This window comes from Chelon labrosus, assembly GCF_963514085.1.
Source record: "Chelon labrosus genome assembly, chromosome: 21".
In the NCBI taxonomy this organism is placed as follows: Eukaryota; Metazoa; Chordata; class Actinopteri; order Mugiliformes; family Mugilidae; genus Chelon; species Chelon labrosus.
In genome coordinates this window covers 9,652,178-9,933,915 of record NC_140354.1, presented here as the reverse complement: position 1 = coordinate 9,933,915, position 281,738 = coordinate 9,652,178, and the positions used below count along the sequence as shown (strand labels likewise).

At 43.4% G+C, this 281,738-nt stretch overlaps 19 protein-coding genes and 1 pseudogene across 29 annotated transcripts; 11 read left to right on the top strand and 9 right to left on the bottom strand.

Moving 5' to 3' along the window:
• The first annotated feature begins 17,906 nt into the window (after positions 1–17,906).
• On the top strand, positions 17,907–23,733 carry LOC311507038 (sterile alpha motif domain-containing protein 9-like). The gene has a single exon (XM_084571233.1). It carries the CDS (start codon positions 17,993–17,995, stop codon positions 22,160–22,162), a length of 4,170 nt encoding a protein of 1,389 aa, XP_084427359.1. The 5' UTR covers positions 17,907–17,992; the 3' UTR covers positions 22,163–23,733.
• Positions 23,734–23,846: 113 nt separating this feature from the next.
• On the top strand, positions 23,847–35,830 carry gaa (alpha glucosidase). The gene is made up of 19 exons (XM_084571158.1): positions 23,847–25,203; positions 26,074–26,225; positions 30,217–30,382; positions 30,600–30,696; positions 30,776–30,895; positions 31,030–31,148; positions 31,509–31,640; positions 31,816–31,926; positions 32,019–32,132; positions 32,283–32,367; positions 33,049–33,166; positions 33,273–33,406; positions 33,536–33,687; positions 33,919–34,067; positions 34,342–34,483; positions 34,610–34,708; positions 35,016–35,180; positions 35,346–35,498; positions 35,586–35,830. Exons 1-19 carry the CDS (start codon positions 24,664–24,666, stop codon positions 35,655–35,657), a joined length of 2,820 nt encoding a protein of 939 aa, XP_084427284.1. The 5' UTR covers positions 23,847–24,663; the 3' UTR covers positions 35,658–35,830.
• A 6,001-nt stretch (positions 35,831–41,831) lies between these two features.
• Positions 41,832–62,544, top strand: tbc1d16 (TBC1 domain family, member 16). Its single transcript, XM_084570154.1, has 12 exons — positions 41,832–42,048; positions 43,142–43,304; positions 44,110–44,421; positions 49,944–50,138; positions 50,218–50,365; positions 50,516–50,680; positions 51,205–51,353; positions 54,015–54,149; positions 55,042–55,228; positions 56,689–56,868; positions 58,427–58,573; positions 59,278–62,544. Exons 1-12 carry the CDS (start codon positions 41,868–41,870, stop codon positions 59,575–59,577), a joined length of 2,262 nt encoding a protein of 753 aa, XP_084426280.1. The 5' UTR covers positions 41,832–41,867; the 3' UTR covers positions 59,578–62,544.
• A 38,816-nt stretch (positions 62,545–101,360) lies between these two features.
• Positions 101,361–108,691, top strand: cbx4 (chromobox homolog 4 (Pc class homolog, Drosophila)). Its single transcript, XM_084571077.1, has 5 exons — positions 101,361–101,660; positions 101,799–101,842; positions 102,549–102,614; positions 104,890–104,956; positions 105,941–108,691. The coding sequence occupies exons 1-5, from the start codon at positions 101,592–101,594 to the stop codon at positions 107,348–107,350; spliced, it is 1,656 nt and encodes a 551-aa protein (XP_084427203.1). The 5' UTR covers positions 101,361–101,591; the 3' UTR covers positions 107,351–108,691.
• A 6,888-nt stretch (positions 108,692–115,579) lies between these two features.
• cbx8a (chromobox homolog 8a (Pc class homolog, Drosophila)) lies at positions 115,580–118,506 on the top strand. Its single transcript, XM_084571576.1, has 5 exons — positions 115,580–115,754; positions 115,880–115,923; positions 116,345–116,410; positions 116,833–116,899; positions 117,287–118,506. Exons 1-5 carry the CDS (start codon positions 115,686–115,688, stop codon positions 118,103–118,105), a joined length of 1,065 nt encoding a protein of 354 aa, XP_084427702.1. The 5' UTR covers positions 115,580–115,685; the 3' UTR covers positions 118,106–118,506.
• Positions 118,507–120,782: 2,276 nt separating this feature from the next.
• LOC311506772 (meteorin-like protein) lies at positions 120,783–124,566 on the top strand (the record flags this gene model as incomplete). The annotated part of the gene is made up of 4 exons (XM_084570839.1): positions 120,783–120,868; positions 121,396–121,787; positions 123,723–123,782; positions 124,071–124,566. 4 exons carry the CDS (start codon positions 120,783–120,785, stop codon positions 124,400–124,402), a joined length of 870 nt encoding a protein of 289 aa, XP_084426965.1. The 3' UTR covers positions 124,403–124,566.
• Positions 124,567–129,647: 5,081 nt separating this feature from the next.
• On the top strand, positions 129,648–154,400 carry arhgap17b (Rho GTPase activating protein 17b). Of its 7 annotated transcripts, none has more exons than XM_084571075.1 (20): positions 129,648–130,006; positions 135,012–135,051; positions 141,852–141,956; positions 142,408–142,484; positions 142,674–142,785; positions 142,912–142,988; positions 143,297–143,399; positions 144,186–144,254; positions 144,407–144,488; positions 144,814–144,941; positions 145,511–145,622; positions 145,717–145,798; positions 145,935–146,015; positions 147,130–147,243; positions 147,360–147,451; positions 148,203–148,338; positions 149,157–149,438; positions 150,115–150,236; positions 150,319–150,723; positions 152,996–154,400. In XM_084571075.1, exons 1-20 carry the CDS (start codon positions 129,954–129,956, stop codon positions 153,148–153,150), a joined length of 2,427 nt encoding a protein of 808 aa, XP_084427201.1. In that variant the 5' UTR covers positions 129,648–129,953; the 3' UTR covers positions 153,151–154,400. The 7 variants fall into 7 exon arrangements, with proteins under 7 accessions (XP_084427201.1, XP_084427200.1, XP_084427198.1 ...); XM_084571074.1 differs by lacking the exon at positions 149,157–149,438 and adding an exon at positions 152,352–152,397 and having other exon boundaries at positions 150,319–150,684; positions 152,996–153,132; XM_084571072.1 differs by lacking the exon at positions 149,157–149,438 and adding an exon at positions 152,352–152,397 and having other exon boundaries at positions 152,996–153,132.
• Positions 154,401–154,621: 221 nt separating this feature from the next.
• Positions 154,622–162,188, bottom strand: slc5a11 (solute carrier family 5 member 11). Its single transcript, XM_084571076.1, has 15 exons — positions 161,681–162,188; positions 159,838–159,909; positions 159,535–159,639; positions 159,387–159,446; positions 159,190–159,294; positions 158,988–159,093; positions 158,812–158,892; positions 158,525–158,730; positions 158,007–158,142; positions 157,588–157,695; positions 157,342–157,492; positions 156,733–156,901; positions 156,397–156,612; positions 154,991–155,165; positions 154,622–154,908 (listed from the first exon to the last, which is right to left on the bottom strand). Exons 1-15 carry the CDS (start codon positions 161,786–161,788, stop codon positions 154,682–154,684), a joined length of 2,025 nt encoding a protein of 674 aa, XP_084427202.1. The 5' UTR covers positions 161,789–162,188; the 3' UTR covers positions 154,622–154,681.
• Positions 162,189–162,293: 105 nt separating this feature from the next.
• Positions 162,294–188,520, bottom strand: grid2ipa (glutamate receptor, ionotropic, delta 2 (Grid2) interacting protein, a; the record flags this gene model as incomplete). The annotated part of the gene is made up of 23 exons (XM_084571284.1): positions 162,294–164,231; positions 165,201–165,365; positions 165,496–165,614; positions 165,715–165,844; positions 165,942–166,028; positions 166,208–166,363; positions 166,479–166,675; positions 166,825–166,914; positions 167,186–167,273; positions 167,406–169,850; positions 170,619–170,950; positions 171,549–171,696; positions 171,827–171,933; positions 173,927–174,088; positions 174,345–174,496; positions 175,118–175,417; positions 175,591–175,660; positions 175,823–175,908; positions 176,481–176,753; positions 185,737–185,891; positions 185,995–186,327; positions 186,710–186,963; positions 188,439–188,520. The coding sequence occupies 23 exons, from the start codon at positions 188,518–188,520 to the stop codon at positions 164,151–164,153; spliced, it is 6,012 nt and encodes a 2,003-aa protein (XP_084427410.1). The 3' UTR covers positions 162,294–164,150.
• Positions 188,521–191,995: 3,475 nt separating this feature from the next.
• Positions 191,996–199,256, bottom strand: e4f1 (E4F transcription factor 1). 2 transcript variants are annotated; one of them, XM_084570970.1, is made up of 14 exons: positions 199,112–199,256; positions 198,707–198,840; positions 198,531–198,615; positions 197,516–197,697; positions 197,308–197,428; positions 197,066–197,218; positions 196,685–196,881; positions 195,661–195,894; positions 195,415–195,526; positions 194,951–195,168; positions 194,667–194,865; positions 194,413–194,576; positions 193,200–193,262; positions 191,996–193,105 (listed from the first exon to the last, which is right to left on the bottom strand). In XM_084570970.1, the coding sequence occupies exons 1-14, from the start codon at positions 199,206–199,208 to the stop codon at positions 192,707–192,709; spliced, it is 2,358 nt and encodes a 785-aa protein (XP_084427096.1). In that variant the 5' UTR covers positions 199,209–199,256; the 3' UTR covers positions 191,996–192,706. The 2 variants fall into 2 exon arrangements, with proteins under 2 accessions (XP_084427096.1, XP_084427097.1); XM_084570971.1 differs by having other exon boundaries at positions 196,685–196,863.
• Positions 199,257–200,581: 1,325 nt separating this feature from the next.
• narfl (nuclear prelamin A recognition factor-like) lies at positions 200,582–203,915 on the top strand. The gene is made up of 11 exons (XM_084570717.1): positions 200,582–200,653; positions 201,258–201,353; positions 201,439–201,582; positions 201,672–201,801; positions 201,877–202,011; positions 202,176–202,294; positions 202,419–202,548; positions 202,631–202,703; positions 203,111–203,248; positions 203,342–203,499; positions 203,672–203,915. The coding sequence occupies exons 1-11, from the start codon at positions 200,588–200,590 to the stop codon at positions 203,911–203,913; spliced, it is 1,431 nt and encodes a 476-aa protein (XP_084426843.1). The 5' UTR covers positions 200,582–200,587; the 3' UTR covers positions 203,914–203,915.
• Positions 203,916–205,112: 1,197 nt separating this feature from the next.
• On the bottom strand, positions 205,113–210,155 carry LOC311506668 (hydroxyacylglutathione hydrolase-like protein). Its single transcript, XM_084570718.1, has 9 exons — positions 210,010–210,155; positions 209,624–209,766; positions 208,573–208,637; positions 208,365–208,482; positions 208,141–208,249; positions 207,839–207,942; positions 207,484–207,585; positions 206,409–206,488; positions 205,113–205,291 (listed from the first exon to the last, which is right to left on the bottom strand). Exons 2-9 carry the CDS (start codon positions 209,744–209,746, stop codon positions 205,141–205,143), a joined length of 852 nt encoding a protein of 283 aa, XP_084426844.1. The 5' UTR covers positions 209,747–209,766; positions 210,010–210,155; the 3' UTR covers positions 205,113–205,140.
• A 210-nt stretch (positions 210,156–210,365) lies between these two features.
• On the bottom strand, positions 210,366–215,002 carry hagh (hydroxyacylglutathione hydrolase). The gene is made up of 9 exons (XM_084571575.1): positions 214,871–215,002; positions 214,222–214,406; positions 212,698–212,762; positions 212,421–212,538; positions 212,209–212,317; positions 212,000–212,103; positions 211,741–211,842; positions 211,558–211,637; positions 210,366–211,451 (listed from the first exon to the last, which is right to left on the bottom strand). Exons 1-9 carry the CDS (start codon positions 214,935–214,937, stop codon positions 211,352–211,354), a joined length of 930 nt encoding a protein of 309 aa, XP_084427701.1. The 5' UTR covers positions 214,938–215,002; the 3' UTR covers positions 210,366–211,351.
• Positions 215,003–215,184: 182 nt separating this feature from the next.
• Positions 215,185–216,865, top strand: fahd1 (fumarylacetoacetate hydrolase domain containing 1). Its single transcript, XM_084571435.1, has one exon. The coding sequence runs from the start codon at positions 215,343–215,345 to the stop codon at positions 216,000–216,002; it is 660 nt and encodes a 219-aa protein (XP_084427561.1). The 5' UTR covers positions 215,185–215,342; the 3' UTR covers positions 216,003–216,865.
• Positions 216,866–225,759: 8,894 nt separating this feature from the next.
• On the bottom strand, positions 225,760–238,303 carry LOC311506563 (heparan sulfate glucosamine 3-O-sulfotransferase 6-like). Its single transcript, XM_084570562.1, has 2 exons — positions 237,536–238,303; positions 225,760–227,629 (listed from the first exon to the last, which is right to left on the bottom strand). The coding sequence occupies exons 1-2, from the start codon at positions 238,030–238,032 to the stop codon at positions 227,011–227,013; spliced, it is 1,116 nt and encodes a 371-aa protein (XP_084426688.1). The 5' UTR covers positions 238,033–238,303; the 3' UTR covers positions 225,760–227,010.
• An 11,919-nt stretch (positions 238,304–250,222) lies between these two features.
• LOC311506611 (methionine-R-sulfoxide reductase B1-A-like) lies at positions 250,223–253,872 on the bottom strand (annotated as a pseudogene). Its single transcript, XR_014699898.1, has 4 exons — positions 253,818–253,872; positions 253,578–253,720; positions 253,341–253,455; positions 250,223–253,236 (listed from the first exon to the last, which is right to left on the bottom strand). The product of XR_014699898.1 is annotated as a methionine-R-sulfoxide reductase B1-A-like (transcript).
• A 386-nt stretch (positions 253,873–254,258) lies between these two features.
• Positions 254,259–257,392, bottom strand: LOC311506609 (methionine-R-sulfoxide reductase B1-A-like). The gene is made up of 5 exons (XM_084570634.1): positions 257,288–257,392; positions 256,658–256,870; positions 255,717–255,859; positions 255,433–255,547; positions 254,259–254,850 (listed from the first exon to the last, which is right to left on the bottom strand). The coding sequence occupies exons 2-5, from the start codon at positions 256,710–256,712 to the stop codon at positions 254,831–254,833; spliced, it is 333 nt and encodes a 110-aa protein (XP_084426760.1). The 5' UTR covers positions 256,713–256,870; positions 257,288–257,392; the 3' UTR covers positions 254,259–254,830.
• On the top strand, positions 257,309–261,946 carry LOC311506608 (uncharacterized protein; the record flags this gene model as incomplete). The annotated part of the gene is made up of 2 exons (XM_084570633.1): positions 257,309–257,486; positions 259,239–261,946. The coding sequence occupies 2 exons, from the start codon at positions 257,309–257,311 to the stop codon at positions 260,363–260,365; spliced, it is 1,305 nt and encodes a 434-aa protein (XP_084426759.1). The 3' UTR covers positions 260,366–261,946.
• Positions 261,947–263,521: 1,575 nt separating this feature from the next.
• Positions 263,522–276,739, top strand: LOC311506350 (testis-expressed protein 2-like). Of its 3 annotated transcripts, XM_084570271.1 has the most exons (13): positions 263,522–263,701; positions 263,854–263,989; positions 266,949–268,292; positions 269,468–269,668; positions 270,227–270,497; positions 270,637–270,818; positions 271,352–271,564; positions 272,321–272,420; positions 273,524–273,656; positions 273,782–273,919; positions 275,533–275,742; positions 275,842–275,962; positions 276,105–276,739. In XM_084570271.1, exons 3-13 carry the CDS (start codon positions 267,096–267,098, stop codon positions 276,222–276,224), a joined length of 2,886 nt encoding a protein of 961 aa, XP_084426397.1. In that variant the 5' UTR covers positions 263,522–263,701; positions 263,854–263,989; positions 266,949–267,095; the 3' UTR covers positions 276,225–276,739. The 3 variants fall into 3 exon arrangements, with proteins under 3 accessions (XP_084426397.1, XP_084426398.1, XP_084426396.1); XM_084570272.1 differs by lacking the exon at positions 263,854–263,989; XM_084570270.1 differs by having other exon boundaries at positions 263,522–263,989.
• A 68-nt stretch (positions 276,740–276,807) lies between these two features.
• On the bottom strand, positions 276,808–280,357 carry LOC311506351 (large ribosomal subunit protein uL3-like). Its single transcript, XM_084570273.1, has 9 exons — positions 279,980–280,357; positions 279,649–279,817; positions 279,436–279,571; positions 278,639–278,825; positions 278,378–278,538; positions 278,177–278,278; positions 277,350–277,445; positions 277,129–277,248; positions 276,808–276,968 (listed from the first exon to the last, which is right to left on the bottom strand). The coding sequence occupies exons 1-9, from the start codon at positions 280,272–280,274 to the stop codon at positions 276,909–276,911; spliced, it is 1,326 nt and encodes a 441-aa protein (XP_084426399.1). The 5' UTR covers positions 280,275–280,357; the 3' UTR covers positions 276,808–276,908.
• Between the last annotated feature and the right edge of the window lie 1,381 nt (positions 280,358–281,738).

Sequence of the window (281,738 nt, the reverse complement as noted above, 5' to 3'; positions counted from 1 at the left end):
CACTATATTCAGCGTTAACCTGTGTGTTGTCTTCATGGGTCTTCAACAGGCATGTTATTGCTATTAGCGGTTAATTTACGGTAGACATTTTATTGAACTTATTACACTGCTGTGCAACAGTAATTGTTTTCTGGCACAGCTCGTAACTTGTTTTTAAAGAAGAGCTAGCTCCACAACTGTGCTAAAGTTCATTGCTAACTACAAAACTAGCTACAACAATCACTGGATGTTTTCACAGTACGAAGCACAGGGCGTGTGTTGCAGAACATAAAACTCTTGTCTCGACAGTACATCATGGGACTGTTATCTGGCTTTTCTGTAGCTGGGCTCCTCATTGCCTTTTCTCTGTTGGCGTGTTTATACATCAACCACTTGTCCAACCATGCAGACAGACTGGTTATGTCAGTTCGTGATAAGCGAAGTGGAAACACAGCCCACGAACCTTTTTATTCACATGTTTATAATCCATCTAAACCACAGAACGATTCAAGGAGGGGCAGCTCCACAAAAAAATACCAAAAAGCTGATGTTCCCAGGGTTAGTGAATGCACCATGGCCACAGACAGTAGGTTTGATTGTGCCAGGGACAGGGTTCTCAGCCAGATGGCATACCTGCCAACTTTTCAAAAAACCTTGGAGTGAGATTTTGTCGTGGGTGACCAAAATTATGCCGTGCACGAAGTCACACAAATTGGTGGCTCAGATATAAGATAATTGGAATTAATTTGATGTTGTACCCATGTTGTACCCTGCATTCTGGTGGTTTGTGGGGAGGTCCAAAGCTGTTGATAGGGGCAGCCCACTGAAGATGGACAATATTGGTTACATTCTGTGAAGCAGACATAGCTGAAGGTCCACCCCAAGGAGATTTTGGATTAAGCAGATGTGGTTTCCAGCATTCTAGTGGATTTCTGGGCAGTCTGCTAAAGATGTGCAATACCTGAACTTATTCTGATTCATGTTCGGCTTCATGACTTGTAGGTCTTAGTCTGTAGACTTGAGCTGAACATTCAACCAGAAAACTATCAGTGTGCCTAAATGACAATAAAGCCTTATTCATAGATCAGTGTTTAAGATTTGACCTAGGTAGGTTGATTGATATTTTAATTAAAATGGTATTAAACTAATTCTTAACTAAAACCTAACCTATGTTGTGAATAATTGTATTCTTAACAGCACTTAATAATTTATGTTCAGCCAAAAATGACACAAGATTAGTTAGGGAGGGACATTATTCTTCATTCAAAGTCTCCCACCATATGGTCCATCAGAGACAAATAAAGTGCAACAAATAAAGTGTAACAAATAAAGTGCTTAAACAGTACAACTTTTTCAAGCAATAAAACAGATGAATGCATTACAAAAATAGCTCAAATGAGGCATAATCAGTATCAGATGCAGATCAGAAGCTGGGTAAAGTCCTTGTCTATGATCTGTGTGCATGGTTATACTGGCCTAGTCTCAGCTCAGATTCTCTTCTTTATCAGACTTCTCAAAGTAGTTTCTGGTTTCTCCTGCTGTCTTGGGGGTCTCTGTATCTCTTCTTCTGTCTACTTCGGGGTGCAGGCATAGATGATAAAGGGGTGCACTGCAGGTGTAGCGCGGCGCAAAGGTTCAGGGGCGCTCATCAGCGCCATCTACCGTCGTGGAGTTTGAAAAGGAACGGAAGAGTCTCGGACCAAGATCGGATTTTTTTTTTTTTTTTTTTTTTGCGTGAGAAATTGGATGTGTGGCGTGAGTGCGTGTGAAAACAGGCAAAACCGTGTGTCACACGGCGAAAGCGTGAGAGTTGGCAGCTCTGAGATGGAGTGTGAGGAGAGGGGATGCTGCTATGCTCCTCTGCCTGATTCTGCAGGACCCCCTTGGTGCTTCTACCCCCATTTGTACCCCGGTTATAAAATGGGTCCTCTGACACCTACCGCACGGGGCCAGGCTGCCACCCTGACTCGTGCCAGCCCCTCATATCTCCCCAGAGATATCTCCACACTAAGCCTAGATGTTATAGAAGAGGCCACAGGCTGCCTGCACTTCACTGTGAGTACCCCAAACTCTGCTTTCCTGTGCAATCATAATCAGCTGTTGTAAAGTATAGAAAATTGATTTATTGTGCTGATTTTTGGTCTCTTTTGCAAGTATTGTTTGAAAATGTACATGCAGCACTGCCAATCTGGTTTACATACACCAGTCAAGCATAACATTATGGTCACTGACAGGATAAGTCAATAATGTTGACCATTTTGTGACAATTCAGTGTTCTGCTGGGAAACGTTTGGACCTGGCATTCATGTGGATGTTACTTAGACATGTAGCACCCACCTAGACCAGACCAGGCACCCCCGCCCCATAGCAATGACCCCAGCAGGATGAAGCCTTACACAGGCACACACATAAAAACGGTTTAGGAACAACTCAAAAAGCATGACAGGTGACAGCAAACAGCAAAACAGGCATTGACCTGGCCTTCAAATTCCCAAACTGATCAAACAGGCACATGGGAGACCTGCACAATATTAGGATGGTGGTCATAATGTTATGCCTGATTGGTGTAAATTTGTAGTGGTTGTAAGGCCATGTGGGACAAAAGTATGTGACTTTCCAACACTAGAGAAACGAATGCATTCCAGTATAACTGTCTTGCACTAAACCCCCCTTCATGACTCTTATGATGTTCAGTTCATGTTGAAAAAGCGTAAGAAAAGTGGTAATTCAACTGCTGTGGTGCTGTCAGACTGTAGTAGATTAAACACAAGAGTGTTTTTGTTATCTTCACAAAGCTAAGATTTAGTGCAGGACTCTTATAATGGAACGCCTTCATTTTCACTTTGCAGTGAAATTCTGCTATTCTATATTGTTTCCTTAATAGTGCTGCCTAAAGAAAATCTTTGTTCTTCGTTTTCTCTGTAGTTAAAGGACCCAACATCGCAGCGATATGAAGTTCCTCTCCCAGGTGGCGTTCCTCAGGGCACAGTTAATACCCAGAGTGTCCTCTATACCACTGAATACCAGTCTAACCCATTTGGCTTCATAGTGCGCCGAAAATCCAATGGCAGGGTGATGTGAGTAGTTCTGTTAAGGTGTCTGTAAGAATTTTTAACTCAATAAGTACATAAGAGAGCTTCTTTCAAGAAAATGAAAGCATACGCTCAAGTGCTTCTTGTACGCCAAATAGACTTTAGTGTCCTCAGAAGATAGTTTGTGCTTCTGTCCTTTCCTAGAACCTAGAATTGTTCATTGTTTATTGTTTTATTTGGATCCCCATTAGCTGCAGCAGAACTGCGGCTATTCTTCCTGGAATAGGTCTGACTACTGATCCGTAGTCAGATGCGTTGTCCATTGCTCCACTAGCCCTATATTTAGGGTTTTCTAGGTGGCAAAAAGAAAAACTCATCTTTTGTCCTAAGCCCTGTGATTGATGCCAAAGTATGCGATCTTGTGAACACCACTACTGCCAGTCAGCTCTTTGTCAACCAGTACCTGTAGCTGTCCAAATGACCATTGCCACGACAGTCATAAAATACACAAGAGAGTTTTCTCCCAAAAAAGTTGAAAGCATACGCTCAAGTGCTTCTTGTATGCCAAATGGACTTTAGTGTCCACAGAAGATGGTTTGTGTGTCTGTCCTTTCTTTGTCCTGTTAAAAGGCTTCGCGAACTAGCCAGGAGTCGAACCTAGAATCTTCTGATCCGTAGTCAGACGCGTTATCCATTGCGCCACTAGCCCTATATTTAGGGTTTCCTGGGTGGCAAAAACAAATTCATCTTTTGTCCAATGCCCTGTGTTTGATGCCAATGTGTGCGATCATGTGAACACCACTACTGCCTCTCTGGTGTTTGTCAACCAGTACCTGTAGCTGTCCAAATGGCCATTGCCACTACAAAGCTATAAAGTACACAAGAGAGTTTCCTCTAAAAAATTGAAAGCATACGCTAAAGTGCTTCTTGTACGCCAAATAGACTTTAGAGTCCACAGAAGATAGTTTGTGCTTTCTTTGTCATATTAAAAGGCTTTACGAGCTAGCCAGGAGTCGAACCTAGAATCTTCTGATCCGTAGTCAGACGCGTTGTCCATTGCGCCACTAGCCCTATAGTTGGGGCTTCCTGTGTGGCAAAAAAAGAATTCATCTATTGTCCTATGCCCTGTGTTTGCTGCCATTGTGTGCGATCATGTGAACACCACTACTGCCAGTCAGCTCTTTGTCAACCAGTACCTGTAGCTGTCCAAATGGCCATTGCCACTACAGTCATAAAGTACACAAAAGAGTTTCCTCTAAAAAATTGAAAGCGTGCGCTCAAGTGCTTCTTGTACGCCAAATAGACTTTAGAGTCCACAGAAGATAGTTTGTGCTGCTGTCTTCTCCTTGTCATATTGAAAAGCTTTACGAGCTAGCCAGGACTCGAACCTAGAATCTTCTGATCCGTAGTCAGACGCGTTGTCCATTGCGCCACTAGCCCTATATCTAGGGTTTCCTGGGTGGCAAAAAAAATAAATCATCTTTTGTCCTATGCCCTTTGTTTGATGCCGATGTGTGCGATCATGTGAACACCACTACTGCCTCTCTGGTTTTTGTCAACCAGTACCTGTAGCTGTCCGAATGACCATTGTCACTACAAAGCTGGCTACAGTCATAAAACTACAGTCATAAAGTACACAAGAGAGTTTCCTCCAAAAAATTGAAAGCATATGCTCAGGTGCTTCTTGTACATCTAATGGACCTTAGTGTCCTCAGAAGATGGTTTGTGTGTCTGTCCTTTCTTTGTCCTATTAAAAGACTTTGCGAGCTAGCCAGGAGTCGAACCTAGAATCTTCTGATCCGTAGTCAGACGCGTTATCCATTGCGCCACTAGCCCTATAGTTAGGGCTTCCTGTGTGGCAAAAAAAGAATTCATCTATTGTCCTATGCCCTTTGTTTGCTGCCATTGTGTGCGATCATGTGAACACCACTACTGCCAGTCAGCTCTTTGTCAACCAGTACCTGTAGCTGTCCAAATGGCGTTTGCCCACTACAGTCATAAAGTACTGTTGACGAAAAAAAACAATCCCAGTCTGGTTCCAAGTTTGCTGAAGTGGTTTATTGGAGTTCCAGAATACAGTTCCTGAATAGATCGTATAGTGGATGTATATTGGTCAGTTGAGGGCAACTTTACACAGGAGGGTGAACTCAGTAGGGGGGCAGGGGTGGCTCCCAGACATGGTCAGAACAAAAGGGCAAAAGGACAAACGAGTGCCACTCAGGTAGTATGATCAAGGCTCTGATCAGCAGGGGAGAGGATATGGGGAGGGTAGACAAAGGAGTATAGTTTTGTATGGTTGTCCAAATGAGCATGGACGATCATTACCAATCTTGTTCCACTAGATGGCAGCAAACATTTTTTTTTTTAAATTCATGACTTCTTTCCTGGTTTTCAGGACCCAGGGATCACCAGCACCAGCCTCCCTGGAACTTATGCTCCCTTTGATGATGGACTGAAACGAGATGTCTTTATTAAAAATGTCACGGGACACATCCTGATAGGAAAGGTTAGTCCTCGAATCCCCTTTCTGGGGATGTATGCTTTATGTTTTCTTGTGTGTGTCATGTAAAGCGTTACTCTGTATTTACAGGTTTGGCCGGGCCCAACAGCCTTCCCTGACTTCACCAACCCAGAGACCAGGCAGTGGTGGGAGGACTGCATCAGAGATTTTCATTCAAAAGTTCCTGTGGATGGTCTGTGGATTGTGAGTATACACACACACACACAGAGTACAGGTTATTTGACTGCCGATTATACTGTGCAATTAGAAAACCGAAGCATCTACATGACATTCTGGTTGAATGAGTACCTTCAAATCACATAAATCATTTGTTTTCCTCTCATGCTCCACCCAGGATATGAATGAACCAGCCAATTTTGTCCAGGGCTCAGTGGAGGGCTGTCCTGACAGTGATGTTGAGAACCCGCCCTACACACCCAGTAGGTTTGCTGGATCACTGTGACACTTCTCTAGCTTGTGAATTCATGAAAATATAATTGATTTCACTTTTAATATTAATCTACACCAATCAGCCATAATATTACGACCAGTCATACTGACAGGTCAAATGAACACTGATTGTCTTGTTATCATGGCACCTGTCAGTGAATGGAATATATTAGGCAGCAAGTCAACACTTGGTCCTCAAAGTCAATGTGTTAGAAGCAGGAAGAATGGACGCGTAGAAAAATTTGCCTGACTCTGACAAGTGGGTCAGAGCATCTTCAAAGCTGCAGCTGTCTTGGGGTGTTCTCAGTCTGCAGTGGTCAGTACCTATCGAAAGTGGTGCAAGGAAGGAAAAGCAGTGAACTGGAGACAGGGTCATGGACATCCAAGGCTTTGTTGATGAGTGTCTGCCACTTACCTTGAGAATATGTGACACCAGGATGCAAAGAGCACCCCCTTGCCATTGCAACAGTGGCGGGCTGGACCCACGTTTCCCAGAAGAACATTACATCATAATAAGTTCATCAGTGTCACTCACCACTTCAGGTGGTTTTAATGTTGTGGCTGATTGCTGTGCATACATTTATGTAACTTCTGGTTTTGTTTTCTGAGATGTACAACGGTTGGGTTTCTTAATTGATAGCACACGTATTTGATGTTTTAAAATTGATTCACAGCTTTGTTGTGCAAGTTGTTCTTGTTGAACGTTTGGAAGGAAAAAAAATACAATGGCTGCTATGGTTGGGGTGTGTACTGGTATTTTCAATAACACCAGCGTAACGTTCTGCTGTGACATGGATGTTGCAATATTGGCATTACGATAATAAGCATGAACACACGTGTAAGTGGGGGAGCTACTTCCCACAACACCCAATGAACTTGGCGTACTCACCCACTGGTGGTGATATAGATGTTACAGTTATTTCATATGTACACCGATCAGCCACAACATTAAAACCACCAACCAGTGAAGTGAATAACAATGATGATTTCATTATGATGGTCTTCTGACAAACATTGGTTCTGTCATTTATGTGGTTGTAAGTTTGATATACACCACCACCACCTGAACATTGTTGGAGACCAAGCAACACCCTCATGCCAGCAAGGGGGTGTTGCTTGTATCCTGGTGCCATGTGTTCCGCAGAAGAGCGACACACATGTGCCTGGCAATTCGATTTAAAGAAATCATGATTCAACAGACCAGGCTACCTTCTTCCACTTCTACACTTCCAAGGTGAACCTTCGGCCCAGTCTAATATCCTGAGCACTCTGGAAAAGGGTTTCGTCCAGGATATCTCTGTACTTGGCCACATTCATCTTTCCTTCAATTGCAACCAGTCGTCCGGTCCCTACAGCTGAAAAACACCTCCACAGAATGATGCTGCCACCACCATGCTTTACTGTTGGGATTGTATTGGGCAGGTGATGTCCGGTGCCTTCTTTTCTCCACACATACCGCTTAGAATTAAGGCCAAAAAGTCCAATCATTGTGTCATCAGACCAGAAAATCTTATGTCTCATAGTCTGGGAGTGCTTCATGTGTTGTTTGGCAAAGTCTATGCAGGCTTTCATGTGTCTTGCACTGAGGAGAGGCTTCTGTCGGGCCACCCGATTGTGAAGGGCTGCAGTGATGGTTGACTTTCTAGAACTTTCTCCCATCTCCCCACTGCATCTCTGGAGCTCAGCCACAGTGATCTTTGGGTTCTTCTTTACCTCTCTCACCAAGGCTCTTCTCCCCCGATTGATCAGCTCTAGGATGAGTTCCGGTCGACTCAAACGTCTTCCATTTAAGGATTATGGAGGCCACTGTGCTCTTAGGAACCTGTGCAGCAGAAATTGTTTTGTAACCTTGGCCAGATCTGTGCTTTGCCACAACTGTGTCTCTGAGCTCCTCGGACAGTTCCTTCAACCTTATGATTCTCATTTGCTCTGAGAAACACTATGAGTTGTAAGGTCTTATATACAGTCCCTGACAAAAGTCTTGTCACGTATCCATTTTGTAGAAACAACAGTTTATAACCTGACTTTTAATTAATCCATTGGTTTTAGAAATGGCTCATATGAAAGCTAAAACCCTCCCAAATTATGTTTGATATACTAAAATAAATTTGCTTCACTGAAGAAATATTGATCATTTAATGAACACAGAAAGGTCAGATTTTGGCAAGACAAAAGTTTTGTCGCCTACAGAAAGTAATGTGAAAATTGAACAAATCATTTACTTCAAATACAAAAATATGATGCATAACATCAGTGAATTAAGTACTGGTGCTGTGAGATCCATATTTAATATCTTGTATGACTTCCATGAGCTTGAAGGACTGCATCCATGCGGTTCGACAATGATTCATACAATTTATTGATGAAGTCATCAGGAATAGCAAAGAAAGCAGTCTTACAAGAATAAGAAAAAGATTTGAAGAGACTGGAGATGTTTTTGACAAGCCCAGGTCCGGCAGACCCCGCAAGACAACTGCTCGGGAGGACCGTTTGTTGGCTCGAAAATCCAAGGCCAGCCCCTTTTCCACTGCAGCAGAGCTCCACCAGGCCTGGTCACCTCAAGTCCCCGTGTCAACCAGAACAGTTTGTAGAATCCTGTCTCGAAATGGCCTCCATGGTAGAATCAGTGCCCAGAAACCAGCACTAAACAAAAGGCAATTAAAAAAACGTGTGGCATTTGCCAAGGCCCACAGACTGCTAAAAGGATGGACGCTGGAAAAGTGGCAGAAGGTGGATTTCTCAGATGAATCTTCGGTTGAATTACATCACAGCCGCCGCAAATATTGCAGGAGACCTACTGGAGCTCGCATGGATCCGAGATTCACCCAGAAAACAGTTAAATTTGGTGGCGGAAAAATCATGGTCTGGGGTTACATCCAGTATGGGGGTGTGCGAGAGATTTGCAGGGTGGAAGGCAATATCAATAGCGTAAAATATCAAGAAGTATTAGCTACCTCTTACATTCCCAACCATAAAAGGGGTCAAATTTTGCAGCAGGATGGTGCTCCATCGCATACTTCCATCTCTACATCAAAGTTCCTCAAGGCGAAGAAGATCAAGGTGCTCCAGGACTGGCCAGCCCAGTCACCAGACATGAACATCATTGAGCATGTCTGGGGAAGAATGAAAGAGGAAGCATGGAAGACGAAACCAAAGCATCTTGATGAACTCTGGGAGGCATGTAAGACTGCTTTCTTTGCTATTCCTGATGACTTCATCAATAAATTGTATGAATCATTGTCGAACCGCATGGATGCAGTCCTTCAAGCTCATGGAAGTCATACAAGATATTAAATATGGATCTCACAGCACCAGTACTTAATTCACTGATGTTATGCATCATATTTTTGTATTTGAAGTAAATGATTTGTTCAATTTTCACATTACTTTCTGTAGGCGACAAAACTTTTGTCTTGCCAAAATCTGACCTTTCTGTGTTCATTAAATGATCAATCTTTCTTCAGTGAAGCAAATTTGTTTTAGTATATCAAACATAATTTGGGAGGGTTTTAGCTTTCATATGAGCCATTTCTAAAACCAATGGATTAATTAAAAGTCAGGTTATAAACTGTTGTTTCTACAAAATGGATAAGTGACAAGACTTTTGTCAGGGACTGTAGACAGGTGTGTGCCTTTCCTGATCAAGTCCAGTCAATTTAATTAAACACAGCTGGGCTCCAATGAAGGTGTAGAACCATCTCAAGGATGATCAGAAGAAATGGACAACACCTGAGTTAAATGTACGAGTGTCACAGCAGAGGGTCTGAATACTTATGGTCATGTGATATTTCATTTTTTCTTTTTTAATGAATTTGCAAAAATGTGTTTTTTCATCAAAATGGGTTGTTGTGTGTACATGAGGGAAAAAATCAACTTAAATGATTTTAGCAAATGGCTGCAATATAACAAAGAGTGAATATTTTAAGGCAGTCTTTCGTACCCGCTGTATCTCATTCAAATTGCACCCAGGCTGATACACACCTGATGCTAAAAATTCATACTATTCCTAGAAAGCAAACGGAACGTTAGGAACATGACCATTGTTGAAGCACTTTTCCTTTTTTTTGTTAGTAATTGTTTTGTCTTCAGATATGTTCTTTTATGCTGCTGGTAGAGTCAAAAGATATAGAACCAGGTTTCATTTTGGAATATCATGACTTAACGACAATTTTAGGTTGTATTGCCCAACCCCGGTGTAAAGATCTATTGACATGTATAGACAACAAATTAATAACATTGTCTTTCCTTTTTTTCCTAATCAATGCATGGCTGTCTTGGAAATTGCATTATACCCTGTAAGCACAATATCAAACCCAGCATGTTTGTGTCTTGTTACCAGGAGACATCGTTGCCAAGGATCTTATTGAGCAGATGTTGAGCATGGATCCCCATAGAAGGCCCTCCGCTGAAAGTGTCCTCAAACACCCTTTCTTCTGGAGCCTGGAGAAGGAGCTGCAGTTCTTTCAGGTGAGTCACTTCACTACTCGACACTTTCACCGCATGTTGTAAAGTTCTCTTTTTTAGGCTGTCAATGATGTGGTGTAAACCTCCCCTTACTTGAACCACATCATAGTGCATGACAGTCTGTGTGAACTCTGTACAACAGTGTACAGCCACTTCTTCAAAGTGGTATGAGCCATGTATGTTCTTATTTGATAGTTATATATTCATTATTTTCTTATGTTTGTGGTTGTTTGCAGGACGTGAGCGACAGGATAGAAAAGGAACCGCAGGACGGACCTATCGTGAGGAATCTGGAGAGAGGGGGGAGGGCTGTTGTCAAGAGCGACTGGAGAGAACACGTCACAGTACCGTTGCAGACAGGTATAAAAACTGGTTGAAATGACGCTGCATGTCCAGAACAAACTCCAGGAGCCTTCTTGTTTGTTGTGTTAGACTTTGATTTAAAGTAACACCCTCCAGACATCGACTCAGCGGTGCCACCCACTAACTATCACAGCATCAAGAGATAATCTATACCACAAATGACACAGATGTGCGTGATGTGATCAGAAAGCCAGAAAGGAGGGCAGGGAATTCAGACTGAATGTGAGGCTATTATATTATTTTGTATATGTTATTTTTTAAAAGTATACTCGCCTCCTTTTACATTTTCAGCACCTTGCTATTGTTGAGTTTTTGTTGTTATTTCAAAATTGCTGTTCGGTTATGGGATCAAATAAATAGCTGTATGATTTCAGGATTTCCTGTTTACTGATTTCATGTTGTACAATGATCATCGATTCATTTTGTGACCATATGCGTGGAGATTTATTTTCCTTTTCCTTTGATAGATCTGCGCAAATTTCTCCTGAGCTGCCTTCGTTGACGGATCATCCGACACTGGAAAATGGACCAGTGTGAGCTGGTCCAGAGTCTGGTTGACCCAGCACAGGCAGAAGCATTGTCTTAAAACGTGGAAACTGAGCAGGAATTGGGTGCTGTGCTGTGAGCTGGCGAGGACCAGGCCTGCAGTGCCTTGGATCTGATGCCAGGTTCAGTAGCTGCACCCTGAATTAAGTGCCTTCTGCTGACCAGTGTCAGAATGGTCCCCCGACAAGTCCACACATCTGTCTCTGCTAAGAGAAAGTCAGATAACCAACAGGGCTTGTTTATTGACATTTTATTGTTATTGAACCGAGCAAAGACAAATTTTTTTTTATCCATTATGGCATGTCCAAAAACAGTCTTCATCCCATGGAGAACAAATAGAGATGGAAGGCTAAAATAAATACATTTAAAGTTGCAAGATTTGTTGCAAAACAAAGACATTTTCATGTTTTTTCGTTTTAGGGTGCTGCCAACAAGAAACAAAAACCCAGCAATGAGCTTTAACTCATTGTATTGCCTTTGTCTATGATTCAGCTGGTAACTTCCAATAAATGGAAGTTCATCCTACTGTACACGAGAAAACAACTTGGTCCAGTTATACAGAATTAAATTATGTAGATGCTCCAACAAAGAACAAATGCATTCACGCTGTGATAAACAAAATACAAGTCGCTCAGTAGCTTTTACAGAAGTGCTTTACTTCTTCTTTGAAGGATATGTGGTGATAATCACTGGTGTACAGATTTTGTTTGTGGAGCAGTAAAACTTTTTACTATCCAGCTCAATGTCAGGTTAAACAGTCATTCCCTGGTTGCTGGATTGTTAAAGTTAATTTGATAAATGAAACTGTACCCCTCAGGCCACTTTTTTAAATTTTTTTTTTTTTTTTTACTCATTGTGTTCCAAGCTATTACTCATTGCTTCCTCTGGTTTTCTGATTAGCGCTGCGAATGGTTTGCCCACAATTTATCTTTGGGCTTTTAGCAACAGGAGGTGGTGGAGACCTAAAAAATTGCAAAAAGTGGATGAATGTTGGACACCAAGCAAATTTGAACAGGTTGTTAGAGTGGTGTCGGAAGAATTTAAGCAACTAAATAAAGTGCTTACTGGAAGTTTAAGTGTAAAATGACCTTCACCAAATGCTCCAGTGGTTTAAGTACTACCTAATGTGGTTCGTTTTTCAAAAAACCTAAACAAAAAAAAAACGCCCCAAAAAACCTGATTAACACAGATGGACCAGGAATCCTGTAGTCTCCAAACTACCGTGCCTTTTAAAAGCCTTAACAGAATAAAACTGCTAAGACTGACTCGGTTATAAGTTGTTCAAGTATTTCCTCAAAAACGAAACCTTAAGAGCAGAGCATGCGCAGTACTATCGGCCCCAGACTGAATAACAGTCCGCACATACCAAGAGGTGTGCGATACCGCTAGATTTGGTATCGATCCGATACCAAGTAAATACTGGGCCAGTATCGCCAATACCGATACCGAATGAATTTTCATGACATTTTAAGGGTTTTTGTGATTTGCCTTTTGGATTATTAATCAGTTAAAATCCAGTACAGAATTTGGGCAAATTTTGTAAGTAAATAGATACTTTATTATCACAGTAAAAGCTTTTGTTCAGAAACAACACAAATTGATCACTTGAGGACAAATAAAAACAAATAATTTTTCAGGCAGCATGTAAAAACTAAATCTCTCTCTTTATTGCACTTCTTTCTGGATTTTTTTTTTATTTTTTTCTTAAATAAACAAAGTGTACAAAGTTCAAAGTTTGAACCTTTTTTGGATATACCATGACCTGGATGACTGAGAACGTTCACAGACAAAGTGTACAAAATTATCACTCCACAACAAATACTATAAATAATGTAAGGAAGTGTTAAGGAAGTACAGTACAATACAAAAATAAGACAACATTTCTCCCTTTTAGTGCACTTTTTTGTAATGCGTTGCTGCTGGCGGGCCTGGCTGGTAGCGGTGGGCGGTGTTCGGTCACCTGACGGTACGTGACGGTACAACAAACACACGCGAGGGGGAGGAGGAGCAAAATGAGCCTGCTCTGATTTGTGACAGCAGCGGCATTTTGACAAAGTCAGGTCGCCTCTTTAATGAAACGAGATAAACTGAAACTTAAGTATCGATCTCATCACATTGGTATCGATCAATCTCGATCCCCGATACAGCCTCGAGCAGAAAGGGAAACGTTATCGTCAGTATTTATGCATGGTAAGAACAAGGATCGCCTTCTGAGTAAAGTAAAGTGCTTTATTTTGTCATTATTCAACTACAACGAAACTGCATGGTCGGATGGAGGGTTAGTCCATTACGTTTTTTTTTTTTTGTTTTTTTAAAGATCGCCTTTTACTTTTTTTTTCCCCCCTGGATTTTGCCTTAGTCATAGTTAGAGATCGCTATGTGCTGCATAACGGTATACCATCTTAATGTACCTACTACAGTGGGGTTTTACATAACAAGTTGGTTATGCTCTTTGGAAGAAAAACGTGGAGTTCAAACTAAAATCAATTTGGTAACACATGTTTGTGTTTTTCTTCTTGTTAGGACTCGTGTACCTCTGATGTATGCTTTGTAATCTATATTTTAATATTGAAAATGAAGCTCATGGTTATGCCTTATAACCTACAATCTGTATTTGAAAGTTGTAGCGAGAAATTCCACATTCTCCTAAGCTGTGTAAGCCTTAAATGGGCTTTCTTACATTTCTTACTATTAAATTAAATCAAAATTATTATTATAATTAAATACATTACCATAACTGTTGTAGCATTGCTTTTTGGTTCCTGGCAGCTGTTTTGTAACATATACAGATCCAAAGTCCTCCCCCTGCTGGCCTAAACTTTGTCAAAATCACTGACTTACCACTTAATATTCTTAATATTTTCCCATTAATCTTATTAAATTATTCCCAATAGCCTATTTTTATTTTTTTTTATTTTCATTTTATGGCTTGTCTGTCTCTCAGCTGCGGTGCCTCTGGAAGTGTAACTTTGCATTAGAGCTTTTATCCAACCATATTTCATCATATTTCAGCCATCATGTGTTGCCGGAGTCAAAGAAATTTGCCTGGGCCTTCCCAATTAAACCTGAATGAAGCTTGAAATATATTATGCATACATAATGATCATGTTCCTTTAACCAATCACATTTCAAGTTCGTATGCATTCTCTGTGGCCTGTGGTAGCGTCAGGGTTTTTGCGCCCTCTGATTGGATCCTCAGAGAGCCAATGCGTTTTAAGTCAAGTTAGCGAGTTCACATTCATCTGCTGCCAGCTGCACAAGCAAAATCGTCTCTGTTAACGCTTTGATAGCTATTTTCGAACCCACAATAGTGGGAGGAGGAGTGGTTGTCGATTGGGTTGCAGATCTTCTTAGAAAGACATTTTCACAGACGAGCCTGACCCAGTGTGTCCGCCACTTTGAGGGCTGCAACTCTGAACACTATGAGGAGAACTCTAAACAGTTTTTTTAAGTTCTAGTGAGTAAAATGAATTGTATTTACATCTTTAATGTATGTTTTTGGCATTTTATTGAGTCGTCATTAGAGGCGTGCGATACCACTAGATTTGGTATCGATCCGATACCAAGTAAATACAGGGCCAGTATCGCCGATACCGATACTTTTTAATAATTAAGGTGGATGCACCATCAATCTTAATCAGTCTAAATCTGAATGAATTTTCATGACATTTTAAGGGTTTTTGTGATTTGCCTTTTGGATTATTAATCAGTTAAAATCCAGTACAGAATTTGGGCAAAGTTTGTAAGTAAATAGAAATATACTTTATTATCACAGTAAACGTTTTTGTTCAGAAACAACACAAAATGATCACTTGAGGACAAATAAAAACAAATAAATTTTCAGGCAGCGTGTAAAAACTAAATCTCTCCGTTTATTGCACTTCTTTCTGGATTTTTTTATTTTTTTATTTTTTCTTAAATAAACAAAGTGTACAAAGTTCAAAAAAGGCAACTGGACTCTAAGTCCAGTTGCCTTTTTTGAACCTTTTTTGGATATACCATGACCTGGATGACTGAGAACCTTCACAGACAAAGTGTACAAAATTGTCACTCCACAACAAATACTATAAATATTGTAAGGAAGTGTTTAGGAAGTACAATACAATACAAAAATAAGACAACATTTCTCCCCTTTAGTGCACTTTTTTTCTTCTTTTCAGGGGTCTGTAAGGGCCAGGTGGGCGGGGGATTTTTAAAATTTCCATATGCTTATACAAGTTTGTTGTGTTACCACTGTATCTTACAGCCTTTTTACAAATAGCACAACTTGCTATCGTTTCATTTTCGGCCCGAAAATATAACCAAACAGCCCTACTCTTTCTCTCGCTGTGTGTAATGCGTTGCTCCCGGCCGGGCCTGGCCTGATATCGATCAATATCGATACCAACGTTGGTATCGATTTTATCGATATTTGGATCGATCCGCCCACCACTAGTCGACATTGACATTTCTGCTGGATTTGACGTATGTGGCGCTGGTGCGTGCTGACTACAGTGAGTGAGAGGAGACTTTTTGAATTGTTTCCTGCTTTAGTAATGGCATTCATCTCCCTATATGAGATACCCGTCTATGATGCAACATCCTGTTTTATTGCGTGTCAGTATGTTGTTGATGGTTTCTATAGAGACCCCAGAGTGAATAGTAATTTACAGCTGCACAGATTGATTTGTTGCATTGATGTCAGAAACTTTTTGTCAAATAATGAAATATTACCTGTCCTCCAGAGAGCCCTGACTAATTTGTTTTTACTGTAAAATGTCCCACTGACAAATCCTCACAAACTTTGTGTTAATATTGTCTAACTTTGTGATACTGATATCAATTTCCAGCCTCAAATATGCAGTGAGTAATTGTCATGTAAATTAAACGTAAGATTTAGAAGACTGTTTTCTCAGTACATGAATGTACCAGGAAGGATACTATAAAATAGAGCTATATGTGTTTATAGTTTCAGGGTCACAACAAAGTTTGATGACTGAAAAAACTGTAAACCATATGTATCCGAGATGCCGTTGATTTACTGAGCATCAAATGTTGGGTGCACATTTAAACACAGGATCCAGATAGCATTCCAAATTCCAATAATTTATTTTGGTGAAATTAACAGTTGTTGGTGATGAATGGTAAAGGTGGATGAGTTTGTCTATGTGAAAAATAATAAAGGAAATATTACAAATCTAGAAAGTATCAAATATTCATTCATTCATTCTTTCATCTTCTGTACCCGCTTATTCCTGTTAAGGGTCGCGGGGGTCTGCTGGAGCCTATCCCAGCTGTCAGTATCAAATATATAATAAGAAATTAGGTTGTCTTTACACTTACATCAGTAATCCATCCACACTCACTTTCTCTCGGTAAAGGATTAAACATGAATCTATTATAATGAAACACAAACAATGAATAAATCTTCAAACAATATGTAGTGTCAACCAAATGAATCATTGGAATGGTGAAAGTCTGTAAAACTCACATCCAGTATCTCTTTGTTCTCATGGGATGGTTTGGAGGGAAAAGAAAGGGGTCAAAGGGCTGAAGGGCCGGGTTATATAAGGTAGGGGGTGTGGTCCAGGTACGTGTGACAGTGATGAGACAGGTGAGGTGGAGACTTGGGATTTAAGACTGATATAAATGAATCAGCAAGATGATTGTGGCTTCAATGTAAATGTCTTCTTTTGCAGAAGGAGGTGATGATAATTAACAACGGTGGTGGTGTTGTGACAAAAGGACAAAAACCATGGGTGAGTATAGTTACTGGTAATTGCAATTATCCAACTTTGCAGTTCCCTTGAATAATAAGGATAATTTAGAACCAACAATTTTACATAGTTTTGGTTTTACTGAACACTTGTTCTTCTTGTTGGTTTTTGGCTTTCCATTCAATTTGATAACAGAATAAAACATATTCTACTTAACTGATTATGAAAATGCTTTTTGGTCCCGTGTCCAGTCACTTTTGAGCCATGTGAATGTACATGATAGGAATCCCTTCACCTTTCCTCCTGTCTGGATGTTAATTAGAGTATGCACTGTTGGCCTATATTAACAGTATCTAAACAGTAACTAAAAATTTAATATTTTTTGATAAACAGCTACAATAACAAAAAACAAAAACAAAAAAAATCTGTTTTAAAAACTGTATTTGCTCCTACCAAAGATCGGTGTTTCTTTAATTTTGTTATTTGTAATCAAGCCTATTTATTTTTTTGTCTCTTTTTACCATTCAGCTGACAACTTCAATGAGTCACCCAAAAATTGGACAGAATCTCAAGTAAGCACATGGCTAAGATCAATCGGAGTGAAGGAACCGTACATAGAAAAGTTCTGTGAAGAAGAAGTAGATGGACAAGTCCTCCTTATGTTGGATGAGAGCTTCCTAAAGTCAAAGATTTGCATGAAATCTGGTCCTGCTCATTTGATTATTCAAAAAAGAGATGAACTTGTCAACTCACAGCAAAAAGGGCAGGAGAAGAAAAAGGCCACCACTGGCAATACAAATAATAAAGAGAAAAATAATCAGAAATCAGCTCAGTGTCTTCCTACAGTAACTGAAGGTCCATCAGCGCAGAGTCCAGTGAGAAGTCAAGATGTCTTTGAGGAGAGACAGACTGCTCATGGAGACTGCAAACCACGACCATTTGATCAAGAAGGGGTTGATTTTATGTATGTAAAGCACAGTGTTCTGCAACCTGAGTCAGGTGCTTTTAATTTGATATCTCCATGCCACGAATATAAGTCTTGTGCTATAGCCGCTGCAAAGGACCGCACAAGGCTCCAGGCTAAGTTTGCCTACGAGGTTCTTAAGTTTGCAGCTGGCTGTATGAATATCAGATCAAATGGCACAATACACTTTGGAGTGATGGACAGCAAGGATAATTCAGGATATGTGCATGGTGAGGTAATTGGGATCCCTGTAGAAGAGAAGGACATTTATGTCGATGCTTTGGACTACATTGAAAAAAGTTTCCCCTCAGACAAGGAACATGTACGTCAGTGCGTGAGACCACCAAGGTTCATTGAGGTCATGGATAGGCAAAGTACAGAAAAGAGATTTGTGATTGAGGTTGACATAGTGCCTTTGATAGGCATTGTCAAGAACAAGGTGTACTCAGTTCGTCTGCCAAAGTTCAAAGAGTCATCTAACAAGGTAGAATTTGAGAAAGAAACGATTCTGCGAAGAGTGGGTTCAAAAACAGAGCCAGTGAGCGACAAAGACGTGGGTGATTTTTACCAACGAGTCAAAGATCGGGATGCTCAAAGAGAAGAAGCAGAGAAAAGTCAGTTCCTATCTGCTCCTGAGAACTGTCAAGACCTTGGAAGAAAACTCACAATGCTAATGACCAGTGGAAAGAAATTCATCGAAAAAGAAAAATGGTTCATACTGGTCACAAACAAATTCAAACCCGATGACCTTTGCAACATTGACTGGCTTCTTAACACAAACTTGTTCTGTGTGTTTGACTTTGATCCAGATTCAAAGATATCAGGTCTTTGCAGTAGATACCTTGAGCATCATGCTGCAAACATGCATTTTCTACAGAGCTACAGGGTATCCAGTGGCACGAGCATCAAAGATTTCACAGCTAACTTGCATCTGTTCGATCAGACTAGTTGGATCTTTTGTAATGGTCGTAGTGACTTCAAAGGAAATGAAACTTCATGTGATGAAATGACTTGGATCAAGACAAAAATGACTTTACTTCGGGAATCTGTGTCTTTGATCTGTAAGCAAATCTTGCCAAAAGGAACATTCCAGGTCATTTTCCTTCTCACATCAACAGTTGAGAAACCACTCTTGCACACCTTTTATGAGTTTTTCACAGACATGGAAGGCCATGAAGATATCATCTGCATCTGCGAATCAGAAACAAACTTCCAGAAATGGCAAAGTTTTGCAGAGGGTTCATGCGGCAAAGAAACAGTTAAGAACTGTAGTGTTGTTGGGATGAAGATGAGTCACATTAATTCAACTCTGCAGTGTGTGCAACACACAAAAACATGTGCCAAACACTTACCGGTCTTTGTAAACGGGACATGTCTTCTTGAAACACATGTAGAGGAACAGATGTGCTCTCTTGAAATACTGACAGTCGATCATTGTGATGAAACAAGCACAGACTTCATCGATGAGCAGAAAGAAAACATCGAGCAGCATTTCTACCATGGTGGGAGAGTGACCTGGTTGAATTTCTGGCTAGCTGAGCACAAGTATGTTGGAGAGGTGATTGAAAGAGATGCTTATCGTGAAGCTTCTAAATTCCTCAATGATGCTTTGAAACATAATGCAGACCAGACTCCTGTGAATAGGATAAACATCTACCATCACCCAGGAAGTGGTGGAAGCACCGTGGCAAGACAGGTGCTATGGAACAACAGGAAAGATCTAAGGTGTGCAGTTGTGAAGCCTTCATACTCATTTGCTGTTGTTGCACAACATGCAATTGAACTAAGAGAATATGAAGAAAAAGATCCTCAGAGGTGTCTTCCTGTCCTGCTCCTTATTGAAGACTCAGACAGAGAATATCTAGAAGATCTAAGAAATGAACTAGAGTTTGCTATTAACATCAAACAAATCCAGATCGGAACATTATGTTTCATTTTGTTGAGTTGCAGGCGTTCCCACGATCCTGAGAGGAAATGCAAGGAGTCCCCATTACAGAACGTGTCTGTCACTCACAAACTGTCTGCTCAAGAGAAGAGAAGTTTTGCTGGAAAACGACAGGTACTTGAGGAACGATACGAGCCTGAATTTATCCTGACATTTGTTTTGATGAGTGAAGGGTTCAATCTGGATTACGTTCAACAGTTTGTAGAACACTTGCTTCAAGACATTGACCGTCACTCAGTTGCCACTCGCCTCATTCATTATGTGGCATTGCTCAACACATATGTTCAAAACTCTTTCATCTCTCAGTCCCACTGTGAAGCTTTGCTTGCCTTAACTATTCACTTGGAGAGGGTTCGCCAGCAGGTGTTTGAGAGATCCCTCAGTGATCAGGCCAAACTTGTCTTCTTGCATCTTAAAGATGACAGGACGCAGATTGAATCAATCAGAATCATCCATCCACTTGTTGCAAAAGAAATTCTCCAACAACTTATGGGTCCCCGACAGACCCATAGTAGTCTGGCAATGGATTTGCTCTGCGAGGATGTTCTTTTTGAGCACAGATTTGGAAGAGATGACTATCTGTCCTTTTTGAGACAACTTTTCATAAGGCGATCCAGAATAAGCAAAGGAGACAAATATGACAGTCTTTTCTCTCCTTTGATTGAGCATGTTCGTGAAAACGAGGAAAGCCCAGACAAAGCAATTGGCTTACTCAAGGAAGCCTTCCATCGTTTCCATCAAGATCCATTCTTTGCACAACAGCTTGCTCGTCTTCATTATACCTACGAAAGGTTTGAAGAAGCAAAGCTCTGGGCAGAGACAGCAGCTAAGCAGCTACCCAACAACTCATACATACTTGACACAAAAGGCCAGGTGTACAGAAAATGGTTCCAAGCAAAATGCAAAGCATTTGATCATGATAATATACCAAAGACAGCCCAAAATACAGCGGATGCTGTGGAAACTGCGCTGAAAGCCCTTGAGTGTTTTCAAGAATGTGAGAGAGCAGCTGAAGCTGAAATGGAAAATATTAACAGTTCAGGGTTTTTTTCTGAAGTTGAAGTTGGGTGCAGCCTGCTCAAACTGATATCTTCATTGCAAGTGTTTGCAAAAGGAACCAATGGCCATCCAGAATGTATGAAGTACCTGTTAACAGATTACATTCCAGAGGAAATTAAAGATGCCTGGGAACCGTTCCATGACTGTTTGAAAAAACTTCATAAGACAATGCAAGATGCATTGGAATGGATCTCAGAGGACCTCAGTTACTTCCAGACAGACACTGATGCAGATGAAGAAGAGACTCCTGAAAGTCCCGAAGAGAATATAAGCCATCCATTGACATGGTTGTCATGGAAGTTTTCGGAGTATGGGAAGTACTTCAGTGAAGCGTATTCTACCTTTCTACGTCGTGGGCAACCAATCCCAGCCAACCTTACTCCTTTCCAAAAATGCATGATCATCTATCATCTTGGCGGGGGTAACATAACATCCATCTTCTCTAAGTTAACTGACCAAAAGGATGCCATACGTCTTGTAGAAAATATCCTTTCTCTCTATCCCAGCAATCCAATAAAGGCCAGATTTGGTCAAAGGGATATTGTCAATTACATAGTGGCCCACATCTCTCTGAGCTGTGTGTCACCACAAAATCAAAAGGTAGCTCCACTGAAAGAGCTACAGGCACTTTGCCATCAGTTTCCATCTGATAAAAGGAAATGTTTGCCCAGTGCTTTGTTCTTGCTTACATTGCTGTTCTGGCCAGAAGATCATGACACAGACCAGGAAAAAGAAACCAAATATGAAATTGTGCAGTCTGCTGTTGAACACTTGAATAAAGGTTACTGGACCAAGATGAAGGACATTCCTCAGCGGAAAAGAAGGATTTACACCCATTTTTTTCTCGGAAATGGGAAGGGATTGGATAAATTTGTCCACAAGAGAAAGTTTGAAAGAGTCACAAAGGGGTTCTCCGTCTCTGAGAAACGCATGAAGTGGTTTAGTGGTGAGGCATGGAAAATGCCTGAGATTGCTGAGATGCTGAAACGTGTGTCTGGATGGACTGAAGATAGAGTGGTGTACCTTGAAGGCCCGCAGAAGAAGACTTTCAGCATCCTGCCTCTTTACGTTCCCTCAGTGCCTCACAGTAATGAAAATGTTTCCTTCTACTTGGGGTTCACCTTTAGAGGCCCTGTTGCCTGCAACATTGTTGTGAAGAAATAGTCCATCTTTGAACCACGACTGTGTGTGAACTTGCTATAGTGTTGGCCTAGTACCCACTTTATTATCAAGAACAAGAAGGGATTATAAGCATCATCTCAAACACACAAGCCTTAAGTGAGTTTGCCATTTAGACAATATTTGAACCTCATGATACTTGAGATGCTGCACTTTTTTGCAAGTTGATTTAATATTAACAATTTATCAGTTTTTCCTTTAATGTATGGATTTGAGGTTTTGCAAAAAGTGTCATAAAATGAACCATCATTGTTGTGTATATATGGACACATTTAACCTGGACTAGAAAATGCTTCACTATTCACAAAGAAATCATAACGATGTAAACATAGTTGTGTTACACAACAGTTCAGTGCTTCACAAATAGAAACATTTAAGTCACTGTTTAGAACTAAACCTCTGTATTTTATTTTTATTTTTATTTTTTTTTTCATTCTTATTTTTTACTATTTTTTTATTTAGACCTGCAGCAGTTCACACCTGGCATCTCAAGGCATGTATATGTAGTGATTTATGCTTGGATTTTCATCAGTGTGCTCACATTTGGTGTTAATTTCCAGGAAGTGAACACTGCTAAACAGAGAAACCATATATTCCAGCTACACAGTGTAGCTGAATGTAGATCTTAAAAGTGAGCAGTCAGAACCTTATATATGCTCTGTCAGCTTCTTGTGTTACAAATGTTCACTTGTGGTCGCATCAGACAAAATTAATTTTGGTTCCAAGTGTGAACACATGTTAAATGTCAGAGTTTCTAGTAGATCTTGGAAGTTTTAGTTACTCCTGTATTTTCGAGAAAGGAAACAACAGAATAATAAAAAAAAAAAAACAACATGGCAATTGTATCAGTATTTTAACAATAATGTATTATGAGCACACGAGTAATGTTATCCACACAGGGAGAACACTGTATATACAATCTGATATGCAAAAGAACAAATGTTTAAGAAAAAGAGTTGTTTCAATGTTGAGATCATTTACACAAACTCTGTGTGACTTCTTGTTATATCCTTCTTTTAATAAAACTGCATATAATGCAATGTTAGTGTGAGCATTTTTATTTTAATGGCACTTAATGGTTTTTGACAAAGTCGTATTTGACTCTAGATATTATTGCACCTAAATATATGTAAAACAGAATAATACAACTGACACCTGTATAAGACAGACATGTTAATTGAAAATCTATCTAAGTGTGTTATGTCACTCATTTTGGTTGAGCAATCTTTAATGTTATCTGTGAAACTCTATGTTCAAGAGCAACACGAGAGGAGCCTGTGGGACTACCAGCCTGCCAAATACAGCTTCCTGTTAATGATCTAAAAAGGAATACCTGGTGCACCTTCCAACAGTGTTTATTTGTCTATCCTTTTTTATTTCTGCATTTGTAGACCTAGCATTACAAACCATGATTTAACCAGTTTTAAAATCCTCATCAGTTAATTGTCAGTGTAGCTAAGTTCTACTGATAAACATTAGTTTGGGAAAACTTACCAGCTAAAGTTCATTTAGATTAGGTGGGAAAGAAAATGCATAGCAGAAAGAGAGTGGTGGTTTTGCTTTACTCTTTAGGTATTTGTTGCTTTTTCCATCTAGAAGAAATGGCGTACGATGGAACAACTGCAAAAGAAAAAGAGTGTTCACATGGTGTTATTTATCGTGACTATGATGATTGGTGGAGCACAGTTGACTTGGGGTGGAGTTGATGATCTTCTTTGCCCCGGGCCCCCATAAAGTTTAGGATCGCCACTGCTGTTGAGGAAGATCCATAGCTAAACTGTACACTCACTTGCCAGTTTATTAGGTACACACAAGTGTTTCTGTTGTTTAGCCTAAGTAGGCCACTGACTAAAATGGGGTTGACAGAATTATATCACGTGTCACAGATTTCAAAATGAATCAACGACGCTGCAGTTATTAAGAAAATGCCATAGTGCCATAATATAATGACGTTATATCAGAATGCATTTGTGTACACTGGTGTACCTAATAAACTGGCTAGTTAATGCATACACTCAGTGTAAACGTGTAGTATCCGGTGGTTTCCATCTACAGAGGAACGGACTTGTGCACAGCGAACACCCCACGATAACGGGATGTTTTTTTCGTTATCGCGAGAAGACGAGGTCGCATTAAAATGCACTGCAAACACGGAAATTCTCGGCTTCCGTATAATGTCCCCACTACACTTTCACTATATTCAGCGTTAACCTGTGTGTTTTCTTCATGGGTCTTCAACAGGCATGTTATTGCTATTAGCGGTTAATTTACGGTAGACATTTTATTGAACTTATTACACTGCTGTGCAACAGTAATTGTTTTCTGGCACAGCTCGTAACTTGTTTTTAAAGAAGAGCTAGCTCCACAACTGTGCTAAAGTTCATTGCTAACTACAAAACTAGCTACAACAATCACTGGATGTTTTCACTGTACAAAGCACAGGGCGTGTGTTGCAGAACATAAAACTCTTGTCTCGACAGTACATCATGGGACTGTTATCTGGCTTTTCTGTAGCTGGGCTCCTCATTGCCTTTTCTCTGTTGGCGTGTTTATACATCAACCACTTGTCCAACCATGCAGACAGACTGGTTATGTCAGTTCGTGATAAGCGAAGTGGAAACACAGCCCACGGACCTTTTTATTCACGTGTTTATAATCCATCTAAACCACAGAACGATTCAAGGAGGGGCAGCTACACAAAAAAATACCAAAAAGCTGATGTTCCCAGGGTTAGTGAATGCACCATGGCCACAGAGAGTAGGTTTGATTGTGCCAGGGACAGGGTTCTCAGCCAGATGGAGTGTGAGGAGAGGGGATGCTGCTATGCTCCTCTGCCTGATTCTGCAGGACCCCCTTGGTGCTTCTACCCCCGTTTGTACCCCGGTTATAAAATGGGTCCTCTGACACCTACCACACGGGGCCAGGCTGCCACCCTGACTCGTGCCAGCCCCTCATATCTCCCCAGAGATATCTCCACACTAAGCCTAGATGTTATAGAAGAGGCCACAGGCTGCCTGCACTTCACTGTGAGTACCCCAAACTCTGCTTTCCTATGCAATCATAATCAGCTGTTGTAAAGTATAGAAAATTGATTAATTGTGCTGATTTTTGGTCTCTTTTGGAAGTATTGTTTGAAAATGTATATGCAGCACTGCCAATCTGGTTTACATACACCAATCAAGCATAACATTATGGTCACTGACAGGATAAGTCAATAATGTTGACCATTTTGTGACAATTCAGTGTTCTGCTGGAAAACGTTTGGACCTGGCATTCATGTGGATGTTACTTAGACATGTAGCACCCACCTAGACCAGACCAGGCACCCCCACCCCATAGCAATGACCCCAGCAGGATGAAGCCTGACACAGGCACACACATAAAAACAGTTTAGGAACAACTCAAAAAGCATGACAGGTGACAGCAAACAGCAAAACAGGCATTGACCTGGCCTTCAAATTCCCAAACTGATCAAACAGGCACATGGGAGACCTGCACAATATTAGGATGGTGGTCATAATGTTATGCCTGATTGGTGTAAATTTGTAGTGGTTGTAAGGCCATGTGGGACAATAGTATGTGACTTTCCAACACTAGAGAAACGAATGCATTTCAGTATAACTGTCTTGCACTAAACCCCCCTTCATGACTCTTATGATGTTCAGTTCATGTTGAAAAAGCGTAAGAAAAGTGGTAATTCAACTGCTGTGGTGCTGTCAGACTGTAGTAGATTAAACACAAGAGTGTTTTTGTTATCTTCACAAAGCTAAGATTTAGTGCAGGACTCTTATAATGGAACGCCTTCATTTTCATTTTCCTGTGACATTCTACTTTTCTATATCGTTTCCTTAATTGTGCTGCCTAAAGAAAATCTTTGTTGTTCGTTTTCTCTGTAGTTAAAGGACCCAACATCGCAGCGATATGAAGTTCCTCTCCCAGGTGGCGTTCCTCAGGGCAGAGTTGATACCCAGAGTGTCCTCTATACCACTGAATACCAGTCTAACCCATTTGGCTTCATAGTGCGCCGAAAATCCAATGGCAGGGTGATGTGAGTAATTCTGTTCAGGTGTCTGTAAGAATTTTAAGATTTTAACTCATTAAGTACATACAGACCTTCTTTCAAGAAAATGAAAGCATACGCTCAAGTGCTTCTTGCACGCCAAATAGACTTTAGTGTCCTCAGAAGATAGTTTGTGCTTCTGTCCTTTCCTTGTCCAATTAAAAAGCTTTACGAGCTAGCCAGGAGTCGAACCTAGAATCTTCTGATCCGTAAGACGCGTTGTCCATTGCGCCACTAGCCCTATATTTAGGGTTTTCTAGGTGGCAAAAAGAAAGACTCACCTTTTGTCCTAAGCCCTGTGATTGATGCCAAAGTGTGCGATCGTGTGAACACCACTACTGCCAGTCAGCTCTTTGTCAACCAGTACCTGTAGCTGTCCATATGGCCATTGCCACTACAGAGTAATAAAATACACGAGAGAGTTTTCTCCCAAAAAAATGAAAGCATACGCTCAGGTGCTTCTTGTACGCCAAATAGACTTTAGTGTCCTCAGAAGATAGTTTGTGCTTCTGTCCTTTCCTTGTCATATTAGCCCTATACCTAGGGTTTCCTGGGTGGCAAAAAAAAAATTCATCTGTTGTCCCATGCCCTTTGTTGGATGCCAATGTGTGCGATCATGTGAACACCACTACTGCCTCTCTGGTGTTTGTCAACCAGTACCCGTAGCTGTCCAAATGGCCATTGCCACTACAGTCACAAAGTACACAAGAGAGTTTCCTCCAAAGAATTGAAAGCATACGCTCAGGTGCTTCTTGTACATCTAATGGACTTTAGTGTCCTCAGAAGATGGTTTGTGCGTCTGTCCTTTCTTTGTCCTATTAAAAGACTTTGCGAGCTAGCCAGGAGTCGAACCTAGAATCTTCTGATCCGTAGTCAGACGCGTTATCCATTGCGCCACTAGCCCTATATTTAGAGTTTCCAAGGTGGCAAAAAAAAAATTCATCTTTTGTCCCATGCCCTTTGATTGATGCCACAGTGTGCGATCATGTGAACGTCAGTACTGCCAGTCAGCTCTTTGTCAACCGGTACCCGTAGCTGTCCAAATGACCATTGCCACTACTGTCATAAAGTACACAAGAGAGTTTCCTCCAAAACAATAGAAGCATACGCTCAGGTACTTCTTGTACGTCTAGTGGACTTTAGTGTCCTAAGAAGATAGTCTGTGCTTCTGTCCTTTCCTTGTCATATTAAAAAGCTGTACGAGCTAGCCAGGAGTCGAACCTAGAATCTTTTGATTCGTAGTCAGACGCGTTGTCCATTGCGCCACTAGCCCTATATGTAGGGTTTCCTAGGTGGCAAAAAAATAAATAAATCAGCTTTTGTCCCATGCCCTTTATTTGATGTGTGCGATCATGTGAACACCACTACTGCCTCTCTGGTGTTTGTAAACCAGTACCTGTAGCTGTCCAAATGGCCATTGCCACTACAAAGCTATAAAGTACACAAGAGAGTTTCCTCTAAAAAACTGAAAGCATACGCTAAAGTGCTTCTTGTACGCCAAATAGACTTTAGTGTCCACAGAAGACAGTTTGTGCTGCTGTCCTCTCCTTGTCATATTAAAAAGCTTTACGAGCTAGCCAGGAGTCGAACCTAGAATCTTCTGATCCGTAGTCAGACGCGTTGTCCATTGCGCCACTAGCCCTATATTTAGGGTTTCCTGGGTGGCAAAAACAAATTAATCTTTTGTCCAATGCCCTTTGTTTGATGCCAATGTGTGTGATCATGTGAACACCAGTACTGCCTCTCTGGTGTATTTGTCAACCAGTACCCGTAGCTGTCCAAATGGCCATTGCCACTACAGTCATAAAGTACACAAGAGAGTTTCCTCCAAAGAATTGAAAGCATACGCTCAGGTGCTTCTTGTACATCTAATGGACTTTAGTGTCCTCAGAAGATGGTTTGTCGTCTGTCCTTTCTTTGTCCTATTAAAAGACTTTACGAGCTAGCCAGGAGTCGAACCTAGAATCTTCTGATCCGTAGTCAGACGCGTTATCCATTGCGCCACTAGCCCTATATTTAGAGTTTCCAAGGTGGCAAAAAAAAAATTCATATTTTGTCCCATGCCCTTTGATTGATGCCACAGTGTGCGATCATGTGAACATCAGTACTGCCAGTCAGCTCTTTGTCAACCGGTACCCGTAGCTGTCCAAATGACCATTGCCATTACAGTCATAAAGTACACAAGAGAGTTTCCTCCAAAACAATAGAAGCATACGCTCAGGTACTTCTTGTACGTCTAGTGGACTTTAGTGTCCTAAGAAGATAGTCTGTGCTTCTGTCCTATTAAAAAGCTGTACGAGCTAGCCAGGAGTCAAACCTAGAATCTTCTGATCCGTAGTCAGACGCGTTGTCCATTGCGCCACTAGCCCTATATGTAGGGTTCCCTAGGTGGCAAAAAAATAAATAAATCAGCTTTTGTCCCATGCCCTTTATTTGATGTGTGCGATCATGTGAACACCACTACTGCCTCTCTGTTGTTTGTCAACCAGTACCCGTAGCTGTCCAAATTGCCATTGCCACTACAGTCATAAAGTACACAAGAGAGTTTCCTCCAAAGAATTGAAAGCATACGCTCAGGTGCTTCTTGTACGTCTAATGGACTTTAGTGTCCTCAGAAGATGGTTTGTGCGTCTGTCCTTCCTTTGTCCTATTAAAAGACTTTGCGAGCTAGCCAGGAGTCGAACCTAGAATCTTCTGATCCGTAGTCAGACGCGTTATCCATTGCGCCACTAGCCCTATATTTAGATTTTCCAAGGTGGCAAAGAAAAATTAATCTTTTGTCCCATGCCCTTTGATTGATGCCAAAGTGTGCGATCATGTGAACATCAGTACTGCCAGTCAGCTCTTTGTCAACCGGTACCTGGAGCTGTCCAAATGACCATTGCCACTACAGTCATAAAGTACACAAAAGAGTTTCCTCCAAAACAATAGAAGCATACGCTCAGGTACTTCTTGTACGTCTAGTGGACTTTAGTGTCCTAAGAAGATAGTCTGTGCTTCTGTCCTTTCCTTGTCATATTGAAAAGCTTTACAAGCTAGCCAGGAGTCGAACCTAGAATCTTCTAATCCGTAGTCAGACGCGTTGTCCATTGCGCCACTAGCCCTATATCTAGGGTTTCCTAGGTGGCAAAAAAATAAATAAATCAGCTTTTGTCCCATGCCCTTTATTTGATGCCAATGTGTGCGATCATGTGAACACCACTACTGCCTCTCTGTTGTTTGTCAACCAGTACCCGTAACTGTCCAAATGGCCATTGCCACTACAGTCATAAAGTACACAAGAGAGTTTCCTCCAAAGAATTGAAAGCATACGCTCAGGTGCTTCTTGTACGTCTAATGGACTTTAGTGTCCTCAGAAGATGGTTTGTGCGTCTGTCCTATTAAAAGACTTTGCGAGCTAGCCAGGAGTCGAACCTAGAATCTTCTGATTCGTAGTCAGACGCGTTATCCATTGCGCCACTAGCCCTATAGTTAGGAATTTCTGTGTGGCAAAAAAAGAATTCATCTATTGTCCTATGCTCTGTGTTTTCTGCCATTGTGTGCGATCATGTGAACACCACTACTGCCAGTCAGCTCTTTGTCAACCAGTACCTGGAGCTGTCCAAATGGCCATTGCCACTACAGTCATAAAGTACACAAAAGAGTTTCCTCCGAAATATAGAAAGCGTGCACTCAAGTGCTTCTTGTACGCCAGATGGATTTTAGTGTCCTCAGAAGACAGTTTGTGCTCCTTGTCATATTAAAAAGCTTTGCGAGCTAGCCAGGAGTCGAACCTAGAATCTTCTGATCCGTAGTCAGACGCGTTGTCCATTGCGCCACTAGCCCCATATCTAGAGTTTCGAAGGTGACAAAAAAAAAAATTCATCCTTTGTCCTATGCCCTGTGTTTGATGCCAATGTGTGAGATCATGTGATGATTTCCTTTATCATGATCATCATTTACTGCATGTATTTTTGTTATCTGTGTCCTACCTGTTCAGTATGAACACCACTGTTGCCCCTCTGCTGTTTGCCGACCAGTACCTGCAGTTGTCCACCTCACTGGCCTCTTCCTTCGTGTCTGGCCTTGGGGAGCATTACACTTCTCTCAGTTTGGATCTTAACTGGACATCTTTGACTCTCTGGAATAGAGACATGGCACCTCATGTGAGTCTAACACAGTGATTTCACAGTGGTTACCAACCCAGAAAATTAAGAATACCTTCTATTTTTCTGTGTTTGTGATCTTCGTAAAATAAAATCACACTCTCCTTTTATTTTATTTCACATTGCAAAATCAAAATATTTGGGCTAAATATCTGCTGTTCATCCAGAACAATCTTAATGAAGCTTAATACCTCTTTGTTTTTGTCTTTCTTTATAGGCTGATGCTAACCTCTATGGCTCCCACCCATTTTACATAGTACAGGAAGAGGATGGCTTGGCACATGGAGTTTTCCTTCTTAATAGCAACGCAATTGGTAATGAACAATCTGTTTCATTAAACACACATACTGGGATACTGTTTATTCCAAACCGTCTTCTCAATTGTCTCTGTAGAGGTGATGTTGCAGCCGACCCCTGCTCTCACCTGGGTGTCCACCGGTGGAATCCTGGATCTGTACGTTTTCTTGGGTCCTGACCCCCAAAGTGTAATACGACAGTACCTCCAGATCATTGGTATGTCTTAAGAGTGTGTGGGTAACATTCAGTAACATATAGTAAAAGGCAGTAAATAAAAAGCAAGTGGAAAAGCTAGAAAAGAGCGAATGGATTCTTTTTTTGTTTCGGAGATGACATTTTTCTATCCCTAGGCTATCCCATGATGCCCCCCTATTGGTCATTAGGCTTTCATCTGTGTCGCTGGGGTTACACAACCACGAAAACAACTCGGAAGGTTGCACAACACATGCACAATGCAAGCTTTCCCATGGTAAATTAAATTCACGCAACATTTTCCTTATGTACGGTTGGATCCGAATGTATTCCAACCTCTACCCATTTTCATCTTTAAAATTGTCCATTTGTTTAAATGTAGATTTAGAAACACATGTCGAGATGCAAAACAATGCTTTATACAGTGTCACCTGACGCCAGAGAGACTTTTAAGGGCTTAATACTTTTGCAAATGAGACATTTCCTGTTTTGACTTATTATAAAACATGCATGTCGTTATGAGTGCCAACTGATGAGAAAATCTGAAATGTTATCCATTTAAAAATAAAATCTAAGACACAAAATGAAGGGGTCTAAATACACTGTGAAACTCCATAAACAACTTTTTCACCAACAGGATGTACAGTGGAATGACCTGGACTATGCTGATAAGCGAAGGGTGTTCACTTTTGACCCCTGGCGATTTGGGGATCTACCAGAGATGGTGGAGGAGTTTCATAAGAGAGGCATGAAGTACATCCTTATACTGGTGTGACATCTCTGAGTTTAAAATACCTAAAAAAAAAAGCTTTTGATTCAATTTATCCAACACTTTTGTTTTGTATAGTTGTCCAAATGAGCATGGATGATCATTACCAATTTTGTTCCACTAGATGGCAGCAAAAAGTTTTTTTTTAATTCATGACTTCTTTTCTGGTTTTCAGGACCCAGGGATCAGCAGCACCAGCCTCCCTGGAACTTATGCTCCCTTTGATGATGGACTGAAACGAGATGTCTTTATTAAAAATGTCACGGGACACATCCTGATAGGGAAGGTTAGTCATCGAATCCTAATCCTAACATCTGGGGATGTATGCTTTATATTTTCCTCGTGTGTGTCATGTAAAGCGTTACTCTGTATTTACAGGTTTGGCCGGGCCCAACAGCCTTCCCTGACTTCACCAACCCAGAGACCAGGCAGTGGTGGGAGGACTGCATCAGAGATTTCCATTCAAAAGTTCCTGTGGATGGTCTGTGGATTGTGAGTATACACACACACACAGAGTACAGGTTATTTGACCGCCGATTATACCGTGCAATTAGAAAAAAACGAAGCGTCTACATGACATTCTGGTTGAATTAGTACCTTCAAATCACATAAATATTTTTTTTTTTCTCATGCTCCACCCAGGATATGAATGAACCAGCCAATTTTGTCCAGGGCTCAGTGGAGGGCTGTCCTGACAGTGATGTTGAGAACCCGCCCTACACACCCAGTAGGTGACACATTTCTAGCATGTGAAGGCATGAAAATATAATTGATTTCACTTTTAATATTAATCTACACCGATCAGCCATAATATTACAACCAGTCATACTGACAGGTCAAATGAACACTGATTGTCTTGTTATCATGGCACCTGTCAGTGAATGGAATATATTAGGCAGCAAGTCAACACTTGGTCCTCAAAGTCAGTGTGTTAGAAGCAGGAAGAATGGACACGTAGAAGAATTTGCCTGACTCTGACAAGTGGGTCAGAGCATCTTCAAAACTGCAGCTGTCTTGGGGTGTTCTCGGTCTGCAGTGGTCAGTACCTGTCGAAAGTGGTGCAAGGAAGGAAAAGCAGTGAACTGGAGACAGGGTCATGGACATCCAAGGCTTTGTTGATGAGTGTGTGCTGCTTACCTTGAGAATATATGACACCAGGATGCAAAGAGCACCCCCTTGCCATTGCAACAGTGGCGGGCTGGACCCACGTTTCCCAGAAGAACAGTACATCATAATAAGTTCATCAGTGTTACTCACCACTTCAGGTGGTTTTAATGTTGTGGCTGATCGCTGTGCATACATTTATATTGTTTACACAGGATAACACACATGCATTACATACCAGATCTGTTTATTTCTGTGTGCAGTGCATTGCATTAATTGGTAGCCTGCGTCTCTCTACCAACAGAGGTGGTGGGAGGCCAGCTGAGCTCTGGGACTCTTTGTATGTCAGCTGAGCAGAAGCTTTCCATTCACTACAACCTGCACAATCTGTACGGACTGACAGAAGCCTACGCAACGCACAGGTCAGAACATGCATCAACGAGATGCAGTTTCTTTGGGAGTAATGGAATAAAATGAATAAACGTGTAGCAAGAAGCGAAAATTAAATCTGTTTCTTGCCGTCCTCAGTGCACTTATAAAGGTACGCAGGAAGAGACCCTTTGTCCTGTCCCGGTCCTCTTTCCCCGGCATTGGACGCTACTCTGCAGTGTGGACAGGAGACGTCAGGAGTGACTGGGAGCAGCTTCGATTCTCCATTCCTGGTGAGGGAATGTAATTTCCGAGAACTCCTAATGACAAACAGGCATTTACTGTATGAATGCATGCTCGGAGTCCTACAACCAGTCGAGAGTGGGTTGACCGTAACCTCTGATTTCACTTGTTCCCGTCAGCGGTGCTGCAGTTCAGCCTGTTCGGGGTGCCTCTGGTGGGAGCGGACGTCTGTGGCTTTGGAGGCAACACCACTGAGGAGCTGTGTGTACGATGGATGCAGCTTGGGGCCTTCTACCCGTTTATGAGAAACCACAACGACAAGCCCAATGCTGTGAGACAAAAACTGTTTATGCATTTAGTGGTCGGGTCAATAAATGTTTAAATCTTATTTAACTTGCATTTTAATTCAAGTTAATACATATATGCGCAAACTCCATGACCCAGAGATCTGGCCTGAATGCTTTTTTGTTTTTTTTCATGGTGTCTCGAGCAGCCCATCTGTTCCATGCATCATGAATGGCAGTAACTCTATCTCTTCTCATTGTTTGTCTGTGTCCCTCAGCCTCAGGAGCCCTATGTATTTGGCCAGAAGGCCCAGGCAGCCATGCGGAGCGCGTTGAACCTCCGCTACTCGCTCCTCCCGTTCCTCTACACGCTATTCCACCACGCTCATACTTCTGCGGACACTGTGGCCAGGCCCCTATTCATGGAGTATGTGTCCTCTTCTTCTACTTGACACACTCACTGTCCAGTTCATTAGATGCACCTTGCTAGTGCCGTGGCGTAGATTCGACAAGGTGCTGGAAACATTCCTTAGAGAGTTTGGTCCATATTGACATGATAGCATGTTCTGCTGTTGTAGCCCATCTTCTTCAAGTTTCCACATGTTGAGTGTTCAAAGATAATCCTCTTCATACATCGGTTGTAAAAAAGTGGCTATTCCAATTAATGTTGTGTTTTTTTTTTATTATCTTGTGTATCTTAGGTTTCCCACAGATCCTAACTGCCAGACTATAGACCGACAGTTCATGTGGGGGAGTTCACTTCTCATTACCCCAGTTCTGAAGCAAGGGGCAGAGGAGCTGGCCGCATACCTGCCCCCTAGTACTTGGTACAGCTTGCACGACGTGAGTCACTAGACCTCGCAGTACCAATGAAAAAATTCCAGGTTTACGTCAAATGTTAAATCAGTTTTTTGTCTGTTAAGAGGGACGTCTGAGGTGTTCACACGCGTCCACCTTTTGTTTTCGAAGGGTCAGCCTTTCTACAGTGTGGGTCAGTACTTGCTCCTGCCAGCCCCTCTGGACACTATCAACGTTCATGTGAGGGAGGGACACATTATCCCCCGGCAGGTGGGTGTCTCCTCTGCAGAACCGTCCAAAATGCAGCTTGGTTTGTGTCATTTTTGGTTCAGTAGGAAAATAAATGCGGTTAACGTAAAATCCCTCATTACACAACTGACAGAGGCAAAACAAGCACTAATAGTTGGCTAAAATTTCTACTTTCTGTTCCTACTATGTGGGAAAAAATTCACTTTTTAAGGACAAGACTGCTTATGATTAAATGTTGTATCAGGTTTTGTTGACCTAAAACTGTCATGAAGGAAAGAGAGCACTTTGTTAAATAACTAAATAATTTGACCTCTCTTTTCTCGTGAAGGAGCCTGCTTTGACAACCTCAGCCTCCCGAACGAACCCTTTCTTCCTGACGGTGGCTCTGTCGGCAGGTGGCTGGGCCTTGGGTGACCTGTTCTGGGATGACGGCGACAGCCTTGACACCTTTGAAACACAAAACTACTCTTACATTATCTTCATGGCCGGCGAGGTAGGGGAGAGATGAGCTGGTATTTGCATTCGGGACGCTGCGGAGGTTTTGCATTTTAGTTTGCTACGACTCGACGCAGAGAACTGAATGACTGAGTGGCAGTTTTATTATGCATTTAGGTAGAAATCTAGACATTGTCTCTAAATGTCTCTACCTTCACTTCAGTCCCAGATTGTGAGTAACCCTCTCAAGCTGAATGGGGCTCTGGACGGTCTGGTGCTGGGGTGGCTGCAGGTGTTCGGAGTGCCCTCACCGCCTCGCTACGTCTTGGTAAACGGGGAGAAAGTCAGCGATTTTACATACCGCACGGACACAAAGGTGAGTTGCTTCCTCATTTTCTAATCTTTCTTTCTATTTCTGTGATATCGATTCATCTCAAACATCTGTGTCTGTCCCTCCCCATAGGTTCTGACAGTGACTAACCTGGCCTTACCCATGTCGGAGGCGTTTACAGTCCAGTGGGCCTACTCTCACTGAATTTCATTACCCATAGGCCTTGGGGAAGCTTTGGCTTCTGAGCTGCTGCTGAAAAAAAAAAAACAACAGCTGCATTTTCCTGCAGTGACACCTAGAGACTTTTTTAAGCAATTGCAGCAACATCAGGGTTCATTATTTCCAGGATATTTTTGCTGCTTATTGCTACTCAAATCCTCGCCATTTAATTCTTTGTAAATGTACAATGTATAGTTTTTTGTAAATGTTTTTTATTGTGATTTTGAAAAAAATGTTTATACTTGATTTTTATGAAACATAAATAAAAATTGTGAAATATTATGAGTTTCTCTGGAGAACTGGATTCATTGGATGAACATCCTTGATGTGAATCTCCAAACCCACCACATGTCCAAGGCGCTCTGTTGGATTGTGATTTGTTGACTGTGGATGGACAAGGCACAGTGGATTCATGCTTTCACGTACTTTGCCCTAAATTCTGACCCCACCATCTGAACGTCACAAGAGAAATTAAAACTCATCAGACCAGGTAATGTTTTCCCAATTGTCCAGTTTTGGTGAACCCTTGCCAATTGTTTGCAGTTATTATATGACAGGAGTGGTACTCCTCCAGAGATTCTCCTCTTCGTTCCTCGGTTGTAGCAAGGGGTTATTCGAGTCTCTGTCTCCTCAGACCTCTGGCATTTTTACCCCTTTAGCAGCCATGTTAAAATCATCTTTCTTCCCGAGGTCTGATGCTCGGTTTGAGCTTCAGCAGATCGTCTTGACCTTCATGCCTGAATGCACTGATTCCTGCCGTGTGACGTGCTGATTACATATTTGCTTTAATGAGCAGCTGAACCGGTTTTAGTGGATTTGTATGAAAAGATGACATATACCACCAGTGTATAACAGATGATGTATTGCTTATTAAGAAGATTCCCCCAAACCTGCCTTTATAATTAATATTCTGACTTTAAAAAATGCACTTCAAATAAAATTGTTACTAGTAAATAGCATTATATATACATATATGAATACAGAAATTAATTCATTGCCTAATCTGAGACTGTTTTTAAATGGACAGGTGTAGCCAGCAGAGACGGGGATGCTCTGACTCCAGTTCTGGTCCTGATGACAGACCAGCTACATTCAAGCGTTTGCCAGTGACCTTTAAAACGTCATTGTGATGTAAAGGGTAAGGTTTTTACGATAGGCTGGGTCTGATGACGACTTTGGATAATGTAAAATGTATTTGTTTACATATGTTAAGCGCCGCCGTGCTCCATTTTCCCATAGAAGTTTATAGTCTTATTTTTGATGAAATATTAAATTCTCGGTATGTCTGACAGAAAAAAAAAATAAAAAATCGTCTGGCATTCCGGAAGTAGCGGAATTTGGGGGATTGGTCTAGAGCTGTAAAGTCAAAGGGAAAAGATCAAGCAATGGTAGGAAGTAACTTTCTTTTGGATTTCAAAATAAAGTGCACGCACTGTCTTCACCTATAGGGAAGATTTAGTTTGGAATTTCGAACCGGAAGTGTATAGTTTTTGCCGTGGACACGGCAGCAGGCAGGCGTGTAGTGTCAGTGTCGGAAAACGGCATAATAAAAACAAGACTACGGTTCGTTAACAGCTGACCCAAATCCGGGAAAAGGAGGCGCAGCTACGTCGGCGCACGCTGCGCGGTACAACCTCCCGGAACGGTGAGATGGTTGTCCGGTATGGGCTGTAGACTCCTGCGGCAGCACTGAAGGTGAGAGCTCAGTCGCCTGGCCCCGCTTCCCTACATCCCGCCTGCTTTTCATTCATTTCTCCTGCTGAAACAGGTGTGTGTCAACGGCCGTTTGTTGTCAAGTAAAATTGTGATGTTGTCGCTGCTGCTGCTGCTGCTGCTGCTGGATGAGAAACTTTTTAGTTTGCTAGTAAACGTGGACGCCCGTGAGAGATTTTCGGCCGCGGTACGGGCAGCTTGACTAAAATATTTATGTTCTAAAGGGCTGCACGGCTCGGGCCAGAAACCCACTGTCAACAGCCTACTAGTGTGGGCCTGCTGTCAGATGGATGCTCCCTGTCAGGCTGTAATGGTAGCAGATGGATCCCCAGACAGCATGGCACGCCTTTACTACACAAGCTGCTGCCGTTGGGCTCGTCCCATCACAGCCAGGACAGGGAACAGCCACCTCCAGTCAGCCTGAAATTTAATGCATAAGTTTAGCCATGAATATGAATGGAAAATTAAAAATGTAAATTCTTGAGTGCACCAAAAATAAGCTTGGTTGGGACTTTTATTTGCACTGCTATTCATTTTCTGATACCAGTATGCCATGAAGTAATATTGTTCAAGCTTTAAACCAACAGTTTGTTCACAAGTCTTTGCGCAATCTAAGTGTTTTCCGGAATAAGAAGTCAAAATTTAGCCCTTTATTTCTTAAATATCACATAATACTATGTAGTTTTTTTGCAGGCTGCTGGTGTTATCTGAAAATGGAACCCACCCGTGTGTGTTTAACTGCAGGGGATTACTTTATGATGTTTTTACTGGAAAGGACAGCCGTATTTTCTTTTTGCGTCCTTCATAATTTTCTACATTTCTGCATAAGAAAAGACTCAAAACACAAGTCCTGAAAGTACTCAAAGAGGACCCAATCAAACACGTGAAGATATTGTGCTTGTGTGTTTGTTTATTGGGGAAAGTGAACCAATATTACATATCCCAATCTGTCTGCGTGTGCATGCAAATTTTCAACGCCAAATTAGAGTCTGTCTGTTCAGAAGTGTTTTCTAATCCATGTAATGAGACAATCTGATCACGTTCTGATCTTTACAGTACATGTTTGTGGAAGGGTAGGATGCCACGGACAAATTAGCTTTCTGATTACCTCAGAATAAGGCGTCGTTGTTGCTCATCTGGTCGGAAAAGTTTACGAAACCATCTCTAAAGAGTTTGGAATCCATAAATCCACAGACATGATTAGTTTTCTTAAACAAATAAAAGCACAAGTATAATATTTTAGTTTCCTTTTTTTATTCTGTTCTCTTTGTCTGCTTTCGGGACTTGAGCATATATACACTTTACCAATGAAGAACCTTGTTTTTCAGGCTTCTTTGTGCCTGGTTTCTTCCAGCTGCCCCAGGCATTGGTATGCGGTGCAGATGAAAAGGTGTGTTCAGTATTGGCCCCTCCATTCAAATGTCAAATGTGAGCGTGACAACTTAATTAATGTAGCCCAGAGGTGGGAAGCTGAGACCCTGGGAGTTTTAGCTCCTATAATCGCAGCTAAACCGCACAGGTGTAGGTTTCGTGGTCTTATTAAAAGTTTCTCCGTTTGCCTGGCAGCCCGTAGAAAAGTTTGTGAAAAAATGCGAAGTATTCTGTAGGTCACGGTGGGAGTAGACTTGAGTGTGAGGACGTTGTTTCAGTCGCAAAGGATGCAAGTTTGATAAAACGCTGAAAGGTCAGAGAGAAGAGGCAGCGTGTGAGTGGCGTTGAGGTGTTGACAGCATAAAAGATGAAGAGAGACGGAACAGCCACCAGCCTGAACAAGAAACTGACCCGGGTCACCCTGTAATCACATACAGACCAAAATAACCCCTACATAGTAGCACCGCAGTGAATTAGTTATTGCTGTACAGAAAACAGCTGGTCTAAGATCCAAGCCTGTCATTATGTGGATTATGTTCATGATGGTATGTTTTTCTGTGTGTGCATCTTGCAAGAATGAACAGTCGGAGTACATAAACATTGCATTATTCCAGTATTTGGTATGTACCAGTCGACAGGGGCTGTCCACTAATATTCAGTAGTAGTGAAATGTTGTAGCTTGCATTTATTTTCCCTCCAGTTTTACATTAGATGTTTTCATTGTGTCTGTGAAGGTTCTCAGTCATCCAGGGCATGGTATATCCAAAAAAGGTTTAAAAAGAACAGCAACTGGACTTGTGGAGTTTTTTGAGAAGACGTTTCACCACTTATCCGAGTAGCTTCTTCAGTTCTAGGGGACCGGTGGGAAGTTTGAGGCTCCTGAGCCCCCCCCTCCCCCCAACAACAGGTAAGTACCCAACTGTTAATGGAAATTAGCTGCACCGGTTTCTGGTTGTTTACACAACAAGCAAGTTTCAGTAGGAGTGTCCTATTTAAACCTCAAACCTCCCACCAGTCCCCTAGAACTGAAGAAGCTGCTCGGATGAGTGGTGGAACATCTTCTCAAAAAACTCTACAAGTGTAGCTTTTAAAACCTTTTTTGGATATGCTTTCATTCTAACTTCCGGAGGGGGAAGAAAAAAGTCTGAACACACTAAATTAGAATTGACTCTCTGTTGGTCTCCTGACTGGTCTGCTCACCACCAGCCAGATGGGTCCTACCTTCCGTCAACTCCTGACATCCTATGTTACAGTTTCTAGGTTAGACAAGCACTAGCAAAGTTGTCCGTTCCGATTGTATACCATTAGAAACCTGTGATAATGCTCTAGAGGTAACGTGGAGGAGAGGTGGTTAATGTTATGCCAGCCAGGACTCCAGCAACACTTGTGGTATATAGAGCAACTTTATTAGACTGACATGTTCTTCGCCTTCATCGTGGTAGTCAAGAAAAGAAAAAAATGCAAACACATATACATATGAGCCAATAGCCTACCCGCAAAGTGGGCTTGGGGCATCAGGCCAACTAGTCACATATATCCACGTACATATACACCAACCAGTAGACACCTGAAAGTCTGGGATGGCCATATTGTCATGAGTCATGGGGTATCAGGCTTCAGGTATCAGGTGTCAATGTACCAGACCAGCAAAAGAGACGAATGTTCAAGAAGGGCCAGTGGTAAATACGACTAACATTGGCAGACGCTGGAAAAATTCACCAGTCTTTTCGCCAGTTTCTTATTTTTATGTTTAGTTGTTTCCTCCACTGTATCCACACTGGTTACCTTTATGTTGTTTTTTTTATGTTTTCGTAGAATCACAAGTACAAAGTCTACAGGTTTTTCTATGGTAACGGATCCCGGCACTGCTACTGTCTAACCTAGCAACGGCAACATGGGAAGTTGAGACTTGACAAAGGGTAAAAGCCCTCTGATTGGTGACCAGCAGACCAGTCAGAAGGCCAAAAAAGCGGTGTTAGCGGATACTTAATGAATTGATTTAACAGTAGCAGTTTCAAATTGAACTGAAGGTGTCGAATGTGTGTGCTTCACCAGTTGTGATTGTGATGGTTCCTTTTTGGAAGCATATGTTGCAGCCCAACATCTGCAGGAAACGCCAGGCTCTTTTTTTTTTTTCTTTTTTTTTTTTTTAGAAGATGTTCTGTCCCTGTGGTGCATTTCGAACTACAAGAACCACCCGCTCTTCTACTTTTTAAAAATGCAATCCAACTGATGCCCCCCCCCACGATATCCTGCGTGGATTTTGTGCCACCAGACTTCCTGCCTGGGCCTTGGCATCAGGATGTGGGGTGCCTGCCTAATCAAGCAGAGGTAAACATGTCCTCTGAGGAAAAAGGAGGGAACATTCCTCAGACGGAGTGGGGAGTACGTGTCACGAGCATTCAGCCGACAAGGAAGCAAGGCTGCACGTGAAATGGATCCAAAGATACAGACGTGTCCAAGTTAAGAGAAAGAAAGTGAATGTGTGTTGACGAAAATGTGTGTCTTCAACTGCTTTCTTTGATCCTGAGATTAACATCCCTCTCAAGCCTTTTCGGAGAAGACAGCATTCAACTCAGCGTCCTTTACTTTTAGCTTGATGCGAGGTTTGTCTCATCACAGAAAACGTCCTCACTGAAGCAAACAAGTTCAACAGTGGCGGTGTGACGCGCTGATCCCAGTTCGACGCGGATGTTGATGACATCTGTTGGCAGCTGATAGCCGTTCGGAATTTCACACGGACGCAGGGATGTGTGTTTGCACATGTCTTAGCGAGTGTGTGAGTGGTGTTTGCAAAAGGTGGGACACATCTGTTTACACACTGCTACAGTATACACAGAAGCTGTGGATGTGTCCGTGGGTGCAGGTGCACATAGAAAATGTGGCACAGAGAAATGCTGAACAAGTACTGGGGGGGGGTGAAGGGATTGTGGGGTTGAGCACTGCAGTAAGGACACTGCAGTAAATGCTAGCAAACATGTGATGGAGGAGGTGAAGTGTGCTCTGATACTGTATCTCTCACCCTCTGCCTAAACCCCCCCCCCCCCCTTGCTTTCTTCTCTCTAATCTCTGTATGTAGAGGATGGGCCCAGTGTCCCGGTGCCTGAGGAGATGTCTCTGGGTCGGCTCCTACGGCGTGCCTCGTCCAAGGCGTCCGACCTCCTGACCTTTAACCCCGGGGCGGGCGGCTCGGTATTGCGCTCGGGCCTGGATGGCGAGATCATCTTCTCCAAGAACAATGTTTGCGTGCACCCTACGGAACCCCTGCCCGGATTGGCCGAGCACCACCCAGGTTAGGCTGCATCGTTTATGAGTGGATTCAGGCTTTCGCTCAAGTTCAGTTGTCTGTATTTATGGAGGGTCAGGGTTAGAGTCAGGATGAGGGTTACATGAGACAAAAAAATGTATTTGGAGAGCTTACAAAAAAATACAAGGAATTATAAAATGTTATACCAAAAACATTGAGAAAGGGAGATAAAAATAATTGCAAGAAGGCTCATACTGCTAATTTGATGACTTGATGTTCTGCTGTCAGTGCCATTCATTGTTTCTAGTACAACTTAAAGGGGAACTACTGTTTTTTACAACCTGGACCTTATTTCTGGCATGAAAGACAATCGTTTACTCACCCATATAACTTTTGTGTAATTTGTAGTCGTTCGGGAGATGTTTAGATCTGTGTATATCCATATAATGGGAGTGACTGGGGCACCGAAACGCAGCCTCTAAATAACGCATTATCTGCCGTGAAACTCGTTAATTTCACCAATATTTTGTTATCGTATGCTAGTGCTATTCCCCATGGAGTCCGGAGTTACCTGTTATCATCATCCGGGGTCTGTAGATAGAAGATTGGTGAAATTAACGATTATTTAGAGGCTGCGTTTCGGTGCCCCAGTCACTCCCATTGTATGGATATACGCACATCTCCTGAATGACTACAAATTACACAAAAGTTATATGGGTGAGTAAACGATTGTATTTTATGCCAGAAATAAGGTCCAGGTTACAAAAAACAGTAGATTCCCTTTCACACGACGAAAGTTATATTTACTTGATCTACTTGAGTCATCAGATCTGGCATAGCGTAGAAGATTTGTGCTTTATATGCATTTTTCCCCTCTTGCTGCTGTAATCATTACCAGCATTTCCTTAATACCTCATGTCTTATCTCCTAGTCCTCTACTTGTCTGTGTATTTTTCAAGGTCATAACTCACCACTCAGGTTTCCCTTCTCACGATGTGCTTACTTTTGCTCCAATTACGTGTTTGTCTTAAAGTTGCGAGCGCCCGCTGTAAAAAGTTTTGCACCTGTCTTTTTACAAGTTTATACCCAGAGTGTAGCTGCTCCTAACCTAACAATGGTTTTTTGTTGCCCCCTGTAGGCTACCTGTGCGTGCACGTTGAGAAGGACGAGAGCCTGGGCACCACTCTCATCCTGACCTGGGTGCCCAACTCCCGCATCCAGAGGCAGGATGAAGAGGCGCTGCGGTACATCACTCCGGAGAGCTCCCCCGTACGAAGGAACACCCGCCGCAGAGGCAGAAGGTCTGAAAAGATGTTTCTCGTTTTAATGTGCCCGAAAAATGTCCTGGATGCATTGAAACCTAACCTAAATTAACTTTAAAATTATCTTGGGTATTATGGAGATATACAGCAATCAGCCATAACATTAAAATCGCTGACAGGACAAGTAAATAACACTGACCACCTTGTGGCAACACAATGTTCTGCTGGGATACTTTTGGACCTGGTATTTGTGTGGATGTTACTTAGACATGTACCACCCACCTAGACCAGACCAGGCACCCCCACCCCATAGCAATGACACTCCTTGATGGCAGCAGCCATGCCCAGCAGGATGCAGCCTGACACAGACACACACAAAAACATGAAGAACAACACAAGGTGTTGACCTGGCCTCCAAATTCCCTAGATCCCAAACTGATCAAGTATCTGTGGGATGATCCACAGAGGCCCCTCCCCTCAACCCATAGGACCCAAAGGCCCCCACTACATCCTGTTGCCAGACACCACAGGACACCCTCAGAAGGCCCGTGTCCATTCTCTGATGAGTCACAACTGTTTTGGAGGCCCAGGGGAGACCTATATGATATTAGGAAGAGATTAGTTGATTATGAGGTCTGTGGTTCTGCAGTACAAAGCGCTGATGAGCCTCTGAAAAGGCTGAAAGTATGCTCCATATCAAGAGGATCAGTCCTTGAGATGTTATATATTAGAATAAACATGCAGTTACAGTATGAAAACCACACTGAGATTTAGATTAAAAACCTTTTTGGAGTCAGTGTTATAAAAGACATTAATGGGTTTTTAACCCGACCGTCCCCTCTAGACCGCACTCCCGCCCCCCAGCAGCCCAGGAAGAAGATGAGGACGAGGAGAGGAACATTACCAGTAGCGCCTCCGCGGAGAGCCAGTCCAGCCTGGCGGTAGAGGCTGGAGCGGACCCCTCCTCACACCAGCAGCCGCTTCCCTCAGCCGGGGAGGAGGTCGATGAGGGATCCTGCGAGCTGTCGGACGAAGTGAGCCGGGACAGCACCATGGGTTCGGACTCGGACACCTTCTCCTCCCCTTTCTGCTTGTCCCCCGTTAGTGAGGCTCTCTGCGAAAGCAGCGGCTCCGTCTTCCTGGACAACGAAAGCAGGTCAGTGCGAAGGCTGAAACGGGCTTCATTAAAGATTTATGGTGTTATTTATACACAACAGAGTGGAGTTTCTCTAGACTGTCATTCAGCAGTGGGAAAATGAGTCAACAATAGTAATTATGGTCATTTATTGTAACTCGTTAACTCATTACTACTAGCAAAAATAAGGATATTTCTTGCAGCTGAATAGTTACAGTGCATACTATGTACCTGCAGTCCCCTCATTTAATGTCTGCTTCCACAAATAAACTTCAAGTACAAAATATACAGTTCAAATATATCTCGTTTCAGTGTGTCAGTATGCGGCACTACATTGTGTACCAAAACTACAGATAGAAAAGTTCAAAAGCAATAAAAAAACAATCACGTAGCAAAGGTAAAACGGTTTTCGTGGTGGATGAATTCTGTAATCTCAACCTGGGGAAAGAAACTTTTCCACAGTCTGGTGGTACAGTTGCAGGTTTTTGTGTATGACTTTTCAGTACTGTGAACAGTTGTGGCCTGAGTAGGTTCTTTTAGTATACTTTGGACCCTGCACCAACACCTTATCTTACTTACCAGTGTCAACATATGCTTGGTCGGCGGTACAGATGATAATTTACCATAGCAGGTTTCTCTGGTGTGTATTCCCATGGACCTAAAACTGTTCACCTTCTTTACCTCAGCTCCACTGATACAGAACCAGTTGTTATGCACGTTCCTGGCGTGAAAACAGAACTACTGACACAAATTCTGATATTTTAGCTATTTACCAAAAACATATTCACGTTGCAATTATATAATCAGTGTGGGCTTAACAATGTTGCTGTTCGACTTCCTCAAAAACAGCCCAAAGCTCTACAGCCCGTGTAGAAACATACAATTTACTCCAAAGAAAAACCATCTGAAATCAAGGTAAATAAACCCTGCTTTCAAACATACTAAGCAAACAATTCTCCAGTCTTATCATTCCACACATCCACATTATCAGTCGTTATCAGAATCCAGCCCATATCACCCTTAACGACCAAAACAGAAGCAAACTTTTGAAACCTAATAAGGGCTGTTATTTTATATTCTTTGAGTCCACATATCACTACAGCACAATTTATGACAGGGACACACATGCATCACGCGGTTGTAAAGGAATAAAAGTCCCAAGGTCTTGTGGATGATGTGTATTATGTTGTAGCGAGTTTGACAAGGGGTCAAATTGCAATGGCATACTATCTATTTATCTCCAAAGCTGCAGCTCTGGTGGTGTGTTCCTGGTCTGCAGTGGTCAGTACCTAAAGTGGTTTAAAGAAGGAAAAGCTGTGAACTGAAGACATGGTCATGGGTGACCAAGTCTCAATGATGGGGAGCGAAGGCTACATAAGTGTTCGTAGTGCGTCACAGTTTATTTTGTATGGGGATGCTTAACTGCAGACAAGTCAGGTCGTCCATGCTGACTCCGTCCCCTGCCGGAACTGCCTACAACTGGTATGTGAGCATCAGAACTGGACCACTGAGCAATGGTAGAAGGTGTCCTGGTCCGATGTATCACATTTTCTTTTGCATAACGTGGACGGCCAGGGGCCTGCATGTCACTTAGCTGGGGAACACATGGCACCAGGATGCAAGCAACAAACCCTTGCCATGGTTGCCAAGGGTGTTCTGGTGGTGAAACGTATCAAAGTAACACCCACATACGCTGATCAGCCACAACGTTAAAACCACCAGCCTGTGAAATGAAGAACACTGATGATCTCCTCAATGTTCTTCATGGCGAACGCGGATCTTGGTATTTATGTGGATATGACTCTGAGACGTACCACCACCTGAACATTGACCAAACACACCTCCTTCCTCCTTCTTCTCTTCTTCCCCCTCTTCCTCCTCCTCAATGATCCTCGGTCCATGACCCTGTCTCTGGTTCTCCTCCTTCCTTGGACCGACCACTGCAGACCAGGAACTTCCCACCAGTGCTGCAGTTCCAGAAATGTTCTGCCCCGGTCGTCTAGCCATCACAGTTTGATCGCCACGAGAACCAGATAATATTGTGGCTGATTTGTGTATATTGTTATATAATAATTCATAATTTAATCAAGAGTGAATTTAAGTGATCTTGGTGTTCATTTCTTTGTTGAAAATGGCACACTGCAAAAGGATACGGTAACACATTGATTCAGATGACTGTTTGTTGTTAGACAAGTTTGTACTTTCCTTAATAAGGTGAGTTACTCTAAACTACCAGAAGGTGGAGCCAAACAGAAAAGAATTGATGGCATGTGGGCTGGTTTACAGTCTGAGGCCTCATGGCGGCACTGCAGCAGAAGCTCCCTGGGGAGTGAAAGCAGGTAGATGATTTCAGCAGGAGGCAAAATGTATTTGCTTATTTAACCCATTGCTCAGTGTTTTATAATCTCCCAAGTTGACTCCCTAAATCCTTCCCAAACCCACAGCGCTCCCACAAACCGTCCTCTTAGCGAGAGAGCCCCCTGTCCGGTGACTGAGCTGCAGCTCGGACCTCGCCGCCGTTTGACTTCACCTTCCCCTCCGCGGTTGTTTCCTCACGCAGCTATTTGGCCCTGGGTTATTTCCTCAGAATCAGTGTGTGTCATATGGAGCTTGAGTCAGTGTGTGTGTGTGTTTTCAGGTTTTTTTATTTTTTCTGTTTTAACCACTTTCCAGACCCCAGCTCTCTCTCTCTCTCTGTAAGTGCAGTGAGTGTGTGACTTGGCAGCACTCTTTGCTTCACAGCTTCGCTCCGTCCCACTCTTCCTCCACTGCTCTGTTCTTCACTTGCTGTTAGTGTCTCCCCCTTTCGCCTCTCTGCCTCCCAAATCCATCCTTTCTTTTGCCTGTTTTTCTCTTCTTCTTCTTCTCCTTCTATCCCAGATCTGTCAATTCCTCCCACTATTTCTTTTGCATATGTTCCTCTTGCTCACCCTCTGTTTTTCCTCAATATTGAATCTTTTGGTGTGGCCCACCTCCTCTCAAATATCCCCCCCCCCCCCCCCCCCCCCCCCTCCCTCCCTCCTCCTTCCCTTCCTAAAGTCTGTGTGAAGCCCTTTGATTCCCAGTGCTCCCAGGGTTGTTGTGCTGGGCTGAATGTCAGCTCCCCGGATTAGAGGACTGAAGAGAGCGGAGCAGCAGCCAAAACCCTGGAACCCACTCCATCTCTCATTCTCTCTCGCTTTAATTGACACTGTTAAGGGGCCAGGAACTGGAAACATGTCACTTGGAATCATTCAAAGAGAAAGAACCGCGTATGGGAGAGTGAGAGCGGATGAAAAGGGGGCAGAAAGAGGAGAGTGGTGGGAGAGGGCAAGAAAGAGAAATCCACAGCAATCTGTGTCAAGCCTCTTAACGAGTTCCTTTAGTTTCGCAGGAGTTTGTGGGACCGTCGGCGCGCACACGCTCTTCTCGAGGGTTTCACAGGCCAAATTTTAACATGTGATTAAAACTCGGAACAGTGGTTTTCATGTTTTTGGCTTAAAACGGAGCGAGCTCTGCCTGCAGCCACGCATCGCTGGTTGCATATCTCTAGTCTGCCACTTGTGATTGCAGTTTTTCCTTGTTACATTTAAATATTTGTGGGAGTCCTGAAGGAGTAAGGCAAAAGCAATCGATAAACCTACAAGAAATACTTTGCTTTCTTGTGATTTTACATCGCAGGTATTGACAAAGTTATCTCGTTTTATTTTGCTATAAAAAAAAAAAAAAACTGAATCGATTGAAAAGAGATTTCAGATATTTTTCTCCAAATTCCAAACTGGACTGAACCCTCGTGCCATATGCGTCTGCAGTGCTCACACCGCCCCCTTGTTCCGAGGCCTCCCTCGACTCCCCGTCCCCTCCAGGGGATTATTTGAAGGACCTGGGTGTCCCTGGAGGCCTGTAGCCTTCGGTCCTGGTTCTCAGGGTGATCTGGCAACACATATCCCCCCCCAGGGTAAAGCCTTGTGTATGCGGGGAGAAGTGTTACGAAGGGCCTCGGGGCAGTTTGATCTCACCTCGGCCTGGTGGGATGTGCCGGGCCCGACTCTGTCAAAACAGCTTGTTTACGCCCTGCTTGCGGCGTGGCTGCTGCCAACAGTTGGAGAGCAAGTAAATGATCACAATCAGGCTGTGGTTAATCGCTTATCGGCCTGTGCTTGCAGCGAACGTCAGGAGAGCTCCTTCACTTTTACTTTGCACTCTGAGAAAGAAAAAGCTTTTTGCATGTGTGCTTTAGGTCTGTTAACAAGCTTGTAGGCCTTGTAAACTGCCCCCATCTTGACAGGCGCTGGAGTTATGAAGCAGCGAGCACGGTAGTCTAGTGTCAAAAGAGCCCCTCCATATTTTAGCTCGACTCCCTCGCCAGAGCCCTCTGTTCTCTCTCTGCCTCCCAGACTCCCAGTCTTCCACAGTCTGGTTTGTGGCGTGATACATGAGACAGAGAGCGGTAAATCACCAGATAGCGTAAGGAAACTGCGCAGCTTGGATTGATCAGCCTTGTTTTGTTCCCGTCTGCTTACAGGGAAACGATTAGCCGGGCGTGATTGATGCACGGTGTAAAAGGCTGGATACGGTCAGCCTCCCTCGTCGTCAGAGCCCCCGACGTGCCACTTGTGAAAAATAGAAACAGACATCCTATTATTATCTTGTGCACGTCTTATTATTCGGGGTGAAAAATGTATGATTTTCGCACGCACTTTTAAATTCACCCATTCATCAGCGTCCTCTTTTTGTTACTGATATCATAAATAACACTTTTCAGATTAAAATACTTTTAAATTAGATCTTTTTTTAAAATACATCATGTATATATAATAGCAAGTCGTCAGCAAATAACTTCATTTAGACGCCTACTTCCCAGATGTCAGAGGGTTTAACGCGTTTCGGTTTCTCGGCTTTAGCATGTCCAGAAACGTGTTTAAGAGTGCATCATGGTCATTAGCTACGGTCCATTTGTGTGTGTGTGTTTGTGGTTGTGTGTTTGTGGTTGTGTGTGTGTGTGTGTGTGTGTGTGTGTGTGTGTGTGCGTGGGTGAGAGAGAGAAAGAGAAAGACATTGACTGTGCCAGCCAGTGATTGATTCTCACAGCTCAAAATCTGTGTCCATTTGCGTCAGCCACACGCGCGCATTGCGGCCCGTCTTCCACAAAATTGCCGTCACGTGCGTCGCTGTACAAGCGTTCTGTGCAGTGTTTTGCGTTGTCTCCTCCCGCAGCAGAGGAACCCTCGGCCTCGGCTCAGGTTTCAGTGCCGGGAAAAACATGCTCGCCATGGGGGAATGACAGGGGAAATTGGACGGCAGACAGTGTGATTTGTGTGTGTGCGCAGATTTCCCCGCGAATGCGTGTCTGCAGGAGCCCCTGTGCATTCCTCCTGTTGTCGCATTGAGACGCAAAACAAGCGGACGGAAATGAGCTGGAGATTTGTCTTCACTAAACGCCACCCTTAACAGTACACACGACATTTATTATTAATGTTCCACTTTAAAGAACGGATCTGTTCCCAGCGCAAAAAAGAAATAATAATTCTGAAATATTTATTTGTAGTATTTTTTTTTTCCAGAGAGTTGTGCGAGGAGTCCATGAACCACTCGGCGAGCTCTGCCTCTAGCCTGGACAGCCACGCTCCCTCCGAGATCGTCGGCCAGCCGCAGGGCATGCGTTGGGAGGAGCAGCAGAAGGTGCTGGCCCTGGAGCAGTTATGCGGAGTCTTCAGGGTGGACCTGGGTCACATGAGGTCACTCAGACTCTTCTTCAGGTCAGCAGAGAGTCCAAAAGTTCACGGGGGAATTTTTGCTACTGAGTCTTTAACGTTCTGCATTACACTGTTGTTGCAGTGATGAGGCGTGCACTAGCGGCCAGCTGGTCATAGCCAGCAGAGAGAGCCAGTATAAGATCCTCCATTTTCACCACGCTGGCCTGGACAAGCTGGCCGAGGTCTTCCAGCAGTGGAAGTGTTGCAGAGAAACTCAGCTTAAAGACCAGGTCAGCTTACGTCTCGAAGTCCAATTTGGCACAGAGTTTTATTAGGAATTTTTCACCCTTTCTTTCCCAGATTTTTTTTCGTGCAAATGTTGGTCCCGTGCCAGCATTTTAATCCGTCTGGGCTTTTCCATTTGTCACACTTGCCACTAGGTGTCAGATGAGAAGTCCTGCATGCAGTTCTCCATCCAGAGGCCCACCCTGCCTTCAGCCGAGGCCCACCCGGAGGAGAGGCTTTATCGCCGGCTGGATGTCACCACCTGGCTGCGTCACCTCAACCACAGTGGACAGGTGGAGGAGGAGTATAAGCTGCGCAAGGTATACGCACCAGATCATGCAATAAGGCCGACGTCCATATGGTAGTCAAGCAACACTTGGCTGCACTTCGTTGCATTTTCCACTGAATCACACTCACAGAAAGTCAAGCGCACTTTCAGATTCAGTCAGCACCATTGTCTGTAGAAAAAGACAGGGTTATTCATGGTCAATGCCACCAACCCCGACTCCCCCTTCCCTCTTGGAATGACTCAGTTTGCCATATTATAAATGACTCATTTGCAGTTAGAAATGACCAAAACATTTCCTCAGTAAATGCTGGAACAGTCGAGCTCGATTTTTGTTGGGCGTGGTGATTGAACAGTGTTTGTTTTTGTAGGAAGTTTCGTTCTTGCAGCGTTTTGCAACAAGCGTGAAATAATAGGTGTACTGTAGTTCTGTTATTAGGTGGTGCAAGTGCGGGCCCTGCCATGGAGCCGCTCTCTGCATGCTTCGTTTGCATGCTTTGCGGTTTGACCTGAGTCGGTTTTTTTCAGCGTGCACCCCGCTTTTGCTCTCTTCACCAGGCCATCTTTTTCGGTGGAATCGACCCATCCATCCGCGGCGAGGTGTGGCCCTTCCTGCTGCACTACTACAGCTACGACTCCACCTCCCAAGAGAGGGAGGCCTGGAGACTGCAGAAGCGCTCCCACTATCATGACATCCAGCAGAGGAGGTTGGTTACGGCTAGAAAAAGAACATATACACCGATCAGCCACAACATTAAAACGACTGACAGGAGACATATATCGCCCACCTAGACAAGACCAGACCAGGCCCCCCCTTAGCAATGACACTCCTTGATGGCAAGGTGTTGACCTGGCCTCCAAATTCCCTAGATCCCAAACTGATCAACTATCTGTTGGATGATCCACAGAGGCCCCTCCCCTCAACCCAGAGGACCCAAAGGCCCCCACTAACAACATTGTGTTTCCAGACTCCACAGGACACCCTCAGAAGGCCCGTGTCCATTCTCTGATGAGTCACAACTGTTTTGGACAAGGGTCACAAGGGAGACCTACCCAATATTAGGAAGGGGGTCATAATGCCATATGCCTGATCGGTGCATCTCTATTGGTTGATTATTATTTCTGTAGCTCTGCAGTATAAAGTGTATAGGCATTTCCTCCTCTATGTTCTTTAATTTTGTGAAAATCCCCTCATTTCAAAAAGTCTGGTAGACACTTGAAACAGAAGATAAACCATCACACAGCTGCAGAGTCGGCTGCCAAATGCTCAGCCAGTCAAATGGTAAACCGTATGTGAATCTATTGTGTCTTCACATCGCTGAGCAATCAATAGGCACTATCAGGGATCAGTTAAGGGGAGGTGCCGGGTGTGAAATAAAAGGTTTTCAGAGAAAAAAAAAAAACACGTCAGTGCTTATCAGATCATACTCCCTTGTCAAAAACAAAAAAACCAACACATCTTCGATATGCACTGACAAGCACACGCTTCACACACACGAGCAGACCCCAGGCCTTTATATTGTCTCCTCCCTGCCATCAAAAGGTTAAGCGTGCACATATTTTCACACCTTCTGCCGCTGTGTGTGTAATGAATATGATAATTGGACAGGTTTCATCTGTATGGCCTATTAACATTTTGAGCGCACCAGAAGGTCTTATCGAAGTCAGGTAATTAGAGTCCTTGTTCTGACTCTGATGCGAATTCCTTTAAAGATCCCCCGACTAGAGCAGCCTCCGGGGCCACCAGTCGATCATTAGGAGAAAGGATACACGTCTGTGGTTTCGCTCCTCGTCATCTAACCTCGCGTCCTTCCTTAAGCTGTGATAAGTAAGCGGCGGCAAATGGAAGTAGTGCCGCTGTAATAATTACGACGACTTTTGAGTAACCGAGGACTGGCTTACAAATGAAAAGTCAACAGGCAAACTGAACAGAATGAGTGAAAATGACAGCAGAAGAGGGATATTTGAATAGTTGAAATGTGAGTTATGAGTCATACCATAGACATACCACAGAAACACATATCTTCTTATGTCTTCAGATTGTCCTCCCAGGTTTTTAAATTAATCTAATAAATGCATTTTTGAAATTTTCATATTTGGCAGGCTTGAAGATAAAGTACTTTTTTCATGTTTGGTTTGCAAGATTATATTTTAATTCTTAACTAATTGTGAACGTTCTTAGTCATCGAGGTGATAGTATATCCACTAAGACAAGGGCAACTGGAACGGTTGGGATTCTGGAAGATGTTTCACCACTCGTCCTGTCAGTTCCCGAGAATAATTACTAACAAAACCTCAACTCCCGGAAATAATTTCTAAAAATCATTCCTAATAAATTACCAACACCCCTCCAGTTATTTAGAACTCAAGAAGCTACTTGGATGAGTGGTGACACGTCTTCAAGAAACCCAACCAGACCAGTTGTCCTTGTTTCAGCCCTAGTAGTTTTTAACTATATATTTCTACTTATTTACGAATATAACCATTTGTTTCGACGCTCCAAAGCCACATTTGCTCAATGACGTGGTGATAAATCTTAGAGCCTCTTGGTAAGTAACTCAGTTGTGTCTAAGACGAACCTCTTTACTCAAGTGGAACAGTAAGTAGAGCGGGTTGTCCACAAACCAGAGGCTGAAGTGTCCTTGAGCAAGACACTGAACCCCTAGTTCCACCCAGTGCTTGTCACTGGTGCGTGAATGTGTGTGTACGTCGGTGAACGAATGGGTAGATGTGTCACTGTGACGGTAAAAGTGCTTCGTGTACTAGTAGGTAGAAAAGCAGAACTTAATGTGTTCCATAAATGGGATCATTTAAGTCTCAGATCAAGGCAACTTTTAAAGAGGGATCAGATCGGCGCGAAGAAGACACAAACACACGGCACTAAAACTAAACAGTTGCGTGGCGTTGCATCAGGTGTGCGCTCATAATTCCTGGTGGGGCCGCATGGAAAACAAACAGTGTTAATTAAATCCCCTCTGCTTGTTAGGACTTGAGTACATTAGTGCCACACACAGAGTACATTGCTAATGTACTCCCTAACATCTACGGGGATGGATAGGGGTTTTTATTGTTGTGGTGTTATTCTCAGTGGAGTGATTGGCGGTAAAATAACCCCTCGGTTCAGTGCAAGCCCACCCCCACACTCTTTAGTCCATTTGCAGCTAACTGTTCATGTTTGAAACCAGGGTAACATTTAAAGTTTATTTTATTTAGTTTCCTAACTACCAAGCATTTCCTAAGAGCCTTGCAATACAAACTGTCTTAAAACCAGTTGCTTGACCAACAGCTAGTTTTGATCAAGAATGAAGCTGCAAGATTCAGTATTTCTAACATTTCTGTTTCTGCCTGACGTTTGTGCGACTCTTCAGGTTGTCCATGAGCCCAGAGGAGCACAGTGAGTTCTGGAGGAAGGTCCAGTTCACGGTGGATAAAGACGTGGTGAGAACGGATCGCAGCAACCACTTCTTCAGAGGAGAGAACAACCCCAATGTGGAGATCATGAGGTCAGGCTCTGTTTGTCCGCTTCCTTCTCATGCTCTTTTCTCCGCCACCTTGTCTCCGTCTGTCAGTCCCGTTCCTCAACTCAACGCACGGGCTATTCATTTCATATTCTGAACCCTTTGGGGGGGGAGACGCAAATGAGTTTCATGCTTTATTGACTCTGACTAAGCCGTCTGAGCACTTTTGATGCATACTCAGAGCTAATGGCTTTCTAAACGAGGAGCAAGAGGATTTAAATAGCATATTAGTTTAGTGACTCTCATCGAGGCTCCTGGTATTTGTCTTGGTATTATGCTTTATATTGTGCCTGAAGCATGGTGATACCATGTCCAGATGCGAAGCACTTATCTCAGACTTCCACACTATTACAGATACGTCATTGACATGTTTATCCGAGCCATTCTGTCTAAGCATGTTGTTGAGACTGAAGATATTGACTTCCTTATATTGCTTCTCAGAAATATCTTGCGCCAGGTTTCCTAAAATACACACAAATTCTTCACTAAAACAATAAAATGTCCTTGATTTTTCCATTTGTTTATACAACACCCACTTATTTATGAGGGCAGCCAGGGAAGTTTTCTGCAAAGAAGTAACCAAGAAAAATCATTAATTAGCTCCCTGGTTACCAGAGGAGTTGGCATAGCAACTGCTAAAGTGGGGATTGTGGGCATTGCCAGCAATGCTGAAACACATGTTGGCTCGTTCAGAGCGTTTGGGTGGGACCACACTTTTCAGTGGTCTGGCTGGATTGCATGGAGGCAATGTTAGCGGCTGTCAAAAGAATTGAAATGAATGATCCTGTTGTGTTCGTTCATGTATTAAGTGCTGTAAGCGTTTTTCTGCTGAGGTGTTTTGACAGTACTAAGATGTTCATTGCTGTTCTTGCCCCAGGCGAATTCTGCTCAACTATGCAGTGTTTAATCCCGACATGGGCTACTGCCAAGGTATGTCTGACCTGGTGGCCCCTCTGCTCACCGAGATCCAGGATGAAAGTGACACCTTCTGGTGCTTTGTCGGCCTCATGGAGAACACCATCTTCATCAGCTCCCCACGTGATGAAGACATGGAGAGGCAGCTGGTAGGACGCTTTGGTGTTTGTCTTTGAGTTGCATTTACACCGACACCTGAAAACAGTTGTGCAACACTTCCTGTAAATTTCAGAAAAACCAATCTGATTCATAATTCATACTCATTTCATTCTTTAAGGATGTGAGAAAGTAACCCTGATATGATCTTATGGCCTCTCATTGCTCATAACCCTAACCCTAACCCTAACCCTCATTTCAGTTATTTCAATTTTGCTTTCCATGGAGAAAATGTCTGAAAATGTGTGTCTCAAGCATAAGCAATAATTTTATCGCCCCCTCTAACTAGGGGTGTAACGGTATTTGTATTCGTCCCGCGGTGTCACGGTACGGGCGTCACGGTTCGGTGCACGCAGTCACACGGCGAATACGTCTGAGTGAGTAGCCAATGAAAACAAAAGAAAAAGTCGAGTCCTCACTTCAATCCAGGTGGCGGTAATGAGCCTAAAAGCTGCCAGCTAACGTCATTAGCCTACAGAAGAAGAAAAACAGACGAAGAAGAAAAATAGTACGGGAACATTTTGGTTTCCCGGTGCAACATGACGGCAATGGGACGCGAGTGGTGGACCGGACAAAGACCGTCTGCCGACGATGTTTCGCGGAGGTGCGGTACGACGCTGGAAACACATCAAACATGCTAATGCACACTCATTATATATTTTGTAATATTGTTGGAAATATTTGTTTGACTTGTTTGACAGTATTGCTGAGAGTATGTTCACTGTTTACATTTTACTGTGTAATATAACATACAACTTATAATGAAGTTACCAAAGTTGCCGGTTGCTAACTGACTACCTCAGTTTATCCCTACAAGAAATTGTGCTTTTTCTTTTCCTCTGTATAACAAAATGAATTAATGGTATGAGAACCCTTCTTATGCATTAGTTTTATGCTTTATTCTATTTTTTACTTTTATAACATGAGGTGTTTTTTAGTTTTTTCAGTCTGTTCAAAATAAATGAAAAAAAGCTAGACTTATACACGTGTGAGTTTTTGTTGCTTTTTCCCCGTTGTACCGAACCCGTACCGAACCCGTACCGAACCGTGACCTCCACACCGAGGTACGTACCGAACTGTGACTTGTGTGTACCGTTACACCCCTACCTCTCACTGATGATTGGCTGATGACTGCCCTCAAGTGAGGTTATTTGAACACTTAGTTTGGCTTTCTGAAAAGTGACAAGCATAAATTTACCATAAGTCTTTTTGAGCTTTTGATTATAGATCACATGTTCACATGGATGAAATTGATTTCTACTTCCACTTTCTTCTACATTTTCTCTACACTGGGGTTTGCAAAAGGTGACACTGCTTCTTAGTATGTTGTATGTTAAAAAAAAAAGCACAGCCATATATGTCCACTGCAGCCCGTAAAAGCATAACTCCAGCTTAACCTAGCGCAATAAAAAGATTTGTAAGATGATGCGCGCCCTCTCCGACCTGCCCCCAGATGTATCTGCGGGAGCTACTGCGTCTCATGCTGCCCCGCTTCCACCAGCACCTGACCAGGCTGGGGGAGGATGGCCTCCAGCTTCTCTTCTGCCATCGCTGGATCCTGCTCTGCTTCAAACGAGAGTTCCCTGATACAGAAGCCCTGCGCATGTGGGAGGCCTGCTGGGCACACTACCAGGTTAGGTCAAAGTCTGATTCCTTTGCATACACAAGTTAGTAATAAAAACTTTGCATATACTCCATGAGTGCGCTAAGCCGATTATCTGCTTCTGTACTGTTCCAGAGTTTTGAGTACCTTTCAGGTGGCATGCAGATGAATTGCTGACATTGTCTGCAATAGAAAGAGTCCAGGTTATTCTTTTAAAGTCTGTCTCCACAGATTACCGTAATCCTGCTAAATACCTATAAAATGTGTTCTCGGTCTTGAGGTGGTTTAATGGCTTAATTCACTGAAGATTTTGTGTTTTCACAGTTTCACATTCCAGCACTTCTTAAATCATATTAACTTTTCAAATATAACTGGTAAAAGGTAAGTAAACTGTATGAATTAAGGTTGCAATTGAATTTGGCTCTCAGTCTTAAACCTATGTACACACTGGATGTTTCTTCCACCCCGTCTTCTCTTTTATCAGGGTACAGTGCCTCTTCTCACTGACGCACAGTCAAATATCTATCTCTTTGCTTTGTGCCATCTGTTCACGCTCCTTGCTTGATGCTCTGATCTTGAGCTGCAGGTGGTGATAGAGAAGATAGGAGAGTGAAACCTTGGTTTAGACAGTTGGTTGTTACACAGCAGATGGGCTGAATGCAAGAGTTTTTGATTGGTATCTGATTTTTTTTTTTTGTGCAGGGGAGGCAGTCAGAAATATTGGGTCACGTCTGTTTTCTGAAATGTTTAGACAGATAGAGACTTACCAGTCCCTCGATAAGCCTACCTCAAAAATGTAATCAAATTCATATTCAATGATTTCACAATCATTGAATACACAATAGTTTCTTGGCGTTTTACAGAACCCATAGTCTGAAAGGTGTAGTCTGAGCAGGCACTAAGGTGATGTTGGCAATTAACAAAGTGGAACCTTGAGCTGAACCCCTTTTGCTTGAGGCTGACCTGAGGGAATAGGACAGAAGATAGAGGAGAGGAGCATGTAGCATCTCAAGATGTTTTCTCGAAGCAAAAGCCAGAAATCCCCAGGGCAAGCGGCAAGGCAACGGTGGCAAGAAAAACTCTCTTTCACTGGGAAAAAAACCTTGAACCCAACTCACATCTAGAAGGGCCCATCTGCTTGAGGCCGACCGGGTAGAGAGATCAAAAGAAAAAGAGAGGAATTGGACGGAAGAGAAACGTGAAGACCATGTAGCAAGAAATCCCCAGAGCAAAGTGGCAAGAAAAATCTCCCCTTTACTGGGAAGAAACCTTGAACCCATCTCATATTGGGGTCGACCATCTGCTTGAGGCTGACCAGGCAGAAGACAAAAAGAGGAGGTAGTCAGAAACAAGTAGATAGATTTGTGCGTAAGTGCAGCTTGTATACAAGATACAAGATGACATGACACTTTTAGATGATTCATGATACATGGGATCATGCATCGAAGTAATCATCCTTTTATAATGAACATCCATCTTTTATATCCATCATTAATATCTAACTATAGAGCGCATAAGCTTATAATATGCACATTTCCTACATGATTCCTTCAACCCTTGACTGCTTCATGGATCTCCCTTTCTGTAGACGGACTACTTCCACCTATTCCTATGTGTTGCCATCATTGTTCTCTACGGGGAGGACGTGACAGAACAACTGCTCGCTACTGACCAAATGTTGCTCCACTTCAGCAATCTCTCCATGCACATGAATGGAGAACTGGTGCTACGCAAGGTATCATAGTGAATACCCTTGATTTACATGTCTTTGTGCCATGTTTACATTGTTTCTTTTTGTGACTAGGCCCTCTGCAAACCAATCCATTAATCTTAAAATGTTACAATACGTTCTGATCTGTTTTGATTTGTTTGATGATTTATGATCATGCTTACAAGAATTCCTCAACAGCTGCGTTAATGCTTTATTATTACTACATTTAATCCAAACCCAGTGTTGTTTGTATCAAGGGGTGCAGTCCAGTGCTGCAGCCAAGTAACTGTAAGCTGACCACAGAGGCCTCGGCGTGCTAAATGGGATGCTACCATGCCATGCAGTGGATTTATGATCTGCATCCTTGCTATTGTTTGTGTGCCTGCCTCCTCATGTTTATGGATGCCGTTAGTACCGCTGCAACCACAGGCAGTGAGTTCATGTTAGCATGCAGCTGGTGTAGCTCCTTTTGTTGCTGCCTGAGATTTTGTATCTAATGTTTTGAGAGCAGGCATGCTGGTTTTGTAGCTTTAGGTAAAACCCACGCAAGGCTGACCTTGACTGTCTTTGGTTATCTTTTAGCCAGGAGTCAAAGGTATTGATTTATTTAAATGTTCCAGTCTGCTACTTTTGATATCAGGAACAATCTGTTTTGAATTTCTTGACTATGTGTCTTTCTCAATTCCAAAATCCTTTTCTTTATTTTCTGTTCATCTTGCCGCTGCCAGGCCCGCAGCCTTCTCTACCAGTTCCGTCTGCTACCCAGGATCCCTTGCAGCCTACACGACCTTTGTAAACTGTGTGGCCCGGGGATGTGGGACAGCCGCTACATCCCCACTGTGGAGTGTTCAGGTGAACACTCAGACTCACAGAGCTGCCCCTATGGAGGCACCTCCGTCCCCCAGCCCTCCTCACCCTCCCCATCATCCACACCCACACCCTCACCTAACCCCACCCCTACACCTCCACCGGAGGGCAAGAGAGGCTCCAAAACGCGGGACATTTTCACCTTCCGGAAACAGTCCTGAGGTGGAGGTTATGGGGTGCTTTTGCTCGTATCGATCTATAGCACAGCAGATGTTTGGATCCATCTGAACTCCTTGCTGCCCTCCGACCTCTCCCTATATACTGTCCATGCTTTTAATTTCACCATCGAATGTGTATTTTTGACACTTGACTCTTCCATGTGGTGCAATGTGGAACACTGCCTTACCAGATTATTGTTTTCAGCGTTCAGTATCACATGAATCGGCAATGAGGATGGTTTGCTGTTGGACAGACCACAAGTCAAGAAGCTGCTTTCCTCTCAAAGCAGAATGGACAATCACCAGCCACTATGTTGGTCTGGAGCTTCTTCAGGTTCTAGTCTGCTTTTTCCACCGGGTTTCAGGGCAGGGGTCGTATCAGAGTCCGACGCAACTGGGCTGCATTCTTGCAGACTCTGACCTTGGGTCAAACAAAACTGCAGATTCATTCACAGGACTTGAACTTGAACTTTTGTTCTTGTGTTCTCACAAAGGAACATTTGTGTTAATATCCAGTAACGTGTGCATATCTGAAGTCTGAGCAGGACATTTTAAAACACAAAATAAAAAAATCCTCGATGTTAACAAAAAAGGGAAAGCCTACAAATGAATTACAATGAAATACTGTCCCTTTTACGTTTTGTTCAACTTAATTTTTTCAGCGACTGAATGTTTGATTTTATCTGCAGTTACAAATATTTAGCAATATTATATCCTTGCATGTGCAATTCTTTACGTATAGAGGGCACGACATATTTGTAGCTGGAAAACAGTCCAAACAAGAAGTAAGAATGTGTTTACATTACAAACACTCACATGATAGGGCTTCTCATATTTCCTCATCGGATGGCGGTAAGGAACGTTCTTGTAATTTCTCTGCTAAAATGGTGTTTCCTAGCAAGCATGAGGAAGATAAAAGTATGTTTCTGATAAAGTCAGTCACAGGCACTAATGTTACCTGTTGAGCAATAGGAGTTTTACCGTTTACCCATTATCATGAAACATGAAACGAATTTACTATCCTATCCTATCTGATGCATGGGATGGCTATGGCAGCATTGTCACCAAAGAGAGCATGGATTGTGGTGTTATCCTGACAGAAAAAAATTATGACTTTCTGTTCTACTTGAAATTTCATCTTCTGTGTTAAACCATGTTTAGACGGAGTTGTGAAGCACAGTTTTGCTGTTGTTGTTTTTTTTCTACTTGCATTCTTTCCACTTTCACCTTACAATGAATGAAAACATACTCCAAGCTAAGAATCAGTCCACATGAATGTATCTATCTTCTGCTTCTTCTCACTCAACAACAGTTTAAAACACTATGATATACAAGTGGCTGTGTCCGTATAAACTTTAGTAACCTCTAAATACGTAGTAAGCCATACAAGGTCACTTGAGTATTGACTTTAATTAAAGCAGTCATCTCGAAAGAGAACCTGGGAGAGAAGGAAGAAAGACAAGCTGGTCGTTAATGTGTTTGATCTCACAGCCAGTAGTTAAGGTGGTCTCTACTTGGAACCTTTCCCCTCTGAGAGCTTTTGAGTGACACTCCTGGGGATGGAAACCGCTTTAAATTACTGCTAAAATGTTACATTAATACCTTCAATCAGCCTTGCCCCACCCCCCTCTCTCTTGCTCTCTTGCTCTTCCTCTCTGTTTCTCTTGTGGTTTCCCGCACTCTCACTCAGTGAACAGCCTTTGCAAAAGACATTCAATAACTGCTCTTCCTTATTTGTTATCAAGTGCAGCTGGAAATAAGATTTGAAGACAGGATGACTGTGTTGATATGAGCTATGTCAGAAATGGTTAAAATGTGTGTGTATGTTTGTCTTTATGTAGTTGTGTGAACCAGTCCTTGACAGCAACGTTGTGAGGACATCCCTAGAGGACATTTTAGCTGGTCTTCACAACATTTTTAGGATTAATGCTTTTAGGCTTAAGAGATTCAGTTACATTAAGATTAGTTAATTAGAGAATTGCATCAATGGATAGTCCTCACAACTATGTAAAGACCAATGTCTATGTTTGTGCATGCATGTACTTGTCTTTGTGTAGTCGTGTGGACAGAACAATGTTGTGAGGACATTTTAGGCGGTCCTCACACTGTGTTTAGGGTTAACATTTGTCTTTGGGGCTAAGGTCACAATTAGGTTAGGGACTAGTGAATACATTATGTCAGTGGCCCGGTCCACACAACTATAGAAAGACTAATGTGTGCGTGTGTTTGTAAGTACTCGTACAGCTATCTTTGTGAGAACCAGGTTGAGTTTCAGACAGTTCAAGCGAGGACATTTTGGCCTCACCTTCTCACAAGGGGCTTTTTGAGATTTTGGGTAAGAGCTAAGGGCGAATGCATGATGTTAACTAATGTCCTCACAAAGATAGGCATACAATGTTGTGTGTATGGGCGTGATCTCATGAATTTTTATCAACACTGAAATCACATTGTTTACACGGACACTGCAAGTCACTAGCTTGATGAATGACTATTCCCATTTAAAGGGGTTGTTGTGAATTATGGCCACGAATGTACAATGTTGCTGTTAAGCTCTATGATACATTGATGTATTATTGCACACTTCCCAGAAAAAAAAGAGCCTATTCTTAGAATTGGTGTCAATAAAAAGAACAACAGTCATAATATTCAATCATACTTTCATGAAACAGCTCTAGAAAATGTTTTGCTGGACATTAAAGGACCATATACCAAGTGTACAGATAAGAAATGTAATTTTATTAACAAGTAAAACACAAATGTTCACAATACCACCACCAGCATTTTCATCTTTACACACTGCTCAGTTTTTAGCATTTTCTGTGGTTTATTAAATAAATACAGATATCGGGACATTGTGAAGTTATGTATAAATAAATATACCAGTGTCTCAGTCATGGAGAGATTTTGGAAAGTCTTTATCGTATTTGAAGTATATTAATTGAGTCATAGATGATAAATGACGTGACAAAAATGCTGGTTCAAAGCTACATTTATTTAAAGCAATTGTATCTAGTATGAAAACCTTTTTATTACCAACAGTACATTTACAATCATTATAATAAAGCATTTTGGATCCATGTGCCCAGATGTGTTTGCTATCATTAGGTCCTTGCCGTTTGTCTAAATGGCAAGGTTAAATAAGAAAAATCTGAGGGGTGGAACAAACAGGGTTTTACCGAATGTACCGTAAAATGTTGATGGCATTGATACACATTCCCAGTCTACAGGATGAGAAATTGAGCACTTTCTGTAGGACTTTCTGCAGGTTCAAGTAGTTTATTCAGTGAACAAAATAAAATTCAAGATCTGAAAATGGCCAGATCTGGCAACACTGCCAGAGTTGATACCTTTGTCAAGTCCCGACTTCCTATGTCACACACAGGGGCCATTCCCCAATAATCTCGAAGTAATGTGGAGGTCATACAGCCAACATTAGTAACCGTGTTTTTGTTTTGTTTTTTACATTTTTGAAGAGTCACAACTACAAGTTTCAATGCTTGCCAAGTCAACAAGTTCTCAACCTTTACACATTGGAATGGAAAGCATATTGTCTGCCTAACCTAGCAACTGTAGGAAGCTGGGACTTGACAAAGGGTACGAGCCCTCTGGTTGGTGGTCTGCAGGACCAGTCAGAAGACTAATAAAGGATAAATTCACACTCTTCTAGTAACTAGTATAAAAAGCATCAAAATGTGATGATATAATTGGGTCACTTTTTGGAGTTAATCCAAATCGGTTGGCATGTTCTATGTTTGTGAAATGTTAAAGCAGGAGTTAATTTAGTAAACAGCAGCCACTGTGGCCAAAGGTAAAACAAGGGGTATGTTCAATTATAAAACATGGTGTAATAGTAGCACACATGGAAGAGAGTCACCAGCTGATATAGTAATATTAACTATACAGCAATATCTATCTAAAGTTTACTAACATTAAAGGCTGTGAGTTACTGGTTATAGCAGACCAAGTAAGACTATAATCCCAGGCTACTCTGACTATTTCTACCGCAATTTATTATGACAGCATATTCAAAAGAATATATAAACGGTACATATACTAGTGGAATGTGTAAGTAGAAACTTTAACTGATGCTTGATATATACAACCATACAACTGTACAGGATAATTGACATTGTAGAGTGAGATTCTTTTTTACAGTGAGCTTTACAACATTACATGCAATTTATTTCTGGGACGATGAAGGCACCAACAATAATAGACAGACTTCACAATAAGCCCCCTTTGTGTTAAATTACCTAATTTCCTGGACCGTGAACTAGTTTTGCTCAACAGCGTTAGGAGAAGCTGAAAGACAGCCACCAGCTTCCTGAAACTGTTTCTTGGTTTCTAATAGCCTTTACATTAAGCCGAGACATGAAAGTAGAGAGCGCTGTTGTGGAAGCTCAGCGCTAAACCACTTGCCTAACTGCGCTGCCCAGCAGTTTCTGAGAAAACTGTTACCACACAGGCCCAACAGATGTGCGATTCACCTACGGTTAAATAATGAATTATCATTTCCCTTCTATGTTGTTGTGTTTGTGCCACGTGTACTCTCACTGCGTTGATTCAACTTGAAAGCTGCTGTGGTGTGGATGAAATATTTTTTTAAGATGTCACTTTTTTTTTTTTTTTAATTTGTAGATTTTAGAAATCCACCCTTGACCGCTTTCGGCGGCTTCCTGTTCAAAGCACTGGCCTTCATGTGCTCTCCTGGGCAGCCACTTGGGTGTAAAACCTTGTTTTGTAGCATGCCTTGCCCTTCACTCTGCAAAGATGAAAAAAGATGAGGTGTGAATTTTGCTTCACAGGGGATTTCCAGTCCAGTTTTCTGACAAACAATCTAAGGCCTCCCGTGAGAAAAGCAGCAGAGGCAGGCGGTGCACTTCCCAGAGTTTAACCCTAAACGACCTACAGTATGTCTCATCAGCCTCTGAAGTTTGTTGTGGGTTTCAGGTGAGGGCTCAGGCATTTGATGGCTAATCGACTGATTGTCGTGGACAGCTGTGGAGAGGGTATCAGACACTGTCGTCAGGTGGCTGGTTCCTTGAAAATGAAAGGGCAGACATTTTGGGGGAAAGAGTCAGACAGAGTTGTGCATTCAAGTTTAGTTACTCAGCGGATCCAGGAAAACAAAATTATTTTCTCTGAAAGACACAAATATCTTATGAATGTACACTACCTCAGCAGCCAGTGACTAAACTGGACTTTTGTTTTCCACTGTTTTTGGAGGTTGACTATTTTGGACTGTCCTAGAATGGACATTGTTTTTTCTATAACCCTGGTTGTCTTCTCCCTGTCTTCCTTCTTTAACCACTCACTATATTAACCAAGTTTATAGTGCAAAAGATCACTGGGATGAGTATAATGGGTTTCAAAATGAAAACGAGGAAAGTTTCTTAACCTATACCCCGAGATCGCCCGGAGACCTAATCCATCGTAAGCAGTTCTCTACTGTAAGTGTGATTATACTGCTGTCCAGAGACCCCACTGCCTCTGATGCTGGGGCCTGCCTGCCTGCAATTACAACCCATTAGCCTTTGATTGAGAGCCTCTCTCAGGGCTAATGCATTTCTATAACAGTAAACTAGATAAAGAAAAAAATGACAATAAATACATAAATGAATAAAACGCCAGTTCTCATTACTCAGATCTTTGGCCTTTTTGCGTCATTGTAGTTTTTTTTATCCACAGGAGAAAAAAAAGATTGTCTATATGGATGATGTACAGGCTTATGAATCAACTGCATAAAACTATATTAGCCTGTCTGCTTTGGAGCTGAGCTGGTGGTTGGAGGTGTTTTGCGTATGTCTGCATAGATTACAGACTTTTTATTGCATAAATTTTTATTGATAAAATCTGTGGTTTGACAGTTAGATGCATGTAGCCATGTGGCCAACCTTTTGTCCGTGGTGTGTTACAGTTTCACACTATCGGCAGCAGAGGCTTTTTGTGTTTGAGCAGTGCACCTTCTCTGCTCTTTCACTCATTGCATATGAATCATTCTAAAACCAGCCTGCGGTTACATGTGTTATTGCCTCCAAGTTACTACTTCTTTTTCTCAACCCCCCTTTCCGCCCGTCAAATGCTCCCATTGTTGAATTATAGCCCTTTCCTCCCCTCCTGCTCCTCCTCCTCCACCTCCTCCTCAATTCTCTACTTTCCCTTGCCATTGCCTGAGTGACAGTGTGGGGCCTGGCTACTCTCTTGTCATGAGGCCTGCACTGAGCGTGGGGTTATTACTCCCTAATTATCAATTACGGGGCTCGGCTTCCACACCTGGAGCAGGCCAGGCTGGGAATGAGCTTAGCCCATTAGGCTGGACCGCCGGCTGGGCTGTTTATAGAGGGGGCTGGGCTATACCCTCTGGAGGTGTTAATGGGCCTTCCAGGGCTGCAATCAGCGGGCTGATTCACCAGAGTCTCAGATAAAAATCTGAAAGGGTAAATTCCCTTTTTGAAAAAGTTGCTCTGTTGGGAGTTTAATTAGGCTGGCAAAGATCTGCTTGGTCCAACAAATAGTTTGGGCTGGCTCTGTGTGGAGGTGGACAGATGAGTAACAGTGGCATAGTATTACACGTCATCTTGGCACCGTTGAGTTCAATTTGTTTCCAGTGAAATGGCTCTGGTTGGTTGGTGGACTTCCCAATTGTGTGCAGGCGTATTTGTTTTCCCTGTATCGGTTAAAACACACCCCATAATGACTCAAAGACGAATCATACAAGTCATTTCGTCCACAAAATATCGGCGAAGGTTTCAGTCGAAAGTGAAGCAGAAAGCAGAAACAAAAATTTACCCGACTGGCAAAAACGACACAGCGCTACATAGCATTTGGGTGGTGTTTTGACAGAGTGAGCCAGACTGACGAGCAAACAAATATAAACGGCTCGCGCCGTCTACGTGCGTAGGTTACGGCGTCTAGTCCTGCAGTACCTTAAACGAGCCTTAAAAGGGAACTCCTGTTTTTTACAAACTGGACCTTATTTCTGGCATAAAATACGGTCATTTACTCACCCATATAATGTTTGTATAATTCGTATTCCTTCGGGAGATATTTAGACATGTGTATATCCATGTAGTGGGCGTGACTGGGCCACTGAAACGCAGCCTCTAAATAACAGCGCACCTGCAACAGTCAGCTTGTTTACCTGTTACTGGCTACTGCTAGTTTTTTTGCAACATGGCTGAATATTTTTCCGATTCTGAGGTTGTGGACGAACCATAGCAGTAGCAAGTTACAGGTAAACAAGCCGACCGTCTCAGGTGTGTGCGGTGCTCAGAGACGACGTCATCCAGATCAGAAGACATCATCTGGGGTCTGTAGGTCAATATAGGTCAACAGGTAACTCCGGACTCAATGGGTAATAGCACTAGTGTATAATAACAAAATATTGGTGAAATGAACGAGTTTCGCTGCAGATAATGCGTTATTTAGAAGTTGCGTTTCGGTGCCCCAGTCACTCCCACTATATGGATATACGCTGATCGAATTATCTCTTGAAGGAATACGAATTACACAAAAGTTATATGGGTGAGTAAACGACCGTATTTTATGCCAGAAATAAGGTCCAGGTTGTAAAAAACAGTAGTTCCCCTTTAAGAGTTGAGAATGGGCGAGGAGGAAGGTAGTCTTCCTGACTCCAGAGCTTCATAGAATGGATTGATGGTAAATTTGCAAATTTTTAGCTTAAAATCATCACATGAAGTCTGAATGGATCCACCGTTTTTGGAGGTTGACTCATATTACCACATAAAATATTTAGGATTCAATACTTTCTGGCCATTTTGGAATAGCTGATAGTGATTATTTTTTTATGGTCTCCCATAAAAACCAAAAACTCCCGTAACCACACTGGAGATATAAAACAAGCACCAATAATTAAACTTAACGTGTACTACTGTGTACATCCCATAGTTTCCTGCAGTTGAGTATAATTCTGTTTTAGAGGTTAAAAGGGTCAACAGCTGTGGATATTTACTTCCTCTTTGTACTTTTTTTTCTTCTTTTTTTACATGGAGGATATTTAAAAATACACGAGTGGCCAATTTTTATCATATTTTCAAAAGAATCTTTCTCTTTCAGAAGTAAGATAATCAAAGCAGGTTTACAAATGGGAAATGCGGGGCCATCACCTATTGAATTTACTCAGCGACTATAATTAACATGTCACTCCACAGCCAAAATTTGCAGCCGCATTAAAAAAGAACTTGCTTCTTCACGCTCTTCGTTTGTTAAAAAGTGCTCATCCAGCTCAGCAGTTTCTTTGGCCCTCAGACTTCAGCAGTATTCGGTGTGTTACAAAATGTGCACCATTGAAAGAAAAATACTCCAGTTTCCTTTATATAGAAATTCTACTCTTCACGCAGCACGTCATTTGCATGTAGCCGCTCATGTCTTTCGACAAGAAGTACTGATCAAGCATGACAGAAGATTGATCGGCGCTTTCATGCTGCTGCACCATCTGTATCCTCCCCTCTCCTCTATCTATTCAAGTACAGAGACGCACTAAAATAGATTTCTTTTCACCCAGCAATGCAAATAGATTGACTTGGCCTCTTATCATTACACTATTTCAAGCGTGTCTTGTCTGTGCTCTATTCAACTGTTAGTGTCGTTTAGCTGAAGGAGTCAGCTCACGGCAGCCGTGCACAGTATCACCCAGAAGATTGAAATGAAAATGAGGCATTTCTCAAAATAGCCGCAGGCAAACCGGGGAGGGGTGGGTGGGGGGTTGGCGGTGGGAAGCTAGTTCTCGGAGGATTGAGGGTGACAGAGGTGAAGATATATGTTATGACTTTGTGTGTATTCTAGAGCTCACGGGTTGTTTTTGAGCCTGTGCCGTGTGAAATGCCTCAGAGATATGTCACAGGTGTCGTGACGGATTGTGGAGCGTTCCGTGTTAACATTAACATTAAGTTTTGAGTTTGATTTACACCGTGTGAGCGTGACAGGCTCGGTAATACAGATGTGTGTTTGACAGGGCGGAGATCTGAAACACAGAGGCTACAGATGTGTTTGTGTGTGAGTTGTGAATCCAGTCTCCCTGACGGTGTGCGTGTGTTTTTGCATGTGCTGGTGGAGCACAAGGCAGGAAATGAATGACTATGGCACCAATTTGCATTTATTTTCTTACTAGAAGAGATCAGTGAGTCATAGAAGATTGGAAATATACAGTTTTTTTTTTTTTATTGCGTAAAAGCACATTGTCCCAAAAGGACATCAATGAGTCACGCTGTTGCACTTTCATTTTCTCTTTCATTGTGATGCAGACATTTTTAAGTGATTGGGGAAATCCTCGGGGTCGGGTCGCAGGTGGTGATGAGAGGAGGTTTGGTGATGGTCGCAGATGCTCGAGATGTGGATGGGATGAGCTCGACTTGGGCCCACAGCGAGAGGACTGAAGGTGAAGGGCCGCGTCAGTTTCACACTACTGAAATGACGGCTCACCACAGCAGAGGAGAAACATACTTAAAGTTGGATATCTATGACATGACCGGCAGATCAAGATTTAGATCGGGTCAGCTGATTAGAGAAGAGTGAATAGAGAGTAAGGTTTGAGAATGGTTGAGGAGGAAGGTAGTCTTCTTGACTCCAGAGCGTCATAGAATGGATTGATGGTAAATTTGCAAAGTGACATCATTATAGACTTCAAATTTTTAGCGGAAAGTAGAGACATGAAGTCTGAATGGATCCACTGTTTTTGGAGGTGGACTATTTAGGACTGTACTAGAATGGACATGGGCCTTCTGAGGGTGTCCTGTGGTGTCCTTTGGGTCCTATGGGTTGAGGGGCAGGGCCTCTGTGGATAAGGCTTGTTCCAGTGCATCCCACAGATACTTCATCAGTTTGGGATCTAGTGAATTTGGAGGCCAGTTTCTAAACCGTTTTTTGAGTGTCATTGCTATGGGGTGGGGGTGCCTGGTCTGGTCTAGGTGGGTGGTACATCTCTAACTAACATCCACATGAATGCCAGGTCCAAAAGTTTCCCAGCAGAACACTTAATTGTCACAAGATGGTCAATGCTATTTACTTCTCTTAATGTTGTGGCTGATTGGTGTATTGGTGTTTCTCAGAAAACATTCACAAATAATGCTGGCAATTCTACACTGGCCACATGTGTGCACAGAGGTAATTCTGGAGTCTATTTGGATCAGAGGCAAAAAAGATTCTTGCTAGACTTGATGCTGTTTTATTCAAATGTCTCTATAAATAACTATGTCCCATAGTTAAGGCTAGACTAGTAGCACTCAGCTTCCTATTTAGTATGAATAACCACCATTATCTGCTCACCTTCCCTTTTCTCTTCTTCCTCCTCATCCTTTTTTTTACGGAATTGAGCGCGCAAGTTTTGTCAGATGGGGGTGCCTCAGGGAGGTCTCCTGCTGTCACTGAAAACTTGAGGATGGAGATCTGGAACGGGACGAGGATTGGTCCCTGATGAGCTCGACCTGAGCCCGGGATGTGAAGACTGGAGGTGAACGGGTGAAGGGGTTACCAATTTCACCAAGAGAAATGACATGCAACAGCAGACGGGCTGATGGAGATCAAGCCAAAGAGCCAAATGATTCGAGAAATGGGAGAAAAGAAAGTCCAACGTCCTTAAGACATAATAAAAAAACTCACGAGGGCACCAAATGTGTACTAATTTGAGCAAACTGACAGTTTAAAATTGTCCCATATTTTGCTCCTGTTTGGGTAGCCATTGCTTTAAATGACAGCCCCCAGATGTTTTACAAATGTTAAACCATATGTTAATGAATTTGTCGACATAAGAAACACACGGTAAAGAAAAATACCTGTCATTTGAGGTGAGCTTTATAATGTTACTTTTAAAAAAACGAATATAACGGAGATGTGTACGTCCTCCTATAGCTGGGTGAAAGCCTTTAGCCACTGATGATGAAATTCATCAGCAACCGTCTTGACGACCATTAGTTGCCATGATGTGTCCACACACACTCGGAGCATTAAGAGGGAGGCTTAATGCCGTCCCTGTTGTGCTGCTCACCGGGGGCCGTGGGATATGTGCGCTGACGCAAGCTCCCGTCTCTCTTGGGCAGCCATGCAGGTAAATAAACCGGTGATTGCGTGCCAAGGGAAGACGTCACATGTACAAATGGAAAAAGGAAAAAAAAAAAGAGAAGCCTGTTGATCACTGACTGGATAGCCACAGTAACAGTACTCTGTGTCCCGACTCTCCTTCTCTCTCTCTGTCTCTCTCTCTCTGTCTCTCTCTCTCTGCCTCAGCGTGAGCTTCGGATCAATCCTTAATCGGGTGACTGGAGTACAAATCTTGTATTGACCCGCAAGAAAAATTCTCCTGTATCATTTAGTGGTATTTAATTGCCTCCGTAGAGGTTCATGGCTGTGAATTATTGATTCACAAAAAGAGGATGATGATAAAGAAAAAAAAAAACTGCCTTTCCCCTTAATTAGTGATCATTTTAAAGAAGTCTCCTGGTTTTTAACATGGAACTCGTCCTGGTCTGTGGCGGTGGTCGACTACATGTGTGGATGACCGCGGCTCTGAGACGCCTCGCCTTAGTCAGAGGATAGCGATACCTCTCATGTGTTGGTTCAGTCTCGGTGTGCGCCATGAATAATTTGTCGCTCCCTATTACCGTTTTGAGAGTCTCGGTGGCTTGTGCGCTTTTTAATCACCCTGAACTGTGCACCGCTCCGACTGTTGCGTTCTTATGCGTCATTTATTTGTGTTTTGGTGTGACTCAGGCCTGAGAGGTGTGTCATAACCGTGGCTGACTCACGGCCCCCTTTTTGACGAATCACGTTTTTCACATCGTTTTCGGCGTCTTGGCTGCGCAGGTGTCGCGGTAATAACGCTCATCTCCTTCTGGTAAGGAAAGCTGAGGCGGGAACACGTGCACTTTGAGAGAATGGCTGCCATTTCCAACAGTGCGTCGATTAGAGTGTATCTAGCGCTGACAAAGTACTTCGTTGGGGGCTCAGTTCCTCCCAGTTTTGAATCCAAATCTTTGTTACTTCCAATGAAAAGCACTTGTAACGCCACAAGGCCTATCCACCATTATCCTTCTTTACCATTATTCATCTCCAATAAGCGCCGCACCTCCCTTCAGGGTGACTAGGCGAGGTTTGAAGCAATTCAATCCCAATCAGACACTGTTTGCTGCCTGTTTTTTTGTAAGGGGGGGGGGGGTTGCTGTTATGTTCTCTCACGATGTGAAAGGCACAGCGCCTCAGGCACAGCTGACTGTGACGGGGGGCCCCCACAAGGGACCCCATGGTCGCTCCGCGGGGAAGAGTTCCTAATCCTGGATTATTCTCCCAGACCCGCAGCCAGCTGGATTAGGGGATAGTCGCTGGAAAAGGGCACCGTCAGCACTCCTTCCTCAGCAGCTCAGTGGATTAGAGCCGTGCAGGCGCTGAGCTGCCGGAGAGGAAGGCGCAGAGACCGAGCGGAGCAGTGAGCGCTGAGCCGGTCCCCTCGCAGCTACCATACATGGAGATGGAAATAAAAAAGGGGACGGTTGAGTGTGCACTCATGCCAGATGAAGGGTTGATTTTTCCAGCCTTGACACGGGGTGATCAAATGTGGTGTCAGTCGCCTCTGCGGGTGGATTAAGTGAAAGGCCGTTTCAATAAAGGCCGGACCCACAATATGCGATTAATTACATTCGTTACAACAATGAAATGCCTCACGTGTGGGTCACGCTGTCAGAAAGATGACAGCTCCCATAGCAACCTCTGATGATAAATGAGAGGTCACTTTAAAGGTTTAAAAAAAATCAAAAACTGTAAAATGCACTAAATCTTAGCTTCATGGAGGGTATAGTGTTCAGCATTTGTTTAAAATAACAGAGCCGTTGATTCATTTTGGAGGTTAGAATTATTATTGAATTGTATTGTGTGGTACCGACACAATGTTATTTTAGTAACCCCATTGTAGTCGATGGGCTGGGCTACTAAAATAATAAAATAAAAATAAAAAACCTTTGTGTTTAATTCAATTCTGTTTAACAGCACCACAAACTACATCCTCCATAATTATTATACAGTTGATTCACCACCTTTCTTCCACTCATAATGGCCAAGAAGGGAGATTTGGTACAGCACTTTATTAGAATGCATTTGTTTTCCCTAGTGTACTTAATGAAGTGGCTGGAGAGTGTATTTTAACGTACAAGGAATTCATTCTGTGCATTTCAACATGCCGTAGTAAAAGTGAGCCCGCGGCGTGGTGGAAGGATGAGGCCATGGACGTGGAGGAGATTTGAACCAATGACCTATTGTCCTGAAGCTGCCTGGAGCTCCTTCATTCGTGTTTGTTGTGGTCTATGTCCGCGACGACAGCGGCGGAGCAGACACCCCCAGCAAGTTTCTCCAGCCCGCTAATCAGCTGCTATCGATCGCGAAGTAGTCAATCAGGGTAAAGTCTCAACGTGCCCTCAAAGCCGCCATTGACGCATCGATCGCGGCCTTTGTGTGACGGCGGAATGTGCGGTGTTTGCTTTCCCTGATAAGAAAAGAGAGAGAGAGAGAGAAAAAAAAAAGAACATCTTTTTATATCTCCCGTCATTTTTCTGAAAGATTCACAACAAGAGCGACGTTTTTGCTCTGGTGTTGTTGTTAATGAATTCAAAAGCAATTCGTTTGCCGCTGTGCAGGCGAACGCATGCGTTCATCCATGAGACAACCACATTACCTCCCCATCAAAACCACATCCTATCAACTTAATGCAGATAAAGAGGCCATATTGAAATTGCCAGGTGCCTAATTTGGTCTTTGTCGCCCATAATTGAAACCACTCATCCCTCCCCCCACCGAAGGAGAGAGAGAGAGAGAGAGAGACAGATAGAAAGAGAAAGAGAGAGAGGGGAGGGGGAGAGAGAAAAAGATAATTGCCTTATAAGGCAGTAGGCTGTTATGAATGTGACGTCTCATTCCCAGCAGCGTGCTGGCAGATGATACGGTAAAGCCCACTTCTCAAATCCATCTGAAGAAAGCTGGCTCTCCCAGGCTTTGGTTTTGATAGCTCCAGCTGTCTCGCTTAGGTCTGCGTGTGTGCACATGTACATATATCTGCGAGTGTGTGAACGTGCGCGCTCGAAAAAAGGGGGATGGTGCATGTGCGTCTTGAAGGGGGTAGGGGGGTGGCGTTGTGTGTGTGCCACGTTATTGACTAGTGAATTACTTCTCTGCGGGGGGATCTTGTTGGAATTTTGTGTGTGCGGTGGCGGCTAAAAGAGAGCGTGGCTGGTGAATGGAGAGGTGTGCTGTGAGCAGAATGGTGTGCTGAGTCAGGTGGGTGATTTGCAGCGCGTTGGAGATTCACACGGAGACATGCTGCTGTGTGTGCGGCATAGTTTTTGTTTTTATTTTTTTCCCTCCTCCTCCTATTTTTCCAAATGGCACATTCTGCTTTTTGCCTCCCTCCTATTTCCATCTTTCTTCCTCCCTGTCTTTCCGACCCTCCCCTCCTTGTTGCATCCTTCTCCGCCGCTCTCCTCTCTTCCCCTCTCCATCACTATCCCTCTCCATCTCCCTGCATCTCGGCGTTCCCTTCCCCCAACCAGACAGCCGGGCTTGATGTGTGTGTGTTTGTGTGTGTGTGTGTGTGTGTGTGTGTGTGTGTGTGTGTGTGCATGTGTGCGCACTCCCAGCTGGGGGCAGCAGTAGGGAGGGATGTTCTTTGGGGAAATGGAGTACAGAATGCAGTCTGCTCCTCTTGGAAAACCGTCAGTGTATCATGCCTTCGCCTCCTTCTCTGCCTCCTTTGTTGCTGTAAAAATCTCCGTCTCTATTTTAAACATACCTCTAATTCTCAATGTGCTAAAAAAAAAAGGAAATAAATCTCAGTGTACCTGTCACCTCCCTCCCCTTTCTTACCTTTCTTCCCTTTTTTTTTTCTCTCTCTCTCTTGCTGGTGTCCTCTCAGCATGTGCTGCTGTCCCCCGTAGAGAGGGTTTTCTCCTGTCACTACACACTCTTCGCAGGGTATCCTCTCACTACCACCAGCCTCTCTAAAGCCCAGCCCTCCATTTATCTCAACTCTCCCTTTTTTTTTTCTCTCCTCCTTCTTCTTCTTCTCTAAAGTGCCGCGAGCTCCTTTCAATTATCCTCCTTTTCCTCTCAGCGGTCGCTGGGAGACAGCTTCCCCGCGCAAATATTTGCTTTTCATGAATATGCCGTCATCAAGCGGCCCTGCATAGGTGTGGGCACGGCACTGACGAAATGTTAATTGCGGCTCGGTGAGGCCCTCTCGCGCATTCCTCCCCTTGCAGGAATCTGGCAGGAGCTCAGACGGGGAACAGACGTCTGGGTCAGGGCAGGCTCAGGCAGAGAGTGAGAGGACGACGCAGGAAGGGAAAGGAAAGGAAAGTGTGTCGTGTGAATAAGAGAAATAAGAGTCAATAGAAGAAGGGCGTGAGCATGAACACGGGGAGAAAATAAACAAATGTGCGGTCATTAGTTGGAGAATCCACTCTAATCCTCCAGGTCTTAAGTCTTTGTGCACATATAACCCACCCTTTGAACGCCTGAATGCACATTGGACTTATGTTCATTGCATCAGTCATCATGACAAACTCATTGTGAGCATACAACAATCAGGCATAACATTATGACCACCTTCCTAATGTTGTGTAGGTCCTCCTTGTCCCTCCAAAACAGCTCTGACTCATCAGAGAATGGACATGGGCCTTCTGAGGGTGTCCTGTGGTGTCTGGCAACAGGATGTTGTAAGTGGGGGGCTTTGGGTCCTATGGGTTGAGGGGAGGGGCCTCTTTGGATCGGGCTTGTTCCAGCGCATCCCACAGATCACTTTGGGATCTTGTGAATTTGGAGGCCAGGTCTTGTTTTTCCGAGTTGTTCGTAAACCGTTTTTGAGTGTCATTACTATGAGGTGGGGGTGCCTGGGCTTGTCTAGGTGGGTGCTACATGTCTAAGTAACATCCACATGAATGCCAGGTCCAAAAGTTTCCCAGCAGAACGTTGCATTGTCACAAGATGTCGTTTACTGGTCATAATCTTATGCCTGATCAGTGTACATGGCAATAAATACAAGTCTCAATCCAAAAAACACATCAGCCTAATTTGCGTGATATTAAGTTACTACTAGCCAACATATTTTTCCTATTGCTTGTTGTTTCTTTACCTGTTTTTAATTACATTTCATCTCTATCCTCCCATTTCCCCTTTGAGATTTTACATATAATGAAACGTGTTATTTATGAAAGGGATTCTCACTATTATCGCTAAAGCCGCTAAAAATGAGAGTGCATGTGCCCCCCGAGGCGGTTCAATTGTCAGTTCTGGTACGACTGGACGCGGACCAAGAGGCCGGCATGAAAAGAGGGATTAGAGTCCATTTCAACGTGGAGCTGGTATCTGTTGCAAGATCGGCCTTAATATGGTGAACAGCAACCGCTTTGTTTTAGGCGAGGAATGTAGCCGGTCCAGCTAAATTAGAGGAGGCCATTTCTGTTGGCATCGGCGTGCTCGGCGAGGTTGGCAAGGCTCCTCGAAGGAGGCGGGAGGGGCGCATGCGATAGGCAGGAAAGCAGCTCACAACAAAAGGTAATTGAGTGATTGGGTCAAGTGAGGAGAACTTCTTTTCCAAATCAGCAGATTTGGGTTAAGGGTTTAGGGTTAGGGTTAGGGTTAGGGTTATACATCCAACAGTAGCCTAGATTGCAAAAAAAATTAAAAAATCCAGGCCGCCTAGCTTAAAAGCTTAACCCAGCTTGACATTCCCAGAATGCAGACCTTTAAACTTTGACCTATTAGATATGTTCAAGAGCACGTTTCTTGCAACGTGCTGTTGTGCCTCTTGACTCCGCCTCCTAACTGTCCTCATTGAAACAGGCTATCTCTTTGCTGCATTAACTTACTCAGGTGTTAACAACAGCAGGTTGTGGTATGTTGGGGGAGCAGCACCAGCAAAAATGACACAAGTAGGATCGACAAAATGATCCGAAAGGCTGGTCATGTTATTGGCAATGAGTTGGAGACCTTTGTCCCAGTGAGGGACAGGAGACAAACCGGAAAAACCACTCTCCATCATGGACAATCCGGCTCATCCACTACACCAGGCAATATAGGGGCAGAGGAGGTCATTCTCCAACAGATCCCTCAGTGAACACTACAGGACCTCTTTCATACCCTTCTCAGTCCAGCTGTACAACAACTCACCTTCCTGTAACAGATAACTTCATGTTATTCATGTTGATGGACGCTATTGCACCTTACTATCATTCCTATGTATATAATATATATTTTTCCGTCTCTGTTTCTTGTACACATGTTCATATGCTAATTCTGTAAATGTTTTGCTTACACTATTTTTATTTTATCTTACTTGTGTTTCTTAAGAGTGTTTTTTTTTTTATGTGCAACTAATCTACTGTGACCACGCGCTTTCCTTTGTGGATCAATAAAGTTTATCTAAGTCTGAGTCTAAGCCTAACGTGACCATGGTATTTCTAGATTGTACCTTGAGATCATCACAACAAAAGATAAAATAGCTACCGCTGTAATAACTTTCCGGAGTCACAAGGTCCTCCCTACTGGAACAGTTTTTATTGCGGCATACGCCTTTCAGACTATTGTGTTGCCTGGATACAAGCGAGCGTGTGATTTAATCAAGTCCGGACAAACTCCCCTGCAAAATTGGCAGATCTGGTTTCATGTCACTTTGCAGGTAATCCAGTCAAGTGCTGACTGGTGAGGCATCAGCTCATCTAACAGTAGCCCAGCCTGAAAAACCTGGAGTGCGTGGCTAAAAAAAGATGAACCCAGCCTCGCATTAGCAGAATGCGGAACAACGCCATTATCTGTCGGTTCAGACAAGTGTGCTCAAGTGCAGGTTTTGAACGCAGTATTTCTTGGGCGTGCCCTGGAATCGTTGCCACGAAAGATAAGATAAGATAAGATAAGATAAGATAAGATAAACCTGTAATTTTTCATTGGATAAATGTCTTTAGATCTGAAATTAAAACTGGACTTCCTGAATCTCACTAGTGTCTGAAACAAAACACTCAATAACCAAAGCAGTTGTTCTTGGTCAAAGAGACCGCTGTTGCTGCACCAAGATGTTTAGTCCCACCGTTGACATCTCAATCCAAACTCTGTATAATTATTTGTTACTTGATGAGGCTGCAGCTTTCAGGGAACTTGTGTCAGGTGGACAAAGAGAGCCGAGTGTTGCAGCGCCTTTTTTTTTCCAGGCTTGGATTCTATCTCATTTCTGGGCCAATTTGAATAAATGAAAATGACCACGATACCCATGAACACGTATCTGCAGTCTTTATGACACCGTGTGTGACTGCGAAAACGATGCGTAATCTTCTAACGGACACAGTGAAAGGGCGGACGGGAAAACAGACGATGCCATACGCGCAACGTTAGAGCGGCAGAAGGCCTTTATGTCAGCTCGGACCAGTATATCACCTACGTGCCGTTTCTATTTTCAGTCCCTGTTTTTCATTACAGATTTAGAACGTGTGTGACAGTTCTGCCGCAGACGGACGGGGCACCGTCACATGACATGAATCACACCAGACCAACTGCCGCTGCTGCATGAGTCTGTTTTCACGTGTTGTTGCCCATCTGTGCAGCTGCATATCGTCGCTGTCCTTGCTCAGCCTCGCTCTCATGTTTCTTCATAAGTTAGGGAGGGATGGAACAGGCGGAATATCGCGTTTCCAGGCAGCCCTTCGCCCAAACGGGTCTTTTCCATTTCCTCCGTCTCGTTCAACCCTTTATAGCACGGAAATCCCTCTTTTCTCCACCTCTGTCACCAGCAGTCACGTTTGAAAATATCATGCGCCTGCAGTGCAGGTGCGTGTGGGCGGAAGGATGCTTCCTTTTTTTTTTTTTTTTTCAACAGATGCCTCATTATCCTCTCTTTTATCCCTTCGCTTTAACCCTAAAACATCCTCTCTTCCTCGGCTTTGCTCCTTTTTTTTTTTCCGACAGGTAAAATTTCATGCGCCCTCCCTTTGTCTCTACTCTATCACCTTCCCCCTCCCCCACCTCCCTGCCTGCTGCTTTCCCAGAGAAGTCAACCTGTTATCGGCTGGGTCTATGAATAGAACAGGGCTGGAGCTGCGACCCACTCACCTCCCTAACATTGCTCGTGTCTTATGTATTGCTCCTGCATGCCTGAATCCACCGTGCTCTATTTCTTTTGTTGTTTCCAAAATTCTTACCCATTACCAGAATATTTTTGATTTACTTATCCAAAAATGTACTTAATAATTGAACCAATGTGCCAATTCACGGCAATATTTACCAAATACATGTGAGCACATCTCTCAGCTAATTAACAACAGACAGTTTAGCTCTGTCTGGATGTGAGTGTCTTAGGGGATGCGCGTCACCTTTCCGCTGCTTTTGAGCTGGAAAAGTGTGAAACTGCTAATAAATAATTACGCTCATTTGCATTCGGCACGCACGTTTTCCTCCGCCAGACGCCGTCGTAAACTGTATATACATCTCAACATTGTGCCTCAGCAGTGAGGGCTCCTCGACGGTCGCGTGCGTCAAGATTCCTACTTTCGGAAACCTGTTTGCAGCGCGGCGAGCGACGGCGTCACCCTCCTAGTGTTTCTCCTCCATGCCACAGCTCCAATAATACACCGGGGACAAGGAGCTTAGCAGTGACAGCCCCAAATCCCTCTTTCCACAGCACTGATTTCTGGATTAAGGAGGAGAGATTTCCACACCTCTGAATTGTATTGTGTTACAGGGCTCACACATCTTTTCATGCATCCTTTCTTCTCCGGTGTGCATCGAAATGGGAGCATTTCCTTATTTACACGGGTTTAGAGCGATTCTGGATGAGGCACGGGAGGCTATAGCATGGATGAGGTTTGAGACAGGGAGAGGGAGGAGAATAAGAGTGACTGTGGTGATAAACCCCCTTTTATGAAAGGATTTTAGAGCCTCATAATAAACAACAAGTAAACAGCATATTTTACTTCCTGAAAAGCGTTACGTGCTCAAAGCAAGGCTGGTATTGTTCAACCTATGCCACATTTCCTTGATTGGAGGCTGGGAATGTTTCCATTACAGTCTTCCATTTCCTCCTTCTACTCCTCCACTTGTTGGCCACTCCTTTTTTTCTCTCCCTCGCTCCTGTCCTCCAAGGCCCTCCTCGCGTCCTTAGCCGTTTTTTTTTTTCCTCATTCCAGTACTGAGTTGTTTTGGCTTTCCAGGTTCCGCATTCCTCTGCGCAGCATACCGACCTGCCTGTCCGACCGCCGGAAGAATTCCCGGCCTGTGATTACCCACTCATATTTCATTTACACCACACAAACACACAGGCAGTAGTGATACATTAATAAGCTTTACTGTTATATTACCTCTGAAGAAATATTTAACCCAACGCCATTGATTTGCTTCGGGGTGATCAATCTCTATCACACATTTGATTTGTGTTTTTCTTAACAGATGCTGTATGGCAAGCGGAACCTGTTTGTGCACTTGTGCGTGTGTGTGTCGCTCTAATCGTTCCTCTTTTTGGGCCAAATTAAACAAAGCTTTACCGCATGTTTATTTTTCCATTTACTGAGAAATTAACATCACGAGAGCGATTAATCAGGAGATGCCGGAAATGCTGAAAATCAAAGAGCAGTCCCCGGTGTCGAGTCTGCGGATGCGGATCCGTAATCGTGGCAAAACATTTTGCCAGAAAAAAAAACTGTATTTTTATTTTTTTCCACAAATTAGAGTTCATGTATCTAAAGCAGACACAACATGCATGTGCACACACAACAAACACACACACACACGACCTACCAGTTGGCAGTGGGTGTTAATTGTGTTGGGCCTCAGGGCAAAAATAACACCGCGCCAAAGAAAGAAAGATGGAATGTGTTCTGTCATTCATCTGCCCACGCCTTTCTGCTGAAACAAAAGGTTCATGTCAATGTAAACTGTAGCTTCTTTATTAACATGCAAATCATTAGTCATCATGTTCTGAATGCATTATTGGGGGGGAAAAAAGATCCTAACACTTATATTTTGTTCAGGTTTTTCTTTCTTTTCTTATTTGCAGCCTGAATCCCCCTGTGAATCTCAACAGACAGTGTTTTCATGACTATATGACTGTTAATTGCTAATTAGGCCGGCGTAGCAACAGACCCCTGTGTGAGGTGATAGCACTGTGTCGGTGTACACAGAATAATTACAATGAAAGGTGTTGCGGGGACATGTCAGCATCTGCTCCCTTTGTGGATGCGGGAAACAAAAAAAAGAGGAGCTCTCGCAAACGTGACAGGTTTCACTTTGTGCAAATTTGCACAAACACATACAGGCAAACATTTCACGGGTCATTTGCTGCAGTGCGGTTGATGGGGGCAACGAGAATTGAGAAGATATGTCATTGCTTTAACCTTCTTTTGTGTAAAATATGCAAACACATATTATTTTAAAGGGGTGTCGTGAAATAATCGCTAAATAAATAACTAAATGAAATCATTCTGGGGAGATAAATCCTTGGACTAAAGCCACAAAAAAACAAACAAACAAAAAAAAAAACGTGATCACATTTTTTGCATGCACCTCGTCACCATTGTGTTCAAAACCAAGTGAAACCGCCAAAGAATGTTAGAATTAGTATGTTTGTTTGTTTCTCAGTGATATCCCGTGTTCCCGCATCACAGTTTGTAACCTATGTTGTAGTCGCTGTCTTGTCCAGTACAGTACATACCGTTTCTCATTCCAGATACATCTCAGGTGTGTGTGTTTGTACAGCAGTCATTGTGAGGACCATAGTGTAAGTTTTAGTCTTTGGGGTGAGGACACTTTGTATAATCCTAGATTTTTGACACACTCTATGAGGGTTATGTTTTAGGGTTTGGTTTAGAATGAGTCTTATGTCAGGGTAATCTTAAGGATGTATAATGTCAATCACACAAGTAAAGCCATCAAAACATGTGTTCATGTGTGCGTGTGAGACGGGTTATCTTTGACAATCAGGAATTTTCTGAAGTTAAAAGCATAATGTCCCACAATCAAGCAGTAGAACAGGATCTGAAGGATGACAAAGCTCTTTTCATGAAATAACTGCAACACACTGCTCTTTTAGTGTCGCCCCCATGCAACACACACACTCATCCCCCACATTCTTCTATACTGACTACGCATGTGTGTGTGCGCGCCTGAGGTTGGGAGCTGCAGCATGCTAAATAACATGTCTGTGGGCAGAACTATCCTGAAAACACATGTTGGTCTAATGGATTTAATATGGCTGTAAATTACAGTCAACAGAGAGCTGTAGCATCAGTACCACTAGCATGGAAATGAGCGCTACTCGAGTGCCTTTTAGCGTGTTCAAAGCTTTAATGGTGGTGTGTACATGCAACGTCTTCATTTCAGTGGACTAAACTAAGTGTTTTTGAGGTCACCTATGTGTTTGAATATTATTTTCTTGGACAGTTTCTACCACTAGGCCATTAGGCTTCTGTAGGACACAGTATACACAGGCATGTCTGCTGCCACTAGAAATGTGCAATGTTGCAACACTCACCACTTTGATATTCTGCACCCGAACCTCATTCATCCCTCAGCACAATCCCCTTTCTCTTCTTTTCTTTCTCTTCATTATCTTTACTCTTATATCTCTTCTTCAGTATTTTACTCTGTTCCTACTGTGTTTGTAATAATCCAGATGTATATATTCTAGATTCAAATATATATATTCTAGATAGGCATTTTAACCTTCTTATATATAAAATATGCAAATACTTATTGGCAGTGATAGAGACAAAAGTGTTCTTTTCAAGTTTTATTTATTTATTTATTTTTTATTACTTAGCATTGGTTATGCTTGTTGCTATGGTATTTGGTTGATAATTGGTACACTGTTACCATTAAGGGACAAAAGCGTCCTCTTCAAAAATGCCATAAAATAGCATATGGTAATATTTTTTTCTTTTCTTTTCTTTTTTAAATTTAAATGGATTTTAGTGGATGACTGATTCAGATAATGGACAGAGACATGAATATTGTAAATCTTTTAATGTCTGGAAAAATGGATTTAATTGCATTTCAATTCAAAACAGTAAAAAAACAAAGAGAAGAGAAAAAGAAAGAAAATATCCCAGGCCAAAAATGAAGAGACCTACAGTTAAAGTGCCATTTTAAGTACTTTAAGTACTTTTTCAGAATAGTATTGACTTTAAATGGTAAAAAAACAAAACAAAACAAAAAAACAGTTTGGGCTGCCGACACATCTTGTCCGTACTCGGACCAGGACTGCTAGTGCTAACAGCTCCGGCGGTTTCTGTGCTCACTGCAACATACTTTGCATTTAGATGGCACCGTAGAGTGGTATGCAAACTCTTTTTTTTGGCACAATTTGCACAAAACCCCGCTTTTATCAAGGCTTCCATCAGGTAGTTTTTTTTTTTTTTTAATAAAATTTTCCTTCTATCAGTCCTAGCAACCTGCTTTCCTCCATTTTGGTAGCCATTAGCCGAGCTCTGACATGTGCATCAGTGTAATCGGTGCACCAGGAAATCGTGTACTGACAAAAGTTCCTCGTTGTTTGGAACGCAAACTGCGATTAAATGTGTTAATTTTTTTAACACGTTGATTTTTATGTAATTAGTTAATTGTAATTACAATGTTACATTGCTACCATTACGGGACAAAAATGTCCTCCTCAAAAATGCCATGAAAATAGCATATGTTAATATTTTTTTTAAATGTTTTAATCATCTTCAGTCCTAATCATAAATACCAAATGTTTGATTCATTTAATAAGTTTAAGCCTTTATATATAGATTCTCTTGAGGAATCTATCATGGTGCACAGATTCCCCAAGAGATGTAGATTCAACGTACTACAAGTCTTGGAACAAGCCATGTCGCTTCAAGGATGCAAAGCCTTGTCTCCATACTCCCTGTCCCCGGAAGATACCTCTGACGCTGAACGGGAGATCTCCATACAATACAGTTCTCCCTACAGCTCAGATGACGGCTCGGAGGTCAACGAAGAGGGTGAGGAGACAGCAACTCCAGAATGGACGTCCAAAAATCGACAGGTCTCCTGGTCAGCCTCTCATTCCGAAACACTCCATCTGTTTGCCTCCTGGACCGACACGGTATGCCATTGCCCGGATCATGGATCAGGTGATATTCTGCTGGGATCTGTTCATGACTGATGATATTATCCAGCTCATCTTGACTATGACAGACCTGCAGGGGAGATGCACCATACAAGCCTGGAGAGATATTGACAAGACAGAGCTGGAGGCGTTCTTCGGCCTGCTCATTTTGGCCGGGGTTTACCGCTCATGGGATGATAGCACCTGCACCCCGTGGAGTGAAAAGTTTGGGTGTACCATCTTTCCAGCCACCATGTCCTGAACCAAATTTGAAATAATAGCCTCCAAGCTGCAGTTCAGTGATAGCCTGACACGGGCTGAGGTCCTGGAGCTGACTGAAGGACTGGCAGGGCATACGGAGACGTGTGCCAATTTTTCCAAGTCATATGGACTTGGGGAAGAGTTGTTAAAGCGTAAGATGGGCTTGGTTGGGACAATAAGATGCAACAAGCCAGAGCTTCCCCCGGTTCTACTCAAGATGAGGCAAAGGGACCTCCATTCCTCCCCCTTCTGCTTCACAAAAACCCACACAGCCATCTCTTACATTCCAAAGCGTGGCAAAAATGTCCTGCTGCTCAGCACCGTACTCCGGGACCCAGCCATTAGCAACCAGGCCCAATAGAAGCTGAAAATAATACTGGACTACAATAGCTGTAAAGGTGGTGTGGACAACTTGAATAAGGTATGTGCAATTACAAACACACTTTATTATTACTGGATTTATGTGCATATCTGAGATGCATTTAGTGTATTTATCATTCAATATTTCTTTAGTTTATTAAAAAAAATTAATAATGTATTCAGATGTGATGAGGAAGAATAGTCTGTGGACTGAAAACGCCTGCAGAGAATGGTGAAGACTGCTGAGTGGATCACCAGGACTCCACTCCCCTCTCTGCAGAAAATCTATAAGCACGGAGTCCACAGGAGAGCTGCTTCCCTCACTAAGTACCCCACCCACCCCCAACATGGATTGTTCACACTCCTACCCTCAGGACGGATATACAGGAGCGTGAAATGTAGGACCTTGAGACTGAAGAAGTCCATCTTCCCCACTGCCATCAGACTCCTCAACAGCTGACAGGAGTCAAGAATATATATTCCATATAATGCACTGTTCACTTTTTCAGCTTCTGTTTACATTTTTCAGTTCATTGTTCATTGCCTTCAACGCTTTCATGCTGTGGATGGCTGTGAATCCAACCTGGAACCAGAGAAAACTATATAAGCATCGAATTTTCCTCGAGGAGCCGGAAATGGCATCGGTCACGCCGCACATGCAGCGCAGACAGCGGCTCCCCCAAGCACCCAAGCTCCACAGCCAGAGCGGCTGAAGCACGACAGCGAAGGGAGGACAGTGGTACCCAGGTCCCTCCAAAAGGGGACGGTGTATGCAGTGCACTGCGCAACGAAGGAAGGCCACCAGCATCTGCTGCAAGTGTAGAAAAGACATTTGCAAAGTTCACACGTGCCTTTGCTGCAGTTCCTGTGTGTGAGAGTGAACGTAACTCACACACATGAACACACACGCACAGACACTCGCTACAACATTCTTCATGCCATGTTCCGAATTTGTTTTTAATATTTGTTTGTTGAAAATAAACAACATCATATGTTGTATTTATATTTTATTTCTAGAATGATCCTGGACTCCTAAATGGCATTGTGATACCACCACAAACACTAACATATAAAGGGTCAAACTTATGTAATTAATCAACATTTGGTATTTATGATTAGGACTGAAGTTGATTAAAAATTTTATGTAAACAAAAAGCAGAAAAGAATATTAACATATGCTATTTTATGGCATTTAAGAGGATACTTTTATCTCTTAATGGTAACAATTTTTGTAAATCTGACACTACAAACAACAACAAAAAAAAATCCATCAAAATCAATGTTGCTACTAATCATTGACATATCCAAGGCTATAATAATCCCCCCAAGAAAAATCCACTTTGCATTTAGATTATTGAAAATAATTTTTGTGTTTTTTTTACGAGAAATTTTTGATGCCATCACAAACACTGGCATATAAAGGCATAAAATTTTGTGCAAAATTGTAAAATTTTGTGTGTTTATTTAAAAAAAAGCAGAAAAATATTGACATATGCTAATTTTTTTGGGCATTTTTAAAGATGAAAAATGAATGGTAACAACATAACAATTTTAAAATCAGGTATGAGGGTTCGTCTATTTAATTCATTGGATTGGTAAAACATATTTGTATTCTGTTCCAGAATAAATATGTATACATTCTCAATTCCACACTAAATTATTCTATTCAAGAACAGTGTATGTGCATATCCTTGATTCCAGACTAAATTATTCTTTTCTAGAATAGAATATGTAAATTTCCTAGATTCCAGAATATATTATTCTATTCCAGGGTACGTATATATTCTATATCCTAGTGGGTTCTTATCGCTGAGTTGACTGGTTCTTTCTGTCCACAACATTTGATTGTTCTGTTGACCTTGTGATAGCCAGCACAACAATTGTTTGTAAAGGCTTTAAATCTTCAGCATGCAAACGTTAAAAAATGAGCGAGCTTCTGGACAGTGGTGTCCTGTTAATACAGTAAAGCAGTGAGCGACAGTGATAAAGTAACAGGCGGTGTAGCAGTGGATAGGTGTATGCGTGCAATATTTGCATGTGTGTTTGTGGCTTAAGGTGCTTGCCCCTCGTTCTGGTGCCACCTGCCTCTCCCTGATTCATGTTTTCAGTGTATTTTTTGAATGCTCTGCCTGCATTGTCTGTTGTTTGTATGAACCTCTGTGTGTGATAGAAAGAGAGAAACCGTACCGTGGGTGTTTATTTAAACTGTTGATCGTGTGAGTAGTGCTAGCATGCAGGCAGATTTTAACCTGCACCTCTGCCTCATTAGGCTTGCCACCGTTGCCATGGTTGTCTATTAGAGCAGCGGAGATTAAAGTCTCATTTACATGTGAAAGAGGAGAGTGCTGAGGGAGAGAGAGAGGGAGTACAAAGTACTGCACTCTACTCTCTCAAGTGTATTCTGGAGAAGAGTGTCAGATAGGGCACAGACAAATGTTTGCAGAGGCTTTGGCCAACATTTTAGACATTTAAACATATCTGTGTGTTTATGACTTGGGCTTTGTCTGCCTGTACAATGCACTGAGCATTGTGTCAGCTTGTGCAGTCACCACGGTTTTCTATATTAGTCTTAATGCAGTTACATTCATTGTACCAAAGTGTTACTTCTGGTATACTTAGAAACATTTGTATTACTGAGGCGCCACTGAGGCTTGTGGTTTTGCATGAGAACTTTGTTGCCTTCGCCGCGCGTTTCCTGCCTATCTGTAGCGTGAAATGAGGGCAAAATGCAAAAGTTTGAAGCTAATTGTGCATAATAATCTCTGTTACATAGCACCTGCAAAGGCAATCATTTGCCATAGTGTCCGCTTTTATGATGCTTGTAATTCTTTTTTCCACTGTAACAGAAAGATAATATGCAATGAGGTTTTAGATATTGGTGTTGTAGTACTGGACTGCATAATACCAAGAAGGGTTTACAGCCACGTGTATGCAAATGGAAAGGGCAAAAAAATTAGAGACACTTCTCAGTGAAATGTTGCACCACCACCTTAAGCATGAGCCCGGTGATAAATGCTGAATTGTCCTATTTCTGACAGCAAAACAGAAGATTATTACTTGTATGGATATTTAGAATTTATGGAAGAGTTGCTGTATTTGTTGAATAAGACCGTACATTGTATGAACTGTGAACTATGTGTGTGTGGTGCTGTTTTTAAGTTGAGGAGACCGATTCTGCTGGGCCCCACAACTTTTTAAGGATTAAAACTTGTTAAGGTGTAGTTTTAGGGAAACGCTAAAGTTAGAGGGTTAGGGGGTTAGGTGTAAGCGTTATGTCAATGGGTTGTCCTCACAGTGATAGGGATACGAATTTGTTTGTGTGTGTGAGAGGAACAGCTGGAGGTTTTGAATATCATGTATGCTTTGCATGTAGGCCAACATCTGGTCTCTGTCACACCTGATCCTCTAACAGAGAAAAAGAAATAGGGAGAGAAATGTGGATGGAAGTAAAGGAGACAAGACTTTGAGATTAATTATTTATAAAAACATTTTTACCGTTAACTTGCGTGGTTTGGAAAAAAGTGACCCCGAGAGAAGGAAAGGCTATTTGATACGTCGTCGTCGTGGAGCTTGTTCAGAGATCTGCAAGGTGGACTAGATGACTTTAAGCATGTAATTACTGAGGTTATTCATGGGAGACATGAGTCACCTTGTTCTCTCTCTCTTTAATGTTCATCGTGAACCAAGGCAGGAAGCGCGAAGTGGAGCGATCTCTTTCACTCTGACTCACCGCTGTGGTGGCTTTGACCAAAACAAGCCGCAGGACCAACCAGTCGCCGTGTGAACTCACGCTGCAGCACTGAACTGTCAACCTGCTGTTTCTCAGCACATGGCAACAAATTTGCAACAGACAAATTAACCCGCGCGTCACAAGTTTTACTGATAATGAGGACGCACAAACAGTTGACAGTTACGGAAACAACCCGCGGGTTCATGACATGACTTTGTGCCATGTAACGCCTTGACGCTATCAGTCTGCACAGGCAGTCCATGAAAATTGTGATAGCTTTTTTTCCCAGCAGCAACTCTGCTAGCCATATTTAAGATGCCTAATAAGCCAAGTCTGTGGGCTACAGGCGGCAACAGACAGCAAGGAGAGAATCTTCTCTATGAATATTAATGTGCGAGGGGGAGGTTGTGGGGCAAAGAGGGTGGGGAACCAAAGCCCCCTCCAAATCCTTCGCAGATAAACTGAGAGGGGAAGAGAGATGATTACACGCATGGTTTTTCACAGGGCTGCCCCAAATCTCATTTTCTGTAGTGCATTTTAATGGGATCCTTGCGCACACCTCAGCCGGCTAAGTCTCTGGATGCTGCCGTTTCAGTTGTTCCCGATAAATTCCCTGCTCCCGTGAATTTTTATTTATTAAATTATTTTTTTCTCTTATGCAGCATTATGAGGCCGAGCGGCGGCGGCATGGTCTTGTCACGCTTTTTATGCGAGCAAAAATGGGCCTTGTCGACCTTTTGTCTTTGTAATGTGCCGCATGTATCACTGTCATTTAAATGCGGCCTCAGACAATGGAGCGACGCGGGAGACGGATGAGATGAGGCGCTGAAATAGGTATCAAAGTCATCCTCTGCTGCAGATGATGGAAGAGGTCACCGTACGGGCCCAGGGGGAAAAAGACCTGGACCCTCGTGTGACCTGAAAACACGACGGAAAATTAGTTCATATGAAGAGCTAATCATCAGCATTCAACATTTTGTGATTTCTTTCAGTTGTTTTTTTTTTTTTTTTTAAACTGACATTTCATCATAGATTATGATCCAGTTAACTCATACTCAGCTCATGCGCACAAGCCGCAATTTCCACTTTTGAAACCCGACACCCTCGCATTGATCTCAATCCCCTCTCCGTCCGACTCTTGTTTATTGCTGATAGCCATCAGGGTGACCTGAGCGCACACAGGGGGCTATTTAATTACACCCTCTCCACTGCGCACGCATCAATAATCCGGCTGATGCAATCGCTCATGCGGCCGTTTCTATCGATACTTTCGCGGTAAAATTCTGGGTCGTGTGTCTGAGGCGTCATCGTTGCTTAATCAGCCCCTTTGCTGTCAATCTTTTCTTGAAATTGGCCGTTCATTGGTGCCAGTGCTGCAGCTGCGCTGTCTGATGGAGGGGTAGAAGACACGAGTGAAAAGTTGGGTTTCAACTTGGGTATAGATGATGGAAATTGTGTATCAGAATAATCACTTTAACAGAAACGGACTTAATGGTGACTATAAAAGTGGTCCTGAAGAAGCGGTCTGAAGCTGCAATTGCACGTGTGCCGGATCATTCTGTCTCCTGAGACACAATGCATATGGCGGAAAAAAGTCGCACGTCGGCCGGCCCCTTTGAGCAAGTTTATATGCATGCATAAGTGACAAATCAGATTCAGCTGGAAGGCGGGGAGGTGTGAGTTCAGCTACTGTCCTCACTTTAAAGCCCAAAAGCGTTAGATTAGCATCACACCTCCCGAATGAAGCCCCCCCCCCCCCCCCCGGCTCTTTCCGTCGTCCACTGCTCTGATAGACTCTGAGAGCCCAGGCAACGCGGCATCTGCAGAATTGAGTTTGTCTTGGCGCCCGAGAAAAGCCAATGAAGCGGTGACCTCTTCCATAATTCACTTTTAGCATCAGAATGTACTTCTGTGTGTCTGTGTGCGGTATGTATGAAATTAGCCTCATCACATGTCATGTGTGTAACACATTCACACTCACACGTACATAGTTTGTGTGGAGTTTTTTTTTTTTTTGCAGAGGTGTGAAGCACACCCCGCGATCTGTGGTATGGCAAAACGAGACAATTCTCGTCTATGAAATTACACTCAGATCAGCCAGTGAAGTGTGTGTTTGTGTGAGAAATTGTGCGTTTTTCTTTTTTTTGTGTGTGTGCGCGCGTGTGTGTGGGTACGTGCTCAAGGGTGGGTTTTGTTTTCACGTCCGGGAATGCTTCATGTTTTCCATTTTCATTCTCGCAAATCAATGCAAACAGAAATCAGAGGTTCATTAGGTTTGATCTGTAAAAAAAAAAAAAAAAAGCGGAGAAAAAAAAAAAAGGATCACGCTGACAGCTTGTTAGTCACCCGGGGGCTTCTCAGGCGGAACAAAGACAAAAGGGGCTCTTTAAAACAAGCGCCGGCCGTGACCCGAGGAGTTTGGCGAGAGCTTTGCCAATGTCAAGGGCTCTCCAGCCCTGTACTAAAGCAAGACAACCTCCCCTTTGTCAGTGTGGGAGTGCGGGGTAAAGCTGTACAGTCACAAAGTGTTACTTCAGCTGTCATCATATCTGGAAATGTAGCGTAACTCCCTCGTTTCCCACCCGCAGCATCCACATCCTTCATTCACACCCAGCGGCTATCGGAATGATTAAGCAAGATTTGCTGTCGATCCTCAGCCCTCCCCTCCTCCTGCAAATCCAGGTTTGCCGCACATCAGGCCGCGGTGAGTCACTGAGGGATTGTGAGCTGCGGCGCAGATAAGGGCCAGATAATGGTAGAGGCTCCGACTGACAGAATGGAAAGTGTTAACACAGAGGACCTCTGGGCATCTTGTCTTTTCACAGCTGTCTCCTTTCTCACTGTGTCTTTGTCATAGTTGGTGGTTTGTGGACATTCGATTACCTCTTCTTTGATTTCAGGCTTCCTGCCCCTCCACCCTGAACGGCATTGCTCTGAATGACCAGTCCTGTCTTCTGGCCCAGAAGGAAACTCCTGTCCAGTCCGTAAGTCATGACAACAACCGTCCTACACACAAACACACTCCATAAAACTGTCAGTGGAAAAACCGTTCCACTGGCTCAGAGCATGATGTCAGCTGTCTCATGGCGGACACGCCTTGTTATCGGAAAAACACGCATAATCACGTGTACAGACACCATAGCGGCCTTTCAGGTACATCAGCACACTCAGCAGCCTAGTTCTCATGTGTTCTGACGCACACTAATTACAGACGCACAAAAGTGGCTGACTTACTTACTTAAATGTCATTTCGAATTTCAGGAGGCAAATCTCTCAAAACATATGCCACAGCGATCACGAAGTATTACGCATTCATCTCCACAAATGGCAAGAATGATTAAACATTTATTTTTATAATGCAGTTTTAAAAGCCATTTATTCCCTTTTTTGCCGAGGCTCCGGTTCAATTTGGTCTCCCATCCGTTAGACCGCTCTATGAAATGCCCCCGCTCTGCCCATATGGCCTGCGCTATTGATTTGCTATTATGTTGTGCGGGGGAGAAAATCCATGGGGCTCCCTTTAAATAACCATCACACGAAGACAAGAGAGATATATCACGGAGGAGCCATATCGAATTGGAACACGCGGGGCGCTGGGTGTAAGCGAGGCAATCTTCTGCATGCGTCTTATGCCTGACAAAGAAGAAGCTGGTGAATTATCTTAAGCTTTGCTGAATCAGGCTTCTCCAGAGACCCTGGTTGTTTATATTCTCTTTACATAAGGCTCCAACAATTAATCCAAACGTATTCATATCGCTCAGTAAGTTGGTAAGACAGATGCCTGGTTTAGTTTTAAGGTGGGGGTTAAGTCATTTAGGAAAGTTGTTTCTTGAAGTAGCAAAAAAACATATCTCAAAATGTAGCTGCTCTGTTTTTGGAAGACGGGTTCATGTTGGTGTTTTAAATTAGTTTGAATGGCTAAAGTTTTCTTTCAGAAGTTAAAGTCACATAGTGTAGCTGGATTTTTGTGATTCATGAAATCATGAGATCACGCAAAAATCCATATTGCTGGGTTTCAAGCTCTTCGCTCGAGGCTGATCCACAGAGATGTGGACCAATCAGCGCCCTGTGAGGAACTACTTGCAGCTATGGCTTTTTGTTTTGGGTGTGACGAGGGTCCCTCTCAAAGGCCGTGACGATTCAATCTGGCGGTCAGCCGTTCGCTTGTGTCGGGGCCATCTGTGAGTGTCCATGGCCCTAGCTTTGGTGGCGTGTACACTGGCGCCTGTCAGACCCCCGTCGAGGATTTTCAGCTAAATTTAGCACGCTGAACCGCCGGCTGAAGCAGTCAGTTGAGTCCGTCTGAGAGATCTCTCTGACTGACAGCCCGGCAAACGTGAAGAGAAACAGAAGTGATGGAAATAAACGAAAGTTGGAAGGGCACGAATGTTCGTCTGATCTCGACATTCAAGTACAGGAGTGTTTTCACAACACAACAATCATCTGGAATTAATAAACTCTAGACCAACTGATCAGCAAGATTCAGAGGACTCCTTCCTAGCTTCCCTGTTCATAGCAGCTCTTCCGGTTTCCCCGTTTGAAGGAAGACTACTGCTGGTGTGGGGATGTATTTCCTCTCGTGCATGTGCAGAACGTATGTGCCCGCAGGCTGTTGGTCTTTGTGGTTTGTTCAAGCGCAACATTTTTTTTCAGTCCAGACACATGAGTTAATGTGAGGTGGTGTCACAGTCTATAGTTCTTTGCTGTCAGTTTGGAATAAAGGTACCTCAACAGTGCCTTTTTGTGTGCTAAAAGTTGACTACAGTGCTTGCTAGCCTTCAAGGCTCCTCATGCAACAGAATCTGGTGTTTTGTCTTCTGCAATGTCCTACAATGTCACATTGATGGTGGAGGTTAGCCCAGATAATGACGGACAGATGGTTCATCCAATAACCTGTAGAGTAATTCTTTGAAAGCTCTTGTGCTTTAGGTTTTAAAGTACAACACCTCAGATGGTAACAAATCACCTGTCACATCAGGTTTGTTTCATGCTGATATGTAGTTACGTATACGTATATTTTCTGAGCCTGTATACTGAACATACTTTAAATACATGTTTGCATATGCATTGGGTGCTGTTTAATGGATCCACCTCTTCACACCACTCAAGAATATAGATCTGCTCCTAATTCAGTTTTAATGTAACAGACTGCAGTTCGAAGTTCACCCAAAGTTAACAGAAGGCTTTACCTTCGTATTATCTTCCCATCGACCGCGCAACTTTCGGTCTGAAAAATACTGTAGCCTAAAATTTACTGCGTCACCTAATGTTAAAGGGGAACTACTGTTTTTTACAACCTGGACCTTATTTCTGGCATATAATATGATCGTTTACTCACCCGTGTAACTTGACTTGACTTCGGAAGATATCTAGCTCCAGTGAAGCGCCGCATATATCCATATAGTGGGAGTGACTGGGGCACCGAAATGCAGCCTCTAAATAACGCATTTTCTGCCACGAAACTCTGGACTCAACGGGGAATAGCACTAGCGTATCATAACGAAATATTGCTGAAATGAACGAGTTTCCCGGCAGATAATGCGTTATTTAGAGGCTGCATTTCGGTGCCCCAGTCACTCCCACTATATGGATATACGCGGCGCTTCGCTGGATCTAAATATCTTCCGAAGGACTAAAAATGACACCAAAGTTATATGGGTGAGTAAACGATCATATTATATGCCAGAAATATCCAGGTTGTAAAAAACAGTAGTTCCCCTTTAAGCCTTCTTTTTGACTACTTACTATACACTTCTGTGGAGTTGACCACATTTATATAAAATTATGTGGCATGAAGGTATTTCCGGATAACAGGCAGGTCAAGTCTGACTTAGACTAATCAAATGGGTATCCTCTAGAGTTCTTGTACTAAAAGATTTTGTAAGGCTCATACTCGAGGGTCAAGCCAAAACCAAGACCACTGCCTCCATCACTGGAACTATATTACAGTCAGTATGGACAGGACTCCATGTTGGCTCTAACGCTGGTTTTAATGCACTAATACTATAATAGTTCTTTGAAAACACACACACTCCATAATGAAAGGCTCATCAAATTGAGATACACTCACTTGCCAGTTCATTAGGTACCCTAGTGAAAATTAATGCATTCTAATTCAACAGTCCTGCACTAAATCCTATTTCATGACTGTCATAATGTTCAGTTTGTGTTGACGCTGCACCAGAAAGGTGTCGATTCAACCGCTTGATCGTTATGGAGGATGTAGTGTGTGGTGCCGTTAAACAGGATTGAACTAAACACAAATGCGTTTCAGTCATTTAGCCAGGCCCACCGACTGAAATTAGCTTGTCAAACGAATAGAAACACGTGTCGGTACAACAAAATCGCAGCCTCCAAAGTGAAAACGGAGTTGAATCAGCGGCTCCGTCAGCTGTTTTAGATGAAAGCTGAATACCAGAACGTACGTGAAGCTCAGATTAAGTGCATCGCTGTTATATTAGAAAGCATTGTTTCACTAGTGTACCTAATGAACTTCCAAGTGAGTGTATGTATATCACATAGGAACTTTCACTTTCCAACCAAATTTAGCTCACTTTCAGTTTAGATCACTGCGCAGCTTGAATAAAAACTGAACATAAAACTCGCCTGTCTCTCGCTAAAAGGATCATTTATTACTTAATGTTTCGCTCAGTTTCACTGTGAAATAAATTGTTGTAAATTGCTTGTTTTTTTTTAAAGTGATCGTGCATCTTAATATGGCTTATAAATTTAACAAGTTGTCTAAGACCATCTGTTTATTTGCACGGTTCAAAACTGCAATCATTTTAATACCTCAAAAGAACATGAAGCCTTCCACTACGACTCCAGAGAAGGTTTTCATCTGACAGACACATGCGTGTGTTTGTGCATCGTTTGTGCATCGTTTTGTGCAGGATTCGTGCGCGCACGTGAAATAACAAGAATCCCTTCTCTTTCCCAAACACAATTGTTGTATTAGTGCAGGGGCGTCATCTAATACATTCCTGCCCCACACGGTGCAGAGACAACAGGACCTTGCATGCATCAGAGACGGGTGTTGGGGGGGGGGCGGGGGGGGGGACAATACAGGACATGCAGCAGACAAAGGGCTGTCTGTGCAGTAGTGCTCAGGAAGAGGCCTTTCTCGCTCTGATGTGGTGAGCTGCAGTACCTGTGACACATGCACACCGAGTTCCTGTGTTGAGTTCACGATGTCTGCTGCACGCGTTCAAGAGCGATGACTGACAGGCACACGCGGTGCCAGACCCGCTTATATGAGTCCTGACAGGCTTGCCGTAGGCCATCGCTGTGGCAGCGAGAGGTGATTATGCGGTCACGTGGGCATGATGGCTTATAGTCTGAAAAGTTTTCTATAGATTAGTTTAATGCAAATGTGAACAGAGAGGGAGAAAGAGCCCGAGATGGAGAGACTGGAATTTCTGAAAGCAAAGCTCGGGAATGTGAAAAATTCCAAAGAAGGCATAAGAACGCGAGCTGGAAAACAAAAGATAATATTGAGCAGCAGTGTCTTTGTTTGTATTGTGATTTAAAAACTGCTGTCGAAGGCAGTTTGCGAGAGGCTGTCACCTTTTTTTCCCCTCCTTGTAAGAAATGGCAGACGCTCCGTCGGCGTCTTGATTATCTCGCTCTAAACTGAATACCAAATCCCTGATGTGGTCTTTGCTCAAGTAAAGAAAGCTCGCCTTATCTCCCCCGCTCCTCCTATTCTCTTTGCTCCCCGCGCAGCCAATCAAAGGCAAAAGTGAATTATGAAAAAGAAAAAAAAAAAAGAAAAGAAGAGAAGCAGTGGGGTGAAAGCCTGCACGGCTGAATTTCCATATAGATGGTCGAGCATATTATACTTGTCTATCTGCAAGCTCGCTGTCCACTCTTCCTCTTATTACATTTTTATGGAGAGATGGCTGCTTCATCATCAACTTGCAACACCCTCCCCATTACCCCTCCCGTCTCTCTCTTTCTCTCTTTGTCGTGTTTCTATCTGCCCCGGACACTTGATTGCTCCTGAACCGATGCTGACCCCATAAAGAGGAACCTGCGCCTGTTTGTTTTTTTTCTTCTTTTTTTTTCTTCTCTCTGCCACGGTGTGTTGTGCTCGCTTGTGATCTGATCTGGAAGGCATTATTGCTCCATCTAGCCACCTTCTTCCTCTTGTAAAAGCTGCACTTCACGATTCCCCGGCGGCGAGGGGAAGGAGATAGAAAAAAAAAAGAAAAAAAAAATGGGGAAGGAGAAGAAAATGGGAAGACGGGGCTCCTCGTCGCAGCGCTTCCAGGCTTACATGTAAATTAAAACGCAATTAAAAACAGGCAAATAAGCTGTTCCCGGGAGACGGGGTGGTAGGGGAAGGGGAGGAGAGAGGAGGAAAGGGCTCTCAGGATAAGGGCCTGTGTCACTCATCATTAGCACGGCATTAGACTGAAGGGAGCTAAATCTGAGAGCCGGGTCTCGGGCACATTTAGAGGAGCTGCGTCTGCCGCTGTGAGGTCCCCGTGCTGATGAAAATAACCACGTCCAGAAAGAAAACCACTTCTTGCTTTGGATCGGCCGAAAATCTGCACAATCATTCGGCCATTGTTCTCTGAAGCATGCAATTGTGTGCCCGCTATTGTGTTGCGCTTCATGTAAAAAGCTTGCCATTGTGTTTTGCTGCACAAAGCTGGAGTATCCGCCACTGAGCAAATATTTCCGCAGTACCACTGAGAACTGCGCTGAACAGAAAGGTGCAGCCGTTCGCCCGACCGTCAGTCAGAGAGCCGCGCCGCCCTCCTTGCCTCTCATGCTCCAGCTCAATACAGTATCGCCAAGTTGTGTGCTCATCCACAATCTGCCAGAATTCCACTGCACCGCAACCTCCTCCTCCTCCTCCTCCTGCTCTGGCCTTGGCCCTCACCCCTACCAACCGCCTGGAAGCCTGGTGCTCTGTATGCCCCCCTGCTTCCCTCTCTCCCGGTCTCCATGCACCCCCCACCTCCTGCTCAGGCTCCCGGGCAGAGGGGAGAGAGAGAGAGAGAGAGAGAGAGGAGGGGAATCAATGGGGGAAGCGTATGGTGTTGATGGCAGAGGTGGGGGTGAACCCCACACGTCGGCAGCCTTGCAGGGGAAGAAGCGAGCGGTAGGGCGCAGAGAGGAAGAAGAGGGTGGGAGGGAGGGAGGGAGGGAGGGAGAGGCTGCGGTGGGGTGGGAGCGTAGGGGGGCCACCCTGGCAGAGGAGCACCCCTCGCTGCAGACCTGTCGCCCTCGGTGCAACAATGGCCCTGACAATGACACTGGAGGAGGAATTTCCGCTGCCCTCCACCACCCACCACACAAACACACACACACACACACACACACACAATCTTCGCGGCGCATTCAAATCTGCGGCGCCCAAGATGAATGACTTCCTAATAGCTTTCATTTGTTACAATTATCATAATTAAACACATGTCACGGGCAGACAAAGGAAACGGGAGATTTCTGTGTTAGCACCTGAAGCAGAAGGGGGATACAGGCGCTGGAAAGGGATCGCTTTTGTTACGGCGTAATTAGTCCGAACACATTTGTATATAAGACTCACAGAGCATATTTACAGTAGCTAATTAAAGAGCCTCTGCCTTCTGTAATTTAGAGTCTCCGTAATCTGTTGACGGCTACGGCGTGGAGACGGGAGAACCAAGGTCCACGCTTGTTTCTCATCTGCGTGTCCTTGCCACATCAGCCTGTTTGATAGTGCAGCTTAATAACCGCCTGCTGAGTGCTGTGAGAATGGCTGAAGGCCCTCTTAACATTTTTCTAATACCCCCCCTCCTCCTTCTCCTCCTTCCGCCCTGTCCTTGCATTCTGTCCCTTAAACCAATCAACTCTTTCCCCTTGTCGCTGCGGAGGAATGAATCAGATGCTCGGCTGTGGCCGACTCAGAGGTCTTTCTCCCTCTTTCCTGTTTCCATATCCCTCATCTTCCATGTGGTCCCCTTTCCACCACACCGTTCCTTTTCCTCACGTCACACCAGTTGGCACTCCTGGCGCTGTGGGTGGTAGTGATGGCGGTGGGTGCCAAAGAGGGAAAAGGCAGGAGGCCTTCCCCAGAAGCCACCATTTTGTGGATGGCTCAGTGAGCGAGGCAGCCCAGTGCAAGAAGGAGAATTCTGAAAGAAATTGCGACGGAAGAGAGGTCGCAAGGCCGAGCTCTCAATGCGTCCCGCTGAGACCGGACCAGAGATCAGGACTTAACCCGACCCTGGCACCTCCTGCACGAACACACGCAAATATCCTCCACAAACATTCTTCTCTCTACGCCGTAGACGTGACACATTTAGGCGCGTGAAACCGCCTCCTGTAACACAAGGAAAACTTTTTAGTTTTAATATAAAAGTATCTGCATGCAACTGCTTTTTCAAGCCGCGTGGCAGCAAAACCACGGGTAAAAACAGCCTCCACGCTGAAATAAAACAACCCCAGAAGTTATTTGAAAAGAGTGCCTTCAAATAGAAGAGAGAGGGAAAAAATAAACTGGGTGACCCTGAGTTTATCCTCGTGTTTTAGATAAGGGCTCATTTGACCTTGACAGGCCTTGGCAAGGACAAAATAAACATAGTTTCTGGAGGCACACTCTGCTTTAAAGGAAAAAAATAAAAAGCAAATGCACAAATTTGAAATGCACAAAATGAAAGACAATGGCAGCTTTTTAAAGACTGAACAGCGTTAAATATGGACGTTTGTTCGTCACCGGGAGCCATTTTCATGTCGCAAATATTAGAGATCAACACGGAGAAGTGTCTCTTTTGACTCTTTGTTTCTCTGCAAAGTCTCCACTTGATCGTTTCATTTTCCCGTGTCTCTCTTTTGTAATTATTTTTATTTGAATGCCTGCATAGATTACTCTTTCGGAAATCGAATCCGCTTGCAAAAAAAAAAAAGAAAGAAAGAAAGAAAGAAAGAAACGCTGGATTTCCACCCATCGGCTTTTGTGGTGAGTGCCACAAAAAAAAAAAAAAAGTCACAGGTGGACAAGTGAAAGAGAGCTGAGCTCACCTAAGCGCATTCCACAGAGAGAGAGAGAGAGCACACGGACCGTGGGGCGACAACTCAATACGCATTCCGATTTTAAAAGATGATGATTACTGCGGAGCCTCGTTTTCATCTGATTGTGTGATCCACGATTACTTCCCAAGATGTTCAGGAAACAAAAAAATAAAATCACCACGATCTGGGCGCAATGTGGAACTGTTGGCCGGTGAAGATAGCCCATAAATCCTGTTTTAGATTGACGAAAATTTGTATTTTTAAAGGGAGAACGAATGGTTTTAATTCCCAGAACTAACCCTAACACCTGAAGAGCCACGTCGCTGCTGTAAATTAATATAACACTAAGTCGTGCGTGTGGGCGACGCTGTTTCACTTTTACACCACTGCAGGATCACTCAATCCCACCGACCTTAAATGTACTGATCACAAGTATTGGCAGATATATTCTGGTTGAGATTACACGGCGCTGTGATCAGATCACGGGGAGAAGCTGAGCCGGGGGATTCTCTAAATCTCTGTGTCTGTCTTCGTGCGTCCATTCCGACAGCACAAACACAAAATGAGACCTAATTAGTATTTTGGGTACCTGGAGAGCAAACAGAGCTGACAGTGAACCCATGCAGCTCCCGAATTTGCTCTGCCCCCCCTCCGTGCTTTTGAATGTGCATTTCGTTTCGGAAACATCTTTGGGCTAAGAGAATAACGTTTGAGGAAACGACAGCTCCATCGGTGCCATTTTATCGAGAGCTCGCTTGTTTGTCACAAACTTAAATTCTCTATGTGTGTGTGTGTTGGGGGGGGGGTTCTCTCCTCACTCTCTCTCTCTCTCTCACTCTCTCTCTCTCCTTTTATGCTGTTGCTAGGGAAGCAGGGCGTATGCGCTCCTTGGCCGCGGATGAAGGGCACGGGGAAAAAACAGCAATAACGCTCAAATGTGACGCTTCAATCGAGCACATTTGTACCGGGCACTGTCTTAACCCCCTGTTGCACCCATTTCAGGACTCAAACCCGGGAAGTAGGGGGTGTAAAGTGCAATATTTCGGCGCTTTTTGTCCATTACCTTATATGGCAGGGGAGAGATATATCGTGCCTGTATGTAATAGGCTGGCCGCTGCCGCTCTGCTCAGAGGCTCCGTTTAACCCTTCTGCTGCTGAATTATTTTAAGTGCAAGAAAAGCGTCGGCTTTAGCGCGCGCACAGATCCTCTCCTGACATTACAAATGCACCACAAACAAACGAATCCCCCCCCGTTTTGATGGCACCCGTGCGCACAGGTCACGATTTACGCGCTGAAACCTGGGTTTTGCGCACCGGAGGCGCGTTTTGGCGTCTGTTTCTAATTAAGACCCCCCCCTTCTCCGTAAATCAGTTGGCTTAATGTGGATGACATTTACAGCACAGAGTACATGCTCGCTGGTGATTCGGTTTATGCAGCTGGATTTAAACTGTCATGGCGCAGACAGACGTGCCCCGGCCACTATCTCAGCCAATAACAGGCTGTGGGGATGCTCTGGGACGAGTTTGCCAATAGAAAGTTGCCACAGGTAGATTGATAAGTCTACCTTCTGCTGCGTGTCACATCAACGGCGAACGAGCCCAGAGGACGAGGCGCTGGTTTGACTATCAGAGCGTGCTTGGCCTATATTTGCACAGCACTGTTAGCAGACCGAACTCTAAGCCTCTGTCGCCCATAACTGTGCAGCTTTAAGAGAACTTTCCCCCCCGTCTGTGCGTCAGCTTTAGTCAGAGTGATAGTTAGAGCTTTGGTGACACTGTGCTGTCACTCCCAAGGCTGAGAGACCATCTTTGTTATGGGAGTTGTTTACAAGTGGCTGTTTCTGACTGCTGTGGACACAGGAGGAGAGGGCGGATGGGCGCTGACAAAACTGTGAATTCTAGCTCCCCTGTGTGCAGTCTTGCATCTTTAAAAATGTCCTCAGTTATGTTACATTTAGTAATTAATATGGCGCATATGCACATTTGCTTGGTGCCATTTGCTTCTCCGTGTACATACTTGAATAAAAGTCAACCGTTAAAATTGTTTTTCTCCTAAGTGGCAGGCAGCATCAACTGTGAGAGGAACACCAGTCACCCAGAGTTGTACTACTGGACAAAACGGAATGACTGCACGAGTGGATTTTATGAATCCACCACGTGACAGTAACGTAGTGATTGATTTGAATTTCCAGATATCCCTCCTGCAGTCCGGTACGCTCGGGATAAAACCCCAACCTCCCTGCAAGGTCTCCACCTCCCCCTCCCCTCCTGACGTCATGCACCGAGCCGAAGCAACTGCACGAAAAGAGCTGCTCGCAGCCGCACCACTGTGACTGCCCGTATGCTCATTGCCAGCACCGTGGAGTGTGCAAAGAAGAGAGAGAGAGAGAGAGAGAGAGAGAGAGAGAGAGAGAGAGTGAGAGAGGACGAGAGAGGTGGAGGGAATTGTAGCTGTATTTGGATACGACTGGAAAACAACCAAGCGCGCACAGCACGCAGCCGAGCGGAAGGCACATCGACGGTGCGCAGCCTGCTTTTTCTCCTGCTCCCCGTCCCTACTGCGATCGGATTGAGCCGAGAATGGAGCTCCCTGCCGCCGGAGAGCACGTCTTTGCGGTAGAGGGCATCGAAAAGAAGCGCATTCGGAAGGTAACAGAACGGAGGCGCATTTGCAAAATAATAATAATAATAATAATAATAATAATGGTGATGATGAAAACCCGACGTTTGAAATATCGCGTTCAGATTAGAGCCTCACCATTTTCCCTCTTTTCTCAACCATCACAGGGCAAGATAGAGTACCTGGTCAAGTGGCGAGGATGGTCTCCAAAGTAAGTCTCGTGCTTTTCTTTCTATACATATCTCCAATAAGCATAGGTGCAGCCATTATGTAACAAATTGTTGTTACAGTTTAGAAATGCCATCCATCAAGTGCGCGCACAGGCTGTGGTGGTTAACGTGTGTGTGCGCGCTCGCGTGTGTGTGTGTGTGTGTGTGTGCGTGTGTGCTGGGAGAGCGCGGTCGGTATGTGTTTCAGTGTATCCGCGGATGCCTTCACTAATTTATGCGAGGGAGGGGGGGGGGGGGGTGCAGGCACGGCCATGTAATCCCGTTTTAATTATTTCTGCTCTGCCAGCGAATTTACGAGACAGCGGTGCTAAAATGGCCGACTGTATGTCGCTGCTGGAGGACGTTTTGGAGAGCACATACAGCCACTCTTCTTTTTTCTTTTTTTGGTTTAACGCTTCCCCCTGTGAGGCGAATAGCCGTTGTTTCCCCCCCCCTAGACAGTTTTTTCAAACGAGGCGGAGGTTAAAAATAATCCCCTGGAAATAAAAAAAAACCAACAAATTTCTAACCAGAATTTGGAGGCGTGCCTCATCACCTGTTTATTCTGACTGCGCAGCAGTGGTGAAGATGTGGGAATGTGTGAGCGAGTGTGACAGAGGCCTGTGAGTCAGCCTGAAAAAAAAAAAAAAAAAAAAGGAAGTTCCAACGTGACAGCTCGCTGACAGTTTGTTTGCGCCTCCCCTGCAGATACAACACATGGGAACCAGAGGAAAACATCCTTGACCCGCGTCTCCTGGTCGCGTTTCAACACAGGTGAGAGAGAGGTGGACTTCGGACGAGGCGGCGCAGCCTCCACTTCTGCCATGACCATATAAGGACGTGGGAGGAGGGGCGCTCTAGTAACACGAGCAACCCCCCACCCCCCCTCTCCTGCGCTTGCACACAGGCACACTTCCCTCAGGACTTTCTCCTGGGGGAAAGACTCGGGATTTGATGAGAATGTCCTAATCATTGCTATGGAAATACGCATGGATGTACAGCATAAACCATAAGAAATATTATGTCCACCGGGAACCAGTGGGTTCCACCGGCCTATGTCAAAAAAAAAAAAAATCTGAAGAGCCAAAGGGGCCCTGGAAGCGTAGGCCTGTGCTAGACCTACCCCATGCAGATCAAACTACAATTATCACTACACAAGCACAGCGTAGCAGCTTAGCTTGTTCTGGCAAAACCAGTCTGGTGCATGACTGGATGGGCATGAGCCTGCAAAACAGAGCTCTACATTCACCTGCCACTTCATTAGGTACAATAGTAAATGCAAATGCATTCTAATATAAACGGTCCTGCTCTAAATCTTAGCGTCATGAAGGTTATCGTATTCAGCATTGGTATTTTTTTTGTTATGTTGGAGGCTGTCATTTGTAGTACTTTTGAATTGTATTGTGACACATGTTTCTATTATTTTGGCTACCCCAATTTAGTCAGTGGGCTACGCTAAATAATACAAACAGTTTAGCGGCAACTGATGCAGGTTCAACATAAACTGAACACCCATGAAGAGGGATTTAGAGCAGGGCTGTTGTGTAAGAGTGCATTTGTTTTCACCTAGTGAAATGGCAAGTGAGTGTATACTTTGCTTGTGTTTTCCAGTCAAGAGAAGAACCGTTCATAAACACTTGTCTTGATCCATCAAGATGGTTTGTAGCTGGGTTTATTTTGTGACTTTAATGAAACAGAATGTCCAGCCTTGGATGCGCACGCTGACAACCTATTTTCAAACGTAGGTCAAGACCGGCCTGTGGAAGCACTTAGAAATGATTGACTGTCAGTCTTCATCAGTTCAGCTGCGTTTTGTCTGAGTTGCTGGACCTACTAGGCCTCAGATATAGGCTCTCTCTCTCTCTGTAGGCCAGCAGGCCGCACATGAGACTGGGTAAAGACGGGATGGCTGGGGAAAGGAATTTGCTTCTCTGAAAAGGCTAATTGACACGCAGTGCTCTTCAACGTTTCCAGTGTACCGCTCTCATATTCCCCTGCAGCCCGCCTGCCTGCCTGCCTGCTTGCCTGGCTGGCTGGCTGGCTGACTGTCTGTGTGTGTGTGTGTGTGTCTGGCTGTGTGCTGATGGTCATGGAGTGCTGCCTCTGCGCTGTGTGTGGATTCCTCTCTGCTCCCAGTGGATGGGGGAGGGGACTCGGCGAGGGAGTCTGTAATTGCCAAATCTTCTGTGAATAGGGGTCACTCCGTTAGACACTGTTTGAAAACGTACACATGACAGCAGTGCGGACGGTTCGTCGTGACAATCTTCCGGCGGCCCCGATAGTTCGAACGTCTGAAGCCAGAGGCCAACAATAGGCCAGGTTTGCGCACACCCTGGTGAGGCCTGCGTACAGCTGGCCTTCATCCGCCGCCAGTTATTTATGAGCCAAAGATGAGTCAAGGTTTATATCAGGGAGCAATATTTCACAGATGGCTCAGTGCTTGGTCTAGTCAGCACAACTACAATTACACGTTTCCTTGTCCTCCTTCAATAAAACAAGAGTTGTTAACTGTTATTTATTACCTTGTATTTTGAGCTGCCCATAGCCTCATAAGTGCATGTACTACAGACCTGGTGGTGTGTAGGTTTTCGACATCAGCAAGAAGCACTAAACTGTGCACTGTTTACCCCATGTCATTTGTACGCCGTGACCCTAATTAGACATCGAATGTAAGAAATGGAAGGGTGGGCTGCAGAAGGGAGGATGTTTGAAAGACAGGGAGAGATTCTCCCTGCAGTAGCCTTAATTGAATTTCTCCAGGATAATGAGAATACGGAATGGGCCGATTACCATGGAGAGCTATGCAAATAAGGATCATAATGCTTTGCAGCTGGTCACATGTGGATATTCATTAGTCCTCTGAATCAAAATTCCATTTTTTTGACCTTGAATAGGTAGGAGAAAATGAAGGAATAGTCCAAATGTCAAACCTGCACTGTGTGATATATGGAGGAAAGGAAAAAGCAATATGTATATATAAATATTAAAAAGGCAGATTTGGCTTAAGACATTTTATGTAATGAGGTGTAATTATCTTTTGTTTTCACAGAGAGAGGCAGGAGCAGTTGATGGGATATCGTAAACGGGGGCCAAAACCAAAACATCTTTTACTTCAGGTAAGTGTCTGTGAATCATCGCCAACACAATAGTCTCTGTGGTAACACCATGTCAAAAGAGGAGTGGTGTGCTAGAGCTGCTGTAGGTTTCTTTCAGACATAGATGCGACAAAGAGAGGACAGGGATATACAATTGGATTTCTGGCTGCATCATGATCATGAAACTGGGTTTGTTGCCTGAGGTTATGCAAACACTGCTTAGGTGCACTAATTTATCCTACACGTGCATTGTTCCTTGATTCTAAATAGCTTTTCATGCAAAACAGCTACTCGCTTGCCTTTTAAAGAGATTGTGCGAATTGTCTTCTTTCATTTCCCTGTTTTAAATGGTTTCCCCAAGACAAAAATACATGGCTGAAAGTAGCACTCTGCTGGGCTCTGACTATCTCAGCACAGGCGTTTACAGGGCCATGTCCCGAGCCAAATGTGATTATATATTTTGAGAGAGCGGATTGCTATGCAGTGTCAGTGTCTTAAGAGGCATACCTCTCTGCCAGACTCACACGTGGCCAGCAATCAGGGCCAAAGCGTGACATGTCTGGTGGCACCTCTGTGACCTAAGGTCACATCCAAAGCGCCTTGAGCGTTCCGCTGCGGTGCCCTTCTGGCGGCCGAGGGGTCACCCTGTACAGGAGGAGGAGGGGACGGGATTGTGGTAGTCAGGCTATAACTTTAGTCTTGATTGGATAGTTAATTCTACAGAATTTGGCAATGTTGAAGCATAAGTGATGTCGCAACAGATGTCAGTCAGTTTACTTATTATGTTCTGCCAGTGAAAACAGTTGTGCAATGTCCTTTGTGCCTCTGGAGAAGCTGTGTCAAGTCCAAGGAAATAACCCTGTCAGGGTTCGCAACTTGGACTTGAAAACTACTGCTCCATTTTTATTCATATCCCATTGTTAGTGTTATTACTGTAACGCAGAGCTGATTGTAAGAGTATTATGAATGTAGGTGAAATGCTAAATGTCTTGTTTCTTCTTTAAGGTGCCCTCATTTGCCCGAAGATCAAGTATTCCTGCAGGTTTTGAGGAAACATCTCAGGACGCAGACGTCAACCCCAAGTCTGATCTCATCCAGGTCCAGCGGTCCCAGCCTCAGCAGTACCAGCTGAACAGCAAGAAGCACCATCAGTACCAGCCCAGCAGCCAGGAGGTCCCTGCTGACCAGCTAGCCAACAGCAAGAAGAAGTTCATCTACCAGCTAAACAGCAAGAAGCACCACCACTATGAGCCGGACCCAAATATGTACGATACACAGGCTTCTAGGCTCAAAGAGGTGGTCAAGGTTCAGGAATCGGCCAGTAAACCATCAAATCCTGGCTGGAACTTACCTCCGGCCCTGCAACAGAAATGGGTCCGGGACAAAGACACGGGCTGCTTGAGCAAAGTCAAAGAGCTGGCAGTGGAAGTGAGGAAACCAGCTGTAAAAGAGGCAGAGAGCGAGCATGCCCTTAAACCTAATCCTAAGGATGCAACCCTGCCAAGTTCTATTAGCAGCAAAATGAAGATAATCAAGAATAAAAACAAGAACGGACGTATTGTTATTGTCATGAGCAAGTATATGGATAGCAACAAGGTTCACGGAACAAAGGGTAAACATGGGGAGTCGTCAAGAGAAGAGAAACCCCAAAACACCAAACCATCAGAAAACAATCCAGCAAACAGAACCAAAATGGTGGAGCACCCAGAGAACGGGATCCCAAAAGAATTCTGTAACGGCAGTTCCCTCTCTGTCGCAGAGCATCCCATAAAGTGTTCCCCAAAGGACAGGCATTTCTCCAAACCTTCGCCAAGCACAGCAGAGGAATACAACACGGAAGTGGCTCGCGGTCAGGCGGATTTACCGGATGATTTGCCCCTACAGCTGACCGCCAGCTCTCCGCCGACGTCTTGGCCCGTTGACACCAACATCCCAACCCTAACGGCTGTCGACCAGATCAGGATCCCTTCCTTTCCCGGGGACCGGAAGAGAAAGCTCTCGGATCCTGTGGAGGACAGGAGTGCTGCCAAAATATACCTGACTTCAAGGAGCTTCAGCGGGCCCAGCACAGTGGTTACACCACCTCAGGACAAACCCATGGACCTCCACTGTAGCGGGTCACGACACAGTAGTACATGCACTTATGAGGCTATGGGCAGCCAAGAGGAGCCAATGGACCTCAGCTGCCCTAAAGCTAAGAAGAATGTTGAAACAGAAATACAGCCAGAGCCTGAGCCTGAGCCTGAGCCTACTGTCAAAGATACACCTCCCACGACAGAGGACACACAAAAATCCACAGAGAAATCTACTGAAGCACCTGTTATAAAACAGACCCCCTTCATGGGAAATATCATCATCACCGACATCACAACGAACAGTCTCACCGTCACCTTCAAGGAATATGTTTCTTTTTAAGAAGCGGCTTATGATCCGGGACTACCAGTGACTTGATTGGACGACCCTGTCTATATGTGCATATGTAAAAACATCAGAATTTTGTATATATGGAAATTTATAATTTATCATTCAAATCCAATATGTTTCTTATAATGTTTTATACTGTAACTCCTCTGTGATATTGTAGCCAAGTAAGTGCCCTCGAGGATTTGAGCGAATGCGTTCAGGTGGAAGTGTCCCACTAAAAAAAGAAAAAAAATCTGTTTATTCTTCAAATGGAGCTTGATGGGATGCTTTTGCTGTTGTTTCATACTTGTACCAAACTTAAAACCTGAGATGTATGAAGGTTTATACATATTTTGTATTAATAATATCTCTGATTTTGGTCTTGATTAGAAGGTCGAGAGGAAGTTGTTTATGGTGATCGAAGATCAAATTGAAAGCACTTACATTTTATACGTTTGCTTGTGTCATTGCTGGAGAAAACAGCTAGCCGCGACAGCTTCACGGATCCTTTTTGTTTTTTCGACAGGTACCTTTTGACTCGACTGGCATATTTCGTTGCATGTTTTGCTCGTGGCTTGTTTTCAGGAAAACAATTAGCCGTGTCAATTTAAAAAGCAGGTGTGTCTGAATACAGTGTAAACACAGCGACACATGTAAGACAGGCTCGACTGTGTCAACAATGTCCCAAAACGTTTCCGTCTCCTTCTCCTTGAGATCAGGCAAAGACGCCAGTGATTCACACACACTGCAGCTCGATCTTTATTGCACATTTCCTATTTAGGACACATAATAGGAATAAAACTTGGCATGTACACATCTCAGAGGTCAGTTACCGTTGTGAAAATGTCGTCATTTATAAAACATGCTACATCCCGTTATGAATTACCGGTTCTTGCCGTGATAAGGTTGTGATTTATTTCAACGTTGCCTCTCACAAGCAACGAGTGCGAGCTACTCTGATTATGCTGCTGAAAATTCAAATATCAGAGCTGTTGGATGTAACAACGGCCTTCTACGCACATTTAATGCAAAACCAGTAAGAATGCTAAAATGGTATAGTAGTAAAAAACGAAAAAGGAAGAAAGAGTTCATATTTATTGACGTTCCAAAACAGTTCCAAGCTGCATCAGAAGCTGCAAGCGATTCCACTGAACAGTTCCACCGCTTTGAATGAGTGTGCTGCCGTTCTTCTTCCTTTCTCCTCTGTTTTTGTCCAGTCTTTCTTGCACTCCGTTCAAGGTGAAAATGATTGTCATAAAGCCTGTTATACCAGGAGCTGGCTGACATATTGTTGTTGGCGCAGCTCACTGGATGGTATGTTTCACAATAAAGAAAGAGATTTGACTTCTGGTATTTTGTTGCATGTGTTATTTGCTCAAGGGGGGAACTGGGGGATATTCTTGTGTCGAGACGTTTCATTTTGTTTTATGGAATTTTCCATAGAGTTCCAGCAAAATGATTCACATATGATTGTTCTTTCCCTGTAGATCCCCTGAAATCACTTTGCTCGCGGAGGGAAAGAACGAAACATTAAACACTAGAAACACTAACTTGATTGTGAACCATGAATAGGAAAACAGATCATGTTGCATAATCATAAACAATCCAGCACAAAGGGCCTTCTGTATTGCGTAACTGCACCGGTCACTCGTATTATTATTAAAACCTTGCCCATGCATTATTTTTCTATTGCAGCTCGACCCCAAGCAGGAATGTAAACACCGAGCATAACTGGAAAAGGGCAGGGAAAAGCTGCTCGGCGATTCACTTCTTAGATTCAATCCGGACGAAAAGGCATCACGAATGTACAAACCAGCAAAACGTAGCAGGGAACTGCGTCAGTAACGACCTTTAAATATAATGTCTGCTTGCTTGTTGTCATAAGGGACTTTACTTTGAAGGCCTGTGTGACAATGACACAGCGGTTCCACGTTAATTCAGACAAACAAGTCTAGGCTTACACAAATGCAAAGCTGAAGACACATATTTGTGCACAGCTCAGCTTCTCTGCATGGACTCTCAAATATTGACCTTTCTTTCCTGACACTGCTGAATGCTGCGGGCCTCTTCCAGTCTTTACTTGGATCGTTTTGGCCTGTACCCTGGACTCTGGTCTGGAACTGCATACCTAAATAGTTTTTTTTTCCCCCTGTCATAGTGGAATCTCAAACTGATTGCAAGTTGAAAGTTTTGAAAGACACGAAGGCCCTGGAATGTCAGTTCACTGGTGGGAGTTGCCTATCGGAGAATGTTAATAAGAACTGCGGCCAACTTTAAGAAGGAATAAGACTCTGAAACAGGGCAAGCTTGTTGGTGTAGGCCAGATCTGGCTTTAGATTACTCAAATAATGAATGTCCTCTTCATATATGTTTGAATTAAAAAGAAAAACAAAACGTTTTCCAGCACTTTCTTTTCCAGTTTTTGAGAGAATAAATGTGCTGATCTCCCCTGTGATACTGGCTGCTATCATTTTAAATTTGAAGTCATGATTTGTCTCTGTGCGTTTCTTGCTTGGAATTCCATAAAATCAACACAAAGACCAGAGAAATGCATTCTTAAACCTTAAGGACTAATGACTGGAACAAACAAAGATAACAGAGGTAACGGTGCCTTTACAGATCTGTATGAAACTCATGGCAAAATGTGTCTGTGCACGATTGAGGCCATTCGCGGGAGCTGGACTGGTTCTCGACCCCTATCGAAATTTCCACGCCTCATTTTTTCTTCTCTCGGATTTTTGAGTCAACGTTTTGTCCACTGGCAGATTCGTTAGCTAATTTAACGAATTAGAAACGCATTTCGGACTGTGAAAGTCGAACTGCAAAAACAAACAATCGATTAATCCTAACAAGGGGACCCGTCTAAAACTGGTAACCGGAGACACCTGTGAGCAATTCCACGATGTGAAACTGGGCTGATATCATGTGTGAAGCTATAACCGGAACCTCAAACCCCATGAGTACAGATCTCTCTCTCTCTCTCTCTCTCTCTCTCTCTCTTTCTCTTTCTCTCTCCGAAGGGTACGAATATGTATGTCTCCAAGTCTTCAAACCAACAACGTTTCAGTCATGCATCAGTGAGAAACTGAAACATGGCTGAGCAGGGGAACGTATTTATAGACCAAGTGTGATGTTTCACATTCCCCCTTTATCATAGAGCCCAGCAGCAGCAGCAGCAGCCTGCACAGTGTTGGTTTCATGCAGCTTCTCATGTCAGCAGCAGGATCAGTTCTCTAATTGAAAGCCCTGCGTGGGACCAACTGGAGGCCTGTGGCATCACTGAAATTACAGAAATATGTATCGATCAAATTTAAGATGATTAAATGTATGCAATATGAATGCGTAATTGCGTTCGTTTCTTTGGATTTTGAAGTAATGTCAGTGAATATGTAGCGGATTTGTCGCGAAAATGCATATGATACACCTAAAAAACTATAAGTGGTGACAGCCTTAAGAAATAAGAGCTGGTGCTGTGGCTGCTTCATACCGCTGTAAATAACGCTATCTAATTTAAACATGTGCTGAAACATGGCAAGGCTGTACGCAGGTCAGAGCGGCTTTACAGTCTCTCGCTTGCGGTTTTTTTTGTGTGTGTGTGCGTCTGAGCCACCTATACAGCAGAAAATGTCGCCTGGTTAAAGTAGGACAGCGAACAGCGAGCTGTGTGCAGCAGTTGCCCAGAAACCGGAGAGCCAATAATGTTCTCACAGAGCCAGCTCTGTTTATTCATGTGCGGCTGTCGCCATTGCGGCTCCTGCAGACACACTTTTTCATCGACTCATGGCCAAATATGGAGAACCGCAGCAGCAGCAGCAGCAGTGTGCAGTGTGCCTCTTTTCACCAGGCTCCACTCCTCTATCTGTATCTACAGAAACAGGCTATAACCATTCTAGCACCAACAGGAAATGTCGGTCTACAGGCTATGACTATCAAAATGGTGGTTCATATTTCGACGGCAGCCACAACGCATCTTTTGTCCGCGGCGCGCCCGCCTTTGTCTGCTCCACTGCGACACTTGGCAGCAAATATATACAGACACATGCGTATTTATATGTACATACACGTATATATCAGCCTATTATTCATTATCTTTAACACGATCCCGATTAGATGCTGACAAATCGCTGGTGCGCCTCTCCACAGCGCGCAGTGTCTGTCTCCTTGCTTGTTGTACATTTCATTTTTTACCCCAAAAAAAGATCACGCACCTTGTTCACTCAGCCTCACAAATAATTCAAATGAATTAGAAATCCTTCCGCTTTCTCCCATTGAGGTTGTTTAAGGCGAATGTAAGTCTAGGTTTTATTGGTTTATTCGATATAATGGAGAGCCCAGAGTCGGAGAAGGAGAAGGAGAGAGATAAATTGGATTTCCTGGCAATATTTCTTTGTAATCCCACAAATTTGCGCTGAATTCGTGTCGAATCACTGTTTTTGCAATAATTCCCCTTTTTGGTTATGTCCTCCTCTGAAAGCTGCAGCGTCCTTTTAAATGTTAAATTGTCAGACAAGGGAAATGGCTTTCCCATAAACAGTTGGTCTTGATATACAATTAAAACCTGCTTCATTCATTCAGTGAATTAACTCCCACAGACCTGTACAGTTTGTGTTTTTGTTCTCATTTGAAATGTACAAACTGGAAGTTAAGGAGGAAAAATACACGAGAAGTCTGAAATAAAAGAAAGCTAACGTTTTACCATTACTGGACCCATTGCTTGATATGGTTAGACCTTATTTTTGAAACCCTTAAATTACTTTTTTTCCCCCCCCAAATGGGAATCTTCTTTCCCTTCAAGGTTAGCGTGGTGGTGGTGTCCTGGAAGTGAGAGGTAAATATGGTAAATGTTGCTAAGAGACGTGGAAGATTTGTGCTTTTCTTTGCAAAATGGTGATTTAGTATTATTATTTTTATTTATATTTTCATTTAATTAATTGCAACGAATAGCTAAAGTGCGCAGAACTTTGCAGTTGAGGCCCAAGGAAAATAAAATGTAATGAAAGTCTGTACTGTATTTTTTATTTATTTAATTTTTTTGTGAGACCAATATTCAAATGGAGGTTATTAGAGATCGTTAAAAAAAATCCAGAAAAATTGTGCAAAAATACATAATAATAATAATAATAATAATAATTATTATTATTATTATTATTATTATTATTATTTCCTACTGAAATTGACCAGAATTTTCCCACAAAATCATATACCTATATATGTTCGTGGGCTTAGTTTTAGTCACTAAATAATAATAATAATAATAATAATAATAATAATAATAATAATAATAAGACAGCTAGGATAACTGTTAAAAATAATAAAAAAAGATAATTCCTGAAAATTTGGTGTTACCATTGCTCTCACAGCTGAAAGTTTCTGTATGTTCTTATTCTATATGTTAAATCAAATTAAAGAAGAACAGCGTTCTGTCTTAACCCCAATTTAATTTGGTTGGCAGACTTTTTAAGATTCAAAATTCTGGCGAGCAGACAAGCTGTTTTTGTTCCTAATGTCACTTAAATTTTCAGAATTAAAAACCGTCATGATGCAGACGATCAGACATTTCGGGAAAATGTCTCACTCGTCCCGTGAGGGCCGGTTATTCTCGCCAGGAAGGTCCAAACTCATTTGAATGTCCGGGTCCAGGGGCACACAATTTCCGTGAGGGATAACAAGTATCTATCCATGTGAGCAAATATTATCTTGAGCCTACGTATTTTAACACGAGCAATAGACTTTCATGGAGGTTGAGTTGCAGCATGTTTGCCTTCAGGACAGTTTATGAGTTTAGTGGGCTTCACTTCATTACTCCATTAACAAGTTGCTGCATCGTGTTTCGTTTATGGGTTAAAACATATAATTAATTCTTTATTTGTTACTATAGATTTTGAAATCAATGCAATGAAGTAAGACACCAGCAATGAAAGAACAAAAAGACGTTTATTTTGTTAAGTAAGTCATCTGTTACTTTGCAAAACCTGACTGAACTTTGACTAATATCAAAGAATAACATATGTTCAGAGGAACACTTCCTAGAAGGTACACCTACACCTGTCTATTTTTGATTTTTTCTTTCAAAGCGTGCTGCCTATAGGCCTAAAGATATTCAATAGGTCATCTCAGCTGCAGCGACACCACTGGTGTAAACTGGAATAGGAGGTAGCAGCTCATAACTGAACGTATCTCCTTAAAAGGTGCTCACTTGGTCAATACCAAGAGATTATTGGATGGAAAGGCGGCATGGTGCAGAGGAAAAAAAAAACAATAGGCCTAAAGATATTCAATAGGTCATCTCAGCTGCAGCGACGCCACTGGTGTAAACTGGAATAGCAGGTAGCAGCTCTCAACTGAACGTATCTCCTTAAAAGGTGCTCACTTGGTCGATACCAAGAGATTATTGGATGGCAAGGCGGCATGGTGCAGAGGAAAAAAACAACAACAACAGAAAAACACCTTGCTCGGATAAGCTACAAGCAGGTGATAATGAGGATTTAGCCATGTTCATAGATTGGGAAGAACAAACAGGTTTTTTCTACCTTGGATTACCAGCGCTGGAGTCCCACTTCTGGTTTGACCATTTCCAATGTTTAACTAGACTCAGTGCGCAAACTATTAGAAGTTGAAAAAAAAAGAGTAGAAATATCTTTTTTCTTTTCTTTTTAGTAGTGATCAACTTCGACGGTGCTAAAATAAATGGCTGCAGAAACTTCAATAACTAATGTAGAATGTAGAAAAAAGTACATCAGTTTGACACATTTCCTGTAGATTACTAATATTTTTTATTTACTATATTATTTGTTTGTGATGTTCGATAGTGAGACCAGCAATAAAAAAAAAAATGAATTGTTAAATACTTTAACTCTGCTGTCCAACAGCTGAACGTGGGTCTGAACAAGAAACGGCGGAGGAAGGAGCAGAGATCAGGGAGCCAGGACAGTCCGTTGTGTGACTGTAAAGTAAATTAGTGAACAATACTTCCTTCGTTACTGATCAAGCTGGACTACTCTTATGTATTTATTATTTATTTTACTTTACCGGACGAACCCAAAAACATTACATGCTTTTTATTTTGCAATCGGGTGAACCTGAGTTGCGCAGGAACCGTTTTGCTGGAACTTTTAATCAAACAAGAAACAGAAATATATATATATATATATATATAAAAACCTTTTATATTTCGGTGAATTATTTGTCGACTGATATCGCGTCAGTTTGTTTCTTTTCTGGAGAACACTCCGGGGTGGTTTTTGATCTCTCTCCTTTACAGATATTTGGCTTATTTTTTTTTTTTGGTTGTTTAAAGCTTTAGCTTGCAATTCATACAATTTGGTTGGTCATATAAAAATTATATATTTATCTAAATATCAGAGCGTTTGGAATAATCTTTATAATTTTTTTATTTTTTAAAACTGCTAGAATTTTTTTAATTTATCATTTTTAATTTTAATTATTTATTTTTTAAACACATTCTGTTGTCCAAGCAATCCTTGTGTGCTTCAGACTAAATTATCGCAGGCAGTGATTCAAGGACAGTCACGGTGGGCACAGTCATAATTGAGTCAGGATGCGCACAAGACGAACGATAGGACTCCGCGGGGTAGCCCCTTGACTCATGGGCCCTTCAGAGATTTGCACCTGAAACCGGTGACATTCTAAATGAATGTCTGAGCTGTACGTCAAACAAATCATTTTGAATAATTAAAACGAACTCAGATACCAATCGAGGCGTGCCTCGGGCTTGCTCAAGGCATGTTCACACCTCAAATGGGACATAATTTGTCGCCAACAATTTCTACACAGTGGTATTTGTGAATATATTCCACTGATTTTTAATGCTGATGCTTTATATAAAGGTAAAATTTATGTATGATTAGCTAAAGGGGAATGGTTTTGAGGATCTGGTCTGTGACAAATGCTTCTCTTCTGCTATAGTGTTAAATATTATGTGTTTATTAATTATTTATTTATTTTGCTTGCGAAATTAAACGATTTTCATTTCGGTGGAGGCTATCTGAACCCTCACGGGACCTCGGGGGTCAGTGGACCCGCTCCGGGAGCCTCTGACTCTGCCTTGCCCCACTGTGCCAGACATTCCTGCACAGCCGCCAGAGCGGCAGCAGCAGCGGGACTCCTCCCCTTCACTCAGAAACCCGGAGCACGTAGCAACAACTGAGCCAATGTGCTCAGCCACGATCCGTCCTACCGAGCGCGGTGCCTGGCAACAGCGAGAGACGTGATGACGTCCTCCCCAGATTGCGTATTATGGGATGTGCGGAATTAAACAACCCGGAGAGGACGAAGGGAAGCCAAAAATAATAAAAAAGACAGAAATAAACGAGGTGCATGGTGAATCATGGAGCTCTCGGCTGTCGGTGAGAGCGTCTTCGCAGCCGAGTCCATCATTAAACGGCGAATCAGACGGGTACTCGCTGTTTTTTTTTGTCTTTTTCGCCAACAGGCTGTGTCTCTACACTTATTACGCAAACCTGTGTTTGTGCCTAAACCGAGAGGCTGATAATCTGAATCTATTACCGATCTGTTTTGCAGGGTCGCTGGGAATATCTCGTGAAATGGAAGGGCTGGTCTCAGAAGTGAGTATATAATAAGCGAGGCTGTGAAGGACAGCGCTCCATCCTGGCCGCTCGTACAAATGCACCAACTCCCTCGTTCCTCGGCTTGAGGAACGCTTATTTTTTTTAACGCTTCAATGTGCTGTTTGTACTGTGGCGCAGTTTGCTGTGCCACTGCTGGCTTGTGAGGAGCGGTCAGGTGTTGAAAATGACCGAGCCCAAGCCCTGTGGGATGTTTTTAAGTCCACGCTACAGCGTTAGCAATGGCTGAGTTCACCATGCGTCACTGTCCGCTACGTAGTCTGTAATTACAGCTCAAGCAGAGAGATTGGTTCGAGATAAAAAAAATAAAAATTAAAACAAAGTATCGCACCCCGCTTTGACACGCGATCATTTCAATGCACGGCGCCAACAGCTTTCCTCTCGGTTGTCGTTGACGCAGGTACAGCACTTGGGAGCCGGAGGAAAACATTCTGGATGCACGTCTCTTCGCCGCCTTCGAGGAGAGGTGAGGGTTTGACAGCGCAGCAGTAGGCCTCTCTGCAGGAGTGAGACGGCACCGAATTTGTGCGCCACGAAAATACCCATTCGAATGTGTCAACTTATCTCAGGTTCAATCTTTAAAAGTTTTCTAAACGGAAGTGAGAACAAAATGTCAGAGTAAGATGTGGCTTCTTTTTTTGTGTTTACTTCAAATGGCTGCAAGATGTGAAGTGGTTCTCCTGTCACAAGCAAGTTGTCTTCTTTATTCGTCCTCATTTCCATTTTCCTTTAACTTAGAAAATCCGATGGAAACTGGTTAAATCTCGCCCTATTTTCAGAGTTTGGCCCACATGTGAAAAATAAAATTTTCCGATTGAGTTGTTGGCTTAACAAGAAATAATTAGTTAATGCGTTGTGATGGTTCCTTCTTTAATTTCCATTCATTAGGGAGCGAGAAAGGGAGATGTTCGGACCGAAAAAGAGGGGACCCAAACCCGAGACTTTTCTCCTAAAGGTGGGTGAATCTTTCCATGTCGCCACCTATTGCGCCTTTCTGGGGATCTGCATAAATGGAATGGACAGGGAAAAAAATAAATCATTTTAGTGATTTGAAAGTTTGAAAGTTGAATTTTGAACCCGTCGTTTTGTGGTTCAGAAAGAAAATCTGTCATTTAGTTTATTTGATAGAAGAGCCCATGATCTATAATAGAAAATCATTGTGTATATTGTTCATTTTCTTTCTCATGACCCTGCAGTCCTTAAAAAACAAAGCAACTTTAGGACGAGGCCTTGACGAGGTCCAGTTGCTTCTCTTAAACCTTTAAATTTCCTCAAGAGACTTCACTTTTTTTTTTTTTTTACCTCTGGAAAAACTCATAACCTTTATTCCCTCTGTCTTCAGGCCAAAGCCAAAGAAAAGACGTATGAACTGAGAAGAGAGGCTCCCAGAGGTATTCATGTTACCTATCCCATCCCGGAGCCCGTCATAACGCCGAGGGCCCGGGAGGGTTTACGCACGGTGGTTCCCACAATCTTTCCTCCGAGCACGGTCAACAGAGGGGAGAGTGTCCACCTGCGACCCCCGGAGCCCGAGAGGAGGCCCAGACCCACGCCACCCGCCTCTCTGACGGCCCAAGAATCGCGCTTTCCCAAAAAGAGGGGACGCAAACCGAAGCTGCATTTGCATTATGATAAAGATGATGGCAGCACCTCGGCAGAGCCCAACGTCAAACGGAGCAGGTCGCTGGAGGAGCCGATGTCTCACGGCGTGTCCAAATTGTCCCGGCGCCTGCATCATCACGGAGAGACGTCGGACCACAGCCTCCTCCAGCTGACCAAGAGGTTCCAGGAGGAGACCACGATAACACCCAAATCCAGCAGCGAGCAGAGACACGCGGGAGGGACCAGCTTATCCTACAGCAGCCGCGGGTTCAGTCCAGATATGCTTAAAAACGACCAAGGTGGGCACAGGACTATTTGTTTGAGCAGGGTGCCAATTTCCCAGCCGTGCAAGATGAGAGAGCACCCGAGCCGTACGCCCTGGGAAGAGTCCGCCGCCATCTCCGCAGAGTCCATCCAAGAATCGTCTTCGCGGCCCTCTTGGACCCCTTGCTTCTCCAGCTTGGACACTGTCACCGTGACCGATGTCACCATGAACTTCTTGACCGTCACCATTAGAGAGAGCAGCACGGACAAAGGCTTTTTCAGAGAAAAAAGATGAGTATTTGATGCGTTTCGTGGCCGAAGTAACTGTTCTAACATGCTACTAACAAAGAAACCTACTGTAATACTATATTTTTCTATGTAACTTTCAAACGTGTACATGCAAATATTTAATACGCTGCTGAGAGAATTAAAACGAAAGCGATATTGGAAGTCTAAATAGTTTTGTTGTTGTTGTTGTTGCTATTTTTGCACTCTCCGTGGAAACGCCTCATTGTCTTTGCATATTAACGTTTAATAAACTTTGTAAAACAGATCCTTAAAAGGACACAAACACTGCTCCACACTTACGGTCGTTTCGGGTTAATTATGGCGAAGTGAAAATGAGATGTGATACAGTTCCTTCTTCTTCTGTTAACCACAACTTCACGTGAGTTAAATTAGACTTTTCACTTGTCAGTTTAAATATATATAGTATATGAATTCGTCCACATAAATGTCTGGGGATCTTTTCAGAAAACAAGATAGGAAAATCCACAAAAAGAAAAAAGAAACAACTTTGACTTGGTAGAAATTAGAGAACTTATTTTGCATTCGTTTCAATTTTTGCATCAAATTCAAACTCCCAATCTTAAAATGCTTATTATTAAAAAAAATAAAAATCATGCTGTTTTTTCAGCAAGGGTCACATTAAAAAGTGGTTTACGAGTCCTTACTGGGGTTTTTACTCTGCATTAAATCGCTCTGAAAGCAAGTAAAGGGACGACTAGATCATCATCCTGGAGATAAAACATCTTTATCCGTAAACATTGTATGGATATGTCATAAATCAATATATATATAAATATATTATTAAAGGAGTTCAGTGTTCCCCTGACCCCGCTGGTTCAGTTCAAACCGTGAATGAAGGCCTGGGGGGGAAACAGCCTTGAATTTATTTGCCTTTATTTGAATTTCATAACTTTAAAGCCGTAAGTTAAATAGTTGGGAGATATTTTATTAAAATGTCTAATCTAATGTGAAGCTGTAGTAAACCTGCTTTGAATTTAAAACGTGGAAGGCTCCTCTTCGTGTTCCTGATCGTCCTCTCCACGGCCACGTTAGTATTCAGCGGGGAGAGGCTCTAGAGGTCGAGTTGGGCCTTGAAGCTGACAGCCAGGAGCGTGGGTTAGTTTTAGCAGTTTATCATTTATCATTATAATAATTATTAGACCACAATTATGAAGTATATTCTTGTGGTTACTTTATATCACTAGTGAGAATTTTGACTGCAGGTCTGGAGATAGAATCTGCAGGAGGAGCCAGAGAAACCGTGACCTCGGGTCTTTTTATTAATTCATTTATTTTTTTAAATGCATCTAATTGTATTTTTTAGAAGGCGGCTTTGGGTTAAGAGCATGTAGAGACGTGGATTTTTTCTTTAACGACATGTATCACCTCAGGCCAACGGCATATTTTGCACTGCGCCAATAACAGGCCTCCATTCATTTGGCTTTGCTTTGTCTCTCTGGGACGCGATCTGAAAATGACTCCGTCTGGTTTTTAGCTCTCTAATTTGAAGGGGGAAAATAAAAATGTAGCGCGTTTTCTATATGAAAGAAAATTCTAACTGAATCCAACCGCAGCGTTAATCTCAAATGTTTTTTGGACATCGAACTTTTCGAGATTTTGTCAGGTGAGTAGCAAATCCCTCTCCAGCATTTGAGGCGGCATCTGGTCGAATTCTCCCTATGAATGTAACTTCCCCAACTACGCACCCATCACAGACCCCAGACCGTTCCCCCGGGGCCTTTTTTGGACTCACCTCGACAGAAGCAACCACCCGCACTCACAGGGAACTGTCACGGTCCATGGAGTTTACCTCCACAAGATGTCGCCACCGCCAAGACCTTGAAAGTGTGCCAAATAAATTTTTTACACAATGGCCGCGAGGGTTACATTTAAGCGAAACTGCTCATCCCAGGTGGATTAATCATTAATGAAACAAGTAACCTATTCTTCCTTTGTACTCATGAACAATATTAAAGGTCGCTGAGTTGCAGCCTGCCTCTTGCTGTTCCTTAAGGCCTGCAGCAGACTACATTTTGCCCTCCAGATGTGAGGAGACTATGCATCTTCCCACCACTAGATGAAGCTCATGTACAAAAACACATATTACTTTTTTTACTTTTGTATTTGTTCCTTCTTTTAGTGGCCTACTTCTAGAATTATCTCGTGCCTAAACTGAGATAAGTTGCTCTATATTTTTTAAAGGAAAACAAACATAATTTTGAGATATTTTTGAGAGCATCAAATTATGGGCTTTTAAATGCCAAGTATAACTCAAGAACTCAAGTTAATGTAGAATAATATACCCCGGACAGTCTTTGTAAGTAAATGAACTGCTGTTGCGTTAAGACGCACTCAGTTGACAGATGGCTGAGAGCTTTCAAGCTGATTGTCTCTTCAGACAGCAAAGACAAAGACCTGCAGAGGCCGACAGTCCTCAGCAACTGGATCATTCCTAATTAGAGCTTGAGAAAGTGTGTGTGTGTGTGTGTGTACCCGAGAGAGAGAGAGAGAGAGAGAGCGAGAGCGAGAGAGAGCGAGCACCTCGGCCCTTACCCCAGAGAAGGTTCAGTCACGGTGCCGGGCTGCAGCAGAGCACTTGTACTCTGGTACTCACTCACAGACAAACTCTGTAGTCATGCACTGCCACCAGCTTCTTTTGAGATTTTCGTATTCGCGTGGGTGAGATGTTGCCAAATGTGATCATTTCGATGTGTTTTCTGGCTCTTCGGTTACGCCACTGTGCAGCTGATCTGTGCAACTGGACTGGGAGGTAAGACGCTTTTTTTTTTTCTTCAGTAGAGATGATGTGGACAACGTCCTGAAGGGCAAATAATCAATTTAAAATGAAGGATGGGGTTGTGACTATTGAAAAACGTCAGAGTAAATAATTTCCTTGTATTTCGTAGATCGGTTAAAATCGATTAAAAATAATACAACCTGACTTGTGACAGGTTCTAGCCTGATACTGATCGCATCTTTCCCCAAAAAGACTTAAATAAGGGTGGATGTGATGCCTTGTCGTTGTTTTAAACTCCGGAAACCGGTCAGTAGGGCCTATTTATTACTAGATTGTTAAACTTTTTATTTTGATCGATAGCCCAAGGGACAAATATATATTTATTCAACCTAGAATTAGTTATGTGACTGTTTTATTAACATAAACATTGGTAAATAACATATTAAGCTCTGATAAAGTGCTATCCATTCAGTGAATCCATTCTTTAAAATGCAGTAATCTAATTTGAATTACCGCAAAAACTGTTGTATCAATTAATCGATGTTCCCCCTCGGTTAAAGCGGTTTTGCAGCGGCCGTGGACTCCAGGATTGTTCTTCAGGTTCGGCTACGTTGCACAGAGGGCTCTGTGAGGTGGGTATACCCGGGCCAGGCCCTCAGGGTGGTCCTCGAGCCCAATCTGTTCTCCGCCCGACGCAGCACAGTCTGCATCAAACCGTCCCCCTCCTTCGGTGGAGTCAGCGTGTTCGTAGAGCGGGCCGGGGAGCTGGAGCTGCTGGTGACGGACGGCGGGCAGGCCGAGCGGCAGGTGTTCTGTTTCCGCGCAGATGGACCGCACCGGCCGGCCCTCTACCTCCAGGCCAGTCTGCAGAGCGACAGACCATGGAGCAGACGCACGATGGGCTTTAGATATGAGCTGCTGGGGAACAGGAGTGATGCTGCGCCCAACCTGGGTGAGTAGTATGGATGCGACCTTCATGATTCATAAAGATGAACCCTAACTTTATGCATTTAGTGCTACTCTGCTAAAATGGCCTTTATTAGGAGGTTAGTAGTATTTATGGCAAAAATGATTTATTTATATGCATTCCACGTGTATTGTTTTCCGAATCTTTATCATTTATAAGCAGAACTCCCATTTATAAGTAGCTCAAGTATTACATTCAATTTCTTATTAAAGTAGTGCAAAAATATAGGCTATAAGAGTAATAAAGTACTTTAATTGCAACAGTTCTTATTTTATATTAGGGAACTGAAACATGAAATCATCTGAGAAACTTTGTGGCTCTTTGGTGGAGAAATCAGAAGGTGCCACGGCAACACACACAAGAGACTTCACATCTGTGGTATTTTGAGGCAAACTGAAAAGTTTTCAGAGAAATATAGTAGGAGAAAGTGGCCAGTATTTCCCTGAAACCCAGTAGGAGTATAAATACAGAGCATAACATGTAAACACTCAAGAAAAGGCAGTATTTCAAACCTCTCTTTAACAGTAAAGCAGATGTTCTTTCCACCACTAATTATCCCCCAAACTGCTCCCAGGGTGCCTTGCGTGACTGTCCTCTGCTCCAAGTGTGCTCACTGTTTTAATCTGATTTCTGTTAATAAGCCGGACTTTTCAAGTTTTGAAATTGGATAGATTGGACCACACCAACTTAGGGGTTACAATTTGATCAGGCTTTAATAAATAAAATAGTTACTTAGGTATACCAGTGTAAACAAATGCATTTTAATATACCAGTCCTGCACCAAATCTTAACTTCATGAAGGTCATGGTATTCAGCATTTGTTTAAAATAACTAACAGAGCTGTTGATTCAACTTGTACCGACACGTTTCTGTTATTTGGACAACCCTATTTTAGTCAGTGGGTTGAACTAAATCACAGAAATAGTTTTGTGTTTAATTAAATCCAGTTTAACATCACCACAAACTGCATCCTCCTGTTTCAACACAAACCCCACATCGTAACAGTCACAAAAGACTGTTGCATTAGAATGCACTTTCTCCAGTGTACATAATGTTTTGTCAGGTGAGTGTATATCAAACTCTGACAGATTTATTGCTTGCACCATATCCTTGTCTTATCAGGAAGTGAGTGTGTTTTTCAGTATCTCTTGATGTTTGCAGGCCGTTCCCACTGCTGACTCACGGTTGTGTGCGAGACTTGCCGACCAGATGTAATTCCTAGCTTCGAAAAATGGCGGTTATTAAATTACAGACTCCTTAGCTGCAGACTGGATCAGGCAGCTGCTGGTCAGCCTTGTGTTTTCTCTGGTTGTCTGGTTTCCATCAGGGGACAAAGCAGTGAGGCCAGAGGAGACCGCGGGGTGGCTGGAGGGCACCGGGCCAAGAGGCTTGAATCGAGACGGCAAATACTTTGCAGATTCCGCAAATGCCTCCTTATTGTTCGTGTCCGCTTGTTAGCATTTATCTGTGTGTGCGGGCCGCTCCCGACGTGGTGATGTCACCCCGCTCTTATAATAGACAGCTGCTGGTTCATCTTTTCCGCATTGCCAGCCTGGCGGAGTATTTGACTCCTGCGGTCCCCTGCATTGGCACGGGGTCGTTCAATTAGGTGGATACAATAGGAGTCAAACATGGGGTCAGGACTAGTGAGGGGGTTTTTGATCTGGAGGCAGAGCGGCGGGCCGGGCACTTAAAGAAAGACAAACACTGGAGACGCATTCCTTCGTCTAATCCATGGTTTCTTGTGTGGGATGTGAGGAGAACGGGGTGAATGTGGCCGGTCTGTGGGTAAGGGCATTTCAGGACACTGACTTGGCTGGGAGGAGAAGTGACACCAATCTATCAATCACTGGATCATGAATGAAATGAGACAAATGCGACAGATATTTCAAAATACTTTCTTATTTTCTCCATCCGCAGCTTCATGCCGACCCTGCAATGACTCTGAACTCCTCATGGCCGTCTGCAACAGTGACTTTGGTGAGTACATACGTGAACAACCCTCCTCTACAGAGCCAAGATCTGATAACGTTCCCATGTCATTCACATTCTTTCTGACTTCTCCTGAGCTTTCCTTGCATCTACAGAAATAATTTACACGTTAATACAATGTCACAGGGCAGAGGAACTGAAATATTAGTCTGGATTTTGCTGAATCTCAAGGACTTCTGTGCTTTGACTTTCCGTGCTTTGCTGGCGGCCGCACAGCAGAATCAGTTTCATGCATGTTGTGTATTGACGTGTGCTTCTTCTCCTTTGCTCTTTTAGTGGTTCGAGGCAACATTAAGAATGTGTCCCACGACTTTAAGCGACAAACATCGCTGGTGGAGGTGTCGGCGGCGAGGGTGTACTGGCAGCGTGGCGGCGTGTTCGAGGAACGCGCGGGCCCCTCGCCTCTCTCGCCCCCGTCCTGGCACGGGCACATCCGCACGCTCCTGCAGTGCCACGTGAAGCCCGGGGACGGGGAGTTTCTCTTCACGGGGTCAGAACACTTCGGGGAAGCCTGGTTAGGGTGTGCCCCGCGATACAAAGACTTCCTGTCTATGTACTGCAGCGCCCGGGCGGCTCGTCAGAATTCCTGCGACTTCCCCTTAGACTGAGCGACGAGGGGTGTTGTTTTAAGCAGCGCCCTGTCCTGACAGCTGCCACCAGTTTACCCAGACACTGTGGGATACTTGGGACGCTGTTGTGCGCCACAGAGGTGGCATCCAGTGCCACCAGCAGGGACGGAGCTGCTGAAATGCTGGTGAAAAACAAATTTGGAGTAAAGGAGCAGGGCCAAACAGCAGGGCCTCCTGCACTGAAGCTCAGAGAGCACAGTCCTTTGTCTCTCTCCCATCTCTGCCCTCAGTCCTGGGAGACGAAGGAGGGGTTGGGTTGCTGCTCTCTTTTTTTTTTGTGCCTCTCCCCACATCAACTGTTGTTCACTTGGCTGGCTCTCCGTGAAAGCTGAACTAAGGCGGGAGGGAAGACTCTATCATCGCCAGTCTGTCCTATTGACCCTTTAGTCACTTTTAGTCTCTGATATCTCTGCTTTTTAAACTTTCAAATGGTTATTAAATGGTTTTGTCTATTTGTACGTGTTGCAACGCAAAAAAATGCATTTCATGTGTTGAAGAAATACCTTGTGGTGATCATACTCTTTCCCCTCACACACAAATCAAATAAACCTTTATGTCTCTGTCACACTGTTTCATCAGAAAGACTACATTTATTTTATTGTTTTGATCAAAAATTCATTGGTCAGTCTCTTCCAGGCATACGACTGATGTGTAAATAAATAAAGGAATGTCTCTGAAAACAAAATTATTCCAACTTTATGGGCAATAGTGTATAACATTTATCAAGTTATATATCAAATTTCACAGCTATTATAATCAGTTCATAAGCTGTGTTTAATCGAGCTAACGGACAATGTCCAAAAACTGAAATTCAAATTCTGGTCTCTTTTTAACCGGCGGCTTTGAAACCGCTTTAATGAATCTACACCCCCCACCCATCCTAGGCACCATAATATCTGGGACTTAATGTTGGTGTCTTACAAACTTATTTTGTCCAATGTCCTTCTTCATCAAATCTTTCACCCGCTAATCGGATTGTCATGATAATGGGATAGCCTCATAAAATGAAACACAGAATATCCTTAGACGGCCTGAACCGGGCTGAATGCGGAGTTTCTTTTGAGCTGTTCGGCCCCTGCATCGCGGCAAGAAGACGAATGGACAGATGTGAGGCCCCCCCAAAAGCCTTGGGAACCTCCCCTTCGGCCCCTCCCAGGAGAGCGGGAACAATTAATTGACTTTTAAAGCGACTGCTCTCCCGAGCCAATTCCACTCTTCTCCTCGGCTGAGCGGGGGCTCACAAATTGGCATGTTGAACTTTTTATGAGGACTAAATAGCTGCCAATGAAAGTGTAAATGACTATGCGGTGAATGGGGCCCGAACAATGGCCCTGCAGTGACAAGGCCCCTAACGGACATAATGACCATTGTCACGGCTGCTGTCATCCAGAAAGCATAAGGGCTCATGAATCCAAGAAGGTTATGTGGAAGGGTGAGCCCTGTCCTTCTTTTTTTTTTTTTATTGCAACCGCGTACACATTTGCTTTTCCCGTGAATTTCTGCATCACTCCTGGGTGTGAACATATCTGTGGCAGTTTCAGATAAGCTGCAAATCTATTTCATGTGTTGAAAAACTAAATTCATCATATGAATATTAAACCATATTTATGATACATGGAATTTAAACGTAATAAAAAAATAAAAAAGAACGGCTTGTATGTGTGTGTGTGTGTGTGTAAGTCATAAAAATGTCTTATTTTGATGAATGCTGAGCAAAAAAATCAAGCCTACCACAAAAGTGTTTTCTCATCCTCCTCCAAGTCTCCACCCTCTGCATTGTCCCAGGAGGCCCCCATGTCAAATTTCCAAGCAAAATATGGTCTCTCTGCAGGCTTTTGAGACCACACAATTCTCCTTTCGGGGGAATTCCAGCAGGCTCTCATGGGGATCGAGCCTAGGAGGGCTCGGCCCCGGAGCTGCTGCATGGTGCACCGGCAGGAGTCCAGCCGGACTGGGGGGTAATTGGTTTATCCCGCTGCCCGGCCTGCTTTCCCATGTGGGTCACTGCTGCGGGGAGGCCCAGGGGTACAATATGGAAACAGCGTGATACCCTCCAGTGCTGAAGAGGCATTCACTGCTCCTGCCATGGAGAGCGGGGAACAGGGCGGCAGGAACACAAAGCTGAGGCAGAGATGTCTCTTGGCTTTGAAAAGGTTGCCATTTGGTCTCCTTTTAAAAGTGGGACGCATTTGTAGTTGAAAATGTGAAGTAAGTGAATTTTGACTAAAGCGTCTTTTTTTCCTTTCAGAGAACGCTCCTCCATCTTTGAAGGTAATGAGTTTAACAGATATTCTAAAGAGCTATGGGTTATTATAATCACTCCTGCACCTGTTTATTTTTTTTCCGTATAATTTTATAATTTCCTTGTGGTATTAAACACAAAATAGAGACAAAGCATTAGAAGCAGAATGCATTTATCTTAATTAGACAGGAAAACCTCTTTTAAATTTGAAGCCAAATCATGACTTTATTATCTACGTATTCTACGTAGACACATTGTCCTACTTATTTGTTTATTTCCTCATTTGGTGAGAGAGATGGGGTAACTAAGTTTCTAGTCATCTACAACGCTGTTTGACTCTAATAAACCTGTAAGCTAGGCATGTATTTTGTGCAAGGCTATAACCTTTTTTTTTTGTTTCATTAATGATTAATCTCCTATATTAGTAGTGAGAGAGGGAAACATCTGTGCACGCTTGAACGTATATTGGAAGGAGAATAATGTCTTAAATATGTCAACATGTGTGGGATTTGGGCTACCAGGGCTGTTGTTGCAGGCAATCCGTTGTTGCAGGCAATCCGGTCCTTTGCTGTTTCTGGAACCTCAGCCCTAAGTAAAGCTCTGGTGGGTCCATGAGTCAAAAGAGAGTGATATTAGGCTCAGTGCATTAGTATTGTTGTGGGTCACTGTCTACCACACTAGTGCAGCTGCCTCCAGTCCGCCCACGTTGGGCCCTACCCAGTAGACCCAGCGATAAAACCCGTATTGCTCACTAATGCTGGACCAAAACCTCTGGCTGGGTCAGACTGGTGTCAGACACATCCCCTTTGATAAAACATGAGTTTCCCATTAGCTGTGTAAAAACTAAAACCTGCTACAGCATGTTACAAAGGCTGTAAAATACCACAATTATGTCCGCTGGGAATTATCTCACACAAATAAAAAATGCTACAAAAAGAGACTCTCCCTCCCTACACAGATGTTGTTTATTGTAGAATTTTCGCTTATTCTTACTCACCCGGCCAGGATGTTGATGACAGCAGTGCAGCCAACCATAAAAGACACTGGAGGGCTTCTGGTCTTGCAGCCACAGCAGTGCCGCCACGGTGGCCAGGCAAGTCATGGCGACCTCTCCGGGCAGAGCTCCTACCACTTGACTGTCTGATCGCAGCAGAACAAACGCAGCACCAAATGATCTGACATAGTCCTCCAACTGCTGGCATCAGTCAGACATACAGTAGAAAGAGGTCGTACTTATAAGAGTTTGTTTTTTTCAATGACACCCTTGCCCCATCAACTCTAAGGTATGACATGCAAAGGTATTCATCTCCATCCCTCCACACAGCTAAATGGCCAGAGTGAATGGAGGGATATAATGGGAACCGTGCCTTGAAATCCTGTCCATTAATATATAATGAACAAGGCTAGAGACAAGCAGCCACGTGGAGATATCTCCAAATACTTACCAATTCACTGACAATGTAAAAGCTGAATCTAACCTCTGAAGGCTGCGCTCCATCAACTTAACATTGCACAGACTCACAATAAACACATGCAATGCTGGGTTTGAGGCCCTCTTCAGACCTGGTTAACATACGTCATGGGTGATCTGATCACAAGTGGTCAGCTTAAAATACAGGTGCGATCGCACCCAAAGACACACAGATGACACTTTTGTGATCTGACTGCTCAGGCCACATTTGGAAGTGGTCTGCTGGTGGCCACATTCTTTCAGCAGTGTGAACACACACTGCATCCTAGACCACAGTGACGGATGGCGCTACTCAAATGGCATCCCCTTGCAAAGGACTCAGTTGTGTTTTGGTAGTAGCAACATGTCATTACAGCCCTGCGATAGACTGGCGAGCTTGCAACTGAGGTCATTCATTCATTCATTTATTCATTCATCTTCTGTAACTGCTTGTCCTGTGAAGGGTCGCGGGGGGGCTGGAGCCCATCCCAGCTGTCATTGGGCGAGAGGCGTGGTACACCCTGGACAGGTCGCCAGTCTATCACAGACAACCATTCACACTCACATTCACACCTACGGCCAATTTAGAACCACCAATGAACCTAACGAGCATGTCTTTGGATGGTGGGAGGAAGCCGGAGTACCCAGAGAGAACCCACGCAGACACAGGGAGAACATGCAAACTCCACACAGAAAGGCCCAGTTGGCCCATGGATTCGAACCCGGAAGCAATTGAGTTCAGTTATTGATAAATAATTAATATATTGTGATTTTAAAATAAGACAAAATGACCCCCAAAAGGCCCCCACTAAGAACATTCTGCTGCCAGACACCACAGGACATCCTCAGAAGGCCCGTGTCCATTCTCGGATGAGTCACAAGGGAGACCAACACGCTATTAGGTAGGTGGTTTTAATGTTGTGGCAGATCGGTGTATAAACGGGTCTCAAAAGGCCAGCTCACAAAAAAAGACAAAAACTCAATGTCCACATTTAATCGCCCAAATAAGATGAAGAAACACAAATGGATGAATTCAACATGTCTTGACAGAGCTTCAGCCACAAGGTGGCAGCAGATCCCTCTTAAACAACCAACTGAGACAAGGTCGGTGGCAAACTGACCTCAAATCAGTCCGGAGAGCTCAATCTCTGCAGGGTTTCTGGTCAGCTCTGGTGTGTCCTACTGAACCTGGAACTGTGCTCAAACGAATTTTTTTTTAGCTGTTTAAAACTTATCGGTTCTGACGTGGACCATAACCTAAAACTTATTTTTTTTTTTTTTTGGTAACATGTTGACAGAGTAATTTTATAGTTTTTGTCACGTTTCTCTAACTTGACAGAATAAATAATCAGGCCAGGTTAAAAGAAAAAAAAAAAAGATTTTAAAGGCTTTATTCTCACTCTAACTCTATGAGCATGACAAACCAATGGCTGAGTCAGTGCTTTTTTTATTTTTTTTCTGTCATCAGGCCATGCGGCTTACACTCCGGGAAGTAAAGGCACTTCCTCCTTCCTACCATACTTGTACTGAAACCAGTCAGATTAATAGCGCGTCTGACATTCGTGGCAATGGGGATCTTGGAGCTTGGTAGAGGTTGACTTCCGTGCGTCTCCGTGGCGTTTAAACCAGCCGATGCCGCCGCGTTCAACCCGGAAAACCTTTCAATCGTAGCGCACAAAAGCGGCCGAAGTGCAGCTCTTCATTTTTTTTTTTCTCTCTTTAAACCACAATGGCTGCGACGTAGCGCAACTTTTCTGATCCAAGGTGGATGACCGACGGCGCTCGGAGGTGCCGCAAACTTTCTCACACTTGCAGGAGACGCCGAGGAGAGTGGCAACATGAAGAAGCAGTTTAATCGCATGAAGCAGCTCGCCAACCAGACTGTTGGACGGTGAGGTGTTTTAGTTTGCATTTTTGCGAGATGGTGTCACTGTTTTTTTTTTTTTTTTGTAAGCTGGTGGGCCAGCATTGTCTTCCATTGTCATCTGTCTTCTCGTTGTGGGCGGTGTCGGAAGGGCCGGGCCACGGTTCTGGGTGATAAATACCTGGACAGTTGTTTAAGTTTTAGAAAATTAAATCAACCGTTTATGATTAAGTGCTGACGGAAGTACACACAAGTTACCACGTGTCTGTAAATGATGTGGTTTAACAAAGGTATTTGGCTTTCGTTATGAAAAATAATTTACCGTTACCTGTGGACTTAAGGCAGTGGCGAGCCTAGGTTCTGGGGGTCCCCGGGCAGAGACAGACGTACTAGTGTGTGCCCAAACGAATGTTACAGATCATAACTTGTCCAAACTAGTGAAACCTGTCATAAGGTAGATAGAAGGGGGGCCTAGAGGAGGTTGTGGAGAATTGTTGTGCACTGTAGGGCCTTAAGGCTTAAGGGGAGGTTAAGATCTACGTATCAATGCAAAATATGTCAAAAGGTAGCCTTCCAGGGGGGCCCTTTCTTGTTTTTTTTTGGCCTGATGGCAAACCGTTGGAATAGCAGTGAGTTCATTTGATTTATGTCTGAAACAACAACAAAAAAATGTTTTAATTTCCGTTTAACCTTTGCCTTAGTTTTTAGATTAGTTGATTCACATTCACTCTATTGGACCTATCGCTTGATACGCAACTAAGAAATCAGGGAGTTCTAATCGTTTTAGATTGAGACCAGCAATTAACGGTCTTATTCGCAGTCTCAAACCATTCATTTATTATAACGGTTGTTGCTCTATAGTGGGGAATCTATTAAAGAAGAAATTATTCTGTGATAATTGTCCTTTCCCTGAGTCTTTCATTAACAAATAAATTATTATTATTTTTTTTTTAAATGTACGCTCGCCAAAAACACAAGGTGCGCTACTGAAAATGACCCTAACCCTCTAATATAGCAGTCCTGCGCTAAATCTTAGCTTTGTCATGTTCAGTTTATGTTGAAACGGCGTCAGAAAGGTGGTAATTAAGCTGTATGATCGTTTTGGAGGAAGTAGTTTGTGGTGCTGTGAAATTGGATTGAATCCAATTAAACACAAAAGAGGTTCTATTGTTCAGCTTAGCCCACTGACTAAAATGGGGTAGTCGAAATAATAGGAACAGGCGTCGGTACAACACAGTACAGTTCAGCGGTACTACAAACCACAGTCTCAGAAATGAATCAACAGTCAGACCCCCCACCCCCCAAACATAGGATCAAGCTTTAGTGCGTAACTTGTTGTAGTAGAATGTTTTCATTTATAATTCACGTTTCCTGATTCTTTCCACCAAATGCCACTACTGAGACAATGTCCCCGGTTAATCCTACATCAGTTAATACATCTGCAGATAATGTTGGTTGAAAATGACTGGCCTTGGATTCCTCACATATATTGCTCCACATGTTGTGTAAGAGCAGTAAAACACAACTGAGCAGAATGGCAGCTTGCTCCCCGAGCACACACCCACACTGGATTATTGCTGGACAGAGTTTAACATGCCAGAAATCATCAGGTGCCATTTGTACAGTATCATTGCATGACTGAAAGGAAATGAGTAGGTGTGATTAACATGTTTAATTATATATATATATAAAAACTCATAACCAACATTGTCCCAGTTTTGGTTTAACTTAATATATAGGTTTGAGTACTCAGAATAAGTGTAGATGAAAATCGCATGAGCTATCAAAGTAACTGTTTACGGCCTGCTAGCAAACAAGCTAAATGCAATTTGACGAAACTCATTTTGAGCCCGTTGCGACAAGGAATATTTGGTTCACAAAGTGGTGGATCAGATTTGAGAGTCTGTGATGATTTGTGGTTTTGTGTATGGCACAGGAAAGGCTTGGCACGGAGGGTTTTTGTGGAGTAAGCGTTTCCATGGTTGTTGACGGGGGACACAGCGGAGGGCTGGGAACGTCCCGCCGCTGCAGAGGGCGTTTTTAATAAAAGGGGAAGCCAGTCCGATTTGCATGTGATTGACGAGAGGAAGCAGTTTGATTCACGTGTTGCTGCAGTGTGGCAGAAGATCCGCGAATACTTTTGATTTTAGAGTTTGGATTGTGTCCACAATATTTGTGTGTGTGTTGTTCTGTTATCATTGTTTCTCAGCTTTCCATGGAGTGTTCTCACAGTGTCTTTGCTCCAGTAATGCAGGAGTCTATTCTTAGAACAATCGCTGCTGGCCAGAGACAAGTTGTGCCCTGCTCAGATCAATGCTAATTCAGTATTGATGGAAATCTAAAGATTACTCATGTAGCTTTTTCCTTCAGAAACGATCCAGTAAAGCTTAATGTGTAATGTGATCATGTGGTTCAGTGTCAAGGTATTCTGGCTGCAGATAGCATGCTCTTCATCATTAGGCTTTCAGTGAATGGCCTACTTGCAGTCTCTGTGTGCAGAGCGTGTGTGTTTCTTCTCAGCATGCTTATACTAACACAGTACCTGAGCTTTACCTCAGTCAGCACCGTTCTTCGAGAAACAAAACTTGCTTTTATACGGGACCTTCGCATAGCCCACATCTGAGCTGGTTTGTCGACATCGTTCTGTAATTACACCGCTAAAAGACTTGTCAGCAGCTTGTCAGCTGTGTTGAGGTTCTATTTGTATTTCAAATAGTGGGAAGCAGTACTGAGCAGCTCATGCTGGAGTTAGAAGCTAAATACTGTTGGACAACCATTACTTTTACTGAAATGACTGCAAATTGACAAAAGAGAGAGTAGACGTCCGAGTAGAAGGTAGACGGCGGGAGGAGGCCATGAACAAAAAGATGCATTTCATACCAATCACAGCAGTTGAAGTGTTGATTGCCATTGCACGTTGTGTGCCATAGATCTGACGCAAAGCCATGAACCTATCTTGAGTGACAAGATTGTGAGAATAACCAGGCCAAGTCACCACAAAAGATACCATCAGGAGATACCACTACCAAAGTCTTGTTTTGTTTGACCAACAGTCCAAAACCCATAAATATTCAATTTACTATTATAGAACTACACTGCAGATTTTTATCACGTAACTAAACAATGAATCTGTCAATGCAATAGTTGCGGGTTCATCTACGGATGATCAACTTCTTCTTTCAAGTCTTCAGCATTTGAATTTTAAAATTTTTTATGCAAACACCGTGTTCTTGGTTAATGTCAAAACAGTGCTATAGAAATTAAGGTTTACCACTCACTGCACTCGAACACACTGTGAAGACTTCAGCCAATGGCCTACTTGCACATATGCTCTGCACCTGCATGAGAGGGACAAAATAATTATACCAGCACGATGGCAGTTTGTTATTACAAAAGAAAAATCGGAAAAGCTACTATTAGCTGGGAGACTAGGATGCTAGGCAGAGCTACAAACCGTTATACCAGACTAACCACTCCTGAATCATGCTGACCAATTGGTCTGCAGTTTATTTATTCTAGATGATCATGTCACCTTGGAGTTATTTGCTTACCCGAATATTCAAATAAGATGAAAATGAAAAACGAGAAGAACCATCGCTTCGTCTTTGAGCGCTTTGAACTTAGTTATTTTGTTTACTTCCATCACTTCAGTTTCTTTGGCTGCTGCATCTGCCGCTGATTCATTGGCTGAAAAGCAGCCACCTGATATACAACCAGTGACGACAGTTTGGGACACGCTGAGAAAGCTAGGGACGGAGACGCTCATCGATGGCCGAAAAAGAACTTGACTCTCGGGTTGGTGTGTCACGGCCTCAATACTGAAACCGTCATTAAAACTGGCTTTTATATTGGATGGCAATCATTGAAGAGTTTTGTAACTTTATAAAGTTTTATTAAATTCTAAAGAAACAAAAGTCTCTTTTTTGATTGAAAGTAAAACAAAAACATATCCTTCTAACTTCAGCCTTTGACTAGCTGAAGTAAAACCTTATGGCCTGAGCCCGTCGTCTGCACCCAGAGGCGTTTTTTGATCTACACTGAGAATATTTCAGGCATGGGTGAGGTAAGCGCGTACTGCTTGCGGAGGGTGTAACACGAAGATCTTATTTTTGAGTCTTACACCAGGATTAGGTCGTAACTCTTGTGTGGCTGAGGGTTAATTGATCCCTGTGAGACTTAAATCTATAGTGTAGGCCTGCTCCGGCAGAGGGAGGGAAGAGGTCTTTAGGGATTTGTGTGTGGAGACATAATACGTCGGTGTATTTGTCAGATATTGATAGCGTGACCTCTTTTGTTGATCTTGCAGTCTAAGCAAGATTTAAAAACCAGCCAACCAGAAGGAGTTAATGTGTATATTACACCAAATGGAGGCGATTTCAGCATTTTATCAAGACGCTTTGAGTGATGTCATGCTAATCTATTTTCTGCAGACTCTGCTACAATGCTATGGGCCACAGACAGCCGACATGGCCACTCCTCTCCTCCTCCACATAAATACACATACCTTCCCTTGTTGCCATAACAAACAAGGTGGAGATGACACAAAGCGAAGTGTCTTTTAGGATAGGGTGGTGGAATCCGACGGGCTCAACACAGCATTTGTGAACACATGTAATTCGTAATGAGCCTCATGCTTCTCGACTACTATACCGTACTTCTACTGTGGATCTCACCATAATGTGGCATTTTGCTTCGTGCAAACTGTAAACGGATGTGGTCGGGCTTCAGTTAGGTTAACACCACTGATATCATTGCTGCCATTGACACAAGGCCAAGATTTATTAATAAATAGCAAAGAGGTGAAAATAAAACCGGTGCACGCAATGCCAAATAAAGTGCAGCATGTTAAGGAGACACACTTCAGAAGAGTGAGATAATGTAGCCTTTACATACGGTAAACACATTTGTGTGCAAGCCATGTGTCGTGGCCAAAGAAAATGTGTGCCTCTTGTGCAATTGTGTATAATCACTGTATGCTTAAGGTGTGTTCTTCATTATTTTTGACCGCTGGCCTTTGTGTTGTCTTCTACAGGGCTGAGAAAACTGAAGTCTTGAGTGATGACCTCCTACAGGTAAACAACACATTTTCTTTCATTAGTATCCCACGTACGTGAAAACATATTTTGTGTCTTCTGATATATGCTTATGCCATTTATGGGGCAGAAAGTTATTTTGCACTAAGCTAATTCTCAGTCGTTTTTGAGCCATGTGGAGGTTATTTTTTATTTTTTTTTGGAAAGTTGGATCGCCAGACAGGAACTTTGTCTAACCACACATATCTGACCACAGTTCTGAGCAAATAAATTATAAGATTATAACTTGAACCCTGGAATTGTCTGTATGCACAGTAATATCACTGCAGTGCCGTTTGCAGCAGTAAAATAAACAAAGGTAATAAAAGTTAATAAAGATACCAGTGATTGTTAAGGAAATGCAGTAACTATGCGGGAAATGCTGTTAAAAGACTCTGCATGCTTATTGAACGGACTTTGCTTCTGGTGCTTTTTGGTTTCTGGTGATCATTGTAATCAGCCGTTTTGTGAATGAATGAATGAATGAAGCAAAAGTCTGTTACGCAAGAGGCCATCAACTGAGTAGAGGAGGGCCAGCTTTTAGTACAGGTGAAGGTGAAGTGGAGCAAATGAGGAAAATTTGGTGTCACACTGCAGTTTTATTTTTGCCAGACTTGCAAATAAAAATAAAGCGGGCATCACGTGTTACACGAAATCATGAGCAGGCCGTATTGTTGCATCCCGGGCTTTTAAAGTTGACAAAAAATGTTCAGTCCGAGGTGTCTGTCACCCATGAAGGGTGTCGTTTCCTGTTTACTGCAAAACACCATTTTTTGTCTTCATTTAAAAATAGCTATTTTAGAAGTCATTTTCTGGAAGGCTAAAATACAGAAGTTATCAAAGGACTTACAAGTTCCCCTTGAAGTCTCTGTTAAAGCCATCATGCTTTAGTAGCCTGTTGATGCCAAGTCTCCCTGCAGTCTTTGAGTACAACTGCTGGCATTAAGACATTACTGGATAGCCTTTCAGTCGCTAATGCCTCTCCAGCCCAAGGGTTTGGCAGTGCAGGAGGAGTGCTTCATGGTTTTCCACTCAAGGCAAACTCTGGCAATGTTCTTTTATCTTGAAATCACACTGGAAGTACACTGCCGCATAGTGTTTGTGTGTGTGTGTGTGTGTGTGTTGGGGGATGGGAACGCTGGCTTGTAAAACTGTGAGATCACTGCTAGAAAGTGAGTGTGAATAAATATGACAGAAACTGAGAAAGACATGGCATGTTTAGAGAAGAAAGGGACTTTTGTTGAGGGAAGGTAAAAGGAAACGTGTGAAGGACTTTTAACAACTCGTCATTCGGTCGTGGACGTTTTATGACATGCTGCAGTGAACTATGAACCTCATATGGTTAACACACAGGAACACAAACCACTTTTTTTGCTTCAGCGGTGCTATTAGCTGCATTTTTACTGCCATCCCAAAGGCATAGAGCATAAACCGACCCAACCCTTTCACAGAATGCTTTCTCTCGTTTTTGGTCCTGGTCTTGAGCTACTGGATCGTTGTGCTGTGTTGGACATTCCTTAAGCTCTAGCCCTCACTGAGGAATGTGATTGTCAGGATGTCTTTTGGCACAACAACTTCAGCTTCAGTTTGCGTGTCAGAGTTTGTGTTTTTTGGAAAGAACTGTGTTGAATAATCAGAATAATCAGTCGGGATGCATGTTGCGCATAGTTTTCAGATCCGCTACCTGGCAAACTTGCAAAATGTGTAGCTCCCAGTTTACTGATTCATAGACCAGTGACTCGTTATCTGCACAGCAATTTAATCACACTGCCTGGAAAAGTTTTCTCTTTCACTCTTTCCAAAGATGAGCTGAGAAAGAATAGTTTTTCCTATCCCTAACCCCACAAGCTCCTTCAACCCCCTTCTATGAGAAGTCCCCCCTTCCATGAAATTTGACACTGATTTCCGTGGAGTTGGTGTCCTTTCTCTTCCATTTTTTCCGTAGTCCTTTGCATTGGCTAAGGCTGTCTATCTTGTTTGGACATGTCCCGCCTCAGTGGGAGAGTTGCGGAGGCTGTCAGACTGGATTGTATATCCCTCCCTGCCTGGTTCACACGCTGGAGGGTCAGGTTGAAACTGGTCCCGTATCTCAGTATTTGAATACAACAGAGGATACGATTGACTGGTAGATACTCATATCTGATACTGTATGGTAAGCAGGTATCTGTCAGTGAACCAGCTGGTGAGCTAAACAAAACCCTTCAGTCTCTGTCAAGTCTTAGGACTGTGACACAGCAAGCCAACGCTGTCGGCCAGTGTTGGGCTGGTGTTGAGCATCGGTGATCGAAGTTCTTCCGGTGTATCCTGCACCGTTAGTCTGAACCCTTCCGGCTTTTCGCACTTTTCTTTGAAATTAGTCTTAATCTAATCTGAAAATCTTAATAGACAAATGTTTTCACAATGCTATGATAATCTAAAATGAATAATCTGTAGACAAACACACCAGTATGATTCAAGACAGGCCAGCTCTGTACTTTTCAAATATTCCTCCCATCTAAAAATAGCTCCTGTGGTTTTGAATGACAAACACGTTCTAATGCCACCTGCTGGTATGAAGCGGGTCTTCACGGTGTGTTCAAGAACATATATTTTGGACCAGACACGGATGACGTCCCAGTCAGTCTTTGTAGCCAGTAGTACTTTGTTATTGATGTGGTGTGTTCATGACTTTAGATGAGAAAATGGACAACACTTTCATGTGCTAAATGTACCTAGAGATGACAGCCTAGTTAGCTTAGCTAACATAAAAATTTGGATTTGGTGGAAGAGCTTTTTTGTCACCATGTTGTAATAGGCAGACTTGAGATTGGTCATAATCTTCTCCTCGTAACGTGACTAGAGTATTGTAGTTCCCCAAATGTGAATCTACTCCTTTAAGCAAACGTGACTCCTCCTTGAGTCATGTTTCTGCTTCGTCATTTGCCGGCCAGCCAGCCATCAGTTAACCAGCTCCTCAGTCAGCCAAAAGCGGCCCCAGGCCAGAAAACAAAACTGTATCCACCCGGCTGCTTCCTCTCTGACTCACTAAACGTTCCGTATTTTCTGCTACGGCGGGTCAGAGGTCGCCAGCTCGCTCTGTTCACTGTTTTCATTGCTGGGCTGTCTGGAAAAATGCTGGCAATAACTGGCCTGTAAACCTTTGGACACTTCTGCAACTGGAGAGTGGAAGGGATCTCTGTTATGTTCAAGTGTGTGCGTGGGTTACTTGTGTCTAGAATCAGGGAGCTGACCTTTTTTTTCCCTCTTCAGCTTCAACTTACACTGTTTTTCTGTGTGTGTTTTTTTTAATTGAAGAATGATATATTGTTGCCAGCACAGTAAATCCTGTAGCTTAAAAAATGGGTTATTATTCTAAAAATGGCTTTACCAGGAACTTGGCATGCTTCTCTTCTCTTCTATATTAACATCATTAAATCTGAGTCATCGAGATACACATCTGATTTTTAGATAAACAATTAGCTTATGTTTGTTTTTTGTTTTTTTTTAATAGCACTTCCTGCTTTTCTGAAGGCATTTCCTTTGTTCTGAACATTGGGATGAATATCACAAAGTTATGCCTTGCTCAACTATTCCATTTTTGTGAAACTTTAAAGCATGGATGCATTATTATGTAGAAAAAATGGGATATAACTGTAAGAACCATAATTATAAGCCCATACACCAGTCCTTTCCAGCTATCATAATTTAGAATAGGTAAATAGGACTATCCTTTTTTTGGAGCTGGTGGACACACACACATACAGATGACGGCAAAACACCGTCCATAAGTGTTGCCACTGGGATTGGGTCAAACCATTTCTTAAGGGGACGTTGGATGGAGACCCGTTCCTGCTAAGCCTGTGGTGGCCCAGGTCTGTGCCAGTGCCAAATCAACAGGTTCATTAGAGCTTTTTTGCGCCCTTTATGAACACTATCTGTAAGTATTTGTTCTTCGGCAGAACATACCTCAGTTCATAGTGACACAGCTTTGGGGAAGCATGCAAGTGGGGCAAATAAAAAAAACATGGACGAAGCAATCAACCCTTAGAGGAAATAAGTTACAAGAAAAAGGAAATGGTACATTAAAAATACATGAAATCAGATAAAACAAGCACGTGCTATGTTATTTCACACATAGTGTATTTATTCACTGTTTCATATTTCATAATTATACCCTTTGGATAATTGAATTACTCTGCAAGGCCAGAACCTAGAAGATGTTCAGATCAGGCCCCTTAAAGTTCTTTAGGTTTAATCCAAAAATCGCTATGCTGTTAAAAACGTTTTAGTATTTTCAGGTGTCCCAAATTTTGTGTTGTTGCGTTGTCTGACATTCATCTACCATGCGAAACAAGTTAAGTCTGTAAGGGTGTAGGGATTAGGCCTAAGGGGGAGATCATGTTCTGAGAAACCAGTTTAGTCACTAAACTAAATGTTGGATCCAGATGCGACATGGAACACTTCTGAGAACACCCACCTAGTAGACAGGAGGTGTGTACCATTTCATGCCATTGGCGTGTTTTGAGACATGGTGTAAAACTGGTCAGCCCTTGGTGGTTCTTGGGAACCATCCACTTCTGTGCCTGAGCTTCACGTCTGACTGTTGTTAAAGCACAACAGATGATGGCCGCTCATCTGAATGTCCCCATCAATAGATTCACCTATTGTTAGATCAGATGAACGGTTTTCAAGAACAGTGAAGGACAGATGTGCTCTTTAAAAAAACTCTCTATTGGACAGTGTGTTTGCCAAGTGTTCTTCGTTTACCGTACTGCTCACTCCGCAGTCACTCAAGCCTCCCACTTTCCTTTCCCGGCACACAGTTGTGTTGGAAATCTGGATTCTATCAAACCATCACCAGTCCAACATTATCGAAAGCCAGGGATCAGCTGAATGGTGAGCGAATCAATTGGATCCAGGCGAGGAAGCCAAGTCTGAATGTGGTCTGGCACGGTGCAGCTGCTGCAGGAAAAAGGGATGAAAGTAAATTAAAGGGAGAAGTGTGTTTGTTTGTGTGTGTGTGAAAGAGAGACTGACGTGGAGTAACGAGAACCGTGATTTGGTGAGGGACAGACAGCAAACCAGGGTCCTTAAGATGTTGTGGCATGGCTGGATGTTTATACTGAAACAGGAAGAGGAAGTGAATACTTATGGCAACTAGTTGGGTGTTAGCCAGCCTGTCACAAATACTAGATGAAAAATATCTGAAGCCTCCATCCAAAAATGTCATCTAAATTTATAGTGGTGTAAGGAATGTCTTCAGTTCATTTTATTACTACTACTACTACTACTACTTAACTGGTGACTGGAGACTTGAAACTTGACACTTATCATGGTTGTGTCATTGTCACATGGTCAAGAAGCCACGAGCAAGGACTGGAAAATCTCAGTGGTGCATTCAAGGAAAATTTGACTTCTGTGATTTCTGAGTTGGATGCCAACTCAGACTTTCTTTTCAAGAATCTACAGAGTTTTCTTTTTACATATTGTTTTTCTTCTTAATTTTTGATAGTAATAGTAAATAGTAATCTCTCAAATAAGAACAGTAAAAGTCTCTCGGACTCCGCACATCTTGTTTATCGCTGTAAATGTATTTTGTTAAGCTGCAGCGTGTTGAGTTCTCAGGGCAACCCCAGAAAAAAAAAAAACAGAAAAAGCCATTTGCAGTGTGAACACGTTACCCATGGACCAATATGACTACCAGCAGCTTACCTGTTATGGAATAGGTCACTGTATAGCGGGATTTCCCGAAATCCAATTTTCTCATGAAATTACGACCAATCACAAAACTGTCTGCGAACGCTTGTTGTTGAGGGTGTGTCATGTCAGACCTGTGTCTCGATTGCCCTGTGAACGCAAACCGAACATCGTAACAATACTGTATCAATTACTAAATATAGGTGTGGGAGCACAAATCCAAACCGCTGCGTCCCTGGAAGGCAGAGAACTAAATGCGGAAAAAACAAGATGCTTTTGAAAATGGGCCACGGTAATGGAAAGGATTAGCCTGGCGTGACATCCCATTTGGATTTCGTTATGGGGCGTGTTTCATCTGATACAGAGGAAAAAAAAAAAAACCTCTGCATGCAATTGGACAGTCCTACAACCAATCGGAACCATTTTGCTGTAAACAAATTCAACTCTGCGGTGCTAAGATGACATGGATGACATACATCGCTGCATAAAACTCGCGCAAACAGTTTGATTGGCCTGCCAGATCTTTGCGGGAGAATTGTATATTTCCGAACGGGTTCTGGGTTTGTCTGGCTTCCAGGCTGGGAAAGTAAAATCCACAGTTTGCAGTTAAGGGGTTCAGACATACGAAACCACCGCTAAGGTCCGTGTCGCACCTGTTCACAAAGCGTGACCAGTAAACATCGGGCCTGCAGTCAGAACAGTTAATCTTTTCTCCCGCAAAGTGCTTCTTCATGTTTCTTGACAAGGAGCTTACCCCGTTCACAGTAAAAGGCCGCGATCCATCAATTTGTGTTACTTCTCGCCACTGACTCCTTCCACATGGCTGTCGGAGCTCGCTGTTGCACAGCTGCACGCTGCAGAGCAGATCCAGACAAGCGACGCCTGCATCCTCCATCACCTCTCAATAACAAGAGCAGGATGGAAAGTTTAGAGATGGATGTGTGCTGGTGCACCATCTGTGTTTTGACTTCACCTGTGTTGCTAGCGTTGAACAGGAAGAAGTGTGTGTGTGTGCGTGTGTGTGCGTGTGGTGAGAAGATAAAACTGTGATGGCACAATTTCCTTCATCCTGGATTAAATCGGTTAACCCCTCATCTCTTTGCTTGTCTCATGTGCACATGCAGATCGAGAGGCGTCTGGAGCTGGTACGGTTGGTGTCGCACAACACGCACAAGAGGCTGGTGTCCTGTCTGCAGAGTCAACTGGGCACGGACACGGAGAAGAGACACGTAAGAAGCACTCTGTCTCCTCCCTGTCACCCTCCTCCTTTACTCTTTCATTCATTATACCTCATTTTATCAGTGCAACATGATACTTTTTTGCAAACTATAACGTAGAGCTCGTACACAAATTGAACTGAAGGGCGGATCACTGTAACACAAGTGTTAGTACTGGCAGGGACCTGCTATCTTGTGCCGGGAACACGTAGCATCTCTTCTTATGTAACACATAGATATGATAGAGAGTCAGGAGAAAACTATTCAGAGCTGGCTCCCTGCCTGCTTCACCAGCCCTATCTAGCAGACCCAGCCCACGAAGCTCTGAGGAAAGACGCGAAAAGAAATCATTACGTTGACTTTTGACTTTTTGTCGAGTTTCATCTAAATCACAAGATAAAATAAATGTGCGTTCTGCACGTATTTGTGTTAGGCTAAACTATGTTTGCTGCTCCTCTTGCAGAAAAAGCTTCCCCTAACGTCGCTGTCCCAGACCATGCAGGAGGGAGGCAACCAGCTTGGAGATGAGAGTTTGATCGGGTATGAATTCGTTACAAGCCGGACCAAATTAAGTAGCTCAACATTACATTTATGTGTCGAACATTTGGCTACCGGACGAGAGCATTTGTCTGAAAAAACCCGCATTAATGCCTGTTAACTATAAAATGATGAATGAACAGATTATTTTCAAGTAACAGTTTTCTGTCCTGTGTTTGTTCATGCAAACAGCAAGATGATGGACGTGTGTGGGGAGGCGGAGAGCAAGTTAGCCACGGAACTCATGCATCATGAAGTGCAGATCGAGCGAGACATTCTGGAACCTCTGAACCAGTTGGCAGAGGTAGAAATACAGACGCTGTCGTCCTTTTCATGCTTTGCCGATCCCTTGTGACCTGCGTTTAGCTGTATCTAATTTGCAGATTGTATTTTGTGGTGTTGCACTGATGATCCCTGCTGTTTTCTACAGGTGGACATTCCCAATATACTAAGACAGAGGAAGCAACTCGCTAAGCTGGTTCTTGACTATGACTCGGCTAAGACGAGGTACATTTGCATGTACTGTATGAATATCCAACCATTATCTTTAACCGCTTATTCCAGCTGGCATTTGGCGAGAGGTAGTGGACACCCTGGAGAGGTATCACGTCAATAAAAGCCAGACTAACTGTGTTGCCCTGGACTAAATTTGAAGAATAAAGCCCAATGTTTCTCCCCGGCTGATACCTATGTGCTGCTTCATTCAGTCTTTCTGCATAGATAAAGTGAATTACAAATTACATTGTTAAGTAAAAAAAAAAAAAACTTACGCTCACTGCCGACATTCCCAAGCATCTTAATGCTTTGGCTCGCAGGTGGTTCCAGGCTGCAAAGTCCAACAACCAGGCCATGGCAGCTAAAGCTGATATGCTCAAAGACGAGATGGACGAGGCCCTCAATAAAGTCGAAATATGCAAGGTAGACTTCGTTTTAAATCCTTCCTGTGATGCAAGTTTATTTTTTGAATGTACTACTCGTAGTACTTTATATATACTTACTCGTTAGGTACACTTGTTGCATTCTAATTTAACACTCCTGCGCTACGTGCTATTGCTATTCAGCATTTGTTGAAAAGAACTTAGAAAGCGGTCGACACAATTATATTTTGGAGGCTGTGGTTTGCAGTACCGTTGAATTGTATTGCGTTGCACCGACGCACGTTTCTGTTATTTTGGCAACCCTGTTTTAGTCAGTGGGCTAGACTGAATAACAGAGGCACTTGTGTATATTTCAATCCAGTTTAACAGCATGTCATATAGTTGACTCACCACCTTTCTTATGCTTTCAAAATATAAAAGTCATGAAGCTACAGCTTTGTGCAAGACCTTTATATTAGAATGCATTGGTTTTTACTGGTGTACTTAATGTTTTGGCGACTGACTGTATACTGTACATATAGATTTATACTGGTGTCACACAGCAGTGTGGTATAAGAGCAGCGGTCATGCGTTTTGGTATGCAAAGTTAATAGACGCTTGTCTAGTTTAATATCTGTACATTCCAGTCAAGGCCTCTGCAATAGCGAATGAACGGGCTCAACAAAGGAAGCGTTTGTGACATGCACACTATTAGGACCGTGTAATTAAAGGTCTGTCATTTTGCCTTGTCATCTGGCGTACATCAGCGTCCTACTGAAGGGTTTATTGGTAAAGCACAGCAGGGTTCGCCATGTGTGGTGGTGAAATCTGTTTCTTCATCCGACAGGACCAGCTCTCTGCCGACATGTACAGCTTTGCCTCCAAAGAGGGGGAATATGCGCGCTATTATGTCATGGTGAGTTCGCTTCAGTTTTAATGCCAATGGCCTGGAACTAAAATGGAAATGAGATGTAAACGCGGTCCACTCCGCTGATCTGAATCTGTTGTTTCATATGTGCCAAAATTCTGTATGTGTGATCTGCCTGTACGTTTGTGTGTGCATGTCAGTTACTAGAAGCCCAGGCAGAGTATCACAGGAAGTCTCTGGCAGCACTGGAGGCAGCTATACCTACTATCCAAATACAGCAAGGTAAAAACAAAACAAAAGGGGACTTTTTAAACATGCAAATGATGCTTAAATATAACATTTACCTATTTTCTTGTGGTGCTACTGTGTTGTACAACAAAGAAACAGCACAAAGGGAGAAATCATGCAAATATAATCAAAGTGAATGATTCATCCAAGTCTGACGCAAGCTAAAACTCTTAAAAAGTGATTCCAATGCTAAAAATATCTAATTTTATGATATTTAGACCTATTTTCTACCAGACAGAGAACAATGGAAGAATAGCTGACAAACATGAGGTGCAGATGGTTACATTACATTTATGATGATGATTCTCCTCTCACCTAGACTCCTGGATGGAGAAGCCGGCGTACGGCACGGCCCTGGACGAGCACCTGAAGAGGAGCAACCGCGAGATCGCCCTGCCCATAGAGGCCTGCGTCATGATGCTGCTGGAGACCGGCATGAGGGAGGAGGTACGTGCGAAGCGATTCGAAGAACGCGACGGGGAAACATTGCAGAAGTGGGACAAAGTTGAGGCGCACCGACCGCGAATTTGGAAGCAAATGTGTCCCCGTAAAACTTCCTCTCAGTTTGAGCTGGAAGGAGATGTGGGTCATGTGCCTGCACTCTACAGATGAGTCTGGAAACATCTGCGGCCAGCTTGTGGTTAGCTGGTCTTGGGCCTGTGGGAATAAGAAGTGTGTGTGTGTGTGTGTATGTGTGTAGGCATCTGCTACCCATTAGCATGTCCACTGTTGCACTCTTTAAATGTAACAGTATCACCAGACTCCCCATGAAGTACGATTTTAAGACGCTTTTATAAACGGAAACCGCTCGTTGGCCGTGCGTCTGTCTGGTGCTCATCTTGAAAGAGCCACATCTCTGTTGGTAACAAAACAATTCCTCTCTCGGCTTTCTCAGCTAGTTAGTGGATTAGAAAGACTTCTTCTTTCCCCGTTCACCTGGCCCCACTTCTTTAATTTCAGAGTAGCCACTACCCAGACACCTGTGTGCGCTCATTCTCTCTATAATTCCCATCCAGGGTCTCTTCAGGATAGCTGCTGGAGCTTCTAAACTGAAAAAGCTGAAAGCGGCGCTGGACTGCTCCACCTCACAGCTTGAGGAGTTCTACTCTGATCCCCACGCCGTCGCTGGTACAACCTCTAACAAATCCGTAAAAAGTGAAACCATCTGCCCCAGATCTTCTTCTCATGATGTTTTTTTTTTTTTTTTCCCCCCAATACACAGGAGCCCTGAAGTCCTACCTCAGGGAACTTCCTGAACCTCTAATGACTTATGGCCTCTACGACGAGTGGACACATGCCTCTAAGTAAGACGGCACACACAGAAAAAAGCCTTTTAATGTCTTGTAAAAGGACAGACTCACACAGTGTTAATACGCTTTAAACCTGAGGCAGTGTACGCTGTTTTCCAGCACTAACAGGCGAATGTTGTGTTGGTTTCAGTATTTCGGACCCTGACAAGAGGCTTCAGGCCTTGTGGGTGGCATGTGACCATTTGCCCAAGACTCACAAAGCCAATCTCAGGTATGAGCATTTTCACATCTGATATCTTTTTATTTAACTCTTTCATGTGTTTGTAAGTAATTTCGCAATACACAACGGTGTTGCCACATCGGCACTGAACTCCTTTTCTAAAAGCGCAGCATCAGACCCGGGTTGGTTTCTGTTCCATTTTTCACTTTCATTAGTCCATTTGAGACAACAGGTTTGCGCTAGCTGAAAATAGAGTGCTCTAAATGTCGCTTTGATACCTCAGAACAGCTCATTATAGCGCTCCCTGAACATGTGGGACATGACCCCACGAGCGTTTTTACACTTTATACCTCTTAAAGTCCTTTAAGGACAGCATTCTGAAATAGGAGTGACACTGGTTGGACTGCTCAGAAGTCATGACCGCACCAAGGTCTTAATTTTGCTCTCAGAGTTTGGGTCTGGCTTGAAGTACACTGATCAGGCATGGCATTATGACCACTGACAGAAGAAATGAGACACTTCAGTGTTCTGCTGGGAAACTTTTGGACCTGGCATTCGTGTGGATGTTACTTAGACATGTAGCACCTACCTAGACCAGACCAGGCACACACACAAAAGGAGGTTTAGGAACAACTCATAAAACATGGAAAAACAGCACAAGATGTTGACCTGGCCTGCAAATTCACTAGATCCCAAACTGATCAAGTATCTGTGGGATGCACTGGAGCAAGCCTGATCCACAGAGGCCCCTCTTAGGCATGTCATAATGTTATGCCTGATCGGTGTAGTTGTTACCAAATGTATGATGGAAAAACCAACATGTGACTGTTTGCCAAAGATTCACAAACCCAATGTCAGGTATGAGCATCTTTACCTCTATTTTCTTTGTTTCTAAAAGTGAATCATCAGAACTTGAATCTGAAGAGCTGGCTTCCATTTTTCACATTTATTGCTAAAAATGTATACATTTAAAAACCTTCAAGAAAAGCAGCCTGAAATGGAAAAGTCACGCCGGTTGAACTGCTCATTAATCATGACCAAGCCAACGCTATAGCTTTGCTCTAAGAGATCAGAAGTCCAAAAGGTTGGGATCCATTGGCTTAAATGATGGGGGAAAAAATGCAGTTTCTCTTAGATTTTAAAGCAGTTTGTGTCCTTGTTTCAGGTATCTTGTGAAGTTCCTGGCTAAACTGGCCCAGGACAGCGATGTCAACAAAATGACCCCCAGCAACATTGCCATAGTCCTGGGACCCAACCTGCTCTGGGCGAAGAACGAGGGGTGAGAGTCTTGTACATTGTTCACCTCATATTTATGTTATTCCATAGGTGTAAGTCCATGGGTTGTTTAGCTGATCTTCCTCTCGTCCTTGTCCGTCTTTCTTTGGTTGTGCTCAGGACGCTGGCAGAGATGGCAGCAGCTACATCTGTCCATGTGGTGGCTATCATTGAGCCCATCATCCAACATGCAGATTGGTTCTTCCCTGAAGGTAAATTACATCTGTTGTGTTTGCAGCAATACTACTTCTTTCCGTCTGACCACCTAACCTAAAGGCGGTCTAATTCAGTTACGCAGAAAAGAAATTAGAGGAACATAACCTATTGGCGTTGTATGTCTGCATGTTATTTGCCATACAAATTACGATGATAACTACCGTAACATGAGCTGTGTGTCATACCTGGTAATAATTTGCATCCTGAGTGATCGGCTGACAAGTATCCAGCTGTAAGTAGGCGTGTCCACACCTAGTGTCAAAATGCGTCTGGAGCCACCACTTGAGATCCAATCTCAGTTTCGCCCTCTGTTGGCAAATAAACACTAACTTAATTCAGATTGCAGAAGAATACTGTGTAAACAGCTGGTGTCTCTAATAGATCTCCACCTACTAGTTTGAGCTCAAACCATGGAAGCGTCCATACAAGAGGGCGTAGGCGGTCCGTCAATGTGGCTTGGACACATTGTGTGTTCACACTGAAGAAAGTAGTCTCCAGCTGACCAAGCCACCTCCAAATGTGGTCTAAGCGTTCAGATCGTGTTCTCACTTAGCTGGCCATTTGAAACCAGATCACTCGGGTTACATGTTAAAACTAGGTCTGAACAATGTAGAGCACATTGTCATAAAGCAAATGCTAATACCAGCATGCTAACATGCTCAAAGTAACAATGTTGACATGCTCATTGCAGCTATCTTGTTTACATTCTTCACAATCAAAGTCTATTGGTGTGCTCTTTCCCTCCAGAGGTGGACTTCAACGTGTCAGGCATTTTCGCCAAGCCCACCCATCCACCCACTCCAGAACCCGAATCCGGCCTGGACAGGAAACGCCCCGGAAGCATGGGGCAGGACGGGGACAGTCACACCCCCCGTAAAGACAGGTATCTGTCTCGCCCCAACCTCAGCCTCAGCCTGCCCCTCACCCTCCCGTCCCGTACCAAGACCATGAGCAGGCAGGAGTCGCGGGGCCCAGCCGTGTCGGCCCTTTATGTAGTGGCCGATGAGTCCATCACGGTCACTGAAACACCCACTGAAGATCTGCCCTGCCCAGACTTCAAAGCTGCTCCGTAGTCTCATGTAGCTCCCGTCAGTCCAGTTCCTAAAAAGTGAAAAAGGGAATGATGTTTTGTGTCATTTTATGCACCACGTTTCTGTTATGATTTAAACACAGCCTGATCAGTTATGCTTTTCTCAAGATTGACCACATGAATAAGTAGCCGTCTTTCACATATTTTCATCAAACACCAGCCACTTTCAGTATTGTTGGGACAGCATTTTGTCTAGAGTATCATGTCTCTGGTGTTATTGCTGTGTACTCTTGTGTTATCTCTTTAATTTCCTATTAAAGCTTAGGCCACATGTAGGTTGCTTATGTTTTGTGTGGGCTTCCTGTGTTGCATTTTGTTTGTTTGATGTGGCACCTGTTTTTAATGTCCCTGCAGTGGCCTTGCAGTTCACTGCAAAGTTGTTCTGTTTAAAAGGTCACTGTCATGTGGTTTTATGTCCTCTTTGGGTTCTTCTTTCTAAACTGGGTTCACCTTACTCCGGAAGTAGCGTCTCTTTCTGTCTCTCGCAACAACTCTTACTGCTCTCGCATTTTATTTTTTTTTGTCACTCTTGTACTCTTGCTCCGTCACTCTGTCTGATGGCGTGTGGTTTGCCCTCCTGAACTCTCTCCCCTTTCCCCCCCCTTCCCTAGCCCTGTTAACAAACAGCCGGAGCCCGCTCCACGCAGATTCACCATTGTAAATAGAAAGCAGCACCCGCTAACCTCACCCACCTCCCAACTCCCATTGCCCCCTCTGGAAGCCGGCGGCCCTCCGCAGCCTGAGCCCCAGCCTCGAGCTTCGTCCTCGGCTGCAGAGGCTGAGCAGCCTGGCCTGAGCGGTGCTGGTATTGGTGGTGGTGGTCTAGGTGGTGGGGTCCAGGTAGCAACAGTGCAGCGTCAGGTTGTAACCCAGCTCAGCGCAGAAGAGAGCAGGTAAGGAGCGAGCTGAGGTAGCAGCAATACTCCACCGTGTGCTCGCAGCCAATCAGCCAATCTGGAGCTCGCCCACCTTTTTGTGTTTGTCATGTGTTTGATTGGTTTTGTAGTTTACAGTTCCACACTGGATGTGATAAATCAAAAAATAATGAGAATAACTGTGTCTACAGTGGCTACAACTTTTAATTTGGCTTCATTAATCATGAATGTAATGCAGTGACAATAATGGTATGCTGTGGTTACATAAATTTCAGCCTGTCCTCTGCTTGTGATGATTGACTTTTTTTTTTTTTTTTTAAAAGATAACAGTCCTTTGTTCATGCCTGCTTATCAGTGTGTCTTGTTTGACTTCTTTGTGGCATTGTCTGATTTTGCATGCAACTCATTACTGAGTATTTGTTCAGTCTCTTCAACAAACGTTCTTTTCTGATTTTGCACCCCGCTCCCTGTACTCGACTCTGTCCCTTTTTCCGTTGTTTTTTTTTTTTTTTTTTTGTTTGTTTTTAAATGTGATAACCTTCGTCAGATGTAATCCGTCTGGAAAGATGCGCCGTTTGTCCGATAAATTGTGCATGAGTTCCTGCGGTGCAGCACTTGAATCTTGTTTGTTGAATTTAAAAGCGCAGACGACGTGTAAATAGAGTTAACATTTGAACATGTTGTATTTCCACAGCCCCGCCCGTGAACTGATGTCCACCCCACCTCCCCAGAGGAATGGTGGCGTTCATCTTTCAGTAGGAACGCCGCACTCTCAGGGCGGGTCCAGGGGGCCTAGCCCACACATGGTCCGAAGAGGTGATAAATCGTGCATCGCCTTTCCAATCATTTGATGTTAAAAATGTTAAAATATATCTAATAGCTACATCCTCCTCTGAAGGCACAAAGAAGCAGGCCCCAGCCCCACCCAAGCAGGCCAGCCCCTTCGTCTCTCAACTCGGTGCAGCGGGTACCCCTCATCACCCACCCATCATGGCCCGCCGCCACACCACCAGAGACAACCTCGTCCACGCCCCGAGCCATCCTCCCCCGCAGCCTCCTCAAGCCCACCATGCCCAGGGGGAACCTGAGCCCTCTCCCCCGAGCAGTCCCACACCGCCCGACACTCCACCTCACGATGGGTCGCACTCCAGCTCGCTCTCTTCCTATCCCTCTGGATCTCTCCCCCGTCCCTCTAGGCCGGCTCCGAGGCCCAGGCCCAGACCCAACATGCCGCCGCCCCCACAGCCTGCGACAAATGACGAAGGTAATGGCATATCCAGCTCTGCCTCCAAGATCATAACAGGTAAACTGTCTTTCTGTGTTTATAGTTACCTATAAATAATAAGAATAATATCCAGTATGGTGTTTAAGTAGTTAAGGGCAGCTGCAGAAATAAGTCTGTCATACATACACTGATCAGCCACAACATTAAAACCACTGACAGGTGAAGTAAATAACATTGACCATCTTGTGACAATACAGTGTTCTGCTGGGGAACTCTAGGACCTGGCTGTGGATGTTACTTAGACATGTACCACCCACCTAGACCAGACCAGGCACCCCCACCCCATAGCAATGATACTCCTTGATGGCAGAAGCCATCCCCAGCAGGATGCTGCCTAGGCACACACACACACAAAAAAACTTGAAAAACAACACAAGTTGTTGACCTTTCCTCCAAATTCACTAGCTCTCAAACTGATCAAATGTCTGTGGGATGTAGTGGAACAAGCCTGATCCACAGAGGCCTCCATAACCCACAGCATTCTGTTGCCAGACACCACAGGACACCCTCAGAAGGCCCATGTCCATTCTCTGATGAGTCACAACTGTTTTGGAGGCACAAAGGAGACCTACACAATATTAGACGTATGGTCATAATGTTATGCCTGGTCGTTGTATATTGTAACAAAAATATTAGCGGAAGGGGTTGTACTATGCGAGTGCGTGCGCACAGCATGCAGAAATAAGGCTATTTTGAAGTACAGTGGTGCACAGATCAAGTCATGCGTGCAAAATACAACTCGGCAGATAAAGAGAAGTATTACGAGCAATGTGCATTTTTAAAAGAAAAAATAAATTATGTGAAATGAAACGTTATGTTGTTGTATATTAGTAGTATTGGACTATTCATACAGAATCGTATTTATTGATTGTATTTTGTAATATTAATCTGAAATGACAATATAACCAATATCAGCGGTCTCCTGTCTAATTAGTTGGTCTTCTGATTGGTCTGCTGACCACCAACCAGAGGGCTCCTCCCCCTTTTGCAAGTCTCGACTTCCAGTGTTGCTGTTTCTCGGTCAGACAAACAGTAGCTGACAATAGTGGTTACAGTGGAGGAAATAATGTTTCCAATGTCTGCCAACGTTAGCACGGTTGCTAACGTTAGCTGTCTCGCCTCCACCTTACCCCTAGACTCTATTATTATTAAAGTTTTTCTATGCTAGTTTGTCTAACCTAGCGACAGTACCTGGAAGTCGGGTTTTGACAAAGGCTAGAAGCCCTCTGGTTGGTGGTTAGCAAACCACTCAGAAGGCCAACAAACTTATTGGGATTGGTCACTCAGACTTAGCTATGCCCAAAAACAACTAAATGCCTAAAATGTATAGTTTTTACTGTGGGTCACAAGCTTTGTCTAAATACTCATTATACAATGGTTATGATCCAACATTGAAAAGAAATGCATAATAATCAAGTAAAACACATGTTTTTCTTTTAAACATAATTTCTGTTGTGTAGACGTTGCGATAACCAAAATAACTTGCTTTTCCGTCTGCCGATATTCACCTGAGAATTCAGTTTCCTCTCGGGGCATTGCCCTGTTTAGCTCTGCGGCTTTTCGGTTTTCGCTGTCTCGTAGTGCCTCGTACACTAAAAGGAACTGTGGTGATCTGAAGCATGACAGGAAATGTGTAAATGTTGCAGATGTCTGAGCTGTCGGGCTGCCTGTAAGATGAGCTTTGCAAGGCAGGTAATGGTAAGGAATTGACTGGCTGATGCATTGGGCTTGCTTCTGTGTCCACTGCATGCGTGTGTCTACGTGGGGGAGGGGGGGGATTGAATGCAGGTGTCAGCGTTTAACTTTTGTCGTACACGTACTTTTATGCTTAAACATACTATACCTATGCTGTATGTATAATGTCATGGTTTGTGGTTGTGCGTTTAACCTAACATTTATCTGTGCTTTCCCACAAAACTAACATGCTTGTGACTCCCCACTGTTTGCCTGCTAACAGTTTCCTGTAATAACTAACATGCCCCTGAATGGCATTGAAACTGACAGCGTGCTACCTGTGTGTGCGTACTCTTGCAGCTCTTGCACAGCTGTGTAGACGACTTGTTGCATTTAAAGGCTAACACACCAAGGAAACTCTTGAATAATTGACTCCACTTCTAAAACTATATGTGCAATATTGACATGATTTAATAGTGAGAGCAGTCCTTGGTGTCTTACGGAGTGTGGAGACGTGTCGCACATGTGTGTGTGTGTGCGCGCACCTCAGCCTGAAGCAAAGTGGTTTGGCTTATTGACTTGTTTGCTGACTGGTACCTTTAACTGTCCCGTGCAGACGGAGGCCTGGTCCTGCCCAAGGGGACTGGAAGAGCTATTATCCCAGGGATAATTGTGGACCAACAACCGGAGAGCTCTGCTGGTCATGAGCCCGCCGCTGCCACCAACCTACACCTAGACCCTCGTGTTTCAACAGAGACCACCGCTCTGTGAACGAAGAGGAGCCCCCTCCCCCACCACACTCAGCTGGTAGAAATGTTTAGAATCAAACACGAGACGGGTGACCACGAAAACGCGATGGTTCGCTCCACCTCCTCAAGCTCCCCTCCCGTCGCGCAATGCTCTCTGGAAACAAATGGCTGCCTTTTTGTCTGCTATACTGACTCGAACCAGGAACCTTGTTTAACATTTGGTGGGTTAAACCACAAAGCTCTTGACGCCGTGGCGTTGTATGTCAGGCTTTACAGTGAACTCGTTTTGCTCCATTTACTGCTGGAGAGATGTTTGAGATTTGACTGCAAAACCTTGCTAGACACAAGGCTAACGGAACACATAACCTCAACAATTTAGCCAAAGAGTGCTGTTCAAACAAAAGCTTCTAATTCTCTCCTGTTTTTTTGTCTTTTTAAATCCTGTTCTTAAGATCCAGTGATATAAATTCAGACTAAAAATCTGTGAAAGTGGCTTTAGCAATAGGTTTGATTCATTTCTTTCTTTCTTTTTTACCTCAAACTGTTGATTACAGAACTTTAACCAGCCCTGGGTGACCTTTATATATCATGAAACTGAAGTGCGATGTTTCTCTTGAATGTTTTCCGTTGTGATGTTCAGCGCAGAGGAGCGACACACTTACAACAGCCTACAATAAAGGACCAAAGAAACGGCTTTGTGCCGGAGGAAATTCAGTTCAAATTTAGATCTGTTCAGCGTTAATAAGGGTTGCTAATGACCGCATAGTTGGCAAGAGTGCAATACGAAATGCAGTCGTCTTCCAGTGGCGGCACATGCGCTGCCACTTTAGGTATTTCAGGCACTTTTACTTCATTATATCCAGTGATCCACTGAGAGGGGAGGATTTAATAGTGTTGTACCATTTGAATTTTATTTGATTACCACTGACCTGATTTACAAATTTATATTTTAGATGCTCAGAGATTCGATTTTACAATTAAAAGGGACTTTTTTCCCCCTATCAAACTGATTGTAATCCACCAGTCAGACCTAGCTACGACCAAATAATTCAAATCGTCTATGTGTATACTTTTTTTTTTTTTTTATATAATAGCTCACATCTTTGCCTTGTTTAGGGTATTTTTCAACTCTTTGATTATGTTGTTATTGTTATTATTCCTTTTCAGAATTTTTATGGTGGCTTTTCTGCACATGACGCATCGTATAATGCATCATTACCCTTAATAATTAAAGATCATTCAAGTGTTTTTTTTGCTCATTTTCTTGAGTTATTTGTCATTGTGTAACAATCGTCTGAGGTGTACTGTACATAAAGATGCTTGCAGTCAGTCATTGCAGTAGGTTTAGATTGCTGTTGTGAGGAAAGAAATCTGCATTTTTTCAGTGCATGTCGAAACAATGATGAAACGACAAAAGTCTTAATTTCACATGGGAATATTAGAAAGGAAAAAGACAGTTTAATTAGAAGAAAAAAGCAAATGAGAAGCTTCTGCACAGGGAAGAATAAAATATTCAACACATTGTGTCCATCTAGAGTGTCATAACCTGCCAGTCAAGCCCAGTAACCAATGATGAAGGCAGTCACGGAGAGGCTAATGATGAGGTTGACGTTCACGATGAGCTGCAGGCGCGGCTTTTCTTCCAGGGTGGCCTGTTCGGGTTCAGGAGGGGGCGGAGGATTGTTGTCTCCCTGCTTCCGCCTCTCCATCCCACACAGCCAGTAGAGAGCAGACTTCCACCTAGGCTGACGTTGACCGCTGGACGCAGACGATGCAGAGTCTGGAGAGAAAAGTTTGGCAGTTGTGTTTATCAGCAAGTCTGGCAAATGAGAAGAGTCACAAAAGACGGGACAGAGACCCACCTCTCCTGTGATCACATGCTTTTCCATTGCCGCTCTCCTGCTCTCTCCCCTTGACTTCCACCTCGGCCGTCTGACTCGTAATCTCCTCTAAGGCTGTGCTGCTCCGCTCCACAGTGAACACTTGCTCTTTGGGCTTCACAGGGTCAAACCTGGTGAACCACGTGAGGCGGCTAATCTGTTGAAGAGAAATGAGCCAACAGCAACAAAAAAAAGTTCACTTTCTGTAAATTAAAAAAAAACAAAGTACATATTGAACATTTGAAACTGTTCATGTTGTATGCAGGTGACATTCATTCAAGTTATGAATCTGTTATTTGAAAATTAGTTTTCCTTGGGAGGTGGCCTTAAGTGTTACTGACATCTAGTGGTGCTGTAGAGCCATGTTATGATCAGATCCTTATAGTCTTTATACACCGATCAGGCATAACATTAAGACCACTGACAGGAGAAGTAAATAACATTGACCTTCTTGTGACAATTCAATGTTCTGATGGAAAACTTTTGGACCTGACATTCACGCGGATGTTACTTAGACATGTAGCACCCACCTAGACCAGACCTAGACCAGGCCTCCAAATTCACTAGATCCCAAACTGGTCAAGTATCTGTGGGATGCACTGGAACAAGACTGATCCACAGAGGCCCCTCCCCTCAACCCATAGGATCCAAAGCCCCCCCCTAACAACACCCTGTTGCCAGACACCACAGGACACCCTCAGAAGGCCCATGTCCATTCTCCGATAAGTCACAACTGTTTTGGAGGCACAAGGGAGACCTACAATGTACAGTATATTGTGTAGTGACATTAATGACCCATTGCCCTTCTAAAGAGAAGATTGCAAACTGGTAAATGCGATGCATGATTCATAGTGCATCTGTTAAAGTACCCAAAGTCAAAGGCAACTAGGCTTGTTGGGTTTTCTTGAAGATATTAAGTCAGTCATCCCAGTAGCTTCTTCAGCTCTAAATGACTGGTGGGGAATATAGGTTTTAGTTTTAGAAATAACCGTGGGTGGTGCCTGCCCGAAACTCAAATGACTAGGGTCTGCTAACGACCTCATACCCATTTCTCTTCAATGGCCAAAATGTGTAAGCCATTTCCCTCAAAAGAGCGTCTCTGAATAGTGTTCACTGGGAGAAACAAGAATAAAACTAACTAGTTGTTAACAAAGCTTCCCACCAGTCATTCAGAACTGAAGAAGCTACTTGGATGAGTGGTGGAACGTCTAATAAGTCTAGATCCTTTTGGATATATCATGACCTAGATGACTGAGAACCTTTTACTATTAAAAAAGGTTGACTCTCAACAAAAAAAATAAATACTGCCCAAACAGAAACCATATAATATCCTGTAATAGTCCATAGGAGTGCAAAGGAAGTGAAACGACAAGAGAAATGAATTTCACCTGCTCTTCTGTAGGCTTCTCTGTTGCCAGACTGACCCCAACCACAACAGCCAGGGTGATGACGGACAGCAGGACGGAGAAGTAGAGGTAATGGACGTATTTCAACACCCCAGGCCTCTTGTCCTCTTCATAGCACAGAGGAGCAGGGTAGATGAAGTCCAACAACATGCGTATACAGCCCACCACAATGCCAATAACCAAGCCCCAGAATGCACCCTGCAGGAGGGAAAGAGTGAAAATGCCAATGTTATGTCCAATGTCCGTAAAGAACAAGAATATGCTTAACAAAAAAAAATATAAATAATTTAAATTGGACACATTCTGAAGATACAAAACCTTCTCATTAGTCCTCTTCCAGAAGCAGCCCATGAGGAAGATGATAGAGACAGGGGGCTGGAGGTAGCTACTGATGGACTGGATGTAGATGAAGAGCTGTCCGCCCTGACTGGCCTGGACGACAGGAATCCATAGCACAGACACCACAACCAAGACGAGCACAAACACCCTGCAGCACACACAGTTTAAAATGTAAAAGAATGCCGATCCCTGACAAGGGAAACCCTAACGTGCTAAAATATAAAGGCAATATACATGCGTGTAAGGTAATGAGGCTTATTGTAAAAGCTGGAGGAGAAAATCTGAAAAAGTCATTACTTAGGAATATGTGGAAAGAGGGGTTATGGTTTGGGCGAGGATGAGAGAAAAAATTGGAATTATTTAACATGGCGGATGATTTCATCCATTATAAAGCCATATGTGGCTTTATAATGCACTCTGGTTAAGCCTTCAACTTGAGACCTGTGGAAAAAGCCAACAGAGGTTTGGCCTTCAACAGAACAGAGACATTTCATAAGTCCTAAACCCTTTCCTATGTTGCTGCTCAGCGCAATCGCAAACTGGAGTTTCAGAATATAGTTTATATGCCGACCAGAGCGGCTCACGTACCTGCCCACGATCATGAGCTCCCACTCAGAAGCACGGGATCTGAAACTCTTCCACAGGTCCATGGTAAAAATTGTGCTGGAACTGTTGAAGATGGAGGTCAGAGAGGACATGAGAGCAGCGATCATCACGGCCATCATTAAACCCCGCAGTCCTGGGAGGAAAGACGCGCAGAAAGTCATCACTGTCCAGGCTGTGTGCGTGAAGCAAAAGGCAGGACAGAAGGTATACCGGGACAAAGTGGCTCACCTGCCGGCAGCAGCACCATGACCAGTTTGGCGTAGGCAATGTCTGAACAGCCCACTGGGTTGCCACAGATTTGTGTGCACTGTTCAGGTTCTGCACACGCCACTTCATCTATACACAACACAAACACCCTTCAGTTAACAATATCTATTGTATATTCACTATTAAGATGGAACCATACACTTTTTAGACATTTAACATCTGTAAATGCTCCTAAAACTTTATTACTTTTATAAGGTTATTGTTAATAAGTGGTATTAACTGTTAATCAAACACAAATTTCCACTTGCAGATGGGTCTCCCCAATATGAGCTTGGTTCTGCTCAAAGTTTCTTCTTGTAGTGCTTGGTCTGAGATTTGTGAAGCGTCTTGAGAATTGAATTGAACTCGCAGCCTTGATTGGTAATCATTTCATACTGTACCTGTGAAGAGTATTCTGCTGATCATGCCAGGAAGCATAATGGCGAAGAAAGGCAGAATCTTGAGGTATGAAGCCAGCAGTGAGCCACCTTTGGCATGGGTCAGGGTCTTGGCTGCCAGAGAGCGCTGCACAATCACCTGCAAAGAATCCCGACGGAGGGGGCGCTCGGTTAACTTCCAGCGAGTGGTGGTAAATGAGTGACTGAAATATTCAGCGGTGTGTAACTACATTTTAATGGAGGCCTATGTACGAAATTGAAATGGTAATCACAAAGTTTACTGCCATCATTCAGGTTTTATGAGCGGCTGTGGCCAGTAGATAGAGCGGTTCGAACCCTGGAAGTGTCCTTGGGCACAACACTGAGCCCCCAGTTGGTGATTATGACCACTGATTATCCTTACTTTTTCATTATTAATGCTTTTCATTTACTGCTTTACACCTCGTTTCTCTCATATGGTTAAAAAAAAAAAAAAAAAAAAAAAAAAAGAGGTGCTTTACAAATAACTTTTATTACGGTACCTGATCAGAGCACCAGTACCACATGGAAGGGATGGACATGCCGATGATAACACCGGGCCAAGGCAGGTCAGAGTCCACCGGGTGCCTGAATATGTGGAAAGCATCCTCTCGGGGGATGCCACAGGTTGAGTTGGGCACGCGGATTGAGGGGATGGAGTTGGCGTAACCCTCCATCAGAGCATTCCAGCCTCCGATCTCGGCAAAGCCTAAATTTGGAGACAACAATGTCAGATAAACTAGAATATAACGCGCTGGGAGGGTGCCATGATCAGTGACGTGTGACTTACTGAAGCCCATGAGGGTCAGAGCTCCTGCCAGCATGATAGCAGTTTGAGCTGCGTCCGTGTAGATGACTGCCGCCAGACCACCTTAGAAGCGAAAAACAGCATATAATGTTTTAGTTTTCTTACTTGCCACTCCTATGTCTAAGCTTTGACATTGTTAAGAGAAGGAGAAAGGTCACCTGCTATTGTGTAAAGGGCAGTGACTGACAGCAGCAGCACCAGAGCCAGGTAGATATTCCACCCTAGGGCGAGCTGAATGAACACCGCACCTGCATACATGTCCACCTGGCCAGAGACACGCCCATACATACAAAATGTGTCATTTATGGTAGACACTGCTGAGACGTTAAGCAAAGTAAAATGAGTTATTGTGGATTATACCGATATTTTTGTAAAGATGTAGATAAATAAGGACAGCACGGCGATAAATAACTGCGTTCTTCTTCCACCAAAGCGCTTCTGCAAATATTCCGGCATGGTCGTCACCTGCAGGGGAAAGAGTCGGAAAGTTAACACAAGGGATTAAGTGAACAGAATCGTGCACGAGTGCATGCGAGTCTGCTGTGTGGGCAACGCACCCCAGAGGCGATATAAATGGGCAGGAAGAGCCATCCCAGCAGCAGCACCATCAGCATACCCTGTGGACGGTCAAACATCAACACTTCAAAAATGATTCATTACTCATATGAAACTTATTTCTACCTGAACATGTTTTCTATCCCTTACATTCCATTCATATGCAATCGCCCCGATTCCCGCTGCAGCTCCTGACCCTGCCAGGCCAATGAAGTGCCCACTGCCAATGTTACTGGCAAACAGCGAGGCACCGACCTACATGTAGATAAAAGAATCAAAATCAGGATCAGCTTGGCATGTCACATTGAACCACACAACATTCACTCTTAAGCCAGTCTGACAGTGCTAAAAACATACTTGAATTCTCTCCACACCACAGGACGTATGTTTGTGTAGGACCTATGTGTCCGTGTAGATGCTTTTCCACAGAGGTTTCTGTGGTGTTTTACTCACTGGCCACCAGGTCATGGATTTCCCAGCCAAGAAGTATCCATCCACGGTGCTGCGCTTTGTCCTCCACATAGACTGGTAAAGATATGGGAAATGTTAAAGAACATCTTGGAGGTAAAAGTGAAGAAGACGCATCAATTCATAATGCATGAGAGGACAATTATTGCCAGGATCCCCAATTAAGTTGCACAAAAGCTCAAACCATCAGCCTCTAGATCCAGTTGGTCACACTTTATGTTGTTTAGGCTGAACGGTTGTAAAAGGATTTATAAAACTGTTCAAAAGGAGCAAAAACACATCAAACAAACACTCAGGACATGTAGATATCCCAACTGGGCTTTTGTCAAAAGCTCAAAAAACTATCCCAGAAAGGACAACAAGAGGAGGAACATTGTCATCCCTCCCATCCCTTCCGTGGCTGGGATACTTCAGAAACTTGGGTGAATTTTCAGGAAACAACGCATGCCCATTCATTTCAAACCCTTGTACATCGGGGGAAACAAAACAACCCATCCTCAAAACGCATGTACCAACACAGGAGAGCCAGCTCATCAGGAAACGATTCAGCAGTCCCCCTAAACCTGAAGGACAAAGGACACATCTTTGAAGGGAACAACGTCCACATTTTAGCCAGAGAAGACAGATGGTTTAAAGTAAAGGAAGCCATCCACGTCAAACAGACATGAGATAAAAAGTCCCCCCTCAACGACCGGTAAGTATCTAGCCATTAACAGACTCTAGACGTGCAAGTATCCTTGTCATTAACAGACACTAGTTAAGTGAGTTTCTGATGGGCTACACCCACAGATGTCCCTATTTATATTTCACCTCCCCACCAGTCCTTTAGAAATGAAGAAGCTGCTCGCATGAGTGATGAAATGTCTTCAAGAAACTCCACATGTCCAGTTGCCTTTCTTTGACATTCTTGGATGTACCATGACCTGGATGACTGAGAACCTTCACAGGCATAGTTACTGGACATAACTCCAGTTCTATGAGCATGTGTATAGTCCTCTAACTGCAGGCCCACATTGCACCACATTGCTACTGCTACGGCTCGTCGACAGCCTCAGAATCGGAAAATATTCAGCCATGTTGCAAAAAACTAGCAGTAGCAAATTACAGGTAAACAAGCCTACCGTCGTGGGTGTGTGTGGCGCTCAGAGATGACATCATCCAAGTCAGAAGACATCATCCGGGGTCTGTAGGTCAATCTACAGACCCTGGATGATGACAACAGGTAACTCCAGACTCAACGGGGAATGGCACTAGCGTACGATAACAAAATATTGGTGAAATGAACGAGTTTCGTGGCAGATAATGCGTTATTTAGAGGCTGCGTTTCAGCGCCCCAGTCACTCCCACTATATGGATATACGCAGATCTAAATATCTCCCAAACGACTACAAATTACACAAAAGTTATATGGGTGAGTAAACAATCGTATTTTATGCCAGAAATAAGGTCCAGGTTGTAAAAAAAACAGTAGTTCCCCTTTAAGGGGAGATGAGTAGCATTTGCGTTGCGGTATTATAGGAGAGGCATTGTGCGGTCACTAGTCCTTGATTGGGTGGTGAAACCTCAGGGTCTAAGAAAGTGTCTCGGGAAAGGGCAACAATGAAAAAGTGGAAAGTACTTCTAACAAAGCTTACAGAGATATCTGCTCTCGTTGAAGGACAATGATAGCATTTGCTGATTACAAAAAGGCAAAAGGAAGCACAGTCCTTCACAGTATATTTTGTATTTCAGGTCATTAATTCTCAGTTCATAAGCATCGCCTTATATTAGTTTGTCGAGCAAGATATAATGCAACTTACTATGTGAAAATACTGGTCTCTGTACTTACCCAGAAGCCAACACCCATCACCAGTATAAAGTAGACTACCAGCACCACTATGTCCACAGTGACCAGGGTTTTCATTCCCCCTGATGGGGGCGGCTCAGTTGAAGGCATGGTGGTCCTTTGGTGGCCTACAAAGTCAAAAGTTAACTGAAATCCAACAAATTAAAGACTGTCCTGCGCTGGCACTCAACTCAGTCACAAACTTAAAACATTAGTAACTGCAGTTGATTAATGTCTTTTTCAGTTTTCAGAATCATTATAAAAGTAGTACTGTATTCTGTGTATTTACCACAGAACAATTTTGAGTTGCTGTCGGGTAACTACATTCAAATGACAGTTAATGGGCAATTATTTTTTTATTAACATATTTTATGTTGTTAAAACACTAGCATAAGAACAAATAGCATTACATGTAGCAAGCACAAATCAGCTCTCTACTGCCTATACATCGACAAGTATTACTGATAAAACCGCTAAAACAAACTCACCTTTTAATACGTCGTCGCACTCAAAATCATTCCAGCTGGACTGCGTTCCCTGACTGGTCCAAACAACACAGCATGTCACATAGTCAGGAATCTCACGTTTGTCTCGAAGCTTCCTCCACGCTCCGAAAGATCAAACTCCACGTTCACCTTGTTTACTACAAGGTTTAGTTAAAATGTAAGAGATTTATTACTCTCCACAGGAAAGTGTTTTCAGATGACACCAGGGATACCATTAAACAGCTAAACGATTGCTGAATGAGTTTTAAATTCATCCAAATAGCAACAGTATGATCTTATTAGAGCAAGATAAGGGGGATGTCTGTGTGTGATCAGAACACAGATATAGACTTATCTCACAAAGACGCATGTTTCTCTGATACAGGGCTTAAGAAGGATAGATAAACCGGCCGCAGCAATGGTATGAGAAGTAGCTGTAAAGACATATAATCATAATCACACAATAAAAAGCTGGAAACGCAGTGCACGAGGCCTTTGATATGACTTCAGTCGCACTCGTCATAAACACACAAGTGCACATTTCTGTGTTTCATCAAAAGCCTTAAAAACACAAGCATTCAGGCAAAGGTGGATCTCATACAACTCTTTATATTTGTCAGGATTAGGTTACAATACAAAATACAGACTTAACACTTTATAGGCCTTAAATGGACAGCAATGCTTTAGAGGTTTATGTTCTGTAATTTAAACAGGAAAAGAGAAAACGCATTAGAAAACAAAGCTTTTACTGGCTGCACACATTAATTATCCTTATCATAATCATTTGACTTGAAAAATATCAGTTGGAGCTTTAGTTTTTTTACAAACCATTGGCAAGTCAGAGAAGCCGGTACACCGTATTATTATTAATATTGTTGGAAATTACAGGTTATCCTCTGAGTGGTATAGCTCTACGGTCAATGCACAAGACACATTCAATAAAATAAATACTTGGGTAATACATTAAAATAGCAAAGTGATTCACATATTGTAGCATACTGTATATTTCTTCTACACTCTCGCTATTCTGTACACTTCACAAATAATATGTCTCATTTACACTTCATTAGTAGCAGTGGTATAATATCTAACAGTGGAATACAGCTCAATGTTCACATATTGCACAGTGCCTGCTGTAAGACCCACACAACCCGACTTGTGCAGTCTGTTATTAGCATCTTAACGACTGGAGCCGAGTTAAAAATTATCATCGTAGGGGTTAATGTTTTTCACAAAAACAAGCAGTAAGTAGCAACTCCCGCTATGTACCCGTTGGTAGGTTTAGTAGAGCGCAACCAATAAATTGCACAGCCACAAGCGGCGTGAATTTGGAAAAACACTGAGGCGTAGGTACAAGGCAGTAAATGTCACCGGGACAGCTGAGTATTTGCTGGAGAAAACAAGCGACACCTATTAAAGAATTTATGTTACATTCAGAGTGGTGGGTGCCTTATAAAAGTACAATACATGGAAACTAATCAAAAAACTGATTTATTTATTTTTATTTTCATTAAATATCTATTTCAAGATAAAATGTATAACTCTATGACTTAACTGTCAATAATGATCTGAATGTATAATTGTCACACAGCCTTATGCAGGTGATCACTGACCTAAACTCGGCCTTAGAGGAATATAACTTAAACTATAGAATGTTAATAGTGTGAGTAAGTATGATTCAATCTGTAGAGATAAACTGGTGATCAAAGAAGGTTGTGTTCTATTGGTCTAAACCATTGTAGATTTTATTCTTTAACAGGAATATACATGTAGTACAACACCGGCATGAAGCGTAACTATCCACACTTGTCGCAGAAGGCTTCCATTCCAAAGTTTCACTTAAGTAAAAACATATTAATTAACACAAAAACATTTTTTTTGCTTAATACCGCACAATGAGTGTGAAATTATATATAATTTATATGTTTTTGTTATGTACATGTGCATGTAGCATTTGAACGACTGCATGTCATATATGTGTATGTGTGTTACCAGGCCAGCGGGGAGGCCAATCGGGGACTCCTGGGGCTCTTCGGATTTTCGACAGCTTGCTGATCACTGAGCGCTCTCTGGTGTGAAGAAACCAAAAATGTTTGTAGGACCTTTTTAGTGACAGTGTTTTGTGACAATAGATATACACCGATCTGCCACAACATTAAAACCACCAACAGGAGAAGTAAATAACATTGACCATCTTGTGACAATACAATGTTCTGCTGGGAAACTTTTGGACCTTTTTGCATTCGTGTGGATGTTACTTAGACACGTAGCACCCACCTAGAAAAGACCAGGCACCCCCACCCCAGAGCAATGACACTCCTTGATGGGAGCAGCCATTGCCAGAAGGATGTAGCCTGACCTCACACTCACGAAAACGGTTTAGGAACAACTAAAAAAACATGAAAAACAGCACAAGGTGTTGACCTGGCCTCCAAATTCACTAGATCCCAAACTGATCAAACTGATCTGTATCTGTGGGATGCACTGGAGCGAGTTGTGTCTTATTGGTGTAGATGGTATTTTTGTAAGTGCACAACGCAGTGCATGTGTGTGAATCATGGATGCAAATGACATAGTTCCTAATTTTATTCTACTCAAAAAAATAAAACAAGATAAAAGGTTCATGTGATAGATCACCATTTCCCCATTAAGAAAACAGTACACAAGTCAACACACTGGTATACGTTGTCATTCATTATTACAGTAGTGCTGTAGCCTACTACAGACTACTTTCTCTCAAAATCTTTAAGGCAATACAAGCTGTGCTAATTACTGAACATACTGCATGGGCCTGTACAAAAACAAAACACTGGCAGAGCAGAAAACGCACCAAGTAATGAGATGGTCGTCAGACTTGAATATGGTTAAATTATTTATCTCAGTCCTGCTCGGGTTATGCATTACAAGCAGTAGAGAGTACGAGAAACTAAAACATTTAGGGGATGATTACATCAGGGAAGGCAGAGAAAACTAGTGAGTAAAACATGTCATTTGGACTGTAATACCGTAAAGGTGACATCAGAATCATTCTTGCTCACCTCAAACTTGTTAATGAACTCAGCAAAGATGCCAAAGAAGGCCTCAGTGTTGGTGGATTTGCTGTCCTCTCCGAAGAAGGAGGCGGTTTTGCCAAATTCTTCCATGGCTCTCTGTTGGAGAGATTCCAGAGACTGGATGGCTGGGTGACTGTTTTCCAAGAAGTTCTGCACAAATTAGTCAAGGGATATATATATATTAAAAAAAAAAAAAGTTTTATCGGCTACATAAACTTTTTTTTACACTCTATTACTCCGTTTTCTATTCCTCGCTCTCTCTCTGTTTTTTAAAGGATACACTCATTACAACAGCAAAGCGGTCCTCAGCTGTCGCAGGCATCTTCTGACAGGCTGAGCGAATGTCCTGGATGGTTGCATGAAGATCATTCAGCTCTGATGTGATAGTCCTCTGATTGACTGAACACAGATGTGTGGATGAATTAAACAATTTCCGGCATACTTTAAAACATTCTCAAGATATAATGCAGGTAAAAGGTAAAAAGACTATTGTATCTACCTTTTGCTGCGAGAGGAACCATTGTAAGGTCCTTGGAAAAATCCAGCACATCCGGAAAGTGTTGACATAACGACTTGACCAGAATATGGAGAAATGTGGACTTCCCATCCACTGTTTTAGTTGTGCTCAGCTGCACAGGACACAGTGGAGTTATTTAATATCATAAATATCATTTGACAATCATGTTTTGGCAAGATTATGTAATATAATAATGGTGTATGGCGTGCCTCAGTTAGGAAGTTGATCTTGAAGCCCGTAGTCTTGTTGGTTTTAGGTTGGCTGTTATTCAAATAGTTCCCCATCGCCAACACAAACTAAAGAAAGGGCAGAAAAGAAGAAGACAACTGCGTGTACTCTATGTCTAGCTCCAGTTTACAAAATTAAGATTTTACTTATCTTTACATTGTGTTTATGATTATATTTAAAGCTTTTTACATTATAAATATTAAAATGTTTTTTACATTTGTAAATACTTTTCAGAACAGAAGGTTACCTCCAAGATCTTAGCCAGCTTCTTGCTGGTCTTGAGCTCCATGGAGGCATTGTAGATACAGTCGTATGCTGCCCTCAGCTCCTCTGTCTTCTCCTGGAGAGAACACTTGAAGAGGAGGCTCTGCAGACGGGTTTTAAACTCTGGCACCGACAACATCTGACAGGCAAATCGAGATATGGTGAGCACAAGTGAAGCACGAGGGCAATGACACATGCACGGGCTCATCCACGGAATGATGTGTACACGCGTATGCCGTCCAACAAAACTGTACCTGCAACACAAACTGGTCTGGCTCGCTGAGTTTGCTGGGATCCTGCCTGTACTCTTCATATTTTTTGACCTCCTCTGCGTCGGGGGCGTACAGCAGCAGCTGTTTGATGTGAGATGGCTCCAGCCTATCTGTGGCCATGTTCATTAATACCTGACGGAGCTCCCCAGGAGACAGTTTCAGATGGGCTATGAGGATGGCTAGAGTTTGAGAAAAAAAAAAAAATGCAAAAATAAAATTATTAGTGGGAAAATCCTTCATTCTGAACCAACAATTAAATGTTTGCAATTGTAAATAATGTCACACAATATATGAAAAAAGATAAAACAATAATAAGAAATCCTCTTACATGCATTGTAAGCTTTCTTATGGGACAGAATTTCTATTACATCTTTCTTCTTGAAGGTTTCTGGATGAGGGGATGGCTCTGGAGCAAGCACTACAAATTAGATCAGTGTTAGCTGAATGCCAAAATTTATGGAGACATACGTAAGAAAGTGAACAAACACAGAGCGGCAAACATTAGTACACAGATTACAAAGAATGCAATAGGAGAGAGATTATACAAATACAGTCCAAACTTTGATGAATATGCACCATTTTCGTTTGAAATTCAGTGATTAAATAAATATACTCCAAGGAATCCAGAGGTGCGAGGATTTGCTTACTTTTAAAGCATTGCAAAAATGCATATAGCCATGTGTACTCACTGGAGCTCTTCTGTGTTCCAAAGTGCAGCTCCAGATCCAGATACTTCACCATGTCATGCAGTTTGTCATAATCAGAATTTGCTCCCAACTAACAACAATATGCAAAAAAATGCAAAATCAGCTCTATATTGTATAGTTTTAGCATTTAATTTCAATATTAAAATCTAAATTTACAATCACTTCCCCATAGATCCCCATGTCCGAACACCATGCAACTCACCTGTCCCCATATAGTCCCCTCTGAGTTTTCCACCTGCTCCCAGCGAAGCCTTTTCACACTCATGTGGTTGGAGTCCATCCTGGACAGACCTGGTCTTGGCAGTGGCGGAGGGGAGCAGGGTGGTGGGAGTGGGGGAGGCGGAGGGAGATCCAGATGCTCTGTGGGATCCGAAAGAGAGTGGGGGAGGGACTGGGGCTGATTCTGGCTGTGGGATTGCTTATGGTGGGACTGGGATTGTGGCTGGTGCTGGGACTGGAGCAGGTGATGTGACGGCTGCGAATGCGGACGGGCAGTTTGGGTGGAGGACTGGACTTGGTGCTGTGACTGGTGGTGTTGGGGCAGAGGTTGGAAGGTGGAGAGGGTCGGCTGGTGTGGCTGGAGGGGCTGAAAGGTGGAGAGAAGGGGCTGGGGCCGGTGCGGCTGCTGGGGAGGATGGATGACATGAATCTGGTGTTGGTAGTCCTGAGGAGGGGGCTGTGGGGTCATGTGGTGGATGTGGTGGATCTGCGGTGAACTGGAATGATGGTGGGTCTGCTGGATAGAGTGTGGTCTCTGCGGAGACGGTTTGGTTGGCTGCGGGTGTTGGCTTTGGTGCATCTGCTGCAGTGACACTTCAGTTTGATGATGGCCTTTAATACTTCTCCGGCTCTGATGGGAGTGGCTGTCCCGGTTTAGCTGAACTGGCAGAGAGGCAGGCTCTTGATGAGCTTGATGCAGAAGCTCCGTGGAGGAGTGATGGGGTTTGGGTTGGTGCATCTGATGGGCTTGATGGAGAAGCTCTGTAGAGGAGTGATGGGCCTGGGGTTTATGTATTTGATGAAGCAGCTCAGTTGACGAATGGTGGGGCTGTCCTCGATGCACCTGGTGAGCTTGGTGGAGGAGCTCCGTTGAGGAGTGGTGAGGCTGTATTTGCTGACCTTGGTGCAGAAGCTCCGTTGAAGAATGATGGGCCTTGGATTTCTGCATTTGGTTGAGCATTTCTGAGGACGAGTAGTGGGCATGGACTTGCTGCATCTGTTGGAGCATCTCAGCAGATGAGTGGTGGGCCTGAGATTGCTGCAGCTGGTGGAGCATCTCAGCAGAGGCATGGTGAGCTGGAGCTGTGGCTGGGTGAATCTGGTGAAGCATCTCTGCCGAGGAATGGTGAGGCTGTGGTCTTATAATCTGATGACTTTGGTAGATGCCCTCTGCATATTGACCCGATTGGCTGGGGTGGGCTGTTGGTTGGGGTGATTGTTGGTGTGGAGGAGGGGCTGAGCGAGACAGGCGTCGGTGGTGATGACTCTGGTGGGCTTGTTGCTGCTGTGCCTGGCGCATCATATAAAGAGGGTGGTTAGCGTGGGGATGGGTAGAGTCCGGAGAAGGGAGTGGGGGTAAGGACTGGTGCAGTTGCTGGAGCGGCAGTGGAGAATGGGCTTTCTGCTGTGTTGGCTGTGTAGGCATTGAGTGGTGGCTCTGGTAGATCTGCTGCATCTGTTGCTCTTGATATGCTTGTTGCTCCTCGTAGGCTTGGCGTTCCTCATAAGCTTTCTGCTCTTCATAGGCTTTACGCTCCTCGTAGACTTTTTGTTCCTGGTAGGCTTGCAGTTCCTCAAATGCCTTCTGCTCCTTGTAGGCTTGCCGCTGCTCGTATGCTTTTTGTTCCTGGTAGGCTTGACGCTGTTCATATGCTTGTCTTTCTTGATAGGCTTGCTGTTCTTGGTATATTTGTTGCTCTTCAAAAGCTTTTTGCTCCTCGTATGCTTTCTGCTCTTCATATGCCTGTCTCTCCTTGATAAGTTTTTCCTGGTAGGCTTGTTGTTGTTCCTGATAGACTTGTTGTTGTTCCTGATAGGCCTGCTGCTCTTGGAACAGTTGTTGTTCTTCATAGGCTTTTTGCTCTTCATATGCCTGCCTCTCTTTATATGCTTGTTGCTCCTCATAGGCTTGTCTTTCCTGGTAAACTTGTTGTTCCTGGTAGGCTTTTAGCTCTTGTATGGTAGCATGGACCTGCAGGTCCTCTCTAGACGGGAGAACTTTATGTAAAGAGTGACGTTTAGGAGGTGGATTACTGCGGGGAGGAGGTGGTGGAGGAGGACCAGACTTGCGGCGAATAGGCACATATGCTCTCGGGGAGTGTTCAGGAGTGTAGCTAAGCTGCTGCTGCTGCTGCTGCTGCTGTTGGTGCTGAGGCTGAGTCTGTGCCGGTGCTGGAGGTGGAGGAGGTGGCGGGTCATTGAACTGAACAGGTGGAGGAGGGGGAGGAGTCATGGGAGGCGGGGGAATGTGATCAGAAGACGAGGAGTAGGTGAGGGAGGAGGCATTCTCTTCCCCACTGCTGCTTTGAACATCACTCGGGCTGCTGAGCTCTGGAGCCACAAATCCTCCGTTTTCTTCGTCATCCACCCCTAAGTCGTCTTCATTATCCTCATCCTCCTCATCTGGGAAGCCCATCTGTACAACATCCTGGCATTAACACCAATTACATTTCATTAGATGTTTAATGTCAAATAGGAACTTGTGAAAATCTTTGTATATTTGTTGTGCTTAATGAGTTTTAAATGGCACCAACAGGAGTCTTGTCCCTTTAATTCTAAATCAAACTCACAAGTGACCAGGTTATGCAGAACCTCCTGGCTGTATTCATCTATGAAAAGGTTATATCTCTTGAGTGACATAATTTTGTTTTGATATTTCACATAACTATAAAGTATAAAGTGTGTATAAAAAAAATAAAGTGTGCCCTGTATTCTTTATGTATGTGTATGTGTGTCAGAGGACGTATGTCCTATTTTACATTTGAACACAAAGCTTAAATTAGGGTACAAGACGGAATCAGTGCAGCACAGTTAACCCACTGTGACCAGAGCCCATGGAACATGAGTATTTTCATGACTAACAATGCAATGGATCCTCCGATCCAACTCTCTATGTGTACAGGAGGACAAAGAAAATAGGCTTTGTCTGAAAACCTGGTGTTCAGTAGCCACAATCACAAATCGCAATCACAATCACAATCACAAAGTTCGATTGAAGCTTTCCTCTATACACAATGTTAATGACCCTTGTATATTTATTGGTAAAACCAACTTCTCTTCTTAATATCCTGTTTTTATGTTTTATGGTCACAAATGGGTTAACAAGAGGTTTCTTAGTTGCTGACTCCATGATGCCTAGGAGTGATTTCATCTGGTTGAGAAATCATTCCCTGGCGCAGTGTTGATGTGACTCTACCTCCTCATAATCGTTTTCAGGAGTCAAGAATTCGTCCACGATGGCCACCCTCTGCCCCAGCTGCTCGCTCAGGGCATCCAGAAAGCGATCTGTGTCTTCCGAACGGGGTGGTTTGGAGAAGGTGTAACGGCGCTTGCTGTTGCGGTGGGCAGGGGGGCTAGAGGGGTAGTCAGGGGGTTCTGGAGGTGAGGGAGGGGGACTGTCCAGGCTGATGTAAGGGTTGGATTCCGCACTGGTCTGGCTTGTCAACCCCGACGGGTAGAACTGGGATTGAGGGGGACTTGGGAGAGGCTCCGGCCATGAGGTCGGTGGCGGGGGGCCTTTACGGTTACCTGAGACAAGGAGGATAAATAAATAGCTATTTAATGAAAATTAAATCTCGATTTAAAAGCTTATCTTAATTATGTTTTGCACAATACTTGCTAGGAGTGTGTTTTGGTTTATTAATTAATTGAACAAATGCAAAAGTTTCCAGCAGTCACGTTCTAAAATTAAACAATTCAGTAATATGTGATATGGTCTTTTTCGCCTAAAACTGTACACATAATTAGCCATTAAAGAAACAAATTACTGTCTTTAATGGTGTGTTTTCTAGTTCCAATTCCACCATCACCATGCTCTTACGTGGGTAAATGTTGGAGGACAACATGAGAACGCTGCTTTTGGCCTCATAAGTGCTCCCTGCATACGTATCCCATTTTTGAATCCATTAATGTAAATGTTTAATTTATATTCAGTTGTCATAAATGGGTTTGCTACCTTTATCTCTCTTGGTACCTTTTCAGTCCTTTCTCTTACACTTTTCCACTAAAAACACACTGAGGCACACCAGAGATCAAATAGGAACTAATTTTGTATAGTATACTAGTTTATTATATTGTTAATTCCAGCTGCTATGAATTTAGAGTGTGAATGTATACTTTCAGCTACCTGTGTTAGCATGTATTGTAGGGGATGCTGTGCGTGAAGGAGGCTCCAGATCCAGCAAGCTCTCAGGGGCAGGAGGAGGGCGACTCTTCAGAGACTTGGACCTCTTGGATGAATACATGTTCTCCAGTTCAGCATACACTGCTGACAACTTGCATTGCGGAAATGTACAAAGAAACCAGGGTGAGACTTTTTGTCCTACCTTGGTGAGTGAATAATAATAATAATGACATTTACTGTGATTTCTTTCTCATCCCATGAAAACAGGCTCTGGTACATACGTTAGTAAGGTTGTTGGGAGTCTCAGGGAGTGAAGTACCATCCCCTGACTGTCTTTCTCCTGGAGCCAACCTCATTCCTGTCTCATGTACTGGCTCTGTACGGAGACCTATTGTAACACACCAATTAGATTGACTTAAATACAGCTAGTTTAGTTGAGTCGGCTGACTGACCCATATACAGTGCTTCTTGAAAGTTTTTGCGCCCTTCAAAATGTTCTACATTGCTGCATAAAAATGCCTCAAAACATCAGTGTATTTCCTGAACCCAATCCAACAAATGAAACACAAATATAGTTGTATATTTATTGTTTAGTTGTATATTCAGGAAAATGAGCCAATATTACATATCTGTGAGTATCAAAAGTAAGTGCACTTAGGATAAGGGATTAATTTAAAGGCCAAATTAGAGTCCATCTGTTCGGAAGTGTTTCCGAGTTAGGAATCCACAAATCCACAGTCAGACAACTGTTATGCTCCACAGGAGGGGGCACACCAGCATAGATCACTCCAAAACCAGGACACATAGTAGTCCGATAGGTCACAAAGGAACCCAGGGTAACTTCTAAGCAACTAAAGCAGAGGTCTTCAACAGGGGGTCCGCGACCCCTAGGGGGTCCGCGGAGGTACTGCAGGGGGGTCGCGAAAATGTTTTGATTGATTAGACATTTTTTTATATTCACCTCCACAATTTTTTTTAAACACACATGAAGTTCTTTTTAAATGTTATACAGCTTGGGGATTATGGGGAAAAGAATCTGTCAATGTTAGGCTATAGTTAAGTATTGTATGCATATGCACATGTTTTAAAAATGTCAATTTCAATATTTTTTGTGCATGGTTACATGCAATTGACTGACATTGATAATCTTGGTAGGTATCAGTTTGAGGTATGTTTATAAATGGCAGTGGCACGGCCACCCATACCACTGTACCTTGCATGTTCAAAATAAAAACATGAATATATTAACCTGTTTGTTATTTTAATATCTTAGTATTGAATGCAGAACAACAAGGTACATTTCTACAAGGCACTATAGGACCGGTTTAATATAAAACACAATTTTATACAATATATATATATAAGTAGGGGGTCCCCGCTCCATCTCTCCATCAGATTGGGGGTCCTTGGCCTGGAAAACGTTGAAGACCCCTGAACTAAAGGCTTCTCTCTCATTGGCTAATGTTAATGTTCATGAATCCATCATCAGGAGAACACTGAACAACCATGGCATGCATGGCAAGGACAAAGCCACTGCTCTCCAAAAAAAAACAAAAAACATGGGGGATGGCAATCTGGGCCAGGATGGTTTGCCGTCATTGATGCACCAATAAATCAGGACATCTGTCCATGAGCTAAGAGAAACTGGGTCACGCAGAGAGATAACAACCCAAAGCAATCAAGTCATTCTACAGAAAAAAATGCTAAAAGACGAACAAAATTAATGTTTTGGAACGGCCAAGTCAAAGTCCCGATCTTAATCCAAAAGGAATGTTGTGGAAGGACCTGTAGCCAGCAGTTCATGTAAGGAAACCTACCCACACCTCAGAACTGAAGTGGTTCTGTACTGAGGAATGGGCCAAAATTCCTCCCAACAGCTGTAGATGACGGATCAGCAGTTACCGGAAATGTTTAGTTGGTGTTAAGGCTGCACGATTTTGTGAATAAATAAATGCACAAGTGTAATATTTTTGTTTCATTTGTTTAATTGGGTTCTATTTGCCTACTTTCAGGACTTGTGCGAAAATCCACTCATGTTTTAAATAATTTTTATGCAGAAATGTAAAGTATTCCGACCTATGTGTAGGTTTTTCATGAGTTCACCTGGGCTAATGGCAAAGTCTGGCTTTCGATCAGCAACTAGGTGTTAATATGTTAAATCACAATTTAATATAACCTGTTAGAAGTTAGAAGCAAAAGTAAGTCGATTCTAGATGCTAAAAAAACCCAAATGGTACTAAACTAGACTATATTCAAGGTCACAATGAGAATATTGTGTTAGTAGTAAGAAAAGTCATGATAATGATGAAATTTGAGAGTGCTGTCATGGTTGTAGAGTTACTGTTGCTACTGACAATGATGAAGATAATGAAGTTCAGTACCCATGCCCAAGTGTGTGCCAATGACCAGGTCATCAGAGCTACGTCCCCTCACACTGCTCCTGTACGTGGTCCCTGTCACCCTCATGGAGCTGCTACGGCGATGGGGCTCAGGGGCAACATCGGGTTCCGGAGGAGGGGGAGGTGGTGGTGGTGGTGGTGGAACTGGAACACACACACATACTGGCAATGTAGAAGCAGAGGCAAATGCGTATGAAGGTTTGCAGCGCCCAAGCTGATTGAATTTCAATGAGTGAGTGGTTTAACTCAAGATCCCCATGATGACCTAGGAATCCTGATGACAGAGTCCATCTCGAGCAAAAGTAAAGGCAATTTTTAATCAAACGCACAGACCCTTAAAGCTGCCCACACCGAACACAGAAACATCGAAGAATGTAAAAGGACGAATGTGCGCACACACCTGGCGATTTGAATCCGAGAAAACGTGAAATCTTGCTCTGGCAGTGTTCCTGCTCTTCGTACGTCAGCAGCTGGTAAACGAACTGCCAGATCACCTGTTTGGCTGGAGTATCCAGCACCGGGAACACATCCACGATCAGAGTGTCAACATTCCTGTTACCATGGAAACACAGGCAAGGTGACAGAGATTGCCTGGCTGTCCAATCAAAAGTCAATTTGTGAATTAGTGGGCGACGGGGAACAGTTGAGCTCAGGCGACTCGAATCTGAACTTTTGCTTTTGATTTGTGTCAGAGTTTCATTAGTCCTGTGCTCAACTGTTACCTGTGCAAAGTCATGACGCTCCAGAGCATTAAAGCTTCACAGACATTTACTATGAAGTCTACTACAGCACGCAAGTTAAAAAAAAAAAAAAAAGTGTACACCAATCAGGCACAATATTATGCCTAATATTGTGTAGGTCTCCCTTGGAGTGTCATTGCTATGGGGTGGGGGGGCCTGGTCTGATCTAGGTGGGTGGTACATGTCCAAGTAACATCCACATGAACTCCAGGTCCAAATGCTTCCTAGCAGAACACTGAATTGTCACAAGATGGTCAATGTTATTTACTTCTCCAGTCAGTGGTTTTAATGTTGTGGCTGATTGGTGTAATCTTTCACTTTAATTTGTCCTTAGCAGAACAGAATACAACACTATTAATTTATCCATCCGTTCTTTGAGTGACGCCATCCACTACCTTCCTCTCCTCTCCCACTCTCCCTGCATTTGACTCACCTGTGCTGGAAGAAGTTCTCCAAAGCCTTGCAGATTGTGTACCTTTCCTGGATGGTCAGCAGGTGCTCCAGCTGCTGTCCAAAGGTGCGACCCTGGACCCTGATACTGGGAGGCAGGATCTCCGCCACCCACTGCAGCGAGCTGAGCGCGGGAGAGCGGGCTCCTTCCGCTGTGGGAGCGCTGCCCCCCGCGAGATCCTGCTCGGACTGGGTGAACGTAGACGGGCCGTCCTCCACTACCAGGGTGGGCATGGCACCACTTCCCTGCAGCATGGACACCACCTTCTCGTGGGAGGAGATCCTACAGGCAGACACATGGTGAGTGACGCTGACACATATGTGATAGTGTGTACTCTGGTTACATAATGCTGGCTGTATTCTACAGAAGACATTACTTATGCTAGAGTGTGAACTTTTATATTCTTGTCATTTGTCTTTTGACTTAAGCTACAAAAAACTGGCCATAAGCTTGACCTCATGTCCAGTCCATTGAGAAACAGGATGCGATCTCCTGGTTTTAGGCCGGCCTTGTCTGCAGGGCTTCCTACAGGACAGAAAACAACAGAAATCACAGAGAGGGATTAATGATTTAATAATTGCCACATTGATGGGAAACCCTAGCTTTAATAAAAGATACGATCAGTTTCTGTTAACAGTTATGGCAGTTTAATAACTAAATGTATGGGCACGTGCATTCTTTTCTTACCAGGGATCACTGAGTCAATCCACACTGGAGCGTGGCCTCTGAGTGTGAAGCCAAAACTCATGTTGCCCTTGCACACTCTCACGGTCCTAAAGAAACAAATTTCCGCTTTGATTAATAACTGATTTAAAGTCAGAGGCCGCCTGAAATTAAATGAAAGAAAAACTGGTGTACAAAGATACTCAGAGCCTGGATTCAACTAAGAGGCTCATGCAAATTAAGCAGTTTAGTTGATAAGTTTTTCTGCCTGTTTGTGAGTCCAGATGTGGCCCTCCAGCTGATTTCCATATTCAGAAGACTGTTTTAAATTCACATCCTGCATGAGCAGGAACGGTCCTGCTTAAATATGGACAGAATACCCCATGGGAGCTGTAGAACATCTTTATAAGCCAGACACACAGAAGAGATTAGTGGTTTCTTGGAGCAATTTTTCTCCCGCATCTTCAGAACATGGTGATGTGATGTTTATACGCGTGCTGTTTCAGTTTTTTTTTTATTTTTTTATCATTCTTCAATGACAAATGTGCAAAAACACGACTGAAAAAAATCCCTGATGAGAAACAACACAGGAGGAGAGCAGGAGAACAGGCACGACTATCTAAAACAGGTTGACGGGAGGCCAAATTACTCAACAAACGATGGGCTTTTATTTAACACAGACCTGCAGTTGGTGGTGCCACTGGAGTGGCCAGCTATGAGTGAGGTGGTCTTGCGCATGCCTCTGGCCGGGGGGACCACGCCTTCCTCGGCGTGGGTGCGTGGCACCGAGCTGGCGCGGGTGGAGACAAGGAGGCGCTCGGGGTGGTCCTCGCTTCGGCTGCGGCGGAGGCGGTTCCGGCTGGGGTCACTGAAGCTCCGCCCTTTGAGCCGGCTCATCAGGCTCTGAGAGACCACCTCGTCAAAGCGCTCCCGGTGCTTCTTGGGAATGAAGATTCTGGCAAACATTGTGGAATCAGACAACAGCCTCAAACAGAGTAGTAAAAGCTCTATGGGAATGCAGAGGTGGAGTGGTTTCCAGTTCGGCTTCGCTTCTGTGTGGTCGGTGAGAACACACTTAGGTGCATTTCTACATGATAATATCACAAAAAGGAAAACAAAATCACATCAATACAGAATGCAAAATCCAAGATTCTTTATCCCAATCTCTCCTTGTCTAAAGCAAATCAGAGGAATTAATGCTCCAGCTGCAGGATCCACTTAACTGGCACGAAAATAGTTTAGTCCATATCATCTCATGGGAGGGTCGAGGCAGGTAGAAGGGATTGGTCCAGCGTTTGTGTGCGCGTCTGTGAGCTTGCATGTGCGCGGGAGGATGAAAGAGACGAGAGGCGAGCTTTGTTGTTTTTTCCTGTCACACTACGTAGCAGCTGCAGGTGAGAGCGTTCTGTGTCTGTGACAGCTTACAGCGAGTATACAGTACGAAAAGGGAGGAGGCTCTGTGCCAGAGCCACCTCTGGGAGAAAGTGCTCGGCTCGTGTTATTCTCCCCTCCCATTAACAACTCCCAATATTATTTTTTTTCTTCTTAAAGGAAAAAGCCACCATCGGATACGGACATGTCTCAGTGCGTGATAGTATGTATGTTCTAAGGGTTATTTTTGCATGATGCACCCACTTTCCTCAAGTTGGTTTTGTGTGCTGCATGCACTATAGACATAAAGATAGTATCCACTAGATAAAATGGAGATCAGCAGCATGGACAAATGGCTTAGATTGTAGATGCACAAACTCTTCGAGGACTGGTGTAGGCACTGCTGCCTTCTATGACAAATGTCTCCCTGTAGGAGCCTTCAATAGCAGCACAAGCACTCAAACCTGATGTTAACCATTGATGTCTTAGACTGCTCCCATTAAACTCTCTTGTAGCTGTGCTGTCAGCTGCATGCGGTTTATGTTTGGCCAATTATCTGCAAGAACAACAGAAAAAAAAACAGAACAGAACAGCAGAAATGACCCAGAAATGGAGAAAACGTTGCCAACATCTGCTCTGAAAAGTGTTTTAGTGCGTGTTTCTCCTTTAAATATAGGGCGCTTTTCTCTCATCTTCTCACACACACGCACACCTCATTTGTCGCTTTTCTCTTTTGCATATTTGTGTCCCCATCCCGCCTACAAAATGATGCTGCCACAATCCTCACAACACATCTTTTGCTACCGCTCTGTCTTCAACATGATTCTCCAGGGTACTTCTACTGTGCTGATGAGAAAAGAGTGCTTTGTTTTTTTTTTGTTTTTTTTTCCCTGAGTGAACCAGTTTCAATGTGCCTCCATATGCACGGCACATCTCCTTGTTCCAAAGCTTTGGTCTTCAAAGCTGTGACAGTGACTTTACAGGTGCATTTGGGAACATTGTTAGGAGGCAAGGATTGGATGATTCTTGATTCAGTAGCAACATAAAAACGTACAAGTGCTCCATGTGAATTAAAAGAGACACATAAAGTAAAAGCTGCCAGCATACCAATATATTACAATCCAAAGATGAGGGAGGCAAACACTTCCCCTTTAGATTCTGACAAAATTCACAGGTTTATGCAAGTATGCACACACACACACACATACACACACCAAAACATGGCTTTGATTACAACTAACTCATCACATTAAGCGCATAAAAACCTGGCTATATGCAACGTCAATTTGTGGTAGGTGTAACAAAACAGTCCTTGAGGCTTTCCAATGTTTTCATATTAGGTCATTGACTCCAAGGCTGTAAATTCAAGTCAAACCACTCCCAAAGTCCGATGCTCATCACAGATAAAGATAATAAATGCAATGCAGTCTCGAAACATGTTTCAGTTATTGAACTGGTTGTTACTTATTTAACACTGGATATGAACATTGGCCCTACAATTCTGACTAGCTGTCACCTGCAACTGATCATACCAAAAAGTTTAAATATCACAAGCGCAGATACTGTGCTCTTGGTGCTTGTGTTCAGAATTAGTACAACATACTTCAACTTCTACTTTCCCCAATTTCCCCTAGTCCACCATCATGTTGAGTTATACACACATACACCTCAATCACATAATGGAAAATCCTGAACTACCTGCTGATTCACTGTGTGAATTTCTTGCTACTTGTTGCGGGATAACCAAGAGGTAGAAAATCTAACCTAAACCTAACAGAAAACCAAACAAGTTACAGCATTAACACAACACTGCACAACACTTGACCTGTTTGTTTTTGTATTAAGAACTCTCATAGCAGGGCCAGACCTCACTGGAACCATGATTCTTGGTCTTAGAAGCTTGTTCCCAATTCTCAATCACACTATTTCTTTAAAAAGTTAAGTGGTTAAGTGAGGGAGACTTTGAGGTGGTATGTACATTGTTTGAACAGCTATATTCATATTTGCAGAGACATAATGGCGTTCCCCAAGGCTCAGTCATGGGTCCACTGTTATTTAATTTGTTGACGCACAGCGATAATACACAATAATCACACCTATTCTGACTTAGAAAACTTCAGTCCTGTTAATACATACATGAATATTCACAAACTGGTGTGTATACTATTGAACAATGATAAAATAGATGTACTGGTGTTTGGGTCCTAGGTGAAATAACAGTAAAAAATGGTCATCTTGAGTCATTGTCTGTTAAAACCATACTGTAAATGAAGTTAAGAGTCCTGTCTTTATTCAAAAATGTGTTGTGTTGGTCTAACCAATTTCAAATGTGAAATACATGGTTGAGCTCATTGGGTAGGCCAAGAGTAATATGTGGCTCAATATTGTTATCAGTGACACAAAAAAAGTCTATTCAAAAGTAATAATGATGTTATATGCATTCTTGTGGTTCTTCATCTTAGAAATCTGTAATGAATTCTCACCAATCACACTTCTTAACTGCTGTGTCAGTATTCTGAGTGATGTAATGGCTTTTGCCAGTTTCATATTTTGGCATTTGATGTTCCCCAAGGCTCAATTCTGGATCCTCTTTAATTTAATCTGTAAATGGTCATGTTGTGGCATTGTCTCTTAGGTAACTATACTGCTGTTATCAATGACCTGACAATCTCTTACATAGGTACAATCTTAAGTGCTTACAGTGAAGACATCCACATAACTTAAAAACCAAGGGAGGTAGTGTATGTAGGTGACAGTGATTAAGTACATGGTGTATTCATGCAGCAAAAACCAAACTCTTCCCCGGAGGGGTGTGGTGTGCTCAACTGTGACACCAGGCTGCTCTGTGCTGCTATCTTGAGGACCAGTTTAGTTCAACAAGATGAGAAGTGAGGTGCTCTAGTTAGAGACATAACTAAAGAGCATTAAATAATGGAAAGTAGTCTCAGCCCTACCCCACTGAAAGTAATTTTAAGTGACAGAGAGAGTCAGAAATTCGTGATTGACAGACGAACAGTATGAGCTGTGACTTGATGGTGGAAGAAAGTTAGAAAAAGCTAAGAAAAATACAACATGGAGACACAAGCTGGAAAATCTGACAGATCTGACAGACTGGAAAAGAAAGAAAACTGAGAATTAGAGCTCTTTCTAGGCCACGGTCATGTAACTATTGGGAATGAAGCAGTGTAGTCCGTGCTTACAGCCTATGTAGGCCACACAACTTTCCCGAAAAGCACTCATACATCACCATCGTTTCTTGGACAAATGGTAGATAGGGAAAATGAAACAGAATGGGGCCATTTGTTGTGTATTTGTGTAGTCTCTAGGTCTATTTCATTCTGTCAACTACTGATTTCAACAGCTGTCATCAGGTCCGACACCTCCCTAGCCCTTTTAACTGCTGTGATGTTATGAGCTCAGAAAAAAAAAAAAAAAAAAAAAAAAAAAAAAACTTTCACATGTAAAGTCTTACAACCTGGCTAAAACAAGTGAGCAGAAACTTCACAGCCTTTCTCCTGTGAAGTTGGATGTAGGCCTTGGGATGCCCTCAATTATAAGGAGGGCGAGAGGAGTCTATAATTAGGTCTGAAGGAGGGGTGGATCAAGGACGCGAAGCATAGAGGGATGAATGACAACTGAAATCAGCTGGGAAACTCATTGCGAGAACCATTATCATCAGACCCACTTCTGATCAGCCGATTTGACAGGTGGGCCAAGAATGAATTAGCAAAAACCACGGCACAACTTGAGACACACTGGAGTGGAATTACAGAGTGGAATTAAAAAGTCACAAAAAGCTGAACAAAGACATTAGTAAACAAAGAAATTACTAATAGCTGTTTGTAGATGACAAATTGCGGTTTTCTAATCAAGTCTATGTCCATGGTGGAATCAAGTTTATGAACAGTATATATTTTCATATTTTTACATGCCGACACTGTTGAAAACTATCTTTGTTACGAAGCTTGAAAGCAATTTCACAGTAAAGCATTGCTTCAGGAACTACACATACAACTCAGCACAAACAATACAAAGCACAGCGCTAAGACCAAAGAAAAATTGCCATACCGAAAGTGTCTTGAAAGGCTCCTATCCCTTCCCATGGCTCTTCCGGGCTTTAAGGTAGTGCCTGAGGTCAGTTAAACAAAGCAAATGCTTCCCCTCTATCTCGGTGAGTCCCCATCTAGTCTGAACAATCAACTTTCACGAACAAAAGGGGAAAGGAGAGAAAGGTGAGGAATAGGAAGGTGCACGGATCTCAAAAGCGCTTGCTGCAGGCTCGGAAAGCAGCCAGGTGAAGAAAGCAAGAGAATGAGAGAGCGGGAGGGAGTAAACTATAAGAGCAGACGTGGTTTACATCCCTCCACACCTCCAAAACATCCCCAGGCAGAACCGTCGGCTCTTCTCCAACTTCACGTCTGAGGCAGCATTCTATACATATTCCCATCTTTTATCCCCTTCTTCCTCAAGTACAAAGAAGCAAAGGAACAGGATCAGCTCAGGGTGGTCTTCTTGGTCGTAGTTAAAGGATAATCCTCATCAGTGAGTAGTCCATCATTCAGCAGTAAGAGGTAGTGAGTGACAAATCTTCTCTTCTCTCAGTGGAGGAAGGAAAGAATGAGATGAACAGAGGAATAAGTGAGGAGGGAGAGAGAAAAGAAGTGGAGAAGAGAGGGGAGCCCCAGTGGAATTTCATAGGCAGGTCAGCACAATGACTGTGTGTGTGTGCACAACACAGCAACGTGCATGAGTGACTGTACAGGAACTGGTTATGTTGACAACTGTCCAAATCTCTACAGCCAATTTCCGTCCAAATGGACAGATTCATAAAAAATTCAAAGACCAAATGAAGGTAAGATAAACTGCACCACATCCTTATTCCTGGGTTGAGAATACATCAGTGCAATTAAATCACATCTCTGAAGTCTATATATAGACACAGTGTCAGCCAAAGTCCCACCTTTCAGTATAATTTCACTGAATGATCACGACACAACAGAACCACGTCAACAAAAAAAAAAATGTTCCAGGATTGTCTCTACTGACACTCCTGATACACGGTGTTATGCATAGCTTTTGAGCACATGCTGACCTCTTGGGCTCTGCAACCGTGCAGGAATTGACACTAGAAAATGCGTCAGAAATCTAAGAGAGAGACTTTATTAAAAGAAATAGGCTGCTTAAAAATAGAACGCGTTCGCACGAGGGAAAACGGCGAGGGGACAGAGGCAGACTGAGCAAAAACGTGGCCCGAGCGGTCAAGTCTTGCGAGGCATGCAGATGAAATTACCTCCTAAGCTGTTAAGCACACCTCACATCTATGATATATGACTTCTGATTATTAGACTGAGGTAGGGCGGGTGGAGAGCTTTCGCATTTGTGGGCATATGTGACTGAGGGCTGTCACAGGATATGACAGAGATTGAGACAGTGAGGCTGACAGCCTGGGTGGGACGGAGACAATGTTTAAATAAAAGAAGAGATCCCACATCAGGGGCAGACATTCATTTTCCACTCCACATAGAACAGCAGCACCGGCACAAACTCATAATAAAACACAATCTCACATATGATATATCGTCCAACCGGAAGACGCCTACCTTTTGCCAAGTCCCAATTTCCAGTGTTAATGTTGGATAGACAAACTATAACCATTGGGGGATCCATTCCCATTGAAACACATTGAAAATCTTTAATAATAGAGTCTAGAGGAAACATGGAAGTGAGACAGCTAATGCGCTAACATGCCAACGTTGGTAGACGTTGGAGAAATGACAGGACATTTCAACAGTTTTCAGTTTTTATACGTTGTTTTTTTTTTTTTTTTACCCTCACGTATTGACTCTTCGATTTACACATGTTGCTGTGTGCTATATATGCTAACTAAGTTTACAGGTTTTCAGTGTTTTCCAATTGGGAATGGACCCCGCGTGGCTATTGCTTACCTAACCTAACAACGGTAACCTAGGATGTCAGGGCTTGACAAAGGGGCGGCATCTGGTTGGGGATCAGCAGACCACTCAGAAGACCAACAAAGGGTCAACTGTCAAAGTTACCAAAACTGAAGTTTGATGGAACAGTCCATCAAACTTGAAAGCTCAAAAACTGTGGTGGAACAAGAAGAAAAGTCCAGGGATTATGTGAGCACCATGGGGATCATATACCAGATTTGGCAATTATTAATCATGTAGTTGTTGCTGGTATTTTTCCAGGCAAGCATGTGATGGAATTGAGTGGTACATTGACCTGCTGGTGGCACTAGATATGGAAATAACTATACTCAGACGGATTTATTTTAGGGGGGAGCCATGAAAGCTTAACGGCAATCAGTCCAATACTAACTGAAATATTTCTGCCTGGACTAAACAGACAAGGGGAAACCGGCAATCAGACGTTAGCATACCTTCATGATGCTAGCACAGCTAAAAGCCTCAACAGCAGCCTTGAAACCTGCTTATTAAACATTTCAACAGCCACAAGAACAGAATACTTCCATATTACCACAGATGTCTGAGACCATGCCATTGTTCGAAGAAACAAACACCACCCTGAGGAATGGCTCAGACAACCTGGAAGCACCTACAGCTCCTACGACGGAAGACAACTCAGTAAGACCGATTCTATGGTATATAAAGAACATTTGTAGCTCTTTTCTTGTGAATGCAAACTCAAGAATACCCTGTATGATTTGCATTGCCTAGTCGGTATAAAGAAAAAGTCAGCATTGCATTGTTAAATCTACGCTACGAACCTGAACTTAACACACCAGAGGGGGGCTATGGGCAACTGCAGTTATCTGAAGATGATTTTCCTAAACGCTGCTTCAAACTCTGATCGAGAGATTCAGATGTACTTTCTTGCTTGCCTGAAGGTGTGCAAAACATCTAAGCAGTTTTCAGTCCTCTGCGGCTAACTAATGCATAATTAATGGCACTCCTGTGCAAAACAAACATTACCGAGCATTTTTACAGCAGCTTTATGAGGAGGGAAATGTGCTTTCGAGGCTGATATACAGACTGAGATGTCTGGACAGCGGCTTTGGGAATCTTTTTTTTTTTTTTAAGCTGGACAAAGAACAGATTACTCACCAAAAAACGAACCATGGGGAAAATTCAACACTAACTGATTGTTGAGGTCTGCTGTTACGGAATGCTTTAACAGCACTACAGCTTTCAAATCTGCTACCTGGTAACGTACTACCTGATAACCTGCTACAACGGTTAGAAAATCAGAAAATGAACATTGCCAAACTGTTTTTTTGTTTTTAGTACTCACCTGAGGCAGCAATTCATAATTTCTCCCAGCATGGAACTTGAAAGACAGGACTATGTGCATGTGTGTGAGAAGCAGGGCTGTGTGCATGGAGGCTGAGCATCTCCCTGTGTTCGTATGTGTGCATATTCCAACCACCAGCAGCAAACTGGCTGTAGCAGCTAAGAGCCGTATGCAGACGAAGAAGTGAATAGCATCCAGTGATGTGTATCAAAGAGTGCATCGCAGCTGACAGGGAAAAAATGGGAAAGAAAACTGAGAGTCAAAGTGAGAGGAAGTGATCAGAGAGGATAGAGAGATAGGAACTGACTAAAAAAAAAAAATATGCAAGTGTGCGCAGCAGTATTGTGTTTTGGGTTTTGATTTTCCGATCAGTGCTGAGGAGGAAGAAATGCAATATTCGCCGGCGAATTTCCGTACCCTGTTGTATACTGTACAGTAGGGTGACATCCAAGCACCCAAGGGCAGCCTTCAGTGCTTGATATCAGATGAAACTTCTACACATGTGCCCTTGATGTGCTCCCTCTCACACATTTTGCAGGGAAATGCTGAATGGGTGGGTTCACGAATATTGATTTCATGAGGCAATTAAGGTGTTTTTGGTCCCTCGCTGTGTTCCTGTTGTTGTCTATACTGTACAATGAGGCCTGAAGCTGAACAGTACAAATGACACGATGGGCCAGAGAGAGTTGCTCTTTTAAAAGGAGTCACAAGAATAGTGATTTTTAGTTAGCTATGATGAATGGTAGTTTTCCCACTAAGCAAAAAAGAATAATGTGAATGTGCTATTGCATCCCATCGGATTGAGAATAATTATTATTTTTTATTATGTGTTTCAAAAATAATTACTTGGGATGTGTAATATGGCTCTTAATAAACAGGTCCCCTTATGTTTTGTTAATGTTTTGCAGTAAAAATCTAGTCATTTACAAAAATCTATTCACGTAATTCACGTATTTCACACAAAAATGACAAATCTAAGAGGTGTTTCGATTGTTTGGTCATCAGACAGTCGACTTAGTTACTACACAACGATGTATGAAGCGATATAATTATAATACAACATCCACATTTAGATTTTAGACTAAAATATTAACGCACTATCCCGACTGCATCACTGAAAACAGACTTTGTTGAAGTGTGAGCGTCAAAGCTTCCTTAGTCGCAACTTTAGGAGGACGTAAAGACTGGTTACTCATTGAAGCTGATCTTGCAGCCTTAATAAACATGCACACACCGTGGACTCTGGTGTGAAGTCTGTTACTCGATGCGTAAGTGAGCAAATGATTGGCTACCTGACGCTGTCGATGAGCTGCTGATGATCCTCCGTGATCAAAATGTCGGGCAGGGCCTCGGCCAGACTCTCCACGTCCCTCTCAGCCGCGTACTGCTTCAGCACCTCAAACAGCTGCTCCTTCACATCTTGCTCCTCTCCTAGTACTTCCTCTACCTGATGGGAAATGAAATGACATAGATCATACATATACGTAGTTATATATTTTTTTTTTTAAAAAACATCAATGAATTACTTTGAGAAACCCCTTCACGCTCACTTTTTTATTGAACTCCATTGCCTTGTGGGCACGGCTCTCCCTGACACTGTCGCCGCTCTGCGACAGCACCCTCATGCTGCTGCTCAGCCGCTTGGGCCGGCGGGCCATGCTGAGCACGCCGAGGCGCAGGGGACGGCCCTGTGCGGCCTTGATCATGGCCGCTGCCGTTTCGTGATGCTTCACCGGGATGCCGTTGACCTCCATGACGTAGTCTCCGGCCTTGAGGCCACTGCGGCCAGCCGGACCGTTGGGCATGCAGTCCTCAACCATGAGGGGGCTGTCTCCCACGATGGTGAAGCCAAAACGGCCATCCGGCCCTGGGTTGATGTCAATCTGAGGAAAAGAACAAAGATGTCACCACCTTAGCGCTGTTTTCACCATTGTTGACATGAATGTGCATGTGTAAGTGTTTTTAGCACCAGTTAAGCTCTGGCTCAGTAGGTAGAGCGGGTTGTCCACGAACCAGAGGGTTAGCGGTTCGATCCCCGGAATGTGCCACATGCCGAAGTGTCCTTGAGCAAGACACTGAACCCCCCGTTGCTCCCAGTGCGTGGCACTGGTGTGTGAATGTGTGTGTGCTTGTGTGAGCGAATGGGTAGATGTGTCTATGACTGTAAAGCGCTTTGAGTACCAATAGGTAGAAAAGCGCTATATAAAAGCAAGGCCATTTACCATTTAAATACACAAAATAACGACTGTCTTGTTGATGACCGACCTGTTCGATGCGTGACACCACTCCAATGCTGGGTGGTACAGTCTTGAGCGTCTGAGCCAGCGCGATCAGCGCCGGCGTGCTGAGGTTAGTCACATCCTGGCCCTCGATGTCCACCACCTGGTCGCCAGGCTGCAGTCCAGCCAGGTAGGCACTACTGCCCTCCACGACAGAGAGGATGTAGCTGGGCCCAGTGCCGCCCAGCCGGAAGCCGAACGCCTCGGGCCAGTTCTGATTGGTGGCTGGGAGGCCGAGGTCTGGATGACAGACAGATCATTAGTACTAAGAGGGTTTCAAACGAACAGGTGATTTGTATGTTTTAAATAGCAGTCACGTCCAAACTGAGAAAGTAGTTAGTCTGAAACCACAACCAACAATCTGCTTTAAGGCTTGTAGGATACAGTCAGTGCGTCATACTAGCACAAATTTAGCGACATAAACAAGTGGGCTGGAGATGTTAAATGGAGGTTAAATGGTCCATTGGATTAAATGGGGCACCTCAGGCAGGGATGGAGCAGCAGGTCACTGATCTATTTTAATAAGCCACAAAATACCAAGCCACAGACACAACATAAAACAAAACTGACAAAAAAACAAAAAACATTTTTAGATAATTTCCCACCCTCTGCGAGTATTAAGAAAAAAAGTAGACTAAAGAAGGTTATTTGTGATGGATGCCATCTAGACCGCATGTGCATGAACTGCTGGCCTTCCCCTGGTCACTGGCCTCATTCTAACTGCTGCGGAAAGCGTCCCGAGAGAGAGCCCTCGACTTCACCGCCACTCATCTACAGCCATCCGAATACATCAAAGACATATGTAGGACATCACAGAGCCTGGTCAGCGCACTTCAGTATTTCTTGTGTCGGAGAAGGAAAACGATACACGCCCCTGTTGTTAATTAATAATACCTGTTTTCCAATTATCAATTGGATCATTCGTATTTGCATTACAGGTTTACTTAAAAATGTGAGTCCAATAAGTTTACTTCGTCTTATGTCAGACATCCGTGGATAACAGCAGCAAAGAGCTAATATACAAGTAATCCGATGACAGATATGTTTGTCTCAAGCCATAAAAGCAAGCACAACTCCAACAATGGTTTTATCTTATTGAAACTGGGAAGGAAACCTTATTAAGAAAAAAAGCGCATTCTTGCATCAAACTGCAGACACACAAGCTACTGCATGCAGTCCTCCGTTGGAACCGTCAGCACAGAGCAACTGTTTTTCTCGTCGTAACTAATCAGAGGCCGGGAAAGATGACGACAGACGGAGAAAGACTAGATTAGAAACAAAACAAAAAGTGAAAAAGTGCAAAAAGAATCGGTGCAAGACTTTGTGAAGACAGGTAGACACGTCAGCTCCGCTTCAATCCAAAAAGCATCCAATGAATCACTATCTACTGGAGCAGAGGGCTAAATATTTAGGGTGAGGTGTGGCCGGGTGAATAAAACATATTTAAAATGAAGACACAAGCGTTACAGAACATGGTGTCAGACTGCTGAAACGTCAAACTAATCATTCATCTCAAACAGATTGGAAAATCACTGACATGAGCTGTGGATCATAACATTTTCTCTCTACCAGAACAAAAGCGGCACTGTCAAGAGTTTTCTTTTGTCCTTTTCTCTTCAGCCCGCAACCCAGATACACATCTCCTTTCAGCTCCCCTCCTTATCTTACCTCCAGCAGATGAAGCGGGTCAGGGACACCACATAAAACCGACTTACAGAAATCTTTGGAGGCGCTCCGGGTGCCAGACTTGCTCTGGCGCAGGGAGAAGCGGCCCTTTCTGCTCAGGAAACGCCTCATCCTTGCCCGGCTTGCGGCGGGGCACGTTCCAGCCAGCCTATCTTCACCCCCGGCCTGGGGGTCGATGCAGCCAAAGAGTGCCTCAAGACACTCTTGTGCTGCTCCTCACCAGAGCTCAATGCCTCCAAAAGCCTCTACCCAGCTAAAGAAAAAAAATAAATAAAAATCAAGTGCACCAAGAAGATCACATTTGTAGGTTACGTGGGCCAGTGCCGTCCTCTGTTCTTAAGCTGGGGACCAACAGTCAGGAGCCGAGGAGAGGGAGGCCAGAGGAGAGGAGAGAGCATCTGAGAGTCAGGCTCTCCATCCTGGGTGAGGCAGTCCAGCGTCAGCCTCAGCCTCAGCCCAGACCCTATGGCTGAGCGACGACCAGAAAACTGGGACACACTCACTTGGTCCTGAAATGGTTCCGTGCAAGAAAAGGTACTGCGAAGCCCCATTTTTCTATAAATACCTTCCCCTCTCTCACCCTCCCACCCTCTCTCTCTCTCTCTCTCTCCGTCTCCCTCTGTTGCTCATGTGGATGAGGCCCTCTCGGAGGGCTGAGGGATGACCCAGAAACTGTGTGGTTTAACAGCCAGGGACACTGCTCTGATTATAGCGGCGGTACTGGAGTATGGAGTTAGAATCATGCCAAAACCTCACACACACACAAAACATGTTTTACTCACGCCCAACGATTCACAAACAAACTCAGTGTGGTTTGCAAATACAAAACATCATTCACAAACTAATGTATTTTGTTTTGCAAATAAGAAACGTACCTATCAAATAAATAGATAATGCTTCAGAAACAAATGCAGTACGTTTTACACATACAAAGAAACATATTTCTTCAAGTACAAAAAAATATCCTTCGAGTACAACAAAAAATCCTTCAAGTACAAAAAAATATCCTTCAAGTACAACAAAAAATCCTTCAAGTACAAAAAAAACCCCAATTCTACAAATACGAAAACTGTCACGTGACTTTTGGCACAATCTTACCACTGTCACGTGACTTTTGGCACAATCTTACCACTGTCACGTGACTTTTGGCACTAATTTTCCGCCTTGCTGATCCACACACAAATGCCTTCAGATCCACACACACAAATGCCAGTAAAATGTCCTGTAATTCACACTCCATAACAGCAGGTGGCGCGGTTGAGTCAATTTAAGGCCGCCAGGACGAACTTTCCCTCCCCCCAAATCTTTATTAAGGCCACCAACAGGAGCTAGCCTACCATGTGTGGATTGGACTTGCCGCCATCGAATTTAACGCAATGAGCAGCCAACAGGTGAGTTTGCGGTCGTTGCTGGTGAAAAATCAAATGTTAAATAAACTCCAGAAATGTCTTTCGTGGGTAGGATGATATATGTAGCTTATGGTACCGCAGGAGCTAACCTAGCTTACACCGATAAGGCTAACTTAACTTTTCATTCTGTTTCTGACTTAACTAAATTAAACTATGGCCACATATAGCGTTACACTTGATACGTCTTGGTCTTAAGACGGAATTTTGAAGTAAAGACGACCTTGGGCCACACACATTTGTTTGAGCACCATCTGAGGAGTGGTGTTAAGTCACTGAAGTCAGAAACAGAATGAAAAGTTAAGTTAGCCTTATCGGTGTAAGCTAGGTTAGCTCCTGCGGTACCATAAGCTACATATATCATCCTACCCACGAAAGACATTTCTGGAGTTTATTTAACATTTGATTTTTCACCAGCAACGACCGCAAACTCACCTGTTGGCTGCTCATTGCGTTAAATTCGATGGCGGCAAGTCCAATCCACACATGGTAGGCTAGCTCCTGTTGGTGGCCTTAATAAAGATTTGGGGGGAGGGAAAGTTCGTCCTGGCGGCCTTAAATTGACTCAACCGCGCCACCTGCTGTTATGGAGTGTGAATTACAGGACATTTTACTGGCATTTGTGTGTGTGGATCTGAAGGCATTTGTGTGTGGATCAGCAAGGCGGAAAATTAGTGCCAAAAGTCACGTGACAGTGGTAAGATTGTGCCAAAAGTCACGTGACAGTGGTAAGATTGTGCCAAAAGTCACGTGACAGTTTTCGTATTTGTAGAATTGGGGTTTTTTTTGTACTTGAAGGATTTTTTGTTGTACTTGAAGGATATTTTTTTGTACTTGAAGGATTTTTTGTTGTACTCGAAGGATATTTTTTTGTACTTGAAGAAATATGTTTCTTTGTATGTGTAAAACGTACTGCATTTGTTTCTGAAGCATTATCTATTTATTTGATAGGTACGTTTCTTATTTGCAAAACAAAATACATTAGTTTGTGAATGATGTTTTGTATTTGCAAACCACACTGAGTTTGTTTGTGAATCGTTGGGCGTGAGTAAAACATGTTTTGTGTGTGTGTGAGGTTTTGGCATGATTCTAACTCCATACTGGAGCACCACTTACAGAGATGTACCCGGAAGATGGGCTCAAGGTCAAATGCATCAGCTGCTGCAGTGTCTCAGCTTGTGGAGAATTTACCAGAGGAGTGAAAATAACACAACCTGCTTAAACACACTCTGTGTTACTGTGTATACATTAGAGTAGGCCTTACACAGGTCAGCCATACCATTATGACCACCTGCCTAATATTGTGTAGGTCTCCCTTGCGTCTCCAAAACTGTTGAACGGACTCATCAGAGAATGGACATGGGCCTTCTGAGGGTGTCCTGTGGTGTTTTGCAATAGGATGTTGTTAATGGGGGCCTTTGGGTGCTATGGGTTGAGGGGAGGGGCCTCTGTGGACTTGATCAGTTTGGGATCTAGGGAATTTGGAGGCCAGGTCAACACCTTGTGTTGTTCTTCATGTTTTTTTGAGTTGTTCCTGAACCGTCTGTGTGCCATCATGGAGTGTCATTGCTATGGGGTGGGGGTGCCTGGTCTGGTCTAGGTGGGTGGTACATGTCTAAGTAACATCCACACGAATGCCAGGTCCAAAGGTTTCCCAGCAGAACATTGTATTGTCACAAGATGGTCAATGTTATTTACTTCTCCTGTCAGTGGTCATAATGTTATACCTGACTGGTGTACATCCACACTTCTAAAACAAATTAAATACATTGTAAAACTATTTTTCATAGCCAACAACTATGCCACATGATGTTAAATTAACACAAATAAATGTAAAAACCAGGAAGAACCAGATGTCAGCAGGCCACAGCTAAATCAATCCATAACCACTTATCCTGTAGAGGGTCCTAAGGGGCAGGAGCGTATCCCAGGTGGCACTGGACAAGGGGTGGGGTACACCCTGGGCAAGTCATCAGTCTATAACAGGGCTAACACAGGAAGACAAACAAGTCAGACTTACATGCACATGTATGGACAATTTTGAATGACCAATTTACCCAAGACTTGGGAATATGAGAGAAACCGGGACAGCCACAGGGAGAACAAGCAAGCTCCACACAAAGGCCCCACCATGAACCAGGGTGACAACTGAAAACAAAGTGAAGTCAGCCGTGTATGAAAATAGCATTTATTGGATGCAAACTCCGTTAAGGTAATCCGAGCACATTTTTACACCTGTGCACTAGTGCATCCCGACCGGCAACACTGCATCGCGGACGGCCTCAGACAGGCAGGGCAGGCAGGCACATGCACAGCTTCCATCGAAACTACCCGGGCCGTCACGCGTCGAACAAACTAAAAGTTTAAAAACTGCAACCGTCCCAGACGTCGGAGAGCAGGGGGGGGAAAACTGCACTGAAGTGATGTCACCTTAGGTAGTAAAAGAAAAACGGAACGCCGGCAAAGAACCGAGAGCCGGCTGCAACGAATGAAGTCAAAAACGTGTTCAGTTTGTACCATCAAAAAGAAACACTCGTCACTTCAGGACTTCAAAACTGAAAGTCTCACTAAATAAATAGGAATTATTTTAAACTGTGTTCACTAGCATTTCAAAAATTAGCAAGCACATTGAATGGAGTGATAAACTCTAGCAAATCAGTCGACACAGATCCGACACATGAAAGAGCCTGACCTCATGCACACTTCATGTCACACAGAATTTCTTGCTTTTTAAATGTCTATGAACCTTACAAGAACTTAGGCTTTAGTTTTGTAAATAATTCACCCACACACACACATACACACACTCGACGCTCACACAAACTCTACAGTAATTGGCTACACAGTTACAGTCGAAACTCATTACAGTCCGCAGTTAGCATCCTCTTTGATCATACGATGACAGTCTGAATCTCCACCTCCTCTGGGGAGGTGATGACATATCCCTCTTGCTGCTGCACCGTCTCCACTTCCTCCTCCACCGTCTCCTCGGTGGTAACCATGGTAACCGTCCCCCCCTCCTCCTCCTCATCCTCCTCCTCCGCCGCCTCCACCGCGCCCGCCGCGGCCAGCAGCGTGCCGTCGCTGATGGCGGAGGCCAGCGTCATGGCCACCTGCTCCGTCAGGCTCTCCGGCGTGGCGATGGTGATGGTGTCGCCGCAGTCCGAGATGGACGGGCCGTCCTCGTTCACCGCCACGTTGCGCACGATGATCTGGTGGCTGCCCGTGCCGCCGGCGCTCTGCGACTGGCTGACAATCTGCTGCACCACCTTCATGATGTGGTTTCCCATCTGGGAGGGAGAGGTTGCAAATAAATGCACTTGGTGTACGGCATAAAGATTACGTATTTGTTCTCCTTTGCGCTACCCGCGTGTGAATACTGACCTCATTCTGGCTGTCTTGAATAAGCGTGACCCCTTCTTCCTGAATTTCCTCCTCAGTTTGAGTCTGGATGCCAGCAGAGAAGCAAAAGCAAATTTTTAATAGCTTGAATATTCCTTTGGGGATTGTTGAATCCCTGCATTTAATACGGTCGTGATTAAAAAAGGCATTAACTACATATGACAAACAGCTCTACTTTTTCAACAAAAAAAAAAAAAAAGAAAAGCTGTTTGAGCTGCACTATGCTTAAAAGCACAGCCATCAAAAACAGGTGACCACAAGACATGGCTATTTGCGGTCAGCTGAAACTTTGCTGTTAGTAACCGTTTTTTTCAAAGATCAATAACCTTTGGTACATCGTTGGAGTCTTTTCGTTCTTAAAGGGGAACTACTGTTTTTTTACAACCTGGACCTTATTTCTGGCATGAAATACGATCGTTTACTCACCCATATAACTTTGTTGTTATTTGGAGTCGTTCGGGAGATATTTAGATCTGCGTATATCCATATAGTGGGAGTGATTGGGGCACCGAAACGAAGCCTCTAAATAACACATTATCTGCCGCGAAACTCGTTCATTTCACCAATATTTTGTTATGATACGCTAGTGCTATTCCCCGTTGAGTCTGGAGTTACCCGTTATCATCATCCGGGATGATGTCTTCTGACCTAGATGATGTCATCCACTGTCGGCTTGTTTACCTGTAATTTGCTACTGCTAGTTTTTTGCAACATGGCTGAATATTTTTCCGATTCTGAGGTTGTGGACGAACCACAGCAGTAGCAAATTACACGTAAACAAGCCGACAGTGGAGGGTGCCACAAAATATTGGTGAAATGAACGAGTTTCGAGGCAGATAGCGTGTTAGTTAGAGGCTGTGTTTCGGTGCCCCAGTCACTCCCACTATATGGGTATACGAGGATGTCTCCCGAACGTACTACAAATTACACCAAAGTTATATGGGTGAGTAAACGATCGTATTTTCTGCCAGAAATAAGGTCCAGGTTGTAAAAAACAGTAGTTCCCCTTTAAGTCAGTATTTTCATACTTAACCACGTCTCTATAAACAAATGAAATATCAGTGGTCTATGCTCTGGCATCCTAATTGAAAGTACTGTTCTAAAAAAAAAACAAACAACGTGCTTCAAAGTTTAAATCCATAATGTTAAGGGAGGGACCATGTTTCTCCTAACCCTGTTTCCCTGTAGCTCTCACCTTGATGATATACTCCTGTGTGTCTGCCACCACCGAAGAGAACTCCACCAAGACTGCATGAGGATCCTCCGAGATGATGGCCGCTGTAGCAAGGTTGTCCACCGACTCCTGCTCTTCAGTCACAGCAGTTTGCTCCTCATTGCAGTCGTCCTTGTGGCAGCCTCCTGGTGGAAAAACAACATGTACTTTTAGGAGCGCTTGTGTCACCAGAGCAAACACTTGCACTAGCCTTACCAGCCTTACACTAGCCTTACCTTTGGCACGCATATGCCGGTTAAGAGTCCCGTGCTCGGCGAAGCCACGTCCGCACTTCGGGCACTTGAAAGGCTTCTCCCCGGTGTGATGACGGATGTGTCGCACCAGAGAGCCTTTCTCCCTGAAGCCCCTCAAGCAGAACTGACACACGTAGGGTTTCTCGTCCCCGTGGGTGCGCTGGTGCACTTGCAAGGCATTCTGTGCGACGTAAAGACGCGTGTCATAGACAGCGGTGAAATGCTTTTTATATTTCTGCGCGACCAGCACGTTCAACTAGCGCTACCTTGGTCTTGTATCCCTTGTTGCATCTCGAGCAGCGGTAGGGTCGCTCGTCTGAGTGAGCCCTCATGTGTTCGCGTACGTGTCCGATGGTTTTGTAGAGCTTGCCACATTCGCCACACTTGTATCTCCTCTCGCTGACGTGGACTTCCATGTGTTTCTTGAGCAGGTAGCCAGTCAGAAACTCTTTTTGACATAGTGTGCACTTGAAGGGCTTAAAACCTGTATTAAGAGGAAAAGGTATAGAGAGAAATCAAATCCCAAAACCATTTTATGTAATGACCTAATCAGACTGCGTCAAGACTTCTTTGATGTGACTCGCTCCAATAGATTGTGCCTAGTTCCCCATCAGGTCACATATTTGCTGTTCTGATTGGTTGTAAGACTATATAATTGCGTATAGAGGACTATCTAACAGAACATGAGATGGAGAGACTGTGATGCTGCGAGTCTTACTTATGAACCTACCCAAATGGCCTTTAACATGGAAGCGGAAATAATTTAAGCCCTTGAAGGAGCGGTTACAGTGTGGGCACGTGTGCAATTTCGATGACCCCCGCTCACCACTGTCACTTGTTTCCTGAAAAAGAAAACGAAAAGGAACGACAATAGAATATGAGTTCAACTGAGACTAGCTTTAAAAAGAAAAGAAAAAAAAAAACTTCCTTGGGTGCTGAGTTCACATGCCTGTCAATGCCAGTTACCAACACCCACCTCTTCCATCTCCACAAACTCTTCTTTAACTTGGATCTCGATGACACCCTTGTCAGTATCGGGCCCGTCGGAAACCACTTTGGTCATCTCCTCGGTTGTGTGCGCAGTCTCCTCCACCACCGTTTCCTCCGTCTCCAGTGCGATGCCAGAGTTAAGGATGGCCTGGCAGATGAGATTGTCACCTGCGGCCGCAGCAGCAGCCAGGGCTTCTGCCTGAGACTGCTCTACCACCACCTGGCCAAAAAAAAAAAACAAGTTACCAAAAGAACGGGACGAGTTACAGGAAAAAATATCTCACACCAAATGCCTGTGACTTAATCTTCAACAGAAATCGATGTACAGCAACGTTCAGACTTGGCATCAACACTTCCTTCCACATGCGTCCCCAACTGTTGCGCAATAGACTAATGTAACAGCTGCTGTCTCTAACTGCTCGCTACCACTGTATCAGAACCAGAGACAGCACTGTTTGCTGTGTATGCGTCATGACTTGTGCAGATGGTGCATATTTTGGAACAAGCTGTAAAGTTTCTCTCACCCACTGAAAGCATGCACACGCATCACGTTATTATTATTTGATTACTTATTGATATACACTCCAATGTTACGTTTTTCAGGTTACACAAAACTCAGATCATGATATGAACCCTGGAAGCTTCCATATCAGTTTGGTGACCGGACATTATTGAGGAAATGAGCAACTTAACTCAACGAGGCTTACTTGCACACATCCCCACGATCACATCGCTTACTAGTTCACAGCTACTACAACAATTTTTTTAAATGGCTATCATTACTATTAAATAGACATCAGCTATGGTCCTTTATCCTTTATAGGTGATCATTTATAGAATTAGTTGTGAGTTTTTGTGACCCAAAACACATTCACACTACAACTGTGGTCTTAGATCACACAAATGGGCCCCGGGTGTGCTCACACCTGTACTTTAAGATGGCCACTATATAAATTATTCAGCTTTTGAAAGGAAACAATACATAGCGGACTTTAAATGCGCATCCTCACCTGTTGCTCTTGTGTTGTTCCATCCACCTCCATTGTGAAGTGGACTTCATGCAGGACCTCTTGGGAACCAGCGTCTACCACACTGACAACAGCAGTCTGAGCCTCCACTTCCATTTCCTGCTCCTCCGGCTGCTGCTGCTGTTCCACAACTACCACCTCCTCCTGGCCAGCCACTGCAGCTGGATGAGATTCAGCCCCTGAACAATTAGCACTCAGTGGATTATCGTTTAAGTACTTTTTTTGTAAATTGAAAATTAAACAAGTTAATTAAAAAGCTCATAGGAACTCAGAAAGTGTTGTGTTAATTTAATAGCTGCATGACAAGTTTTTTTCCCCCACTTTTGTAACGGCTACTGCACAAATTTTAAATTGAAAGCTGACCTTTCTGCACTCCATCCTTGCTGACCAGGATTTCCTTGTATTGGACAAAGCGGATCTTTTCGGTGCAGGGCGTGAGAGCTTTAAGATGTCTAGTAAGAGCACCTGACTCTCTGAAGGACTGGCCACACAGGGTACACCGATACGGTCGCTCATCTGAAAGAAAAAAATTACGGTTGGGTTAATTTAATTGGAGGCGAACAAGACGACAACAGTCCGGCCTGACTTCAGTTCACGCTCCGTACCTGTGTGACGGCGGTGGTGACGAATCAGGGAACCTTTAGTGCGAAAAGACGTCCCGCATAAGCCACAGGAGAAGTTCTTCTGGTCACTGTGAGTTTTCATGTGAGTTCTCAAGATGTTGGTCTAGCGAGTGGAGAAAAAAAAAAAATAGATTAGTAAACCCTAACATTTTTCAATGAAACACACACTTAAATCAAATGCACGACTCACCGTTTTAAACGTCTTTTCACAAAGTTGGCAAATGTAACGTCCCTCTTGGTTGACTCTGTACATAAGCTTGTCTTTGGAAGCATTATCAGACACAGATTCTTCAGTCCCATCTGACTGGTCAGTGACTTTAAGAGAAGCAATTTTCTTCCTGCGACCTCGCCCCAACTGGTCACTGCTTTCATCTGTGCGAAGAAACGGACAAAAACAACGACAATTCAGACCCAATGCAGATCCGGAATCATTTTGATACCATTACTCAAGTTAATCTCCATCTAAAACAATCTCCAAAAAGCAACTAGCATTTTCTTTCTTCTCCAGTTCACCACCTTCATGTTATTATAAACAAAATATTCAACATTTGATCATCAGCTTCTGAAATGTGAGGATTTTATGCTTTTCTTTCCCGTATATGGTAGCACTGGATATCTTATTAAAACTGAGGTATGCAGAAAAGCATATCATAACGACAAAATGCTGAACCTTTAAGAAGATGGGCTACAGCCGCAGAAGACCGCGCCAATTGCCCCTCCTGTTAGTTAAGAACAAGAAACCGAGGCTACAATTTGCAAGGGTTCGGCAAAAGTTTGTTGAGTCTTGATTTCTGTGAGATTAAAATTTCAGATTCAGAATTCGGCATAAACAATATGAAAGCATGTATCCATCCTTAGTACCAACTGATTATTGTTTAGATGCCACTGCCTATACGAGTACCGTTGCTGAACATGTCCATCCCTTTATGACCCCAGTGAACCCGCCTTCTGATGATATCCAGCAGGACAATGTCACTAAACTAAAATCCTTGCAAGCTGATTTCTTGAACAGGACAGTGAGTTCACTGTCCTGAAATGGACAATTGTACTAGAATGGGTGATTCACATCATGCATGTCCAGCAGCTGCGGGATGCAATGATGTCAACATGGACAAGGGAGCTCTGAAGACAGAAGTGGTACCAACCCGGTACTAGCAATGAATCAACAACTAATCCAGGAATTAATGTTAACATTGCAGACCCACCATTAGTGTTCTTCACCAGTTCATCTGAGGATGTGCCTTCAGCTGTTTTCACCTCTGAAGAATAATTTTCAGTGTTTGCAGTTTCCTGCAAAATGCAAAGATCAACATTATTAGTCAGTGAACCTGATGTTTATTGTGATTGTTGGATGTAAAACCCCAACCATCACAGTTCATACCTCTTGGGGGGCATCCTGGCTGTTGTCCTTTCGTGCTTCAACGCGTTTGCAGCTGTGTTGCAGCTTGTGCTGTATGAAAGCTTCCAACGTGGAAAACTCCGACTGACAGCGTCCACACATGTGCACATCTTCATCTAAAAGCACAGAGGCAGACACTTTCCGCTAACTTGCCAACTTCATCGAGTATTTGTGCAGCGCTTTTTACCTGGCATGTGTAAACTTTTCAAAATACCACCTGGACTTGCAATGTGAGTGCAGATACATGCGAGAAATAAAAACTAGCAAGTCTCGCTAATGGCAGCTAGCCGCTAGCAACAATTCACGACGGAGGAAGTTAGCTAGGCCCAAACGTAAAAAAAAAACGACAAACAATTCGGACTTGTTTCAGCCGCTAAGAGGACCAACCTTCGTCTCCCAGTGTGGTTTGAATGGCGATCGTCTCGTTGCCGTCCTTCGTTTGCTCGCTCTCTGTTTCTGCCGTATGATTATTTTCTACACTCATGTCGTTTGAATTCTCCGTCTCTGTCGCAACGCTGCAACAGGGAGGGAAAACATGGCGGATTTACGACCCTGTAGTCATAACAACAAAAGGGCGCGTGCGTATGTGTTTTTCACATAAACTGTTTTTTATCGACAGAAATAAGAAAAAAATAACTAAATATGTGTTTATCTAATTTTGTCCACGAACCATTTTATTATATTTCTATATATATTGACATATATATTATATTGTACATATATCCAGCTCTTATTCATCCCATTACACATATATCTGGTATATATTTAAACAACAATGTGCAATAATTAACTTCTTTTTCAATTCTGTGCTGCTTTTCTGTGCAGTAATTTACTCTTTCTGTGCTAGAATCCAACGGGCAATGATTCACTTTTTAAAATTCATTTTGAGCCAATAATAATTGCAGCGTTATACCGAAAAAGACACCGTGAAAAATAAAAATAAATAAAATATCTGATTCAGTCTCTACCTGCGTTTTCCACGTGAAAGTGGGACAGATTATTGTGAAGGGCTCTGAAAGCCACCATACATGTAAAGAATTGGTTTACTGCACCCACCCAGGAAACGTTTCAGCTTCTAGACGTGACTATGTGCGTGTCTCTAAATATATCGCTGCTTCTTAGTGTGTCACAGTTTAGTTTTTGTGTTTTATGTTACACTTCCCCATGCAACTAGTTTTAGTAAATGAGGAACGTTCATTGTAATGTATGTCATGTTATGAATATCCCTTTTATGTTGATGAATCTATTGAGGGAACCACTGGTTGTTCCTGTTTACTATCAGCAAGACAAAATTAGCATAATTTTGGCACCTGTTGTTTCCAGATTGCTGGCCCTTAATGTACTTTTCATCTTAAACAGAGTTTAAGCACAATATTTATTTGTTTAGTCATTTATTTTAAGAACCATGTATCAATCAATCCTATGCAAATTTTAATTCCAAGACTATAAGTTGCTTTTCGTGGTCACTCAGGAGAAACAAGGAGATGTTTACAACTGTAGAATTAAGTTTAGAGTCTGCACCACTGACTGTATAAACTAGGTCTGCACTCCTTTCCTGCAGCTATTTTCCGACCCAGGAGAAGTCACGTTACTTGTGCATGTATGGAAAAAGCCAAGTCAGAGTGACTGGTAGCTACATAAAGTGTATTTTATAGGGATAAAAGTTATTATTAATTACTCTCAGTTATGTGTGTTTACATCTCCTTTCCCCAGTACGTGCACGTCTGTTGACACTTATTTTAGATAAGCATAACTCGTGTAAACATTTTAAAACTTTGAGGCTTGCCACTGTTGAGAGTTGGCTCGAGCTATTCACGACACAAGACAAAGGTAAACAACAAACACTTCTTTACGGCAGTAAAAATGGCTTCTCACTTCAGCGGTGTGCTGCAGTTGACAGATCTCGATGATTTCATTACCCCATCCCAGGTACGGTCAATACAAGTATTATAACGTGTCACAGTGTAATATATTAATTATTAGCTTCCTAAAAATATATGAAGCTAATAACATAAAGGAGCCCACAGCTGTAAACGTAACGGAGTAGCTACCGTGCGTTGTAACCTTTCTTGTCAGTGCTGAGGAAAGAATGCAAAAATAACCACGACAATCAAGTCCTCTTGACTTAAACTCATCATAGTGGCGTTTACCACAAGGTTAAGCTGTTACTACTTACAAAGTCAAAAACCCAATAACTTTAAAAGCATGAGATGCGCGTGGCGCTGTTAGCTTCATGCTAACGATAGCGATGATGTAATCTCGAGAAATAACGTTGTTTTAGGCTAAAACAGATAAAAGGTTACATTTCTCTCTCTCCTTTGTTGTTCCTAACCAGTTTTCTCAGATGTTTTGTTTTAAAGGACTGTGTTTATGTGGTCCATAAAGTGTATATAATAAATACTTACACTGTAGTGTTTTGTGTGGTTTACCTACACTCCTCCCCTGTCATTTAGGGATACAAGTTAAAACGAATCCATTCTAATATAACAGTCCTGCAGTAAATCTTCATGAAGATTGTGTCTATGTCTTGTAGGAATGCGTCAAACCTGTCAAAGTAGAGAAGAAACAAGGCAAATCTGTGGCCAAAATTCAGATAGAAGATGATGGCAGTTACGTCCAAGTCAACCAGGTAGGCATCAATACTTTTGGGTGTGCATTATTAGAGTTGAAGTTTTGCACCATTTAGCTTGAATGAATCCACCTTGCTTTTGCAGGACGGTGGCAAGCAGAAGCTGGAGAAAGCAAAGATCACGCTGAATGACTGTTTGGCCTGCAGTGGCTGTATCACTTCAGCCGAGAGCGTCCTCATCACGCAGCAGAGCCACGAGGAGCTGTTTAAAGTGCTCCGTAACAATAAAGTAAGGATGTGTCCGAATGCTTGTCTGCTGCACATCTAGTTTTCTTTTGAGAGTGACATTGTATTGACTTGTGCAACATTTGGACACAGGCCGGGGCGACAGATCAGAAGACTGTGGTGGTGTCAGTGTCACCGCAGTCCAGAGCCTCCCTTGCAGCAACCTATGACCTCAGCAGTAGTGAGGCAGGCAGGAGGCTAACCTCTTTCTTCAAAGGCCTTGGTAAGTAATAGTCAGCCAATATTATGTGTCTTTTTAGCCCGACACTGTCCATTCTAAATATTATTGTTGTTGCAGGGGTTCATCACGTGTTTGACACTAGCTTTAGTCGGACCTTCAGCTTGCTGGAGAGTCAGAGGGAGTTTGTGGAGCGTTTCCAGAGGAAGGAGCAGGACAAGAAGGCCCTTCCCATGCTAACATCTGCCTGTCCAGGTATTCCACTAAAATCAATCATCACAAATTAAATTTGAACCTTCATCATATTGGTGGTGGAGAATGTAACTGGTATACGTATCTGACAAAAAGTAAAAAGCAATGAAAGACGCTCTAGTTTGTTGTGTTTTTGATGTTTATCTGAACATGTTTGTGGTTTTCAGGTTGGGTCTGCTATGCAGAGAAGACCCATGGGGAGTTTATTCTTCCATATATTAGCACTACTCGCTCCCCCCAGCAGATGATGGGCTCTCTGGTTAAAGGCTATTTTGCTGAACAACAGGTATGATTTGCATTTGTGCTCTGGGTCACCTGCTTTTAATGTACAGCATGCAGATGAATGGCAGTAGGAAAAGGATGACAGATGAGTTTCCATTGATCAGAGTGTTTATTGTGTGTATCGTTAGGGTCTGAGCCCGCAGCAGATCTACCATGTGGCGGTAATGCCATGCTTTGACAAGAAACTTGAGGCCTCGCGGCCAGACTTCTACATGAAAGAAGCTGAGATCCGAGAAGTGGATTGTGTCATCACTTCTGGTACAGTAACTACTCTAATAATGCCCTTTGTGACGCAGATATGCAGAATCCACTTTTTAATACGATTCCTCGTCTATTAAAGGAGAGGTTCAGAAGATGCTGGAGGAGGAAAAATTGTCTCTGAATGATTTGGAGCCTGCAGTTCCAGATACGATGTAAGTTATCTGGCTTTTTGGTGGGTAACTGAACCTTTGTTGACCTTCTGATTGGTCTATTGACCGCCAACCAGAGGGCATCCACCCTTTGTAAAGTCCCAACTTCCTGTGTTACTGTTGCTAGGTTCAAATTTGACAGCTTACGTTAGCTGAAAATTATTTCCTCTGCTATACCCAAACTTGGCGACTATATGGTCTATTGGAATGGGCCCCTGCATTGCTATTATTAGTCTAACCTAGGAAGGAACAGTAACATAGCAAGGCAGGAGTTCACTAAATTTCGGAGTCCTCCGGTTGGTGTCAGCAGACCAATCAGAAGGCCAACAACGGGTCAGTTTTCTCACTTAAAAGAATTACAAAATTCCAGTTGAGTAGCTCAAGTCACAGGTTATAAATCATTGTCCCAGGTTCAGCAGCGTGTGCGGGGATGAGTTCCTGAGCCACGCCGGGAGTGGATCAGGGGGCTACCTCCATCATGTCTTCACCCATGCTGCTAAGCAACTCTTTGGAGAGGAGGTGAAGGAGCTCACCTACAAGACCCTTCGGTGAGTCCGTCAAAACTGCTTCAAAGGCTACAGATGCAAATTAAGTAAAAATTGCACCTTTTGAGTTACATCTCATCTCACTTCCTCCACCAGGAATAAAGATTTCCAAGAGGTGAGTCTAGAGAAAGACGGCGTCACCGTACTTTGCTTTGCTTCAACGTACGGCTTCCGGAACATCCAGAACCTCGTGCAGAAACTCAAGAGGGGGAAGTCGCCTTACCACTTTGTGGAAGTTATGGCTTGTCCATCAGGTAATGTAAATATTTGTGACGTCAAAATTCCACAAAACATAGTGTATGCTGGCAAATTTAATACATTCATTTAGTTACCAGATAGATGACTGACAAGAAGAACTCCTATGATAGTTACATTGACGCTCCTTGACTACTTTAATCATTCTTCTGATATCTTGTTAATATTCAGGCTGTCTAAACGGTGGCGGGCAGGTGAAGCCCTCAGCTGGCCAGAACCCAAAGGAGCATCTTCAGAAAGTTGAGGAGCTCTACAAGGCAGAGCGCCCCCTGTTGCCAGAAGACGACGTCCGCGTAGCCGAGTTGTACCAGTCCTGGCTCAACAGTGTAGGAGAGGAAAGGGCCAAAGAGCTGCTGCACACGCAATACCACACGGTGGAGAAGATGACCAACGGGCTCGCTATGAAGTGGTGACCAATGTTCGTTTTTTTTTGTTTTTTTTAGTTCACATCAAAGGATGTTTTGCATTCCTTTATTTTGCACGCACTGATTCAAAACCGTCCAAAAAAATGCGACCATCTTTGTCTCTCTTCTGAGACGGTGGAGTGAAAACTTGAAAACCAGAAGGTTAGCTGTATGCCTGCATCCACTGTTCTCCTCACGTAAAGTCTATGTGCCTGGCAACACGGAAGACCAGATCCTAGGCGTTTAAGCAGAGCCAAATTATGTTCATATACTGATCATTTGCCCTCACACTGCTGATTGTCCTTTTAGACGTATCATTAGTTAAGTTATTAATTTTTCCGTGGGATCTGTTACGCTGTGAAGATAGGAGCCGAAATGATACAAAGCAAAATATAATCAACCACTGTGTATATTTAATCATATTTGCATATATATTTTGAAAAATAAACACATTATTTAATTGCATCTATATGTTTTAAATGTTCCTTTGTGGAACATAAAGAGTATGTCCAGAAATTAGATTCAGACTGATATTTTAATTGTAATATTCTTGTCTTTGGGAAAGTACATTCACAGTTTTGTACACTGAACATATTTGATACCCATCCCAAAATATGGAGTACAAAGTACAGTGTAAAGGACAGGCACATTCACATAAATTTGACATAATGTTAAATTAGATTGGAGCCTTACACATGTTAGACAAAATTAAGCGGTTGACCCTTTGCTACAAGCCCTCTGGTTGATGGTCAGTTGAGAAGGCCAACAAAGGGTGAATTGAAAAATATATACCATGTAAATAAAAAATTGTTACTGACCATGATGCCGAATACAAACAAACATCTATAAGGAAATGAAACAACAAATACAAAGGAATTAAGGACACCTTTCCCCCAAAACCAGTTATTTAAATCAATAAATACACAAGACACATTGTGATCTCATCAGTTTGACAGAGCTATAAGCAGATGTTCCCTGGTCCAGTTAGATTGTGCATAACAGAGACCGGCCTTTAAATTAGTTCAGGAATATTTAATGGAAGCAGCTTGAAACTGGCCTTTTTTGAGCAGACTTGACACCTAAACACGTGGTTTTGTGGGGCGAACCTGGCACCCAGCAGCATACAGTAAAGTGGTCAAACTTAAGTCAAAGCAACGGACACCACGCTCTAGCGCTTTGCTGCATTCACCTTATTCCTCCTCAGCAGTCCTAACCTTTGAGCTCTGAGACGGTATCTCATGGTCGGAGCAGTCCCCACTCCAAAGCCAGCATGGCGTGAGGAGGAAGCCTCTCCTTGGGCTTCTTAAATTTGTCCTTCTCCTTCCGCAGGACCCTCAGCACCTCTATTGGATCCGTCTTCCCTGTGAACTTTTGCACTCCTTCCTCCCTGCAATGCAGTGAAGAAGATAAGAAAGATGAACAACTAACAAAGCAACATGAACAAAAATGTTTCTTGAAACACAAAGTTCACCAAATGAACCTGCTTTACCAACTTGTCAAGTTGCATTGGTATTTAAAATGATTCGACATTAGACGAGTGGCCAAACATACACATTCCTAAAAAGGACTGTCTTTTAAATCCCTTTCAATAAGCAACACTTCAAGGTGTCCAATTCAAGGACATAAATTTCCTTGCCTCGATTTCCTTATGGGGCATGTTCTCTGCACATTCTTAGATAATCCTACAACCAATCAGAGCAACGGATTATGTGACGTATGCTTCTCAACAAATGCGTCAATGGCAGTTTGCTGTCAATATCTTGTACACTGACACTACAGCGGAGTCTAAACTTCTTGCTTTTCAACTCCAATGCGATCCATGTGACACGTATAAATATCTTGCCGTTACCTTTCTGCTGATAATGCCAACTCAAACTATTTGACTGGCCCGACAGATCTCTGAAAGAATTCAGAACGGACTCAAGACTGGTTTCCCAGAGTCAACACACCTGATCTGGACAGCAACACATTTCTTTGGTTGGCTGGAATATTTTTGTGTGGATCAGTCCAAGCCAGGAGATACAGAATGACTCTGACAAAAAGTTGGATGATGTGTCTGTGAAGGTCATGGGATATCCAAAAAAAAAAAAAAAAGGTGAAACGCAGGCGACTGGACTTGTTGAGTTTTTTTTTTTTTTTTTTGAAGACGTTGTGGCGCTCATCCAAGTGGCTTCGTCTGGAAGGGTTTTTTAGGAAAACTCATAGGAGGTGCCCACCTGAAGCTTCCTTTAAACACAGGTAAGTATCAGGTCATTAGAGACCCTAGGGCACCTCCCACAGATCCTAATTAAAAACTCCAACAACCTGCCAGTCATTTAAAACTAAAGGTGGTGAAAAGTCTATAAGAAACCCACCAAGTCCAGTTGCCCTTGTTTCAGTTTTATCTTTTGGATATGTTCCATTAGAGTGACTTTACGCCTTTAAGGGAAAACCACCTTGACTGCTCTTCACCCAGCCAGTTCTTTCACGTTTCATTTACATTGCATATAAATAAATAAACTCACGAGAGGCGAAGAAACGGGTTGTATTCAAACTCCTCTATGAGGGTAGACGGCACCGTTGGTTTGTCATCGTCGTCTCTTGCCTGCAGACACATCAAAGGCTGTAAGGAACGTGCGGATTACTTCTCATGTGTACTTAAAGAATAAGAAATATTGATTCTGTCAGCAAATAAACAGATTCTATTACCCTAAAACTTTTAAAAACACAACGATGGATCAACTTAATTTTTACCTTTAACATTTACTCTTGAGTCAAACTCACAAAGGCTACCAAAAATAGTCAGAAGTGTGTTTATGACTCCAGTTTAAGACATGTTTGCAACTACAGCGCTCAGCTGTTTCAGGTATTTGCCTTTCTTGATTTATACACCGATCAGCCACAACATTAAAACCACCAGCCGATGAATTGAATAATGTTGACGATGGGTACCTGGCATTTACGTATGTTGCTTTCATATGTATCACCATCTGAATACTATTGCAGGCCAAGCAAACCACCATAGCAACATCATGAGGGTGTGCCTTGCTTCGTGGTGCAGAATGTTTCCAAGATAAGCAACGAGTAGGCACCCAATCATGGTCCAATTCTGATGCTTACATGCCAACCCATGTGAGCATCCCATGACCCTATGATCGGTTCATGGTTTCTCCCTCCATGGACCACTTTTGAACGGTGCTAACCACGGTGGAGTGGCAAAACCCCACAAGAGCTGCAGTTTGTCCCACAAGAGACCCGGTTGTCCGACTATCGCCATTTGGCCCCTGTCAAAGTCGCTTAAATCTTTCCATGTTACCGTTTTTCCTGTTTCTAACAAATCAACTTTGAGGACAAAATGTTCACCCACTGACAAGTGCCATGTAAATGAGATAATCACCTGCGTTATGCACCTGATCAGAGATTATGAGCAGGTGGTCATAAAGATATGGCTGATCTGTGTATATTTGTCCTGGTTTTAAAGATTTAATTCATCAACAAATGAACTTGTGGTTGAATTTGCTGTGAAAAACCTTTGGTCTTTTGTTAACAGTCACAAAAATATTGCTTTGCTCTTCAGGTAGTTTTCAGTGTATTTCTCACCCTGGCCCAGCTCAGCATCTCTTTAACCTTTTCATTCTCTGGCTCCACCAGCATGGCGAACTTCAGGTTCTTAATGGTGTACTCGTGTCCGCAGAACACCTTCTACAGATGAACAAAGCCTCATTTAAAGTTAGGACGAGATCACGGCACAGCTTCGGTTCATCACCCCGGGCTCTGTGCCATCCTTAAGGTGCTCTACAGGTAAAGGGGCGAAGGAAGGAGAGACCAGGCTGCACACAGTCCTACCACTGTATATGCTTATTCATCACCGTGGCTTATCTGAGGTCAAGCTAGATGCTGTTTACCCTGTGAGGGCTGCACAAATCCACAACAAATGTGTCTTACTCCCACTGACCGTGTCTTGAGGCAGGGAGCCGAGCACCTGGGTGAGGTTGTGGTACATCTGTTCCGCCGTGCCCTCCAGAAACCGCCCGCAGCCGCCAATGAACAGCGTATCCCCTGACAACCAAAAAGAAACAACAAGGGGATGTGACAGAGGGCGTTGGCCAGACACGGTCACCACGCTCACAACGACATCAAGCAACAGAGCGCTATTCAACGAGGCTTCATATCTCTAGCCACTTGAAATGATGCAGGCAGTTGACGCTACAGGAAGTGAGGCATTTCAACTGGTTCGCCGGTTTACAGAGAAAAGACCTGTGAACACAGCCGGGGCGTCGGTGCACTCATCCTCCCAAACAAAGTAGCACATGTGACCAGATGTATGGCAGGGAGTGAACAGGCACCTCACATTGATGCTGCTAAACTGCAAATGGAGAAGAGACGTAAGAAAAAAGACCATATGACAAAGCTATTTATCTATTTATCTATCTATGTAATCTTCAAGTAAAGACATTTTACTCCTGTTACTGTGTGGGCACCTTTAATTCCTGAGCATTTACAACTTTATCCGTCAAACCCCCGATCCGATCATCTCCCCCGTACACCCTCAGGCCGGGAACTTCCTTCACCAGGGCCTCGTTCCCTCGAGCATGATCCCTAGAAATAGAAAACAGTGTGATTTTTTTTATTTATTATTTAGCAGTGACTTCAAACTGGTTCATTCTCACAGCAAAACACTCTCCTTACCAGTGGTGGTGCGTGGTGAGAACGGCTACCAGGGACACACCTTCTCTCTTCACTATTTCGAGCAGCTGTCAAACGACACAGGGCAGATGATCACCGGGGCCGATCAACTGCTGAACTCACGTTTAAAGCAAAAATACCAAACACTCAAGAGGGAAGCTCTAAATAGTGGGGATTTGCTACTTTTCCTTTTCCTTTGTGATGCAAGCTGAATATCTTTATGTTGAAATATCAGTGGCCGAGAGAGCTAAAACGAACTGCAACTTAGGAAAACACAGGTAAATTAAGAAATACCTATGCATCAGTTTGACGACAGATGCAAAGGCTGCAAACACTCAGAACACAATCAAATACAGAAATGTTTCCAGGGGGGTCATAGAAAAGCGGTGAACCTGGCTGAGACGCGGTTGTTGCTCAGAGCTTTGTGACTTTGGGAGTTGGTGATGCTTGCTACTTGTCAGCGGTGGTGGAAGTCCGCTCAAATGTAAGTGTCTTTTTTTTTTTTTTTAAACATCCTCATCACATGATTCCATGTTTGCATTTTTGCTTATTGTCAGCTTGCCTATTATGCTGGAAAACTACGCCATTGTGTGCAGGCTGTTTCAGTTGTGGTCTGTGCCACTTGCATTGTGTTCCTCCATTTGCTGGCGTTGTATTTGCCGCGCATGTGTTGCCAGATTGATGAAGATGTTTTCCTCATTTACATGTGTTTTCTTAGGCTGCAGTGTGCTGAGCTCTCTTGGCCACGGTGTGTTTATTACATCCTGACATTTTATACACCAAATAATTAGCTGAAAAATAAGGTGCAGGTTAATTGATGAGGTAAATAGTAGTTTGCCGCACTTCTATTTGAGCGTCAGAGCATATAATTCACTATTCCTTACAGAATATGCATTTGTTTTCATTCATTTTCTTTAGAGATGATTTTTTCCAACTTTCCACATGCATATTCCTCTTTTAGTTCTCCACTGCTGTTCTTTGGCCACTTGTGAAAAAATAGAAGACCAGAAAACTTGTGAGTGAAGCTTAGTGTTTACAATACAACGTCCCTCACCCGGTGCGGTACAGCAGGATCCACCGCTATGGCCTGTTTGCTCTGCTCCTCTATCACCAGGTACATATAGTTGTCTTCCAGGATGGAGATCACCTTTACCTTCATGTCAGCCAACTCGCGCATGCGCAACACGGTGCGCGACACTTAAGGAAGATATTTGTTCAGCAAATTACACTTAACGTATGGACAATTATTCAGCTTCCATTTGCATACTATTTAACATAGTAGCGGTACATGTAATGCACATGTTAGAAACAGTTAGCCCATTAAAGCTGGGTGTCAGCTACTCCAGTCTGCAAACTAGCAGTGTAATGATGCCGAACACTTTCTGTGGCCTTAGCATGAATATAAAAGCCAAACACATCGATAACAAAAGGTAGACATACCTCACGTCAGTTGTATTAGACTTGTTATTCCTGTCCGACTGTGATTCTCCCAAAAATAATATTCCACATTTCTCTATGCAGACGAGGAAGTTATCGTGACGTCGTTGAGGCAAGACATTTTAATCGAGCCGGAAACATAGAGGCCTTTCAAAAAAAAAATATATATATATATATATATCTGGGTGCAGATGGATTTATTGTTAATAGCCAACAGTTTGAATATATGATTAGTTTTCTTTGCAGGATGCAGGACTTTTTTTTTTTTTTTTTTTAAAGAAAATCGTTTTAAAAATGTATTAAATCCGTCTGAATGCTTATTTCTAGTACGCTTTACTCAGCTGCTACTTTGGTACAATTTTGAAGAGGTTTACCTGTACTGTACTTCTAATTATTTTGTTGAGCTTAACTGATACCTAGTGACCATCATACAAGATGTGATGCATTTCTTGATTGATCTGAATATCCAGCAATGTATGAAAATATAAAGAACAAAAACAAATGTCAGCTAGAACTTCGACTTGAATTAGCGCTAAATGAATAAGAGTGTTCTGAGTAGTGAACTAGTATTCCACCAAGTTGCACGTACTAAACTCCGTGTTACCATATTTTGATCTTCAAGTCATATTCTGAATGCAGACGCTTGCTTGTACTCACAACTAATGCGTTTTATTGCATTTTTGCAAATGACCTCATGCAATATGTTTTTGTAAGACTGTATTTTACAGAAAGAGCATTCAGGATATCCAAAAATTTAATGCTGACACGCCAATAATAAGCCACTGCTGTGCTCACTGGACGCTTTTAAATAAAATTTGATATAAAAGCAGTTGCACCACTGTTTAGATGTAATAAAACATTTTCAACCACTATGAAAGCAATGAAGTGAAGAAACATGGTCGGAATAAAACATTGATACAAATCTTTACAAATAAATGCGTTGATATGACTTAATCAATTCCCAGACATATCTTAACATTTATTACTTGGGTGGCTCTCTGTCTAGTGCATCAAATTTAAACACCGACTGAAAGAGTAGTTTGTTCATACATACGTTTCAGCATTATGCTAAATAGACTCTTAAACATTTAGATAAACTAAATTTCATTTCAAATAAAGCATTAAAGCAATGGCCATATATTCCTAAAAACTCACACAAACAAAGAAATCAAATACATTTAAAAGGACAGATAACTTACAGCCGTATGTGATAACCTGGTATGTACCCTTAGCTTTGAGTGAATGTAGTTGATCTATTACAAGTGAACTAGGTATTTTCTTCAGCGTGTACCAAAAAAAACTTTCAGCATTGTCAGCAGTTGTCAACATGACCATGCACAGGACTTCACTCCTTGGGCACGCGGAAGCCATCCTTTGCTTTCCGGAGACTTCTCATGGTTTCAATCGGATCCGTCTGCTTCACATGGTCTTGCACGGCCTTCTCTCTAAATTAAACATTTAAAGAATGTCAGCCAGAATTTTTGACTTGAATTTGCGCTAAATTAATTAGATTCTTCTGAGTGAACTAGTATTCCAACAAGCTGCACATACTTTACTCTCATGAAGGGGTTAAATGTGAATTCATCTGCCAAAGTGGACGGAATAGTTGGTTCTCCATTGCTGCACTTCTCCTGCGGGAAGGTAAAGACACAGATGCAAATGTTTTTATTTTAATTGCCTGATCATCTGACCGTGGTGAGGTCTGCTCGGATGCGACACATGTCTGTCAAATACCTTTGCCCATGCAAGTTTCTTCTGAATGACTTCATTGTCTGGCTCCACGTGACGTGCAAATTTCAGATTGCTGACGGTGTACTCATGACCGCAGTAAACACGCTTAAAAACAAAACCATCACAGTTAGTCAGTCACGCAAATTAAACATCCTTTGACGTAACGGGACATTTTTAAAAGAACAAAAATAAAAATGTATCTTATACTAACTGATAAAGAGTCATTGATTTAAATTCCTTCATTGTAATTTGCCATATTTACCGTTTCAGGAGGCAGGCGTCCCAGAATTTCTATCAAGGCTCTGTACATCTGCTCTGCTGTACCCTCGAAGAATTTACCACAACCGGCCACAAACAGCGTATCACCTGCATGGGTAAAAAGAGGCCTTTAGGCATTAAAGATCACAGATGACAAAGGGGCCTGATGCTCCGTATTTAATTGTACAGTTTATCTAAAAGGGTGAAACATACCTGTGAAAACAGCTGGTGGCTCGGAGCTGTTTTCTTTCGTCACATAGTAGCAGATGTGACCGGTCGTGTGACAAGGCGTAAACAGGCATTTGATATTGAGTGATCCGAGCTGAGAAAGAGCCCCGAAAAAAAAATAAAAAATTGAGTGAACATCAGTGTTTTGGCACCGAGTTGCGCGTGTGGCTGTAGAACAAAGAGTTTGATGGTCTCACTTTGAAACTGTTGGAATGCGAAACCTTCTTCGTAAGGGCATCAACTCTGTCATCTCCTCCACAGACCTTCAACCCTGGCATTAACTTCACCATCTTCTCATTTCCACCGGCATGGTCCCTAAAACATAGTAATCCGTGTATCATGACTCTCCTTTGGTATAAGGGTATTAGGCATTTATAAACGTTTAGAAGCATGCTATAGCAGTAATTTACGCTGTTTAAAATCTGAATAATGTTGCGAGTACCGTATGCCATGACAACATAACACGCAGCTTACCAGTGGTGATGAGTGGTCAGAACTGTTGTAAGTTTGACACCATGTTTTCTGACAGCTTCCACCACCTGTTGAAAGCACAAAACAATATAACTGATGATGTACGAAGATGACAGTACCAAAACAGCCCTTGGTGACGTCTCTAATGATCTACTGCCTATTTCAGATGTAGTTAAAAATTTTCTAGTCCTCACCTGTGCCTTTGAAACAGTTGTCCACAATATTTGAATCAGCCATCTGTAATCTTTTCACAGTCTGGAGCATTAAAATGGTTTGTTTGCCATTTATCAAATATAACCTTCACTGTAGAAACTGAACATACTTGTGGAGTTCCACAGGGCTCCATTCTGGGCCCTCTACTAAAGGGGTGCCCACAGTTTTTCCAAAAAGATCTACCTACATTAAATTAAAATTATATACAGTAATAATAATAATAATAATAATAATAATAATAATAATAGAGTGGCCACTATGTCAATCAAGTGTCACTTTTTTTTTTTAATAAAGGGCACTCGATCTACCTGCATAGCCTTTGCAAGCTACCAGTCAATCGCGATCGGCTTATTGGGCATCCAGTCTCTATTGTTTTTCATTTATTTGCTTTCAATTCAACCCCCACTACTATGCAGATGACACAGAACTCTAACCCCTTCTGAAATCTACTAGTAACGATATATAGCCCTTACTTTTCTGTAATGTTTGAACATTTTCTCAGTTTTACCGATTCCAAAACAGAAATTATCATTATGACTCTTACAAAGCAAAACAATACTGATTGCTTCATGTCAGGTTTGGGTCAACCCTCTAGTTATGTTAAATAAGAGGCCTGAAATCTCAAGAGTGGTCTGTCTTTTATTACTCAGGTGACAAAGGTTGTGCAGTCTATCTTCCTTCGTCTTAGGTTAACTTCTAAAGTTAGGCCTTTTCTTTCATTTACAGATTTATAAAAACAAAAAAAGGTCAAAGATGCACTCATCAGCTCTAGACTCGACTATTGCAACACGCTGTAATCTGGTATCAGTAAGGGAAACATTAATAGGCTTCGGTTAATTCAAACAGTGCTGCTCAAACCCGAGACCAAATGACTCAAACACGTTCTGGTCTTAACTGGTTTCCAGCTAGTTTTAAAATCGATTTCAACATTACTGCTCGTCGTGAGAGATTACACAGCCCGACGCCCACTTACATTTGTTATCTTTTAACTCCTTGTGTGCCCGATCGCTGTCTGAGACCTTCCACCAGGAACTTTTCGGCTCTGCCTAAAAACACGCCTTGTGGCTAAGGTGATCGGGAAGATAGGATTTCTTGCCTGCTAGGCTTCTTTTAAATCTTTAAAAATCATTTAATTTTCTCCAAATTAGGCACACAACTTTACTGTAATTATTTTAAGCTGCTTCATCTTGCGATCTGTTCTTATATAGCTGTTACTAAGGCTTCTCCTATACTTTACACTGTGGTTATTTGTGTGTACAGTTATACTTCGTTCATCATAACACTACAGCATGTTGTGATATAGTTTGTACAGACCTTTATTGGCTCCACAGGGTCAACAATGGCTGCTTCTTTGGATTCCACATCGATCAGCAGGTACATGTAGTTGTCAGAGAGTGCTGGGAGAAGTTCAACCTTCATATTTGCTTGCTCCACCAGGTGAGATTTCCTTGTTGCGGTATGAATGAGAGCGGCTGCTTGGGCCTTGACTTCCACAGGTACTTCATGAGAGAACACAAATCAATATATTTAACAGATAGCAAGGCTGAAAGAATGATGACACTGTCAGTCTATGATTAGTTTTATTTCCTTGAAAGTTTCTTGTTTCATCATTGGAAATGCCAGGAAACTTAACACTGCCCGACATCTTGACAGGCGTTCAAGTCGAGAGCTGACACGACACTCAACAGATGTAAACAACGTTAGCTTGAACGCTAACTCTAAAAATATGAATAATATATTTGCGTCGTTTTTCAGACAGCTGCCAAGGCTTTACTCTAACGCGACTGTCACAATAGAGATTATGTAACAGGGTACGAGTAGTTCCTCAGACGGGCTAGCTGTTTTCGTCTGTCAGGTCTCCTCTCGCAATAATAATAACAATAAAAAAGCAGTGTTAGCCCTCACGTAACGAGGCAAGAAGATAGAAAATCGCACGCTAAAGGAGAAAACGTGTCGTACGTACAGTATTTTAAGGCGGTTGCTGCTCCTATTAGAGTGCAGGCACTCCCCACAAGTGACTTGAATAACATAACAACAGTAGCTTTAGTCTTGTCACATATGTATAAACCTGGAAAGTTTGGTTCGGGGGTCAGTTCCGCTTCCGCCCCCTTTTCAACTGCAGCCTCGCAGACGCTACCAATCGAGTCAAGATGAGTGGATCGTGAATAATAACGCTTTAAATTCGTAAATGATTTGATTAGTCTTACAAAGACGTTACATTATGATTATGTGTTGGTTTATTGTATATTTTAGTCTGGTTAAAATTCTCAAATACGTGCATATTATAGTTTTGATTCAGTTAAGCGGATGTCCCTTCAGGCTTGCCGTAGGTTGCTAACCTGTTTTTGAGGGACGGTCAGTGTTTTCGGTCAAAGTCCGGTTGAACTTGAACGGGCTGCTTCGGAGCGGTTTGGGACAGCGCACAGTTTTCTGCAATGACAGCACGAAATTTATCTCGGTTTTGGGAATGGGGCAGGAAGATCATTTGTGTCGGGAGAAACTATGCAGACCACGCCAAAGAGCTGAAGAACGCGATTCCCACCGAGCCCGTCTTGTTCCTGAAGCCACCGTCTGCCTATGTAAGAGAGGGCTCCCCTATCCTAGTGCCTCTGTACACTAGTAACCTGCACCATGAGGTGGAGTTAGGGGTGGTCATCGGGAAAGGGGGGACCAGCATCCCACAGTCCGACGCTATGGAGCATGTGGCGGGTTACGCTCTGTGCTTGGACATGACAGCCCGGGACGTCCAGGACGACTGCAAATCCAAAGGTTTACCCTGGACCCTGGCCAAGGCTTTCAACACCTCCTGCCCCGTGAGCGAATTCATCCCCAAAGAGCGCATCCCTGACCCGGGCAACGTCAAGATCTGGCTCAAAGTGAACGATCAGCTGCGGCAGAGCGGCTGCACCTCCCAGATGATTTTCTCCATCCCGTTTCTCATCAGCTACATCAGCGACTTCATCACCCTGGAGGAAGGGGACATCATCCTGACGGGGACTCCCAAAGGGGTCTCCGCCGTGCAGGAGCATGACGAGCTGCAGGCTGGGATCGAGGACGTTGTTACCATGAGCTTCAAAGTGGATAGACGAGAATAATAGTGGACACAAAATAGATTTATGAGGCAAAAGAAATGCACTGACTGGCTGTGAAGAAAAAGGTGCTTTTATTCTGAAAATCTGGACATCCTTTCAATGTCTGCATTGATCAGCAGATGGCAGTGTTGTGCCAGATTTTTTTTTAAAACCTGCCTTGTGCAGTACTTCAAGAAGACAGTTTACAACCTTCTGATAGTTTGATCTTTGCAACAGCATATGCTTTACTGTATGTTTTACTCAAACCAGGGATATGAAAACCATTCATCATCACACACTGTCAGTGTCTTGACCCCCAGTGGTGGAAGGAGTAGTCGCAACTTTTAAATAAAAGACGCAATAATGTAATTATATTGTTTTTACTTTACACTGAGATAAAACTGTGACTGTGATTATTCGATTATTATCTATTTTCATTATCAATTAAACAAGCACAAATACCAAAACATTCCCTGTTTACATCTGCTCATTTGTGAGGATGTGTTGTTAGTATTTTCTGATACTGAGCAAATGGTCAATTGGGAAAATAATACACAGATTGCCTGGTAATTAAAATAATGATTTGATGTATAAAAAGTGCATTTTTTTTCGAGACGAAATGCCCACTTTCAATATTGTTATAGATTAACATTCATCCACCTGTCATACTATACACCGATCCACACATTAAACAACATTAAACCAGTGACAGGAGAAGTAAACAACATTCACCATCTTGTGACGATGCAGTGTTCTGCTGGGAAACTTTCGGACCTGGCATTCGTGTGGATGTTACTTGTGCGACCCACCTAAACCAGACCAGACACCCCTACCCCATCCCCAGCAGGATGCAGGATGCAGCCTGACACGGGCACACACACAAAAACGGTTCAGGAACAAGTGAAAAAACATGAAAAACAGCACAAGTGTTGACCTGGCCTCCAAATTCACTAGATCCCAAACTGATCAAGTATCTGTGTGATGCACTGGAACCAGACTGATACGCAGAGGCCCCTCCCCTCAACCCAAAGGACCCAAAGGCTCCCAATAACAACATCCTGTTGCTAGACACTGTTTCCCAGAGACCTACACAATATTAGGAAGGTGGTCATAATGTTACGCCTGATCTGTGATTCATAATAGCGAGATACAGGTACGGAAAAATATATTATAAGACTGATAATATAACATTAGAAGGTGTACTGTGGGCCCTTCCTAGGTTTAACAAGGTTTATGATTGTCATTACAAATATGCCAAAAGGGATATTATCTGGAAGGCCCCCTTTCTCATTTTTTTTTTTTCCGCAGGACCCCTTTCTTGGTTTCCCTGTCCTGACGGCATATGTGGCCATGGATATTCATTCACTCTGAGAAAATCCTTATATAAACTCAGAGAAAAAAACAGTTTGGCACTGGCTACCTGTGGCTGTGGTTTAAATTTAGAACTCATTTTGCGGCTTTTTCAGATTACCAGATATGGGTTTTTTTTCTACCATAAGTTACCACAGATACCACGGTTCTGCTACAAGCTACCATTTGGATCAAAGTTTAGATGTTACCTTCTGCTCTCCGGTTAGTCTTTAACAATGTAATACACATAAAATGTCCCCCCCCGGCCACACAGTTTAAACAATAACACTTTCTGTGGCTTTTCTGTTCACCAAGTGTAATTTTGACTTCCATAATCGCATTGTTCAGCTTCTGCCCCAAGTTCAGTTGCGACTCTCCCACATGCTTCTCCGTTTTCAGGATCAATCAGAGCCTCCATCAACCTGTCCCAGGCCGGTCTGCTGTAACCTGACTCTGTGTACTTCATCTTCCCACACCTGCAGGGCACGTTATCTCAAAGACTCGCAGTGCCTTGCCCTGGCCCTCAGGGGACTCTGGTGTTATATGTGTCCATCATTAGAACAGTCATGACAGATTCAATTAGATTTGGGAGCTGGGAATTGTTCTCATGGCCTGTTTCTTCCCAATCACGGGTGCTGGGGCAGCGCAGCAGCCCGGCATGTGCTCACAGGTTTAGCTTTTTATGAGATATGCATCGTACCATTCATTGTCCCCTTGTGATTGAAGGTATTACACCCTTGCAGGTTTTAACAATGGCTTCAAAGCTCAAGCTCAGCTCTGGCTTAACGTTCACCGCAGAAACCGGCGTGTTGTCAATGAGCAAGAGCCTTAGAAGGTATATTTGACTCTTTCAAAGGAGAGGCCGTTGCATGGAGACCACAGTCCTCTGATCTGACACACTGACGGTGATGTCACTCCTGTCGTGAAATCAAGCCAGACAGAGCTGCTATTATGACTACAGTCTTTGAGGATGAAATACTTTGCTGTGCAAATATTTGAGGCAGTTAAGATGCTTTCCTACAGTACTACAGTCTGAACTGAACTTCAAAAGTTGCAAAACACCTTCAGAAAAAATCCAACAAGTCCAGTTGCCTTTCTTCTAGCTTTGTTCTTGGTACCAGGTATCAGCTAATGACGTAAAATGTATTGTCTTCCTGATGGCAGCAGTTTGAAAAGTTTGTGACCAGGGTGCGAGAGTCCTTCTCTATATTTTGGGCTTTTCTGAAGCAACATGTGCTGTGCAGTTCTTCAAGAGAGGGGAGAGGTCAGCCTATCATTCTCTGGGCAGCCTTTACAACCCCCTGGAGCGCTTTCCTCTGCTCTACAACATCCCTCCCTACTTGACAGATGTTGCTCTTCCTGAGAACTCTCTGCTGGGCCTTCTTTACCAGCTCCACAGTATCTGTGCCCCAGTTTAGGTCCTCTATGATGTGGACTCCCAGGAAGCAGAAGTCCAACACCTTCTCCACACATCAGTAAGGGCTGAATGTCTGTTTTCTTCTTCCTGTAGTCCACAATGATCCCCTCAGTCTTAGCTATATTCAGTAGCAGGTTGTTGTCTCTACGGCACACTGTCAACTGCTCCACCTCATCCTTCCAGAGATGAGCCCCACGACAGCGGTGGCCGTATTGTGGGGCTCGTGTGTGTAGAGGCTCTTTTACAGTCATGCCCATGTAAGTTTGATCAGTTAGGGTAGACCTAGAGACCTAGACACAGATGGGGGGAAAGCGAAAGACGTTAATGAACGGAGCAGTAAATAGCCCAAAGTGACCATAGAGGGTTAGAGGCAGAATGTGTGAACAGATCATCGTCATTGAGTTTAAATGGATACTTCTGATTATAAATGCAGATTTTTGAGCATTCAGTTTTTGACAGAATGAAGCAGGAAGGTCCAACATGTGAAAGTCTTTTACTCCTTGGCAACATGCGTTTGCCTATGTGTTTTAGAAAATTACCGTTCGTGATGCCTGGCTTTGCGTGCTGCACCGTATGTCACCAGACGGGTCTGCGGTGTAGCTGTTCTAAGAAAAGAAAGAAAAAAAAAAAACGACCAACACACACAAGCACTGGAAGGAGTGAGTCAGAGAGGATGCCATATATGACATATCGCATTAGACAGGCACACACGGCCAGGAAATTAATTTAGTTTCATTTCTGGAACGGGAGACTCTGTGTGTCACGTCTATGTATATGAGTGTGTATGTGTGTGTGTGTGTGTGTGTGTGTGTGTGTGGTCCTGTTTGTCATGGGATACTAACATTGTGGGGCTCAGGAAAAAGGTCCCCCTATGACATGGTTGGGGTAAGAGCTTTGGGAAATACTTTTCTACCTATATTCACAGTCACAATGACACATCTACTCGTTCACACAAGCGCTCACACATTACACACCAGTGCCAAGCAGTGGTAGCAACTTGGGGTTCAGTGTCTTGCTCAAGAACACTTCAGCTTGTTATCTATTTTCCAAGGATGGCACCGTCAACCTTCTGGTTTCTTGGACAACACCACCTACTGAGTTACAGCCGTCCACATCCAGGGTTAGAGTTAAGCATTTAGTTGAGATGGTTAGGATTAGGGTAAGGGACAAGAGCAGAGGGGCCCACACTTTTTTGGCTTGCAAGCTACTTTAGATATCTTAGATATCGATCTGGGGTCAGTCACCAGACCATATGTATATGTGTGTCCCGTCAATCCGTCACTGTACTGTACATCGACCAAGTGTCAGATGTGAGGACAGTTGATAGATCAACATCTAAAAAATTAGATTTTCTTTGAATTTCAAACTATCTACTGGCGCTACCTTCACGTTCTAACCGTTGATTGACGGCAATCGCTGTATTGGGCAGCCTGTGCTAGAGAGTACAATACATTATGACAATGGGATGGCCTCACAAGAATAGAAACTCAGTTCTAGTGTGTGTGTGTGTGTGTGTGTTTTAGTTTACATACTTGGATGTCGGCCCAGTTATTGCACTGCTTTGTCTTTTCATTTTATGTCCTCGGCTGTTGACAAGTTTTGATTTACTTGTGCGTCTAAAAAGAAACAGTGCATTTAATTAATCATTAAGTAACACCATGGAGTCACATAGAGATCTCCATAAGCCAAACCATTGCACTTGTAATTCATTTTGAATAATGAATGGGGTCTTTGACAAATGGAAAATAACCACGCATGAAGCCCAGGTGCAAACCTCTTTCATTCAATGACTGACTGCACCCGGTGTGTTAACACTTTGTTTGAAGCTGCAGGTGGAAGGCGAAGTGGGTAGGTCCCTGTGGAACATACCGTAGATTTAACACCTAAACTCTAGTACGCTGCTTCTACACAGACGTGGACACAGCCAATTAAAAAAGGAATTCTCCTCTGAAAGTGTTTCAGGAAGGACTTAACACAGTTTTATTTTCAGCGTCAAAGCATTTGGCAACCAGGTCTCAGTTTGTACCTCATCAACCAAGTGAAAGCTTCTCTATAAACTTTGAGTGCTCGAGTTTTCCAATCAAGGCTTAAGAAGCGGTGAAAGCATGTGCTGAAACATGTCCAGAAAAACAATGTTATAAAATCCTATTGTAGAAAGTCCTTAATCCCGTATCCCTGAAAAGTTCCCTAATTTGAATTGAGCTACCATGACCATTTGAAAATCCCTCCAACCCAAATTTCTCTTTCATCAATTAAAGCTGGAGTCACAATTATACAAGATACTGTGAGGCCTAACCACAAAGAAGAGAGAAAATCCCCGAGCATTTCCTTCCCTGAATCGAGGGAGACTGCGGTATGGGTGGAAAATGTGTGGAGTCCTGAGAACGAGCCATCTTCATTTGTGGCTGCTCGAACGGAGCCCGCTTTTACACTCTGATCCTGCTTTTAATCTGCAGGAATCGACCCCCCCTCTCCTTCGGCTCTGCCTTCACAGCGGTTCATCATTCCCTCTTATTAGTTTCACCCATTATTTAAAAGTAAGAGTCGCCACAGAGAATGTGCGTCTCTCATCACTCCTAATCGAAAATAATCACAGTAGATTGTAAATATAACTGAGCAATTTTCACTCGTGCAAACAAATCCACAAAGTCAGGAATTGGTGGCATGCATTAAATTGTGGGCTCACATCGCTGGAAGCTGAATACCAGCCAAAGCTAAACAAATTGCTGTTCTCATGACAAAGGAAGCCTTGGGAGTTTTATAAGCCTCCAGTTTATTTTCTTTACATTTTAGCTGTTTTGAGCTGTTGTATGAAATATCCAGTACTTCAAACACATTTAGGGAAAATGTATTGTCTTTCTGACATCTGGATTTGGTGCAACTGTAGAGTATCTTTTTGATGAATATTTTATTTTCAACTGGGGGCTTTTATTTCGAAAGCAGTTACAGACAACCCTCTTTCTGAAACAACCACAGCTCAAGTTTAACAACACATTACATGATACCACATTGTGCCATTCAGTGACTTATAACGATGATTTATTTGTTGAGCAGTGTGCAGAGTTAAGTATCCAATCCAGACATCAATCTTTTATTTGCAATTAGTCTACACTATGGAACTCCTTCTTTGAATAACAATTACATATTCGCTGTGTCTCTTATTTTTTTCATAGTGTATGCAAATCAGTGAACAGACTGGCCTCGACATGCACATCTACTGAACAGCCTCGATAATGACAAGTGGGCTTCATTTTAGCCACCCCAACATGGCCCATTTCTGGATTATCCAAATGTGGGCGGGGTCAAGCCCTGGCAAAATGGGTGGCCTCCATGTACATCCACTTTGAGCTTCAAGCCTGCTCTTCAGAAATCCAAAGGGTGTTTGGACAAAATTAAATTAAAACAAATTTTATTCTTTGGTGTTTCATTCAGTTTGAGTACTCTTATATTATTATCTTTGTCTTGTCCATGTTTTATAATTTTGCAAACCTGACTTTACGGAACTTAAGGCTATCTTTTCTTGTTTCCAAACGTCCTTTATAAGTAAAGTTGACTTGAGCTGTGTCAGTTGTGTAGTGGATCCTGAAGTGTGACATCACAAAATCCTGCTTGTACATTTTAAAGTCAGATTTGCGGCAAGCATAGAGCGACTTTCCTCCTTCGGGAGATGAAATTGAAAGCAGCCTCCTGGTGTCAGTCATCACAATGAAGTAATGACAGTTTTTCAGTTTAGCCTTTATTTGACAGTTATTAGTGGAAAGAAATAGGAAGTAATGGGGTGAGACCGCTTGCACCGCTGCATTGAAGACTTTTGCCTCAAATTATGGGACACCTGCTCGACTGTGTGAGCTAAGATATTACTGTATTGTTTTATTTTGTACATTAAAATGTTCTACTAGCAGGGACACACCACCAGGACATGCAATCAAACCAATTGTTTGGGGCCCCATGGAAAAAAAAGCCCCAGATGGCTACCTTATGGTATATTTTGGAATGACAACCATAAGCCTCCTTAAACCTATGAAGGCCTTAAAGTGCATCAAGAATACTCCACAGAACTCCCCTAGGAACTCTCTTATATCTACCCCATGACAGATTTTGATAGTTTGGACTGCCTATACACAGTAAATTTGGTTTTGACACTGTTTGGACAGTTTCTTTATGGGTAGGGTGGAGTGCAGCACATATACGTCCTTGCCCAAACCCCCCTAGAACTTTGGATTGCCACTGTGTACTAGTATTAAGTTGATTTCTATAAAAAAAAAAAAAAAATGTTAATGTAACTGGCATTCACAATTTTTAGCCGCATTTTAAACATCTGGTTAATTGGGACACGCCCCGATACTCTGTCGAATCAAACCATAAATTTTGTGAAATGCCGTCCATGTGAAAATATCGAGTCAGAAAATATGACTAAACTCTGGTGGTGGTGTGTACAGATTGCTGTGGCAGCCACAAGTGGAGGGTGGCTTTCACAGGCTCATAACCCAGACGATATTCTGAGCAAATTCTGCAAGGCTTGTTTACTTAAATCACAGAGTTGGATGAAGTTTGGCTTTAGTAAACGCGCAGTAAATCTTCGAATATCTTCGCGTGTGACACTCCTCCATTCTTCTTGCCAGTCCTCCCTTCTCCTCGATTGGATTTCTCACATCATTACCAACGTTTAGTCGCAGCTATAGATTATGCTGAATGTCGTCCTGGTTTAATGAGACTGGGCCAGTCCTGCAAACACCGACGCTAACATCTTTCCCAGACGGCAGAATGGAATATCAGTTATCTTTAAATGCCTGCTGCTGGGCTGGCACAGCAAAATGGCAGTCCTCTATCAGTAATGCGAAGTAATAAAACCTGGCACAGATGAAGCGAGCCAAGCAATGTTTAAAATTTTAGCGAGGCCCAGTAAAAACTAACGCCAGGCCTATAAAACATAGGTTGAATGTGACAGAAATACTGACTGGAATTAGAGGAGGCAAGATGCATGGAGAGAGCCAAAGCAGCGGGTGTGTGTGTGTGTATATTCAAACTTAGAAAAAAAAATAAAAATAGACCCAAGCAGCCATCCATTTTATTCACGAGCCACTGACGTTTCAACAAACAAAGCTAAACCTTCATCGTTTGATTTTATTTTTAATCATCCTGCTCAGGATGGCATCTGCAGCTCGGTGTGTTTTTCATTTCTCAGCCGGGTTCCTTATTTGGTTGTTTCCACGTGAGAAGGATTTCTGATTTTTTTCTTACATGCTTCATGAAAGGGAAGAGCTCTGCTGTTAATTCTGAGCCCGGAGAAGAAGGAGGAGGTTCTCTGAGCGAGCTGACATCGTTCGTAATTAAAGGCCACAACACATGCAGGCCAGAGACTCTACATGTGGTTGCACTGCGTGGAAGTGGTGGGGACAAGCAGTGTGAGAGAAAAAAGAGAGAGAGGGAGGAGGGGCTGAATGAGATTTCTCTCCAGCGGGGGGTGTAAATAAAATTAGAGCTTGTGAGAGGGCAAAAGTTTGAGAGCATGAATCATGGACTCGCATTTAGCTAAAATTAAGCCTAAAGGACAAACTTTCTGGTTGACGGCATCTGTTCAAGTTGGTGCCTGAACCTTCTGAACGTGGTAGTAGGGTGGAGCAGGGGAGTGACACTTGAAACCTGACTGGAGCACATGGCTAAGGCACAAAGCATCATTGCTGTGTTAGCTATCGCGCAAATGTCCACTGTGCACCACCCCTCTACCCATTATCTATCATCAGTTATTCTATAGAGGGCCATGGGGGCATTGGGCGAGAGGCGGGGTACGCCCTGGACAGGTCGCCAGTCCGTCACAGGGTCTACTGTACACATTAAAAATTAAAGTGCATTTAAAAATTAATAAAACTAATTGAAACCACTAAGAAAGAAAAGACAGATTTAAACAAGGTAATGAGTATCAGATCTGTATCTCCTCAGACAAATGACCCTTCTGTAATGCCTCCCCCATTCACAGTTGATCCCAAGCCTCCAAACATGCTTCTTGGAGGCATAATATCTACCTAATTATGGAAAATAACCACTAGCTCACTGGGCAGCTAATGTACCGAATGATGCCATAATACAATTGTGAAAAAAGACTTAGTATTTCATGAGAAAATATAACACTTTTCAACAGGAAGTCTAACGGAGCCAGAGATTTTTTGGTGCCAGCTCCTAGTCCACCCTCAGTGACTGTTGCCACTTGGCATGAATAAAGGAGCGAGGAACATATATAGTTCAGTTCGAAGTGAAGTTACGAATGTGAACGGGGTTATGAATGAAGTTTTCCAGTCGCCGAATCAAACCTGGAAGTTGGAGTTTTTGCTTCGGTTCCCTATCACCTCATTCCATGTAAGTAAAGTGCTTTATTTGTCATTAGACATTGGACAACAAAACTGCATGGTCGGATGGAGGCTTAGTCCTAATGTTGTTTAAGATCTATTTCACAATTGGACCCAAGTAAATTTACTTGGACCCTAGTAAATGTGGTGTTGAGCAATTTGGATTGTCTTACTTTGGTAAAAGTTTTTTTTTTAAAAGGTCATGTCTTCTTCCTTAGAATGCAGGAGTCATCGGAGGCACTGAATGTGCGGCACGTTGCACTAGTACATGCGACATGCGGTTTTATTTTGGTGTTACAAACGGAAAAGTGGGAAATGGGCAGTTCTTTGCTTTAACTTTGAACATTACAAGAGGGAAGCCTTTTAGGATGAGAACATGTTTGACAGGCTTGAAGGCCAACTTTGGAGATTTTTACCACTTGTTGTGACACGAAGCTGCATTTATAGGAGCACGGGCAGTTTCTCCAATTGGAGTAAATGGAGGCAACGCCACAACAGAGACGGAAAGAAACCACAGTGTTTGATTAGCCGTCAGTGACGGTCACCCCTGTAGACTGTTTCTGTGCTTGTGAACATAGCCCAGGCAGCGTCAAGCCTTGTTCCGTGATGTATGGGCTGGCCCATGGATCTTCACTATGGGTAACTTTTTATTAAACACCGCAACGCAATGAATTCAGGAAGGGAATGTCCTTGTTTGCTTTTGCAGTGGCAGCCTTTTAACTGAGTGCAGGCCATGCTTTCCGTGGAGAAGGGACTAGTTAGGAACATTCTTAATTTCATTTATGGAGAATTGGTCATGTTGCTGCATTGACAAAGAAATTACCAAAATTTCAAAATAAGATTTTTATTTCAAATTAAAGTAGTTGTTTTCACATCAAAAGCTACTTAACTTATAAATAGCAGTCATTTAGTGGTTACTGTTGATATCGCTGCACAATTCATTCAGAAAACTTTATAAGTTAAACATTACAAACCGACTGTTGAATGCAATGTGACGACTGTAGTTAGCTCATAATCTTAACCTGTAATCTACATGTGACCTATGAGATTATATCTATTACTACAGCGTCATGGGCAACATGCGGAGAAAAAAAAATGACAATAAAAAAAAATATATCTTTACAGTAACACATGAGATGAAAAGAGATGAAACATGCTAGGGATGTCATTTCAGGTAAAGCTTTACTTCACAACACAGAGAATCAAAGTCGAATAAGATTTTATACACACAAGTGTGCTTTGTACATAATGAGTTGAAATGGTCAAAATTAACCACAGATCAGTTTAACAGCTGTCCAAGGTCCAAGGTAGTACTGCCCAAGGCAAATAAAAGTGAGATGCAGATCCGAACGGGAAAACAGCAAATACCTACAGATGGAATGTGTGTATGTTCAGTTTCAGTTTAGTATTTACAGACGAGGTATCATCGGTATATATTTTGCAACATCGGACTAAGATATGTATCATTACAAAGACCATTTAGAAACAGTACAATGAAAATATAAATGTAGTCAAAGTATCGTTGAGTATGACATCATCCCCAATGTCCTGTCAAAGACATTGGTTTCATGTCTAAATAAATTAATTTCTTTCATATCATGTTTCGTATCAACAGAAACTATAAATATCAGCTTATTCTACAAAAAAAAAAAAAATGTATTTAAAGGCAGGAGAACGTAACGTACACATAATGGTTTGATAACTAAGCCTTTAACTATGTGTGTAACTTGCATATTAGCAGCACTGTGTTCACGTCAAGTTTTACTTTACAACAAAACAGTGAAATTTCAAGAGTGCTGCATGTCATATTGTCTCTACTGGGGCAGAATGGACTTTGTCTCTACGCCCTCCCTGAGAACGTTAAGCCCTGTGGAAATGGTAAGTGAACAGCAATTCTCTCCATAAAGTAAGACTCTTGCGTTTAGTCCCAGCCGAAGTCTTGCCCACTCATCTGGTAAAAACGGTGGTTGAAGGGCCTGTAGAAGTCTCTGAGCCTCTGCAGAACCTCAGAGGGGATCTGGGGATGAGGTCTGCCCTTAGACTTTCCAAGGCAGCGAGGTCTGCTGCTCCCCTCTGGCTTCTTCAGGCAAGGAAAGCCTTTAGTCTGGTTGAAGTAGAAGTGTTTGTCTGAAACGACTCTTTTCAGTCCCAGGAAGTCCTGAACCCGACCCATCTCCCCCGCCGGATCAGACACCAGCCGTTCACCGCTAACAAACAGAAAATGAGACAAGGGGAAGTGCCGAAGCCAGTTTTCCAGATGCATGGCGTAGAGGCCTATGCGCACGGCGCTCCACGTGGTATCAATCAAACCTGTGGAGGAGTTTTTCAAGGCGAGGCTCTGGAAGGATGGGAGGCCTGGGTTCTTGGAAAGTGTCTGGGTGTAGTCTGACACAGCCCGCGTCACTGGGTCCCTGACCACCACTATCAGCTTGGTCTGGCAGTTCATAGTGCAGACACGGCTAGGGGCCTCCTTTGTGACAAAGTAGCTTGGTGTCTTCTCCATGGTGATCTGGCCGTCCAGTGTCCGAGGCATCAGGTTCCTACATGAGAAGGAAAACCCATCAGATAAGGACTACACACAACAGGGTTGAAGATTCATTGTGTCTCCATCTGACATTTTAATGATAAACTAAAAATTTTGTGGAATGCTAAAAACACTGTCTCTTGAGTGGAGTTGGGTGATAAGTCTGTAAAGGTTCTCTGTCATCCAGGTCATGGTATATCCAAAAAACAAGCTGAAACAAGGTCATCTGGTCTTGTTGGCTTCTTCAGTTTTAAATAAATGGTGGGTAGTTAAGTTAAACATATGCCAAGCAAATCGACGCAGTTAAGTCAACTGTGGGTGGTGCTCATTTGGAGTTGATAGGACTAGGGTCTGTTAACAACCAGATACCTACAATTGTTTTGACCATTTTAAGTTTAGAAACTAGACTTCCAGTGAAACTATTCAAAATGTTGAAGCAGAGATATAAATCACTACAGATACTAATCACATCTTTAACTTCAGTTAAAAGAACATCAAGATATAACGTAAACACACTCTCACAGTTAAAGCATGATTAAAGCTTCAGACACTGTGTTAACGGACGGGCCTCCAGACAAGCTCCGCTGAGTCTCACTGTAAGGTCTGCAGAACAGGACCATCCACTCACTATGCGCCTGATGAGTCAAAACCACAAAGCCTCAAGAACCACTTAACAGCAATTTCCAACAGATTTCCACCCCCTCTTCTTCCTGCAAGAGCGAGGCGCCCCCCTTCGCCTCCCCTACGGGCTCCTACAAGGACTCGAACAGGACTCAAGAGCCTGCAGGAAGTGCGACCAGGATGGCGAGCTGAGCTCAGCTAGCGATTTAAACATGTGGCTGCAATGAGGTGAGATGCTGTAAATGATACGCTGATGGAAAAGATGTGTGTTAAATTATGTGTTACCGAATTGCATAGATAAGTTATGAGTCAAACACCAATATAAATTCATCTCCAACTAAACCTATAATTGCTTACCTATTTATCTCCTGATCTTGCTTTTTTCTACTTTACAAACTACATATGTGCACCTGCTGTCCTAAAATGTTTGACAAAAGCTTTTCTCTTTATTTATTCATCTTCTCACAGATGAATGTAGCCGTCCCGCCTGATGAACAAGTCACTTTTAGGTCAATAATATCTGGGAAACAGGCATTGCGGGCAAAATGGTATTCGTTGGATCCGGCGTTTTTTTCATGTGTTTACGACGGAGATTGACAGGCTGCGTGTGCCAGAGCTGTGGCGACTTTGGATGTCAGAAACAAATAAAAGAATGATGAGCAATGTTTAACATGATAAATGAACTGCCTACAGTTCGTCCACTCAGCGCGTCTCTTCCTGGAAACAGAGAGCTTTAATGTGGTTTCCCGTAAAATAAACAAGTCACGGAGCATATGTGCTTTATTTGTTTCAGATCGGAAGTCTCCGTTGGGTCCAAACGCCAATGACAAGAGGTCATTCAGAGACGTGCTGTTGATGGCATCGCAGGAAAATCTGTTTTCATTTTCCCATTTACTGTATATTAGTCAGATTGTCTACGGGCAGCAAACCGTAGAATTGTGTTATAGTTTGCTGTCAAAGGCCGGAGACATCTGGAAACTTCAAAAAACTCAGTACTGGAAGCAAGAAAAAAGTAATTTGAGCAGCTAAAAAAAACTGGATCAAGATTGAATATTTTTCCTCCTTTTTTGTCTGAGAAACCATGAGTCTGACATATTCTTAATGTGTGAGAAAAATATGGTTTGGTTTTAAAGTAGACAAAGTTTTAAGGTTCCTTGATGGTTCTTTGACTTCACGCTTGATCTGTAGTTAAATGCAGTTCGGTATCTTTGAAAGGTCTGCAACGCCTTTCCCTGCAGGTGGCTAATGTTAACTTTCTAACCCCCACTCTTGGTACTCCATTCGCTTGCCATGGATAAATGTTTTGGAGAAAAACTGCCAAAGGTGCTGACCTGGGGATTAGCAAAAATCCCAGGACAGTTTCAGTTCAGCTCTAGCATAGTCAACTGTAGACTCCATTTGGAAAAAAAGCTTAACTGCAGTAGCAGTATGTAAAACTTTGTATACTTGGTACAAATACATTTTACAGCACCAGACACATTTTATTTTTGACAGTAAAGGTTGCAGACCCCTGGTGCAGACCTTCAGTAAAGTGCTGGAGCCAAGCAAATGGATCATGTACTGCATGCAAAACTGTCAGAGCTCAACCATTAGATTGTAACCACCTCAAAGCCACAAACTCTGCAATGACTTTATGTTTCTGTTCACTTTTAAAAATGCACTTTACCTCCACAGTTTTTCAATAGAGATTTATTGTTTATATGAGATAGTGATTATGGCCATTTACATAGGAAATAAAGGGCATTTGTGTATATTAAGTAGTTAATGGAAGTCACACAAATCCCTAGTGAGCTGTAATGCTAACAGTAAAAAAAATAGAAACTTTCGTGGAGTTGTTCCTGAGTGACTTTCAAGTCCTACCCTCTTTACTTAAAATTAAGCCATTTCAATCAATCCCCATTAAATGATCCCCATAAAAAAGACCATTAATTGATTACTATCCAATTGCGAGAGCTGCAAATGGCCTATCACTGCCTGCCTGTCCCCAGTTCATCTGTGTCTGATCAATACGTCTGTCTCTATATGACAGATTATTCCTCGGTGTGTATGTGTGTTTGTGTGTTTGCACACACACACACACACATTTGGGCACAGAGGTGTCGGTGTTCGCTGATGACAAACCAGGAGCCCGCCGCCCTCTCTCTCTCCCGTCCTTCTCATCCCCGGCCTTGAGTTTGTCCTTCACATAAGTGACACTTCAGTAATTGATCATAACTTCTCTCTCCGTGCTCATGAATAGTTAATAAATTGGAGGCTTCCAGCCCTCCATTCTCCTTAGGCTCCTACCCTCCTCATCGCTATCAGTCTCATTATCAGAGAATCAATAATGGCCATTTTCTGTCATAAATCTGTCTTTGTCGGTAGTGTCAGCAAAAAAAAAAACTGTAATCAGGTCAGTAATGGTTAATCAAAAATAATATATGTTATACCTAAGGGTTAGAGAGTTAAGAAAAAATGCTTTTAAGCCCACCGTCGCATAAAGTGGAGCTCGAAGTAGAAGTTTCGGGAAGACTTGCTGACTAGCCACACCACCAGTCTGGAACTCCCTGCTGTTAAAAGGATGTAGCGCTTTATCTCCCTGCAAGTGCTGCACAGCTGATTGCACTACTGATGTCTTCTAGACAGTCAGGATGAGGAGATTAAATAAAAAACCCTGGCAACAAGGATGTGGCCGAGAGACTTCCTGTCCCAGAGATTATGGGTTCTCCTGCTGAAGTGGTGCAGCTACATCCCCTGTAGCATCCTAACAAAAGGCACAGAAAGTGGAGCCAAGTGCAGAAAAAAAAAAAGAGACAAAATATCCAATTATCCTGTCCCTTTCTCAAGCAGAAACAGATTTCAAACTCCACGGGTTGTTATGGCCATTTGCTGGACCATCTACGCTAAACGCTGCCCCGCCGAACGAAGGCTTCTGCTTTGGCAGACGTCTCCACATCCAAAAGATTTCTTAGCCGAGACCCAATTAAAGAGGTGGTGGAAAATTGAGGCCATAAAAATGAGAAAGAGCGCAAACAACAAACTGAAGGAAACGTTTCCCAGCGGCGTTGCTATGCTCAGAGGTTGACAGAAGCGGAGTGAAGGCCACGGACAGCCCATCAGGCTGACAGGATGATCGCGGGAACCTTGATTTACGCTGCTGTTGTTGGATAAAACATATTCTCCTTTCACCAGAAAAAAAAAGAGAAGGAAAGAAAATAAGTTCAGCATGAGAACAGAGCAGTTTTATGTAATGGGACAGCCTGGCATTTGGGGAAATAAGCGTGTTTGTTTTCTTGCTGGAAAGGATTAACACCACCATCTATTCTGGCTACAGCTTGTCACCAACTGGCTACCATAACGTTGGAAAATTGGGATATACAGGGAAAAACAGCTACCGTAGCTCTGTGCAAATCACCTATCAGTAATTGCGGTACTCAAAAATTGACATGCAGTATCTCTTCTCTTTCAATTGACTGTATATAAAGTATGAAAATGACCAGTTGTGGGGTTATGCGTCTCACTATTTCTTGACTAGGGTCAACTTTCGTAACTCTCAGCTTAAAGGCAAATTACCGTTTTTTTTTTACAACCTGGACCTTATTTCTGGCATAAAATGCGTCGATTTGCTTGGCATAAGTTTAAGTATCTCGAAAATCCTGAAAAAGGACCGAAAAAGCCGGAACCTGAACTTCAAAAGTGTGGAAATTCTTTCTAAGTGCGAGCACCTCAACAGAGAAGATCTGACCTTAAAACGACGAGACAGCAACGTCAGTATTTGGACTACTACAGTGAATTCTTGGTTGGTGGTCAGTGCCACACACACACTGCATCCTCATGTTTTTCAGAAAAGATACACTATATTCGCAAGTTGTAAGCAGTTCGTTTTTGCACATTTAGACCAATAAAACTAAACAAGGATTCTATTAATTGAAGAAACTAACAGCAGGTTAATCGATTGAAAATAACACTTGTCTGTAGCAGAACTAATTTGCAGTAATGTCTGTAGTAAAGTACTCAAATTAAGCTCCACACATAACCCTGGTTCACTACAGTGACAGAGCATTAGGCCACTGACACTGATGTTGTAATGTTGTAATACTACGCAAGACCACAACCCCTCCACACACACACACACACACACACACACACAAAAATCATTGCCTTTGGGATACTAAAGGCGAATGTCGCCATGCTGTCTCCACGTTCTTTGTCTGCATAGAAACCTGACTGGGGGAAGTCTTAAGGCCTTAAAGTGTCATAAAACTAATGGATATTTATAAAGCCAAAGTTTGCCTGAGTGTGGGCTGGGGGGCAACATTATAAGCGTTACAGTCAGATCCATGCAAATGTCCATCTCTAGGCGGCTAAATTAATAGAGAGATCCTTCTGGGGAAAACATTTTTAAACCCATCACATGATTCGTCCAATGATGAATAATGCGGAAAACTCAACAGGGGCCGCAATGAGTGTGAATGTGTGTAAGTAGGGGAGTGCGTTTGTGGGAAAAGGGTGTTGTTAGGGTAAGGCTTGGGGGTGGACACTCAGTTGAGATGGTTTGGGCTAGGGTAAGGGACTAGGGAAAGCATTATGTTAATGATGAAGTGTTAGTGTGTCTATAAAGAAATAAAATGCTTTACAGCGGTCGATATCGTAATTAGTGACTATGGGTGTCCAATTATAATTAGAAGTCTTAACAGGATGTGAGATCTATGGTGCTTCACTGCCAAGTTTAATAACGGCTTCAGCATTTGGCACATAAAAGGATAGAAATGTTGCCTAGGGTTGGGTATTTTTTGCAGTACAGTATATAGTTTATGAATGTATTTAATCCAAATATCTCAAAAGCGGTTGGTTGGTCCATCAGGCTGGTGGTCTTAACGCCTTATTCGATTCTCTCGCTGTTCATATAACTGCACCATGAAGTCCGCATTTTTGGTGTGGAGTTGAATGATTCTGTTGCCTGTTGTTGCCCCTTTATGGTGAATTGTAATAACTGTATTGGCGCTTGAACTTGTCCGCGGATGTAATTATCAAGTCAAAATTTGAATCCGTCCAAAGTTTTGGTTTACTGACAGTAATCCTCCCGTAGTCCTCGGCTCTATTTTGTCTTCAAACCATGTAATTGTTGACTGTGTTTGATAATATACTGGATTGTCATTGGACACTCCAGTCCGTTTTCAGGCTCGTGTTATTCTTTTCTGGAAATGGCAGCGCATCTGAGCATGACTACCAATCATTTGAAACATTTCATTTCGGCCAACCGAAACAAAACCATTATTTTCTTCACACGGTACTTTTCCAACTGCAGCAGAGCTTCAACCAGCGCAACTGAAAACCTTCCCGAGATTTTACAGGCGCCCCGAAATGGATCGCAGTGCACCTCAAATTATTTTAATTCCCACCATATGGAGGGCGCCTTAAAACAAACCTTACACCGCCACCTAGGCCCGACTCGCGCCAAAACCCAGCGCCATTAAACCACGCTGCTGCTGCTGCTCAGCACTATAGAAGACAGCTTCCTGGTCTGTTACACCAATCACCAAGCGATCAACCTCTATCACTAATGGCCTCAGGGCTGGACGCGGTATGAGGTGTTGGGAAAAATCGCTCTGGAAAACGTTGCTCCATGCACAGTGGGATCTGTTTTCACAATTTCAGCTGCCAAAAACCAAGAATGACATGATGAATATTTGAATCTGACCTCCATAATTTATATTAATCGACACTTTAAAAAATTACATTACATACACATGTTAGATCAGAATTTGTTTATCATATACTGAACAGAACCTCATGGAGAGGAGCATGCTTCCTTCTTATTTTCACCTGTTGTCATCACTTTGAGTCCTTATTTGCATAAATCTATGTAATTTTCAGCAGTGCTGGCATTTCTGCTTGCCCTCGCGTCGCTGCCCTTAAAAGATTTTTTACTATATATTAATAGCAATCCGATCAGGCATGGCCTTTGGTGTCAAGACCGTAGGTCAGCCAATTGATAAGCTTTCAAATTATTGATGAGATTTGAGAAGTGGAATTGTTTCCCTAAATAGAAATGCAGGAATTTATGGATGCTATTTTCACCCTCGGATCCGTCCCTCTACCAAAAATGACAAAAACATGTGTGTTCATTTTAACGTCGTCAGCCGAGGGAAAAACAAATGGAAGATAAAATGTACACATTACTCATTGCAGGCCACGTCAGGCTGACAAAGCCGCGACAATCGGAGTCATTGTGCCACTGAGGTTTTTTCAAGTTTTCTGCGGTGGCTCTCAAGCCCCATATGAAACCCATCACTCCTTGAAGTCCCCTTGAAGCAATAAAACAACACAGAAAGAAAAAAAAAATCATTAAAATCTTTGCTTCGTTTTTCGATGCTCTGTTTTGCTTGCGGCTTTTCAATTCCCGTAATGGGGCTCGTGCGCAAACAGGAGAACGGCATGGAGAGACAGACGGGGCGGAGGAGAATGAGAATGGAGGCCGACGCGATGGCTCGGATGAAAGGGAAAAGGAAATCACATGAATTAAGTGTCACAGAAGACAATGCTGTTGGAGGGCATGGCTGAGTCAAGTATCTCCAGCATGCACTTGCCAAAACATTAGACACACTTGTGAAAACTTAATATAATCGTGCTGCACTAAATCCAAGGGCTGTTAAACTGGATTGAATTAAACATAAAAGTATTTCTGTTATTAAGCCTAGCCCTCTGACTAAAATGATCAAAATAACAGAAACGTGTCTGGACAAGGCAATATAATTCAACAATACTATTAAACCGCAGCCTCCAAAATGAAAACACACTTGAAGCAACAGCTCTGTTAATTTAATTTAATTTAATTTAATGCAGGGCTATTAAATTAAATTACTTAATGAACAGGAGGGTGAGTGTGGATCAGGACACATGGAAGCCTGAGGGTTATGACAACGTACAACCAGTTTCCAGATATGTTAATGTGACATTGTGGCTGGTCCACGTCCAGTGACACAGCATTTAAATATGTTTCTTCATATTGATTATGGCTGATATATATTAGCAAGCTAAGGTCACGCGTGTCTGAAGGGCAAAGTCACCAAAATAAAGGCGGTATTGATTAATAAGTGCTTCTCTATGATTGAATTAACGATTCGGCGAAACGTCTATATCCGCAGGTTCCGTAGTGGATTTAAAAGCTGCAGATGAAGCGGACGACTTCGTGGTCGCTCTGTCAGGGCCTGCATCGCTCCGGCTGCAGCGTGTTGCACTGCATCAAGGCGTGTGTTTGCGCTCCAGACGTGACAGTGAGCAGCTGACCCCGCGTCCGCTGACAGCCGCTCAAAAAGACTTGCTTGTTCCACATGGATAAGCTCTTTCTGTCGCTGACATCCACACATACACACAATGCCGATCTCTTTCAACTTGTGGCACCTTCGCTTTGGGTCACTGCACATGACAGCAAACAGATCTCCCCAATTTCTGAGATTCTGTGACAACGGAGGAATCACCTTTCAGTGATTTCACCCAGGATCACGTTGCTCCTCTCCCTCCCCATTGTTGCGTTAATCCGTCCAACCCCTCTCCATCTACCAGTCTGTGAACATTTTACAGCAAAACGTCAGCATTTCTATTAGGTTGTGCATTTTTCAACTCTTATCCAACACTTATTGATGAATAAATGACTTAAACTGGGGTTGCATGTGTACACCTTTCTCTTTGGAGGCACTGATTCATGGCTGATTTAACTTTTACAAGTGGTGCTGCCGTGTTACAGCTCCAACAAAACGACAGCTTTAAAGCACAACAGCTTTACTGCAGCAGTCAGGCTAATTAAAACACACAGAGACACGCATAAAGAACATGCCCTGGAAACACCGGGTCAGCATCGGTATTTACACATGAGGGCTTCTTCAAGTAGTCAGTACCGGAGTTGTGCAGCAAAGGGGTTTGGAGAAGGTTGAATAACATATGAAAGAAGAACATGGGAGCAGGAGAAGTGTAAAAAATTGAGTATAAGGGAATAAAGTGCTAACACGGTGCATGTGTGTGTTTGTGTGTGCAAAGAGAGAAAAAGAGAGTGAAAACATAGCAGCATGCTAAGATTGTCAGTGGTGAAACCGTTTCCATGTGTCCTTGTGTTCCAAGTTAAAACACAGTGAAGGGAGTTTAGGAAAAGAAAAGGCGAGAGAAGATTAAATTACACCTAAGATTCCACGAGGACGGAGGACCATCTCGCTATCAAAGCGCATGTTTCGGTGTCCTTCAACCGTTTAGGCATCTCTCTCGCTGTTTCTCCCTAAAACAAGTATAGTGGTAATGTAAAACTGCTGAGAGCTCAGCTCAAAACATGTCCAGGAACTTGTAGAACATCTGGAGATGATCAGTCCCAACTTCATCCAGACCTAAATCCCCGTTTAGGGCTTTAAATCCACCCAAATGATAGCTCTGGTCAGCCTGGTCGCCCCAGATCATGTGCTGTCACTTCCACAGTAGCAGAGGAACATTTTACGTGCCTCCATATAGGGCTGTGAAATCGTGACATGCGACCATCAGGACAGGAAAACCGACAAATTGTTTGAAGTACCGTGGAGAAAAAAATGAGAAAGGCGGCCCCCAAATGGCTGAATCGTTCATATTTTGCAATGACAACCATAAACCCCTTTAAACCTCTTAAGGCCCAATGTGCATCAATCAACTATACTCAACAGCCTGAACCTAGGATCACTGCTGCATGCAACCAACTGTATCCATCAGTTTATTTTTGGACAACCTTATGTTAATCTCGGATGTTTTCTTGCCTTCATGTGCTGAACCATTAGGAACAAAGCGGGAATGCTAATACGAGACATCCTGTTGAAGTGTATAAATGGTGTTTAGATGACTGTCAGGATGATTAACTGCTCCCCTGGGACTTCGCGGGCCCTTTGGTCCACGGTGCAGCACACTCGGAGAGTAACATCCTCTGAGCTGATCCGAATACATCAGCCATCGGGCTCGCGGCTATCCGTCTATTGACAGGAGAACAGAAAGGAACATGCAGCACATCTGCACAGGTGACTGGGTGTCAGCAGGGTCACCGCTGCTGCTCATCTGACCCTTGGGTCTGACATCATAAATCACCCTGTTCTGGTTATGAGGGCACCCAAAGCCACTTTGCAGAACTTAGAAAAAAAAATTCCTCCTGGGACTCAGAACATATTTGAGCTGGGAATTTATAGAGAACACTTTTTTTTTTAGTGTTGCCTTCACGCTCTTTTAAGATTACTGTACAATCTTCTCAAATGCCCTACAGTTTTAATTTTCCTGCCAAAACTAAAAACCAAGCACAGCCTCTTTTTAGTATGCGTACCTGTACCACTCCAGCCCTTTATCATAGAACCTGTCGAAGAAGTGCGGCTCCGCGCCAAACGCTCTCACGTCCGGGTGGATGCGGAGAAACTCCAGCAGGGCTCGGGTCCCCCCTTTCTTCACGCCGATTATAATCGCCTGCGGAAGCCTTTTGGTGCCGAACGTGTTGGACACGGGGATGCCGCTGCTCGGCGCGCTCTCCTCTCTCCCGTCAGACGCGCGCCGCGGCGCCACCTGCGGCGCGTCCGTGCGGTTCTGGTGAGAGGCGTCGGGGAAGAGACGCGGCGGCGGGTCCTCCAGAATGCGGCGACGGTCCCCCAGTACGCCATCGTCCTTGTCTAAAGCTTGCTGAGTGTACAGAGTCCTCGGAGCTGAATCGCAGAATCCGGTGAGGCAGTAGAAGAAGTAGGTGAAGATCAGGACCATGGTAAAAAACACCGAGACTTTGGACAGGACTTTTCCAAAGTTGAACCTAACTCTGCATCCACTACATCCCATGAGTTGATCTCCTGCTCGATGCCAAAGGGCCAAAGCGGTGACAGCATGCTTCTTCTTCCTTACATGGAGTTAATACTATTAAATGTGTCCAGCAATACCTGTTGCGCAAAGGTGAGTACAGTCTCTCAGCAGCGGAATGGCACAGTGGGTTTGTCAAAAGTGATCTTCATAACCTCTATTTTTTTTCTTCATAAAAAATTATCAAAAAAGTCCTCTAATTATTTTTTATTTAAACTGAATAAAACTGTCACTTAATAAGCCGGACTTTACATCCTGGTGTAGCTGAGCTCTCTGAGGTCCTGTGAGCTCTCATTCAAGATTTCTCCTCTGCTTCTCCTACGCCCTCCTCCCCCTCGTTTTTTTTTAAAGTCTCCACCCTTCCCATACGCTATACGATAAACATGTCTCAAAGGGTGATATATGCAGAGCCTCTGTTGGCCTGTATATTCAGTTTCATGTGTTGACAACATTCAAATACATTTTACATTTGTAATTTTATTACACAATCCATAGGAAAACAATTTATCCGTATTAAAGCGGCAATAAGAAAATGTGTTTTTGATTAGTTTGAGGTTTGTGTGAGGCAATTTGTGTTAAAAAAAAAATTAAAAATGCAGTAAACTTTGGGGTTTAATGTAACACAAAGTGTGACACAAACAACCCGGGCTGAAAAAGATCTCAAGCACTTTATTCCGAAGGGAGGGGAGCGCATCAGTGTAAGCTGACCTCAGAGAGGAAAATCCTCCTTGCCCCTTTGAACCCGTGTGATAGATGTCTCAGTCAGCTCTGTGAATAACAAAAGCCCCGAGGATGTCTATCCAAAACCTCCTGTACTCTCCCTGCACCCTGAGACTCGACGCTGAAGCAGCACGTAGGCGACAGGTCTCCTGACACAAACCTCCACAACAATGGGCCCGGAGCGGCGAGGAGGGGTCCCTGCAACCGCTCCGTCTCTGTTCCCGCGAATACAGTATCCGAAGGTTGAGTGTGTCACCCTCGGTGCTGTACAGGAAGGATCAGCGCCGGGATGTTGCCCAGACTCTGTAAAGCTGGAGCAGGTATAGAGTTTCCTCTGAGATGAAGTTCAGACTTTGAACCCGGCTAACACCAGTTGCGGCTGTTTGGATGGATGACAGGATAGAAGAAGAGGGAGGAGAGGTGAATGGTAGATAATCTGGCTGAAAGAGAGGTGCACACACTATTAAACACACCTCATCCCTGGAGCGCAGTGAGTCTCAGACAGGGATAATAAATTGGCAAGCTCACTGTGTTGGTTAATTGAGAATTTTATGTTCTTTTATCTTTAGTCCTTTAATAATCTCAAAAGGAGCTTAAAAAAATGATGTTAAAGTCTAGTTTTTGGAAACACCCTTGTTTGATTTCTTGCCAAAGGTTAAATTACACTCGATGTAGTATATTTGGAGCTGTGCAAGACTAATGTAAAAGTGGAACATGTATTCGGTAACTAAGTCTGGTTTTTACACAAAAACAAAAGTCTAAACTGACAATTCTCTGGCAACTTGCAGTCAGAACAGAGATGTTTTTAAACCCAACCAAGATGTAGTTGGAAAAATTTTTACAGAATAAGCAAGTCATTAAGATATAACATCTTAATGAGTTAAAGCCCCGTCCGAAACATTCATTTAACATCCATCCTGAGTAATCTGATTGGAAGTTAACAGCTTAAAGTGTTGAGGACGCATTTGAGATCCAACCGCTTGGACCACATTTGTAGGTGGTCTGGACGGCTTCTGACCACGTTCTGTCAGCAGTGTGAACACGCAATGTTTCCCAGGTCACATTAAGAATGACCTACGCAACTGCCGTGCTCTTGTGTAAGCGGAGTTCTTTGGCATTCATTCAGAAAAAAATAAATAAATAAAAAAAATGCCTGCAAGTTCCGTAAGTGACGTCTAACCAAACTTAGAACTCATAAAAAATAATAATCGAGGCTTCTAGAGTTCAATTCTGAGCTTTGTGCAAGTCTCAACTAATGTCAGATCTGCAATAAATTTATAAACAAAGTCTTCACAGCTTGTTCCAAAATTGGTATCATCCCCCCCAAATGTCATGATGCACACGCAACAACCAGTGTCGTCCGTGGTTCTGATGCTTCTGATGCAGCGGTAGGTAGAGAATCATTGGAGATAGGACCTGTTACAATATTTAACACTGTCCCAAATGATGTCGCACGACACTGTAATTAGATCTTGACATTTGGAGACACGTTTAAAACGCTAAGAGCCGTATTTTCAGCTCGTTACTTGTGATCTGATCACTCAGGAACGCATTCAGATAACCAGGTCTGAACATGGCATTGGAGATTCTGGTTGGTGGATTGTGTTTGGTAACATGCAGTAACTAGCATGCAGTTTCATTCATTTTCAGCCTTTGCGTTACGCTAGCAGGCTGCCTCAGTGGCTTCAAAACATAGACAAGTAAGTGGGGTCAAGACTATTGTTTAACTCTTAGCAAAACTGTTAATAAGCGTGTGTCACAAAATATTAAACTTTTCCTTTATGGACTACATAAACTTCCCAAAGCGTTACGAAGCCTGTGATTGCAGCTTCCGCAGTCTGCTCGAACAAAGGCCTCTGTGGATTCTTACATGACCCAGGCAAATATAGAATAATGATATGTTTTGAAACACAAACAGCCATTGTAAATCCATTGAAAAAGAGGCCAGCTTGGCACTGAGGAATTCACAGCTCTGGAAATGCCCGCTGGCTAGCGGCGCTTTCAGTCACGGTGAGGTCAGGATCCAGGCTTTGCTTTCATCAGACATTTTATTTGCATCTCCCTTATGCTAATTGCGCTAGCTGGGGATATACTGACAGGTTTTGGACCCAGAAATATAAACACCGAGATAAAAGAAACAAACAGGCGGCAGTCGTGTTGAGGAAACAAATACGACATGCAAGTTGTGAGCTTCGACTGTATATATATAGGACTGAGGTTGGATAGTGTGTCTCCCTGTTGATGAGTGCATACGTCTCGCTTTCTTTGTATACATTACCGGAGCAGCATGCACTTTATTTCACGTGTTACTCACATAGGCATTTATGCAGGGCCTGCGTGCAATCTAGACTGTAATTTCCGACCGTTGCGCCTGCAGGTGCGATCTGGTGCTGCATCCTCGCGTGCACCGCAAACAGAGATTTCCATAGCCAGAGGCCCGCTGATGACCTGTACATGTGTCAGCCATTACAGTAAATTACAAATCCTCCCCACCGAATATTCCACTCTCATTTTGTCATTTCTTGTGCGTGGAAGAAGCTGTTACCCATTTGCGATATCCAGCAGACAAATCGTAAAGCCATCGTGACAGATCTTTGAAACTCACACAGTATTCATTATCAATCGGGAACGGGCCGCAGTTTCCCACAAATGGAACCTGATACTTTTTTCTTTTTTTTTTTTTATTGTGTCTGGAATGAATGCGAATGTGACATTTACTAATAATGGAGTGCAGATTGAAGAGGGGTTCTCCTTTTAATCTGGATCTGCTAAACAAATTCACATTTCCTCCATCTTTCTATGCCTTTGTGTGGATAACAGACACATTTAATATGGTGGTGTGCGAACCCGAAGCTCTTTGAAGAAGTAACAGATGTAAGATGCTCGGCGGCCCAGCCCCTCGGGTTGTGAGGATCCCGGAATACAAAAGCGAGCAACAAAGAGCCTGTGAAGCCCCGCTTTCCCAACTTTCATCTGCAAAACCCCAGCAAAGTCAGTGAGGATGACTGATGGACGAGCAGACAGAGGACTGAACAAAACCACTCTGATCTCTCCATCCACCCAACGTCTTCCTATTCTCCTCCCACCCTCCGAGCCTTCTGGTGCCTCCGGGCAGGACTTTCAGACACCCAGACTTGCCCTGCAGCTTTATATAGACATCACTGAAGGGATCGGGCGCGCTGAAGATCTGAGAGGAGAGATGTTTGGAGCTAGCGCGGCGCTCTCCGCGGCCTTGGAAGCATTAAACTGCGATAAACCCATGCCGTGCCTCAATATTGTCGTATCTGCGGAAGAGTTTCACCGGCTTTCGTTCCAGTTTGAGTTAGCTTTGGGCGGTACCCAAAACCAGTAGGTCCAATTATGTAACTGATATACTGTACTTGTAGAGAGATACAAGGCCACAGATATATTTCACGTAAACAAAAATGCGTGTGAGCCTCCTACTACGGGCAACCAGCTGCTCAGGAACAATTTTCAATACGTCTTTCATCCTGACAATAAAAACTAAAATGCCTTCCAGCAAGCATGTCTGCACAAGAGGCTCACATTTTTTATTTTTTTTTTAACTGTTATTTACCTTCTCTAGCACTAGCAGTAGAATCGGGCAAGCAGGAATCTGAAGAGTACAGAGGGAATTAAAGTGAACGACAATCATGTCATCACGTAAGCCGCAGACCATTCGGGAAATGCCTTCTTTTCTAATCCACAGCTCTGTGGTGAAAAGTGGGATCTGGTGCTTGGCTCCCTAAGCGATATTGGGTGTGTTAGGGGAAGGGTGGAGGAGTGCGAGGGTGTGTGCGCGAGGGCTGCCTATATGTGTTTGTGCCTGTGCGACAGAAGCCGAGTGTGAGAGAAGGAAAGTTAAAGAAAAAAAAAAAAGAGAGATGTTCAGAAAGAAACACGCGTGATTAGAGGAGTATACGGTTTCATGCCTCCCGGCTCAGTTCCGAGGGATTCATGTCCTTCAAGTCGTGTGGCTGCGAATCTGACGAGGGCCACTCTGAGCGTTTAGAACTGCAACATGTGTCTGAGTGCGCAATATGTTCCGGCAAGTGCGTGCGCGGGCTTTCATGTCCTCGGGGTCTTGCGCATACATCCAGATGCCTGTGGAGTCCTATTGTTCCAGTTTGCGTGCACATGCACCACTTGTGGTACCCGGTCCCAGACTGTTCCGTAGTGAAATGCTTGTGGCCTGCTCCGTGCGGCTTCCTCTCATTGAAAGGGCCTCGTCTTTAAAAGCTGATTGCCGTGACGTCAGCCCCAGACCTCAGCCCTGCCTTTTTTATGTGTCGTTGTCACCGTCTATTTCCGCGCAGTGTGCGAAAAAACAACTTTCTTTCCAGCCGTGCAGTTCACTGACACGGACGGTCGGATTAAACGGCGAGCTACTGTAACGGGAGCCCCGGAGCGCCACCCAAACGGAGGCGCTCGTTCATTTTCACACCCTCTACGCGCGTCCCAAAAAAAAGATTAAAGCTGCGTGTGAACGAGCGACCGGGGGAATGTCTCACTGGGGGCATCTAACCGGTGGCTTTTTGTTCATTTGTGTAAACAAGTCTGACCTGGTCCCCGTAAATAACAACACTCATCAGATGGGTGTCAACTGACTGTAATTACTGATGCAAAAACCGCAGCAGTTTTCTGGAGTTTCCCATGTTTTCAAATTCCACAGCGACTGTGAGAAAAGAGAGCTGTCATCTTCAAATGAAAAAACAGACCGAGAGAGAAAGAAAAAAAAAAAGTCTTGTCCATTGCCTCACTGTCGAGTCTTCTAAAACGGTATCACCTGTCCTGTGAGATCCTGCAGGCCAAAGAGAGAGAGAGAGAGAGGGAGAGAGAGAGAGCGTGTGTCAAACTGTTTCATGCTGCAGAAACTGGAGATAGGCTTCAACCCCGTGGGGGCCTGTCTGCATTTCACAGGAATGCAAGTTTTTTTTTATTTTTTCTTCCAGACTCAAACAAGTAAACCATCACCTAAGGTGCTCGCGGTTTGTTTTGGCCGAGGGGGACAGGAGTGTACCAAATATGTGACCGCGACCGGGGGCAGAAAAAAAACCAAAAAAACAGACGTGTGTGGGAGATAAACGAGTGGTAAAAATTGGACATTTCACTTCGTGGATTGACGTGTTGTTCTGTCCGACTCCCTTCCATCACAAGGTGTGCCAGGTTCACATTGTTTGAACACGCATCTGAATTATGCTTTCGACATCCAGTTTGTTCCCATTAAAAGCTTTATTTAAATTGTTATGATTTAAAATTACAATTATATAATGAACACGGCACCTTATGGCTGTAATTTGAGGATGTTTACACCCACATTGGAGAAATGGTCTAGGAATTAGAACCATTTTTATACACAGTCTGCTATTTTTTTATTTTTTTGGGAGGCGATATTAACATAACCATCATTTTTTAAGTATTTTTTGTAATCCTTTGCGGAAAAGGCTTTGCAGACAGCGCCCAAAGCCTGGAACTCACGGACGTCGCCAAAGCTCCGTCCAATAAACTGTGCTCCGTTTGGCTGAATCCGAGCGGTTCGGAATTCCTGCTTTCGTCTTCATTTACATTATCAATAAACAGTCGGGCCGAGATGCGTGCTCATCCCTCCCACCGACCCCGCCGTGTTTCACAGATGATGCATTTTTCAGATCACGACGCCGAGCCTTCTCCGTAATCCTTCATCCTGTTATCCCGGTACAGGTCGAACTTAGTTTCATCTGTACGAAGAATTCTTAGTTGTTTTGTAGCCTAAGGACGAATGTTTCGCTTGTACTGAGATGTTATTGAGTTCTCAACTTGTAAAAAGCTCCAAGTGCGACCTTTTACATTCTTAAATGACCTTCATCAGTCCTACTTGACTGATGAAGGATAATAAATAAAGGCCTATCCCACATCTGTCCGCAAAACAGCTTTTGAGACCGTGAACAAAAATAGTTGTAATTCTTACATCTTTCCTCCGATTTGGACGTGAATACCCTCAAATCAAAGCTGCGAGTGTGCAGTTTAAGGCTGTATTATAACTGTAACTTGAATGTTCTTATAAGCAGCTAAAATAATAAAACATGTATTGGTTTATGAACCTAACTAACAGTTCAGTTTTAGGCTTTAGGTTTTAGCTTGGTTAAAACATAGACTGTATATAAATATGGACAATGTGTCGCCATTTCCTTGCATTGGCCAAACTGATGCTATTTTCCCAGGGATACGGGCAGCGCCATCTTGGAGCCAGAGTCGGCGCAGTGTGGTATGACCCAGTCACACTTCTGCCAGACTTACTCACGTTTTCATTTAACACTGCACTCTGCTCTACCGCTACCAGTTACAAGCCAATGTTGGATTATACACTGTACTTGTTTTTAATTTTTTTTTTTACAACTCTCACCGTCTCACGGGGCAGAATCCATCCTTGGGGAAAAAAAAGGGGGCGTGTATTTCAGTGTTTAAGTTTGGCGCAGGTCCCATAACATAAAGGGGGTGGAGCTTATGACCTATACTGCACCCAGTCACCAGGGGGAGCTCTGCTTGCTTTGGCTTCACTTTTGAGGAGCTGTTCCGCTGTCCATCTTTATACTGTCCATGGGTTAAAAACACAGTTATGTCACATATCAAGACCAAGATGGCGTCGCGTGAATAACGTAAGGCTCAGCGTCTTCCCAGATTATGCAGAAAAGCAGTTATTTGTCTATGCACTTCTGCGTAGCTGCCAACCTGCACTTCGTCGTGTATGTACCTGTACTATTAGCAATATTAGTGAAGCAGAATCTAATCGAATTTGTGAGCTTTAGAGGTGAATGTGACATTTGTTGCCTTTGCACAGAGCCCAGCCATCTGTTTCTCCTTGGTCTTTATGCTAAACTGAGCTAACTGTCTGCAGCCTGATGTTCGCTGTAAAGGCACGACAGAGGTACTGATCTCCTCATCAAACTCATTATTTCCAAGGGGCTTCATTTCAAAAGTCAGGTCAGGTTCATAATTTTGAGTCACGGCAAAGCTTTGTTTCTGTCTTCACACTCTAAAATACCAACACCGCGCCCTCACTTTGTTGTAGAGCTGATGATCATATTGGGTTGTCTGTGAGCTTCATTCCTGTGGGAATGTATTCTGAGACTTTGACCTCTTCTTTTTAACCCTCACACACACACACACACACACACACACACACACACATACACACAAACCTTCCTCTTCTTCTTGTGGCACTCATCTGGTCTCACTTTAGGTTTTGAGGTCTGTGTTTCCTGGGGACCCGACAGAGCCGCGGGTCCAGATGACAGAAGCAAGGCTTCTTCTGCGGACTTCCCCAAATTACATTTCAAATTAATTTGGATGCTGTTTTGACCAAACAATCACTCACCCGCTGTTACAGATGCACATGGAGGAAAACACAGAGCGCTCACTGTCTTCACTGTCTTCAGAACTGGCAAAACATGGCGTTCTCAAATCCAAGACACTGACAAGCCAATGAGGAGAGGCTGAGGGATCGAGAGAAACAATTACTGCAGCTTGACTGACAGGCGGGATTATGGGGGTATTTTTTTTTTCTGGCACAAAAGTCCAAATTTGGGAAATGAAAGTTGCCAGATGTTGATGGTGAAGATAAACTGCATTAATAACGGACTGCTTTGATAAATCAGGCGATGAATGATAACTCTGGAGAGGTAGTTGGCTGATGTCTGGTGTCGCTCGCTTTGAAGAGATGCTGTGAAAAGGTGTGTCTCTTGGTGTTGCGCAATAGATGCTGAAGGGCCAAAACCTGGAGTAGGCAAGTGGAATTCCCCTCATTACCTCTGCAAAGAGGATCCACACATGATCACACAAACAAACACAGTAAATACTTAATGCAAATACAATAAGTATTACTCTATGGAGTAGAGTCTTCAGGGGCTAGAAGAGATTTAAAAGAAAAGCGAAAATGGGAAATGGTTATTCCTTTTATTGTGAGTTAGAATAGAAGATCAGTGCCATTGTAATATTTGTACACACTATCTTAAGCTCATTTACAAACTATTAGCTTAGCACAAAGACTGAATGGGAGAAAATCACAACCCAACTACCTCTAAAGGTCATTATTTAACATGCTATATCTTTATGAGACAATGTAATACTCTGACTATACCCGAGCATAGACTGTGGCTCCCTGGATCAGTAAATATCTGACACAAGATCCCAATTGAAATGGCAAATTGTCCCTTTTACACAGATTTTTGTTCAGATTACACGTGGTAATGTATTAATTACTGGGCTTTAGGCTCTGTTCAGACCCAGCACATAGCTGCTGCTTACTAGTTTACCCCTTGGGGATCAATAAAGTTATCTTATTAACATACTGAATAAGGCGATTGCAACAGGTGAGCTTAAAGCGCCTGTATGAGCACAGGATGCATTAAGGACGTTTTTGAGATCCAGTCGCTCGGACCACATTTGGAGCCTTGACCATCTTGTGACAATGTTCTGCTGGGAAACTTTTGGACCTGGCATTCACGTAGATGTTACGTAGACATGTAGCACCCACCTAGACCAGACCGGGCACCCCCACCCCATAGCAACGACACTCCTTGATGGCGGCAGCCATCCCCACCAGGATGTAGCCTGACACAGGGACACAGACCAAAATGGTTTAGGAACAACTCAAAAAAAATGTGAAGAACAGCACACGGTGTTGACCTGGCCTCCAAATTCACTAGGTCCCAAACTGATAGAGTATCTGTGGGATGCACTGGAACAAGCCTGATCCACAGAGACCCCTTCCCTCAACCCATAAGACCCAACACCACAGACACCGCGGGACACCCTCAGAAGGCCCATGTCCATTGCAGCTTCATATTCAGCAGAGAAAGTGTGAGGGACCTAGCAGTCTAATGGCAAGCAGGCACACATCGACTTTTTAAAAAGTAATTTTGTTTTACCCCAAAAACTGCCATGAATGATCCACCCAAACATTTGATGTCTAACTACAATCATCTCTCACTAATAATAATAAATATTATCTATAGGCGCCTTTCAGGACGCTCAAGGTCACCGTACAAAATTGTCAAAATAGAGGCTTTCTTTCTCCTCTAGCTCTTGGTTTGTAGTGAAAAATACATAAGTCCCTCATATCTCCAGCTTTCTCATTATCCACTGAGAGAGACTGATGTAGATTATAGGTTTCTGATTGGGTTATAATCACAAGCAGAATAAAGAGCTCAAACACCTTTGAAAATTGTCTGCGCAGAGGTTAGCAATCAGCATAACCGTAGGAGCAATTATGGCTATTAAGACCACCCACCTGGGGTCTGTGGGGAGCCAGAGGGTTCACAAGTTCTATACCCCTCTCTGCATTGAAAGTATACGCAGGAGAAAAATGTGGGATCAAACGAGACAGACATGTGCACAAATATGCTCGCAGTCGTCTTTAACGCACGCATACGTTACGATCTGGAAATCATATAAGGCGCACTTGGAAAACTAGCCAAGATGAGAGAGGATGAGCAGCCACAAATTGCAGGGAGCTGGGTTGGCCGGGTGGGTGGGTGTAGTCGGAAAGGGGAGGGTTGGGACGGGAGGAAAACAGTCTGTGGCACCGTGCTCAGGGAAAGACTGAGGTAATTACTTTCTTCTCCCTAGTCTATGTCTAAAGAAAAAAATAAAAATAAATGTTTGTAGCGTGCCATAAACCTCTTCAGACGTCAAAGTTCCCCTGACATTTCTGGACATGCGCTGACACAAGCGCAGCATTTTTCCACAGTCCATCACCGCTCTGACTATCGGTGAGCCGAGGATCCTTCTAAATCATTCAGCGGACCCTTAACCCAAGTGATGTTTCCATACTCGCAAGACAGCGCGCTTGATAAATGGTTCCTGGCTTCTCGCAAAAACTTTTATCTGCGTCCGTTTGAGCTCCTGACACCGAAACTCGTGCGGTGAATGCAAAGTAGAAGAGGATATTTAAGTGACATGAGAAGTCCAGCATTTCCACCCACCTTTGAGGCCTTTTCAAACTCCCGCATTGCCTCTGATCAGGACCGGATAAAAGAAAGACGGCATGAGGGCACACAATCAGCCGGTCCTATTCTCTTCTTTTAAAACATTTGCTCTTATCCCCTCCCAAAAAAATAAGGACCCCTCTCCCTCATCTGCGCGCACAATACCAGCGCCACACACCTCAAGTATTCCTTTGAAGCTGTAAGGCCGTCCTCTGCTGCCGTCTCGGGGTCTTATCGTGCCCAAAACCCGATCGGAGTGCAGATAGCGAGAGTTTGCAAACATATATGTGTATACTTCCAAAACCCCTGTGTTATTGAAGCTGCGCCGGGCTCGGGAAGAGGAATGCACTCGTGTGATGGAGCTGACAATAAAGTGGCAGGAGGCATAGAAATTTCACGCGCTGTTTATTTTCTCACTGGAAGCCCTCGTTCACTGGATCTTTCCTCATGTTTTAGCCGTTGACGTTTTGTTGGACGGAGCTGAAATTTGAGGTTTCCCATTGTTTCTTTCGCCCTTAATGTAATTGTATTTTTATCACTCCTCAGTCCGCTTTCGCAGTGTTTACAACCGAAACGGCCCACCGAGATATGCATTTCATGTACCCGCGGCACATAAAAATCTGTTTATACTCCCAGTAAACTTACACACAATTTCATGCTGTGGTTCTTTTTTTTTTCTTTCTTTCTTTCTTTCTTCCAGAGAGGATGAGCGAAAAAATACTCTCATTTTGGTTTCCCTAAGCCCCGTCTCTTTCAAACACATGTTGCCCTGACAAAATTACAGCAATGCCCCGACCTGGAGGGCCTTGAGCGCTCAGAACTTTTTTGATCCGGAGCGGAAATCGCATTCCAGTGTCATGTATAAAAGCTCTGTTTATCCTTTCATTCATTACGCGGAGCGTTTGGCCGGCACATGTACGTCTGAAACATGTGGAGAGCAGCCCCGCCATGTATGCACGGAGACGCTTTATACGGCGGCTTAACGCTCACGCTGCAGATATTATTTCCCGATGAAGGGCAATTTCAGTTGCAGTCTCGCATTCGGGAGCTTTATTCCTCCAATAAAGTGACCCCAGCTTCTACGGTGTGTGTGAAACAGGGCCACTGGATGACAGATGTTTTACACTACCTCGAGGAACTTGGTTAATATCATGGCATGTGGATGCAGATTTTCTTTTTTTTCTTTTTTCTGTGGCTCGAAGCAGAAGCAGGTGTAGTGCCTGTAAACATCCACATCTAAGCAAGAGGCTCATGTGGTATGTTGCGATTAAAACAAGATGTCCAGCGATTGAGTCAGTGGCACGCGGCATGTGCTTATTAGTCAAACCTCGAGGCTCGGCCCTTGGGACCAAAAGACTTTGGAGTAGTTTAATGTAATTAAAGATCCCGTTCAAGCAGGATGAGCCCCCAGAGGTCAGTGGAAGAAGAGTACGTCTTGTGATTCTATCAAAGAATTACCACTTCCTCCTTCCTGTTTGCTTCCTCTCGGCTATACAGCTGCGCACAGATGCCAGCCGGGAAGACCGTTCACCTGAATGCTAATTACAGTCCTGTGTTTTTGGGTAAATTCCTTTTCCTCGCCATCTCTCGTTCTCGCATCCGCTTTATCTTTGTGTTCGTTTCCCACCTCCAAATTCATTCCACTGTTCATCGATGGAAATACAGTATGTTCTCAGCCAATCACATGGCAGCAGCTCAGCGGATTAAAGGGGAATTATCGTTTTTTACAACCTGGACCTTATTTCTGGCATAAAATACGATCGTTTACTCACCGATATAACTTTGGTGTCATTTGGAGTCGTTCGGAAGATATATAGATCCAGCGTATATCCATATAGTGGGAGTGACTGGGGCACCGAAACGCAGCCTCTAAATAACATATTATCTGCCGCGAAACTCGTTCATTTCACCAGTATTTTGTTATCGTACGCTAGTCCATCATAAGTCATCGTCCACAACCTCAGAATCGGACAAACATTCAGCCATGTTGCAAAAAGCGAGCTGTAGCAAATTACAGGTAAACAAGCCGACCATAGCGGGTGTGCGCTCAGAGATGACATCATCTAGGTCAGAAGTTAGGTCAATCTACAGACCCGGGATGATGATAACAGCTAACTCCGGACTCAGCGGGCAATAGCACTAGCGTATCACAACAAAATATTGGTGACAACGAGTTTAGCGGCAGATAATACATAATTTAGAGGCTGCGTTTCGGTGCCCCAGTCACTCCCACTATATGGATATACGCAATGCTCAGCTGGATCTAAATATCTTCCAAACGTCTCCAAATGACACCAAAGTTATATGGGTGAGTAAACAATCGTATTTTATGCCAGAAATAAGGTCCAGATTGTAAAAAACGGCAATTCCCCTTTAAGGCATGTATGACAAGACGATCTGCTGAAGTTCAAACCGAGCATCAGAATTATGAGAAAAGTGGTGATCTGAGTGATTGTAGCATGGTTGTTGGTGACAGGCGGGCTGGTCTGAGTATTTCAGAAACTGCTAATCTGCTGGGGTGTTCACACACAACCATGTCTAGGACATGGTCTGAAAAAGAGAAAATGTGAGCTGCAGTTCTCTGGGCCAAAATTCCTTGTTGATGCCAGAGGAGGATGGCTAGACTGGTTTGAACTGATAGAAAGGCAACATTAACTCAAAGAAGAGTGCCTCTCCTGTCAGCTATGAACAGGAAAAGCTACAATTTGCAAGGGCTCACCAAAATTATTCAATTGAAGGTTGGAAAAAACATTGCCTGGTCTGATGAAAGGATGAATCCATCCTGCCTGGTATAGACAGTTCAGGTGGATATTTGTTTGGCAGTGCCACATACCTAAATGTTGAACATGACAGTGGGTTCATTGAACTCAGATGGTCTCCACAGCAGATCTCAATGCAATAGAGCACATTTGGTTTGTGGAGGAATGGGAGATTCCCATTACGGCATGGCAGCCAATAAATCTGCAGCAGCTGTGTGATGATATCAAGTCAATATGGAGCAAACTCTCTGAGGAATGTTTCCAGCACCGTGTTGATTCTATACCACAAACACTGAAGGCAGCTCTGAAGACAAAAGCAACCCGGTACTAATGAAGTGCACATCTACTGTACACGTTCTCCGTGGCTGTCTTACAGACAAAGTCATCATCACATCAAATGCACCACATTTGCTTTAAATACTCGAGCATTACAGTCGATGAATGTTTGCACTTCCTTCCTTAATCCTCCGGCTGACACTGGAGCTTTCATCTCCCCCTCTGATCTCCCTGCCTTTGAAACGAGCAGCTCAACACCTGCTCGTCCCAGACACTCGAACAGCACGAGAGCCGCCGAGCGTACCCCCACGTCCCTAGCTTTGTTTGAAATTCCACCGTCTGCACCGGGGCCAATAAGCGCCGCGTGTTGAGATATATCAAAAACTTTGCAGAGCAGAGAAAACACAAGGCCCCCCTCGAGCCTGGACACATGGAGGTGGGATTTTTACTCTGCGGTGTTAGGCACATACCTCCGAGATCTGAATCCCAAAACGGGTTGCTGGCATGACAAGGAGGGATATTTAGTGTATCCTTTGAATCCGTAGATGTCAGCAACCAAGCCGCCTGGACTTCATGAACAAACAGACCAGATATCTCTTATTATAAGAGCATTTTTACAAAGTCTACAAATATTCAAGTGAGTTTAACAAGAAAGAAAGAACAGGATTGGATCAGTAAAAAGAATCGATGCGGTTGTTAATGGCCATAGGGAATGAGACCTGTCTGGATGTACGGACCTCTGATAGAGAGATGAAATCATTGTTTGATGTACCACTTTCTCCTGGGTGAACTTTCGCACAGTTTTTCAAGGTACTTGGCAGATAAGTTGTTCCAAGTGTAACTGATCCTGTGGATTCAGGCTGTCTCAGTAGCTTCTGTCTCTTCATGAGATGCCGTGATGTTGAAATAATGGCTCTGACGGGTCCATGCCATCTGCCACAGGACTCCTGTAAATGTGGGTTGGTTGTGGTGTAGATTTTGGACCAGGCAGAAGCCTCTCTGTTTGTATTGTGATGGATAAGAACCAATCAACTAACCTAAAAAGTGTTTAAAACTTTAGTGTGGCGCTGCATAGCTGAGAACAAACTAACTTCACACTTTTAGAGCAAATAGCACCATCAACTGGTAGAATTATGTAACTACAGTCACCAACATTTTCATGAATCAATTTAATTCTGTTGATACTTTAACTCAAAACTGTTAAACATTGCAAATCCTTTGCCAGAGAGAGTTTAACATTAGCATCCCGTATAAATTATTGTCTGAATCTGAACTAGTTTCTGTTCTCGGGTGCGCCTTTATGCCCTTTGCTTCTTCTTGCTGTCCAGCGTGGCCTCCGTCCATCAGCGCCAGGGAGATCCATTAGGCCTTTGTCCGAGAGCACTTCATCCAAGGTGCACACCTTCAGCAGCGGCAAAAACACTTTTACCCTTTCACAGCTCACTTTTTTTGCCCGCCGACCTCTTCTGTGAAGAGAGGGGTGACATTGAAAGCACAGGGGTTTTAATCTGCACCCAGAGCCGTATGGCGCACTGCACGGCTAAATGTTAGAAAGCAACGGGAGACGCACCTTTAGGGACAAACACCAGTGAGCTGCTGAAGATTCAGAAGCGTGACAGTCCTTCTTTTGGTCCATCGTACAAGAACTCATGACCCAGTCCATTGCCACATTTGCCACAGCTGACCTGAGGTATTTTAATGCACGGAGCTCAAATTAAACCACATGATGCTAGAGTAAATATTTTTTTTAATCTGGTTTATTAAAAAAAAAAAATCTAGCAGTGCTTCTTCTGTAGAGGTAATCTACCTTTATGGGTCCCCATGCTTCAGGTTGTTTAGAGACACTGTCCTCGTGGATCGTCTCTGAGAAGGCCGGCCAAGGAGAAGAGTGTTCAAACTTTGACACGCTAGAAAATAACTCATGGCCACATTCAGAGCACACATATATTCCTGAGCACAAAGAGAGAGACGTGGGATTTTATCATCACAAAAGTGGCACCCGTTCCCATCTTGTTCATGCAGCCTCACGCTTAGTTCACCCACTCACCAGGCTGGAAATGATTTTTATATTCCTCCCCACCAGAAAATGAGCAATACGACATTTCACCAGCGCCGGCAGTCTCGGTTTCTCGAAGCCCAGAGTAGTTAATGGTTACAAAGAGCCACCCGCTTGAAGCTGGAAAAAACCTGCATGGCCAAGTGTCAAGTGTCAAGAGCTCAGCGGCTCTTGTGTAATGCCTGAAGTTATTCTCACTACCGCCCCCTAGTGACAACTCTGCACTAAGCAGCACTGCTAATGCAAGGCAATGCCAGTTTTCTCACAAAATATATTTTAAAATATATTTTTATCAGTTAAAATTAAGCAATAGATGTGTATATAATAATGGCAGATGTGGGGGAAAAAAAAAAAACTCTTAAGAATAAGTGAGTCATACTTGTCTCATGTGTCATACAGACATATGCTAATTAAATAAATACAGAGGTCACTGACCCTTTTGATTTAAAATATATATTTATTGAATTTCTTTGCATAGCTGTCATGAACCATATACATAAAGCTTTTCAAGATTATCCCATAAATAAACATTTTTCTTTCTTGGAAATGGTATTATAGTAGTATTGTATAGCCACTTAGTTTCAGGATCCAGCACACGTTGTTGAAAAGAAATATGTTACCTTTGGAAAAGCTTATTTTCACATTTAGTTTTTTTTTTAACATATTTGCTTCAACTTTTAGTAAGAAATTTTGCATAATCATGAGAAGTCTTCGTGTAGTGAGAGAATCTCATCTCATCGTCATTTAGTGTCAGTTGAGGTAAAACTGTTGAGACAGGGAATGTGTGATCTGAGATATGAAACTGGTTGCAGAGAGGTTTATGATTATTGCTAATAAAGGCGTTTGCGACCCGTCCTCCGTTCTTGCTGTCCAGTGAGTCCACCGTTCATCAGAGCCCTGGTGATCCCAGACTGGGCTTTGTACCAGAACCCTTCATTGGCTGTCCACACCTTTAGCAACGGAGAAACTTGTAGTACCGCAGCACTTGCTTGTGAATGCTCACCTTACTGTCCATCAACCTTATCTGTGGAGAGAGGACGAAGACAAGGAGAGGTTGAGATTAAAACACTCACTGGCCACCTTATTAGGTAAACACCAAAGTGAGTATTGTTTAAATGCCACAGTATCTCTGTTGACCATGTCCATCTCTTCATGACCAACGCGCCACGTAAATTCTTCTTAAACTGGCTTCTTGACCACGACAATGAAATCACTGTACTTATATGACTTCCACGGTCACCAGATCTGAATCCAACAGATCACATTTGGGATGTGGTGAATGGGAGATTCACATCATGGATGTGCAGCCGAAAAATCTGCAGCAACTGCGAATCAAATCCGCCAAGGAATGTTTCTAACACCTTGTTGAGTCTATGCCACAGATTAAGGCAGTTCTGAAGACAAAACCATGTCCAACCTGGTTCTGGCAATATTTAACTAATGAACTGTACTGTGAATTAATGTGTATATAACTTCTCTATATTTGTTACTTTTTAATATTGCTAAAAACATATGTGAGTTTACCTGCAATAAATTAGGTATTAATGCATCCTTTTGGCACATATACCAAAATGTATGAATGTCATCAATCTATCGGGTCAGATACCTTTAGGGACGAACTTCAGTGAGCTGCTGAATATTCAGAAGCGCGACAGTCCTTTGGCTGGCCCATCATTCACAAACTCATGGCCCAGTCCATTGCCACACTTCCCACAACGCACCTGCCACAAGACAACATACAAATGATAACGTGGAAAACCTTCACAAGCGTGGGTTTGATCACAGCCAGCTAGCAATATACGAAATTATCAATATCAATCTTGAACTAGTTATTATTTGTTTTTCCCTTTTTTGTTATTTTAAGAATTCAGTTCAATTCATCAGCGGTACCTTGTACGCCCCAGGTCTCTCCTGATGTTTCGACACACTGTCCTCGAGGACGGTCTCCGTGAAGGCCGGCCAGGGTGACGAGTGCTCGTACTTGGAGCGGCTGGAGAACAGCTGGTGATCACACTTGGAGCACACATAAATCCCTGAGGAGCAAAGAAAGGGTGATGAATGCACCTTGTGGCGACATAACTATTTGAATTTTAATACAGTTCTTAAGGTAATCTTCTACAGCCATCTTATTTATTTATTTTAATGATTCCCCTTCACGATCACTTGCCAAAACAGTCCTGCCCAAAATCTTAGTTTCATGAAGTTTATAATATATAATATTCAGTGTGTGTTATAACAGCATGAGAAAGGTGGCAATTCAGTAGTCGTACAAACCAAAGCTGGGATGCAGGCTGTGTTATTTTAAACTAGTGCTGAATCCCACAACCTTCCTGAAGCTAAGATTTCGTGCAGAGCTGATACATTAGAAAATTTTCACTAGTGTACCTAAAGAACTGGCAAGTGTGTGTATAACATATATAAATTTTCAAAGATAAAGTTGCATTTGAAATTCTTTAAGAACGTGGTTTAAAACCGTCTCATTTGTTTAGCTGCATCCCGTTTTGTAACTGCGTTGTTGTGTAACCTGAACATGTATTACAAAAGTTTACTAGCTTTTGTAACTAACAAAGTTTTTCCTTAATTTTTATTTCATTTCAGTGGCAGCAAAATTACTTTTCTATAACTCCGTCAAGCATTCCCAAAGGTTGACACCATATACGGGGATGAATTATTTAGCGCAACCTACTCGCAGGTGTTTCATAAGTTATGTTGTCTTCAACTGTTAGCAAACGGCGGCTAGCTGGCTAACGAGCTTTTAAACTTCTCCTACGCCGTCTCGCAACAAGACCCGTTTGAAAAAAAAGCGAGAGAAGTCAAAGCAGTGGGCGTACCTGGTTTGAAGTGATCTTTAAAGACCTCGCCGCCGAAGAAGGAACAAAAAGACATGGCTTTTGACTTGTTTTAATCCTCTTCTCTGTATGGTCACGGATGAGTTGTAAACTTCCGCTGTAATAACCAGGACTTCCGGTTTGAGTTCCGGACTTTCAAAATTCAACCAGTAAAAGTATCGAAGTGTTTCCTCGACACAGTTTATATACGTTTTCCTAAAAAAATATTATGAATGAAACATTATACCGCCATAAAAACAAAAAAAAAGTAATTGTATTGACTCATAATGAATAGAAATTTCCCATGCTTTTATTTTCCCATGTATTTCAATGACACAGCGTTAGCGTTATTAGTACTATTAGACATCTACTTTTAATTCCATTGACTCTTTGACACTGACTTTATGTTCATGAACTAATATTCTGTTCCTCTACATACAGCTGAATTTACACATTCCTGCAACATAGACTAAAACTGAAACGCGTGTTCTGACGCTTTTATTCTGAAAGAGTCAAACCGGACGCAATGTTGTGGTTTCTCTCACACAGCCGACTACAGCACTAACAGGTCTCAGCTAGCTGAGTTCATCCTGTTGTTATCCCGCTGTCGCCATAGATATTTTTGCACCGTACCTCTCCCCTGGGACTCTGGACATGGACGCCACGATGTTTCAGCTGCGGTCGTTTGTTCACCACCGGATGTACGCCGCAGCGGAGGAGATCCTCGGAGAGGTGGAGAAAACCATAACGTTAGCCGTGTGCGAAGTTAGTCGCTCTAAAGAGGAGGCTGAAAGTCTGCGATGCCAGCCGGGCTTCTTGCAGAATAAACCAGGTTTGGGACGCAGCTTTCATGTGTTGGTACCGCGGCGTTTAGGTGCACGTGTTCAATTAGTGGCAGCTGGAGGAGTAGCTTTATAGCTAGTGTGTCTCGCTCTCCTTTCACGCATGCGCGCACGTACACAATCGCAGGAGTCACACATCTGCGGTTTAACTATTTAAGCGTTTTACAAGTTGAGAAGCAAGAAAGTTTTCATATTTAAAGTCCGGCAAAATTATTTAATTAACCCTGTAAAGCCTGACATGAAATAACAGTCTGAAAACTTTTATTTAAATCACAAAAAAAGCATTTATGGAAATTTACTGACTGCCATTGTCTTAAATTTTAGAACAAACCAAAAGAAAAAAAATACAAAACATTACAAACATTACTACTGACAGCAGAGCAGGGGGCTGGATGTATCCATGCCCCCCTGTATACATCCAGGTGACAAATTTTTCAGGAAAGTCACAGAAAAAAAAGTCACAGACTCTAATATTTTGTTGGACCACCTTTAGCTTTGATTACAGCACGCATTCGCTGTTGTATTGTTTCGATAAGCTTCTGCAATGTCACCAGATTTATTTCCATCCAGTGTTGCATTCATTTTTCACCAGTATCTTGTATTGATGATGGGAGAGTCTGACCACTGCACAAAGCCTTCTCCAGCACGTCCCAAAGATTCTCAATGGGGTTAAGGTCTGGACTCTGTGCTGGCCAATCCATGTGTGAAAATGATGTCTCATGCTCCCTGAACCACTCTTTCACAATTTGAAAGAGTGGTTCATGAATCCTGGCATTGTCATCTTGGAATATGCCCGTGCCATCAGGGAAGAAAAAAATCCACTGATGGAATAAGCTGGTCATTCAGTATATTCAGGTAGTCAGCTGACCTCATTCTTTGGACACATAATGTTGCTGAACCTAGACCTGACCAACTGCAGCAACCCCAGATCATAGCACTGCCCCCACAGGCTTGTACAGTAGACATTAGGCATGATGGGTGCATCACTTCATCTGCCTCTCTTCTTACCCTGATGCCCCCATCACTCTGGAACAGGGTAAATCTGGACTCGTCAGACCACATGACCTTCTTCCATTGCTCCAGAGTCCAATCTTTATGCTCCCTAGCAAATTGGAGCCTTTTTTTCCAGTTAGCTTCACTGATTAGTGTTTTTCTTAAGGCTACACAGCTGTTCAGTCCAAATCCCTTGAGTTCCCTCCACATTGTACGTGTGGAAATACTCTTACTTTCACTATTAAACATAGCCCTGAGTTCTAGTGATCACTGTGATCACGATCAATCAGGACTTTTGTCCGACCACATTTCCTCCTGGAAGACGACCACTATCCTTCCAGTTTTTAATAATGCGTTGGACAGTTCTTAACCCAATTTTACTATCTTCTGCAATCTCCTTAGATGTTTTCTCTGCTTGATGCATGCCAATGATTTGACCCTTCTCAAACAGACTAACATCTTTTCCACAACCACAGGATGTGTCTTTCAACATGGTTGTTTAAGAAATGAGAAGCTACTCATTGCATCAGTTGGGGTTAAATAACTTGTTGCCAGCTGAAAGATAATCACCCATGCAGTAATTATCCAATAGGAGGCTCGTACCTATTTGCTTAGTTAAAGAGACTTTGTTTTTGGCCAGGCAGTGTGTGTTCTCCAGTATTAAATATGACACACTGGGTGTTAGAAAGGAAAAAAAAAGAAAAAAAAACTTTCTGATAGGTGTCTTTTTGTGAATATTTTATTTGCAGCAGGCAGACTACCACTGAGCAGAAGCAGCATGGAACTTGGAGCCAAATGTGACACCCCAGCGCTGCAGGAAATCCAACCACCCACAACACCAGAGGAGTCAAGCTTCAGCCTGAGTTCCAGCCTACCGGGACCCTCTAAATTGACAACAGACCTGGACAGTAATACCTGGAACTACAGCTCGGTGGAGACAGATTTCAAGATATCTAAGATAAAACAGGAGGAGATGGAATCAGGCGAAGAGAGTCAAACACCAAACATTGCTTTTCTTTCTACTGAAAGTGTGAAAGCTGAGCAAGATCAGACACAAGTGTCACATGAAATGCAGCCGGTTTCTACAGACGACTCATCAGTTCATAGTGAGCTCAGAGAAAGGGATGCAGAGTTGTTGAACAGCGAAGGAGAACAGTTGAAAGCAATGAAATTGCCTCGTGAGAATCAAAAAAGCCAAAAAGACCGCAGTTTTTGCCATTTGTGTGGCAAGGGATTTCACTACATCGGCTCTTTGATGAAGCATATAAAAACACATGAAAGCCAGACTGATTGTAGTTTTTGTGGGATGATACACCAGTCTACAAAAGAGCTGATAAATCATTTGAAAGGTTGTCACAGCAAATCACATTTTTGTGGTGATTGTGGAAAGACTTTCAGCAACAACCGTCGTCTCCAACTCCATAGAAAAATACACAGTGGCATAAGGGACTTTGTGTGTCAGGAATGTGGCAAAACATTTCACCGCAGAGAGCATCTCATTGTGCACGTGAGGACCCATTCTGGGGAGAAACCGTATCACTGTGAAATTTGTGGAAAAGCGTTCAGCCAGAGCCAGAACCTTACAATTCACAAACGAGGTCATTCCGGAGAGAAACCGTACCAGTGTGGACTGTGCGGCAAACTTTTTAACACAAGCAGTCACCGCAAGACGCACATGAGATACCATACAGGTGAAAAACCGTACCCATGCGATGTTTGCGGTAAACGTTTTCGCCAAAGTGGACAGATGACGAGACACAGGACCACACATACAGGAGAGAGGCCCTACGCCTGTCATGTCTGTGGTATGAGATACAGGTTTGCCCCTAATCTTAGGGTGCACTTGCAAACTCACGGACAGGCAGCCACTGAATGAAAACTGAAATTTACCACCCCAGAATGTGAAATCATATGTAAGTTGTTGATTGTGGTTGATTCAAAATATGTCATGTAGCTGCTGGCATCTGGCAAACACTGAGACAGTACCAAAACTGAAGTCATATTTTCCTTGCCATGTAACTCGCTGAAGTTAATGGACTGATTAGATGCTTTTTACACCTATGTTAAAGGCCACAACACAAAATTCTACATGCTAGCTTGGAAACCAACCCAAAGATTTGGGAGTAGTGGAGTAGTGGTTAGAGGTCCAGCTTGGGACCGAGGGGTCCCAAGTTCACCTCCCACCATGTCCATGGCTGAGGTGCCCTGAGCAAGCATCTAACCCAACCCCCAAATTGCTCCCCGGGCGTGGTCCTTAGAGACTGCAGACCACTGCTCCGACTGTAAACACTACTGTGTGAACAACTGGATGGATCAAAATGCAGAGAGATAATTTCCCCTTGTGGCATCAATACAGTATCAATCCCCCACCCACAACATTGTTGTGCGGGAATTTCGGTCTGGAGTCACTCCATTCGGAATTCACTATGCCTAGTGAAGATCTGAAGGTCCAGTCAAATCAAATTGTTTGGTGGACAGAAGAGTAATGGTGACACATTCACACGTATCATCTGCGCACTGTTAAGTTGCTTTTGCCCACAGCAAAGTTGGACTAGCAAGGTGTGTAGATTCTGCAACCGCTTCTGTCGTAAAAGATATCGATATGAACAGTTACCAGGCATTTGGTGAGAAGCATACAACAATTCATTGCTCTGCTTTGTTGTAGGACTGTCCAGTTGCAGTCTGTATTGGTTCAGGATCCTACATGGCAATGAGTCATAATCGGTTCCCAACGGAGCGACTCCAGACCAACTTTTAGCCACAAAAATGTTGTGAGCGGGGGGAGTTCAGGCTGGCTTCCAGGCTGTAACATCTGGGGGTATATTGTGTAAATCCATAAAGAGATTCATATTACAGTTGCAAAGAATGCACCAAATGACAGACTATTGTTTTTAAATGCTGATTTCCAGTGTAGCACAAGGATTGTCAAAGATCATTTAATAACACAACCTGACAGACTTTTGTATTTTTGTATATCTTTTGATGTCTCAAGTTCTGACACTAATCAAAACTGCATTAAGAAAGGAAGCGGCTGCATGTAGCACCTCCCCCCGTTATTGCATAACTGTGACAATGTGAATGTTCTGTTGTACCTCTACGTTTGTTTCATTTTGAAAGGGGCTTGAAGAATTCTGTTCTCAAAATAACTGCAGGAGCTACATATGTTCAGAAATTCTTTCAGTGTCCTGTTCTCCTTGGTTTAGGCTGCTGAAGTACTTGCCTGGTTAGTACTTGGATCCCTGTAGGTAAACACATCTGCAGATGTTCTTCTTTCACGTTTCATTTATGTATTTTGGCGTATTGTTCTGTAATGTTCCTGTGCATTGACCAAATTTTCAGATGGTCCACAATAAAGTTTAATACCCTGTCATATCAAATTAACAGTCACTTGTTTATCATTTTCGTTGGTCTAAAACATCTGAATTTACCTACGTAGAAAACTGAAGAATATACTGAATAACACAAACTGAAGTCTGCTTTTGAGTTAATATTTGAAATCATGACTTGCAGATTACAAGAAGTTGATTTCTTGTTGGTTTTTAATTGAAACTTGGAATGTTTTGTCTTTGTTTCCGTGTTTTCATTAATGTGCTATCGAATTGTGGTTATGGAGCTACAGTTTCACGCATTTGACCGATCAGGTAAGCGGAGTTTATTGCTTTTAATCTTAGGGCCTCCCAAGATCAGCCACAGCCATCAGTAGAAAATGATTTTCTCCCATGTCATTCTACGAAAGCTAAACCACATTATCAAATAAGGACGGCTGATTCAAATGTAAGTGGAGAAAGATTTCTACTTCTGCAGCTTTTCCAACAGGAGGCAGCAGAGGCAACACAATGAGTCTTAACCAGTCAGGCTCACATCACTGAAAAGTTATTTACTTCACGATAACCAGTGTTGCATTACTGCCACAACTCTGGCTGACATGTAACCTCATGTAACCATCGTTTCCGTTGGTCTGATGTTGCTGAGGCGAGAGTGCTGGATGAAACATGTCGGAGAAAACGCTTGGCAAAGGAGCATGGCTTAATAAATTGCCTGTTATTTTGACAGGCTCTTTAAAATAAAAATAAAAAAAGCACTTTTTAAGGTGCAAAGAAAAGACATTTAGCTTGCTGGTTAAGCGAAAATAGCCAACGAAACTGAGCATGCAAAAAACATTCATAGGTCATGATTTTTTAAAGTCAGATACTACGGCCGAAGGAAGTACAAAGAGCTTGAAGTAAAAAAAAAAACACAAAAAGTGGAAGAGGTCACGACGAAGGCCAGCATTTATGAGTGCCAGGAAGCAACTGAGAGAGGGCGGACAGAGGGCGAGAAATCGATTTTCTTTCTTTTCTTTTTATGAACTCTTACAGAATATACCAGCAACATCTTTGTCGTAAACCACATTTTTCCTCGGCGCAGCCAGCACTCAGTGGCGTTCCTAAGTTGCGGGGTGCCCCGGGCAAAGACAAACATGTGCTATCCCACCAGTTCAAAGAAGCAAAATCTGTCTGCAGGGTTGATGGAAGGGGGCCGCACCGTAGGGTAGGTTGAGGAGTATTCTCTTTGCACTGTGGGGCCTTCAAAGGCTTAAGGGTTTATGGGTGTCATTCCAAAATACGCCAAAGAGTAGCCACCTGGGGGCCCCAAACAGTTTGCATAGTTTGCATGTTTGCGTTTAAATGTCAGGTCGTGGAAAGGTGGGTGTATACAGTATCTCCATGCTGCGTTCACGGTCATTAGTGAAACCGGCAATAAGGACTTTCCGAAAGCCACTGTCTCACTCACTGGGATACTTAATGAAAAATAATTGTTATTAATGTAGAAGAGTACATTTTGGAAGGAAATTACAAATCTCAGAGGATTTAAAAGGTATAAAATGTTCCGGCTTTTAAAACTGAAGCTTTTGACCTGTGCCTAACGTGGGTGTTTCAAGCCGTGCACTTACATAAGTCTGCGTAAAGCCTACATGACTGCGGTGTCGGAGGAGGAGGAGGAGGGGGGGGGTTCAGCTCAGTCAGTCTGTGTTTTGACGCTGAGCGCGGAGCACAGCGCGAAGGAGGACCCGCTCCGCCAACTGTTGGCCTCTCACATCTAATCTGGATTAGAGTGTCGTCCATTCTGCGGTCGGGACTCCAGTAATCACATTACTCCCGCTGTATTTCGGTTGACGCCAGCTTTCAAATGGAGGGGCGAGCGGCGGTGTCAGACGCTCCCTGCGTTGCCGGTGCGTATTCCTCAGAGCTGAACGGCTAATTAAAATGCAAAGTGTATGCTTTAAGGAGAGTTTTTTGATAAAGCAGTAAAGTTGGATGATTTCTTTCCCCTGCGGTCGGTGGATGGCGGGCATCCCCGTGTGCTGCACACCGCACTCTGCAGCATCCAGACTTCTCACTGCAGCCTGCGCTTGAAGCACATTTCTGAAAGAATAAGAAAAAAACGCACGATGCATTGGTTATGGAGCTCACCAACCACTCATAACACAAGGGCAGCTAGTAAAATATACCAGATTCAGGTAATTACTCTTTTATTATTATTATTGACTGCAATAAATACTTGTCTGTGCAGTAGCTGCAGGAATTTTCTACAGGTGATGACAGAAATCTCTTCTTCAGACAGTGTAGTGATGGATGTTGAGACTGCATCTACCTCGTGAAGAGAAAAAGAGTTTAAAGGAAACAAGTGTGGCTTATTTGAATGCTGGGAAGATGTTCAACAAACAATCAGCCACTCAAGGTCCTGGAGTTTCTCTCTTAACGATTTGCTCGGCTCCTCTAAGACTCATTATGTGATACCCACACAGCCCTGCAGTGCCAAATGTGTCAGCCATGGTCAAAGGGGAGTTTGAGGATTAAGGACAAGGATGCTATGGAAATAAACGACCTGCCTGCCCTGTGTGTGTGTGTGTGTGTTTGTGTTTTTATGAGTTGTGGGGACTAAACATTTGCAGAACGTTGCGGGGTCGTGCTGTTCTTGTGGGGACATAAAGTTTTTTCAGTGTTAAGACCTGTTAAGACTTGGTTTAAGGGTTGAGGTTGGGCACGCCGTTGATATGGTTAGCTATTGAGTTTTGGACGCTCCGCTTGTTGTTGTCTCCCTGTTTCCTGTTCAGTTTTTGAAATGGTCCCTCACCCTCTGTATTTTTTGTTCTACTTCCTCTCTTTGTCTTCTCGCCTCTGTGATCACACTCATCTGCCTTGCCATGTTTGCTTTGTCTGTGTGCTCCTCCTCTCATTAGTTTCACCTATATTTCGTTACACTATCAGCCCGTGGGCATATACAGTCATGTCTTTCTTTTTTTTTCTTGTCCATTCATCCGGGTCCACCAGTTGTACCTGTGTGCATCCCTGGATGTTTTTCCCCTGCGTTTTTCCTCATGGATTCCTGTCTGTTTTCCCTCGTTCGCTGTTTTGATTTTTATTTGGATTTTGGATTTTTGGGATTATCCTCCCTTACTCCGCAGCACTTTTTGTTACTTCCGTTGTAAGCTTCATTAAACTGAACGTTATTTTTTCATCCAGCCTAGATGAATGTGTGTGCATGTGATGTCTGGCTGCAGGAGCAGTCCAGATCCCAGATGGCACTCCATCAGATTTGTATGAAAGTCTTCTTAGACAAAAATATGAAGATTATTCTGTCTCCCTTTATCTATTTTTTCTCCTTAATCCCAGATATAAAGGCCACGGAAAGGACAGAGCAGAAAAGATGATTTTTCACATAATTCATAACTGTGTTGACCTCAGAGTTTCTGCCGGGACAGTCATTTCTCTCTCCACTTAATCCATTTAAAATGCCCTGCTCTGCGTACTCATTGATATAAGATGTGTCTCCCACTGCAAGCAAATACACAAGATTCGAAATCATTTTTACAAGTTCACTTTTTAAATTTAATATGCGAATGTGTGCTTTACTACTTTCCTTAGCTGAATGTAGCTGTAAAAAACAAGTGGTTGTGTGTTGGACTATTTGATTAACTAGTAGTCCATGAAAAACCATTGTATTACAACAGTAATAATAAGTATTTGTGGAAGTCCTATTGTGACCATTTTAGCATTTTACATTCTGGTATAAAATCCCAGTAAAATGCCTTGCATCTCATTTTAACTATGTTACCAAGGAGAAAAAAAATACACTCCCAAAGGACAAACCAAGAACTAACAAAGCACAAACCAGGCTTGCACAGGCCTGTGTCAGCCCTCGGGTGGTTACACTTTCACAGAAATTCAGATTGCAGAATTCTCCCACAGTCATGAGTGGCAAGCTGCCAAATCCTTGCTGACGCCGCGTTCCACTTGGCAGCAAGGGTTTTCTTTTCCCTGTCAGCACAAACTGATCCAAATTGACTCCAGAGTAGAAATTGATCAGGGTAATTCAGGACCTGTCTAGAGAAGTTAAAGCACGCGCAGAACAACGCTTCTGGGAGGTGAGATTTAAAAACCAGCCAGACAGGTCAGTGCTAATATAAATATCTGTCTTTGCAGAGAACTGGAGAGATCGCTCTTTCAGGTCCTGTCAATGACAGAATATGCAATACGCAGGGCCAATCGCTGGTCAAGTGTCTTACAGCTGCTACATATCTATTGTTTTAATACTTTTATCATCATTAAATCATCATTAAATATAAGGACATTGTTTTTTTGACAACATTACTCTTAAAGACAGGGTCACCTCAAAGGAGCAGCTTGTCAACAGCAAGGTGGACAGCTGTCTGGAGCCCCTACTTATGCTGAGTCACAAATGACTTTTACACTCAACAAAAGCAGTTTTTCCTTTGCTCGCTAATTGTGTCCAATATGATATTAGATATACATCTGTCACTTTCTTTTACTGGACTCCCTTGTGAGTGTGGTCACTTTATATTACTCGTGAAGTGTGTGTGTGTTTGAGAAAGCGAGTAAGAGTGAATTGGATTAAAACTGAAAAATCAATTCTAAGTGTTTTAATTTTCTGTCACTAAAGTCTTAAAAAAATTGAGGGTTACAGTTAATCCACTCTTGTCTAAATCCAGTAGCTGCATTAATGCTCAATGAATTGGGCAGCCTGTATTGCTAAAGGTTTGTTATAGATCCATATGTTGATTTACGTCTTGTTTTCATGACCCAGACAAACATCAGCCATATATATTCAGGGGGGGGGTATTCAACTGGGTGGCAATTTATCTTTTGGCAACATTGTAACAACCACATGTTGCTCACATTGTGTGAAGGCGAATACTTCAGTGTCAGCTAGCAAGATTTCAAGAAAAGGATGTTGTTGTACCATGCCTTGTCATGAGAAGAAAAGGTGCAGAATGGATTAAAAGGAAAGGCCATGATGTGAAAGGGGGGAGATAAAATAAGGTTTTGGAGAGGATAACAGAGAGACAGGAAATTGAAAGAAATGCCAGGCTTGCTATTAAATGTTGTTGCAATATAGATTTATTAAGAAGAACCACAATTTAATGTACATATGTTCTTTGTGTGCTACTTTTCCAGGGTCCAGCATGATGGACGACAAACCATCCGTGAAGAATTTTCCAAGTCTACGTGCAAATACAGACTCACGCTTCATCATGCTCCTTGTGGACTGCAGTTCCATTTGTCTGATCACTTTCTCATCTTAGCTTCTGGTTGAAAGCAATCATGGAGGAGAGCAAGCTCATCTTCAGTTTGGACGGCCATGACGAGGGTCCATCCGTCGTCTTCTCCAAAGACAGACCACAAACCAGGGAGAGTGGGTCTGATCTCAGTTTGGGGATGAATCTGGATCTAAGCCATGGCTATCGCTCCCAGCCTCCTTTCCTCCCTCACTCCCCCTCTTCCCCGGGCTCTTTAGCTGATCTGTCAGCCTCATCGGCAGATCGACTTGTTTCCTCTAGCCTTGTCAAATCCTCCTCCACAGAGTTGGAGCCGAGAGAGGGCAGCTCTCTAAGAGGAAAACCTCTCCTCAGTCTCGTCAAGTCCTTGAGCACAGAGATCTCCCGCCGGGTTGAGCCAGAGGTCAATCTCTCCAAGTCTGACTCCAAGCTGCATTTGCATCCATGGAAGCAGATTACACATCCAAAGATCCCAGAGGGCAGGCCTGAAGCAGGAGGACTTAATGAGAATGATGACTGGGTATTACCTTCATCCGCATGCAGCATGTCTTCTGCTGAACCTCGGGGCAGTGCACTGATTGCTGAGCTGGAAGACACGCGGAGGAAGTTCTCAGAGGCCATGCAGGATCCACTAAGCATGCTAAGTAAGATCATGAGGGATGAAAGCTCTGGAAGCCCCAAGCAGGGTAGAACTTCTTGTGCAGGAGACTCACCAGCCTCCCAAGGCAACTGTGGAAGAGATGGGTGCAATGAAGACTGGGACGTTAAGTGCCGAAGGAGAATGGACGATGAGCACAGAGGTGTATGTGACAGTCCTCTCAGAAGATTCCAAAAAGATTCAGCAACAAAACCATCTGTCTCCCTAGAACGCCACACCCATAGCAGTGACAGCCATCTTGAAATCTGCACCTATGGAGATATAATTCAGGTGGTGGAGCTCCAGAACAGATACAAAGGAGCACGTCAAAGAAGTTACCCCACAGTGCCAGGTTCATCGCTACCTCTTCACTGGCTCTTCCCTGTTGGCCTTCTAGCTTATGGGTTCTTTGTATTGCCCCTGCCTCTCTATGTGACTGGACTGTCAATGGGGATTGCTTTTGGCTTTGTGTTGGGCTTGGTCGTCGTGTTCATGTTTGCCCCACGACGTTCAGCAGCCAGAGGCAACCAAGGCTCTCGTTGTAAATCCAGTCCCATGAACATGGATCTGCTGGACGGAAAGCTGACCGATCCAGAAATCCTAGAGGTAATAAATCAGTACCAAGAAGCAGAAGGTGTGAACGTGAACGAGACGTGCTGACTCAGTCTCTGTGCAGTGCAGTACAGTACTCATTTAAGTGTTGCAGAGAACAGACGTTCAGGGAACATTAGTGAAGTAGCATGTGCCATATATTTTATGTCAAGCCTCTGGTTTAGTAAACTCAACCTTCAACCTACCTGCAGAAATGCAAAGTTTTCACCACTATGCAACATTTACTCTATGCTTTTGCTTGGATATCGCATCTGTTGTAACAAGAGGAGATGTGTGTTTTTCCATCCATTGCATATCCGGACATTGACACAATGACTCTGACTCATGCCATTCTCGCAGGATAGCTAGAGATGGTAGTGCTGGTTGTTCTTCCATGGTATTCTTCCATTAGAATTTGTAGTCATCTACAGGGCCATTACTGTGGCTGTACACTCTTTTGTCTCATTCAGTATGCAGAGAAACCACTGCTGCTGCACCTATTAGCCTTCTGTTTCACCGTTTTGGCTACATGGAAATGAGCTTAAAGCTCCAGTGTTTGCTTTGCAAGACGATGAGAGATCAAAACAACAAACAACAGCCGTGTAATGGATAGCACCAGAGAAAGGAAAGCACCATCAGTAGGGGCTTAATGGATTGGTTTCAAGGGAATCGCTGCATGAAAAACTGCCCTCAAGCACTTCAGGTTCAGGGAGAGTTATTTTGATAATAGGTTTCTCAGAGCACTTCTTGTCAGTTCTGCTGAGAGAGTCGCTGCGGCTGTTGCAACAACCGCAGAGTTAGCAGCATCAAATGAGGTAAAGTTTAGGAGGACAGAGGAGCTACTAACAGCAGGCTGGTGGCTATTTAGACACAAACAGTGTTAAACGATACAGATGTATTCCGCCATGGCTCATGTTTCCCCTCCTACTGAGCTGTATTGTCACTGTCTGCACCACTCACTGTTGATATACCTTGCATGAGCACAGTTTTTGCTTGACAGACATATTTAATTGTGGATATTATTAACCCTTAGATACTAACACTGTACACAAAATACACCAAAATACAGACTCAGTACAGCTATCAACCTAGCTTAATTCTAACAGGAAATGTGACATGTTTGTGACTGACTGTGTTGCTACATGCAATCATTTTATGGATTGGATTCAAAACTTTTATGTTTTTTCCAGGGCTGGATGAATGAGACCCACAGCTACAACCCTGAGACTTTCCACCCCTCTCTCACACACTCTGTCTATGCCACGCTGGAAGGAAGCCGGCTGCGCCTGGCATACCCACGTGCCAGCATCCCCCGGTGGGCGGCTTTTGATGAGACGCCACACGAGGCTGCGTTTTTGTATTCACGCAGTTACCAGTTGGCCAACTGTAAGGTCAGCGTATGAAAAAAACAAAAACAAAATCCCATTAGTTTTTTTTTTCCAAGGTAGTAGGCATGTCCCTCAGAGGGGAGTAAAACAACGCCACCTGAACTCTTCCCTCTCATCTCTCCGCACCCAGTTTGTCATCTAACACGGAGGTAGCAGGCCAGTATGGTTACGCCTGAAGTGATGATGCACTGAATAAACTTGACCCCACTTTTGTCCCAGTGGCACTCTGAGGCAGGCTGCAGTAATTTATGCCTATAAGCTTTCTAACAAATCTAACACAAAGGTTAATCTACGTATGTGAGGATGGCTTCTAGTTTTTCCTCATTTTTTTAACATTTCTTTGTAACATTCCTGGCTATTTGGACAAATGGGGTATCAAAATTACTGGACTCTACAAATATATGAACAGTGAAGCGTTGTAAGTCTTCTGTAAAGGATACAGGCCATAGTGACTTGACTTTGGTAAAGATCACCAGTCACCTTTATCTGGGGTTGATGTGAATCCAAATGCAGACGAATGAAAATGTACGTTTTTCATTCCTGAATCCTCATTTTCCTCAGGTGTCTCTGGTGCCTCCCGGTCTGGCCCGCAAGAGGGTGTGGAACAAGAAGTATCCCATCTGCATCACTCTAGCCGAGGGGGAGGTAGGGGAAGAGAGCTTGGTCGAAGGGCAGGACGAGGAAGACAGGGCAGAGAACATTGTGATCCCAGACCACCAGTTTCCTGTCACCCTCTACCTGTTTGGCCGCACTGGAAGAGATAAGGAGGAATGGTTTCAGCGCTTCCTGTCTGCCTCCAGAGCTGAAGTCCAGAGCAGTGAGGATAACACAGGTATGGTTGAGCTAGGCGAAATACGGTTTGTAGATTGGAAACATGCAACTCTTAAAAGGACACGTTGATGCTCAGAAGTATTCAGTGTCGAATTTGACTTTTGGAAACCTTCTGTTCCCTGGTTTCACGTGTTACTCAGAATCACTGAGTGGTGGAGAGGCTATGAAGGAAAACCCAGAGGAGCTGTCTGACTACCCGATGAAAACGAGAACGTTCTTGGACTACAGCACCTACATGACCCAACTGATTGGCTCACAAAGTTGCAATCCCACCCCCATCTCCTGCCCCAGTGACAAGGAAAGCCCCACAACTTGCAAGAAGGTCAGTGAGCAAACCTTTTATTGAGTTTTTGATGCATCACTGGAGGTGATATAAACTTTAAACTCCTCATCAATGCTTCTCTGGTTTCATTTCGAACATTGCTTTCCATTAAAAACATATATCACAATGCTATTAGCTTTATTTATCCTCTGCCTGCTGTCTTTAGCTCCATTGTTTTGCTCTGTGCTCAGATCATACTTCTTCCAGGATTCCGGCTCAGCTAAACACATCCTTGCTGACTAGATCAAATGTCAATGTTCAGAAATATTAGATTTCACTTGACTGGAAGAATATTAATAGCAGCTGACTGGTGCAGCTTCTAATTCTGGCTTGGGATCGGCAGCCCATGTAGTGGCAATCTGCCAAGGTGTTTAAAAAAGTTAGTGAAAAATTAACACACAGTCAGTGAAAGTTGGGGTTGATAATACTCTACGTCACAGCAGGTATCTTGCATCACATTCCTACCAGGTCTAATAACCTCCGCAAAATGCCAACATGCCCGAGAAAGACAAATTCTTTGTTAATCTCTGTAGGTTCATACTGAAGAGCATGGTTCTGGAGGTCAGGCTGGAGCTGGAGCTGGAGCTGAAGCTGGTGCAGATACTGAGACAGAGGGAAGCTATCCAGAGGGTCAGCCCACCTGGGTGAACTCCCTGCTGGGCAGAATCTTCTGGGACTTTCTGCGGGAGAAATACTGGACCGATCAGGTGGCACACAAGATCCAGAAGAAACTCAGCAAGATCAAGGTGAGTGTGGATGAGACTCCATATAGAGTGGCTTCAGTGGTTTTGATAAATGTAATCTTTAATGTTATGCACAAAACAGTTAATGGCTAGTTAAAAATATATACAGTAGTACTGTACTGAAGTCCTGATAGCTATAAGTTATGATGATCATTTAAATGGATCATTAACGGTGTCATAATGACTAATGACATGGCGGATTTAAGAGCCGGTCAGTCGGTGAAATGTGTTTGAGAATGGAACCTGAGCAGCTCTGGTTTCTTCACAAGGTCAAAAGAAACAAGGTACTCCTTTCTGTATGTGCGTAGCTTTGTTTTTCGTTATGTTTAAGGGGCCAATGAGGTTGCCATTAGGTTAGGGTTACGCACTTGAGTTGAGATAGTTAGGGTTACAGTTAGGGTAAGAAGCTAGGTAATGCTTTCAGTGGAAGGTCCTCATAAAGATATGTGTGGGTTTGAGAGTGCTGATAATGCATTCCCTCAGCTCAGTAGGAGGTGGGTGGGTGTGGAGGAACACTGATGGCACCAAAGCATCCCATTACTCATTTCCTGAGATCTTCTTTGACACAGACCGTTCTTTTTTACTTTCGTCCACATACACACATTCTCAAACAGTGAAGGTTTCCCAGCTCACTCACTTCAGGGTAATTAAATACCTCTGTGGGTCCATCCATTTTGCACAGATTTAATTTGAAGGCTTTTATGGCTGAAGTGAATGCACCATGTTCATTGATAAGAGGCTCTCTTTGTCTCATTATAGTTGCCGTACTTCATGAATGAGCTGACGCTGGCCGATCTGGACATGGGCACCTGCCTTCCCCAGGTCCTTAGCACATCCAAGCCCACACTGGACTGTAGAGGTATATTTGTATATTTGTATTTACGCTCACTGGCCACCTTATTAGGTACACTTTGCTAGCGCCAGGTTGGACCCCATTTTGTCTTCATAACTGTCTTAATTCTTTGTGGCATAGATTCAAGATTCCTTACAGGTTTGGTCCATGTTTATATGATGGCATCACATAGTTGCTGAAGATTTTGTCTGCTGCGGATTTGATTCATGTTCAAACCAGTCTGAGGTCATAAAGGGTGACCAACAATTCTTAGCTTGGCAGTGGCATTTGAACGATACGCACTTGGTACTAAGGGCCCCAAAGTGTGCCAAGAAAATATTGCCCTACCAGCAGCGTAGATACGAGATAACAGCCTGCCATGCAAATGTCACTGCAGAAATCAAGACTCCCAGGCGGTGTTTTTCCTATTCTTCATATGTCCAATTCTGGTGAGGCCTTGCAAATCATAGCCTCGGTTTCTGGTTCTCAGCTGACAGAGTGGCACTCAGCATGGTCTTCTGCTGCTACAGCCCATCTTTTTCAAGGTACAACACAATGTGTGTTCAGAGAGGCTGTTCTTCGTCAGTGGTTGCCGTTACCGTTGCCTTATCATCATCTCAAACCATGCTGGCCATTCTCCTCTGACCTCTGAGAGGAGAATTTTCGCCTGTCAGACCGTTCTCTATAAACCTCAGAGATGGTTGTGCGTGAAAATCCCAGTAGATCAGCAGTTTCTGAAATACTCTGACGATCCCATCTGGCACCAATAACCATGCCATGATAAGGTGGCCAGTGAGTGTGTATGTCTGTATATTGCATTGATCAAGTACTTTTCTGTACTGCTTCACTTAAGGAGTAGTCGCAGAAGAGGGTTACCAACAGCCAGGTATCTGCCGTGCTTGACCTAAAAGCTTTCCATTGTCTGCTAATGAAGCGTTTAGCAATCCTCTTTGCCTCGACTAAGCTCAACCAACTATAAGAGCAAAGCTATCCTTTGCTGGTCTTAAGTCCACAACGCCGTGCCAGATTGGATCAAGAAGAGATGTTTGCTCTGTTTCCCACATCACACTTCAAACCAAACCACTGTCCCTTTCTTTCTGCTGAACTCCCTCCGTCCCTGTATCTCCAAGGCCTGTGGCTAGAGCTGGAGATAGTGTATACAGGCTGCCTTCAGATGACCCTGCAGACTAAGATGAACCTGTGTAAGCTGGGCAAAGAGGAAGAGGACGAGGCTCACAGCATTTCAGAGGCCCAGCAAGTGGGGTGAGGATCAAGTCATTTGCATGTTCCTCAATGGATAAAAAGAGAGGGTTGTGACAAAACACTCAGAAATTTGTTTTCGTAGCACGTCAGTTTGCAGTAGTAACTGCAATCCGTGTGTTTTTCAGCTCTAAGCCGAGGCTGTGCGTACTGGCTGATAGCGATGAGGAGTCATCCAGCGCAGGGTCATCTGATGAAGAGGAAATACCCCCATCTGAGCCACAGGGTTCTCTGGCAGATAAGAGCACAGCAGTAGGAGCTGACGGGTAAATTCACTCAATTTGCATTTTCTACTACAGAGATAAAATTGGTGAGGATGTGGGCGGGACCAGTCGGGTCAAGTTCACCATTTAAAAACCCTTTAGTTAAGACGTTGCTTTGAAACGGCTGGTGTATGAACCCAGCTGCAGCAGAAAGAGGCGCAGAATCCTCATAGAGTTCAGCCGTTTAATCAGGCAGCCACGGGCAGGCAAACGGGAACCAGAAGGGCAAAGGCAGAACTCTTGGTCGGGAATAGAAGACCAAGGTGGTTTACTGGGAGGCAGACAGAGCTCGTGAGTCAGAGACAGGCAGGGTCGGTATCGGGAAGTCAGGCAGAAGAGTGCTGGGAAGACTTGCATTGCAGAGAACAGTCTGGCCAGTGAGTGAGTGTGGAACTGGTGAACATACGCTGGCCTGGTTACAGAGGATGAGGAGAAGCTGTGTGCACAGGTGAGCTGAGTTGACTGATGGGATGGGTGTGGCTGGGAGGCTGGGTGATCCAGAGGCAGGGTACATGGAAAAATACTGTGAGGTAGATAGGCGACTGAATTGTGACATGCATTTCATGTCCTTGATGTCATCTTAATAAAACATGTCTCATGAATTTTCTCCGATACTCTGCTGCAAATGATTTAATAAAAGTGTGATAAACTGGATGATACATAATGAAAATGCTTTTTTATATAGAAAACAAAACAAAACAGGCTTGTAGTAACCGTAGGCCCAACTCAGACGGGATCCTTTTCAGCAAGCATTGCAAGAATATTACACTGCCTTTAACTATTTGGTATTTAAAGGGGAACTACTGTTTTTTACAGCCTGGACCTTATTTCTGGCATAAAACACGGCCGTTTACTCACCCATGTAACTTATGTAAAGATAATTAGATCTGCGTATATCTATATAGTGGGAGTGACTGGGGCACCGAAACGCAGCCTCTAAATAACGCATTATCTGCCGCAAAACTCGTTCATTTCACCAATATTTTGTTATCGTACGCTAGTGCTATTCCCCGTTGAGTCTGGAGTTACCTGTTATCATCATCCGGGGTCTGTAGATTGACCTACAGACCCCGGATGATGTCTTCTGACCTGGATGATGTCGTCTCTGAGCGCCGTGCACCCGCGACGGTTGGCTTGTTTACCTGTTATTTGCTACTGCTATTTTTTTTGGCAATATGGCTGAATATTTTTCCGATTCTGAGGTTGTGGACGAACCATAGCAGTAGCAAATTACAGGTAAACAAGCCGACCGCCGCAGGTGCGTGCGGCGTTCAGAGACTACATCATCCAGGTCAGAAGATAACAGGTAACTCTGGACTCAACGGGGAATAGCGCTAGCGTACGATAACAAAATATTGGTGAAATGAACGAGTTTCGCGGCTGATAATGTGCTATTTAGAGACTGCGTTTCGGTGCCCCAGTCACTCCCACTATATGGATATACGCAGATCTAATTATCTCCCGAAGGAATACAAATTACACAAAAGTTATATGGGTGAGTAAACAACCATATTTTATGCCAGAAATAAGGTCCAGGTTGTAGAAAACAGTAGTTCCCCTTTAAGGTACAAATTTGTATTACATACTGCATGATCCTTGGTCCTTACTCTCTGCAGGCACGCCGGAGGCAGCACAAGTAGGAAAATACTGAGATTTGTGGACAAGATAGCAAAGTCGAAATACTTCCAGAAGGCCACAGAGAACGAGTACATCAGGAAGAAGATAGCCGAGGTCTCCAACACGCCCCTGATGCTCAGCGTTGAAGTCCTGGAGCTCTCTGGAACTCTGGCCATCAACATCCCTCCTCCCCCAACCGACAGGATATGGTGACGACATTCTCTTGGCGTTTCATTTTCATGCCAAAGAGATATCTAGGATTTCAGAGAAAACAGTACCTTTTTTTTTTTCTTTTTCTGCTATCGCAGGTACAGTTTCCGGGCGCCTCCCAGGTTGGACCTTCACGTGCGTCCTATGCTCGGGGAGAGGGAGGTCACCTTCACCCACGTCACTGAATGGATCGAGAAAAAACTGCAGTGCGAGTTTCAGGTCGGCCCACCATTGCATTTGTTTTTTCCTAATAGCACAGAGATGATTCTAACAGTATGGATGCATCATAGACAGTTTCTGCATCATTCCAGTGAGACCATAACGTTTAAATATGGTTTTATTGCCCTCTCCCTTTCAACAGAAAGTGTTTGTCATGCCCAACATGGATGATCTGTATCTGCCCCTGATGTCATCTGGCCTGGACAGTCCACCTGCATCCCACCAGTCCTCCATGGATTCCCACGATTACCTGTCCGAGTAGTTCCGCCCCTTGGTGTCACACATGGGATTACTCTGATGTAAAAATATCAGCTGCACTCCTATTCTAATGAATCTCTAATGGATTCCGCGGCTGCTGCTGCAGGGTGCTGAATTGGAGTTTAACCTGCGGTTCTGCTTCGTAACCGGTGCGGGACAGATTCAGATTTTTTCTGAAGCCACGCTGAGCTCGTCAGTGATCTCAAAACTGCAAGAGTGGTGCTGCGGCGCCCTCTGCTAGGCAGTTAATAGCACATCAAAACCTGTTTTTGCTGAAATGGATGCGAGACTGAAAAAGTGGACGTCTCAAAAGCACTAAACGACCACTCTTTCAAAAGAATGCTCTTTGAACAAACTAGCCATCCATTAGTTTTATAATCTGCGAGGTTGGAGAAAACAGAAACTGAAAAACATGGAGATGAGGATGTGATGAGTAGTCAGTTCTTTTCAGTCAGGCTGCAGTGTTGCATGTTATTTCTGGATGGTGTTCATATCCTTGTGGACAATAAACTTTGGCTATTTAAATCTGTTACTTGTTGAACTTCAAATATGTGCATAATGCGATAAAACACTCACACATAGCTATGGCAATTGCATATCACCTGAGATAGTACGCACAGAATAACTAGACATTTTTATTTGAAACTTAGATTTATTATTTTGTAAGATTTTGTAATCATCCATTCTTTCAGGCCTCCTCCACAAGAGGCTCTTTCAGTGTCTTCAGGGCATCTTTCTTCAGTGGCCCCTGAAGGTGAAACCCAGAAGGTTGAGGTTAAAATAGCGCTTCATAATTGAGGTCATCATGAAATTAATTGGAGAAAAAAACAGACCTCTATCGTGCAAACTTTTGAGATACTCATTAAAAGGTTTCAGCAATTCACCCAAGTGACTGTTTTCACGCTCACCATAAATGCTCTCTTCTCCTGGGCGGTCTGGAAGCGCCCGTGACCAAATTTGGAAGTGGTGTCGATGAACTTGAGCTCGATGGTCTCCCTGGACTTGCGCGATGTGTGGGTGAGCAAAGACTACGAGGAGGAGCACCCGAAAATATTAATTTCTGGCGCCAGAGAAGTTCGACAGAGCACTTGCGCTGCTATTTGTCTAAAATTTTAAAATTGCACTGTACCTTTCTGAGGGTGAGGACGCGCTTCTTTGTCCCGACAACGCAGCCTTTGATCATAACAAAGTCATTATTCACCTCACCGTAGCTTGGAAAGCCTCCCTACAGGGACAGGAAAAAGACTATAGAATGGCAGGTAGATGGGGAATGTTCAGGACACATACACCGATCAGGCATAACATTATGACCACCTCCCTAGTATCGTGTAGGTCTCCCTTGTGCCTCCAATACATTTTTGACTCATTAGAGAATAGACATGGGCCTTCTGAGGGTGTCCTGTAGTGTCTGGCAACAGAATGTTGTTAATGGGGGCCTTTGGGTCCTATGGGTTTAGGGGAGGGTGCATCCCACAGATACTTGATCAGTTTGGGATCTAGTGAATTTGGAGGCCAGGTCAACACCTTGTGCTGTTTTTCATATTTTTTTGAGTTGTTCCTAAACCGTTCTTATGTATGTGCCTGTGTCAGGCTAAATCCTGGCTGCTGCCATCAAGGAGGTGTCATTGCGATGGGGTGGGGGTGCCTGGTCTGGTCTAGGTGGGTGGTGCATGTCTAAGTAACATCCACATGAATGCCAGGTCCAAAAGTTTCCCAGCAGAACACTGTATTGTCTCAAGATGGTCAATGTTATTTACTTCTTCTGTCAGTGGTTTTAATGTTGTTGCTGATCGATGTATGTTATTGATTTTTATGGAGCTCATAGCTATGATGCATCCTACACCCCTAAATAATACATTATAACACATGCTGTAACCTATTACTTTATCACTTCAGAAAGCACCTTGCTGCATACAACATGTGATAGTCCTATCTACTGAGCATAGATGGAAGTACCATGGGGGTAATGGTTTTCTGGGTGGTGTCGTAGTTAGTGGAGGCATTGTTCCGGACCACTTTCCCATCCTGGATGTGAACACCCTTACCAATACGGTAGATCTGAGGACAAAATGGAGGACGTGAAGTACATCTATTTGTGGATATATTTACCGTAAACAAATGAGGAACATGAGGAACTGTGCTCAACAATCAGCTAACCTTCTTGTTGACCTCCGTACGGTGGTGATAGCCTTTCTGACCAGCGCGAGCTATAGTGTAGCCCACACGGGCCGGATGCCAGGCTCCAATACAAGCCACCTTCCTCAGACCCTTGTGAGTCTTTCTGGGGAGTTTCTTAGTGTGCCAGCGGCTTGTCACGCCTATCAGCACAAAGAACAAAACAAAAACATTCTCAATTTGTTGGTACAATCTGGTTTTACTGTGAGTACACTGTGGCACAAGTGGCAGAGTATCTCCTACCTTTGAAGCCGTGGCCTTTGGTGACACCAATGATATCAATCATCTCATCTTGGTAGAAGACGGTAGACACGGGGACGGACTTCTCCAAATGTTCCCTTGCCCAGTCCACCTTGTCTGAGATGGTTCCCCCATTCAGCTGCACCTCCATAATGTGAGCTTTCTTCTGGTTTATGGGCAGCAGTTTCATCTGGAAACAAAAGAGAGAGACATTGCACCTGTAAGGAGTCCTAAAATCTAGAAAAACTATGTTGTCTGTTACTGAGGTTGAAAAGCATGGTTGAAGAGTACTTCACCTACTATATTTAGATTTATTACTCAGCATGTGATAATGTTTGGACTCATAACATCAGGCTATGGCCACAACACAAATATAAAGGTGCATTTTGATCCTATCCCGTCTGAGCAGAGAAAGCCAGATCTCCCAGGCTCGCTAAGGACCGTGATCTTGGCCGATCTTCACAAAGTCTGCTGCCGACATAATTGTTTTTCTACAGCAAAGGCCGTGTGAGCAGCCAGGTCGTAAAAATTATTTTTAAACTGATATTTGAAACTGCCCCGCGGTGCTCCCCACATACTGACTGTCGTGGTCAGAGTTGCTGGGGCATTGACGGAAAGAGGTTTGGGATTTCGAGGCTTTTCTTTCTGTCGCACGTCATCACGTTTAATACCTCTGCGCTTTTGCGATGGAGGAGATAAGGTCGATAGCCGTCGACCAGTACAAATGGAAGCTTTTACAACTTATTTATAGTGATTTTGTGTCACTCTGACCATGTTGCACCAGTGAAATACTGGCCCACCTGGGAGTGAACAAGAACCCTGATGATTGAACAGTATTTCTTCATCGTAGCAAACTCCTTTTCCAGCTGTTTCTTTCCTGTCTCGAGCTGCCACTTCTTACTATACTTAGTGAAGGCTTTCTTCTTACTCTTGAACCTGAAACACACACACACACACAAATCAGTTTAGGTACAAGAAGCAATGAGTGCAGTGCAAGTCTGTGTGAGTCATACCAGTTTTTGTAAAATCTCCGCTTGCACTCGTCACTGAGATGCTCGGCAAAGATGGTTTTCAGGGAACGCAAGCCGCGGATGGTTTGAATGTATCCCACAATGCCCACCACGATGACAGGAGGAGTGTCGATAATGGTAACCGCCTCAACTTCTTCCCGCTTTGATTGCTCTGTGGGAGAAACATGGATTAAAATCTGTTCAGGTAAATGTCATTACTCAACAAAGCTCAATGAGGCATTATAGGTTTACAGCAGATGTGTGTGGTATTTAAATAATACACATAAAATAAATGCCTTCCGTGCATCTTCGGTGTAAACTCCTTGGTACGTACTGAGGCCAGTGCGGTGCATCTCCCTAAGCGTGTGGGTCATGCCAGCCTTGTATCCCAGGAAGGCGGTGAGGTGGACGGGCAGTTTGGGGTCGTCTTTGGGCCACGTACGCACCCTGCCCCTGTGCTTCTTGCTCCGCTTGTGGGGTAGAAACCCCATGTGCCCGTGGCGGGGGGCATGGAATTTGCGGTGAGACTGGAAAAGGCCACTCAGAGTCAGACAGTGGCGTTCAGACGACCCACGAGTGTTACAATCAAACATTCGCAGTGTATTTATCTTGTACAGGCCAGCACACATGACTCTCAAGTTGCAAACATGCAATACGAACCCATGGAGCAGTAGGAAACGGATTACATGCTGTCTCAAAAGTATCGAAAGTCATATATATAATCTTCATCTGTTGCCTTCATGTTTGTTCTTTCGATCATTGTCACGGAAATCCAGTTCAAGTATTAAACTCAGGAGACGGGGTGCTGCACAAGGAAATAGTCACCATTTCAGTTTACCACATGGTGTTCCCGAAGGCAGCCATTACCAGATGTCACCATGCTCAATCCGTTAAAAATCCAAATGGCCACATAAAGCGATCAAATACACACACACATGCACACACGTAGGAGACAGACCTAAACAACGAGTGAACAATATCGTATCCTTGAAGCAGAAAAAAAAAAAAGAAGCAAAATCACAAGGAGCACTGACCATGTCCGTTCACTGTCCAGGCAAGGGATAGAAAGAGAGAGGAAGCACTGCTGTCGTGAGGGTCATGCATAAGATGATACATAGAGTAGAGTAGGGGCTCTAATTTGGTGGTTGGCCCAGTTGAGGAGACGTATTCGCTTTCAAACAAGGCAGCCCGTGCCAAGTCCCAGCAACAAAAGATAGGAGGAGGAGGGAAGAGGGTAAAGTCAGAGGTCTGAGGTGGCGGGGAGGCTCAGCGGAAAGGAACCGTGCAACCAAGAAAGGAGAGAGAATGGAAGAAGAACGCTTCCAGCACCATGCAGGTTAACCTGGTCTGCTTCAGGGCTGGTAAAGTCTTTTCTAATAATAATAGCCCATACTGGGGCTGCCTTATGTTCAAGTATTACCCTCTAATATCTGCGTAGAACATCCATGAAGTCCATGTATGTATTTCCAAACACATTTCATACACATCCGGCTACAAATACTGTAGAGTTGCCTAAAGAAACGGCATATCTCAGCTGCTATCAAGTCAGAGGTGTTACTGTATTTGAACACTACCAAGCAGCTATTCTCCTCATTGGAGAAGGTCACAGTAACTTGCATTTTGCAGCATTTACATACACCCGGCCACAAGACACACACCCACTCAAATCTGAGATAATAAAATAATACTCGTAAACTAAAGGCACAAAAATTGCTTGCGTCCTTCTACCACTGCTCTGTTGAGAGGTTGTCACCAGCGGTCCTGTTGGACTCAAGCTCATAGCATTTTTAAAGAGTCATTCCCCCCAGGAAATGTGTTTCCGTTCCAGACAGTCAAAAACAAACTGATTAACAGTTTTTACTCCTGTTGTGGAAATTCTTTGCTGTTTGCTGCTGGTGAATAATGAAATAGAGACTTCCGCCAGCCGGCAAGTTGTATTTCCTTGCAAGAAAGGGTCAGTCCTCAACCTGATATTTTATTCTATTGTATTCTATTCTATTCTACAAGATCCGAGCAGTATATTCAAATTCTGACATAAATGTTAGTCTGTTACTTACATACACTACAATTTATGACTGTACACAATCATCCAT

What these genes read in the sequence shown, in the direction of transcription:
- LOC311507038 (XM_084571233.1), top strand. Translation starts at nt 17,993, where the DNA reads ATGTATGTAAAGCACAGTGTTCTGCAACCTGAGTCAGGTGCTTTTAAT.
- gaa (XM_084571158.1), top strand. Translation starts at nt 24,664, where the DNA reads ATGGGACTGTTATCTGGCTTTTCTGTAGCTGGGCTCCTCATTGCCTTT. An exon ending in AAATCCAATGGCAGGGTGAT is followed by an intron (nt 26,226 to 30,216) that starts GTGAGTAATTCT and finishes CTACCTGTTCAG; the next exon opens with TATGAACACCACTGTTGCCC. An exon ending in GACACATCCTGATAGGGAAG is followed by an intron (nt 31,927 to 32,018) that starts GTTAGTCATCGA and finishes CTGTATTTACAG; the next exon opens with GTTTGGCCGGGCCCAACAGC.
- tbc1d16 (XM_084570154.1), top strand. Translation starts at nt 41,868, where the DNA reads ATGTCTCTGGGTCGGCTCCTACGGCGTGCCTCGTCCAAGGCGTCCGAC. An exon ending in TCACTCAGACTCTTCTTCAG is followed by an intron (nt 50,139 to 50,217) that starts GTCAGCAGAGAG and finishes CTGTTGTTGCAG; the next exon opens with TGATGAGGCGTGCACTAGCG. An exon ending in CCTGCTGGGCACACTACCAG is followed by an intron (nt 56,869 to 58,426) that starts GTTAGGTCAAAG and finishes CCCTTTCTGTAG; the next exon opens with ACGGACTACTTCCACCTATT.
- cbx4 (XM_084571077.1), top strand. Translation starts at nt 101,592, where the DNA reads ATGGAGCTCCCTGCCGCCGGAGAGCACGTCTTTGCGGTAGAGGGCATC. An exon ending in TGGCGAGGATGGTCTCCAAA is followed by an intron (nt 101,843 to 102,548) that starts GTAAGTCTCGTG and finishes CCTCCCCTGCAG; the next exon opens with ATACAACACATGGGAACCAG. An exon ending in CAAAACATCTTTTACTTCAG is followed by an intron (nt 104,957 to 105,940) that starts GTAAGTGTCTGT and finishes TTCTTCTTTAAG; the next exon opens with GTGCCCTCATTTGCCCGAAG.
- cbx8a (XM_084571576.1), top strand. Translation starts at nt 115,686, where the DNA reads ATGGAGCTCTCGGCTGTCGGTGAGAGCGTCTTCGCAGCCGAGTCCATC. An exon ending in TTAAACGGCGAATCAGACGG is followed by an intron (nt 115,755 to 115,879) that starts GTACTCGCTGTT and finishes TCTGTTTTGCAG; the next exon opens with GGTCGCTGGGAATATCTCGT. An exon ending in CCGAGACTTTTCTCCTAAAG is followed by an intron (nt 116,900 to 117,286) that starts GTGGGTGAATCT and finishes CTCTGTCTTCAG; the next exon opens with GCCAAAGCCAAAGAAAAGAC.
- arhgap17b (XM_084571075.1), top strand. Translation starts at nt 129,954, where the DNA reads ATGAAGAAGCAGTTTAATCGCATGAAGCAGCTCGCCAACCAGACTGTT. An exon ending in CTCTGGGCGAAGAACGAGGG is followed by an intron (nt 147,244 to 147,359) that starts GTGAGAGTCTTG and finishes GGTTGTGCTCAG; the next exon opens with GACGCTGGCAGAGATGGCAG. An exon ending in CACACCCCCCGTAAAGACAG is followed by an intron (nt 148,339 to 149,156) that starts GTATCTGTCTCG and finishes CCCCTTCCCTAG; the next exon opens with CCCTGTTAACAAACAGCCGG.
- slc5a11 (XM_084571076.1), bottom strand. Translation starts at nt 161,788, where the DNA reads ATGCCTTCAACTGAGCCGCCCCCATCAGGGGGAATGAAAACCCTGGTC. An exon ending in GGTACTGGTGCTCTGATCAG is followed by an intron (nt 158,143 to 158,524) that starts GTACCGTAATAA and finishes GATTCTTTGCAG; the next exon opens with GTGATTGTGCAGCGCTCTCT. An exon ending in CAGCAGAATACTCTTCACAG is followed by an intron (nt 157,696 to 158,006) that starts GTACAGTATGAA and finishes TGTTGTGTATAG; the next exon opens with ATGAAGTGGCGTGTGCAGAA.
- e4f1 (XM_084570970.1), bottom strand. Translation starts at nt 199,208, where the DNA reads ATGAGTGTAGAAAATAATCATACGGCAGAAACAGAGAGCGAGCAAACG. An exon ending in GTGAAAAGACGTTTAAAACG is followed by an intron (nt 197,429 to 197,515) that starts GTGAGTCGTGCA and finishes TCCACTCGCTAG; the next exon opens with ACCAACATCTTGAGAACTCA. An exon ending in TCACCACCGCCGTCACACAG is followed by an intron (nt 197,219 to 197,307) that starts GTACGGAGCGTG and finishes TTTTTCTTTCAG; the next exon opens with ATGAGCGACCGTATCGGTGT.
- narfl (XM_084570717.1), top strand. Translation starts at nt 200,588, where the DNA reads ATGGCTTCTCACTTCAGCGGTGTGCTGCAGTTGACAGATCTCGATGAT. An exon ending in CTCTTTCTTCAAAGGCCTTG is followed by an intron (nt 201,802 to 201,876) that starts GTAAGTAATAGT and finishes TTGTTGTTGCAG; the next exon opens with GGGTTCATCACGTGTTTGAC. An exon ending in CCTGCAGTTCCAGATACGAT is followed by an intron (nt 202,704 to 203,110) that starts GTAAGTTATCTG and finishes TCATTGTCCCAG; the next exon opens with GTTCAGCAGCGTGTGCGGGG.
- LOC311506668 (XM_084570718.1), bottom strand. Translation starts at nt 209,746, where the DNA reads ATGCGCGAGTTGGCTGACATGAAGGTAAAGGTGATCTCCATCCTGGAA. An exon ending in AGATGCTGAGCTGGGCCAGG is followed by an intron (nt 206,489 to 207,483) that starts GTGAGAAATACA and finishes ATGTGTCTGCAG; the next exon opens with GCAAGAGACGACGATGACAA. An exon ending in AACCCGTTTCTTCGCCTCTC is followed by an intron (nt 205,292 to 206,408) that starts GTGAGTTTATTT and finishes ACTGCATTGCAG; the next exon opens with GGAGGAAGGAGTGCAAAAGT.
- hagh (XM_084571575.1), bottom strand. Translation starts at nt 214,937, where the DNA reads ATGTTATTCAAGTCACTTGTGGGGAGTGCCTGCACTCTAATAGGAGCA. An exon ending in GCCACCAGCTGTTTTCACAG is followed by an intron (nt 212,104 to 212,208) that starts GTATGTTTCACC and finishes TTACCCATGCAG; the next exon opens with GTGATACGCTGTTTGTGGCC. An exon ending in AACCCCTTCATGAGAGTAAA is followed by an intron (nt 211,452 to 211,557) that starts GTATGTGCAGCT and finishes TGTTTAATTTAG; the next exon opens with AGAGAAGGCCGTGCAAGACC.
- fahd1 (XM_084571435.1), top strand. Translation starts at nt 215,343, where the DNA reads ATGACAGCACGAAATTTATCTCGGTTTTGGGAATGGGGCAGGAAGATC.
- LOC311506563 (XM_084570562.1), bottom strand. Translation starts at nt 238,032, where the DNA reads ATGGGATGTAGTGGATGCAGAGTTAGGTTCAACTTTGGAAAAGTCCTG. An exon ending in AAAGGGCTGGAGTGGTACAG is followed by an intron (nt 227,630 to 237,535) that starts GTACGCATACTA and finishes CTTCTCATGTAG; the next exon opens with GAACCTGATGCCTCGGACAC.
- LOC311506350 (XM_084570272.1), top strand. Translation starts at nt 267,096, where the DNA reads ATGGAGGAGAGCAAGCTCATCTTCAGTTTGGACGGCCATGACGAGGGT. An exon ending in TCAGAGGCCCAGCAAGTGGG is followed by an intron (nt 273,657 to 273,781) that starts GTGAGGATCAAG and finishes TGTGTTTTTCAG; the next exon opens with CTCTAAGCCGAGGCTGTGCG. An exon ending in AACTGCAGTGCGAGTTTCAG is followed by an intron (nt 275,963 to 276,104) that starts GTCGGCCCACCA and finishes CCCTTTCAACAG; the next exon opens with AAAGTGTTTGTCATGCCCAA.
- LOC311506351 (XM_084570273.1), bottom strand. Translation starts at nt 280,274, where the DNA reads ATGTGTGCTGGCCTGTACAAGATAAATACACTGCGAATGTTTGATTGT. An exon ending in CGGAGATTTTACAAAAACTG is followed by an intron (nt 279,572 to 279,648) that starts GTATGACTCACA and finishes TGTGTGTTTCAG; the next exon opens with GTTCAAGAGTAAGAAGAAAG. An exon ending in AGGAGAAGAGAGCATTTATG is followed by an intron (nt 276,969 to 277,128) that starts GTGAGCGTGAAA and finishes TTTCACCTTCAG; the next exon opens with GGGCCACTGAAGAAAGATGC.